This window comes from Mobula birostris, chromosome 14 (genome assembly GCF_030028105.1).
Source record: "Mobula birostris isolate sMobBir1 chromosome 14, sMobBir1.hap1, whole genome shotgun sequence".
NCBI lineage: Eukaryota > Metazoa > Chordata > Chondrichthyes > Myliobatiformes > Myliobatidae > Mobula > Mobula birostris.
The window spans coordinates 44,405,459-44,693,816 of record NC_092383.1 but is presented as its reverse complement, the minus strand read 5'-3'; the positions used below and the strand labels follow the sequence as shown (position 1 = coordinate 44,693,816).

At 44.2% G+C, this 288,358-nt stretch overlaps 2 protein-coding genes across 6 annotated transcripts; both read right to left on the bottom strand.

The window, feature by feature from the left end:
- Positions 1-14,240: 14,240 nt before the first annotated feature.
- rsl24d1 (ribosomal L24 domain containing 1) lies at positions 14,241-34,864 on the bottom strand. The gene is made up of 6 exons (XM_072277735.1): positions 34,727-34,864; positions 22,584-22,697; positions 22,428-22,500; positions 20,307-20,370; positions 15,198-15,283; positions 14,241-15,033 (listed from the first exon to the last, which is right to left on the bottom strand). Exons 1-6 carry the CDS (start codon positions 34,805-34,807, stop codon positions 14,960-14,962), a joined length of 492 nt encoding a protein of 163 aa, XP_072133836.1. The 5' UTR covers positions 34,808-34,864; the 3' UTR covers positions 14,241-14,959.
- Positions 34,865-61,642: 26,778 nt separating this feature from the next.
- rab27a (RAB27A, member RAS oncogene family) lies at positions 61,643-253,276 on the bottom strand. 5 transcript variants are annotated; one of them, XM_072278471.1, is made up of 8 exons: positions 253,191-253,263; positions 221,816-221,958; positions 164,502-164,623; positions 114,780-114,952; positions 87,648-87,733; positions 78,470-78,573; positions 76,604-76,727; positions 61,643-62,878 (listed from the first exon to the last, which is right to left on the bottom strand). In XM_072278471.1, the coding sequence occupies exons 4-8, from the start codon at positions 114,930-114,932 to the stop codon at positions 62,677-62,679; spliced, it is 669 nt and encodes a 222-aa protein (XP_072134572.1). In that variant the 5' UTR covers positions 114,933-114,952; positions 164,502-164,623; positions 221,816-221,958; positions 253,191-253,263; the 3' UTR covers positions 61,643-62,676. The 5 variants fall into 5 exon arrangements, with proteins under 5 accessions (XP_072134572.1, XP_072134571.1, XP_072134573.1 ...); XM_072278473.1 differs by lacking the exon at positions 221,816-221,958 and adding an exon at positions 70,890-71,040 and having other exon boundaries at positions 62,789-62,878; positions 253,191-253,276; XM_072278470.1 differs by lacking the exon at positions 221,816-221,958 and having other exon boundaries at positions 253,191-253,276.
- Between the last annotated feature and the right edge of the window lie 35,082 nt (positions 253,277-288,358).

Genomic DNA, 288,358 nt, shown 5'->3' with positions numbered 1-288,358 from the left:
TTTTTGTATCTTCAATTGCCCAAGTGTCAGAAAACTGGAAATAGCTGATGTTGATGCTTTATTCAGATGGCGACGAGGAAGAATAGATTGTGAGTGGTGTCACCACGACAACCTTGCACTCAGCATCAGCAAGACCAAGAAACTGATTGTGGACTTAAGTCAGGAGAACACACACCAATCCTCATTGACCAGTCAGCAGTGAAAAGGATGACAAGCTCCTGGAAGTCAATCTCTCGGTGGACCTACTCTGGGCCCACCATATTGATGCAATCATAATGAAGGCATGCCAGCACCTATACTTATTAGGAGTTTGAGGAGACATTAGCAAGTTTCTACAGATGTACCATGGAAAGCATTCTGACTGGTCGCATCAGTCCGGCATGGAGGCGCCAATGCACAGGATTGTAAGAAGCTTTAGAGCGTTGTAGACTCAGCCATCTCGATTACCGGCACAAACTGCACCATCACTGAAGAGATCCTCAAAAAGGCTGTGCCTCAAGAATGTGGTATCCATCATTACAGACCATCCCCACCCAGAGCATGCCCTCTTCTCATGACCATTGACAAGGGCGGGGGTGGTGGGAGGGGGGATTACAGGAAGCTGAAGACCCACTTGCAACATTTTAGGAGCATCTTCTTCCCCTTGGCCATCGGAAAGCTGAACCTATGCAATTCCTCTTTTGTATTATTTAGAGTATTTTTTTGTTTAGGCATTTGTCTATTTACTATTGTTACACAGAATAATTTGTTATGCCTGCAATGTATTGCTGACAGAAAACAACACATTTCTGGAGTATCATGCACAAAATGCTGGAGGAATCAGCAGGCCAGGCAGCATCTATGGAAGAGTACAGTCGACATTTCGAGCCGAGACCCTTCAGCTGGACTAATGTCAGGGACAAGTGACTGCTTGCCAGTGAAAATTCCAAGGGACCCAATTTATCTGTGCTTGGAAAGGTGAGGATTGATTAAGAATGTTCAACATGGGTTTATGAGTGGTAAGTCCTATTTCAACAATTTTGATGAAATTTTTTGTGAAGAAGTAACTAAGCACATCGATGACAGCAATATGGTAGATATTGTCTGCACAAACTTCACTAAGATCTTTGACAAAGTCCCACATGATAGGCTGATCTAAAAGGCAGGAGTCCATTGTATTCAAGGCAGGCTGGCTGGGAGAATAGATACAAAATTGAGTTGTTTTCTCTGGAGTGACGGAGGCTGCGGGAAGATCTGATAGAGATTTATTAAATTATGAGGGGCATAAATAGAGTAGACAGCCAGTATTTTATTCCCCAGGGTTGAAGGGTCTTAATGTCAGAGGGCAATCATTTAAGATGAGAGGGGGTAAATTTAAAAGAGGGATATGGGGCAATTTATTTTTAGACAGAGAGTGGTGGGTGGCTAAATGTGCTTTAGTGGGTAGTGTGGAATCAATATGATCTGAAACACAGCCAGAGGTGGTGAAGGCAGACCCCTCACAATCTTTAAGCAGCACTATTTCTACAGTTCTGTAGACATATGTACATGGAGAGCATTCTGGCTGGTTGTATCACAGTCTGGTATGGAGGCTCTGATGTATAGGATTGAAAGAGATTGCAGTCTCAGCTACCTCCATTGAAGCCACAACCGAACCCACCGTCAAGGGGTGGTGCTCAAGAAGTGACATCTCTCACTGAGGACCTTCACCATCTGGGACATAGCCTCTTTGATTACTATGATTGTGGAAGAGGTACAGGAGCCTAAAGACCTACACTCAACATTTTAGGAACAGCCCCGTTCACTTCACCATCAAACTTCTGCTGAATGTTCCATGAATCTGCGAACAATACCTCGTTATTCATCCTTTGCATTCTTTTCTTATTTGTGCAACTTAGAGTAGCTTTTATGTCTTTCTCTGTACTGCTGCTGCTAAATAACAAATTTCACGACATCTGTCAGTGATGATGAGTCAGAATCTGATTCTGAGACGAGCATTTGAATTGCCATGGTATAGAAGGCTAAGGATCTAATGTGGGCAAATGGGATTGACATGGATCAACATGGAGGATTGAAGTACTGTGTGACTATGACTCAAAGTGTAGCTAGAGACCACGGCAAGAATTGAACCAAGCAACACAAGAATTCAATTATTATTTCTAAGTCACACATTAATTTTAACATAGCTTGATTTTTTTAAACTGGAAGAACTTTGAAAGCAGACTAGTCCTGTTGGCTGCAGTGTAGCAGCACAAGAAAGACTTCCACTATGCAGGGACATTATCCCAATGTCACTTGATATAATATACCATTTACTTCCACTAAATATGGAAATTTAGAAGTTCATGACAAAAATATAACCAAGCTTTGATTCAGATGGATGTTTAAAAAAAAAACATTTACAGATGCTGGAAATCAGAAATATGAGCAAATGTTGTAGGTTCTCAAACTGAGTTGCCAGCCGAGAGAGAAACAGTTCATATTCTCCTCTACAATGGAGAAACCAAACATGGATGGTCTTACTGCTCTGCTGTACATCTCCATTCAGACTAAGGGTTCGAGTTGCCTATCTGTGCTGCCTTATTAGTCAGTTATTTTATTTGTCATTTAGCACCCTTTGCTGGTATAGCAGTCATTTAGGTCACGTGATCTGTGTCTCTAGTTGATCGAGACAGTTCTCCATGTAGAGTTAAGGGAGAGCTTGTGCCTTTTCATCCGACATCATCCTGACGTTCAGGTCTTTGAAAGCATCGTCTGTATGTAAAAGTAATCTTTGGGTTTATTATTTATTGACGTATATGTATATTTCCACAAATCAGAGATATTTGAATAGTTTGTGTGCAGATAAAATACAGATTTCATGCGGGCCACATGTTCTGGCTAACCTGTAGCAAGAAAATGTGTATAAGATACATTGTATGCAGCAACACCTTGCTTACCAGTATCCTATCTTTATGATAGATTTGGAACTTAACAGTATCTTGTGTATTATTTTGTATCTTTTCTGGTATACTTAATGCTTGCCTTCTACTTACCATAATGGGAATTTGGACATCTTTTGATTGTATGTTTTTCTTTCTGTCAGTTTTACCCTAGCACCAGTTGCTACGTTAAAGAACGTCAACTTGGAACGTCTTTGTCAGTGTAGTAATTGGGGATGGAGCTCATCTGCCTGTCAATTCATGCAGCGCATGTGAAGAGGACAGGACACCATCACTTCACTTCTTCATCCCACTCAGAACTGCTTTTAGCATCTTATTCTAACTCAATGTAAACCAACACAAGATTAAGGAACACCAACTCAAAAAATTCAAATTTCAAAATAAATTTATTATCAAAGTACATATATATCACCTTATACAACCTTGAGATTCATTTTGTTGTGGGGATATTCAATAAATCCAATAAGCATATTAGAATCACTGAAGGAGTGCACTAACTGAGCGTATAACCAGTGTGCAAATACAAAAACAAAGGACAGACAGACAGGCAATAAATAAATAAATACTGAGAACCTGAGATGAGGCCCCTTGAAAGTGAGTGCATAGGTCATGGGAACATTTCAGTGATGGACCAAGTGAAGTTGTGTGAAGTTATCCCCTTTGATTCAAGAGCTTGATGATTGACAAGTAATAACTGTTCCTGAAGCTGGTGGTGTGAGTCCTGAAGTTCCTGTACCTTCTTCCTGATGGCAACAGTGAGAAGAGAGTATGTCCTGGGTGGTGGAGGTTTCTAATGATGAATGCTGCTTTCCTGTGACAACACTCCGTGTAGATGTGTTCAATAGTAGGGGGGGCTTTACCTGTGATGGACTGGGCTGTAGGATTTTCCATTCGGGGGCATTGGTGTTCCATACTAAGTTGTAATGCAGCCAGTCAAAATACTTATCACCACGTAACCACAGAAAGTTGTCAAAGTTTTAGATATCATGCCAAGTCTTCATGAACACCTAAGGAAGGAGAGGTACTGTCATGTTTTCTTCATAAATGCTGTTACAGACTGGGCCCAGAACAGGTCCTCTGAAGTGAACACACCGAGGAATTTAAAGTAGCTGACCCTCTCTACTTCTGACCTTCCGATGAAGACTGGCTCATGAACCTATGGCTTTCTCCCTCTGTAGTCAAAAATTAACTCCTTGGTCTTACCGACACTAAATGAGAGGTTGTTGTTGCGACTCCCCTGAGCCAGATTTTCAATCTCCCTCCTATATGCTTATTCAGTCTATGACAGTGGCATTGTCAACAAACTTGAATATGGCATTGGGGCTGTGCTTAACCACACAGACATAAATATAAAGCGAGTAGAGCAGAGGGCGAAGCACACAGACTTGTAGTACACCTGTGCTGATGGGGATTGTGAAGGAAATGTTGTTGCCAATCCAAATTGACCTGGGATCTTCAAGTGAGGAGATTGAGATCCAGTTGTAGGCATTGAGACCAGGGACTTGAAACTTATTGATTAGATTTGAGGGGATGATGGTATTGAATGCCAAGCTGCAGTCAATTGTGAAGGGATCCTGAATTACCCCTATTAACTGTGCTTTTGAAAAGAGAGAGAGAGAGTTATTTAACATTGATATCTTGTTTTGAAAGAGAGAGAGAGATGAAGACTAACTGTTGGACTGCCACTTTAAGAACTGGTTAACTTTTGGATTTCTACTGAGGTGGAGACAGCACCAAGCAACTCGTAAGTTGCTATGGTGACCGAGGGTATTATTTAATGGACACTCAATGTTATGATTTTCAGCAGGTTGTTGATACTTTCTTCAAGGATTTTTGCCTGCTTCCATTTCTTTCACAGAGAGAGGAAGGAGGAGTTATTTGAATGACAGTTGATGCTCAACATGGGAAGATAAAATAGGAGGTCAGATGATACAGACCTCAGACACATGTTTGGACACTGAATGATCATTGTTGTGCCCGCAGGAAAAGTGGGTTCTGGAGGATCGATCAGGCAGATCGATCCATTGCTCTTGCAGTGGAAAGAAGGAAAAAGGGGTTGACTGGTGGGGAGTTGTCCATATGTCCACCCTCACCTGGGGGATAGCTCCACCACAGAAAACCGGTCTCCTTTGTTAAAGTCACAGTCAGTGACTTTCAAAGGATTTCGAAGGACAACGAGAAGATCGACAGCGTCAGCTCACCTGAAGACTCAAATCTCTCCCTCTCTCTCTCTCCATCACTATTCAACTCAATACCACGAACTGAAGTGAACTGAACTTTACTCATCATTGTAAGACTGTATCTTTTTACCCCTAGACTTAAAGAAGCTTGGTTTTTCATACATATATATTCCACACTTACTTTTATGTAATCATTGCTAACCTGTTTGATTTACGTACATTTATATTACTGTATTGCGTAGTTATTAATAAATATTATTAGTTTATAGCAATACTGGACTCCAAAGTGTTTTCCATCTCTGCTGGTTCTTCATTCCTGTCACAGGGTTAGTGACACAATAAAGAGCATCCTAATATATCATACTTGCTCCACGGTTGAATGAAGAGGCAATGAGATGGCCTCTGCTGTGGACCTGTTGTGCAGGTAGGCACATTGGAATGGATCCAAGTTGCTTCTCAGGCAGGAGTTAGTATGTTTCATCAAAATATTTTCAAAACACTTCACTTCAAGTGCTACTGGGCGATAGTCATTGAGGCAGGTTACCATGCACTTCTTAGGCACTGGTATAATTGAAGCCTGCTGGAAGTAGTTGGGTACCCCAGACTGCTGAAGCAAGAAGTTAAAGATCTCAGTGAACACTCCAGCTAGTTGATCAGCACACATCTGGCCAAGTACTCCATCCAGGCTAGATGCTTTCCATGGGTTCACCCTCCTGAAGGCTGCTCACACGTCAGCCTCAGAGACTGAAATCACAGGAACATCAGGGGATGTGGGAGTTTGTGATGCTTCCTCCATGTTTTGATGAGCATAGAAGGCATTGAGCTCATCCAGAAGCGAAGACCTGTTGTCGCCTATGTCACTTGATTTTACCTTATAAAAGGTGATACTATTCAAGCCCTGCCACAACTATCGAGCATCCTTCATTGATTCCCGTTTAGTCTGAAATTGCCATTTGCCTGTGAGATGGCTTTTTGAGGGATCATACCAAGAAAGATAAAAGAGGTCCAGCAATTCCAGACTAAACTTGAAACAATGAAGGACGCTCAACAGTTGTGGCAGGGCTTGTATACAATCACCTTTTATACAATAAAATCAGGTGGCACAGGCAACACCAGGGCTTCATTCTGTTCCAAATGAAATCTCAGACCCCAGTCTGCCGTATTCAGAACTCACAATTTAGTATCATTTGTCATAACCAATTTTTCTGATCATCATCACTAATAGAAAGTCAAGAACCTGTAACTAACCACTTTTTTCTCCCTTCCCAGATGCTGACTGGCCTGTTGAATATATCCAGCAGTATCTGCAGTATTTCAGATTTCCAGCATCTGCACTGTTACACGTCTCAGCTCTAGGATTGTTTTACATTTTTTCTCCTTTCTAAGTTTTCATTTACCTCCTCAATGTAGGCTATGTTTAATATACTTTCCCCGCCTACTCTCATCCAGCACCACTGCCAGTAATTCGGTTTATTAAGCTCCATCTTGTCATATCCACCCCCTTTGTTTCCGCCCTATTTCACCCCAACTTTTCCAAATTGAAAACATGTTTGACTTTCAATTTTTATCTATTCTAAAACATTAACTATTTTCTGCCCACAAACACTGATATGCTGCTCATGCTGTTTTTAAAATTAGATGTTCCATCTTAGTTCCAAGAGGAAAGATATCTGAATAACTGTTACTGGAATGTGTGGATCTATTTCTTTTAGAGCAATGACTACATATGGACTGTTGTCTATGCACGCGAATTGATCTGTCTATGCATGCGTATTGCTCTGTCTATGCATGCATATTGATCTGTTGTCTATGCATGCGTATTGTTGCTCTCTCTCACTCTCTCCCTGTTACTGCAATGTAAATAGACCATCTCGTATGTGTGTGCTTTTAATTGATATGTAGTTGCAAGGACACAACAAATTGGCGATGAGTACGAAATGGAATGTCAGAGAGTATCACCAACTGCACTGACAGTTATGGGATGACAGACTTCGGAGAGAGACAGTGAGAGGAAAGAGTTAAATAATATGGAGTTTGCCATCACAGATGCTAACAAAGGGATACGCAAGGACACTGCATAGTACACATGCACAACTCTCAAATAACCTGAGGATGGCTTTAGTCAGTAAAGTTGATGAATTTAATAGCGCTAATGAAGACTGAGAGTTGTATATCGACAGGGTCCAACTGTATTGAAATGCTAACAATGTGGATGAGGTAAAGAAAGTTTCCACACTTCTTAGCTTAATGGAAGCTATAACGTACAGTCTCTTACGCAACTTAGTAACTCCTGAAAAGCCAAAGCAAGACATTTAATGAAATTGTTACAATTTAACTTGAGACCTAAACCACTGGTAATAGCTGAGAGATTTAGATTTTACAAAAGGAAGCAGTCAAAGGATAAAAACCTTTCTGAATACATTAGAGAACTGTGCAAACTTCCCCAGTACTGGGACTTTAGAGATGAACTTTCTGATGCATTAAGGGCACGGGCTTGTATGTGGCATGCATAGTCAAAATGCCTCTGAATGGTGAAGAAAGCCAAAAATGTTATCAATGTGGCAAATCCTCCCACGATGCAAATGACTGCTGTTTCAAAGAAAAAGTTTACAGAAAGTGTCACAGACAAGATCACATAGAGAGAGTGTGCAAGGCAGACAAAAAGTATCACTGAGTGAAAAGTTTCAAACACAAAACTAAGCAAGTGCATAAAGTGACCAAATGGGAAACTGAATCAGACAAAACAGAGTTTGACAAAGGTGAACTGTTATGCCTAGAACTGCACAGTATTACTGAAACAGATCACAAAATCATATGGATCACAATAGATGTGTCGGGTGTAAAACTGAAAATGGAACTGGATAGTGTTCAAAATTGCTGGAGCTGATGTGACGCCAAAGACAAGACGATAATACTGGAACAGTGCCTTATGAGTGTTGATGGTGAGGAACTTTCTGCTTCCCAAATGCTCCAAGATAACCCAGGAACACAATGTCAGGTTTGTCTATGATTCCAGAGGCTGACCACAACGGACTGTTTCTAAGCTACCATTACAGAAGACCTTGGTGATGCTAAAGGCCTATACAGGCAAAAAAGTGTCTCCCAAAGGCAAACTGGTGAATGTATGGAGGCTAATCACAGCAGTTAGAGCTTTATGTATTGAAAAGTGAAGGGCCAGCACTTTTTGGATGTGAATGCTTGAGAAAAAACCAACTAGACTGGCACTCAATCAAAGCTCTCAATATGTCAGCAGCAGGCAACTGCAGCCCAAATGGTAGCATTAACCAGAAACAGTCACAGCTGCTTAATGCTAATGAGGTGTTTGAGAAGGGGATTGGTAAATTCAAAGGCATGAAGGCCAGAATTGAATTGAATGAAGGAGATTCCATAAAGCGCACCCAGTGCCTTACGCTCTATGTCCTAAAGTGATGCTGAATTGCAGAGCTTGGAGGTGCCTGGAATTCTCTCCAAGGTGGACTGGAGCGATTGGGCCACACCCATTATTCCAGTGATCAAAAAAGGGAAGGCCAGAGCTGTTTGCATGCAAGTGAGCTTTGACCCGATGCTGTGTACTGTGCAGTATCTCCTGCCACGAAAGAACATTTTTGTATCATTGGCAGGTGGGGAGAGGTTTTCAAAGATTGACTTGTCACAAGCCTATCTGCAAATGGAGATTGAGGAATCAAGCAGAAGTTCCTCACAATCAACACTCACAAAGGACTGTTCCAGTATAATCGTCTCATCTTTGGTGTCACATCAGCTCCAGCAATTTGGCAAAGAGCAATGGACCAAATGCTCCAAGATATCCCAGGAACACAATGTTACCTTGCTGACATCATCGTGACTGGCAAGAATAATGAAGAGCCCCTCCAGAACCTTGGTAAAGTACTTACCATGCTGAGTGAGTATGGTCTGCATGCAGAGAGGGAGAATTGTGAGTTTTTCAAGAATGAAATCTCATATTGTGGATATGTCATTGACAAGCATGGCTTACATATGTCACAAGAGAAGATTGAAGCAGTGCTACAGGCACCCAAACCGGAAAATGTGTCACAACACAGGTCATACTTGAGCCTTGTAAACTACTACCACCAGTTTCTCCCAAACATTGCTACAGTGCTGCACCCAGTGAATACACTGTTGTAGACAGGAACAAAGTGGGAATGGTCAGAAAGATGTGAAAAAGATCTTCAAGGGAAAAAGGCGACTAATAACGTCAGGTGAACTCCTCACACATTATGACTCATCAGACTGTCATGTGATGCATTGCAGCCATTTTGTGACACATTATTAAAGATGGATCTGACATCCAATTATGTTTTGCTTCAAGATCACTGACGAGTGCAGAATGCAACTATGCACAAATACACAGAGGCCCTTTGTCAAGTACGAGGAATAAAGAAGTTCCACTACTTAACTCTATGGACAAAAGTTTACTCTAGTGACAGATCACCAGCCCCTTGTGTCCATTTTCAATCCCAGGAAGGGAATTCCAGTGACATCTGCTACCTGGTTACAACATTGGTCACTGTTCCTAGGAGCTCATTCTTATGACATAGAGTTCAAGGGTAGGAAACAATACAGCAATGCTCACAGCTTGTCACTATTGGCAACTGAAGAAGGAAAGCCTTCATATTGTGTCCCAGTTGAAGTGTTCCACACAACATTGGTGAACCAGTTGCCGGTAACAAATTCTGAAATACAAAGGGAAGCAAGGAATGACTTGACGTTGTCAAAAGTCAATGAAGTCACCATGGCCATCTCATGGTAACCCTGTTTCCAGAGTTCTCAGTGAGCTGAGACCAACTGTCAGTATGTTAAAGGATGCTGATGTGTGGATCTCGTGTTGTGGTTCCCTCCAAACTGCAAACCAGAATGTTAAGAGAATCTGCATGAAGGATATCTGGTTACAGTCGAGATGAAGAGTCTCGCTCAGAACCATGTGTGGTGACGGGGAATAGATAAACAGATTGAAGGCTTGGCCAAAATCTGTTCAGGAAGCCAAGAAGTTCAAAATGCACACCCATAGGCACTGTTACACCCATGGGAGTGGCCGTTGTTACCATGGCAAAGGGCACATCTTGACTTTGCTGGGCCATTCATGGACTCCATGTTTCTGATTGCTGTGGGTGCTCATTCGAGGTAGCCAAGGTTATACCAATGAAGTCAACCACCTCAGCAAGGACTGTCTCCGCTCTGAGGACTATCTTCACCAGAAATGGCTTGCCAGAACAAATTGTGAGTGACAACAGACCACAATACATGTCAGAAGAATTCCAACTGTTCATGAAGAAAAATGGCTTCAGACATTTCAAGTCAGCTTCTCACCACCCAGCAACAATTGGGTTAGCTGAAAGGTTTATCCAAACTTTCAAGAAGTGCATTAAAGGAATGGACAAGGAGGTCATTTCTCTACGGCACAAGGTGGACAACTTCCGTTTTGTGTATCAAACCTCTGTTCATGCGACCACAAGTCAAACACCTGTAATGTTGTTCATGAGCTAGCATCTAAGATCTCACATAGACCTCCTGAAACCAGATCTATGGAGGGAAGTGCAGAATAAACAGCTCAGCCAGTTGCCAAATGAACCAGCAAGGAACTGCAAGGTTGGACAGGAAGCCCTAGCTTGTGATTACCGAGAAGACATATGGACATCCGGTAGGATAACTACAAGAACTGGACCACTGATGTACCCAGTTGATATTGGAGATGTCATGTGGACCAGATACTGGATGCACAACTGAAGAACACACCTGAGTTGATGGCATTCAACAAGACAGACACATTACAGCCACTGGACTTGTCTGTCGGTAATAATCATATCACTGACAGTAATGTGACATTGGCAACCGGGAACATCATCTTTGACAAGACACTTGCCAAACCTGATGCCACTCCACAGGCCCAGAGGCACCATCCTGAAAGAAACAGAGCACCACCCAAAAGACTGAATCTTTAGAACAGTGAAGCTAGCTATGGACTGTTTTTGTGAAAGCATATTTATTTGGAATATGGTTTGTGAAAGGGAAATCGAATGTTTTGTACATACAGTTAAATGCTGCATTAATCTAAAGGGGGAGGAAGCGTAATGTATGGATCTATTTCTTTTAGAGAAATGACTCTCCTTAGCACTACATATGAACTGTTGTCTATGCATGTGCATCATATTCTCTCTCTCGCCCTCTCACTGCTATGTGAATACACCATTCCGGTGTGCATGCTTTTATTTAATTGATTTATTTAATTTATTTAATTGCAAAGACACAACAGTTACCATATTGGCCAGGAGACCAAATGTGTCCGAGCAGCTGAAATATTTGATTTTAGAAATAGCTAAAGCAATTTAGCAAAGCCAAGATTTTCCCAAATCCCTGGAACCATAGAAATGGGCAATGTCATTTCTTCATTCTACCTTGTTAGCAACCATTCCTGCTTTTTTTTTAAAAAAGCATGCTTCACATGCTAAACAATAGACAAGTTGACCATGTTTGTCAAACCATGCACATGCTATGGGTTGCTTCAAAGGAAAACTCTCACTCAGTATCTCAAGAGAACACTGGTACTCAGCATGTATACTTCAAACCAGCAAATGAATCAATTTTACCACAAAAGTACTCAGTGTTGAACAGAGATAATATAATTTTTGAACAACTTCACAATTTATTAGCCTTTTCCCAATACTTCACTTAAGTATCCCCTCATACTTCTGGAAGTGAAGTAATGTTGAAATGAGTTTAAATACCCATAGGTCAGCCAATATCATTGGAGAGAAAAGAGCAACATTTTAGTTTAATGACCTTTCAACAGCACTGAAAAAAATGATAGGGTGACACTTCATAAGTACACCTTTTCCTACAGTCACACAGTCTATTGTTTCTCCAGTGTAATTATTTACATATTCAGCCAACAACTTTCTGTACTGGCGCCTCTGAGCCTTCCTTTTTCCTTACCTATCCCTTTCCTCTACTGTTGTTGACAGGGTCTTGATCGTCTGCTTTATTTCCTGCACTGAATCTCTAGCTTCTCTTCCCAGCCAAGGAAGAGTGGATCAGCTTCCACCCCACTAGCCTCCCACTTAATTTTTTAAAAATGTGTCCTCTTTAACAAGATTGCAGTAGCATAGACATCTTCCCTCCTTTCCTGTCAGCATTCTGAATGGATTCTCTCTGACTCCATTTTCTTTCTTCAATAATAATCACTCTATCCTCACAGCATCTTCTCATATAACTGCAAAAGGTGCAACATCCTCCTCTCTCACCATCAAGGCCTTTCATCTGAAGTGTATTACATGCAGTACTTACAACATGGGTCTCCACTAGACTTAAATCCAGCCAGACTGATTGACTGCTTTATAGAACACCTCTTCAGTCTGCAACTAGCTTCTAGTTACCCTACTTTCCATACCACTCTGACCTGTCTTTGGCTTTCTACACTGTTCTGATCCAGGCAAACATCCCAACTTTCATCTAGACACGTTCTTGCCTTTGGACTCACAATGCATTCAAATTTTTCAGATAACTCAACTTGTATCAGAACAGCAAGTTGGGGTCCTTCCAACTCCAGAAGACAGTGCCCAAAAGTCAAACCCTGCAAGGTTTGGAAGGCAAATCTGAAGGCCAAAATCCAAAGCCTGGAGATAGAAACTTGATGATCCAAGTCCAAAGGTAGAGTCCCAAAAGAGTAACCAGGATCAGAAATCCATGCAAATTGATGCTTGAAGTGCGAAGTCCAAAGTTGGAGGTCTAATATCTGCAAGTCTAAGAACCCAGGGCCAAGGATTGGAGGCCCAGCAGCCACCTGTTCTGGAGGCATGTTTATGTGTGTGAGTGGGAGGGATGGGAAAGGGGCTTGTGTCATTATGTGGAACATTGTGGACATACTACATTAATCCTGGAATGTATGACCACAGTTACAGGTTGTCCCAGCAGAATTGGAGATATACAGCATAAAACAGGGCCTTCAGCCCAATTTATCCATGTCGACCAGGGTGCCTTCCAAGCTAGTTAATTTGCCTATAATTGGCCCAAGTTCTTTTAAGCCCCTCCTATCTATGCACCTATCCAATGGTCTTACACATTGTAATTGTATCTACAATGTTTAAGACAATCTGACAACTCATCCATGCACCCACTACCTGGGACGTTTTTCATTGGAGACGGGCGATCTTATAAATGTGTATAAGGCAAACAGCATAGATTTATTGACCTGGTCTTTTATCCGGCGGGGGGGGGGGGGGGAGGAGAGAGGGGGAGAGAGAGAGATAATCAGGAACTAAAGGACATGGGGGGGGGGAATGTAGCAGGAATCTGAGGGACATTTTCACCCAGAAGGTAGTGCATATTTGGAATGAGTTTCCATTAGTTGCTAGGCAGGACAACAACAACGTTTATAAAACACATTGAACAAGTACATGGTAGATTAAGGATTCCACCCCTTACTTAATGGTATTTGTCCATGGCATTAAAAAAAGTTGGGAATCCTGGTTTAGAGGGACGTGGGTGAAATGTGGGCAAATGGCATGGATGAGTTGGGCTGTGGGGCCTATTTCCTGGGGTATATGACTGAGCATTTGGAATAAGATCTTAAAAATGCATCCGAAATCAGAAAAAAAGCTATGCATTTCTTGTTCATGAGAGTTGAAATCATAATGTGCAAGTTTAAATTTAAGAGGCATTACACTTAAGTGACAAGAAGGTACTGCAAGAGACCAGATATCTGATTACTGAGATCGGCTAAAATGCTGACCATCTATGTAGAACATGGGGTTTAATACATTGAATCAAGAAAATATACCCCAAGGAAAACAAAAGGTACATGGGGTAAAACTAGGGAGAATTTGAATGAACTGTAATTAGAACAGTGTGAATCAGAAATTCAGGACCAGGAGATGATGTTCCATACAAACAACATCCAAGGTTGGAAGAGAACTTGGGTGTCTGGAGCAGGGGGGCAGAAACATTACCCCTGCACCACTGTGCCAACCTGCAGTGTAAAGCTGTTGGGATTTTCACACTGTAAATGAAAAGTTCAATTCACAGATTCAGGTCTCGTGATCAACAACGCCCACTAAACAGAGACTAGGAAAGAAAATATCTAAACTTTCAGGATTAAACTAAGAGACACCCAAGTACAAGATAGTTATTGAATAATTGAATTTATTAATGACCAAGATATTCTTCATTAAGAGAGTAATAACATGAGACTAACTCAAGGGCAGTCAACCCATAGTGTGCCATTTAATAAAACGACTAGCATAAAGCAGAAAGTAAAGTGATCTGTAAATAAGGTTGAATGAAGAGATCTAAGAGGTGTCATATACAACAAATGCTGCCACATTTTGCTCAGTAATGAGCCAGAATACAGTTTATGGAATTTAATTAGAAAAGTGAGAAAGCAAAATATTACAATTCCCCAAACTCAATATATCAGTTTATTTTTAATTTAATGACTGACTAGAATTTTCCATGTCTGGCGTACACTTGAAGCTGGCAGATCAGTCACAAACATTTTAAAAATATACTTGTTATACTTATGGAACAGAACATTTATTATGGAACAGAAAAAAGGAAAAGTATCATCAGATTTTTCAAAACCACAGAGAGCGTTTCCAAATGTTCTGTTTATCCACCAGTCATCATTCTTCCTACTGTCATTGAAGCAAAGAGCTTTCTTAATATTTAATATTCAATTTTACGGAGGTCAACTAGAGCCTGGAAGGACAAGACTAGGAAATCTGATGTGTGTCGGTCAAATTTGCAAAGGATTGTTATGTCACTAGAAGATAAATTAGATATATTTATATCAGTAGCTCAACAGATGGAAACTGATGGGATCTTGTATGTCATCAGCAGATACAGTTATGAATCTTCTGCCATTTCCATATCTTCCTGCAAAGTCTCCACTATCTTTTCCTCCAACTTCTTTGACTTTTCTGTTAAAAGAGAATGAGACTTGAACTATCAAAATAAAGTATGAAATGTCATTTCCAAATGACTTACAAATCACAATGTTAATTATCTACATTATGTATCTTGTTTGCAAGATTCTTATGATCGATTTAAACACCAAAGAGCATTGTAAATTTCAGACCATTACCTGCATGAGGAGCCTTGATGAGATGGATATTCTGTTTGACCTCTTTGATGTCTGCCTTTGTCTCCAATTCTTTATTTTTCTTCAACCTTAGACAAATTTGAATACTCATTAGATCAGAAATTGTTTTTACTATACATCAGATATCAAAACATGTGCTTCATCAATGAAGTTTCAGCTGCTTATTCCAGCTGATCATGAATAACCAGATACTCCAATTAAGCAGCACTGCAAGATTAAACACCAAGAATACAGGACTAAATTACATAAATACAAATTATTCAGGAATAATTTTACTCTGTGTCCTATACTTAGCAAACTTTCCAATAGAAACAAGCACACATTTAACCTTGATTTTCATGAATTAGTCACATTGACATATACCTTCCCCATATGATATGAATTCATCATGTCTTGAATAACTGAATTTATTAATGACCAAGATATCCTTCATTAAGAGAATAACAACATGAGACTAACTCAAGGGCACAAAATTTCTGTAAATTCCCACTAGTTTTGCTCCTCTTTTCCAGCAAAACTTTCAACATGAAAAGGCAACTGGAAATATGACCAAACTGTCACTGGCTATCAGTGATTTTCAACCTACTTATTCAACTGCATCTCAAGAATGCATTTAAAGTGACGGGCTTCATTTCTTCAATTGAACAGGTAACAGGTTCATACTCCAAAATTAAACATCAAATATGATACTTCAAATGAATGAGCACTGTATTCAAATAAATTGCACTAAGGTTTCATCTATCTTTTATCGTGTACAATAAAACAATCAGTGAGTTCACCCCGGGAACATGTTTAACATTCATCTCACACAGGTTAAATGTTGTCCAGACTGCCAATCATCTCATCCACTGACTTGTGTACAACCTAGATAATACAGTACTGTGTAAAAGTCTGTAAAAAAAAATTCTGTAAAGTGAAGGTGATTTGAAAAATAATGAAATTAAAAGCTTAAATATCAAATTACAATAAAGAGCAGTAAATAGTAAAAAAAATAAAATCACTATTTGGCGCGACCACGCTTTGCCTTTAAAACTGTATCAATTCTAATTAAACAAATTAGGGATGATGCAGGATCAGGTGATGCACTGTAGCTGCATGATGTGGGAACTGGTGGTCCCCATTGTGGTTCCTGGTGACCACATCTGCAGCAAGTGTTGGCTGCTCGAGGAACTCCGGCTCAAAGTTGATGACCTAGAATCTGAGCTTCAAGCACTGTGGTACATCAAGAACGGGGAAGAGTTGCCTGGATTCTCTGTTTCAGAAGGTAGTCACACCCATTAGATTAGCTGCTTCAAATTCGGTCTGTGGTCAGGGACAAGAGGGTGTGACTGCGAGTGAGGTGGTTAGTATGATCCAAGAGACAGTGCTGGAGGAGCCTCAGTCCTTGAGCTTGTCCAACAGGAATGAGATTCTTGCTCCTTGTGTGGATGAGAGTGGGAGCTGTAGGAAGAATGAGCAACCTAACTGTGGCACCATAGTTCAGGGAGCCATTCAAAAGGGGGGAGAGAAGAGAAATGTAGTGGTAATTGAGCATAGTATAGGCAGAGGAATAGACAGAGTTCTCTGTTCCAAGGATAGAACATCCCGAAGACTATGTTGCCTGCCTGGTGCCCAGGTTTGGGACATCTTATCTGACCTGAAGAGGAATGTGCAGTGGGAAGGGAAGCATCAATTTGTCTTGGTCTATGAGGGTACCTATGACATACGTAGAATGAGGAAAGAGGGAATTTTCTGCTGAGAGAATTTGAGCAGCTTGGGACTAAATTACTACCTGAACCACGTGCAAATTGGCATAAGGTCAGAAGATTAGAGAGTTAAATGTGTGGCTCAAGGATTGGTGTGAGGGAAGTGGGTTTGAATTCTTGGGAAATTGGCATCAGTTTTGGAGAAGGAGGGAGCTGTACCAATGGGACGGGCTCCACCTGAACTGGGATGGAACCTGGATCCTAGCGAATTGCATAACTAGGGCTGTGGATAGGGGTTTACACTAAATAGTTGGGGGGGGGGGCAGGGTGAAGTCAACAGACTGGAGAAGTAAGATTAAGATTAAAGATTAAAGTGAATAAGAATAAGGAACCTTGATTCTTAAGGGATATTGGAACTCTGATAAAGAAGAGAGAGATGTATGACATGTACAGGAAACAGGGAGCAAATAAGGTGCTTGAGGAGTATAAAAAGTGCAAAAAAAGTACCTAAGAAAGAAATCAGGAGGGCTAAAAGAAGACATGAGGTTGCTTTGGCAGTCAAAGTAAAGGATATTCCAAAGAGCTTCCACAGGTATAATAAGAGCAAAAGGATAGTAAGGGATAAAATTGGTCCTCTTGAAGATCAGAGTGGTCGGCTATGTATGGAACCAAAAGAAATGGGGAAGATCTTAAATGGGTTTTTTGCATCTGTATTTACTAAGGAAATTGGCATGGAGTCTACAGAAATAAGGCATAACAAGTAGTGAGGTCATGGAACCTATACAGATTGAAGAGGAGGAGGTGCTTGCTATCTTCAGGCAAATTAGAGTAGATAAATACGCAGGACCTGACAGTGTATTCCTCGGATCTTGAAGGAGACTAGCGTTGAAATTGCAGGGGCTCTGGTAGATATATTTTAAATGTCAGTATCTACGGGTGAGGTGCCGGAGGATTGGAGGATAGCTCATGTTGTTCCATTGTTTAAAAACAGGCTCGAAAAGTAATCCGGGAAATTATAGGCCAGCAAGTTTGACGTCGGTAGTAGGTAAATTACTGGAAGAAGTACTAAGAGATAGGATCTACAAGTATTTGGATAAACAGGGCCTTATTAGGGAGAGTCAACATGGCTTTGTGCGTGGTAGGTCATGTTTAACCAATCTATTGGAGTTTTTCGAGGAGGTTACCAGGGAGTGGATGAAGGGAAGGCAGTGGATGTTGTCTATATGGAAATTCAGTAAGGCCTTTGACAAGGTCCCGCATGGGAGGTTAGTTAGGAAGATTCAGTCGTTAGGTATACATGGAGAGGTAGTAAATTGGATTGGGCATTGGCTCAATGGAAGAAGCCAGAGAGTGGTAGTGGAGGATTGTTTCTCTGAGTGGAGGCCTGTGACCAGTGGTGTGCCACAGGGATCAGTGCTGGGTCCATTGTTATTTGTCATCTATATCAATGATCTGGATGATAATGTGGTAAATTGGATCAGCAAATTTGCTGATGATACAAAGATTGGAGGTGTAGTGGACAGTGAGGAAGGTTTTCAAAGCTTGCAGAGGGATTTGGACCAGTTGAAAAAATGGGCTGAAAAATGGCAGATGGAGTTTAATACAGACAAATGTGAGGTATTGCACTTTGGAAGGACAAACCAAGGTAGAACATACAAAGTAAATGGTAGGGCACTGAGGAGTGCAGTACAGCAGAGGGATCTGGGAATACAGATACAAAATTCCCTAAAAGTGGTGCCACAGGTAGATAGGATCGTAAAGAGAGCTTTTGGTACATAGACAATAAGTGCAGAAGTAGACCTTTCGGCCCTTCGAGCCTGCACCGCCATTCTGAGATCATGGCTGATCATCTACTATCAATACCCAGTTCCTACCTTGTCCCCATAACCCTTGATTCCCCTATCCATAAGATACCTATCTAGCTCCTTCTTGAAAGCATTCAGAGAATTGGCCTCCACTGCCTTCCGAGGCAGCACGTTCCACACCTCCACAACTTTCTGGGAGAAGTTCCTCCTCAACTCTGTCCTAGATGACCTACCCCTTATTCTTAAACCATGCCCTCTGGTACTGGACTCTCCCAGCATCTGGAACATATTTCCTGCCTCTATCTTGTCCAATCCCTTAATAATCTTATATGTCTCAATCAGATCCCCCCTCAATCTCCTTAATTCCAGCGAGTCCAAGCCCAGTCTCTCTAACCTCTCTGCGTAAGACAGTCCGGACATCCCAGGAATTAACCTAGTGAACACACGCTGCACATCCTCCAAAGCCAGGATGTCCTTCCTTAACCTTGGAGACCAAAACTGCACACAATACTCCAGATGTGGTCTCACCAGGGCCCTGTACAAATGCAAAAGGATTTCCTTGCTCTTGTACTCAATTCCCTTTGTAATGAAGACCAACATTCCATTAGCCTTCTTCACTGCCTGCTGCACTTGCTCATTCACCTTCAGAGACTGATGAACAAGTACTCCTAGATCTCTTTGTATTTCTCCCTTACCTAACTCCACACCATTCAGATAATAATCTGTATAGCAGGGGAATTAAGGGTTATGGGGAAAAGGCAGGTAGATGGAGATGAGTCCATGATCAGATCAGCCATGATCTTATGTAACGGCAGAGCAAGTTCAGCAGGCCAGATGCCCCACTCCTATTTATTATGTTATGTTCTCTATAAAATCAGCTGGTAGGTTGCTGCAAGCAGCTTAAAGAACATTGCACAGGTCTTCTGCAGATCTTGACTATTTCAGAAAAGCTTAGTCAGCACATCTTGAAACTCCTGTCGCTGCAAAACTTCTGTTTGGGCGAGACCTTGTTGATGTAGGATGATCACCTTGTGCCTTGTTCTATACTCACTCATGCAGTGGTGGAAGATTAGATGATTTGAAGGTTAAACTATCACATCTGCCACAAACTCACCTTTCAGTTTGTTTTTCCTTTGTCTAGTCTGATTTGTTCTACACTTGCTTCTGTTTCAGTTAATCAGTTTAGTTTATTCAACTCATTAATCATTAGCATCTGTTTGTTATCTTTGTTTCATCATGCTCTATACTTACAAAGTAATGAAGTTTTTATTTGAAAAGAGGTCTATACTACTTTCTTTAACGAAATACAAAAAAATCTCAAACAAATTTTTTGGGAAAATGAATGTTTGGAAAACTAAAATTTGCTCTTTCTACTGAGATACTAATGCAGAAGACAAAATAAGCATCTAAAACAAAATGTATATAAAAATCCAGGGAGCCCAAGATTTTTGCACACTGTACTTATCTAGCATTTTAGGACACATATGTCCACCACAGTTAAGAACAAGGTAAAATCTCTCTGCACAGTGTCATTCTATGAAATGAAATATTAAAGCAATAATTACACTGTAAATAATTATACACACCCATCTCACTCTCACCTGTTCATAATAAATCTTGCTTGGCGCTTCTGCTTGATTTCCTCAACTGTCTTCATTGCTTGAACTGTTGAACAGAGTTTTATCATTAATTAAACTAAAACCATTTTTCTACAATGACCCAAAATGAGGGAAACAAAAATCTGCAAGATTCGAAAAAGTAGTGCTCAAAAGCAACCTGCAAGAGATAAGCAAGACTCCAAAAGACTACCCAATGTTTACTGAAAGATGTAGAGACTAATTCTTAAATACATTAAAGTTCAGGCTAATACACTTGTCAAGTGGCCACAAAAATGTAACCCAATAACTTCAAACCCAAACTGAAATTTTATTTAAGAACACTTTTGTGAATTATATCAGGATTTTCATTTCACTCCACAAATCCAAACTTTTGGTATTGTCTCAGGGCATGTGTTGGTTTGAGAGCTTTGGGCAAATCATCCAAACAAAATTAAGTATTACATGATGATGCTTCTCTGAACCAAATCCAATATGGAACAAAGAATCAGACATATAATCTCCATTTTAACTATTTACACCAGAACCTTAAGACATAAAATGATCATCTTAGTACTCTAGATAATCAGTTCATGTTTCTTTGCTGCCTCAATATGCTCTGTTGCTACCATTGACAAGACACAAGGCGTATCATGAATGTTAAACCTAGCAGCAATTTTCCATGAGATTTTAGATCATTTTAACAAGTCATCTTAAAAATCTTAGTACAGGTCGACCTTCACTAATCTGACTACCTGTAATCCAGTTCCTTGGGTAATCCGGCACTGATTTCAAATTTTCTGCACAACTGTAATTTCAAATTTCCCGGGCCACGGTACCATTCTGCTGAGTAGTGTTTTGGTTGCGCTAGATCTGTTCACTTGTTGACGTGCTCTTGTAAGCATAGACAGGCACTTCCTGCTTGTTTTCCTGCATTTATTAATAGCATTTGTGTGAGGCGTGGCCGCCCGGCACCCTTCAGCGGCGGGGGAGCTGGCACGCACTGGGCTGGTCCGCCTTCTCGCACACCTGCCGATAGTCGCACACTGCCCTCCAGCGTCGCCCAGCCAGCGCTCCATTCTTTTCTGCCTACGACCTTAGATCAGACGTGGCGACCCATTGAATTTAGGCATATTACTAAGCAGAGGAAAAGAAACTAACGAGGATTCCCTCAGTAACTGCGAGTGAAGAGGGAAGTTAATTCCTGTACATTTACCTGTACCCTTTATTTTATCTGTGCCTGTACAGTATATTACTTTATTAAAATTTCACCTGCCACTCATGTAATATTTCTGTTTCATTATTATCTAACTTGCACTGATTTACATGACATTTTAAAGGTATGATGAGGCCATTAGCTATTGCTTATTGTGATTTTTCTGTAATTCGGCATTTTCCCTAATCTGGCACTCCTCAGGTCCCAATGGTGCCGGATTAGTGAAGGTCGACCTGTATTAAAATAAACAGTTAACTGATGTGCTCAGCCCAACAGTAAATGTACTGCAAGCACTACCTCGCGCCAAGCACAATGACATTTTTTGCACAATACTGCCAATTCTATTCTCAGCCTGCAAAGACTAATTTCTCTTTAAAATGCAAAGTGAATTCATGTCAGCTCCTTTGCTTGCCCATGATTTACAATTCAAACAGAACCCAAAGCATACTTCCTCAGCTATTCACATTCCTCTAAAATACTTGAAAGCAGAACAGTATCTATGCCACATATGACAACAACATTTCAGCCAGCACTTTAGAGTTTGTTAAAGGTCTGTAGGAATGCAAATCTTCAGCACAATCCGAAGTGATCCTATTCTTCACATCAGGCATACAGAATCCTATCAAATGTTGCTGCACTCTTTCTTCACATTAAGACCATCACTAATTTAAAATGGATCTGAAACATCAGAAAGCATTCCCACTAGTCAATTATTTAACAGTTAAGAAGCTTGCCTCACTTTCTCTCCAGACTTGTTTCATTGCTTTCTTTATATCAGAGAGCTTAAAAAATAGATTCTGTGCCAGTGCAACCTAAATAGCCAGGGAAGCACTATATAGATGCTGAAAAATGTAATTAAATTCATCAAGATTGCAAACACACATTTGTGGTGCACTGCAAGAACAGCTTACCTGACATAGACCACAGTTCTCTCTGGTACTTGACTGGCACATTCCTACGTTTTTCAAATTCAAATGAATTATCCTATAAATAAAAGATCAGGTGTCAAGAGCATCAAATTATAATGAATACCATGTAAATGAAGACAAGAATAACTTCTTACATACCACTGTCAATTCCTTGCCAGCTGACTTGCGGAAGGCCTTTGTCCACCTGACCTTTCTTGGGTTACGCTTCTTCTTAAAATTCTTATGACATTTTGATCTGCAGAATCTGAAAACCTAGAAGATGTTTCAATGATTATTTGTGTATTTCATGTGACGCTGACCTAACAAAAATTACAAATTTTCCACCTCCTTCCCCCAAGCGAAAATCTGCCTTCCCTCCAACACCCAAATACCAGCCAGGTTCCTGATGAAAGGAGAGTTAAAGGGAAATACTGCATTTCCATACGCTGAATAGGATGGTGCCATTGAAGTGAAGGAAGTATTGACTGTGCTCCCACCCACCCCCACCCTCATTTTCCTCATTCAGGCTTTCCCCGGTGAGCACAGCACACTCTACTGCAGTGATAAAGGAACCACCTTGACCTGTAGCAGTTACTTCCACAGCCATGCTGAGTGTTGAGGATATAGACCCAAAGACTACAAAGAATTATGATTCATGATGTGCAGATTGAATGAGAACTACAGGTGGTGAAGTTCACAGGATTGGGAGATGTCATCAAAACAATCAAAGTGAGTAACTAGAGTATAATTTGCAGAGAGCTTATTACTGTCATGAAATACCTAGAAACAATAACCTGGTTTGCATGGCCACCTAGATAAGACTTCGCACCCGGATAAAACCTGGAATTTCAGCTCTTCCCCTCTCTACAAACGCTGCCTGCCATGAACTTTTGGTTTTACTTCAGAATTCCAGCATCAACTGTTTTATTTTTAGTATCTAATTTGCAATGATTAGGAAGTGAAGGTATATCAGGATTCGATGGTCATAACTGAAAAGAAGGTGACCAGAAGATGCATAATGTCAGACCGGCAACGGAAATTAGGAGGATATAAACTGGTAAAGAAAGAGAAGTCAACTCAAAGGAAAAACAAATCCACAGGGGAAGATAAAACTAGAATATTGAGTCTCAGAACAAACCTGATCTCGGTAGAAAATAGAATCTGGCTGAGAGGATACTACTAGGTTGAAAAGATGGGAATAAGGTAGAAGAGTACTCAGGAAAGACCCAAAATGTCATTTTTAGTTTTTGAAAAGAGATACTGAATTAGGAAGGTTACCTTAATCTGAAAATTTAAAAATTAAGAACTTTAATAGCCAAAGAAACAAAAGGGGAAGTATTACATTTCATCAGCTCTAGACTATATTTTGGGTTATCAAAGTTATACAGCATGGAAATAAACCCTTCAGCCTACCAAGTCCATGCTGACCATCAAGTAATGGGAATCCCATTTCCCAGTACTGGGTTCATTGAGTTCTATACCTTAGGATTCAAGTATTTGCTCAGATACTTTTCAAATGCAGTGCAAGTCTGCCTCCAACACCTTCTCAGACAGTACATTTCAAATTGCAACCACCCTGTGTGAAAAACTAAATTAATCACATCACCTCTAACCCCTCACCTTAAACCTATGCCCTCTAGTTTTTGGTTGCTCTTATCTGAGAATAAGATTAGGTGTGTCCACCTATCTATTCTCATGATTTTACACACCTCTCTCTCTCTCCCCCCTACTTTCCAAGGAATAAAGCACTAGCCTACCCAACTTCTCTCCATAACTCAGGTCCTCGAATCCTGGCAGCAACCACACAAATGTTCTCTGCACTCTTTCCAATTTGATGACAACTCTCCTTAACAGGGCAATTCAATCTCAAATACGGGCACACCAATGCCCTATACAACTGCAACGTACACCAATACCCTCACCCATGATCTCAACCAAACAAGTGGCAAAAATGCCAGCAATTGGATCCTAAGATAACTATCATCCTTCCTCAGCCAGCTACAAGTCACCTGAAAGCATTCCAACTGATGATCAATGGTGCACGATTCACCACTGAGCACCTGTTGCTGTCAGAATTTATTTCACTGTAGTCTTACAGAAACTTTGAGCTATTAACAAAACCTCAGATATCCCACAGAGACAAAAAAAGTGATAAGCATACAGTTAATTGAAGACCTTGCACCGAAATTATCTAGCTTCAATTCCTGCAAGTGGATGTTTAATTTCATTTGGACAATACCATCTCCTTCACAAGTTAAAACAAGAGAAACAAACTGTTCACCACCCCATCCAATTGTAGTCCACTTCCCGCTAACACAGCAGGAGTTGCGGACACATCGCTGCTGATGTCAATGGTTTGCCAAACTCAGTATTCAGTTACTTCAGCCAGAAAAAGGAAAAAATGGTGGAGAAACATAACCCTTCACCACAGGCAGGGCAACACATTAAAATAGAACCCAACCACACTCTAAGCACGTTGGGCTGCTTTCTTGATCTCTCCTGTCCTTCTCACAATAACACCTTGCCTGCTCTCCATCCTCCTCTGGCGCTCCCCTTCCCCTTCCTTTCTCCCTTGGCCTCCCATCCCATGATCCTCTCCCTTCTCCAGTCTTGTATCCCTTTTGCCAATCAACTTCCCAGCTCTTGGCTCCATCCCTCCTCCTCCTGTCTTCTCCTATCATTTCGGATCTCCCCCTCCCCCTCCTACTTTCAAATCTCTTACTATCTCTTCTTTCAGTTAGTCCTGACGAAGGGTCTCGGCCTGAAGTGTCGACTGTGCTTCTTCCTATGGATGCTGTCTGGCCTGCTGCGTTCCTCCAGCATTTTGTGTGTGTTGCTTGAGTTTCCAGCATCTGCAGATTTCTTCGTGTCCTCCATTTCCATGATCACCCCATCTTCCTGCTGCCTTAACAGTGATAAGAGTTCCTATTTTTCTTACCTACCACTCCATGAGCCTCTGCATCTGACACATCATCCTTTGCAATATCTGCCATCTCCAAAGGGATCCTACCACTAAACATGACCTCTCCCCCTCTCTTGCTTTCTGCAGGGATCACTCCCTCCATGATTCCCATGTTCATCCCTCCCAGCACTAATCCTTGCAAGCAGCCTAGGTGTTACATCTGCCCATTCACCTTCTCCCTCACCTCTATTCAGGCACCAAACAGTCTTTCCAGATGAGGCAACACCTCACCTGCAAATCTGCTGGGATCGTCTATCATGTCCGGTGTTCCCAAAGCCACATCAAGTACATTGGCGAGACCACTTCATCGAGCACCTCCACTCAATCCGTCAAAAGTGGAACTTTGCAGTGGACAAACAATTTAATTCTGGTTCCCATTCTGACATGTTGGTCTATGGCCTCCTCTTGTGACAAGATGAGGCCACCCTTAGGGTGGAGGAAGCACACCTTATATTCCGTCTGGGTAGCCTCCAACGTGAATATCAATTCCTCCTTTCAGTAAATGTTTTTTAATCTTCCCCTACCCTCTTCTTCTATTCTGTCTTCTCACCTGCCTGTCACTTCTCCCGGGTCCTCTCCTCCTTCCCTTTCTCCTGTGGTCCACTCTCCTCTCCTATCAGATTCCTTCTTCTCCAGCCCTTTACCTTTCCCACCCACTTGGCTTCACCTATCACCCTCAGGCTAGTCTCCTTCCCTTCCCCCCACCTTTGTATTTTGGTTTCTTCCATCTCCTTTTCAGTCCTGAAGAAGGGTCTTGGCCCAAAAGCTCGACTGTTTATTCATTCCCATTGACGCTGTCTGACCTGCTGAGTTGCACCAGCATTTTGTGAGTGTCAGCACCTACAGACTTTCTTGAGTTTATGAATGTCTAATAACAGAGGGCATGCATTAAAGGCGAGAGGGGGTAGGTTCAAGGGAGATGTGAGGGATAAGCTTTTTTTTCCTCAGAGAGTCATGGATACCCGGAATACACTACCTGGTAAGGTGGTAGAGGCAAATACATTAGTGGCTTTTAGGAGATATTTGGACAGGCACAAGGATGTAAGGAAGGTGGAGAGATATGGATATGGTGTAGGTAGGTGGTACTAGTGTTTGGGTGTTTATTTGCTTTTCAGCTGGTTCGGCAGAACATTGTAGGCTGAATGGCCTGTTTTTGTGTTGTACTATTCTGTGTTCGATGAAATGCTGGAAATAGTAAGTTAGACCTCACTTGTGGAAAAAAGAAATAGAGTTAACATTTCAGATCAAAGATGCTGCATCAGAACTGATATCTACGGTGACCCACTCAGGCAATCTCCTGATCAGTTTGCTCCTGGGCCTGGCCAAGCTGGCCACTCATATTGAGGGCTCAGTTCGAGCTGACAGTCTGCCCCTCTTTCGGGGTTATGTCTGTGCCGGGGTGTCCTTGGAGAAGGAGCACACAGTATCAATGGGCACAATGGGGGATTTGCAGGAACGGTGGTCCCCATAGGAGTTCATATCTGTTGTAGATAATAACAATAATCATACTTTAATGTGAATGCACAGGTTCAAATCCCATCCTTGTCATGCGCTGTTGTATTGGGGGACAGCAATAATGAGTTAGCATGGAATATTCTTTCAGACAGCATTTTCTATGGGATGGTATAGTGGCTAGTATAACGCTTTACAGTACCAATAAACTGGGTTCAATTCCTGCCGTTATCTGTACGTTCTCCCCGTGACCACATGGGTTTGCTCCGGGTGCTCTGGTTTCCTCCCACAGTTCAATAGGTTAATTGGTCATTGTAAACCGTCCCGTGATTAGGTCAGGGTTAAATCGGGGGCATCTCTATAAGTAAATTAAATTGACAAGCCCTGATTATTACACAGTGTTTCACTATTTGAATAAGCATGTTAAAAAGGAACTTGTAAATTTGCTAGGGGTGTGGGTGAGGGGCACAAGGAGGACGGAGGGTAAAAACCATGGGGATGAGCTATAAACAAGATCATCAGGTCAATGAGTGAATGGGAATAGTTTGACAGAGAGAGGTGGGAGGTGTGAAGTCATGTCTTGGTCTCATTCATGGAACACTTTAATAAATAAGGGATGAGGTAAGAACAGGAGGAGAGGCATTAACAGAAGTTAGAGAAGTCAGTATTCATGCCATCAGGTTGGACGCTACCCAGATGGAATATGGCACATGCCTCCCCACTATCGATAACATCCACAACAGACACCATCTCAAGAAGGTAAAATCCAAAGACCCTCTGCCATCTTCTCACATCTAACATTATGCAGGAGACACAGAGACGCCTTAAGTCCCACACTACAAAATTCAAGAATGGCTCCTACCCTTCGTCTATCAGCTCTTCAATCAATTGGTGCCCCCCAATCACTAGTTTAGCAACAGCATGACCACTTCGATTACTTAGAACTAAAATGTACTCATTTTTGTTGTTTAAGCTGCATTTCTTCTTGTAAAAATTGCGTATGGTTTATGTTTTTCTTGTGAATGGTGCTCATACGCTATGTACTTGTGATAGTAGTTGCATTGATATACTTGTGCACATAGGAAGGGTGGGTTACCCAAAACTTGCAAAACTCAACAATATAGTCCTGTTTAAACCTGAAACATAGCTGCTGCCTGACTTTCTCAGAATTTGATTTCAGAGGTCTTAACCTGGTATTTTAACACATTAAGCTTAATTTGCTTCACAAAGTTCTTTTAAATACTTTGACATACTTTTAACATTGTATCAGGTCACACTGCAATGGGTCAAGTGGTAATTGTGCTACTAAACTGATTGAGTCTGGAAACTCCAATACTTAATCCTAACTGTCTTGCGCTAGCTTGGGTAGATGAACATGTTTCGATAAATTTCAGCTTTCCCAACTGGAGTGGGACTAAGCAGGATCTCTTGCATGGATTGGATCCATAGAATTAGATCATTAACAGCATTAGCAGCAGACCAATCAGTTCCAAGAGAGAGCGAGCTTCGCACAGGTCAGGGAGAAGAGTTTTAAAAAGGAGTGTTTCGTGGGACTCAGCGCATTAGAATAGTGGGTATGACTGCAAGTCCAGTTTTCTGTTCTGGGCGTCAGACGTGGGATGTCCAGGAGACTTCCAGCCTCCCCAATGGCCAATCTGCACCAGCTGCATCGAGCTGCATGTAGCTCCTTAGAGGCCGAGTTAGGGGACTGGAGATGCAGCTCAATGACCTTCAGCTTGTTAGGAATAGTGAGGATGTGACAGACAGGAGCTACAGGCAGGTAGTCACCCCGGGACCACAGGAGACAGATAAGTGGGTGACTGTCAGAAGAGAGGGTGTCAGGTAGTAGAGAGCACCCCTGTGGCTGGCCCCCTTAACAATAAGTACTCCATTTTGAGCACCGTTGGGGGAAATGACCTACCTGGGTGGCCCTGCCTCTGGCACTGAGTCTGGCCCTGTGGCTCAGGAGGGGAGGGAACAGAAAAGGATGGCAGCGGTAATAGTGAATTCTATAGTTACAGGGACAGATAGGCAATTCTGTGGGTGCGAAAAAGAAACAAGGGTAGTAGTTTGCCTCCCAGGTGCCAAGGTTCGTGATGTTTCTGACCTCATCCACAACATCCTGAATTGAGAGGGTGAGCAACCGGAGGTCGTGGTACATATGTACAATGACATTGGTAGAAAAAAAGTGGAGGTCCTGAAAGCAGAATACAGGGAGTTAGGAAGGCAGCTGAGAAGCAAGACCTTAAAGGTAGTTATCTCGGGATTGCTGCCTGTGCCATGCGACAGTGAGTATAGGAACAAAATGAGGTGGAGGATAAATGCGTGGCTGAAGGATTGGAGCATGGGGCAGGGATTCTGATTTTTGGATCATTGGGATCTCTTCTGGGGCAGGTGTGACCTGTACAAAAAGGATGGATTGCACTTGAATCCGATGGGGACCAATATCCTGGCAGGGAGGTTTGCTAATGCTATTGGGGAGGGTTTAACGCAAACACGAAGAATTCTGCAGATGCTGGAAATTCAAGCAACACACATCGAAGTTGCTGGTGAACGCAGCAGGCCAGGCAGCATCTCTAGGAAGAGGTACAGTCGACGTTTCAGGCCGAGACCCTTCGTCAGGACTTCGGCCTGAAACGTCGACTGTACCTCTTCCTAGAGATGCTGCCTGGCCTGCTGCATTTACCAGCAACTTTGATGTGGGGAGGGTTTAAACTAGATTTGCAGGGGGTGGGAACCCCAGTGAAGAGGCAGAGGATGGAGAGTTGGAGACAGCTTGTAGGGAGTTTGTGAGGAAGGATAGGCAGATAGAGCAAAGATGCACTCAGACTGATGGTTTGAGATGTGTCTATTTTAATGCAAGGAGATTTAACTTGAGCGTGGATCAATACGTGGAACTATGACATTGTGGCCAATACAGAAACTTGGATGTCTCAGGAGCAGGAATGGCTGCTGAATGTGCCAGGCTTTAGATGTTTCAAATGGAACAGAGGGAGAAGCAAAAGAGGTGGGGGCATGGCATTGCTAATTAGGGATAGTGTCACGGCTGCAGAAAAGGAGGACGTCATGGAGGGATGGTCTACTGAGTCAGTGTGGGTGTAAGTCAGAAACATAAAAGGGGCAATAACTCTACTGGGTATTTTTTTTATAGACCCCCCCCCCCCCAACAGTAATAGGGATATCGAGGAGCAGATTAGGAGACAGATTCTGGAACGGAACAATAATAAGGGTTGTTGTGATGGGAGATTTTAACTTTCCTAATATTGGCTGGCATCTCCTTAGAGAAAGGTGTTTAGATGGGGTGGAGTTTGTTAAGTGTGTTCAAGAAGGTTTCCTGACACAATATATAGATAAGCCAACTAGATAAGAGGCTGTACTTGATCTGTTATTGGGAAATGAACTTGGTCAGGAGTCAGATCTCTCAGTAGGACAGCATTTTGGAGGTAGTGACCACAACTCTATCTCATTCACCATAGCGCTGGAGGGGGATAGGAGCAAACAATTTGGGAAAACATTTAATTGGGGTAGGGGGAATATGATGCTATTAGGCAGGAACTTGGGCGCATGAACTGGGAGCAGATGTTCTCAGGGAAGTACAGGTCAGAAATGTTGCAAATGTTCAGGGAACATTTGTATGGAGTTCTGAATAAGTATGTTCCATGGTGACAGGGAAAGAACGATAAGGTTAAAGAACCATGGTGTACAAAGAATGTAGAAAATCTAGCTAAGAAGAAAAGCTTACAAAAGGTTCAAGAAACTAGGTACTGTTAGAGCTCCAGAAAATTACATGGCTGTTAGGAAGGAGCTTAAGAATGGAATTAGGAGAGGCAGAAGGGGCCATGAGACGACTTTGGTGGGCAGGATTAAGGAAAACCCTAAGGCATTCTACAAATATGTGAAGAGCAAGGGGATGAGCCGTGTGAGAATAGGACCAATCAGGTGCGATAGTGGAAACCTGTGCATGGAATCAGAGGAGGTAGTGGAGGTACTTGATGAATACTTTGCTTCAGTATTCACCAGTGAAAAGGACTTTGATAATTGTGGGGATGACTTACAGCGGACTGAAACGTTTGAGCATATAGACATTAAGAAAGACGATGTGCTGGAGTTTTTGAGAAGCATTAAGTTAGATAAGTCAACGGGACCGGCTACTGTGAAAAGCGAAGGATGAAATTGCTGAGCCTCTTGCGATGATCTTTGCATCATCAATGGGGACGGGAGAAGTACCAGAGGATTGAAGGGTTGCAAATGTTGTTCCCTTGTTTAAGGGAGTAGAGATAACCGAGGAAATTATAGACTAGTGAGTCTGACTTTAGTGGCGGGCAAGTTGTTGGAGATCCTGAGAGGCAGGATTTATGACTATTTGGAGAGAAACAGTCTGATTATGGATAGTCAATATGGCTTTGACAAGGGCAGGTCGTGCCTTACAAGCCTGATTGAATTCTTTGAGGATACAACAAAACAAATTGATGAAGATAGAGCAGTGTATATGGATTTCAATAAGGCATTTGATAAGGTTCCCCATGCAAGGCTCCTTCAGAAGTTAAGGAGGCATGGAACCCAAGGAGACCTTGCTTTGTGGATCCAGAATTGACTCGCCCACAGAAGGCTAAGGGTAGTTGTAAATGGTTCATATTCTACAAAATCAGTGACCAGCGGTGTTCCACAGGGATCTGTTCTGAGAACGTTCCTCTTTGTGATTTTTATAAATGACCTGGATGAAGAAGTAGAAGGGTGGGTTAGTAAGTTGGCTGATGACACAATGGTTGGGGGTCTTGTGGATAGTCTGGAGGTTTGTCAGAGGTTACAGTGGGACATCAATAGGATGCAGAACTGGGCTGAGAAGTGTGAAGTGGTTCTTTTTGGCAGGTCAAATTTGAAGTCAGAATATAATATTAATGGTAACACTCTTGGCAGTGTGGAGGATCTGAGATATTTTGGGGTCTGTGTCCATAGGACACTCAAAGCTGCTGTGCAGGTTGACAATGTTGTTAAGAAGGCATATGGTGTGCTGGCATTCATTAACCATGGGATTGAGTTCAAGAGCCCAGAGGGAATGTTACAGCTATACAATACCTTGGTCAGACCCCACTTGGAGTACTGTGTTCAGTTCTGCTCACCTCACTACAGGAAGGATGTGGATACTATGGAGGAGAGTGCAGAGCAGATTTACAAGGATGTTACCTGGACTGAGGGCGTACTTTATGAGAACAGGTTGAGTGAACTTGGCCTTTTCTCCTTGGAGCAACGGAGGATGAGAAGTGACCTGATAGAAGTGTATAAGATGATGAAAGGCATTGATCATGTTGATAGCCAAAGGCTTTTTCTCAGAGCTGAAATGGCTAACACGAGGGGGCAAAGTTTTAAGGTGCTTGGAAATAGGTACCGAGGCAATGTCAGGGTTAAATTTTTTTTACGCAGAGAGTGGCAGGTGTGAGGAATGCACTGCCGGCGGCAGCAGAACCGGATACAATAGGGTCTTTTAAGACAGGGGTCCCCAACCTTTTTTGCACTGCGGACCGGTTTAATATTGACAATACTCTTGCGGACTGGCCAACCACGGGGGGGGGGGGAGGGAGGAGGGTTGCCAACAGACAAGAGTAGCAGTCAAATACGTTGTGTATACCCCGAGAAAGACTACAATGACCATGAAGACATGCGCGGGCACCTGTGTGCACATGCGTGTACGTGCCGATTTTTTCTACAAATCGTTTTTGGCGATTCTGTTCGGGGGGGTGTTAATCACGACTGGAATATAGGTGATAAGTGGTTAGTACACTCAATTTTGTTTCTAAAAGGGTTTATCTAACAAATTTAATATTAAATACAGCACATATTTTCCTCGCATGAATATAGTCATAAGTCAATTTCAGGGGAGCTTGAAGTAAGTGTTGAACGAACTTCCAGTAGAAGTGGTGGAGGCAGGTTCAATATTATCATTTAAAGAAAAATTGGATAGGTATATGGACAGGAAAGGAATGGAGGGTTATGGGCTGAGTGCAGGTCGGTGGGACTAGATGAGAGTAGCGTTCGGCACGGACTAGAAGGGCAGAGGTGGCCTGTTTCTGTACTGTGATTGTTATATGGCTATATAAGTCACTTATAAGTCAATATCATAACACTAAGTAATGTTTGGATATTAAACACACAGCACATATTTTCCCCTATGAACATATAAAATCATTGCAACACACCAATATCGCTGAATCAGTGGGAGCCCTGGACTTGTTCCCTGCAACAACACGGCGATGGGAGACAGCCGTACTCGAAGGGGGTTCCTTATGTCCACTCTGTTCCGCAAATTTAGTTTTCGTTACATTCATTGCAGATATGTTGGAAATAGAAGCAACGTTTTCAGTGCTTTCGTGGCTATCTCAGGATATTTAGCCTTGACTTTGATCCGGAATGCTGGCAGAGGTGTTATATCAAACATACTTCTCAGCCACCGTCATTTGCAGAGGAGTTGATCTCCTTCCCACGCTGACACGGATGACACGCGGGAAATGACCTCACGTGCATTCAAGCGCAACAGTGGGCGTGACAGGGAATGAGGAAAGGTTCCGCTGACTCATATCGCCAAATCATATTGTTTCCTCGCGGCCTGGTAGCACATGCTTTGCGGCCCGGTACCAGTCCACGGCCCGGTGGTTGGGGGCCGCTGTTTCAAGAGACTGATAGGTACATGTGTTCTATTAACAATAAAGGAACTACATCATCATAGAATTGGAATATTACAATCTCATGTACAGAGATATAGTGAAAACATTGTTTTGCAAGCCAATCATACATATCACTTCAAAACACATGTCCAACAAGGCAGTACAAAAGGAAAACAATAACAAAAAACTGTGTATGAATGTTGCAGTTACAGAAAAAGTGTAGTCAAAATTGACATTTAGGTCACAACAACGTGGACTGAGAGTCCTCAGGTTGAATTCATAATCTCTACTCAACTGTTTATATGGTTTGCCAATGTAGTGAGGGAAAATCATTGAGTTCTTGAGTTCCTGCTGAGATTTCTACCCAGTAACTTCAACACAAAATAGATGTAGCCAGGATCAGTTTAATCACTACCCAGGGTTAACTGAGCAAGATGTATGGGTAGTCCATTTCTATTAACCTTGGCTCCACAGACCAATTTCTCACTCGTGTTTTATTGGAGGTTTGGACATTGCAGTCACACAAAAGAGCCTATTCTTTTTTCGAATAGATGCACGTGTGCCAAGTTATTCATGACCCACGTAATTGTCAGGGTGCTTTACAGGTGGTCTCCATCAAAGAGCAACAAACTACAGAAAAATCTCTTTACACTCTGCACGTTTGCCTTAGTATAGGAGACTGTTGAAATATTTTACCAATGGATGGTTCTGATACTGGGAAACATTTTTCCTATCTACTCCCATTAACAGTTTGGGATCGCCTGTGGGTTCATCTCCTTTAGTAGCAAATACCGTAACACTGCTCAGTAAGAGAATCCCCAGGAGACATTCTTTGTGAAGGTTGCTTTTCGTCTCCGAATCCAATCTAAAGGGGCAACACACAATGTATACCCATTAAATACAAAGACTAAAGCGCTGTATTTTTACACGTAGTTTCACACAGGGGCAAACTATGGCGAAGTCCGGTCCACGCAGTGTTAATAGTCACAAAGCCATACAAACTCTGGACACACAGAACGTGCCCCCGCCATATCCATCCATGTCCAGCCCCAGTGACCCGGCACCAGCCCCTGCCCAAAACCGGTGACCCTGCATCCCGACCCTCCTAAACTCAGCAACACGGCCATCGGCCCAAAACCGGGCCGAAGCCTGTCGGCTGAGGTAACGGATCGGGCTGTGTGGAAACTAGCCAACATTGCCGGTGCAGTGCGGTGCGGGCCCCGCCTCACCTTGCTGTCGTTGCGGACGAACATGACGCCGTGGCCCGGATACACGGGCGCCGAACAGAAATAGCACTTCTCGATCCTCATTTTGCCACACGCCGCAAGGTAGCGGCGTTACACTTCCGGCACTGATGTCACTTCCGACTTGGACACGCTCCTCCAGCACCACCAACAGGCCGGAGATCCACAGCGCACTTCCACAGTTGCGACGCCCGGGCTCGGCTGCCCCTTGCCGCTCGGGACGGGGGGCAGCGTCCCCTGTCGTGTGGGAAGGCGCAGTTCCCCGGGTGTGTATCTGCAACCACACAAAGTTTTGGTTCCCCTTTCTTAAAAAGCATACACTGACATTGGAGGCAGACCAAAAGCAATTCACCACATTTATTCCGGAGATGAGAGTATTGCCAATTGAGATTCTCCAGTCATGCTGGAATCGAATTTCATGGATTGACCATTTAGTCCAGAACTGCTGCACCTAAAATAAACCCAGGTCAGGCAGCATCTGTGAACACAGTTGGCACTTCAGGTGAATGAATCTTCCTGGTTCTGATGAAAAGGCTTTGCAATGAAACAACGATTCCCTCTTTCAGCTTTCAAAATCAGATTATTATCACAGACTTGTATAGAGTTTATTGTTTTGCAACAGCAATACAAAACAAAAACATAAAATTACTATAAATTGCTTAGTTATTTTATAGAATTTGCAGGGATAAACAGTGAAAGTTAAGATGCTTAGGAGAAGAACGGGGATGTTGCTACAAATGGAAGAATTAGACAAGGGGCAAACCCAAGGAAATCTGCAGATGCTGGAAATTCAAGCAACACACACAAAATGCTGGCAAAACTTAGGGCCACCTGTGCCCTCAGACTTAACTAAAGAATGAATCTTTAGTGTAGTGACGTTAGTTATGGAATGTTATTGTCAAAGCAAGTTTATTTGAATATAGTTTGTTAAAGGGAAATAGAATGTTTTGGTACATGTACACGTTTATGTTACATTAATCTAAAAGGGGGGAGGAAGTTTAATGTACAGATCTATTTCTTTTAGCGCAATGACTCTTCTTAGCACCAATTATTGATTGAGAACTTACGCACCGGTATTGACTTGTTCCTTTCTGAAAAGTGAATATACATGTTAACTTCTCCTCTGAGTGTGGCCTTTATAGATTTGATTTGTAGTTGTACAGACACAACAAGTGTTATCTCACATACACTGACGTAGCATACCCACAATGCTTGACAGATAACACAGAACACGAGGTTCAACAAAACAACAACAGCAAGAAGAAGCTCCTTTCCAACAACAGCAGAACTAGCCCCTTTTCTTCCACCCGCACACACAGACAGTCCTCCAGCCTCAGGACATGCCACTGGCCTTCCAGTCTCCGGGCTTTAACCATTCAGTCTTCTGATCAACCTTCGGGCTTCGATCTTCAGTATCAAGCCCTGGACTCCAGGCCTTGTACTCTGGGCTCGCCTTCTCGCCAGCACTCAAGCCTACTGCTCAGCTAGGACAGCCTGACAACCACAGATATCCTTCGCCACATGTCCACGTCACTGGCCTACGAGCCTACCTAGACTCCGCATGTCCTTCATCAGCCATCCATGTCACTGGCCATTGAGTTGTGGAGCAGAGGCCCGGATTCCAGCTGTCCTTTGTGTCGCAACTGTGTCCCCTTGTCTAATTGGAACACAGCAGGCCAGGCAGTGTCTATAGGAAGAGGTACAGTTGATGTTACGGGCCGAGACCCTTTGTCAGGACTAACTGAAAGAAGAGATAGTAAGAGATTTGAAAGTGAGAGGGGGAGGGGGAGATCCGAAATGATAGGAGAAGACAGGAGGGGGAGGGATGGAGCCAAGAGCTGGAAAGTTGATTGGCAAAAGAGATACAAGGCTGGAGAAGGGAGAGGCAAAAGGGATCTTCTCCTATCATTTCGGATCTCCCGCCCCCCCCCCCCGCCGCCCACTTTCCCCCAGTGACGTGGATGGCTGATGAAGGACATGCAGAGTCTAGGTTTCCACTCCATGCTCATAGGCCAGCGACGTGGACATGCGGTGAAGGCTATCTGTGATTATCAGACTGTCCCAGCTGAGCAGTAGGCTTGAGTGCTGGCGAGAAGGCAAGCCCAGAGTCTGGAGTCCAGGGCTTGATACTGAAGATCGAAGCCCGAAGGTTGATCAGAAGACTGGATGGTTAAAGCCCGGAGACTGGAAGGCCGGTGGCATGTCCTGAGGCTGGAGGACTGTCTGTGTGTGCGGGTGGAAGAAAAGGGGCTGGTTCTGCTGTTGTTGGAAAGGAGCTTCTTTTTGCTGTTGTTGTTTTGTTGAACCTCGTGTTCTGTGTTGATCTGTCAAGCATTGTGGGCATGCTATGTCAGTGTACATGAGATAACACTTGTTGTGTCTGTACAACTACAAATCAAATCTATAAAGGCCACACTCGGAGGAGAAGTTAACATGTATATTCACTTTTCAGAAAGGAACAAGTCAATGCCGGTGCGTAAGTTCTCAATCAATAATTGGTGCTAAGAAGAGTCATTGCGCTAAAAGAAATAGATTTGTACATTAAACTTCCTCCCCCCTTTTAGATTAATATAACATAAAAGTGTACATGTACCAAAACATTCTATTTCCCTTGAACAGACCATATTCAAATAAACATGCTTTGACAATAACATTCCATAACTAACGTCACTAGACTAAAGATTCATTCTTTAGGGTGGCCCTCAGTTTCTTTTAGGATAGCACCCTTGGACATGTGGAATGGCATTAGGTTTGGCAGTTGTGTTGTCAAAGACAACTTTTCCAGTTTCCGGTGCCACATTGCTGTTAGTGACATGATCATCACTGAGAGGCAAGTCAAGTGGCTGTAATGTGTCCACCTTGTTGGATGCAGTCGACTCAGGTGTGGTCTCCACTTGAGTATCCAGTATCTGGTCCACATGACATCTCCATGTCTGATCTCCAACATCCATTGTGTACATTTGTGGCCCAGTTGTTGTAGCTATCCTACTGGGTGTCCAACTGTCTTCTCTGTAATCACTCGCTTCCTGTCCAATCTTGAAGCTCCTTGCTGAGTTGCTTGGTAAGACCATAAGACCATAAGACAAAGGAGATATTCGGCTCATCGAGTCTGCTCTGCCATTTTATCATGAGCTAATCCAGTCTCCCATTTAGTCCCACTCCCCCGCCTTCTCACCATAACCTTTGATGCCCTGGCTACTCAGATACTTATCACTCTCTGCCTTAAATACACCCAATGACTTGGCCTCCACTGCCGCCCATGCCAACAAATTTCATAGATCCACCACCCCCGGCTAAAAAAATTTCTTCGCATTCCTGTTCTGAATGGGCGCCCTTCAATCCTTAAGTCATGCCCTCTCGTACTAGACTCCCCCATCATGGGAAACAACTTTGCCACATCCACTCTGTCCATGCCTTTCAACATTCGGAATGTTTCTAAGAGGTCCCCCTCATTCTTCTAAACTCCAAGGAATACAGTCCAAAGCGGACAAACGTTTCTCATATGTTAACCCTCTCATTCCCGGAATCATTTTAATGAACCTTCTCTGTACCCTCTCCAACGTCAGCACATCCTTTCTTAAATAAGGAGCCCAAAACTGCCCATGGTACTCCAAGTGAGCTCTCATCAGCGCCTTATAGATCCTGAACATCACACCCCTGCTCCTATACTCTATTCTTCTAGAAATGAATGCCAACATTGCATTTGCCTTCCCATTGCATCTCAGAACTTTGAATTCTCTCCCCATTTAAATAATAGTCTGCCCGTTTATTTCTTCTGCCAAAGTGCATAATCACACACTTTCAAACATTGCATTTCATTTGCCACTTCTTTGCCCATTCTTCCAACTATCCAAGTCTCTCTGCAGACTCTGTTTCCTCAGTACTACCAGCCCCTCCACCTATCTTCGTATCATCAGCAAACTTAGCCACAAAGCCATCTATTCCATAATCCAAATCGTTGATGTACAATGTAAAAAGAAGCGGCCCCAACACGGACCCCGTGGAACACCACTGGTAACTGGCAGCCAACCAGAATAGGATCCCTTTATTCCCAATCTCTGTTTCCTGCCAATCAGCCAACGCCCTATCTACATATGTAATTTTCCCGTAATTCCATGGACTCTTATCTTATTAAGCAGCTTCATGTGTGGCATCTTGTCAAAGGCCTTCTGAATATCCAAATATACAACATCTACTGCATCTCCCTTGTCTAGCCTACTTGTAATTTCCTCAAAAGATTGTAATAGGTTTGTCAGGCAGGATTTTCCTTTAAGGAAACCATGCTGAGTTCTGCCTATCTTGTCATATGTAACTGGCTGACCTGTTTATTCTGCACTTCCCTCCTTAGATCTGGTTTCAGGAGGGCTATGCGAAATCTCAGATTCCTGCTCATGAACAGCAGTACAGGTGTTTGAGTTCTGACAGACAAATAGGATGTTGTCCACCCGGTGCTGTAGAGAAATGTCCTCCTTGTCCATCACTTTAATAGACTTTTTGAAGGTTTGGACAAACCTTTCAGCTAACCCATTCATTGCTGGGTGGTGAGGAGCTGACTTGAAATGTTTGATACCATTTTTCTTCATGAATAGTCTGAACTCTTCTGACATGCATTGTGGTCTGTTATCACTCACAATTTGTTCTTGTAAGCCATTTCTAGCGAAGATAGTCCTCAGAGCGGAAACAGTCTTTCCTGATGTGGTTGACTTTATTGATATGACCTCAGGCCACTTCAAGTGAGCATCCACAGAAACATGGAGTCCATGAAGGCCCAGAAAAATCAATATGTACTTTTTGCCTTGGTGACGGCAGCCACTCCCAAGGGTGTAAAGGTCCTTGTCAGGTGCATTTTGAATGTTGTGGCATCCCAAAACACTTTTGGCCAAGTCTTCAATCTGTCTATATACTCCCAGCCACCATACGTAGCTCCGAGAGAGACCCTTCATCTTGACTGTATCCAGGTGTCCTTCATGCAAATACTCTAGCACTCTGATGCGCAGTTTAGAGGGAAGAAAAACACGAGATCCACATATCAGCATCCTTTGACATACAGACAGCTGGTCTCATCTCACTGAGAACTCAGGAAACATAGGATTACCATGAGCTGACCATCCTTGCATGGTGATGTCATTGACTTTTGACAATGTTGGGTTTCTCATTGTATTTCAGAATTTGTTACTGGCAACTGGTCCGCCAATGCTGTGAGGAACACCTCTGCTGGGTCACAGAATGAAGATTTTTCTTCTTCAGTTGTCAACAGTGGAAGATGTGACAAGTGTCAGCGTTGCTGTGTTGTTTGGTACCCTACAACCTTATGTCATAAGAGTGGGCTCTTAGGAAAAGTGCCCAATGTTACAACCAGGTAACAGATATCACTGGGTTTCCCTTCCTGGGATTGAAAATGGACAGAAGAGGCTGGTGATCTGTCACTAGAGTAAACTTTTGTCCATAGAGGTAGTGGTGGAACTCTTTGACTCCCCATACTAGACTAAGGGCCTCTTGGTCAATCTGTGTGTAGTTGCATTCTGTGCTCATCAGTGATCTTGAAGCAAACACAATCAGGCATTCAGATCCATCTTTCATAGTGTGTGATAAAATGGCACCAACCCATAAGGGGACACATCTCACGCCAGTCTGATGGGCAGAGATAGGTCATTATGGGTAAACAGTTCATCTGATGTTATTAGTCTCTTTGTTTCCTGGAATACTATTTCACATCCTTCTGACCATTCCCGTTTGTCAATGGATACAACACTGTAGCAATGTTAGGGAGATACCAGTGGTTGCAGTTTACAAGGCCCAAGTATACCCTGAGTTGTGACAGATTTTCCAGTTTGGGTTTGCAGCAATGCTTCAATATTCTCTTGTGACTTATGTAAACCATGCTTGTCAATGACATCTCCACAATATTGGATTTCATTCTTTGAAAAACTGACATTTGTCTCACTTTGTACACAGACCATACTCAGACAGCCTGGTAAGCAGTTTACCAAGGCTCTGGAGGTGTTCTTCATCATTCTTGACAGTTACAATGATGTCATCAAGGTAACATTGTGTTCCTGGGATAACTTGGAGCACTTGGTCCATTGCTCTTTGCCAAATTGCTGGAGCTGATGTGACGTCAAAGACGAGATGATTATACTGGAACAGTCCCTTGTGAGTGTTGATTGTGTGGAACCTCCTGCTTGACTCCTCAATCACCATTTGCAGATAGACAAATCAATCATTGAAAAATTCTTCCCACCTGCCAACGATGCAAAATTTCTTCTACTCATGGCAAGGGATACTGCACAGTATACAGAACAGAGTTGATGCTCACTTTGAAGTTCACAGCTCCAGCCTTCCCTTTCTTGATCACCAGAACAATGGGCATGGCCCAATAGCTCCACGACCTTATAGAGAGAATGACAGAAGCTTCCAAGCTCTGAAGTTTAGCTTCCACTTTAGGACGTAATGTGTAAGGCACTGGATGCGCTTTATTGTATCCTGGTGTTGCTGCTTCGTCAAGTTTAATTCAGGCCTTCAAGCCTTTGAGTTTACCAATTCCCTTCTCAAGCATCTTCTGGTTAGCATTAAGCATCTTTGGTTAGTGCTACAATTTGGGCTGCAGCTGCTTGTTGATGACACATTGAGAGCTTCGATTGCATGTCAGTCTAGTTGGACTTTTCTCAACCACTCATGTCCAAAAAGTACTGGCCATCCACTTTTCAACACATATAGCTCTAACTGCTGTGTTTTGCCTCCACATGTCACATTCACAGTGTCTCTTTGAGAGACACTTTTTCACCTGTGTAGGTATTTAGCATCACTGAGGTCTTCTGTAATGGTGGCTAAGAAAACAGTCTGTTGCAGTCAGCCTCTGAAATTATAGACAAAGCTGACACTGTATCCAGCTCCATTTTCAGTTTTAAACCAGATGCATCTGTTGTGATCCATATGATTTTGTGATCTGCTTCAGTAATGCTATACAATTCTAGACATGAGAGGTCACTTTTGTCACACTCTGTATTGTCTGATTCAGTTTCACATTCGGTCACTTTTTGCATTTGTTTTGTTTTGTGTTTGAAACTTTCCACTGTGTGGATTTTCTCTTCAGTTGTGCTTTTTATCTGACTTGTGCACTCTCTCCATGTGGCCTTGAAAAGTGTCTGTTACACTTACCGCAAACTTTTTCTTTGAACCAACAGTCATTTGCATCATGGGAGTATTTGTTATGTTGATAACTGTTACAAGGAGGCGTTGGGAGCGGACCCAAGTGCACAACACAGACACAGTCATAGTATAAACAGAACAGTGTTTATTGATAGTTACTAGGAAGGCCAGGGAGCGAGGACAAAATGTCAACATGACATAAACATTGGATAATCAACTGGTAAAACCTGGATTTGACCTGGACTAGGACTTGACCTGGACTCGGAACTTGGATCTTGACTCGGACTCGGAACTTGGATCTCGACTCGGACTCGGAATGTGGATCTCAATGTGGACTCGGAACTTAACTGGAACACAGAGCCTGGAACAGGAACACGGCTTGGAGCCTGGAACAGGAACACGGCTTGGAGCCTGGAACAGGAATATGGCTTGGAGCCTGGAACTGGAACTGGAACACAGCCTGAAGCTTGAAACTGGAACACGGCTTGGAGCGTGGAACAGGAACACGGCTTGGAGCCTGGACTTGGACACAGGTCATGAGCTTGGACCTGGACACAGACCACGAGCCTGGACTTGAAGGACTTGGACAACAAGAAGACAGGCTACCCAACTAGGAATAGCAGCAAATGGCTGGATCTACTCAGCTGGAAGGACTTGGACAACGAGGAGACAGAATATCCAACTCGGAGTAGTGGCAAATGGCTGGACCCACTCAGCTGGAAGGACTTAGACAACGAGCAGACAGAATACCCAACTCGGAGTAACGACAAACGGCCAGACCTAAGCTGGAAGGACTTAGACAATGAGGAGTCAGAATACCCAACTTGGAGTAGCGGCAAACGGCCGGGCCTACTCAGCTGAAGGACTAGGACAGCAGGCTCTCAACTCAACCCAGGAACTGCGGATATCAGGCTCTCGACTCGACCCAGAAACAGCAGACGACAGGCTCTCAACTTGACCCAGAAACAGCAGACGACAGGCTCTCGACTCGACCCAGGAACTGCGCACGGCAGGCTCCCGACTCGACCCAGGAACAGCCGGACATGAAAACGACAGAATTCGTATCTTACTTGGAGTAGTGACAAAATGGCCAGCAACTCAGCTGGACACAAAAATGACTGAATTCACTAAGCGGCCACAGCACTGAAGCAACTAGAGTCCATGCTTCTTGGCGGTCCCAAGACGAGCATAGCCGACTTGCTGAGATGACTGGCTTCCAGTGACAAACTTCTGATGATGGTCCAGCACTAAGTAGCTGTAACTTGGAGCCTTTTATGCTGCCGGTTCGAAATGGAGATCAGGCACCTTAATCAAGGCACCCAACAGAACACAGGGAAAAGGAAATAACTGGAATAAGGAGCCCACAGACCAGACCGTGACAACAACGTTTTTGGCTTTTAGCATCATCCAGAAACATATTGTGCGTTTCACATTCTAAACACTTTTTCTTTAGTTCTGCCACATCATTTGCTGCTGTCTCCAGTTATACTGCAATGGTCAATGCCCATTCTCAGGTTAGGTCTCCTTCTGACAGTAGCCACTCTTGAGTGCCCTGACAATGCATGCCACACACAAGCCTGTCCCTCAATGCGTCAGAAAATCCATATCTAAAGTCAAAGTATCAGGAAAGTTTGCACAGTTCTGCAATGTATTCAGAAATGTTTTCATCCTTTGACTGTTTTTTTTGTAAAATCTAAATTTCTCAGCTATTACTAGCAGTTTTGGGCTCAAGTGATTTTGCAAAATTGCAACAATTTCGTCAAATATCTCGCTGGCTTTTCAGGAGTTAGTGAGTTGAGTAAGGATGTACATTTTAGCATCCATTAAGCTAAGAAGTGTGGAAACTTTCTTTACCTCATCCACATCGTTAGCATTACAATACAGTTCAACCTTCTGGATAATATGATTCCCAGTCCTCATTAGCACTATCAAATTTGTCAACTTTCCCAACTAAGACCATCATCATGATTACTTTAGTTCTGCTAGTTGTGCGTTTCTCACTGTGTATTGTGCACTGTCACTCACATGCCCTTTACTAGCATCTGTGACCACCTTCTCCATACTGGTTCACAATTCCCTCTTGCTGTCTCTCTCCCTTCCTCCAAATTCTGTTGTCTAATAACTGTTGGTGTAGTTGGTGATATCCACTGATGTTCAGATTTGTACTCGTCAACAATTTGTTGTGTCTGTACAACTGCATATCAAATAAATAAAGGCACGCACTCAGAGGAGAAGTTAATGTGTATATTCACTTTGCAGTGAGAGCAACAAATCAATGGGCATGTGTAAGTTATCAGTCATTAATTAGTGCTAAGGGGAGACATTGCATTAAATGCACTAAAAGAACTAGATCCATTCATTACAACACTTACGCACTGCCCCAGCACATCACTAGATTGTGTTGGTTGTTAACACAAATGATGCATTTCACTCTATGTTTCAATGTGCATGTGATAAATAAATGAATCTGAATTTGAACTTAAAACTCCATAGTGAGCTTCACAGAGGGTGGTAACCTTCTGGGAGTCCCTACCCTGGAAGGCTGTGGTGGCTGGATTATTGAGATTACTTAAAGAGAATATAGGTACATTTTTAATGATCTAAGAATTGAGGGCTGTGAGGAAACCAAAGCGTTAAGACACAGGGAGAATGTGCAAACTCCACACAAACAGCACCAGAGATTATGTTTGAACTCTCGACTCCTCAATCTGCAACAATTTAGCAATATTTCCCTATTTATTGAAATTTCCGCGGTAAGCTGTTTAAAAATAAGCAGCCAGCATTTAATTAACAATTTACTACTCAAGTGCACTTCGTGATTTTTCAATTTGTTTTGGAGGAATCACAGGGCAGGTAACAAGTGCAATTTATCCTACTCCCTGCTGAGACTGGTATCAGGCTAACAGCCATCGACTGAAGTGAGGGATAAAGCTCTCTTCCACTCAGATACAGTACAAGTATCATCAAGTCCATTATGAACCCATTTTATGAGATTGCCGCTTTATTCCTTGGGAATCAGTTGAACTACAGGTAGGCATAGGCAAATGTTGATTATCTGTAGTAGATAGTCCCAATAATCCTACCAAAAGTACATCAACAGAAAGGAAATTCTGCTTTCTTTGCACATCCGCAGCTAAGTATGGGCTAATGGAATCGAACAGCTGCTGTAGTTGAAAGTGAACAAAAGTTTAGCAAGTAAATTCATATCCAAAAGACTTATGATCCAGCAACATGTGTTTCACCTCATTAATCAGATTTGTAAAATTAGATTGAAATTAATTTGGAGCTCTATTCAATGCATTGCAGGATTAGTTCAGAACAACTTCTTTTTGATTCAGAACAACACTGAATATAGAACATAGAACAAAAGCACAGGAGCAGACCATCTGGCTCACAGAGTTGTGCCGAACCAACTACAAATGATATCAAAAACTCCCAAACGCTACTCTGTTCTACCTACACCATGTCCATATCCCTCCACCTTCCTTACATCCATGTGCCTATCCAAACATTTCTTAAAAGCCTCTGATGTATTTGCCTCTACCAACACACCAGGCAGCACTTTCCAGGCATCCACCACTCTCTGAGTAAAAAACTTACCTCTCACAACCCTCTTGAACCTATGCCCTCTCACCTGCATGCCCCCTGGTATTAGACTTTTCATCCTTGGGAAACAGACAATCTCTGTCCACTCTATCTGCATCTGTCATAATCTTGTAAACCTTTATCAGATCTCCCCTCAGCCTTTGATTCTCCAGAGAAAGCAACCCAAGTTTATCCAGCCTCTTGTGATATCACATGCCCTCTAAACCAGGCAGCATCCTGGAAAACCTCTCCTGCAATGTCTCCAGAGCCTCAACATCCTTCCTATAGTGAGGCAACCAGAACTGTATGCAATACTCCAGATGTGGCCTAATCAGAGTTTTATAAAGTTGCAACATAACCTCTTGACTTTTAAACTCAATGCCTGGACTAATAAAAGCAAGCATTCCATAAGTATTCTTAACCACCCTATTGAACTGTGTAGTTACTTTCAAAGAGCTATGAACTTGGATCCCGAGCTCTCTCTGCTCAGTAACACCATTAAGGACCTTGCCCTTAATAGTGTGCTGTCTCTTTGCATTTGCCCTACTAAGGTGCAACAGTTCATGTTTATTGAGGTTAAACTTTCTCTACCACTTCTCAGCCTATATCTGCAACTGATCTATATCATGCTGTATTCTTTGCCAGTCTTCTATACTATTGATGTCATGGTCCAGTCCGTGAAATCCGCATTCTGGTTCACAGTCTGGTCCATGTTCCTTATTCCAGGTTTTCTGGTTTCCCCCAATTTGTGTTGAGGCAGCTGATTCTCATTTGTGCTGGCTTCATAAATAGCTTCAGGATTCAGCCTCTGACTGTACTGCAAGTGCAGAGTGCTGATTGGAGTTAGGAGTTGAGAGGAGATTGAGTGTGTGTTGGAAGCAGTGGGTTGTGACAGTTGTCTGGAAAATGGTGGAGAGAGAGAACATCAAGGAAAGAGCCAAGCTGTTGAAGGAAGCTTTTGGTGAGAGTGGAAGTGAACTAGAGATGGAGGTTGGTGGGAAAGAGGAATGGAATGGAAAGAGGAAGAAAAGAAAGCAGAGGTACAGGATATCAAACTCTGAGGAGTCAGTGGATGATCAAAACAGGACAGCAAAACAATGGAAAGAAGATGAGATTAAAGCAATTATAAAACTAAGTGAAGATGGGGTGTCTTTTGGTGATTGGAACCCAATTCATTTGATGAAGATGCTCAACAAAATTATAGGTGAGATTAAAAGAGCAAAGATTTTATGAAATGGATTGCTATTAGTGATTTGTCTGGATAATGCTCAGCAAGGCAAAGTAATAAGATTAAGTAAAATAGATGGCCAAGAAGTACAATGCTCAATACCCAACAATAGAAAGTGGACTAGAGGGGTTATTTTGGGAATACCAACAAAAGTGACTATGGATGAGATAAAACAACATAAAAGGAGCAAAAATTATTGAGGCCAAATGTTTGAAAGTTACAAGAAATGGGAAAAAGTGTGATAGTTTATTGGTAATGATTAACTTTGATGGAGAGATTGCTGACTAATGTTTACTTAGGGTATATGTGTTATGTGGTTAAAATATATATATACCACCGCCTTTAAGATGCTATGAATGTCAGAAATTCAGGCACATTGTGGTGGTCTGCAGAGGAAAACAAAGATGTGGGAGATGCGCTGGAGAACATGAATATGGGAAATGTGAAGCGGGAGCTAGGCTGAAATGCTGCAATTGTGGCGAGGAACACAGCGCAGCTTATCGAGGGTGCATTTATAGCAAGAAGGCGGCTGAGATACAATATGTAAAAGTAACTCAAGGAATCAGTTATGCAGAGGCAGTGAAAGAATTTGCTGAAAAAAAGCTGCTAAGCAAACACATACAGGGAATAATAAACTGGTGAATTGTGAGAGCTGTAATATGAAAAATAAGGATACACTATTAATGAGTAGAAAGGATTTCATACTTTATGGTGGATGCAATTAATTGTTCAGTGCAAACAAGCAAAAGAACTGAGACAATTAAAATTGTAGTCAAGTCTGCAGAAAAGTATCTCGGTACTAAAGGGATTAGGTGGAAAGAAGTCAAAGAAACACTGAATGGAGGATCCAACAGTTCACAGGCAGGGGAGATGGAATCTTAATGGTGGTATATTTATTGCAAATGGTCAAGAATTTAAGAAATATGTTTCAGAACTTAAGGAAAATCCTCAGATTTTATGGTTGAAGCCCAGTGTAAATATGCAGAACTCCAACAACAAATAAAAGTACCCGACAAGAACAACTGTGAGCTGGAAAGAGATTGGAAAATGGAGGAAATTATTACAAGGATACAAAATGAAAAGGAATTTGTTGCAAAGTGAATTATCTACATTCAGATTACAAACATGGAAGCAAAGGAAGAAGAACTCCGAGGTCTCAGTAAACAACTGCAGGCTACGATCTAAGAAAAGGAAAACCTGAAAAGGCAGATAGACTTGGAAAAACAGCAATTTAAGAAGTATAACGTGCGATAATTACTATTCTTTAATAAGACGATTTTAGTCTTACAAGTGATGTAGATGAAATCAATGTATTTGAGGTAATGTAACTACATGAAAATGTGACAAAATTAGGGAAGAATAGCAGCTTGTGGTATTGTCTAATGAGCGCATTAAGCATTCACGAGGAATTGCAACTACAGAGTGATGCTAATAGAGAAGAAGAAGAAGAAGAAGCCGCTGCCTCTGGCTGCTGGATTGTTCCTGTCCTTACCCCCGTCTGAATCCTTTCCCTTCCCTTTCCTTCTGTTGCCTCACCTGCACTGCTGTCAAGTTCAAACGCCAGAGCAAGATAAGGAACTATCTATTGTTGTTTTAAACTGTCTCTGTGTCCATGCCTTCACTAGGTAGGTCCAGCCATTTGCTGCTACCTAGTGTTGGGATCTGTCTATGTATCCACGCCTTCGCTAGGTAGGTCCGGCCGTTTACTGCTACCTAGTGTTGGGAACCGTCTGTGTCCATGCCTTCGCTAGGTAGGTCTGGCCGTCTGCTGCTTCCTTGTGTTGGGAACCATCTTGTCGTATTCTGCGTTCTGTGTAATGAGTCCTGGCCCTACGTCCTGTACCCAAGGAGGGGTCCCGGCTCTGTGTTCTGTGTATGAGTCCCGGCCCTACATCCTGTTTCCATGTTCCTGTCTCTCTCTTGACCAAGGCTTGGCTTCGGGGTCTCGTCCAGTCCTAGCCACAATCCAAGAACCTTGTCCTGTCCAAGCTACTGCTTTGGGTTCTCGTCTTATCCATGTGTCTCACCCAGCCCAGGAGTACCTTGCCCAGCCCGGTGCTGGGGTTCCCTCGAACTGTCCAGGAGTCTCATGTCCAGTCCTGTTGCCCCTCCTCATCCTGTAGCCACGTCTTGTCCTCACCGAGTTCTGGAGTCCGAGCCCAAGTCAAGTCCTAGGTTCTGGGTCCTTGCCCAATCTCTGGCTCGGAATCCATGCCCAAGCCCCGTCATGTCCGCGCCTCGAGGAACGCAAGCCCCATCATGTCCTTACCTCATTCCGGGATCCGAGCCCGAGTCAAGACCCGGGTTCTGGGTCCTTGTCCAGTCTCTGGCTCGGAGTCCAAGCCAGGCTCCTAGTTCCTAGTTCCCAGTTCCATGTCCTGGTTCCGCTATCCTAGTCAAGTCCTAGCCCTGGCCCTGTATCTTTGTCTCGTCCAGGACCTGTGTCATGTCTGGCATCATTTCTTCCTGTTGCACCTTGCTACCTTGATATCCTAGTCCTGTTCCTAGTAGTTCAGTGTCTGTGTCTTGCATTTGCGTCCACTCCCAGCAACCCCCACAGGACAATTGATAACTCTAACCATCTTGGTATCATCTGCAAATTTACTACTACACACATCTACATTTTCATCAGGTCATTTATATATATCACAAACAGCAGAGGTCCCAGCACAGATCCCTGTGGAACTCCACTAATTACAGACCTCCAGCACGAATAAGTTCCTTCAACCACTACCCTCTGTCTTCTATGTTAAAGCCATTTGTGAATTCAAACAGTCAATTGGCTACAGATCTCATGCCATGGATTAGCCTCCCATGAGGGATTTTGTCAAATGCCTTACTAAAATCTATGCAGACAATGTCCACTGCTCTACCCTCATCAAACTCTCTCATCACATTGTCAAAAACTCAATCAAACCTGTAAGGCGTGACCTGCCATGCACAAAGTCATGCTGGCTCTCCCTAATTAGGCCATGGATTTACAAATAATCATATATCCTATCCACAAGAATTTTCTCCAGCAATTTCCCTACAACTGATGTGAGACTCACCGGTCTATAATTCCTCTAAGACCTTGCCGGTGCCTAGTGAGGACACAAAGATACTAGTCAAGGTTTCCAGCAACCTCATCAGTTGCCTCCTTCAATACCTGGGGCAAATCTAATCAGTTCCTGGGAGCATCCACTTTAATACTCATTAGGATGCCAATATTTCTTCCTGGACCTCTAAGCACTTCTTTTGATTTTCAAGGCCCATGTCCATTGTTTAACAGAGTTAATGAATTCATCATATGCCCCTTCTCTTTCCCCACAGGGCTATAAGTTTTCCATTCTATTGCCCATTAATTTAGATAGCTGTCACTGAAGGAATTGTGTCACTTGTTAAACTGTGGATCTGAAATAAATGATTTGCCATACCCTGGCAAAATGTTTCTATTGTTAATAGATGAGGTGGTTTAAAGGTTGCACAGAGGTTTGATACAATTAAAGTGATACAATGTTTCATAACGTAACTGTACTCAATATGTTTTGATATTGTATTAGTTACTCATTTCAAATTTCAACATTCATATTTCAAGTCGATACCATTAAAACCTTTTTGCTGTTGTTTCGGGAAAGACAGAAAAACACAGACATTCTATTTTAATTTCATCAAAATTCTTGTCTACTTTTGAAAGTTTGACTGTACACAAACTGGCACATTTATTATCTTCATTGATGCGTATCATCAAAATTATAGTTTTTTGAGGGAGGTTTCTAGATACATCTCTCATTGTGGTGTTCTGGACTGGTTGACAGCTGTCAGCTTTCTGTTATTGGGAGAATTATACTGCCAACCATTCAACTGAGCTTTGAGATCTGAAGGAAGGCAAGAAAATTAGTCTGAACATTGCAGTACAATAGAAAGATGTGGTAGGAAATATCAGCAATTTCTAGAGAAAGGTGAGAGCATTTCATTTTATTTCAGCTGCAGTATCCCATTGCTAACTGGTAGCCCTGGCTCATTGTTGAAGCAGAGACCTGAAACAAAACCATAATTACTTCCACAATTCTTTGAAACAAGATTGGTATTGGTATATAATTGTCACACGTACCAAGATACAGTGAATTCTCCACAACTTCCAGCATCTCCAATGGGATTTCACCACTGCCCTTTCCCTCTCCCCCCCCCCCCCACTTTCTGTGTTCTGCAAGAATTGCTCCCAACGTGACTCGCTTGTCCATTTGTCCTTCCCCACTGATCTCCCTCCTGGCATGTATCCTTGCAAGCAGAACAAGTGCCACACCTGCCCCTACACCTCCTCCCTCACAACCATTCAGGGTCCCAAATAGTCCTTCACCTATGAGTCTGTTGGGGTCATCTGATGTACCTGCTCCCAGTGTGGCCCCCATATATCAGTGAGACCTGACGTAGATTGGGAGATTACTTCGCCGAGCACCTTCTCTCTGTCCGCCAGAAAGAGCAGGATCTCCCGGTGGCCACCCATTTCAATTCTCTCTCCCATTCCCATTCCAACATGTCAGTCCATGACCTCCTCTACTGCCACGATGAGGCCACACTCAGGTTGGAGGAGCAACACCTTGTATTCCATTTGGGTAGCATCCAACCTGATGGCATCAACATCAATTACTCCAACTTCTGGTAATTGCCCCCTCCTTCACCATTCTCCATTCTCATTTCTGTCCCTCACCTTGTATCCTTACCTGCCCATCACCTCCCTCGAGTGCTCCTCCCCCTTTCCTTTCCTTCCATGGTCTTCTACCCTCTCCTATCAGATTCCTCCTTCTCCAGCCCTTTATCTCTTTCACCAATCAACCTCCCAGCTCTTTACTTCACCCCTCCCCACTCCCGGTTTCACCTATCACCTACTGCCTAGTACTACTTCTTCCCCTCCCCCTACCTTCTTGCTCAGACTTCTCATCTTTTTTGTAATCCTGAAGAAGGGTCTCGGCCTATGTTCCCTCTAAGCTGTGCACGTGCGCACGCGCACACGTTTTTCAACCAGTGCACAAAGGAAATTAACGTGCGCACAAAAGGTTAGTTACCTAAAATAATGTAGTAATTAATAATTATACTTACTGAAAGTAATCTTTTAGCTAAATGTTTCTGTTAACTAGTTAGTCGGTTTTTCAAATACCACAATGCATGTCACTAATTTACATCACCTCACCTTTCCTGTTCCAGTTTGTACAGCTGCATCACGGCGGCAGCTATCTTTGGCAGACTGTGTTCATATTGTAAAGTTTACAAAGATCTGTTTACAAAGTTTACAAAGTTTTGCTAAGCCAACAACGTGAAGAAAATGTCACAGTAGATGCAAGTTCGCTGTTGACTTTTATAAATAGTCTTTGAGTTCATTTAAAAGAAAGGTTTCCTGAAGATGAGGTACAAGAATGGTCAGCTTTTGATTTCTCTGCAATTGCAGATTGTGACTTCACATTTGGCAATGAACAAGTTAATGCCTTGTGTCTAAAATATCATGATTTTCTAGCTGAAAATACTGTAATAGTTAGACAGTTTAATGATTTCATATTTTCCATGCAAGAAAAAATTAAATCCAAACTGATTTCAAACTTTGCTCAAATGATGGCATCTGTACTTCAAAATGAACAGTTTTGCGACCTTGCACAGTTGATGGACGTTGGGGGAAACTTTCTTGCATCTAGTGCGGACTGTGAGCGAGGTTTTAGCCTAATCAACCAACTCAAAAACAAGCTGAGAAACCGTTTAGGTGAATGTCATTTGAATATGTTAATGAGAATCAAAAACTGTTCATTGGATGGGAGTTCTACTAGTCTAAATAGTTTTCAAAGAATGGGTAAATACCAAAGACGAGAGAGAAAAAATAACTGAGTGACTTAAATATGTATGTTATTTTGTTGTTATTGTAACGAAAAACCAAGTTATCAGAAGATTGATACTGATGAGAGAGATAAGGGAGACAATGGAGAAGCATTCAAAATGTTAATGAGAGAGGAAAGAGAGGTAACGGAAAAGAAACACAATTAAGAGTATTGACAGACCGGTTGCTTTGAACCTGAACTGTTTGAAGTTTGATGGACAGGCGATACCCCAGCAGGGGGATAAAAAGAACAGGTTCGCTAAGGCACGACACACACCACGTGATAACAAGACCCTGGAAAAGTGGTGTGCCCCCACAAGTGGGTGGAGTTTGGAGGTCTAGTCGCAGGACCGACCATAGACGCACAGGGTGAAAAGGTACGATTGGCGGGAACCTGGTGTGTGTGTGTCCGCCCTTGCTTGGGTGCCAGGTTCACCGCGGAAGAACGGTCATATCCGGAACGGAGGGGTCACAGTCGGTGACCACAGAAGACATAAAAGGGTTTGCCCGAAAGCTAACTGCGAAGAACAAAGGTCTGTGTGAATCAGGATTTGCATATCTCTCTCTCTCTCTCTCTCTCTCTCTCTCTCCAATGGCACAACAGCGATTACTGCGAACTGTACTAAGCTGAACTGAACTCTGCGTCACTTGAGACTGATCATTTTACCCCTAGACTGCGATACAGCTTGTTTGATTCCTATTACCCTAGTTCTGTGTACGTGTGTGTTTTATCATTGCTAACCTGTTGCATTTATATCCTTACGATTAGAGTACTGTGTTACTTATTTCTTTAATAAAACTTTCTTGGTTCCAGTAATCCAGACTCCAACTAAGTGGTCCATTTCTGCTGGTTTGGCAACCCAGTTATGGGGTACGTAACATTATTCTGTGCAGTTTTATGTCAAATATTTTGTAAACCTACATAAACTGTGCCATGTGTGCATTCAGTGCGCACATCCTTTTATCACAGGGAAAAAATTTGCATAACATAAGATTTTTGCGCAAACTGACTACTAAAATATAGAGGGAACATTGGTCTTGGCCCAAATTGTTGACTGTTTACTCCTTTCCATAGATGCTGCCTGGCTTGCACTGTTCCTCCAGTGTTTTGTGTGTGTTGCTTTGGATTTCCAGCATCTGTAGATTTTCCTCAATTAGTGAAAAGTTTGTCTTGTATAAAGTTTATACACATCAAATCATTACACAGTGCATTGTGATAGAACAAGGTAGAACAATAACGATATCAAATATCAAAAAGCCATTGAAAAAGAGCTACCACAGTTATTTCAGGTAAATGATAAAGTGCAAGATCATAATGAGGTAGACTGTGAGGCCAAGACTCCATCTTATTGTACAAGAGGGCTGTTTGAGAATCTGAAACCCTCACATACTAAGCATCTCAGTCATAGTGTTCCTGAAATATGATGTGACTTGAGAAATTCTTTCACTCTTAAATGGGGAAAAAAGGAAGATATTGTCTCTAGAAACATTTATTATTTTACCACCAACTGCAAATAGCACTTGTTGATGATGATCAAGAGCAGGTCAACAATGTCCAAAGCTTCTCTTCACAGTTACAGAATATGAGAGACAAATGATTAACATGGGTGCAAGCTGAACCTTTGAGATAAACACAGGCTCAGCAACCTGGAAATCTCTTCATTCACAGTTTAGTTTATATTGGCCATATCTGGTGCACAAGTCTTCCAGAGGTGTTTATGAGCCCTTGTTTATGGCTCTCAATGCTAATAATAGAGGGAGTGTGAAGAAACAGTCTGAGTATTAACAGATACCAAATGGTAAACAAACAGATATACCCACACTCAAGTAATGACTAAAAAGATTGTGCCTTGTTCTGGAGTTGAGTGGTGTCACAGCAACAACCTTGCATTCAATGCCAGTATGACCAGGGAGTTGATTTTGGACTTCAGGAAGGGGAAGTCGAGGGAACACACACCAGTTCTCATTGAGGGATCAGCAGTGGAAAGAGTGAGTAGTTTCAAGCTCCTGGGTGTTAACATCTCTGAGAATCTATCCTGGGCCCAACATACGGATGAAATTTCAAAGGTGGCACAACAGCCACTATATTTCATTAGTAGTAGAACTGGTATGTCAAAGACTCTTGCAAATTTCTACAGAGCACCATGGAGAGCATGCTAACAGGCTGGTATGGGGAGACCACTATATAGGATCGGTAAAAGTAGTAAATTCAGCCAGCTCCATCATGGGCACTAGTCTCCAGCATCCAGGGCACCTTCAGAAGGGGTGGCCACAAAAAGGCAGCATCCATCATTAAGGATCCCATCTCACAGAACATGCCCTCTTCTTGTTGCTACCACTGACGTGGTACAGTAGTCTTAAGACCCACACTCAATATTTCAGGAACAGCTTCTTCCCCTCCACAATCAGATTTCTGAATGGACAATGAATCCATGAACACTACCTCAGTATTCCCCCCCACCCGCTTTTTACAATACATATATATACACACACACATACTTATTGTAATTTACAGTTTCTATTCTGTATTGCAATGTACTGCTGCCACAAATCAACAAATTTCATGACACATGCCAGTGATATTAAACCCAATTCTGATTCTGATTCTGCAAGCTTTATGTTCGAATTCATTCTAAGGAGCACAAGGCCATTGTCTCCCACACCATCACCAACCTTATCAACTCTGGGGATCTCCCATCCACTGCCACCAATCTCATAGTTCCCACACCCCGCACTTCCTGTTTCTACCTCCTACCCAAGATCCACAAACCTGCTTGGCCAAGTAGACCCATTGTCTCAGCTTGCTCCTGCCCCACCGATCTCATTTCTGCATACCTTGACACTGGTTTTATCCCCCCTTGTTCAATCCCTTCCCAGTTCGTGACACTTCTCGTGCTTTGAATTTTTTCAATGATTTTAAGTTCCCTAGTCCCCACCACCTTATTTTCACCATGGATGTCCAGTCCCTATATATCTCCATCCCCCACCAGGAAGGTCTCAAAGCTCTCAGGCAACACACACAATGCAGCAGGCCAGGCAGCATCAATAGGAAGAGGTACAGTCGGTATTTCAGGCCGAGACCTTTTCTCAGGACTAACTGAAAGAAGAGATAGTAAGAGATTTGAAAGTGGGAGATCCAAAATGATAGGAGAAGACAGGAGAGGCAGGGATGGAGCTAAGAGCTGGACAGTTGATTAGCAAAAGGGATATGAGAGGATCATGGGACAGGAGGCCTAGGGAGAAAGAAAGGGGGAGGGGGGAAGCCCAAGCGATGGGCAATAACGAATGGGGTACGAGGGGGAGGTGGGGCATTAACTTAAGTTAGAGAAGTCAATGTTCATGCCATCAGGTTGGAGGCTACCCAGACGAAACATAAGGTGTTGTTCATCCAACCTGAATGTGGCTTCATCTTTACAATAGAGGAGGCCGTGGATAGGCATATCAGAATGGGAATGAGACGTGGAATTAAAATGTGTGGCCACTGGGAGATCCTGCTTTCTCTGGTGGACAGAGTGTAGATGTTCAACGAAACTGTCTCCCAGCCTGCGTCAGGTCTCGCCAATATATAGAAGGCCACATCAGGAGCACCAGACGCAGTATATCACCCCAGCTGACTCACAGGTGAAGGACTGCCTGGGGCCCTGGATGGTAGTGAGGGAGGAAGTGTAAGGGCATGTGTAGAAAGTGTCAGCAAGGGACTCGCAAAGCTCTCCACTTCTTTTTGGATTCCAGACCCAACCAGTTCCCGTCTACCACCACTCTCCTCCGTTTAGCGGAATTGGTCCTTACTCTTAATAATTTCTCCTTTGGCTCCTCCCACTTCCTCCAAATTAAAGGTGTAGCCATGGGCACCAGTATGGGTCCCAGCTATGCCTGCCTTTTTGTTGGCTTTGTGGAGCAATCTATGTTCCAAGCCTATACTCTTATCCGTCCCCCACTTTTCCTTCACTACATCGACGACTGCATTGGCGCTGCTTCCTGCAAGCATGCTGAGCTCGTTGACTTCATTAACTTTACCTCCAACTTTCACCTTGCCCACAAGTTTACCTGGTCCATTTCTGAAACCTCCCTCCCCTTTCTTGATCTTTCTGTCTCTATCTCTGGAGACAGCTTATCTACTGATGTCTACTTTAAGCCTACGGACTCTCACAGCTACCTGGATTATTCCTCTTCTCACCATGTCTCTTGCCAAAATTGCCATCCCCTTCCGTCTCTGCCACATCTGCTGTCAGGATGAGGCTTTTCATTCCAGGTCAAAGGAGATGTCTTCCTTTTTTAAAGAAAGGGGCTTCCCTTCCTCCACCATCAACTCTGCTCCCAAACGCATCTCTCCCATTTCACGCACATCTGCTCTCACCCCATCCTCCTGCCACCCCACTAGGGATAGGGTTCCCCTTGTCCTCACCTACCACCCTACCAGCCTCCGGGTCCAACATATAATTCTCCGTAACTTCTGCCACCTCCAACGGGATCCCACCACTAAGCACATCTTTCCCTCCCCCCCCCCCTGCTTTCCGCAGGGATCGCTCCCTACGCAACTCCCTTGTCCATTCGCCCCCCCCCATCCCTTCCCACTGATCTCCCTCCTGGCGCTTATCCTTGTAAGCAGAACAAGTGCTACACATGCCCTTACACTTCCTCCCTTACCACCATTCTGGGCTCCAGACAGTCCTTCCAGGTGAGGCAACACTTCACCTGTGAGTCGGCTGGGGTGATATACTGCGTCCGGTGCTCCCGGTGTGACCTTCTATATATTGGTGAGACCTGACGCAGACTGGGAGACCGTTTTGCTGAACACCTACGCTCTGTCCGCCAGAGAAAGCAGGATCTCCTAGTGGCCACACATTTTAATTCCATGTCCCATTCCCATTCTGATATGTCTATCCACGGCCTCCTCTACTGTCAAGATGAAGCCACACTCAGGTTGGAGGAACAACACCTTATATTCCGTCTGGGTAGCTTCCAACCTGATGGCATGAACATTGATTTCTCTAACTTCCGTTACTGCCCCTCCTCCCCTTCTTACCCCATCCCTTATTTATTTATTATCCCCCCTCCCCTTTTTCCTCTTCTTTTTCTCTCTCACAATCACTCCTTGCCTGTTCTCCATCTTCCTCTGGGCTCCCCTCCCTCTTTCTTTCTCCCTAGGCCTCCCATCCCATGATCCTCTCCCTTCTCCAGCCTTGTATCCCTTTTGCCAATTAACTTTCCAGCTCTTGGCTCCATCCCTCCCCCTCCTGTCTTCTCCTATCATTTTGGATCTCCCCCTCCCCCTCCCACTTTCAAATTTCTTACTATCTCTTCTTTCAGTTAGTCCTGACAAAGGGTCTCGTCCCGAAACGTCGACTGTACCTCTTCCTATAGATGCTGCCTGGCCTGCTGCGTTCACCAGCATTTTGTGTGTGTTGTTTGAATTCATTCTAGCTTTTCTCAGGGGTGCAGGTTGTTTTGACCAATAATCAGTGACAAAATGCCTTCACACCGCAGCACAGACAGCACACGTCAGACACTCTACTTTTGAAAGATTTCTGACTGTATGATGTGGTCTCATCACATGCTTCTGGGATCTGCGAATTTTCCTTCTCAGAGCTTTCTTGGACACTGGGACAGTCAATGAATTGATTGACTTAAAAAAATTTTTAACAAAATTAGCTTTATTACTTTGGGGCTGTTTTGGAACAGTGATGCTAGATGTACGTCTGGTGGCAGCAATAAACGCTCAACCCCCTGACTTTAGTTACACATTAGCAAGTTGGTGTTGTGATTGATGTCACTTCTACATTAATGTATTGTCAGATCCCAGGACACAGCTCTTGACAGCAAAAAAATGGTTACATTAGCAGGCATACACTGAACAAACCAGCTGCAAATGGAACTGCTGCTGCTACAAAGGATGTAACAATTTGGCATAATTTTAAGTTTACACATCATTTTATAAATGTATCAATGACCAATTAATCTACCTGTTCGTAACATGGGAGCAAATCAAGTTTTTCACAACAAATATTCTTCCTGGCTCTGCAATCTCCTCCACTGGTGTAAACCGGATTCGGTTACCATGATGACAGAAATAACACTCAGTGCTGCAGTTTCTGTTTGATTGATTTGTTTTCCTGCATGTGGATGTCACTGACAAGGCCAGTGCTTATTGCTCATCCCTTGAGCCACTTTGGTCTGTGAAGAATCTCCCAGAGAGTTATTATTCATGCACACAGTATTACTTTGTGAGAGAGTAGTTGAGCAATAGTCGAGAAGGTGCAATTAAGTGAGCCTTTGGCACAGCAAGGAAATTTACCACAGCATACCAGTGGCCTTCAAACGACCAGCTAGGTATTGGCAATAACTCTTTCCCGCACTGCAACTTCACCAACTGCTAGTAAGGATGATCATTGCTGAAGATTGTAACCTTGAAAGATGAACTGACCTTATTTTTCCAATTTTTATCTTTTCTGTTGTCCCTCAGGTCATCTGCTTGTCAATCATTTCTTTCCGTACTAGTTTAACTATTGTAATCTGTACTTGCTAGGTCACCTGATATTGACTGACCCAACCATAGAACACAGTATGTAGATCAGCACAGCCCAGGAACAGGGAAACAGGTCCTTAGGCCCAGGTTGTTGAGCTGAATTAAATTAATAACTAATTCCCTTCTTCCCACACAACATCCATATCACTCCATTCTCTACACATTTGCCACATAATCGCTTCTCAGAATCAGACTTGACCTCTTCTCATTACTACCATCAGGGAGGAGGTACAGGAGTCTGAAGGCCCACACACAGCATTTTAGAAACAGCCTCATCCCCTCCACCATCAGATTTCTGAACGATCCATCAGCCCGCGAACACCACCTCCCTGTTCCCCTTTTGCACTATTGATATATATTTATTTATGACATTATTTATATATTTATTTATGATAGTAACTTACAGGGATTTTTAAATGTTTTACGTAATACTGCTGCCACAAAACAACAACTTTCACAACATACTTCCAACATAATTCACCTGGTTCAGATTTTGATTCTATGGCACGACCTTTTGAAGACATCCTCGATGGTAGGGAGTGCTGTACCTTTGATGGAGATGCAGCCTCTTTCGATCCTCCATAGCAGACAGTGAAGCAACCAGTCAGAATGCTTCTGTTGTGTTGTCTCCACACTATCGCTGGCAGCCACCACTCTGTAAAAACTCGCCCTACACATCTCTTTTGGACTTGTCCCCTCACTCTCCAGTATTAGAAGTTTCAACCCTGGGGAGAAATACCTGCTGTCTATGCCTATTGTAATTTAATGAACTTCTAACTGGTGTCCCCTCAGCCTTTGCAGCTTCAGAAGAAACAACCCGAGTTCCTCCAACCTCTCCTTACAGAACATGTCCTCTAATCTAAGCTGTGTCCCAGTAAGCCTCTTGTGCACCTTTCTAAAACCTTCCATATCCTTCCAGTGATACAGTGACCAGAATTAGTCACAATACCATGAGACATAGGAGCAGAATTAGGCCATTTGGCCCATCGAGTCTGCTTCACCTTTCAATCATGGCTGATCCTTCTTCCCCTCCTCAGCCCCATTCCCTGGCCTTCCCCCCCCCCCCCCATAACCTTGATGCTGTGGCCAAGCAAGAACCTATGAATCCCCACCTTAAATACAGCCAACGACCTGGCCTCCACAGCTGCCCTGGGTAACAAATTCTTCAAATTCACCATGCTCTGGCTAAAACAATTTCCCCAGATCTCATGTATGAACAGTACTGTTGTCTGCCCTGCAGAATATGTTGCATTATTTCCACTGAACAGTCTGCAATCTTGTGCAGGAAATGGAGATCAAAGAGAAAAGGGCAAAATATAATTACAATTAGAATAATTCATAGATTACAGGAACTTTCAGATAATGGCATTCTTAGTGTCTCAGTCTGGCAGTACATGAAAATATAGAGACACAAAATGCTGACATAACTCAGCATCTGCAGAGGGGAATAAATAGTTAACGTTTCATACTGAGACCCTTCATCGGGACCTGAGTTCCACCAGCATTTTGTGCACGTTGCTGAAGATTTCTAGCATCTGCAAAATCTTTTGTGTTTAGGGACCACGGTGAGGCCGTTGCTGCACTCTGTGATGCCTCTTCCTTGATTCTGTCTTTGGTACCTGTCTCAGCAACACACTGCGTGGGAGGAACTCAGTGGGTCAACATTTCGAGTGGAGATGTTCATCTGGACTGGCATCTGCACCCAGTCTCTCTCACACTCTCATTAATTCTTGCTAAACCTCCTACTATCCACTTACATCGGGGTAAGTTACAGTCTATCCATCGGCAGGCTGTTGGGGTGCGGGAAGAAACCAGAACGCTCAGGAGAAATCCACTTGTTCAGAGGGAGTGAGCAACGTCTTTACAGGCAGCAGCAGAGGTTGGGGTTGAAGCTGTTGCTAGGGCTGGGAGGCAGCAGCACTACCTGCTGCACCAAATCGCTGCCCAGTTACAGGAACGGATGTAAACAACTACTTTTGTGTGTTGCAGATAATCTACACCAGTATTTGACAGAATCAACTATAAGTCATCTTTATCTGAGCCAACAGAATCAATACAAGCCCCCTGGTGAAACTTGAGAAGGCTATTTAGGTCAGAATTAAAACCATTTAATGTCATTTTCCACCCATTTCAAACATTTTGCAATGGAAATTTCAAGTTAATGCAAACGATTAGCAGCTAAATTAAATTAAAACTTTGTTTCCCCCCCCACCCCCCCCCGCCCCCACAGTTACTGGACCACTGTAGTTCCTTTGTTAATAGACTATTGAAAAAAGTATTCATTTAGTTTAATGTTTTTCCCTGTATGATGCAACTGAAGATAAAATCAGAGATTCTCAAATGTGCATTTACTTCTCAATTAAACTACTTAATTGAAGCAATTCATCATACAAAGGTTTGACGACACACAAGGAAGAAGGCATTGCATTATTAGCTATCTCAGGATTATGACAGCTGATGAACTACCACAGGTTCTCCAGTCTATTTCCACATTTAACTCCCCATGTAAATGCCACCAGTTCGACAAACATACTTATTTTAAACACATACTGTACACATCAACTCAAAAGATGAGGGGATTTTCTTTTATTAGAAAGAACATCTTGACAGTATTTTCAGAAGACAACTTTAAAACATTGTATATAGATAAAATTTGAGAAAAAATACAACAATTTGTATCAAATTTAATTACATCTATATTCTATAATCTTTTAATGCGATGAAATTTAGTATTTCTGACATTCTGAACTGCAGAACACATTGGGTTTGTCGTGATAATTTAGAAATCTCTGGTAAAGTGCGCCCTGATCTTACTTACCGTAACCCAACATCTACAAAAATCAACTGAAGTACATTAACTCTTTTTTAAACTAAAGGCAAAACAATGTTTTCTAACAAGAGTTCCAAAACTCAACTTCGCATACAATCTAATCTGTCAATCAAGTATTTGGCAGGTTTAAAACTTTTTGGCATCGTTCCAGTGTAAAAACTCATCAATGCGCCAGAAGTCATGTCGGCACATATTTGCACAGAAATTAAACATTTGTCCAGAAAAAAAAAAGGAAGCCTAATACATTTTAGTTTTGCTCAGATCACAAGCGCCAGGAATTAGTAGTGAAAATATAAATAACAATTCCAATAGCAAGTAAGATTGTTTGATTTTCAGAAGCCCTAATAGTATTGTAAAAATAACAGAGGGCAACAAAGAGCCGAAATGTATGGTGTATCAGTGAGATCCAAGTAAAATCTAGATTATACAAGCATAGATTGGACATTTTTGGCTGTTGGTCCATACTCATAAAAGCTACTACGTGCAATGGCCAAAAATGGCTTGCTTGCGATTCATTTGTGACACTACCCAGCAACCTATAATAAAACTACTGCTGGGAGTCAGCCTGTAGACTTCCTGTAGAAACAAAGAGTACATATCGATTTACATAAGGCATCAGCAACCCCTTTCATTTATCTTGCACATGGTCCACAAATAAGTAAATCATTTTGTTCTAATTATACCAAAATAATAGTATGGTGGACAGCATGCATCTGGTTAAGAAACAAACAATGTTCAATTATCAACAAAAAAAAGGGGTTCCGTACAGATCAATCTAGCAAGCACATTTCCCCCTGTCCTGGTCTTCTGCATTTAGATGTTCCGTGGAGTTGTGGCCATTGGACCTTACAACGCCTTCAGGTATCCACGATTTGTCCACGCACCGTTCCATGCGTTTCATGATGAGCTCCAACAGGGTCTCCACAACTTTGTTCACATTGGATGCAGTTGCTGCACTGGTTTCAAAGTAGGGAAGTCTGTGTAGAAGGCAAGAAACCATTAGCTCATCACAAACAGAAATAACTACTTCCATTAACCTACTGATTATAGTACAGTGTCCAAGTGCGCATATTGCAATGATCAACCATGCTTCAGATCTTAACATCAAACCATAAACTGATTGATACTGCCAATGTACATTCAGGTTTTAGCATTGTTGAATTGCACCAAAACATTTACTAATCCTTGCAAATGAAAATCAAAAAATTTGTAGATGCTAGAAATCCTTAACTGGTTAGGCAGTGTCTTTGGGAAGAGAAGGTGTCACTTTGGGACCAGTGTCTAGAATTCTATTAGCTTCACAATACAATGGAAAAAGATATAATGTCCTCAAGTTAAAGGGACTTCTGACATGTGGAAGGCTTTTAAAGCTGAGATATAGAGACTTCAGGGCCAGCATGTTGCTGTTAGAGTGAAGAGCAGGATTAGGGATATGGTATCCACAGAAGCAGTTGAGGCTTCTTCACTAAATATATTTAACAAAACAATTAGATAGGTTTTTACATAGTAAGAGAATTAAGGGTTATGGGGAAAAGTCAGGTAGATGGAGCTGAGTTACGGACAGATCAGCCATGATCTTATGGCGGGGCAGGCTCGACGGGCTGGATGGCCTACTCCTGCTGCTATTTCTTATGTTCTTATGTATATGAACAGTCTGATCAGCAAATGGAAGGAGGTCTCGTTTGGTATAGGCCACTGGGATCAAGTGAGTCCCTTGAAAAACATAAGGGATGGAGTTGCACCCTTAAGGAGAACAATGGGGAGGCAAAAATGGGCCATGAGATATTCTTAGCAGATAATATTAAATATCTCATAAATACAGTATATTAAAAGCAAAAGGGAGCTTGGGAGAAAGTAGATCTTCATACAGATTGGTGTTTGGAACTACAGGAAATGGATGAACTCTTAAAAGAATACTTCTATCTGTATTTTCTATGGAGAAGGACAAGGAAACTGGTGTGTTTCTGGAAGGGAGCAGTAATATCCTGGAGCATAACACATAAAGGAGATGGTGTTAAAGGTCTTGAATGACATAAAGGTGGATAAATCCCCAGGGTGTGACCAGGAGGTTACACGAAGCAAGAGAAGCTTGCTGGGGTGTTGACAGAGGTATTTGTATATTCGTTAGCCAAGGGTGAGGTACCAGAAAACTGGTATATGTTGCAAATGTTGTAAATTGATTCAAGAAAGGCAATAAGAGATAAGTTAGGGACCTACAGATTAGTGAGTTTTAAATCAGTGGCAGAAAAGTTCTTGGAAGGGATTCTGAGTGACAGGATTTATTCGTATTTGGAAAGGTAAGCAAGAACCCAGATGTTATCAGACTGACTTACCCAAACTCCATGTGGACAGCACGAGCTCAGGGCAAAGTCCGGTTGCTGCACCTGTGAGGCAAAGGCACCAACTGTTGCCCTACTGCGTGCTAACAACCTTGGTAACTGTTGCCCCACTGCGTGCTCATAGCCTTGGTAACGGTTGAGGAAAAAGGTCCTGAAATCCTCCTATGTTGTTGACCTTGCATATGATATTGGAGCTAATGGCTGACCATATTAACACTGACACCAGTCATATTAATTGGCATGAACTGTAGCTAATTTAGACCTTAAACATCTTATTTATGCCAGCACAAATGTAGCAAATAATAAAACAAAAAGGTGCTGGCAACAAGTCTCACCTCCACACTTCATAAGTTGTTCTTGCCCTGCCTGGATTCTGCTACTGTCACAGTAACAAATTTGACTCCAGGGAGCTGCTGTGCACACATGCAAGGTGATTTAGTAATCTCACACCAGCACTGACAGACAATCAGCTTGGGGTCAGCATCTAGTGAACAGCAATGAAATGTTATTCGGAAAGCGGTGAAATGATCGGACAAAGTCAGCATGGATTTGTGAAAGGAAAATCATGTCTGACGAATCTCATAGAATTTTTTGAGGATGTAACTAGTAGAGTGGATAGGGGAGAATCAGTGGATGTGGTATATTTGGATTTTCAAAAGGTTTTTGACAAGGTCCCACACAGGAGATTAGTGTGCAAACTTAAAGCACACGGTATTGGGGGTAAGGTATTGGTGTGGGTGGAGAATTGGTTAGCAGACAGGAAGCAAAGAGTGGGAATAAACGGGACCTTTTCAGAATGGCAGGCGGTGACTAGTGGGGTACCGCAAGGCTCAGTGCTGGGACCCCAGTTGTTTACAATATATATTAATGACTTGGATGAGGGAATTAAATGCAGCATCTCCAAGTTTGCGGATGACACGAAGCTGGGTGGCAGTGTTAGCTGTGAGGAGGATGCTAAGAGGATGCAGGGTGACTTGGATAGGTTGGGTGAGTGGGCAAATTCATGGCAGATGCAATTTAATGTGGATAAATGTGAAGTTGTCCACTTTGGTGGCAAAAATAGGAAAACAGATTATTATCTGAATGGTGGCCGATTAGGAAAAGGGGAGGTGCAACGAGACCTGGGTGTCACTATACACCAGTCATTGAAAGTGGGCATGCAGGTACAGTAGGCGGTGAAAAAGGCGAATGGTATGCTGGCATTTATAGCAAGAGGATTCGAGTACAGGAGCAGGGAGGTACTACTGCAGTTGTACAAGGCCTTGGTGAGACCACACCTGGAGTATTGTGTGCAGTTTTGGTCCCCTAATCTGAGGAAAGATATCCTTGCCATAGAGGGAGTACAAAGAAGGTTCACCAGATTGATTCCTGGGATGGCAGGACTTTCATATGAAGAGAGACTGGATGAACTGGGCTTGTACTCGTTGGAATTTAGAAGATTGAGGGGGGATCTGATTGAAACGTATAAGATCCTAAAGGGATTGGACAGGCTAGATGCAGGAAGATTATTCCCGATGTTGGCGAAGTCCAGAACGAGGGGCCACAGTTTGAGGATAGAGGGGAAGCCTTTTAGGACCGAGATTAGGAAAAACTTCTTCACACAGAGAGTGGTGAATCTGTGGAATTCTCTGCCACAGGAAACAGCTGAGGCCGGTTCATTAGCTATATTTAAGAGGGAGTTAGATATGGCCCTTGTGGCTACGGGGGTCAGGGGGTATGGAGGGAAGGCTGGGGCGGGGTTCTGAGTTGGATGATCAGCCATGATCATAATAAATGGCGGTGCAGGCTCGAAGGGCCGAATGGCCTACTCCTACACCTATTTTCTATGTTTCTATGTTATTCACTGAGGCCTAAATACTGCCTACCCAGCACTGGCACCAAGATAGCAGCAGACAGTATACAAGTTGTCTTCTACTCTTCCTCCTGTCAAAATCTCTTTCCTGGAGTCTGATCATATACCCTACGTTTTTTTTAAACCTAATTCAGCTTCACTTTTCTACGTGGTTATGCTCAGTTCTACAACAGGACATCAGTTACTCCAAGTCTAATATCGTTGCTTTCTGCACATGGGTCTTTTCCTGTGAGTTTCTCTGGAGTAACAGGGCGGAATTCCTTCCACTGACATTCACTCCTTTAATTCTATCACCCTGCAGATGTTCACACCATATCAACACACTATATCTGCCCAAGCTCAAGATCTCATGGGAGGAGTTATTCAGACTGGAGCCCTTCTGTATTTCCTTCCTCCTGCGATCCGTGTACGACACCCTTCCTTCGCCATTACATCTGTACACATGAGGGATGAGACAGGACTCGAACTGTAAGCTCTGTGGTCAGAAGGGGACACTGGCTCATATACTGTCCGGGTGTAAAACAGCTCTAACTCAGGGATGGTATAGGTGGCACCATGATAAGGTGCTTCTGGCTCTTGCTGACACACTAGAGCGGGAGAGATGCAAGAAGAGGACGGCTGGCACAGATTTGAGGAAGGCCATCACCTTCATCAAAGAGGGAGCTAGGCCTTTCATAACGAAACAACCAAACTCCAATCTGCGGCTAACAGCCAGGTCCTGGGAGATGAGGGTCGATGTGGGAAGGAGGCTGCAGTTCCCAGATGTGGTGCACACAACCCTATGCCCAGACACTTTACTGTAGTCAGCTGAAGACAGGAAAATAATTCTGGTTGAGCTGACTGTGCCGTGGGAGGAGGGATGGGAAGAGGCCCACGAGAGAAAGGCCTTGAAGTACCAGCCCTTACTGCAGGAGTGTAAAGACAAGGGATGGCAGGCATGGTTGTTCCCTGTGGAGATCGGCTGCAGAGGCTTCCCAGCCAAATCAGCATGGCGGTTGCTGTCAGCTCTGGGCCTGGACGAAAGGAGCAAAAAACAAGCAGCTTGTAGGATGGGGGAAGAGGCAGAACGAGCCTCTTGTTGGATTTGGAGTAGGTGAGAGGAGGGAGGCTGGAAGCCAGGAGCAGATGGGCAGTGATTTAGCCACCACTGCCAGCCCAACAACTGGAGAGTGTCGTGGTTAAGGGTCGAAACACTCGGTGAAGGTTGGGAACCACCTGATGACATCTGCTCCTGGCTGAAGGCTACGGTTACCTTATAAGGTATCTGGAGAATGCACCCTAACAGGTGTATGTAACAAGTAACAAGATTTGTTTCAAAATAAATTTCAAAGATGAGTTTTAACCATTCAGACAGAGGAAACTAGAACACAGCAAATTCCTCTCTCCAGTAAAGAACAAATATATGCAGTGAAAGAGCTTGAACAAAAACAAAATGCTGGAAAGACTCAGCCAGGGAGTACCTTCAAGGTTAAGGTACATGTTGACCCTGCATCAGATCCTGATTAGGATGTCGGGGAGCCCATAGGTATGTACACTGAAAACGACATCCTCTCTGCCCCTTTCTCTATCTTTCTGCCCCACCCACCTTCTTTCCACCCCATCCCAGCCCCCTTTCCCCCACCGGCTCCCTCTGCCTATCATCTGGTTCCCCTGAGCTTCCTCACTGATCAGATTCCAGCACCTGCAGCTTTTCCTGTCTCCAGCAGCACCCTCCAGCTCGGGTCTGCACCCCCACCTGGGTCAACCTGCCCATCATCTCCCTCCTCACCTGCATCTACCATGTCCCATGTGTAATGGTAGTTCTGTAAAATTCCTTCTTGCTGTATCATCTCTCACATACTTTACACGGGACAATCTTGATCCGGCAGCAACCAGCGGTGAGGTTAGTAGAGAAGCACTAGCTCAAACTGCAGGCCATGTTCCAACACCTTCCCGACTTCTGCACCCATGCATTGCAGTGCAGAACTCCGAGCACACTGTACACCCAGGGCAACTCCATGTGGTCCCTCAACCTTACACCACATCACAGGCACAGTCAGCCTGTCTTAATGAGGCCCTTTTAACTTTTTATTAACTTTAATGAATGAAGGGCAGTTAATACTGCCGAATTTTAATGTTTATTTTTATTTAACTTTTTGTTTTAAGCTGCGAAATCCACCTGACAGTACTGAGGCAGAGAGGTGAGTGGCTGTATTGTCCGAGGACCACGTACTGTTCCACCTCACACAGGGAGGTGTGTGGCTGTATTGTCACACAGGGAGGTGTGTGGCTGTGTTGTCCGAGGACTATGTGCTGTTCCACTAACAAAAGATTAGTGTTGCTGCAGGAAGGCTGGAGTGTGAGGTTTGGTGGGCAGCCTCAAGTGAGATGCAGCCCAGTGTGGCTATACCTCTGCACATAGGCTGTTATTTCAAACACCATAGTGTAAGAGGAAAAACCTTTCACTGAGGGTCTAATGATCCTTTTAAGTGGTATAGATCACCCCACAGACCAACCCCAACATCACTTCATCAATCATTGCCACTACAACATCAGGGACCCTTCCCCTAGTTCACTCTTCCACATCTTCAATAGCAACAGCCCACCTCCTGGCACCTTGCCATGTAACCACTGGGGATATGGTATCTCTTCCCTTCCAGATAAAGCAATGATTCACTCGCACTTCTTCCAATCTAGTGGACTGCATACAGCACTCACAACGATGTTTCTTCAGTTTGGTTCTTATACCTTCTTACTCCTTTCCCTCCCCCACCACCTTATTTTGGTTTCTGTCTCTTCTTTTCCAGTCCTGATGAAGAGTCTTGACCTGAAATATCAACTGTTTATTCCCCTCCATGGATGCTGCCTGACTTACTAGTTTCTCCAGCACTTTGTGTGTGTTGCCATAAAACAGCTCCTGAGCTTCCTGTGTCTGTGCCTTTAATTCAACATCTCGTTCTTACTCAGTTTCTGATATCTCGCACTGTTCCCAGGAAGCTCAAGGTACAGCTTCTCACCTTCTGATCAAACACAATACAACCTTAGGGATTCTAAACTATTCCAGCCTGCCAAAGGTCACATTTGCTCTGTGAAGTTTCTCCTCTGTGAACAGTGGGTGACCCGGGAAACGGAATTGTTACGAGGAGAGGAATAGGAAAGGAACACTGCAGGCTGCTCTGGGACAATGCGACGTGGTGGCAGTGAGGTTAGAACATCAAATATCACACTACTTCAAAATGCAGAAGCAAAACCTCACTCAGAAAATGCTATTTCAAAACATTCACTATCATAAAATTCTTCCTAAGCTTAGTATAATCAGAACGTAATTAGAAAAACAAATATGCTCCCACAGTCAGTTCTTGATCAACCTTGCTCAGTGGAGCACATGAAAATGTAATACATTTTTGTAAGACATGACATTGGAGTTGTTGAATTTGTAACGAACTCAGTAAGTGTGTTTGTTCAGAGACAGGGTTACAGTTGGAAGTAGTTCAGTTATGGCAAAGCAAGGTCATGTTTTAATAAATTCTGTAAAGCTGATTACTCCTAATATAGTCTCCTTATGGTCAATTAATAAAACTCTATTCACAGGTCCTCAGACTCCAGGGACTTACAGATCTCGTTAAACAGAGATTACAGAAACTGCCCTACAACAGTCCCCTGCTGACAATGAACCAGGACTTCACTAATCAAAACCCATGCTCAGACACAAACAACAGGCTGGGGCTAAATTAGAAACATGCAAAGTTATTCACCTACAAATGCAGGTGCATGGCATTACTTCTTTCTAATACATCTGACTACTCATTTTTTCCCCTGGAGCAGAGGGCAATTGTGCCCAATTGTGTACTGAACAGGACAGATCTGATCATGATTCACTGTCACATGCTGATGTTAGTCAAGCTCAGGGTGACAATGTTCCCTGTGCAATGTTCCTTTAGAAATGTGTGAAGGAAGTGAGACTAATAGATTCTCTACATTCATCACTACTAAGTCTTCATTCACAGTAGTGGGTACAAAGAGTTTCACCACTTAAGCTCCTTAAGTCCAAGCATCACCAGGCAACTTCTGATCACCCAAGGTGCCAAACTGCAGTGTGCACCCCAACACCTCACGACTGCCTCCACCTCCCTTCCCACACAGCTGAACCTTGGCGCACAGCTCTCCCACTTGATCCCCCATCATGACCCCACCGCCCAGCGCACTTTTGTCCTTGTTAACAGAACAGCAGCTGACTCACACCCACCATCGTAACCATCTAGCACACCTTTTGGGTGACTCAGAATTGCTATGGAAACGAAGTCTGTAATGCATAAACTGCCTATCACAAAATAACTGCACTCACAATTTCAATGAGGGAGAAATTCAAGCATTTGTCAAGATCATGAATAAGAGGGAACAACATTAAGCTGCTAACAATACTCTAGTTGAAGATGCTACCTATGGTTGGATGCAGGTGTTACTTCTCCAAATAAAATTTTTCTTTAATATCTCCTTTACCTTTAACTTGCCCACTTCAGTTTGATAACATTAAAACTCCACTCCACTCTCGCTGAGAAAACTATTCTAACCAAGCTCCAGATTCCACAGAGATACGTACTGCAAACATGTCAAAGTAATAGAATCTGGACAGGACAAACATAATAGATGAGCAGTCATAGACACACACATTGACTACAACCAATACATCAGAGAGCAACACGCATAATGAAAAGTGTGGGAAAGAAAAGGCAGTGATTGCACCTCTGCTGATGTGTTATGTCCAGTAGAACAAATGAAAACATCACAGACTAAAATTGTATTCTGAATTTTACTCACAATCTCTGTTTGCTCCATTCTGTACGAAACACAACTTTTTCAGATAATCAAGCTTTCCAGATTTTCATTGCTAATGGACATGAACTTCTTCAAATTCACCCAATTAAGAACCTTCTCCTGAAGCACTGACTCATTATTCATAGTGATGAGACTGTGGAACATAAGACAGTTTCAGGTCTTCTGAGATCTTATGACTTTAACATGGACTGAGGATCCTGAGACAGTCCAGTTAAACGTGCCATTCAAATCACTGACCTTTACCTGGAAATTGTTCTTACACGCAATCCTCAAGCTTCCTGCGGCATCAATCAATTAAAAAAAGTTTGTTTCATGTGAACTTTTGAGATGTAAGATTAGGAGTAGAAGCAAAGGCAAGTTCCTTGCACTGCTTGGACATTGTTAAAAGACCATGACTGATCCCATATCTCAATGTCACTATTCTATACCAACGCAATGTCCCTCGATTCCAATAACCACCATCACCGAGAAAGATTATTTTTGTTCCTTTCAAGAACAACTCCTGAGATTTACAGTTGGAGAGAGCACCAGAGTCAGGTTTATTATCACTGCCATGTGTCATGAAATGGGCTGTCTGGCAGACATCCTCCACGCAGCACAGTGGAAGCTCAGCAAAATACTGTACAACACAGCTGTACATCAGCTCAACACAGGTCAACAGCACCCACCCCGTTATAGCACACACACCTCACATCGGCACAGGCAACTTTGCCTCGATACCCACTCCCTCACCTCAGCAATCATCCTCACATCAGCACCCGCTCCCTCACCTCGACACCCGCTCCCTCACCGTGGCACCCACAACCTCACCTCGGTAATCATCTTCACCCTGGCACCTGCTCCCTCACCATGGCAATCACCCTCACCACGGCAGACATTCCCAACTGAGTTCATTCATTGCCCAGTTTTCAAAAGGTGGTAAACATATTTCAAACTTGCCAGTGGTGGTAGACAAAGTAAACTGCTCTTTACCCTCCAATGTCCACAATTATTCATCTCTCTTCCAACACTTTATTGTCAACACTGAGAAAATAACCATTTTCACAAAGCCATAAATTATACAGAATGGATAACAGACCACTCAGCATGAATCTTCCACACTGACCAATGGATACCCATCCATATTAATCACTGACCAATCAGCATGACTCTTCCACACTGACTTGTGGACACCCATCAATATTAAGCCTGTCCCCCCAAAATTCTAATTTTTTGTGCCTCGGTAACTCAAGTTTTCATCTAAAGCCTTCTTAAATGGTGTCAGTGACCTCACTTAAACCACTCCCTCTGACATTGTGTTCCAGGTACTCACCACACTCTGCGTGAAGGATGTCCCTCTCAGATTCTCTGCAAACCTCTTCCACCTTAACCCTAAATCTATGTCCTCATATAATCAGCATTCAATATCAAGTTCAACCGTCATTCAACCATACATGAATTTCTATAAATACAGCCAAATGAGACAGCTCTCCTCTGGGGCCAAGGTGCAAAACACAGTGCCAACAGTCATGCACAGCACACAGTCACACAAGCAAAAGTATAACATTGTCCAAGTCCAGAGTCCATAGATGTGGTTGGCAAGGGCAAGCCTGCAGCAGTGCACAGACAAACACAAACTAGCTCATCTTCCACTGAGCAAACACTGGAGAGCAGCACCGATGGGTAGGTGCAGTCCCCAATCCAGCATGGACACTACACCATCTCCAGCGCCACTTCTCCAGGGAGGCTGAGACAGGCGATACTGTAGCATGAGGCCTAGTCCGCGTCACAGCCGAGGCCATGCAGAACCTCCGCCATCGATCTTTCCAACAAACCAGTGGACCAGACCTGTGATCACGAGAAAAGTGTCCAAGACAATCACTCGCTGTTAGCCTGCACACTGCCTTTGCGCACCAACTCTGACACCATTCTGTAGCAGGCAGCAACAAGTCCAGCTCCTCCGCCTACGAGCAACTCGTTGATGGGGTAGACCTGTAGTTCTTAATGTTCAGCAAGGTGCTGTGATCATTAAAAAAGACAACACCTTCGGTAGGCCCCACAGAGGCCGGTGTTTCTGAGCATGCCACTACCTTACCAGAAGAAAAACATAAACATAAATGATTTCTACAAGAAAGAACAGAATTAGAGCAAAAACAAAGTCAACTTTCCATATCTTTCACCTGTATTCCAAACAGCAACGGCCCCAGCACTGATCCTCACATGACACCACTTGTAGAAACAATCTTCCACCATCAGACTCTGTCTTATATTCCTAGCCAACTTTGAATCCACTTTGCAACATTCCCTGGATCCCTTCAGCCCTCACCTGGACCGCTCCTTTCCAATGAAGGGCCTCAACCTGAAATGTCAACTGCCCATTTCCGTCCATAGATGCTTCTTGACTCCACTGAGATTGTCCAGCTCCAGCAGCAATCCACTCCCGTCTCCCATAGCTGCCTGGGATAAATCCCCATCGTAGGAAGGACATCAAGGCTTTGGAGAGGATGCAACAGAGGTTTACCAGGAGGCTGCCTGGATTAGAGGGCACGTGCGATAATGAGAAGTTTGATAAACTTGGGTTGTTTTCTCTGGAGCGGCAGAGACCAGAGGTTTACAAGATTATGAGATGTATATATAGATTAGACAGATAAATTCTTTTTTCCAAGGGTTGAAATGTCTAATACCAGAAGGCATGCATTTAAGGTGAGAGGGGGAATTTCAAAGGAGATGTGAGGGGCAAATTGTTGTTGTTGTTGTTGAGTGGCGAGTGGCGGGTGTCTGGAGTGGTGGTAGAAGCAGAAACATTAGGGACTTCTAAGAGATGTTTAAATAGGCACATGAATGTGAGGGAAATGGAAGGATATGGACATCGTGTAGCCAGAGGGGATTAGCTTAGTTAGCCATTTGATTGGTGCAGTATAACATTATGGGCTGAAGGACCTGTTTTTTGTGCTGTACTGTTCTATTTAACTTTTCACCCTGACAGGAACATGCTCGCCTTGAATGCTCACTGGTCTTCTTTGAAAGTTTCTCACGGTGAAAATGTCAACTTGCAATCTACCTTTGTCAGATCCTCCCCACCCCACTCCCCTATAACTTAGAGCTTTAACACTGGTAATCCTTATCATTATCTATAACTGTCTATATTTCAAAGTGGTTATGTTCACAATCTTCAAACCAGACACTGAACATGAAGGCAGTGGTATTATATTATTGAATAACAGACTTCAAAGTGCACAGAGGAATCTGTGTACTCCCTGCGACGGATGAAATTAAGCAAAGCAACTCCAACATTTCAAGAAGGTCTTACAACCAAATCAGAGAAACAAGATGAAGTGATGTTCTGCACTCGGTTCCTTCTCACCAGCTACAAGTAACAGGAAAACAAGCACACAACCCAAGACAGCAGTGCAGAGGAGAGTGAATTTTCAACATCAACATTTAAGAATGCAATATTCACAAAACTTCTATTTAACAAACCATACTTTTAGTATTGGCACAGAGCACATAACAATCCTTTTAATTACATAGCTAATTATATATTACTGCCCTGCCTGGGCCAGAAACACTCAAATCTTCCATGTAAATTCTATGGAGAAACAATAGTCTGCAGCACTTTGTGAGATTATTAATATAGAACAATGATGAAGCCCATCAGGTTTATGATCACAGACTTAATGTTGTGAACTTGGTTGTTTTGCGGTAGCTTTACAGTGCAAGACATAAATAAATTGTGCAAAAGAGGTATAGTGAGGTAGTGTTCACAGACATTCAGAAGTCTGATGGCCGAGCTGTTCCTAAAACACTGAGTGTGGATCTTCGGATTCCTGTGCCTTCTGCCTGATGGTGGTACTAAGAAGGGAGCAAGTCCCGGGAGGTGAGGGACCTTAATGATAGATCCAATTTCCATCAGGCACCATCATTTGAAGATATCCTTGGTGGGGGGAGGGGTGTGTCTGTGATGGAGCTCGTACAACCCTCTACAGCCTCTTGCAAACCTGCTCATGCCATGTGGTGATTCAACCAATCAGAACACTCACCACAGTACATCTGTGGAAATTTGCAGGAGCCTTTGGTGAGATTAAATCTCCTCAAACTCCTAATGAAGTAGAACCTTCTTTGTGATTGCATCAATGTGTTGGGCCCAGGATAGATCCTCTGAGATATTGATGCCAAGAATCTGAAACTGTTTACCCTTTCAGAACCCTGTGCTACACAAGGACATGGGTGTCCCAGTACATGACTTACAGAGGGCTGGTAGACAGGTACAGCAGCTAATGTGGAAAGCTAACAGGAAGGTGGTGTTTATTGGTGGCGGAACTAAACACTGCAAAGGTAACTTGTACTCCATTTCTACAGGTCACTGTGGAGAGCACACCAGAGCATGTGTTCATACACTAGAATCAGGTCTGAGGGCCACTGGAATAAAGCCCAGAATGGGGACATTGTCTCGTGAGTGAAGTGTTGGACAGACCAGGCTTGGACCTGGCAAAGTCTGTACAAATGAGAGGATGCCCGACTGAAGACTGCAAGATCCTAAGGGGTGTTGACAGGATGTTGACGGAGAGGACGTTGACATTTGTGGTAGATCTTATACCCTGGTGGGGGGTGTTTATAAGTAAGGGGTCATCAGTTTTTGAAAGAAATATGTTCTCTCGGAAGGTTGCAACCCACTTCCGCATAGGACAATGGAAATAATCTGAATATTTTTGGTTGGATAATTAGTGAATAGGGTGACAGGTTGGCAGAAGTGCAGAGTTGAGGGCTAATCACTCACCTGGCACAACAACTCAGGGGCCAGGTGGCTCTGACTCCCAGTCTCTACATTGGTGAATGAATTAAACAAGGTGAAGTACACCCTACTCCCAGGTTACGCAACACCGCAGCACCACATCATGCTGCATAACTAAAACTTTATTCGCATACCTAAAGTGCATCTGCACATGGAGGATCTACAGTAATTGATCGGGATGCGTGGCAAAGGCTCCGAAGAGAGAGGAGAATGGGGTTGAGAGAGAAAATAAATCGACTATGCTTAAATGGTGGAGTAGACTCAATGGCCTGAACTGTCCAACTCTATTCCTATGTTTTATGGTCCAACTTCCTACAACCCAAAACCCTTTTGTTCCCGCTGTTCCATTGCAGTTCCTAGAATTTGTCTGCAATATCTGACTCTCACACTCAGAGGAAGAACTGTTCCATTGTAATCTCACATTTTGCTGTTGAACCTGCTACTACTTCCTCCGCCGTCATACAGAGCATCGATTGTCTTCTCCACTGCACTGGTGATCTCTACATTACCACCCACTTAGGTTTCAGAAACTCACCCCAACAGAATTCACAACTCACCACCCAAAAGTTTGATATTCAGCATAAAATTGACTTTTACAGAGGTCATGCGAACAGATATGGAAATAAACGGAGGTTAAACTCCCTTCTACAGCTGGTGAACGTGCAGATGATGCAGCTTCAGATCTGTGATCCAGACCAGTTCTTAAGAATGAAGCCGGGGGAAAGGGTCACCTGTATCCAATAAAATGCAGGTGTAACTCACAACCTTATCACTAACCTAACCAAAGACACTCTTACTGGCTCTTCTTTCAGTTAGTTCTGACGAAGGGTCTCGGCCTGAAACGTCGACTGTACCTCTTCCTAGGGATGCTGCCTGGCCTGCTGCGTTCACCAGCAACTTTGATGTGTGTTGCAAAGACACTTACCCGTATTTCTCTGCCAACTCCTTTGCATCCTCTTCCCTTACAGCCCTCTGGTCTTCCAGGTCACATTTATTGCCACACAATACAATATCCGGGTTTTCACAATATGCATGCATCTGAAGCTGACCTAGAAATAAATGAAAGAATCTAACTACAGTCAATCATATTGCACTGAAAAGGGAAACATTATATCCATCAGATTACCCATTGGATTAGAGGACAGAAAACAAAAAGGGAGTTCCAACATTAATCACCTCCCTAGGGTTAATGCTCTTGGGTCAAAAAAAGAAGTATTTCTCTTCTTAAAATAAAAAGTAGTGAGGTGATTTAATTTAATCAGCAAGAGACATGCACCGTCTGTCAAGGGCTAGTTTTGTCAGGTCTGTACACTTCACCAGCAGGCTTCTGTGGAACAAAGGTAGACCGTAGGATCTGTGAGATCTTCACTCTCTGTGTCCAAGCTGTCGTGCAGGTGCTCCAGCCAGTGATTGATATTCCTCATCAGAAATATGGGTTTATCTACAGAGGAGTCTTATTCACAAGCAATCCTTCATAAAAGAGTTCTCTGATTTTAAACAATTCAAGAACTTGCACTAAAATGAATGCAATGTAAAACACTGGAAGCACTTGGAGCAAGAGCTGTTCACATGGTACAGTATGGGCTGTCTGACTTCCTTGGGACATGAGGCAACAACATGGAGAGTGCAAGCCTAGGCTTTCGGGGGTGTCCGCACAGCACACAATGCCGCAGCCAGTTCAAATCTTCTCAATGCGTTAGGTCCTCCTGCTTCTCATATGAAGTGCAGTAAAAATAAAACACCAAAGTGACAGAAACATATCATTCCAGTTGGAGGCAAGTCTCATATTTCACTAGAGCACATTTCAATCTTTCGTGGACAAATTTAAACTCCCCAAATGTCTCTGGCTTCCTTGTTTATTAAATTCCCACAAAATCTGCAAACCCAGAATGATTCTTGCTCCGTTGTACTGTACGACAAAAACCTCAGCTGTGAAAACTAGTGGTTAGCGCTGGGAGTGCGAGGTTGGAATAACCACCTAACAATGTTGGGGGAGGGAGAGAAGGGGGATGGTTGGGAGCTACATTCGGGCTGAGACTAACAAATTCTGCCACATCTTCAAAAGAAAATTATTAAAATATTGGCAAGGAGGGCTCCACATAATATTAAAATCTCGGAAGTTGTTTTTATGCTCATTCCCTCTGAAATCTCAATGTTCTTGTGGTCAGCAGTTTAGTTAAAGGTGGTTTACGTTATTAATTCACCAGGGATTAAACAAATTCTGTCAGTCAGAATACTGCAGATAGAGGCTGGATAATATTGCCACGTAGGTAGTGTGAGCTACAGAAATAGACTCAGGAGGTTGAAGGTGGAGCCCAGGGAGAGTTGCTGCAACTCTGTTTACCAGGTGGAGGGGACAGACACAAGACAGCAGTGAATGGCAGCGGAATTCAGAGGGATACAGGTCAGTAAAACAAAATGCCTGATATTTATATAAAACCAACAGTGAGTGTGGAATTAAGGCTAAAACACCAAAGTGAGCAAATATAAAGACATATCTTGTGTCTTTCCTACCCGTCTCATGCAGATCGCCCTAACCCTGCATTCCTACAAATCTTAGTGGTTAGGCAGGTGAATACTCTTTTATCTCCACTATTGCCGACCATCAGAACAAAAGCTGGAGAGATCAAACCTCTCTGATCTTGCAGAGAAACCCAGACATCAGTGCACCTGTGCAAATGCCAACCATGTCAAAGCACAAAAAGAGCACACACACACACACTCTCAATGTTTTACGTAAGCAGAAGCAAACTTCCAAATGCAAGGGAACTGCCTCCCCAGGTGAACTTACTGATCCAGTTTCTGACGTTGAGGAAGCTTTGCTCATTTGTCAAGTCAAACAGCAACAGGAAACCCATGGCATCTCTGAAGAAAGCAGTCGTTAGGCTACGGAACCTGGAGGAGAAGCAGCATCCTTTGTAATAGATGTAAACAGAAACCTTTTGACACCTGTACTTGAGTCTGTGACAAATACCAAATCAGAGTCACTGAAATTAGATGTAAACAGAAACCTTTTGACACCCGTACTTGAGTCCGTGCACAAATACCAAATCAGAGTAACTGAAATGCCATCAAACAACCGGTGCTCCTGCCTGGGGAAGCTGGAGCACACACAGACAGCAATTCCCAAGGGAGACCCTTCTTAAGCTCACTCACATTTTACCCACTATTCCCTAAATGAGCTTTCAGCCCCACACCCCTTTACCTTTTCACCTCCTGTTCAATGACAAAGGTCCCTCCATTAGAGGACAGGAGTCTCTTTCTAAACTCTAAGACAATGATTACAGCATCTAATGTGGGGGACCTTCTCCCACCTCAGGCCAAACCAGACTCCGGTCACAGCCTTCTGATTACTTCCATAGTTGGATCAGGGAAATTGCAATTTATATCGGAAATGCAAAAAATATCAAATTGAGAGCGGGAAGTGACTGGAAGAACGCGGCCGAGACTTGCCTTGTACTTCACCCGAATAATGCAAGTGAGAAGAATAGTTGAGCGTTCCTAAGCACCTTAGATCTAAAATAAACTGTGAAAGCATGGAGATACAAGAAACTGGAAGCAAGAAAGGTCAGCTCACTGGGGGTAAAATGCCAGGAACTGCACTCCTTTCTGAAAAGAAACAGGAGTGCTGATATTCATTAGATAGTTAACTGTACAACAGCAGCACCTCGAGGGCTAGTTTGTGAAATCCCAGTTCATTCCACTCCACCACCTATGTCCAACCTTCTGTGCAAATGGCCCAGCCAGTGACTGATGACCTCCACCAGCTATGTGGGTTTCTCTACAGTGGGATCCTAGTTACAAATAATCCTGGAGCAAAGAATAATCTACTGTAGGAACTCAGCAGGTTGAGCGGCTCTGTAGGAGGGAAGGAGAATTGTCGACATTTTGGGTTGAAACCTTGAATCAGGGTAATTGAAAGCATGATATGTGAATTGGCTAAGGTAGGTATGTTGTGATAGTGAACAAGCAGTGCTGGAAATGTAAAGAATTATTCTTGAGGGATGGAGGAAACTGACTTCCTACAGACGCCAAACACAATGCAGATACACTGAGGCCATTGGAAAGGTCAAAACAAGCCAAAAGCTGCCAGCACTCCAGGACCCAGCTCCCACCACAAATCTTCCCACATTCCCAATCCCAACTCCACCCACACTTTCAACTTCATCTCCTACTCTCCAGACCCCATCTGCACACTCAGTAATGAGTATTTGTTACATGCCAGAATCAGACATCAAACTCAATCCCTGTAATATCACAAAAACCACACAAGGGAGGCCTCAGCAGAAACACAAGATGTTGATCAGCACTCCCAGTAATACAATTGTGCAGGTCCATGGATAGGAAATCAATGTAGAACAAGTATTTACTGGAATTAATGTAGGAGCATATTATGGGAGGTTGATGGTCAGTGCAAACTCAGTGGACATAGGGTCCTATTGCTGTGAATTTGATATAATTTACACCAAACACATGAACTTTAAGGCACAAAAACCTCAAAAGTAAAAGTGCTCCAATTCTAGCAAAATCACGGACATCACACAATCAAAGGTAAGTGCAAGAAAAAGAGGGAAGGCTGAGGACTGGAAAAAAGTTAGTACCCAGACTAGAAGGAATGTACAACATGGCAGAACACGACAGTAATACACTGAAAATGGAAAAAGATTAACAGAAAAAAACTACTGGGGTCCCTTAAAGGCTGAGACAGACATTACACTGAAATAAGGACATGGCTGAGAAATTACAAGAAATATTTGGTCCACCACAGAATTGATCCACCATAGAAAACTGGAAGTACTGGAGAAAACCACAGATCTAAAGAGACAGTGGAGCTGCAGAAATTAGTAGGAACAAAACAAAGTTGGGAGAAATTAATGGCAATAAAATACATTAAGTCCCCAGAACTAATGACCCACGTCCCAAGGTTTAGAAAAAGCTTTTCATCCTCCAGACATCCCAGACAGTTCTCAAAGGTTGGAAGGCAAAAACAGAAAGCAATTACTTGGAGAGGAAAAGCAAGGAACTGCAGACCAGTGAGATAACACAAATGCAGAAACAATACTGGCAAGTATTAGTCAGGATCACAGCATCAATGCAGAAACAATACCAATGTGTATCAGTTAGGAAGTGGTTACAGGACATTAGGAAAATAGTAAAAGATTGTAAAATTGAGTGTTGTGACTGTAATTGAAGTCACCGGAGAGACATTGAAGCAGAGAAGTCCTTATTCATCACGACAAGCATGCATTCTTCTGGAGCCCCTTTCAGTAGAGTTTCACAAGGCTAAAAGTACATCACGTTAAGTAGGCAATTCAATACAATTCAACAGTTACAAGCACATCATTTAAAACATAGAATAGTACAGCACAGTACAGGCTCTTCAGCCCACAATGTACTGACCCTCAAACCCTGCCTCCCATATAACCCCCCACCTTAAATTCCTCCATGTACCTGTCCAGTAGTCTCTTAAATTTCACTAGTGTATCTGCCTCCACCACTGACTCAGGCAGTGCATTCCACGCACCAACCACTCCCTGAGTAAAAAACCTTCCTCTAATATCCCCCTTGAACTTCCCACTCCTTACCTTAAAGCCATGTCCTCTTGTATTGAGCAGTGGTGCCCTGGGGAAGAGGTGCTGGCTATCCACTCTATCTATTCCTCTTAATATCTTGTACACCTCTATCATGTCTCCTCTCATCCTCCTCCTCTCCAAAGAATAAAGCCCTAGCTCCCCTAATCTCTGATCATAATGCATACTCTCTAAACCAGGCAGCATTCTGGTGAATTTCCTCTGTACCCTTTCCAATGCTTCCACATCCTTCCTATAGTGAGGCGACCAGAACTGGACACAGTTCTCCAAGTGTGGCCGAACCAGAGTTTTATAGAGCTGCATCATTACCTCGCGACTCTTAAACTCTAACCCTCAACTTATGAAAGCTAACACCCCATAAGCTTTCTTAACTATCCTATCTACCTGTGAGGCAACTTTCAAGGATCTGTGGACATGTACCCCCCGATCCCTCTGCTCCTCCACACTACCAAGTATCCTGCCATTTACTTTGTACTCTGCCTTGGAGATTGTCCTTCCAAAGTGTACCACCTCACACTTCTCCAGGTTGAACTCCATCTGCCACCTCTCAGCCCACTTCTGCATCCTATCAACGTCTCTCTGCAATCTTCGACAATCCTCTACACTATCTACAACACCACCAACCTTTGTGTCATCTGCAAACTTGCCAACCCACCCTTCTACCCCCCACATCCAGGTCGTTAATAAAAATCACGAAAGTAGAGGTCCCAGAACTGATCCTTGTAGGACACCACTAGTCACAACCCTCCAATCTGAATGTACTCCCTCCACCACCACCCTCTGCCTTCTGCAGACAAGCCAATTCTGAATCCACCTGGCCAAACTTCCCTGGCTCCCACGCCTTCTGACTTTCTGAATACCGAACCTTGTCAAATGCCTTACTAAAATCCATGTAGATCACATCCACTGCACTACCCTCATCTACATGCCTGGTCACCTCCTCAAAGAACTCTATCAGGCTTGTTAGACATGATTTGCCCTTCACAAAGCCATGTTGACTGTCCCTGATCAGACCATGATTCTCTAAATGCCCATAGATCCTATCTCTAAGAATCTTTTCCAACAGCTTTCCCACCACAGACGTAAGGCTCACTGGTCTATAATTACCCAGACTATCCTTACTACCTTTTTTGAACAAGGGTACGACATTTGCCTCCCTCCAGTCCTCCGGTACCATTCCCGTGGACAACGAGGACATAAAGATCCTAGCCAGAGGTTCAACAATCTCTTCCCTCGCCTCATGGAGCAGCTTGGGAAATATTCCGTCAGGCCCCGGGGACTTATCCGTTCTAATGTATTTTAACAACTCCAACACCTCCTCTCCCTTAATATCAACATGCTCCAGAACATCAACCTCACTCATATTGTCCTCACCATCATCGTTCCCTCTCATTGGTGAATACTGAAGAGAAGTATTCATTGAGGACCTCACTCACTTCCACAGCCTCCAGGCACATATTCCCACCTTTGTCTCTAATCAGTCCCACCTTCACTCCTGTCATCCTTTTGTTCTTCACATAACTGAAGAATGCCTTGGGGTTTTCCTTTACCCTACTCGCCAAGGCCTTCTCATGCCCCCTTCTTGCTCTTCTCAGCCCCTCCTTAAGCTCTGTTTTTGCTACCCTATATTCCTCAATAGACCCATCTGATCCTTGCTTCCTAAACCTCATGTATGCTGCCTTCTTCCACCTGACTAGATTTTCCACCTCACTTGTCACCCATGGTTCCTTCGCCCTACCATTCTCTACCTTCCTCACCGGGACAAATTTATCCCTAACATCCTGCAAGAGATCTGTAAACATCGACCACATGTCCATAGTACATTTCCCTGCAAAAACATCATCCCAATTCACACACGCAAGTTCTAGCCTTATAGCCTCATAATTTGCCCTTCCCCAATTAAAAATTTTCCTGTCCTCTCCGATTCTATTCAATATTTTGGGTGAACAGTGCATCCTTTGAATTATAGTGATAAATGCCTTTGAATGTTCAAACACCTTTGCTGGGACAAAGTAATTTACACAAATAGACTAAAAGGTTCTGGGGACAGGGACCCCAGTCACCTAAAATTAATGTTGTTAGGGCTGGCTCTCTGAGTATACATACTGTATCTCCCAACTATTGATAGATCAGCTATTTGATGTGCCAGGTGATAATATCAGTCTGGTCTGCAAGCTTTCTTGAACTAGTTTACAATGTTGTAAATAACTTAGCCATGATGCCTGGTTTGACGCTGGCCAAATTAGCCTAACCACATTGCCTTATGCATCACCTCTTGAACAGCCAACCCTGAGAAGTGGGCAACGTGTGCTCTACAGACGGCATCGTTTATTTCCAAATGTATGCTTTTAACTTCATTACCATCTGCAATTTACAACTTACATTAAGAACTGAAGACTGGCACTTGCTTGAATTAATATCTGCTATATTCACATAACTTCAGAATATTCCCTAACAAGTCAATACAAACTTATGAAAGAGAAACTATGTTTAAAGAATCTTGTGGAATTTCTTGAGGTAATGGCCAAAATGTTAGAGAAGAGAGAAGCAGTGAACGTAGAGTGTTTGAACTTTGAGATGCCTCAAGTGGAGTTAAAGAGAACTAGGCCATGTGACTTAGGGGCTTAGCACAGCGGCAGCAATCAGTAAGACCAAAGGGTCCTCCTCAGGTTTGGAGGATGTGAATTGTGGAGACACAGGGATCAGTGCTATGGTTTCAGTAGTTCCCACTCTACATCAATGACTTGGATGTGAAATACATCTGGGTTTGCTTATGTAGCCCTCCTGGCCACCCTCAGGGTCGCTCGGCTCGCTGTCGTCTAGGGAAACAGACTCGGCCCCGCCAAACTGGGTAATTCGTTTGTGTGGATGCTGTGTGAGGTATCCCACCCCGCCCAAATAACAGACAATACACCAGATGCAATTAAATGATTTACAGTTTATAGATATTACTAATTCTATGACATTAATATGCATTTGATACAGAGAGGAAAGTAATGGGAAAAAAAAGGCGCCAACACTTATCAAAGTTCAATCTCTTCGTGCACAAAAACCGTTGGAGCTCAAGGACCTTCTTCTTCACCCTGTGACCCCCTCGGACCACCTCGACCGGCCGCCTGGGACCAACAACGGTGGTCGACCAGACGCTCCACACGAGTCCGTCTCCGTCTCCTCGCCGAACGTCCCACTCAGGGTCCGACCCCGTTAGCGGACTCACAGCACCTCGTCCATCCTCTGTCTCGCTCTCCCGCCTTCTGCCCCCAAACCCCCTCGCAAACAGTATCTTCAAATACACCAAAACCATAACAACTATCCCAATTGGTTAATAGCACCCTCTTATCACCCTCTAAACCACAATAAGCTGCTAGCGCAAACTTTCTCAGCGTTAAAGCACAACAAAGCCGCATTCCCCAGATTAACATAACAAAAATGCCATTTTAATTAGCCTCCGCAGTAACATAAAAGTCGAAACCCCCTTACACTTATAGGACAAAGGGGGCTGGCAGAGTGAATTGTGAATGAGGTGCAGGTAGAATACAGACACATTAAGTGACTGTGCAAGGCTACTGTGTTTTAAGTCCAATGTGTCAAAATGGAAAATTATCCACTATGGTAGAAAATAATAATAAGTAGTTTTTCTTTAATTGGTGAAAGACTAAAAATCCTTGGTATTGGGATGTGGGGGTTAAAAATCCTTGGAATTGGGATGGGGGGTTAAAAAGCCTCAGTATTGGGATGGGAGAGTTAAAAGCCATGGTATTGGGATGGGGTGAGTTAAAAAGCCTTGGTATTGGGATGGGGGGGGGTTTAAAAAGCCTTGGTATTGGGATGGGGAGGGTTAAAAGCCTTGGTATTGGGATGAGGGGGGGAGCTAAAAGCCTTGGTATTGGGATGGGGAATTAAAAAGCCTTGGTACTGGGATGGGGGTTAAAAAGCCTTGGAATTGGGATGCGGGGAGCTAAAAAGCCTTGGTATTGGGATGGGGGGGTGGGGAGTTAAAAAGCCTTGGTATTGGGATGGGGGGGTGGGGAGTTAAAAAGCCTTGGTATTGGGATGGGGGATTAAAAAGCCTTGGTATTGGGATGGGGGAGTCAAAAGCCTTGGTATTAGGATGTGGGGGTTAAAAAGCCCTGGTATTGGGATGGGAGGGGTTAAAAAGCCTTGGTATTGGGATGTGGGTGTTGAGAAGACTTGGTTTTGGGATGGGGGAGGGGAGTTAAAAGCCTTGGTATTGGGATGGGGGGGAGTGCAGGATGCTGAACAAACAGGAAGGGAAATGAATTGCCAATGTTTACTGCAAGTTGCTTTGAGTACACGAGTACAGATTACCTTCTGCAATCACACAGGGTTATGGTAATATGGAATGCGTCCAGTTTCCTTGGTCCAGCAAGAACATAAGAATGGTGTAGAAACTGCAATGATTGCCAGGGCTTTGGAGTTGGCAATAAAACAGACAGGCTGAAAATTGCAAATTTCTCAGAGGTTAACAGATTCATTCCTTCCCTGCTGAGGTGTCCAAACTAGGGAATGGGATAATGAACGCACTGTTTCCAAAATTTTCTGCTTTTATTTCTGACCTACAGGATCTGCAGTTTTATTCGTTCACATTAAAAATATGGAGTTGGCCTAAAAAACTCAAAGGCGAGTAAATTTCATTCTCCAAAGTTGATGAACCTTTGGAAACCCCTAGGCCTATGCATGTTCCTCCATCATCCAGTATATTGAAGACAGAGGTAATCAGAGGTTTGTATATTGATGAAATCATGGAATTTTGAGTCGGTGCAGGGCGCGGCACCAGCGGTGAGGTGGCAGAGGTGTGGGCTTCCTGAATAGTGTTTTCCCAGAATACAGAGTGCTATGATGGACTATAAACTGCTCTGCACAGGACTGCTCGCAGCATGGGGAGTGAGCAAAGAAATGTGCAAAGGTCATACATCCTTGTTATGGAGAGAGAGAGCATGGAAATAGGTCTTTGACCCAGCAAGTCATCCACCTATCAGCTACTCAGTCATGCCAATCCTGTGTTCATTCTAATTTTTTATTCTCTACCCCGATTCCACCACTCACCTACTCTAGGAACATATTAAATAAGCAGATTACTAACCTGCACAGCTTTGAGAAGTGGGAGGAAAGAAGACCGCCATAGGGAGACCCACATAGTCACAGGCAGAACATGCAAACTCTGCAAAGACAATACCAGAGGGCAGGACTGAAGCAGGCTCTGGTATGAAACAGCTGCCCACTGCACTGCCCTTTAGTTGAACAAGAAAAAAAAGATAAGAACAGCTGACAGTGGGGATGAGGTTGGGTCTATTGATGCAGACATAAAACACAGGGTGACAGGAACCACATTTCGTGCCGGAAGTAGCTGGTATCTGGAGTCACCGCCTGAATGGGTGCAGGGAGCAGATACTGGGCAGGAAAGATAAACAGAAGGTCATAGAAAGAGCTGGGGCATGTGTGATTGTTCCTGCAGCTGTGCCCTCCACCTGCACTTTGAATCGATTATCTCATGGTCACACAAACTGCTAATGAAATAGCACGCCAGCACTGAAAAGCAAATGGGTGTCAACTGTGGCGTTAGACATCATCTGAGAAATACTAATGTTCCAGGGCTTAGATTTGAAGTTGTGTGATAAGCTGAATGTACAGCAACTTGTTACCTTGTTTTCACAAGTACATTCTGGAGAATAGAACACGTGCCTCTCACTGCAGAACTGGCTTGTAAGCAGCATGTTTACACACAGCTGCAGGGGATGGTCAGGGACATGAGAAACACTCACATTAAAGAGATATTATATATTTTTACGATGACCAACTGGTATGTCTTTGGACTGTAGGAGGAAACCAGAAGAAACCCACACAATCTCAAACTCCTTACGAGCAGCGACGGACTGAACCCAGGTTGCCTGAACTGTAAAGCACTGTGCACTGCACTACTGTGCTGCCCACTTAAATATGAAATGTCATTGGAAGCAATCAAGGACAACGTGGGAAGGTCTACCCTCAAACTGTTTATAAAATGCTGCTGTAAAAAACTGCATCTGGGTCCAACAACTTTGCCATCTTACAGAAGTTTAAAAATGAGTAAAGAGAAAGCATTCAAATTGAGAGATAATTCAGCGATAGAGAGACATGGAGAGGAGTGACACCACACCCCAGTTCACACCCGTGCCAGTAGACTCTGCTGGACACAACGTTGAGACAAGCATGGTTCTGGTTACATTTACAATTGATGGTGGCCCAGCCACACATTGAGTGATTAGGCCTGTACCCCTCTGTAGAGCCGAAAAGGAAAGTGGGACTTCAGTGTTAGAAATATCAGCTCCACCAATGTTATTCTACATTAACAGATGATGTGAAATGACAAACACCCACCTCTCCTGGCCAGCTGTGTCCCAGAGCTGAAGATGAATCCTCTGTCCTCTTCCTGTACTGCCATCTGAGCCACTGGGCTTATAAACCTCGACAAAAAAAAAGTGACAAATGTTGTTATAGCTCATTTCACCGGATTTCAACAGTGGTATGCCACAAATGGGCTAATACACAAAGTGACCAGAGCAGGGATCGTCCAACATTGTATTTGGTATATTTCGAGGCAAGTTGCATCCACTTGGGGTGTGTAATACTGACTTCAAAGCTAACAGCATCTGAAAAGTTAACATGTCTTTTCTTGTGTCATTTTCAGACTCCGGTCAATGGGTTTCAGTGAGTACATAAGCTCCATCCCATATTACCTGACTGTTACATTTTCTAACATTTAAAAACTGAATGCCCACACACATTCACCAAAATAGGCCTTCCACATCTGGTGTGACCATGACTCTACTGGCCAGGATGTTCCAAACAAAAATCACAGACAGGTGAAAGGTCTCGATCTGAAATGTCTACATTCTGTTCTCCTCCCACACTACAGATGCTGCCTGACCCATTCAGTCACTCCAGCAACTTGTGTTTTGGTGACACACGGGTCCCTCAAGGATCAATTGCAATCAAAAGTTAATATCCTGCCCATAAAATCAGCTGTATTCCCTCTGCAGAAACACCAGATTTTCCCCAAAACAGCCACAAGTATGGCTTTGGAGCAAGCCTGCTACTTTGAATCAGAATCAGAATCACGTTTAATATCACTGGCAGATGCCACATATTGTTTTGATGCAGCAGTATATTGCAATGCATAATAAAAAAAGAATAAATTACAATAAGAAATATGGATAAAAATAAATTAAACAGGTGTACAAAAAAAACAAACCAAAAAAGAAAAATACTGAGGTAGTGTTCATGGGTTCATTGTCCATTCAGAAATCTGATGGTGGAGGGGAAGAAGCTGCTCCTGAAATGTTGAGTGTGTGTCTTCAGACTCCTATACCTCCTCCCTGATGGTAGCTATGAGAAGGTGGCATGTCCTGGGTGACAGGAGTCCTTAATAATGGATGCCACCTTTTGAAGATATTCTCGATGCTGGGGAGGCTAGGTCCCATGATGGAACTGGCTGAGTTTGCAACTTGCTGCAGCTTTTTCCAATTCTACGCAATGGCCCCTCCATACCAGTCAGAGGCGCAGCCAATTAGAAGCTCTCCACAGTGCATCTGTAGAAATTTGCAAGTCTTTGGTGACAGACCAAGTCTCTTCAAACTTCTAATGAAGTATAACCCCTGTCATGCGTTCTGTGTAACTGCAAGTGGTTAGAGCGTTGGACTAGCAATCTGGAGGTTGAGGGTTTGAGCCCCAGCCAAGTTGTGTGCTTGAGCAAGGCACTTAACCACACACTGCTCCAGTCCAGCCAGCTGAGAACGGGTACCAGCAAAAATGCTGGGGGTTAACCTCGCGATAGACTGGCGTCCTATCCGGGAGGGAGTCTCGTACTCTCAGTCACTTCATGCCATGAAAACCGGCATAAGCACCGGCCTGATGGGCCACAAAGCTCGTGACAGACTTATTAAAAAAATGCATCAGCATGTTGGGCCCCAGAATAGATCTTCAGAGATGTTGAAATCCGGGAACTTGAAACTGCTCGGCCTTTCCACTTCTGGTCCTCAATGAGGACTGGTGTGTATTGCCTCGACTTCCCCTTCTTGAAGTCCACAATCTCTCCACCAACTGACCTACCTCACTCCTGTACACCTCCGCATCACCATCTGAAACTCTACCAACGTCGTTGAGCTACGCCAGTGTTGATTGTCAATGAGATGTTATTTCTGATCTTCACTCACTGTGACCTCCCGATCAGGAAGTCAAGGATCCAGTTGCAGAGAGAGGCACAGAGGCCCAGGTTTTGGATCTTGTTGATTGGTAGCGAGGTTATGATGGAGTTGAACTCTGAGCTCTAGTCAACAAACTGCAGTCTGACATAAGTATTGCTATAGTCCAGGTGATACAAGGACAAGTGGAAAGTCAGTGAGGTTTCATCCACTGTAGACCAACACCGAAACTGCAGATGGCCCAGGTCCTTGCTTAAGCAGGAGTTGATTCTGGCCATGTCCAACCTCTCAAAGCACTTCACCTCAGTAGGTGTGAGTGCAGCAGGATGATCGTTGTTGAGTCAGCACTCCCTGCTCTTCTTAGGCACTGATACGATTGTTGCCCTTTTGAATTAGGTGGGAACCTCCGACTGCAGCAGTGGGAGAGTGACGATGTCCCAGAACACTCCCGCCAGTTGGTTGGCACAGGTTTTCTGTGCCCTACTAGATACACTACCAGGCCTGATGCCTTGCAAGGGTTCAGCCTCATAAAGATGTTCTGACGTCAGCCTAGCCTGCAGAGATTACAGGGTCACCAGATGCTGCAGGGATTCACACAGATGTGGTTTTATTCTCCCTTTCAAAATGTGCATGAAAGGTGTTGAGCTACTCTGGAAGTGAAGCATCACAGCCTTTCACGATGTTAGATTTCACCTTGTAGGAAATAATGGCCTGCAAACTCTGCCAGAGCTGACATGCATCCTATTCTGTCTCTAAATTCAATCGGAATTATTTCTCAAAGTTTAACACTCAAAGTTCAAAATTTATTATCAAACTACATATATCTCACCGTATACAACCCTGAGGTTCATTTTCTTGTGGGCATACTCAATAAACCTATAGAATAATAACCATAACAGAATCAATGAAAGACCGCACCATCTTGGGTGTTCACCCAGAGAGCAGAAGACAACAAACTGTGCAAATACAAAAAGAAAGAAATAATAATATTCTGTAAATAAGCAACAAATATCCAGAACATGAGATGAAGAGACTTCCGTATATAGTCATACTTTATTAATCCCGGGGGAAATTGGTTTTTGTTACAGTTGCACCATAAATAATAAATAGTCATAGAACCATAAATAGTTAAATAGTAATATGTAAATTATGCCAGTAAATTATGAAATAAGTCCAGGACCAGCCTATTGGCTCAGGGTGTCTGACCCTCCAAGGGAGGAGTTGTAAAGTTTGACGGCCACAGGCAGGAATGACTTCCTATGACGCTCTGTGCTGCATCTCGGTGGAATGAGTCTCTGGCTGAATGTACTCCTGTGCCCAACCAGTACATTATGTAGTGGATGGGAGACATTGTCCAAGATGGCATGCAACTTAGACAGCACCCTCTTTTCAGACACCACCGTCAGAGTCCAGTTCCATCCCCACAACATCACTGGCCTTACGAATGAGTTTGTTGATTCTGTTGGTGTCTGCTACCCTCAGCCTGCTGCCCCAGCACACAACAGCAAACATGATAGCACTGGCCACCACAGACTCGTAGAACATCCTCAGCATCGTCCGGCAGATGTTAAAGGACCTCATTCTCCTCAGGAAATAGAGACGGCTCTGACCCTTCTTGTAGACAGCCTCAGTGTTCTTTGACCAGTCCAGTTTATTGTCAATTCGTATCCCCAGGTATTTGTAATCCTCCACCATGTCCACACTGACCCCCTGGATGGAAACAGGGGTCACCGGTGCCTTAGCTCTCCTCAGGTCTACCACCAGCTCCTTAGTCTTTTTCACATTAAGCTGCAGATAATTCTGTTCACACCATGTGACAAAGTTTCCTACCGTAGCCCTGTACTCAGCCTCAGGATCATACCTGGACTTCCTGTACTGTGCTGGATTGCCAGTCTTGAATACCACAGATTTAGCCCTCACAGACTACAGATCTCCTGGTCGATCCACAGCTTTCAGTTTGGGTACAAAATTCAAACTGAAAGATGAATCCATGAATATTGTCCAGTCCATCGACTCAAAGCAGTCCTGTAAGCACTCCTCCACTTCCCTTGATCAAACCATTTTGGTCCTCACCACTGGTAGGTCTCAGCTGCCACCAACATGTCAGTGTCCTTACCCTGGAATTACAGTGGTCAAGTGTGTTGACCCCGCTGGTTCCCAAGCTGACATGTTGGTGGCAGCTGTTCAGACACTTCTACAAGCTGGTCTGGTTGAAATCCCCTGCAATGACAGGGAAGGCATCAGGGTGTGCATTACATTTTACCTAACAGAAGACAGATTCACTACTTCTGGGACTGGAATTCAGGTCAAAGTGCTCATGATCCAAAGATAACCGTAGGGACTTGCAAATTCAATTTTTTCAGCTATACTGGGCCCGGTTAGAGTTGGTTTAGTTCTGTGGCCCCAGGGCTCAAAGTGGTAAAATTCAGGCTAACAAGAAATTTTCCATTTTAACAAACCCTACATGCCCCAGTGACTCTATGCTGTTAAAGAAACAGGTTACAATTTCAACTATTAAAACAAAGGATGACGGGTACTGATGGAGTTGGACTGAAAGAGATGGGCAACATAATAGGCAGGACAGACAGTGAGCAGGCGCAGACGTACAGGTGAGCGGGTGCCGGCAGACTGGGGGGAGTGGGCGCTGACAGGCGGGGGAGGGGAGCAGGCATAGTCGGACAGTGGGGGGAGCGGGTGCAGATGGATGGGGGGGAGCAGGCCCAGACGGACGGACGGGAAGGGGGCCCAGACGGACAGAGGGGGGAGTGGCCCCAGACGGACAGCGCGGGGAGCGGGCCCAGGCGGATGGGGGGGGGGAGCGGGCGCAGACGGACAGAGGGGGGAGCGGGCGCAGATGGACAGAGGGGGGGAGCGGGCGCAGATGGACAGAGGGGGGGAGCGGGCGCAGACGGACGGGGGGAGCAGGCGCAGACGGAAAGAGGGCGGAGAGGGCGCAGACGGACAGATGGCGGAGAGGGCGCAGACGGACAGCAGGGATGAGGGCCCAGACGGACAGAGGGCGGAGAGGGCACAGACGGACAGAGGGGGAGTGGACACTAATGGAGTCCATATAGAAGGATGAACACGTTCACGGAAACTGTACACCCATGAGATGACCTCAATTCAAATGTTTTATTAAGCCACGGAATTTCACTTCAGGCAAAACTATTTGTCATAATTCAGGGCTAGTAATTCTAAACAAATTGCATCATTTAGTGCCAACTCCCAACGTCTCTCTATCAGCCTTGGAAATTCGTTCACATAACAAGGCAAATGATGGATATCTTGATAAGTACTAGGAAGAGAATTCTGGCCCTCAAAGGGAGTGCATTTTGGATCTTATCAGTTCTATGAACAAACAAACTTCTCATTCACAATGCGCAATCTAACATTTTGTTGGGGAGCTTCAATGGACAAAATTCAGACTTTGCTGTTGTACTGCTCTCAGCTCAGCATGTCCTTGCTGGTGACACTTCACTCACAGCCACAATAGTAACAGCAGCATTCCACCTCCTTGGCCGAGAGCAAAACACAATGAAACAAGGAGGGAGATTTTATACGACTGGAAAGTACTCAGAGATCTTGAAACGTGATGGGCTGCAATAAAAGGTCAGGAATATGGTAGCAATTCAACCAGAAACTTATACAGAATGAAGCAATTGCAGCTCTCCTATAAATAGCTCCTTGCAATCAAGGAATTATTAAACTGCAAATACTTCATTGCTTGAATCACTGCACTTGGCCATACACCGCAGATGATTTCAGAGGCAACACTTTAATCACGAGATCAGAGACACAGTCCCACTTGTAATTTGAAATTGTTAAGGACCGTTTCAGCAGAGACTCAAGAGATGGCAGATGCTGGACTCTGGAGCCATAAACAATCTGCGGGAGGAACTCAGATGAGGTCAAGCAGCATCTGTGAGGAGAAGGAATAGTCGGCATTTCGGGTCAAAACACTGCATCAGGACCTCCAGATCTGAGTGACTGCAGTCTCATGTGTCTAGACTGATTTTATAAAGATCTCCAGTGGTAGCAAATGAGAATGAAACTTCAAAACCTTGAAAAGGCAAAGAAAAAGAATCAAACTGAAGCAAAACAAAAACTTAAATGTAACAGAAAATATTGGAACCGTTCCTGTCGGGCAGCATCCATGGAAAGAGAGACTGAGTAATGTTCCAGGTCAGTCACCTGGAAGTGTTTCTGGAATTGACTGCTTTGGTTTCTGTTTACAGAACCAGCAATTTTCAACACTGGCCACTGGCAACCCTATGGCAGGGCAGCATGTGTGGTAGACAAAGATCAGAAGTTACTTCTGATTGCAGAAATCATGGAATGGCAACAATTCTGCAGCCTACTCAGATCAGTCTGATACAGCACCAGCCCTTAACTGGGATGCCACTGATAGTGCAACCCCAGGAGTGTAAGATCACACTGTACGGAGAGCTTCCTTTCTATTTTAACCACAAGTGAAACATCATCCTGGTTTGTTGATTACTATGGTGTCACTTTGGCACAGGACTGCTGAAATGAAGATGTTCAGCCCAAACCCAGCCGTGCTTATCTGAGATGCAATCTGAAAAGATGGGGGGCCTCCTCAGCATCCTGGTCAACCATCATCACCAAATCACTCTAAACGTGGCATTGCCCTGTACTCTAATCCGATGCTACATTTCTTGCTTTGCAGAAAGTAGAATGCATCTATCACTTGGATGACTGGATACTGTGAAAGGTATGTTCCTTAATGGAGAAACAAGAACTTGCAAACACTGGAAGCTGGAGCAAGAGAGAAGCTGCTGGAGGAACTCAAGATGAAGGGCTTTGACCTGAAGTGTTTTACTGTGTATTTCCCTTCATCACCCACTGAGTTTCTTCAACAGTTCAGTTTTGCTCCCCTTTAATTTCTGCTTGAAATCCAGGGAAACATTGCAGAGCACAATTCAAAGCAAGCTACCAGATCCAAATGGCACATGGGACGTTTGTCACTTCCAGTCAGCTCTCAGCTCTCATTATTGTTCATCCCTACATGTGGCACAGGTTGTGAGGGCATCAAATAAATACAAAGACAGGCTCATCTTTGGAGTGAATCTAAAACTTTGTTAAAATATTTGGGGAGGCGAAAATGACAAGAGAGAAATGCCTTCTTGATATGCAAAAATTTAGCCAGGAGAAGTCAGTGAGTCTGCAAGTGAGCCGATCAAGGACACTATTTCAATGGCATTTATTAATTAAGCTCCCGCACAAAGGTGACATAAATCTTGGTCCTCTCCAATCATCAAAATTCAAAAATAGGACGAAAAATTTTAAAAATCAAAATTCAAAACTCCAAATCTTTGCAGAAGGTTTCACAGGGAAAGGCAGCAAAAGGAGAAGGCTGCTCCGAGAGTCTGTCAGGGAGAGAGAGCAAAGGATGATCAGAAGGTTGGACAGGAAGAGATGGCAAAGGGAGATGGATGGTCAGAGAGTGACAGGGAGAGATGGCAAAGGGAGAGAGATGGTCAGAGAGTGACGGGGGAGACAGCAAAGGGAGATGGATGGTCAGAGAGTGATAGGGAGAGATGGCAAAGGGAGAAAGGTAATCAGAGAGTGACAGGGAGAGATGGCAAAGGGAGCGGGATGGTTGGAAAGTGTCAGGGAGAGATGGCAAAGGGAGATGGATGGTCAGAGAGTGACAGGGAGAGATGGCAAAGGGAGAATGATGGTCAGAGAGTGATAGGGAGAGATGGCAAAGGGAGATGGATAGTCAGAGAGTGACAGGGAGAGATGGCAAAGGGAGAGGGATGGTCAGAGAGTGACAGGGAGAGATGGCAAAGGGAGAGGGATGGTCAGAGAGTGACAGGGAGAGATGGCAAAGGGAGATGGATGGTCAGAGAGTGACAGGAAGAGATGGCAAAGGAAGATGGATGGTCAGAGAGTGATAGGGAGAGATGGCAAAGGGAGAAAGGTAATCAGAGATTGACAGGGAGAGATGGCAAAGGGAGTGGAATGGTTGGAGAGTGTCAGGGAGAGATGGCAAAGGAAAATGATGGTCAGAGAGTCTGTCAGGGAGAGATGGCAAAGGGAGATGGATGGTCAGAGAGTGACAGGGAGAGACAGCAAAGGGAGATGGATGGTCAGAGAGTGACAGGGGGAGACAGCAAAGGGAGATGGATAGTCAGAGAGTGTCAGGGAGAGATGGCAAAGGGAGAGGGATGGTCAGAGAATGACAGGGAGAGACAGCAAAGGGAGAATGATGGTCAGAGAGTGACAGCGAGAGATGGCAAAGGGATTAAGGATGGTCAGAGAGTGAGAGGGGGAGACAGCAAAGGGAGATGGATGGTCAGAGAGTGACAGGGAGAGATGGCAAAGGGAGAAAGTTGATCAGAGAGTGACAGAGAGATCGCAAAGGGAGAGGGATGGTCGGAGAGTGTCAGGGAGAGATGGCAAAGGGAGATGGATGGTCAGAGAGTGACGGGGGAGACAGCAAAGGGAGAAAGGTGATCAGAGAGTGACGGGGAGACAGCAAAGGGAGAATGATGGTCAGAGAGTGACAGGGAGAGATGGCAAAGGGAGAATGATGGTCAAAGAGTGACGGGGAGACAGCAAAGGGAGAATGATGGTCAGAGAGTGACAGGGAGAGATGGCAAAGGGAGTGGAATGGTTGGAGAGTGTCAGGGAGAGATGGCAAAGGAAAATGATGGTCAGAGAGTCTGTCAGGGAGAGATGGCAAAGGGAGATGGATGGTCAGAGAGTGACAGGGAGAGACAGCAAAGGGAGATGGATGGTCAGAGAGTGACAGGGGGAGACAGCAAAGGGAGATGGATAGTCAGAGAGTGTCAGGGAGAGATGGCAAAGGGAGAGGGATGGTCAGAGAATGACAGGGAGAGACAGCAAAGGGAGAATGATGGTCAGAGAGTGACAGCGAGAGATGGCAAAGGGAGAAGGATGGTCAGAGAGTGAGAGGGGGAGACAGCAAAGGGAGAGGGATGGTCGGAGAGTGTCAGGGAGAGATGGCAAAGGGAGATGGATGGTCAGAGAGTGACGGGGGAGACAGCAAAGGGAGAAAGGTGATCAGAGAGTGACGGGGAGACAGCAAAGGGAGAATGATGGTCAGAGAGTGACAGGGAGAGATGGCAAAGGGAGAATGATGGTCAAAGAGTGACGGGGAGACAGCAAAGGGAGAATGATGGTCAGAGAGTGACAGGGAGAGATGGCAAAGGGAGAATGATGGTCAGAGAGTGACAGGGAGAGATGGCAAAGGGAGAATGATGGTCAGAGAGTGACGGGGAGAGATGGCAAAAGGAAAATGATGGTCAGAGAGTCTGTCAGGGAGAGATGGCAAAGGGAGAGGGATGGTCAGAGAGTGACGGGGAGACAGCAAAGGGAGATGGATGGTCAGAGAGTGACAGGGAGAGATGGCAAAGGGAGCGGGATGGTTGGAGAGTGTCAGGGAGAGATGGCAAAGGAAAATGATGGTCAGAGAATCTGTCAGGGAGAGATGGAAAAGGGAGATGGATGGTCAGAGAGTGTCAGGGGGAGACAGTAAAGGGAGAAAGGTGATCAGAGAGTGACGGGGAGACAGCAAAGGGAGAATGATGGTCAGAGAGTGACAGGGAGAGATGGCAAAGGGAGAATGATGGTCAGAGAGTGACGGGGAGACAGCAAAGGGAGATGGATGGTCAGAGAGTGACAGGGAGAGATGGCAAAGGGAGCGGGATGGTTGGAGAGTGTCAGAGAGAGATGGCAAAGGAAAATGATGGTCAGAGAGTCTGTCAGGGAGAGATGGCAAAGGGAGATGGATGGTCAGAGAGTGACAGGGGGAGACAGCAAAGGGAGATGGATAGTCAGAGAGTGTCAGGGAGAGATGGCAAAGGGAGAGGGATGGTCAGAGAATGACAGGGAGAGACAGCAAAGGGAGAATTATGGTCAGAGAGTGACAGCGAGAGATGGCAAAGGGAGAGGGATGGTCAGAGAGTGACGGGGGAGACAGCAAAGGGAGATGGATGGTCAGAGAGTGACAGGGAGAGATGGCAAAGGGAGAGGGATGGTCAGAGAGTCTGTCAGGGAGAGATGGCAAAGGGAGATGGATGGTCAGAGAGTGATAGGGAGAGACAGCAAAGGGAGAAAGGTGATCAGAGAGTGACGGGGAGACAGCAAAGGGAGAATGATGGTCAGAGAGTGACAGGGAGAGATGGCAAAGGGAGAATGATGGTCAGAGAGTGACGGGGAGACAGCAAAGGGAGATGGATGGTCAGAGAGTGATAGGGAGAGACAGCAAAGGGAGAATGATGGTCAGAGAGTGACAGGGAGAGATGGCAAAGGGAGAATGATGGTCAGAGAGTGACGGGGAGACAGCAAAGGGAGATGGATGGTCAGAGAGTGACAGGGAGAGATGGCAAAGGGAGAATGATGGTCAGAGAGTGATAGGGAGAGATGGCAAAGGGAGAAAGATGATCAGAGAGTGATAGGGAGAGATGGCAAAGGGAGAATGATGGTCAGAGAGTGATAGGGAGAGATGGCAAGGGAGAAAGATGATCAGAGAGTGACAGGGAAAGATGGCAAAGGGAGAGGGATGGTCAGAGAGTCTGTCAGGGAGAGATGGCAAAGGGAGATGGATGGTCAGAGAGTGATAGGGAGAGACAGCAAAGGGAGCGGGATGGTTGGAGAGTGTCAGGGAGAGATGGCAAAGGGAGAGGGATGGTCAGAGAGTGACGGAGAGATGGTAAAGGGAGAATGATGGTCAGAGAGTGATAGGGAGAGATGGCAAAGGGAGAAAGATGATCAGAGAGTGACAGGGAGAGATGGGAAAAGGAAAATGATGGTCAGAGAGTCTGTCAGGGAGAGACAACACAGGGGGAAGGGTGCTAATGAAGTACAAGTTGAAGGTGTAGTTTATGTTGAGGCCTATCCAGACACCTGGTGTGCGGATCTCGAGGCACAGGTAGCTGTAGAAATGATATACCAGGGCCCCTCCCCTGCACATGGTTGTTTGAACTCCCCCAGACCAGACCACAAATAACCAACGTGACACACATGCTGAGAGGTCTATTAACGAGAGAAGGTCTACATTCTCACAGGAAGAGCAATTGTTTCTCTCTTTTGGTCTTCTCTGTAAGAAACAAAAGCTGCAACATTTGTTTAATGTGCCTGCCTTTGTTTCCTCAGTTTGATTTTACGTTTGGAGAAGCAGATGGAAGTGTACTACTGCAATCTCGGTGCATTTTTATTTGTTGGTGTCACATTTGCCATTCTGCCTCCCAAGTATTGTGGAGTTAAGTGTGGAAAATGTTGAAACCCAAGGTTGTGGCAAACGATTTCCAAACAATAGCAAATCTCATTTAACTCATTGTAGCCCAAGACCATTGTTTACAACTGCCAGTGAATTTCCAACTTGCACAAAACATTCTTTGCTGACAGATTATAGACCATAAGATACAGGAGCAGAATTAGGCCATTTGGCCCATCGAGTCTGCTCTGCCATTTCATCATGGCTGATCCATTTCCCTCTCAGCCCCAGTCTCTGGCCCCTTCATGCTCAGACCACCTCTGCCTCAAATATACATAAAGACTCGGCCTCCACAGCTGCCTACTGCAACAAATTCCACAGATTCATCACTCCCTGGCTAAAATTACAGAATTAAACAAGACTGTGGTTGCCAAGGGAACAGCAGGCAACTAATTAAAGAATCCTTTTAAAGTGTATTCTACTCTATTATAAGTTTCAGAGATGAAAACCTGTGGTGATTGAGCCATCTGGGGAGGAGGATCAAATGCAAACCATCCTACAGTTAATGGAGACGCCGCATCTCACCTAATGGATGAACCTCAGCAAGCTGTCAGCATCTTGTGGAAATGCATCATCAGAGACCAACCCTATTAACACGGTCCATATAACCATATAACAATTACAGCACAGAAACAGGCCATCTTGGCCCTTCTAGTCCGTGCCAAACTCTTACTCTCACCTAGTCCCACCGACCTGCACTCAGCCCATAACCCTCCATTTCTTTCCAGTCCATATAGCTATCCAATTTAACTTTAAATGACAACATCGAACCTGTCTCAACCACTTCTGCTGGAAGCTCATTCCACACAGCCACCACTCTCTGAGTAAAGAAGTTCCCCTTCATGTTACCCCTAAACTTTTGCCCTTTAACTCTCAACTCATGTCCTCTTGTTTGAATCTCCCCTATTCTCAATGGAAAAAGCCTATCCACGTCAACTCTATCAATCCCCCTCATAATTTTAAACACCTCAATCAAGTCCCCCTTCAACCTTCTATGTTCCAAAGAATAAAGACCTAACTTGTTCAACCTTTCTCTGTAACTTAGGAGATGAAACCCAGGCAACATTTTAGTAAATCTCCTCTGTACTCTCTCAATTTTACTGACATCTTTCCTATAATTCGGTGACCAGAACTGTACACAATACTCCAAATTTGGCCTTATCAATGCCTTATACAATTTCAACATTACCTCCCAACTCCTATACTCAATGCTCTGATTAATAAAGGCCAGCATACCAAAAGCTTTCTTCACCACCCTATCCACATGAGATTCCACCTTCAGGGAACTATGAACCATTATTCCTAGATCCCTCTGTTCTACAGCATTCTTCAATGCCCTACCATTTACCATGTATGTCCCATTTTGATTAGTCCTACCAAAATATAGCACCTCGCATTTTTCAGCATTAAACTCCATCTGCCATCTTTCAGCCCACTCTTCTAACGGGCCTAAATCTCTCTGCAAGCTTTGAAAACCTACTTCATTATCCACAACACCACCTATCTTAGTATCATCTGCATACTTACTAATCCAATTTACCACCCCATCATCCAGATCATTAATATATATGAGAAACAACATTGGACCCAGTACAGATCCCTGAGGCTCACCACTAGTCACCGGCCTCCAATCTGACACACAGTTACCCACCACTACTCTCTGGCGTCTCCCATCCAGCCATTGCTGAATCCATTTTACTACTTCGATATTAACACCTAACGATTGAACCTTCCTAACTAACCTTCCGTGTCGAACCTTGTCAAAAGCCTTACTGAAGTCCATATAGACAATATCCACCGCTTTACCCTCGTCAACTTTCTTAGTAACCTCATCAAAAAACTCAATAAGATATGTCAAACATGATCTTCCACGCACAAATCCATGTTGACTATTCCTAATCAGACCCTGTCTATCCAGATAATTATATATACCATCTCTAAGAATACTTTCCATCAATTTTTCCACCACAGACGTCAAACCCACAGGCCGACAGTTGCTAGGTTTACTCTTAGAACCCTTTTTAAACAATGGAACCACATGAGCAATACGCCAATCCTCGGGCACCATCCCCGTTTCTAATGACATTTGAAATATTTCTGTCAGTGCCCCTGCTATTTCCCACACTAACTTCCCGCAAGGTCCTAGGGAATATCTGGTCCAGACCCGGAGACTTATCCACTTTAATATTCCTTAAAAGCACCAGTACTTCCTCTTCTTTAATCATCATACTTTCCATAACTACCCTTCTTGTTTCCTTTACCTTACAGAATTCAATATCCTTCTCCTTAGTGAATACCGAAGAAAAGAAATTGTTCAAAATCTCCCCCATCTCTTTTGGCTCCGCACATAGCTGTCCACTCTGATTCTCTAAGGGACCAATTTTATCCCTCACTATCCTTTTGCTATTAATATAACTGTAGAAACCCTTTGGATTTATTTTCACCTTACTTACCTAAGCAGCCTCATACCTTCTTTTAGCTTTTCTAATTTCTTTCTTAAAATTCTTTTTACATTTTTTATATTCCTCGAGCACCTCATTAACTCCAAGCTGCTTATATTTATTGAAGATCCCTCTCTTTTTCCAAACCAAGTTTCCAATATCCCTTGAAAACCATGGCTCTCTCAAACTTCTAACCTTTCCTTTCAACCTAACAGGAACATAAAGATCCTGCACCCTCAAAATTTCACCTTTAAAAGACCTCCATTTCTCCATTACATCCTTCTCATAAAACAAATTGCCCCAATCCACTCCTTCTAAATCCTTTCGCATCTCCTCAAAGTTAGCCTTTCTCCAATCAAAAATCTCAATCCTAGGTCCAGTCCTATCCTTCTCCATAATTATATTGAAACTAATTGTATTGTGATCACTGGACCCGAAGTGCTCCCCAACACATACCCCCGTCACCTGCCCTATCTCATTCCCTAACAGGAGATCCAACACTGCTCCTTCTCTAGTTGATACCTCTATGTATTGCTCCAAAAACTATCTTGCACACATTTAACAAACTCCAAACCATCCAGCCCTTTTACAGAATGGGCTTCCCAGTCTATGTGTGGAAAATTAAAATCTCCCACAATCGCAGCCTTGTGCTTACTACAAATATCTGCTATCTCCTTACAAATTTGCTCCTCCAGTTCTCGGTCCCCATTAGGTGGTCTATAATACACCCCTATAAGTGTCACAACACCTTTCCTATTCCTCAATTCCACCCAAATAGCCTCCCTAGACAAGTCCACTAATCTATCCTGCCAGAGCACCGCTGTTATATTTTCGCTGACAAGCAATACAACACCTCCATCTCTTGCCCCTCCTATTCTATCACACCTGAAGCAACAAAATCCTGGAATATTTAGTTGCCAATCACACCCCTCCTGCAACCATGTTTCACTAATAGCTACAACATCATATTTACAGGTATCAATCCACGCTCTAAGCTCATCCACCTTTCTTACAATGCTCCTAGAATTAAAATAGATGCATTTAAGAAACTCTCCACCTCCTACTCTCTGTTTATCCTTAATGGAGCAAACAACTTTTTCATCTTTTTCTTCCTTGTCCCCTATATCTTTGGTCTGAGTGCTCCTGATCTCTGTCCCCTGCCTATCCTCCCTCACACACTGTCTACCTGCTTTCTCTATTTGTGAACTAACCTCCTCTCTCCTCGTCTCTTTAATTTGATTCCCTCCTCCCAACCATTCTAGCTTAAAGTCACCTCAGTAGCCCTCGCAAATCTCCCCGCCAGGATATTGGTTCCCCTGGGATTCAAGTGTAACCCGTCCTTTTTGTACAGGTCACGCCTGCGCCAAAAGAGGTCCCAATGATCCAAAAACTTGAATCCCTGTCCCCTGCTCCAATCCCTCAGCCACACATTTATCCTCCACTTCATTGCATTCCTACTCTCACTGTCGCGTGGCACAGGCAGTAATCCCGAAATTACTACCTTTGCGGTCCTTTTTCTCAACTCCCTTCCTAACTCCCTATATTCTCCTTTCAGGACCTCTCCCCTTTTCCAACCTATGTCATTGGTATCTATATGTACCATGACCTCTGGCTCCTCTCCCTCCCACTTCAGGATCTCTTGGACGTGATCAGAAACATCCTGGACCCTGGCACCAGGGAGGCAAACTACCATCTGGGTCTCCGGACTGCATCCACAGAATCGTCTATTTGACCCCTTAACTATTGAGTCCCCTATTACTACTGCCCTCCTCTTCCCTTCCCTACCCTTCTTAGCTACAGTGCCAGACTCTGTGCCTGAGGCACGGCCACTGTCGCTTCCCCCAGGTAAGCTGTCCCCTCCCAACAGTACTCAAACAGGAGTACTTATTGTCAAGGGGAACAGCCACAGGGGTACTCTCTAGTACCTGACTCTTCCTATTCCCCCTCCTAACCACGACCCACTTGTCTGCCTCCCGTGATTAGTGATGTTTAGAGCAATCAATAGAGACAAACTGGGAACAACCTTGCAAACCGAAAACAAATTCTATTCATTTAGGCAAAAGTCTCTGGGATTTGTCGGGGGGGGTGGGGGAATGGAGATGTACAGTGAAGGGTGAGGGAAATGCAAGACAAGTTGTCCAATTCCAAAACAGACTCCAAGAAATATGAACCAGTTAAGGGATAGGATCAAAAACAGCAACCCAAAAACAAGAGGATTTCAAGATCAGTTGGGATGCATTTTCTGCCCCAGTGAACATAGACACTTAAGCAAAGTTCAATGTAAATTTATTATCAAATTACATACATGTCACCATATTCAATCCTGAGAATTGTTTCCTTGCAGGCATACTCAGTAAATCCAAGAACCATAATTATTATCTGAATGTGATTATTATCTGAATGGTGGCCGATTAGGAAAAGGGGAGGTGCAACGAGACCTGGGTGTCATTATACACCAGTCATTGAAAGTGGGCATGCAGGTACAGCAGGCGGTGAAAAAGGCGAATGGTATGCTGGCATTTATAGCGAGAGGATTTGAGTACAGGAGCAGGGAGGTACTACTGCAGTTGTACAAGGCCTTGGTGAGACCACACCTGGAGTATTGTGTGCAGTTTTGGTCCCCTAATCTGAGGAAAGACATCCTTGCCATAGAGGGAGTACAAAGAAGGTTCACCAGATTAATTCCTGGGATGGCAGGACTTTCATATGAAGAAAGACTGGATGAACTGGGCTTGTACTCGTTGGAATTTAGAAGATTGAGGGGGGATCTGATTGAAACATATAAAATCCTAAAGGGATTGGACAGGCTAGATGCAGGAAGATTGTTCCCGATGTTGGGGAAGTCCAGAACAAGGGGTCACAGTTTGAGGATAAAGGGGAAGCCTTTTAGGACCGAGATTAGGAAAAACTTCTTCACTCAGAGAGTGGTGAATCTGTGGAATTCTCTGCCACAGGAAGCAGTTGAGGCCAGCACATTGGCTATATTTAAGAGGGAGTTAGATATGGCCCTTGTGGCTACGGGGATCAGGGGTTATGGAGGGAAGGCTGGGGCGGGGTTCTGAGTTGGATGATCAGGCATGATCATAATAAATGGCGGTGCAGGCTCGAAGGGCCGAATGGCCTACTCCTGCACCTATTTTCTATGTTTCTATGTTTCTATAATAGAATCAATGAAAGTCCACACCCAACATGATAGACAGCTAGTGTGCAAAAGACAACTAATTGTGAATAGAAAACAAAATTAATTAGTTAATTAATTAATTAATATCAAGCGATGAAGAGTCCTTGAAAGCAAGTCCACAGATCATGAGAAGATTTCAGTAATGGGGCAAGTGAAGTTGAGTGAAATTACCCCTCTGGTTCAAGAGCCTGATGGTTGAGGGGTAAGAACTGTTCCTGAACCTGGTTGTGAGAGTCCTGAGCCTCCTGTACCACCTTCCTGATGGCAGCAGCAAGAAGAGAGCATGACATTTCATGGCCAAAGGGGAAACCATCAAGCGCTCATACGAGAGGATAAACTGCGTACGCTGGAATTTGTGGCCATAAGTCACCTTCATCAACAGGGAGGATACCCTCCCCCTACAAGAGCATAGCCCAATTCCCAACTTCCTTTACAATCATTTTCTAGATCTGGATTTGATTCACTTCTCAGAGGGAGCTTAGTTTTGCAAGATCCCTACCTTAAAAAAATTTCTTCAAATTCTAACTAAAACAAGGGAGAGGACTGGTAGTGAGGGGCAGTGGGAGAACAGAACAGATGCACCAATATTAGTGCAATGGGGGATGCCAATCAAAATTCCCATACTGCAGGTAATGAAGAAATCATCTCAAAAGCTCTTTGGATAACTAAGAGTCTAAGAGCCTGGAGTGGCATTGGACCAAAGTGGGTTTTTGGTAGGCGAAGGAAACTCAGCTGAGTACAGAAGTGGGAAATGCAAGATGCTGATGGAGGGAAATAGAGTTCATTGCAGCTAAATCCGGTGGATGGAGACTGAGACAGCATCACCAACTCCAAAGTAAGCTTTCACCAAAACTATAGAACCTAAACAACTCCTGCTTTCTTCTCTAAGGGCTCATGGAACAGAGGGTGACCAGCATGTCTGGTACAGTGGGAAGAACGTATTTGTACTTTTCCCATTCACCAACATGCGTAATGAGATTCGGAGCAACACACACGAGTTGCCACAGGAACTCAGAGGCTCAGGCTGCATTTTATGGAGGAAAATGAACAATTGACATTTCAGGTCAAGACCCTTCATCTACACTCTGTCTGAACCTAATGCAGATGAAGGGTTTAAGACTAAACGTTGACTACCTGTTTTCCTCTGCAGACGCTGCCTGCCAACTGATTTCTCCAGCATCCTGTGTATTGCTACAGATTGAAATTGTATTGGTGAGGTCAAATTTGGAGTATTGTGTACAGTTCTGGTCACTGAATTATAGGAAAGATGTCAATAAAATTGAGAGAGTACAGAGGAGATTTACTAAAATATTGCCTGGGTTTCATCTCCTAAGTTACAGAGAAAGGTTTAACAAGTTAGGTCTTTATTCTTTGGAGCATAGAAGGTTGAGGGGAGACTTGATAGAGGTATTTAAAATTATGAGGGGGATATATAGAGTTGACGTGGATAGGCTTTTTCCATTGAGAGTGAGGGAGATTCAAACAAGAGGACATGAGTTGAGAGTTAAAGGGCAAAAGTTTAGGGGTAACATGAAGGGGAACTTCTTTACTCAGAGAGTGGTAGCTGTGTGGAACGAGCTTCCAGCAGAAGTGGTTGAGGCAGGTTCGATATTGTCATTTAAAGTTAATTTGGACAGCTATATGGACAGGAAAGGAATGGAGGGTTATGGGCTGAGTGCAGGTCGGTGAGACTAGGTGAGAGAAAGAGTTCGGCCAGACTAGAAGGGCCGAGATGGCCTATTTCCGTGCTGTAATTGTTATATGGTTATTCCAGCAGCAGTAGTGTTGTCTCTCCAGCGTGAGTCGGGTGCCATAATCCAGTTGAATACTTCACACTTATCTACCAGGAAGCAATTTCTCTGGTCACAAAAGCATCCCGGAGTACACATAAAGTACAAACAATTCTACTGTTACAAGGAGCCACACTCTATTAAAAGCATTAATGGATCCAAACAAATCTACAAGAGGAAGTTCAGCTGGAGTGAATGATTCCTGCAGAAGATGTAAAACAGAACTTTATAAGAGGAGCACACACAAAATGCTGAAGGAACTCAGCAGGCCAGGCAGCATTTTGTGTGTGTTGCTCGGATTTCCAGCAAATGCAGATTTTCTCTTGTTTGTGACTTCATAAGAGGGATTTTTAAAAATATACTTCAATGACCTTTGGCACATGGTCATCTTCAACTTAAAATTGTTTGTATTCACTTGACAAAGCTTTCAGCAAATTTAAAAATGTAGTTGACAGATTTTCTCTTCCAGCAATCTTACGGCAAGTTATACTTCAGTAGTGTATTGCAGGAAAAGGCGACTGGAGTAAACCCCCAGATTACTGGATAGGGCCTGCAGAGTGGTGTGAAGCAGGAGGACCTAGAAGAACAAGTATATGGGTCCTGAAAGTGGTATCACAGATAGACGGGGTGGTGAAGAAAGATTTTGGCATGCTGGCTTCATCAATCATGGAATTGAGTAAAGTTCAGATGTTATGTTGCATTTGTACAACCCAAACAATGTAGCGTGGCCGTATTCTGGAACATTCTGTTCAGTTTTGGTCAAACTGCTTTAGGAAAGATGCCACTAAGCTGAAAAGAGAGCAGAAATTTACTAGGACTTCAAAGACTGAGGTATGAGGAGAGGTTGAGCACGCTGATACTTTTTTTGAATGGGACATGGGAGAATAAGATGTGATCTTACAGTGGTATATGAAATCATATTGGGTTAATGCACAATCCCTTGTCGCAGGAGTGGGAAATGAAGAACTAAAGAGCATATAGGTTTAAAGTGAGAAGGGAGATTTAATAGGCAAGGGCAACTTTTTCCACCCAGAGAATTGTGTAGATAAGGAATGTGCTGACACAGGATGAGGTTGATTAAATTAACAGGTACATTAACAACACTTAAAAGGTAATTGGACAGGTACATAGATAGGAAAGCTTTACAGAGGTTTGAGCCAAATGCAAGAAAATGGGACAAGCTTGGATGGAAATGTTGATTGACATGGTGCTGGTGGACCCCACAATTCATGTTCCCTTTCCTCACTCACAGAAGGCAGCAGCAGAGTCTGTGTAGTTTAGAATTTGTACTTTATCCAGGAAGATGGTGAGGAAGAGAAAACTGACATCATCACACTTTCTGCAAACAACAGCGTAAAACAAAGGCAGGATTTGCAGCTCAGGAGACAGTGACCTGGCCTCCGCCTGAGCTACAATGTATGAGCTATAAGGAGAAGTTGGACAAAATATATGGAGAAATTTAAGGTGGGGTATTGTGTGCTGAAGGGCCTGTACTGTGCTGTACTATTCTATGTTCTAAAATTGGGCTGTTTTCTCTGGATGCTGGAAGCTGAAGTTTATAAGATTACGACAGGCACAGGTAAACAATCAACCTTTTATCCCTTGGGCAGATATGCATTTAAGGTGAAGGGAGAAGTTAAAACGATGTGTGGGACAAATTTGGTGAGTACCTACAATGGACTGCCAGGGGAGGTGGTGAATTTGCAGATTATGGAAGGATCTGGGCCATGTGCAAGCAGTTAGTTGAAGTTGGCATCACGTTCAGCACAGATATTGTGAACTGACGAGCCCATTCCTGTGCTGTCGTGTTCCACTGTCTATGTTCTAGACTATCAAGCCATCCAGTTGTGTACTCCTGAATTGTCCACTTACAAAGTATGAAGCCACCTCACACACCAAATGGATAGTAACAGAAGCAAGTGCATAATCAAAGATCCAAAAGCCTGAAAGCACAACTTCTAGGCTCAAGGACAACTTCTATCCTAAGACTACTAAATAGTTCCTAGATGATAAGTCAGACTCTTGACCTCACAATCTACCTCGTTATGATCTTGCACTTCATTATTTACCTTCACTGCATTTTCTCTGCAGCCAGTACATTTTTGTAATTCTTTTACCTTTTACTACCTCAGTGTAATAATCAGATCAGCACGAACAGTATGCAAGACAAGCTTTTCACTATCTCTCAGGACAGGTGACAATAATAAAATAATTCCAATCCCAAGTAACAGGACATCAAATGAACCTTCCACCAGGGGGAGCTCTGCAACAGCCTGGAACCGATGAGGTTTCAATGGTCTGGTCTTGGGATAGAGACGGCAGCTTTGTAAAAAGACTACCTCTTGCCTCAGTCCTCTGCTCCAGCACTGACGATCATAAACTGCACAGTGATACATTTGTGGAATGAAAGGCATATAGAGCTCTTTCTCCTTTTTTTCCAGTAAAGATGCAATGATGATGACTTTGAGCAGTGAGTGACACAGGTGTACACACATCCACACCAACAGCTATGGCCACTTATAACTTGATCAAACTCATCTTCAAAATCGAACAATTATGCAATAAAATAGAATAACTTTGGCATGTCAATAGTGCTTATGTCTTGGAAAATAAGTTACTGAAGACAGCCTTTAATTTGCCAGGCCCAGTTCTCTCAACAGGTCCCAGGGAAAACATTCAATCACATGGTCTCCCACCACAAACCACCCCCATTGCTCACATCCATCACAATCCACAAATGATACCTTAAGCCCATTCAGCTGGGGAAAGAAAGAAATATCATATTTCACGGTGCTACTCATCAGATCTAACTACCTAACTATAATGAGACTTTACTGATCTTTAGCAAACAGGAGCAATGCACATAAATTGCTGGACGAACTCAACAGGCCAGGCAGCAGCCATGGAAAAGAGTAGCCAGCATAATCACTGACCTCGCCCACCCCAGACATTCTCTCTTCTCCCTCTCCCATCAGACAGAAGATTAGAAATGTGAAGGTACATACCACCAGGCTCAACCCCACTGTTGTAAGACTATTGAATGGTTCCCTCTATGACAAGGTGGTTTCCTGAACCTGGTGGTGTGGTCCTGCAGCTCCTGTATCTCCTTCCTGAGGGCAGCAGTGAGAAGAGAAGGTGGACGCTGTTCTCCTGCAACACTGTTCTTGTAGATGTGCTCAGCGGTGGGGAGGACTTCACCTGTGACAGACTGGGTTGTGCCCACTACTTTTTGTGGGATTTTCTGTTCAAAGGCATTGCAGTTTCCATAGCAGGCTGTGGTGCAACTCTCCATTGTGCATGACATGCCAAATCTTGGCAAACTTCAAAAAAAGTAGAGGTGATGCGGTGTCTTCTTTGTAATGGCACTGGACCCAGGACAATCCTCTGAAATAATAACACCGAGGAATTTCAAGTTTCTGACCCTCTCCACCTCTGATCCTCTGATGAGGACTGGCTCATGGGCCTCCTGTTTCCTGCTTCTGTGGTCTTGCTGACATTGTTATGACAACACAACCAGATTTTCAATCTCCCTCCTATATACTGATTTGTCACCACCTTTGATTTGGCCAATGATAGTGGTGCCATCAGCAAACTTAAATATGAAAATGGAACTCGCCTTACCCTCACAATCATGTGTAAGGCAAATAGAGCAGGGGCTAAGCACGTAGCTTGTGGTGCACCTGTGCCGATGGAGATTGTGGAGGAAATGTTGTTGCTAATCTAAAATGACTGGGGTCTGCAAGTGAAGAAATTGAAGATCCAGTCGCACAAGGAGGTATTGAGGCCGGGGACCTGAAGCTTATTGATTAGATTTGATGGGATGATAGTGTTGAATTCAGAGTTAGAGTCAACGAAGAGCATCCTGATGTATCATCTTCACTGTTCCAGAGATTAACGCAATAGAAAGGAAGGACATAAGCCGGGAAGACGTGGAATCGATATGGGTAGAGCTGCGTAACACTAAGGGGCAGAAAACGCTGGTGGGAGTTGTGTACAGGCCACCTAACAGTAGTAGTGAGGTCGGAGATGGTATTAAACAGGAAATTAGAAATGTGTGCAATAAAGGAACAGCAGTTATAATGGGTGACTTCAATCTACATGTAGATTGGGTGAACCAAATTGGTAAAGGTGCTGAGGAAGGGGATTTCTTGGAATGTATGCGGGATGGTTTTTTGAACCAACATGTCGAGGAACCAACTAGAGAGCAGGCTATTCTAGACTGGGTTTTGAGCAATGAGGAAGGGTTAATTAGCAATCTTGTCGTGAGAGGCCCCTTGGGTAAGAGTGACCATAATATGGTGAAATTCTTCATTAAGATGGAGAGTGACATAGTTAATTCAGAAACAAAGGTTCTGAACTTAAAGAGGGGTAACTTTGAAGGTATGAGACGTGAATTAGCTAAGATAGACTGGCAAATGACACTTAAAGGATTGACGGTGGATATGCAATGGCAAGCATTTAAAGATCGCATGGATGAACTACAACAATTGTTCATCCCAGTTTGGCAAAAGAATAAATCAAGGAAGGTAGTGCACCCGTGGCTGACAAGAGAAATTAGGGATAGTATCAATTCCAAAGAAGAAGCATACAAATTAGCCAGAGAAAGTGGCTCACCTGAGGACTGCAGGAAATTCAGAGTTCAGCAGAGGAGGACAAAGGGCTTAATTAGGAAGGGGAAAAAAGATTATGAGAGAAAACTGGCAGGGAACATAAAAACTGACTGTAAAAGCTTTTATAAGTATGTAAAAAGGAAAAGACTGGTAAAGACAAATGTAGGTCCCCTACAGACAGAAACAGGTGAACTGATTATGGGGAGCAAGGACATGGCAGACCAATTGAATAATTACTTTGTTTCTGTCTTCACTAAGGAGGACATAAATAATCTTCTGGAAATAGTAGGGGACAGAGGGTCCAGTGAGATGGAGGAACTGAGCGAAATACTTGTTAGTAGGGAAGTGGTGTTAGGTAAATTGAAGGGATTGAAGGCAGATAAATCCCCAGGGCAAGATGGTCTGCATCCTAGAGTGCTTAAGGAAGTAGCCCAAGAAATAGTGAATGCATCAGTGATAATTTTTCAAAACTCGTTAGATTCTGGACTAGTTCCTGAGGATTGGAGGGTGGATAATGTAACCCCACTTTTTAAAAAAGGAGGGAGAGAGAAACCAGGGAATTATAGACTGGTTAGCCTAACATCAGTGGTGGGGAAACTGCTGGAGTCAGTTATCAAAGATGTGATAACAGCACATTTGGAAAGCGGTGAAATCATCGGACAAAGTCAGCATAGACTTGTGAAAGGAAAATCATGTCTGACGAATCTCATTGAATTTTTTGAGGATGTAACTAGTAGAGTGGATAGGGGAGAACCAGTGGATGTGGTATATTTGGATTTTCAAAAGGCTTTTGACAAGGCCCCACACAGGAGATTAGTGTGCAAACTCAAAGCACATGGTATTGGGGGTAAGGTATTGATGTGGATGGGGAATTGGTTAGCAGACAGGAAGCAAAGAGTGGGAATAAACAGGACCTTTTCAGAATGGCAGGCGGTGACTAGTGGGGTACCGCAAGGCTCAGTGCTGGGACCCCAGTTGTTTACAATATATATTAATGACTTGGATGAGGGAATTAAATGCAGCATCTCCAAGTTTGCGGATGACACGAAGCTGGGTGGCAGTGTTAGCTGTGAGGAGGATGCTAAGAGGATGCAGAGTGACTTGGATAGGTTGGGTGAGTGGGCAAATTCATGGCAGATGCAATTTAATGTGGATAAATGTGAGGTTATCCACTTTGGTGGCAAAAACAGGAAAACAGATTATTATCTGAATGGTGGCCGATTAGGAAAAGGGGAGGTGCAACAAGACCTGGGTGTCATTATACACCAGTCATTGAAAGTGGGCATGCAGGTACAGCAGGTGGTGAAAAAGGCGAATGGTATGCTGGCATTTATAGCGAGAGGATTTGAGTACAGGAGCAGGGAGGTGCTACTGCAGTTGTACAAGGCCTTGGTGAGACCACACCTGGAGTATTGTGTGCAGTTTTGGTCCCCTAATCTGAGGAAAGACATCCTTGCCATAGAGGGAGTACAAAGAAGGTTCACCAGATTGATTCCTGGGATGGCAGGACTTTCATATGAAGAAAGACTGGATGAACTGGGCTTGTACTCATTGGAATTTAGAAGATTGAGGGGAGATCTGATTGAAACATATAAAATCCTAAAGGGATTGGACAGGCTAGATGCAGGAAGATTGTTCCCGATGTTGGGGAAGTCCAGAACAAGGGGTTACAGTTTGAGGATAAAGGGGAAGCCTTTTAGGACTGAGATTAGGAAACACTTCTTCACTCAGAGAGTGGTGAATCTGTGGAATTCTCTGCCACAGGAAGCAGTTGAGGCCAGTACATTGGCTATATTTAAGAGGGAGTTAGATATGGCCCTTGTGGCTACGAGGATCAGGGGGTATGGAGGGAAGGCTGGGGCGGGGTTCTGAGTTGGATGATCAGCCATGATCATAATAAATGGCGGTGCAGGCTCGAAGGGCCAAATGGCCTACTCCTGCACCTATTTTCTATGTTTCTATATTTCTATGTTCCAGAGCTGAGTGATAAGTTAAGGAAATGGCATCTGCTGTTGACCTGTTGTAATGGTAGGCATACTGGAACAGATCCAGCTTGCTCCTCAGGCAGGAGTTGATAAGTTTCATCACAGTGGATGTAAGTGCTGCTGGACGATAGTCACTGAGACAGGCTACTGCGTTCTTCTTGGCTACTGGTTTAATTGAAGCCCGTTTGAAACGGGTGGATATCTCAGACTACTGAAGTAAGAGGTTAAAGATATCAGTAAACACTCCAACCAGTTGAATAGAACAGATCTTCAGTATTTGTTCAGATACACTGCCTGGGTCAGATGTTTTCTGTGGGTTTTCCTGCCTGAAGGAAGCTCTCATGTCAGCCTCAAAAAGTGAGCTTGTGAAGGTGCCTCAATGTTCTTTAATCAAAACGAGCATGAAAGGCATTGGGCTCGTCTGCGAAAGAAACACTGTTGGGTTTTACTTTGTAGGTGGTGTTAGTATTCCAGCCCTGCTACAACCATTGAGCATCCTTCTATAATTCAAGTTTGATCTGGGATTGTACTTTGCATGTAAGATGGCTTTCTGATGGTTGTACTTGGACCTTTTGTATTTCCTTTGGTTGCCAGTCCTAATCGTCACCTATCGACCTCTCAGCAGATTGCGGATCTCTTGGTTCATCCTCCAAGGCTTCTGGTTGGGGAAGACTCTAAATGATTTTGTGGGACACACTTAGCTACGACTGCTTTTATAAAGTAACCGTAGTGCATTCATTCAGATCCTCTGATGAGTCCTTGAACAAGGTGTCAGAGTAAGCTGCTTGTTTGTTAATCACAGCACTCAAAACACCGAGTGCTTACTTAATATCTGCCATTGGTGGTACGTAAACAGCAGTCAGGATCATGACACAGAACTCTCTCAATAAGAAGAACAATAGCACTTAATCAGTAGATGTTCCGAGTAGGGAGAACAAGAGTGTGATAAACTGCTAAATCTGAGCTTCACAAAGAGTTTGTCATGAAAGAGCATTTTTGGTCCATCCGATATACTAAGAAGCCCTGGGATGTGATCGTCATATTCGGCATGACTGCAGTGAGCCACGTCTCCATGAAACAGAGAAAGCAACAATCCTTCATTTTCCTCTGATACAGCAATCTTGCTTTTTCATTCTCAATCTTGTTCTCTGGTGACCATACATTAGCCAAAATGTACTGGTGAGATAAAGTTTCATTCCCCAGAGTTCTAGTCTGGTTTGCAGTCCGCCCCGACGAGCTCACCTCCGGCGAAGGTGATGACCGACCTACTTGCACTTGAAGGCGCTGTACCTGATTTCTTGAGAGTCAAGTTTACTGAATCTTTCAGATCATAAAATCACTAGTTCACTTACACAATTTATAAGTATGTTTCTTAAAGGGAAATTACAGGTTGCAGACTGCAGAGACTGTAGTTCAGAATTATATCTGGAAGTTTTCTTAACTGCCTGCAAAACATTGCCAGTGCCATCTCTCAGCATGTTAACCTTACAAACTAATGTGAATTTCAGATTACTTAACTTAATGAAACATTGTTTCAAGTTTGTCTACACTGATCCAGCAGTGAAAAATAGAGACAATCATGGCTGTTCAGAAAGGCAGGCAGCTACTTCCAGCATTAAGAACAGTGGGAAACATTGTGCTGGAGAAAGTTAAAATCTAGCAGACAAACCTGAAAATGTCTTGATTGAAGCTCCTGGAAAATGACATCAAAGTAAAGTCAAGGTGAAAATCTCTCTCTCCATGTGGAGCTGGTGCTGCAGTGCAATGCCCCAGGAAATGTGGAATTAACAGAACCTGCTCCTATCACTGCAGAACACTTGCCTTAACAAAAATTAATTCTTGTTGAAAGTTGAAGGTTTGTAAAATAATTACACCCAAACTCAACAGGTACTGGCTCAGGACAAAATCTGAATTGTTAATACGGGTACAGAATGTGATAAAGGGTCCTAAAGGTAATAAAAGATCAGAGGTAATGTTGAACCATTGCCACAATACTCCAGAGAGAACATTGACATTCTGGTATCAGGTTTAACTTACCACTCGCTTTTCTCTGAAGTCAATGCCAACTGTGGTGATGAATTTGGAGTTGAATTTGGCATCTGTGTACTGATACAGGAAGCTGGTTTTTCCTACTCCAGAATCTCCAAGTGCTAGAAACTTGATGAGATAATCGTAGTCTCCATCAGACATGGCGAGCACTGACTGTGAGTCTGCAACATAGAAGGAGATGTTTTCAAATTGTCTCTGACCAAGTCACCATCAAAACAAACCCTTGTCAACTTGGTAACATTGAAACACAACTAATGATCACAACAGGAAAACACAACACCAAGGCTAAGACGAAAACGGTACCCTTCAGGTTGTAATGCTGTAAAGTCAGTCAATTATTCACACACAACTGCCTACAGGGAAGTCACACTGAACCAGGTGAGCCCCTACCTTACTCACATTCTAGGTAGCTCTGCTATAACTTAACACAAATTGGATACAACACAAATGATGAATTGGGGAACACAGTTTGTATGACAGGGCCAAATTGACTACAACATGATTTCAACCAGAAACGGGAGAAGCACTTAAGAGTTACTTTGGAAATTGACAAGTAGGATAAAAAGATGTCAAAAAGCAGTGTTGAGAAAATAAGCCCTGTTTCCATTAAATCTCCCCATAGCTATCAAACACCAAAACCTCTTAAGAACACAGGTTGTTGGTTTCATTGTGGGAGGCCACTGGAAACTGATAAGCCCTCACCTCTATTGTTAACTGTGTAAGAATATTTTATTAATCCACATAATACAGTCTTTAGTAGCATTTAGTTTGGAGCAACAGATTAAACATATAACTATTAAAAGCACCTTTATCTTTGTAAGTCCTGCAGGTAAAGTAACTACGTTACTGAAAGCCTGGAACTCTCTAGCTCCCAACTCACCTCTTCCCACTGACACAATTGTTTTTTTTAAATGAGCATTGTCTTTGGAGTGCAACAGTCTTGTTACGGAGGAACTGCCTGCACTGCAAATGCAAGGTAAACCTCTTGCATACCCTGCTGCCACTTAGAGTGCTGAATGGGCCCAGGCTCAGTGTTGTCAGCTGGGATTGGGTGGGGATGGTGGGATGGTGGGCTGGTATTGGTGTGGGAGGAGGGCGAACGGTGAGAATGTGTGGGATTGGGTGGACTGGAGTGAGTGATATGACCTTGCTACCAAGGTGTGGTCTCACCTTGGTGAATGTGGCCATTCCTGGACTATGGTTGCTCCAAGTGTCATAACACCACCTGGATCCAACAGCTTTCTTTGTCGCCTCTGATTGAATGCCATCTCACCCTCCCTTCAATTACACTGCCTCCCCACCCAGAGGTCTCTATGGTAAAGTTCAACTGGCAGCCTCTTCACACTCAGTCGTGGAGCACCCGAGGGTGCAGAGACAGCCAGGACAGATATCATTTCCTATTATCCGTCAGTGTACAGAAGGATCAACAGTGTGGCAGTTCTGCAGGGTAGCAGTGCGTACCAGAGGCAATCTGCCCATTCCCAATGGACTAGACCATGCAGGAAATAGTCTATGAACAACACTTACTGCACTGCTAACCACAGGCATTAACATTCCAGTCTGCAAATGAGATCAAACAGACAGCCCCGAGAGGCACGGAACTGCCACTTGCTTCACAAGACCATCTCATGAGAAGCTGGAGAGACGAAGTTCAACATTCTTCAGCAGTGGCAGCGACTTGTAACAAGAACCACCAATGAAACAGGTGACCCAGAAACTACAAAGAACCTCACTCACAGGCACTGAGCCAGAAGTGATTAAAACCTAAGGCAAAACCAGCCGAAAGCAACACATTACTTCAGCTGGAACGAGTAAGTTATTAAAAAGAGCTTTTCCCTATGATTTCATGGCAACAATAGGAGGCAGACATACTAAAGCAGCTTACAAATCTAGCTCCAGAATAAAAATGAATGCCATGAAACTCTGATAACTCAATCCGACTTTTCGGAAATGCTTTGGTTTGGTGTCTTGCTCACCAGGTGAAGTCGGTAGCTCTCCCTTCAAAGTCAGCAGGACTGAATGCCTACACCTCCTATAAGCATACTGGGTTCATTTCTCCATTCCTTAAAGAATACTGCCTGTGTTAGGACCACATTCTCCTACAGCTTGCCTGTTCATGTGCCTGTCTAAATGCCAATGTTACCGTTGTGGCAGATGCTCACATACACCAGACCAAACGCAGCTTTAAAGGCAAATCTTGCAGAGAACGTACCAAAGTAGGACACATACAAACAGCATGTCGGGCAGACAAAAATAAATGGACTGCACAGGGAAGAGAAAAAAATAAAAAAGTCAGGCTGCAGTTTCAAAAAAAACATGCTGTTGATGTTCTGATAATCTGATAATGGTGAGATTGACACAGGAGTGGCTAGCCTCGAGGTTTACAATGTGAAAATGAACAAGCAACAAGCAATATGGCTTACACCGGAAGTGAACGGCACATTAATTACTTAGCCACTGGCTCGGCCGTTTCAGTCATTACACAAAATGAGTTTAAGTGGCATTTCAAAGATATTGAACTAAGATATCCAATTAAGAACTTATACTGGAGAAAAGATAACTCCTATGGGAATGACATTCATGACAGTGAAATATAACAATCAACAAGCCACATTAGGCTAGTGTGCGGTAAAAACAAAGGGCCAGCATTGAAGGGCCATGATTGGCTGAGACAACTACAACTTGATTGGAGATTCATTACCTTTTGCATGCCACATCCTCTGTAATAGAGTCAACTGAAAGTGAATTAGGAAAGGTACTGGATGATACCACGGCACTCCTCAAGGATGGCATTGGAAAACTCAAAAATGTCAAGGGTAAAGAAGTATTAAATGAAAAGGCACAACCAAGTTTTAAAAAGCCCACCCAGTTCCATATATCATCTGTGATAAAGTTCTATCCTAGATCACATGGAAGCTGAAGGAATTCTTTCCAAGGTTCAGTGGAGCCAGTGGTGCCATTATCCAAGTAGAAATGTGTGTCAGGTGCTGTGGGGATTCTAAAGTCACCAGCAACCCAGTATTGAAAGTAGATCAATATCCTCTTCCTAGGATAAAAGATATCTTTACCAACCTTTCTGGAGGGAAACACTTCAGCAAAGTGGAATTAACTGAAGCCTACCTACAGATGAAAACGGAAGAAGAGTCCAAATCATCACTTACTGTGGTCACACCATTGACCCACAAGCATTACACAAATGGGTTGCGAAAATTCAAGCAGTGGTGGATGCCCCAAAGAAAAAGGATGTGTCAGACTTCTGCACAGTACTGTATTTGTTAATGTGGATTGGAGGGTGAGTTTGTAAATCTGGCGGGAGCAAAGGATGATGGGAATGGGAAAGGGTGGAGCACCATGAGTGGGGTGTGAGACAGGTAGCAGAGAAGGTGTGCAGAGGCAGGGAGTGGCGTGGCTGCAGACACACCCATCCCTGGGACACCAGGCAAGGACACTTGATTCCAAACAATTGGTTTATTGATCATTACACGATGTCTCTCTGGTGCTTCCCACTTCTTCCTCTCTCTTTTCACCTTTTCTCAACCAGTATTCCCCTCTCCCCGTCCCCTTTCCACTCTCAGTCCACAAAAGAGACCCAAATCGGAATCAGATTTATCATCACCCATGTACGTCATGAAAATTTTTTTGCAGCATCACCAGTACAGCACAATATATAAAATTACTAAAATATTGTGCAAAAGTCTCTGGCACCTTAGCTATATACATGTTTCTAGAACATTTGCACAGTACTGTACGTGAATGGCATGTCAATACACCACCATGTCATATGTGCGTGTCTCACTAAACGTAAAACGAAGTAGACATGTTATCCCAGCTCCAGTGTTATTCTTTTGATGAGCTTTTGGAGTTACAAAACATTGCACAGGTCACTGACAGCATTTCAGAAGTGTCTGGCATCACCCAAGCACAGAAGGTGTCGGACGGATGGGTGGCAGAGGACCTGTTTCCATATTGTATGGCTCTATGACAAGATTTCTATGCCTCTGACATTTCTTTTTACATTTTTCATTCTTGTCAGTCAAACACACATGATTGTTTAACCAATGGCTGCCTGTCACAGATAGCAGAACTGACAATAAGGTAATTTCTCCTTTCCTCCTCGCTCAGACGTCACTCGAGTCAGGTTACTATCCGCTGAGAAATATTGTAACACCAGCACCACTAGGGACCCCCACCACCCAGGTCATGCTCTCTTCTCACTGCTGCCATCAGGCAAAAGGTACAAGTGCCTCAGGACTTACACCATCAGGTTCAAGAACAGTTACTACTCCTCAACCACCAGGCTTTTGAACAAAAGGGGATAGCTACACTCGTTTCAGTACTCTGTTATGCTGTTATTTCGTGCTTGTTATTTATTGCCATTTATATCTGTGTTTGCACAGTTTGCTTACAGTTAAGTTCCTGATGTTTACAGTTACTGTTCTATAGATTTGCTAAGTATGCCCACAGTAAAGGAATCTCAGGGTTGTCTGTGCGGACATGTATGTACTCTGATAACAAATTTTACTTTGAACTTTGACCATCCATACCTGGCTCTCAGTAACAACCTCTAACCTCTGCCAAGTTGAAGTCAAGCTGCCGCTTTAACGCTCTCTGCCAGTGCTTAGTTGCCGAAGTATCTGCCATCATCCTCAAATTTGTTCATGAATGCATCTCATTTACATAATAGGAATATGCTTCAAATATCTTTTACCCTGGGAGCATTGTCTGCAGTGTGAACTGCTGTGTAAGCTCTTCTTATGCAAATATTTTTGGGTTTCCTTAAGGTTGTTATAGCTGGGGGTGCTAATGGGGACAAGTTCCCACCACCCATTAAATGCTCCAAAATGGCATGTGCCTCAAATAGCCTCTGACAACCAAATACAGCTCCTGGCCTTCACATGTGGCTTAGCTACTAAGCCCAGTGCAACCTTTTCTACTGACAGGAGAAGGTGCAAAGAGGCAGGTTACTGGTACCTTAAAACCAGTCGCTTTGGGCAGATGGGGTTCATCAGCTGTGGTTGACAGCTCGTCTAGGAGAATGAAAACTTTGATCTCAAACCTGCACTGCCTTGCGGCTACAACCACTCATGGGGAAGGCTTCGGAAGTAAACACGAAGGAAAAATCCAGAGCTGGAAGGGTTCCCAAAGCAGCCCTACATTTTCAGTGCGGACTGGTAACTCCTGTGATGCTGTTGATACTAAACTGTATCGGTCTCTGTCGTTCCTCTGGGTTCGCCAGATATGTGCAGAGGGGGAGCTTGCTACATGGGCAACAGCTTGTTCCCCATATCGTACTGCCCAGGCTTGTGTATCTAGACAGCTAGGATACAATATCCATGGTGATCTCTGACCAACGGAGGCCTCAGGCCTCAGATTCTTGTGAATCACTGGTTGAAGATCAAAGGAAGAGATCTGAAACTGAGTCCTGGCATCCCAGGGAGATGTTGGAGGTGGAGGATTGATGAGAAAAAATGTTGGCAGCTTCCCCATATCTCCACGCTGTGCCCCCACCCTTTGGTTTTTTTTTTCACCAGTGAAAATTTAACTCTTTCCAGTAGAAAGGATTGAAAATTTGGTGCCATACCTGCCCCTACAGCTCTTCCCTCACTACCATGCAGGGCGCCAAACAGTCCTTCCAGGTGAGACAACACTTCACCTGTGAGTCTGTTGGGGTCACCTACTGTACCTGGAGCTCCCACTGTGGTCCCCATATATCAGTGAGCCCAACGTGGATTGGGAGATTACTTCGCCGAGCACCTTCCCTCTGTCCACCAGAAAGAGCAGGATCTCCCAGTGGCCACCCATTTCAATTCTCCCTCCCATTCCCATTCCGACATGTCAGTCCATGACCTCCTCCACTGTCGTGAGGAGGCCGCACTCTGGTTGGAGGAGCAACACCTTATATTCCGTTTGGGTAGCCTCCAACCTGACGGTATGAACATCAATTTCCCCAACTTCCAGTAGTTGCCTCCCCCACCATCCTCCATTCCCATTTCCCTCCCTCACCTTATATCCTCACCTGTCCATCACCTCCCTGTGGTGCTCCGCCCCCTTCCATTTCTTCCATAGTCTTCTACCCTCTCCTATCAGATTCCTCCTTCTTCAGCCCTTTATCTCTTTGACCAAAACACTTCCCAGCTCTTTATTTCACCCCTCCCCACTCCCGGTTTCACCTATCACCTACTGCCTAGTACTTCTTCCCCTCCCCCTACCTTCTTGCTCAGACTTCTCATCTTTTTTGCAATCCTGAAGAGGGGTCTCGGCCCAAATTGTCAACTGTTTACTCTTGTTCATAGATGCTGCCTGGCCTGCTGAGTTCTTCCAGCATTTGATGTGTGTTGCTTAGATTTCCAGCATCTGCAGATGTTCTCTGAGAGTGCTTAAGGAAGTAGCCCAAGAAATAGTGGATGCATTAGTGATAATTTTTCAAAACTCGTTAGATTCTGGACTAGTTCCTGAGGATTGGAGGGTGGCTAATGTAACCCCACTTTTTAAAAAAGTAGGGAGAGAGAAACCGGGGAATGTTAGCCTAACATCGGTGGCGGGGAAAATGCTAGAGTCAGTTATCAAAGATGTGATAACAGCACATTTGGAAAGCGGTGAAATCATCGGACAAAGTCAGCATGGATTTGTGAAAGGAAAATCATGTTTGACGAATCTCATAGAATTTTTTGAGGATGTAACTAGTAGAGTGGATAGGGGAGAACCAGTGGATGTGGTATATTTGGATTTTCAAAAGGCTTTTGACAAGGTTCCACACAGGAGATTAGTGTGCAAACTTAAAGCACATGGTATTGAGGGTAAGGTATTGATGTAGATAGAGAATTGGTTGGCAGACAGGAAGCAAAGAGCGGGAATAAACGGGACCTTTTCAGAATGGCAGGCGGTGACTAGTGGGGTACCGCAAGGCTCAGTGCTGGGACCCCAGTTCTTTACAATATATATTAATGACTTGGATGAGGGAATTAAATGCAGCATCTCCAAGTTTGCGGATGACACGAAGCTGGGCAGCAGTGTTAGCTGTGAGGAGGATGCCAGGAGGATGCAGGGTGACTTGGATAGGTTAGGTGAGTGGGCAAATTCATGGCAGATGCAATTTAATGTGGATAAACGTGAGGTTATCCACTTTGGTGGCAAAAACAGGAAAACAGATTATTATCTGAATGGTGGCCGATTAGGAAAAGGGGAGGTGCAACGAGACCTGGGTGTCATTATACACCAGTCATTGAAAGTGGGCATGCAGGTACAGCAGGCGGTGAAAAAGGCGAATGGTATGCTGGCATTCATAGCAAGAGGATTCGAGTACAGGAGCAGGGAGGTACTACTGCAGTTGTACAAGGCCTTGGTGAGACCACACCTGGAGTATTGTGTGCAGTTTTGGTCCCCTAATCTGAGGAAAGACATCCTTGCCATAGAGGGAGTACAAAGAAAGTTCACCAGATTAATTCCTGGGATGGCAGGACTTTCATATGATGAAAGACTGGATTAACTAGGCTTATACTCGTTGGAATTTAGAAGATTGAGGGGGGATCTTATTGAAATGTATAAAATCCTAAAGGGATTGGACAGGCTAGATGCAGGAAGATTGTTCCCGATGTTGGGGAAGTCCAGAATGAGGGGTCACAGTTTGAGGATAAAGGGGAAACCTTTTAGGACCGAGATTAGGAAAAACTTCTTCACACAGAGAATGGTGAATCTATGGAATTCTCTGCCACAGGAAACAGTTGAGGCCAGTTCATTGGCTATATTTAAGAGGCCGTTAGATATGGCCCTTGTGGCTAAGGGGATCGGGGGTATGGAGGGAAGGCTGGTACAGGGTTCTGAGTTAGATGATCAGCCATGATCATACTGAATGGCGGTGCAGGCTCGAAGGGCGAATGGCCTACTCCTGCACCTATTTTCTATGTTTCTCTTGTTTGATCTACTCAAGTCAATTTACCGCCAGTCCTGTATATGTTCGGAACGCATTGAAGTAATTCTGTCAGGTTGTGGGTACATGGGAAAAGAGCAGTATTAGAAACATAGAAACATAGAAAATAGGTGCAGGAGTAGGCCATTCGGCCCTTCGAGCCTGCACCGCCATTTATTATGATCATGGCTGATCATCCAACTCAGAACCCCGCCCCAGCCTTCCCTCCATACCCCCTGACCCCCGTAGCCACAAGGGCCATATCTAACTCCCTCTTAAATATAGCCAATGAACTGGCCTCAACTGTTTCCTGTGGTAGAGAATTCCACAGATTCACCACTCTCTGTGTGAAGAAGTTTTTCCTAATCTCGGTCCTAAAAGGCTTCCCCTGTATCCTCAAACTGTGACCCCTCGTTCTGGACTTCCCCAACATCGGGAACAATCTTCCTGCATCTAGCCTGTCCAATCCCTTTAGGATCTTATACGTTTCAATCAGATCCCCCCTCAATCTTCTAAATTCCAACGAGTACAAGCCCAGTTCATCCAGTCTTTCTTCATATGAAAGTCCTGCCATCCCAGGAATCAATCTGGTGAACCTTCTCTGTACTCCCTCTATGGCAAGGATGTCTTTCCTCAGATTAGGGGACCAAAACTGCACACAATACTCCAGGTGTAGTCTCACCAAGGCCTTGTACAACTGCAGTAGTACCTCCCTGCTCCTGTACTCGAATCCTCTCGCTATAAATGCCAGCATACCATTCGCCTTTTTCACCGCCTGCTGTACCTGCATGCCCACTTTCAATGACTGGTGTATAATGACACCCAGGTCTCGTTGCACCTCCCCTTTTCCTAATCGGCCACCATTCAGATAATAATCTGTTTTCCTATTTTTGCCACCAAAGTGGATAACTTCACATTTATCCACATTAAATTGCATCTGCTATGAATTTGCCCACTCACCCAACCTATCCAAGTCACCCTGCATCCTCTTAGCATCCTCCTCACAGCTAACACCGCCACCCAGCTTCGTGTCATCCGCAAACTTGGAGATGCTGCATTTAATTCCCTCATCCAAGTCATTAATATATATTGTAAACAACTGGGGTCCCAGCACTGAGCCCACTAGTCACCGCCTGCCATTCTGAAAAGGTCCCGTTTATTCCCACTCTTTGCTTCCTGTCTGCTAACCAACTCTCCACCCACACCAATACCTTACCCCCAATACCGTGTGTATTGTGCTAGTCATGATGTTTAGGCAAGATGTGTTACATTCCTTCCTCACTCTGTTGTGCAAGCCTGACGATCCTTTTGAAATGATTACACCAGAGTGACGGGAAGGTTAGAAGATTCATTTAGTTCATGACTAGGAAACTAACTGTCCATTATCTCTGAATCACTGGCTGCAAGCTGCATGTTATTCAAACTGGGAGATGTTTCAGAATCAGGTTCAGCACACGGCCACCATGCAGTGAAATACTGCAGTCACATTCACATTTCAAAACCCATTGCCTCTTCCTAGCCACACATCTCAGGGAATTATTTTCTTGGACTCTGTTCTTGCTCCATCCACAATTTCTGAATGAGCCTGGGCTCAAATATTTGATTCTCCTTACAAAATGCACCTGGAACCTCAACAGTACTGCAGAGCAGAGCAGAGACCGTTCCCTGCGGAAAGATGAGGTAGTCCCAGTGACACAGAAACAAGAACACTCTCTAAGGTGACAGAGATAGATGTTCATTCTTGCTAGAACTCATTGTAGGGGACAAATCTTGCACCTAAACTGTGGTCCTCCGCAATGGAAACCATCTGCTCGTAAGAGTTGCTAGGTGGCACACTGTCTGAACACTCGAGTGAGAGGGAGCTTGTGGTCATGAACACATGGGGAAGTGAAGCAATGGTGGAAGAGAGTTTGGGAAATATCACCCAGCCTTTGATCATAATGCAAGAGGACAGACACAAGGCAGGGTCACAATAAAAATAATTTCCCCATGTGTTTCAAATATTCATGTTTAGATAATATTTAGCATTTTTAATTCATCCATTTTAGTTAATACACTGGACTTTGTACACATCCGAAACAAAAACAACAAAACAATGGATTTTATTAACACTTCTCATTGTTGACAAAGACGGCCTTTATTGCCCATCCGCCAGAGTCCCAGAAATGGTGAGTGGTGTTGAGCCTCTTTTCTGAAGCACTGTTGTTGAGCCCACAGAACGGCTAGTGAGGGATTCCAGAATTTAGACCTAGCACTTAAAGACCAGCAAGATATACTTATAAATCAGGATTAGATTAGATTATGAGGACACGCAGTCCCTTTTTATTGTCATTTAGTAATGCATACATTTGTTCCTCCAGAATGATATCACAGAAACAGAGGACAAACCAAGACTAAAAAAAAAACAACTGACAAAAACCACATAATTATAACATATAGTTACAACAATACAAATCAATACCGTAATTTGATGAAGAACAGACCATGGGCATGGTAAAAAAAAGTCTCAAAGTCTCTCAAAAGTCCCATCATATCACACAGACGGTTGAAGGGAGAAAGTCTTCCTGCCATGAGCTTCCAGCGCCACAAACTTGCCAATGCAGCATCCTGGAAGCACCCCACCACAGTCCAACTCTGAGTCCATCCGAAAAATTCAAGCCTCCAACCAGCCCTCCGACACCAAGCACCATCTCTGCCAAGCGTTTCGACCTTGACCCTGGCCCTGGCAACAGGCGATGCCGAGGATTTGGGGCCTTACCCTCCAGAGATTCTCAATTGTACAGTAGCAGCGGCAGCGAAGCAGGCATTTCAGAAGTTTCTCCAGACGTTCCTCCATGCTCCTCCCATCCGTCTCCATCAAAACAGGATTGTGCACGGCCCCTATTTAACAAATACGATATCAATTCGGAGTAGCCGCGCACGCTGTGTTGCGCCGCCATCTTCTCCTCCCCTCCTTGATTGTGTGCAATTTGGAGAGGGAGCCTGCAGGTGGTGGTGTTCCGACATTCCCAGTGTTCCTGGCCCACATGCTAGACTAAGTCACAGGTTCGGAGGTGCTGCCCGTGTTGTCTGCAGTGCATTTGGTGATGGAGACACCGTGCACAGGTGGTGTGGAGAATGAACGGGGAGAGGGATGGCTGTGATACCAATCAAGACAGCTGATTAGTCTTGACGGTGTTGAGCACCTCCAGTGTTGGACCTGCACTCATCCAAGCAAGCGGAAAATACTCTATCATGACTGCAATTTGTACCTTGTGGATGGTGAGGAGTTGGCAGAAGGCGAGGCATTTGCCCAGACTGACTTGATCTTGAAGCCACTGTGTTTACATGCTGGTCTAGTTGAATTTCTGCTTAATGGTGACCTCCCAGGTACTGACTACAGAAAGTATTTTTCATGCCACAGTCCCAATGAGACACCAGACTGCTTGGAGGGAGAGAGAGTTTAAATGAAGCGAGTAAGGTCAGCTGGCATATTTTGCACGTCACAGCCCTGAGGAGACATTGGATTGCACATAATTAAACACTTGGTAAGTTCCAATAAAAAGAAGTTAGGTTTAAGTGGATCAGCCATTGTGTGAGTGGGCCAGTGTTGGAACGGGGAGTTGAGGCTTTGATTCATCGAGGCTTTAGTGAGGAGAGGCTTGCACGTGGGAAGGCAGGAAACCTCCAGTGTCCCTGACAAAATCACCTGCAAGTGGGTCCAGCTGCAGCTTCAAACAGACTGTGTTAGAGAGCCGGAGCTGGAGCTGGAGGAACCCCAGATCATCTGGCAAGCCGAGGGTTCGAAGACAGGGCACACAGGAAGGGTGTTACACCCAAGGTGCAGGACACAGGAGGTAGACAGCCGGTGGCAGAGTACCTGTGGCCATTCCCCTCAACAACAGGTATACTGTTTGGATATTTTTGTTGGGGGGGGTGGGGGGGAATGACCTAGTCATTATCCACAGCGATCTTTCTCTGTGCCACAGAAGGAAAGGGAGAAGAGGCAAGTGGTAGTGATGGGGATTAGTTGGTTAGGGGAACAAAAGGTGGTTCTGTGGATGAGAACAAGATCCCCTGATGGTCCTTCCTTGAAGCTCCTTCATGCACAGTTGTCTAGATGTTGCAGGGTTGAGTGAAGAGCCAGTGAGATGGCACCTGCTGCGGACCTGCTGCCCTGGTAGGCAAATTGGAGCAGATGCAAATTGCTTCTCAGGCAGGAGTTGATGTGTTTCATCACCAGCCTCTCAAAACACTTCATCACTGTGGATGTAAGTGCTACTAGATGATAGTCATTGAGGCAAGTTACCACGTTCTCCTGGGCTCTGGTATAATTGAAGCCTGTTTGAGGCAGGTGGGTACTTCAGACTGCTGAAGCAAGTGGTTAAAGATCTCAGTGAAAACTCCAGCCAGTTGATCAGCACAAGTTTTTAGTACTTGGCAAAGTAATCCATCTGGGCTAGATGCTTCTCGTGGGCTCACGCTCCTGAAGGATACTCACAGGCTGGCCTCACAGACTGAAATCACAGGATCATCAAGGACTGTTGGGAGTTTGTGATGGCCCCTCCAAGTTTTGACAGTCAAAGCCAGCATACAAGGCATTGTGCTCATCTGGAAGTGAAGCCCTGTGGTCCCCTAGCTGACTTGATTTAAGAGGAGTTGTTTTCAAACCCTGACAACAGTCAAGCCCCCCTCGTTGATTCAAGTTTCATCCAGAATTGTCACTCTGCTCGTGAGATGGCTTTCCAGAGATTGTACCTGGACCTCTTGTAACTTTCTTGGCCACGGGACTTGAAACCCTCTGATCAGTCCCTCAGCATTTTGCCGATCTCATGGTTCATCCAGGGCTTCTGACTGGGGAGAACTCGGAATGATTTTGTGGGGACACGCTCATCTACAACAGTTTTAGTAAAGTCATTGACCACCTTGGTGTATTCATTCATTCCACAGAGGCGCCCTTGCACACAGCCTAGTCCATCGACTCGAAGCGATCCCGTAGCCATTCCTCTGCCTCCTGCAAACACCTCTGTCATCCTCATCCCTGGAGCTTTGCTCCTTAGCCTCTGCCTGTGTGCAGATAGGAGAAGAACAACCAAGTGAAGAGATTTAGTGAAAAGCAGTCTGGGCACAGAATGGTCGGTAATCCTAACTTTAGTATAACAGTGACCTAGTGTGTGGCCCTCAAGGGAATAAGACCTTTATCCATCTCCTTCCACGGCATGCACTTTGCTCAGGAGAGTTAAAGGGATGCAGTGATGATTGTTGAGGCTCACCTAAAACAGCTGTGTAACACCGCATCCTGTAGCTTTATTAACAGGGTGAAGGGAGCAGTTTGGTCTGTGTGAAGCTGTCTTTCTCTGCAAGGAGCTGATCAAACACTACAGACTGCAAATTAAAGGGGAGGGCACTGCTAAAGGTCCAATTGCCAAGGCACCATGACATACACATGCAGACTGGGACCAGTGAAAAGTTTCAGTTACAGTTAGATCAAGCAACACCATGAAAGAACAAAATCTCATACTATGCAGATATAGTATAAACTGTGTATGCAAATCAAATGATAAATCCTGTACAGTAAATCCCTGTACACAAAGATTACTCATAAAATTTGCGTTCTCTAAACCGAAAAGAGAGTTGTTCAAAGCACTATCAGCAGGTTGTGAAACGATTAGAAAGTTGCATAACAAATAGTTCACCAAACGAGTTCCAGGCATTAAGTTGCCAAGGAATCACTTTGAAAAGGACAGGTGTAGATTCAAGGAAGATAGTGCTGCTAAGGAAATGGTTTTTAATTAAACATCATAAGCTTTTGGAAGGATGACAAATTGTACCTGTGAAAGTTAATACATTATTCAGCTTCAATCAGTGTAATTTTGAAGCTGCACAGGGTAACAGAAAAGAAAAGCACTTGAGTGCTCAAGAAGGGACTGGCAACTGCTGCCAGTTCCAAACCAAACTACTATACATATTACAATGGCATTTTGAATCAAACAAAATGCAAAGCCTTTCACTTTATTCCAAGAAATGCTGCGATCATCCTTACCAACTGGCAGGCTTTCCAGCTCAAATTAATCCCCCAGTATTTACTCTGGATTAATCCCCTCTTTGATCCCTGTGCTGGGTGGATCTTGTGTGGGATCAGTGATCCACTTGGTTCGGTGAGGACTGTAGACTTGCAAAATAAAAGGCAGGCAAATTCTAAAAACATTTTAATTCATTGTCCTTCATTGCATGTATGTTTTGGGATGTTTGACAGCATTGTTTTTAGAAATAAATCAATATTTTTAAAGGTTTCTGGATGATGAAAGCTCAGCTCTGGCAGGTGGCAGACCAGCTGTGGGCATCGGCAGTACGGAGCCACTCCCAGCTCCTACACACCCACCCTAGACCATCACTGCTCACGTCCAAGGACAGACGCTTCAGGCCAGCAAGGTGCACATCCAGTTTTATTCCAGTACTGTTTGATTAATAAACTCTGTGTTGCATTCAGGATAATACTATGAAATTGTGATGGAAGCAGGTACCTGTACAAGAGAGATGGGTTACGCTTGCACCACAGGGGGACCAATATCCTTTCAGGGAGGTTTGTTAGGGCTATTGGGGAGGCTTTTAAACTAGATTTGCAGGGGGATGGGAACCAGAGTGCCAGAGCTGACAGTGTGGCTGGGGTGAAAATAAATGATGTTGAAAGTTTAAGCAAATTCACTAATAGAAAGGTTGTGAGTGGTGGTAAAAATTTTCTGAGGTGTATATATTTCAATGCTAGGAGTATTGCAGGGAAGGCGGATGAGTTGAGGGCGTGGATTGACACGTGGAATTATGATGTTGTAGCAATTAGTGAAACTTGGCTACAGGAGGGGCAGGACTGGCAGCTTAATATTCCAGGGTTCCGATGTTTCAGATGTGATCGAGGCAGAGGAATGAAAGGTGGGGGAGTAGCATTGCTTGTTAGGGAAAATATTACAGCAGTGCTCAGGCAGGACAGATTAGCGGGCTTGTCTACTGAGTCCTTGTGGGTGGAGCTGAGAAACAGGAAAGGTATGGCCACATTAGTGGGATTGTATTACAGACCACCCAATAGTCAACGAGACTTGGAAGAGCAAATCTGCAGAGAGATAGCAGACAACTGCAGGAAACATAAAGTTGTGGTGGTAGGGGATTTTAATTTTCCATACATTGATTGGGACTCCCATACTGTTAGGGGTCTAGATGGTTTAGAGTTTGTAAAATGTGTTCAGGAAAGTTTTCTAAATCAGTATATAGAGGGACCAACTAGAGGGGATGCAATATTGGCTCTCCTGTTAGGAAACGAATTAGGGCAAGTGACGGAAGTCTGTGTAGGGGAGCACTTTGGTTCCAGTGATCATAACGCCATTAGTTTCAATTTGATCATGGACAAGGATAGATCTGGTCCTAGGGTTGAGGTTCTGAACTGGAAGAAGGCCAAATTTGAAGAAATGCGAAAGGATCTAAAAAGCGTGGATTGGGACAGGTTGTTATCTGGCAAAGATGTGATTGGTAGGTGGAAAGCCTTCAAAGGGGAAATTCTGAGAGTGCAGAGTTTGTATGTTCCTGTCAGGATTAAAGGCAAATTGAATAGGAATAAGGAACCTTGGTTCTCAAGGGATATTGCAACTCTGATAAAGAAGAAGAGGGAGTTGTATGAAATGTATAGGAAACAGGGGGTAAATCAGGTGCTTGAGGAGTATAAGAAGTGCAAGAATATACTTAAGAAAGAAATCAGGAGGGCAAAAAGAAGACATGAGGTTGCCTTGGCAGTCAAAGTGAAGGATAATCCAAAGAGCTTTTACAAGTATATTAAGAGCAAAAGGATTGTAAGGGATAAAATTGGTCCTCTTGAAGATCAGAGTGGTCGGCTTTGTGCGGAACCAAAGGAAATGGGGGAGATCTTAAATAGGTTTTTTGCGTCTGTATTTACTAAGGAAGCTGGCATGAAATCTATGGAATTGAAGGAATCAAGTAGTGAGACCATGGCAACTGTACAGATTGAAAAGGAGGAGGTGCTTGCTGTCTTGAGGAAAATTAAAGTGGATAAATCCCCGGGACCTGACAGGGTGTTCCCTCGGACCTTGAAGGAGACTAGTGTTGAAATTGCGGGGGCCCTGGCAGAAATATTTAAAATGTCGCTGTCTACGGGTGAAGTGCCGGAGGATTGGAGAGTGGCTCATGTTGTTCCGTTGTTTAAAAAAGGATCAAAAAGTAATCCAGGAAATTATAGGCCGGTGAGTTTAACATCAGTAGTAGGTAAGTTATTGGAGGGAGTACTAAGAGACAGAATCTACAAGTATTTGGATAGACAGGGGCTTATTAGGGAGAGTCAACATGGCTTCGTGCGTGGTAGGTCATGTTTGACCAATCCGTTGGAGTCTTTCGAGGAGGTTACCAGGAAAGTGAATGAAGGGAAGGCAGTGGATATTGTCTACATGGACTTCAGTAAGGCCTTTGACAAAGTCCCGCATGGGAGGTTAGTTAGGAAAATTCAGTCGCTAGGTATACATGGAGAGGTGGTAAATTGGATTAGACATTGGCTCGATGGAAGAAGCCAGAGAGTGGTGGTAGAAAATTGCTTCTCTGAGTGGAGGCCTGTGACCAGTAGTGTGCCACAGGGATCAGTGCTGGGTCCATTGTTATTTGTCATCTATATCAATGATCTGGATGATAATGTGGTAAATTGGATCAGCAAATTTGCTGATGATACAAAGATTGGAGGTGTAGTAGACAGTGAGGAAGGTTTTCAGAGCCTGCAGAGGGACTTGGACCAGCTGGAAAAATGGGCTGAAAAATGGCAGATGGAGTTTAATACTGACAAGTGTGAGGTATTGCACATTGGAAGGACAAACCAACGTAGAACATACAGGGTTAATGGTAAGGCACTGAGGAGTGCAGTGGAACAGAGGGATCTGGGAATACAGATACAAAATTCCCTAAAAGTGTCGTCACAGGTAGATAGGGTCGTAAAGAGAGCTTTTGGTACATTGGCTTTTATTAATCGTAGTATTGAGTATAAGAGCTAGAATGTTATGATGAGGTTGTATGAGGCATTGGTGAGGCCGAATCTGGAGTATTGTGTTCAGTTTTGGTCACCAAATTACAGAAAGGATATAAATAAGGTTGAAAGAGTGCAGAGAAAGTTTACAAGGATGTTGCCGGGACTTGAGAAACTCAGTTACAGAGAAAGGTTGAATAGGTTAGGACTTTATTCCCTGGAGCGTAGAAAAATGAGGGGAGATTTGATAGAGGTATATAAAATTATGATGGGTATAGATAGAGTGAATGCAAGCAGGCTTTTTCCACTGAGGCAAGGGGAGAAAAAAACCAGAGGACATGTGTTAAGGGTGAGGGGGGAAAAGTTTAAAGGGAACATTAGGGGGGGGCTTCTTCACACAGAGAGTGGTGGGAGTATGGAATGAGCTGCCAGACGAGGTGGTAAATGCGGGTTCTTTTTTAACACTTAAGAATAAATTGGACAGATACATGGATGGGAGGTGTATGGAGGGATATGGTCCGTGTGCAGGTCAGTGGGACTAGGCAGAAAATGGTTCGGCACAGCCAAGAAGGGCCAAAGGGCCTGTTTCTGTGCTGTAGTTTCTATGGTTCTATGGTTCTAAATACAATACTCCTTCAAATCTTACAGGCAACAAGAGAAAGCAGGAGCGGGGGATTAATCACTTAACTCGAGAGCCAGGATGGAAAAGAAGCTTAAAATCTTACTGTATTGTTCAATGGTCACGCTCATTCCTCTCAGAGACAAGCTGAATTTACAATGTTTGACAGTCTGCCATCTTGAAGTGACACACACACACTCCCCAAGTCTCTAGTGGATCTACCCAAACACATTGCAGATGTCACAGATCGTCAATACATGTATTTTCTAGGATTCCATCCATAAACTGTTTGTAAGCAGAACACTTCACAAGTGGGAAAAGTAGCAGCACGGCAATGTAAATGAAGACACTGGACAACTGAGACGGTGTGAAGTTACATTCAGCTGTTGTTGCAAGCTGACTTCCCGCCCAGCAGAAGATGCCTGCAACGACGCAGCAGCCAGCAAATCTATCCCACCCATTTCCTGGAGCCCCGTTCCTACATATGGGCTGCACTCAAGCATTCTTAACCTGCGAAGGACCTGCACTTGTAGCTGACACCCCTTTCAGTCCATCTGCGTATGTCCTCATCTTCTTCAGTCCCTCAAGATCGAATATCGTCATGGCCAGTGGGTGAGGTGATGTGCGCCTTTCACTGCCCACACAGGGAGTCTGTGTGCTCCTGACACAGGGTCCTGGGCTTTCAGCACTAACCTGTTGTTAACTTCTCCCCTTTGACTCTTGGCCGACGACCACTGGCCAATATTACATGGGAACATTGCACTATTTCCAACAGTGGCTTGAGAACATCCTTTTGACTTGTCCTTTGCCATAAGACTGCAAGATGGAGTAGAATTAGGCCATTCAGCCCATCAAGTCTGCTCTGCCATTCCATTACGGCTGATTTATTACCCCTCAACCCAACTATTCTGCCTTTTCTCCATGACTTCTGATGGCCTGACTAACCAAGAATCTATCAACCTCCACTTTAAATACACTAAATGACTTGGCCTCCACAGCAGTCTGTGGTAATAAATTCCACAGATTGACTACTCTCTTGCTAAAGAAATCTCTCCTCATCTATTTTAAATAGATGTCCCTCTGTTCTGAGGCTGTGCTCTCTGGTCCTAGACACTCCCACCATAGGAAACATCTTCTCCATATCCACTCTATCCAGGCTTTCCAATATTCACTAGGTTTCCATGAGATACCCCTTCATTCTTCTAAATTCCAGCGATGGACCAAGAGCCCTCAAACTCTCCTCATATCTCTTCTGAACCCTCTCCAATGCCAGCACATCTTTTCCTAGATAAGGGGCCCAAAACTGCTCACAATATTCCATGTGCAGTCTCACCAGTGCCTTTTAAAGCCTCAGCACTATATCCTTGCTTTTGCATTCTAGTCCTCTCAAAATGAATGCAAACATTGCATTTGCCTTCCTTAACACCAACTCAACCTGCAAGTTAACCTTTCAAGAATCCTACAGGTGGACTCCCAAGTCCCTTTGCACTTCAGAATTCTGAATTTTTTTCCAGCTTATGCAATAGAACATCTGCTCTCAAAGCAGAGAATTTAACAGCAGGGTAATGCTGAGAGCCTAAGAGTCTGTGTTAGGAGCCTAGAGACTCCTTGTATGGGCAGAAAGAAAATTCTTCATGCCTTCTACCATTGTGAATGACCATATACTTCCCAACACTGTATTCCATCTGCTACTTCCTTGCCCATTCTCCTGATCCAAGTCCTTCTGTAGCCTTTCTACTTCCTCAGCAGTACCTGCTCCTCCAACTATCTTTGTATCATCTGCAAACTTGGCCACAAAGCCAACAATTCTGTCATCCAAATCATTAACATATAACGTAAAAAGAAGCAGTCTCAACACCAGCCCTGTGGAGCACCACTAGTCACTGGCAACTAACCAAAAAAGGCTTCCTTTATTCCCACTCTTTGCCTCCTGCCAGTCAGCCAACCTTTTACTGTATCTATCATTCCTGTAATACCATGGGCTCTTATCTCGTTAAAGTCTCATGGGTGGCATCTTGTCAAAAGCCTTCTGAAAATCCAAGTAAGCAACATCCACCAATTCTCCTTTATCTGTCCTGCTTGTTATTTCCTCAAAGACTTTCAACAGAATTGTCAGGCAAGATTTCTCCTTAAGGAAACGCTGATGAATTTGGTCTATTTTATCACATGTCCCCAAATACCCCGAAACCTATAAGACCATAACATATAGGAGCAAAATTAGGCCATTTGGCCAATTGAGTCTGCTCCACCATTTCATCATGAGTGATCTAATTTTCCTCTCAGCTCCAATCTCCTGCCTTTTCCCCATATTCCTTCATGCCCTGATCAATCAAGAATCAATCAACCTCTGCCTTAAATATACAATAAGACTTGGCCTCCACAGCTGTCTGTGGAAACAAATTGCACAGGTTCACCACACCATTCTAAAAAGACACCCATCTATTTTGAGGCTGTTTCCTCTGGCGGTAGACTCTCCTACCAAAGGAAGCATCCACTCCACATCCACTCTATCAAGGCCTTTCACCATTCAACAGGTTTCAATTAGGGTCACCCCTCAATTTTCTGAATTCTAGTAAATACAGTCACAGAGTTATCAAACACTCTTCATCTGACAAGCCATTCAATCCTGAAATCATTTTGATGAACCTCCTTTGAAACCTCTCCAGTTTCAGCACAACCTTTCTAAGATAAGGGGCCCAAACATGCTCCCAATACTCCAAGTGAGGCCTCACCAGTCTATAAAGTCTCAACATTACATCCTTGCTTTTATAGTCCTCTTGAATGCTAACATTGCATTTGCCTTCCTCACCACAGACTCAACCTGCAAATTAACCTTTAAGGAATCCTGCACAAGGACTCCCAGGTCCCTTTGCACCTCTGTTTTTGTATTTTCTCTCCATTTAGAAAATAGTCAACCCTTTCATATCTTCTACCAAAGTGTATGACCATACATTTCCTGTCACTGTAGTCCATCTGCCACTTCTTTGTCCATTCTCCTAATCTGTCCAAATCCTTCCGTAGACTCACTACTTCCTCAGCACTACCAGCCCCTACACCTATCTTTATATCATCTCAAACTTTGCAACAAAGCCATCAATTGTATCATCCAAATCATTGACCTATAATGTAAAAAGAATTGATCCCTGTGGAACATCACTAGTCACTGGCAGCCAACCAGAAAAGGCTCCCTTTATTCCTACTCCTGCCAGTCAGCCACTGCTTTATCCATGCTAGAATCTTTCCTGTAATACCATGGATTCGTAATTTATTAAGCAGCTTCATGTGTGGCATTTGTCAAAGTCCTTCTGAAAATCCAAGTACACATCAAACAATTCTCCTTTGTCTATCTTGTTTATTATTTCTTCAAGGAGTTCCAAGAAATTTGTCAGGCAAGAATTTTCCTTGAGGAAACCATGTTGACTTTGGCCTATTTTATCATGTGACTCCAAGTACCCTGAGTCCTCATCCTTAATAATCGCCTCCAACATCTTCCCAACCACTGAAGTCAGGCTAACTGGCCTATAGTTTCCTTTCTTTTGCCTCTCTCCCTTCCTGAAGAGTGTCGTGACATTTGCAAATTTACAGTCATCTGGAACCATTCCAGAAACTAGTGATTCTTGAAAGATCATTACGCATGCCGCTACAATTTCTGCAGCTGCCTCTTTCAGAACCCTGGGGTGTACACCATATGGTCCAGGTGACTTATCTACATTCACACCTTTCAGCCTCCCAAGCACCTTCTCCTTTGTAGTGGCAACTACACTCACTTCTGCCCTTAATACTCTCAAATTTCTGGCATAGTAATAGTGTCTTCCACTGTGAAGACTGACACAAAATCCTTATTAGGTTCATTTGCTATTTCTTTGTCCCTCATTACTACCTCACCAGAGCCAGCAGTCTGATAGCCACTCTTGCCTCTCTTTTACTCTTTCTGTATCAGGAGAACTTTTGGTATCTTCTTTGATATTATTGGTTGGCTTACTGTCTAATTTCATCTTTTCTCTCCTTATGGCTGTTTCAGTTGGCTTCTGTTGGTTTTTAAAAGCTTCCCTGCCCTTTCACTTCCAACTAATGGTTGCTCTATTATATGTCCTCTTGTTTGCTTTTCTGCTGTCTTTAACTTCCTTTGCTAGCCACAGTTGTGTCATCCTACCTTTAGAATACCTCTTCATTTTGGGGTATATCTATACTGTGTCTTCTGAATTGATCCTAGAAACTCCAGCCATTGCTGCTTTGCCATCATCCTGCTAGTGTCCCCTTCCAATCAACTTCAGCCAGCTCCTCTCATGCCCCCGTAATTCCCTTTACTCACCTGTAATACTGATACATCTTACTTTAGCTTCTCTCTCTCAAGTTGCAAGGTGAATACTATCGTATTATGATCACTGTCTCCTAAGGGTTCCTTTACCTTAAGCTGTCTAAACAAATTTGGTTCATTACACAACACCCAATCTAAGATTGCCTTTCCCCTGGTGGGCTCGACTACAAGCTGCTCTAAAAAGCCAGCTGGTATGCATTCTATAAATTCCACCTCTTGGGATCCAGCACCAACCTGATTTTCCCAAACTACCTGCATATTGAAATCCCCAATGACTGTCATAACATTGCCCTTTTTACATGCCTTTTCAATTTCATGCTGTAATTTGTATCCCATTTCCTGGCTGCTGCTCTGAAGCTGTGTACAACTCCCATCAGGGTCTTTTTACCCTTGCAGTTTCTTATCTACCCAAAGGGATTCTACACTTGCCTCTACTGTGTCGCCTCTTTCTAAGGATTTGATTTCATTTTTTTTCTGAACCAACAGAGCCACTGACCCGCTTTGCCTATCTGTCTGCTCTTTCGATACAATGGATCCTTGGATGCTAAGCTCTCAACTCTGATCTTCCAGCCACAATTCAGATAGCACAACGTTGTACCTGCAAATCTCTAATAGCGCTACAAGATTACCTACCCTATACACTGTGCATTCAAATATGACACCTTCATCATCCTTTTTGAATTTGTTCCCCATGACACTTCAAGTCATCCCACTGATTGTAATTTTGCCTGTCCTTCCCCACAGTCTTACTACACAATGCATCCACTTGTATACCAACGGCCCCATCCTCAGCATTACAGTATCACTCTGGTTCCCAACCCCCTGCCAAATTAGTTTGAACCAAGGGTTCCCAACCAGGAGTCCACCAACCCCTCAGTTAATGGTAGGTGTTCCTTGGCATAACAAGGGTTGGGAAACTCTGGTTTAACCCCTTCCCATCATCTCCAACAAACTTACCTGCAAGGATATTTGCCCTCCTTGAGTTCAGGCATAACCCACCCTTATTGTATAGAACATACCTTCCCCAAAAGAAATTCTAAAGATCCAGAAATCTGAAATGCTGCTTGTGCACCAGAATCTCAGCTACTACCCTGCAGGTCCTGCTTTTCAACTTTCTACCCAACTCCCTATATTCTTTCTTCAGGACCTCGTCCCTTATCCTACCTATGTAGTGGGTACCAATATGTACCACGACTTCCAGTTGCTCACCCACCCCCCCCCTCACCCCCGCTTTAGAATGCTGTGGACCCAATCCAAGACATCCATGAGCCTGGAATCTGGGAGGCAGCTTGCCATCCAGGTGTCTCTTACACACCCACAGAATCTTCTGTCTGCTTGTGGAAGGAAATTAAATTTTCAATTAAACTTTGTTGTTAAACTTGACTAGCCAAGTATTGCCCAAGGTTTTGGTTATGAGGATGACAGGATGAGGTGCAGACTCTGTCTTGCTTGTGCTAGCTAACAATAGGTCATGCCAATAATGAGGTATTGCTGACCTTAGTCCGAGTCTATCTGGCTAAAAGGGGAACTGAATGTGGACATGCAGTTCTAACTTTGTGTACTATGCCGAAACATTGTGGTCTGGCTGATACCTAACAAGTGCTGATCAAGTATGTTTGGCTGTTGGCCATTGCTCAAAATTTAAGATGTAACCTGACATTGGCAGAGTCATAAGGCAATGGCTCCGTGGTCACATATTAAAGGGTGAACCTTAGTGCAAGGTCTGTGTCTTTATATCTGTTTGATAACAGGGTAAATTCTCCTGCAGTAAAATATGGTAAAACTAGGTAAATTCCTCTACAGTAACTTGGCGATGAGGATGGGATCCCTATGGCACAGAATTCCAAACTACCCCATCCGTGAGACTTGCTTGAAAAGATAAAAGTCAAGACTGGACTGGGGTGTGCCCATCCGTGAGACTCACTCGAGAAAGAGGAGTCAAGACCGGACACAGGTGCTGAAGGTGTCCCACACTGGCCGGTGACTATCCAAGTTCGAGTAGAGGTACAAGTGGGAACAAGGGGGGGGAAATATTTTTTAAAAATCAAATCAGAAAGAGGGACTTTGAGGGCTCTGGGAGAGTAAATTTAGACTACAAGGTAATAGAAGAGGCCTCGGTGTATGGTAAATGGTTGGCCAACTATTGGGAAGAAAGGATTGTAAATATTCCCTGCTGGCGAGAAGCTCAGGCTCTCTGTTCCAGGCTTCTCGCATAACAGTGGAAAATGTCTGATGCTTAGACCCCGAACCCCAGCTGAGTTACGCCACATGATTATCAAAACAAACTAGCAGCCTTTCATAATTGGTTGGTCCAGACTTGCCTCATTTTTAATCCATTACCTAGAGACGTCCAGGCATTGCTCAAGGTAGCCCATGGAACTTCCTGGCTAGGAGTTAGAACAGGATTTCCCAATGTGCTCCAAAGGGTCTGGACCCCTGCATCTGGGATATTAGATCATTTTTCTCAATAAATAAATGAACAAGTATAATTTTTTTTTGAGTTATTTATTTAATTGGGTTCTCTTTATCTAGTTTTAGGACTTGTGTGAAGATTTGATGACATTTTAGGTCATATTGATACAGAAATAAAGACAATTCTACAGGGTTCACAAACTTTCTAGCACCACTGTGGTTTGGGTACAACTGTTTCTGTGCCATACTATTCCATGTTCTAAAAAAATTTAATTTGGTGGTTGGAAGTCAATTATCTTAACCTCAGGACCTCTCTGCTGGAGTTCCCCAGGACAGTGTCCTAAGCCCAAACATCTTCATTCATGACCTTTCCTCAATCACAAGATCAGGTCTGAAGACTGCTAGATCATCAGCACCATTTACAACTCCTCAGACAAAGCAGTCCACATCCCAATGCAGCAAGACCGGGACAATATCCAGGCCTGGGCTGAAAGGTTGTAGATAACATTCACATTACAAAAATACCAACCAATGAAGATCTCCTACCACTCTCACCCCTTGACACTTCATGCCTTCACTCTCACTGAATGCTCTGCGGGTCCACCACTGAACGGAAACTGGACTGGAGTAGCCACATACACACTGGACCTATAACAGCAGGTCAGAGGCTGGGAACCCCGTTAGGAGTAACTCATCTCCTGACTCCCCATCCGTTACCACCTACAAGGCTCATTTCAGGAGATTAATGTAATGCTCTACACCATCCTGGATGAACGCACCTTCAACAACTCTCAAGAACTTCAACTTCAAGAGAACACTTAAGAAAGAAATCAGGAAGGCTAAAAGAAAGCATGAGGTACCCTAGCAGACAGAGAATCCCAAGGGATTCTACAGATGTATTAAGAGCAAAAGGATTACAAGAGACAAAATTGGTCCTCTAGAATATCAGAAAGGTAATCTATACATGGAGCCAAAAGAGGTGGGGAAGATCTTAAATGGATTTTTTTGCAATTTTGCATCTGTACTCAGGAGACAAACACAGAGACTATAGGAGTGAGGCAAAGCAACAAACAGCAAGATCATGTATTACAGAGGACGAGATGTTTGCTGTCTTGAGGCAAAGGGTGGACAAATCCCCAGGGCCTGACAAGGTGTTCCCTCAGACCGTGTGGGAGGCAAGTGCAGAAATTGCAGAGATGCTTAAATCATCGTTAGTAACAGGTGAGGTACCAGAGGATTGGAGTATAGCCAATTATGTTCTGCTGTTTAAGAAAGACTCAAAGATTAAACCAGGAAATTATAGGCTGATGAGCCTGACATCAATACAGGTGTCCCCCACTTTTCGAACGTTTGCTTTACAAAACCTCACTGTTACGAAAGACCTACATTAGTTACCTGTTTTCGCTAACAGAAGGTGTTTTCACTGTTATGCAAAAAAGGCAGCACATGGAAAAAGCAGTGCGCAATAAAAAGTAGCGTGCGAAAAAACAGCATGCGCCCTGAGTAGCTGCTCCTCCCCCGGATTCAGACCTGCATTCTCGCCGGCATTGCTTAAACATGTGCCTGTGAGCAGCCGTTAGCAAGATGAGTTCTAAGGTATCGGAAAACCCTAAAAGAGCTCGTAAGGGTGTTACACTTAGTGTAAACTGGACATAATTAAGCTTTTCGATCATGGTGAACGAAGTAAGGACAAAGTGAGTTTGGCTTGTGGAAGTTGATGAAGATGATGCTGAAGAGGTTTTGGCATCCCATGACCAAGAACTGATAGATGAAGAGCTGATGCAATTGCAAGAGGAAAGGATAACAATCAAAACCAAATACAGTAGCGAACGGACCGAAAGTGAAGTCGTCCAGGAACTGAACATGAGGCAACTGCGTGAGATTTTCGCTGCAATGATAAAGTACGACTTTAATTTTGAAAGGTTACGTCGGTTTAGGGTAAATTTGCAAGATGGTTTGAGTGCTTACAAAGAACTGTATGATAGAAAAATGCGCGAGGCTAAGCAGTCAAGTAAGCCTTCCACATCGGCCACAGCAGACGACGAACCTCGACCTTCGACATCAAGGCAGGCAGACATAGAAGAAGATGACCTGCCTGCCCTGATGGAAATAAATGATACCCCAGTGTCTCACCACCCTAACCCCTGGAACGATACCGATCCGCGGAGAATGCAGCGGTAGCTGGGAGGCACCCAGCACATCTTTAAGGAAAAAAGCTGAAATAAACAAGCTAATTAATTAGGTGCCGCCCGGCATGTAAACGTCAGCCCAGATCAGAGGTGATTGCCGATTGCGTCACCTCTGATCTGGGCCGATATTTATATCCCAGGCGGAACCTAATTAATTAGCTTGTTTATTTTGACTTTTTTCTTAAAGATGTGCTGGGTGCATCCCGGCCACCGCTGGACCACTGCATTCTTCGTGCATCAGTATCAGTCGGCGGCCCGGAGGGTGGGGGGCCACTGCACCACCCCAACCTCCATAGACTCAGCCTAACACACCATCGTCAGTGTGCTCGGCGCTGTCTTCCAGATTCCCATAAGTGATACTACACTGTACATACATTACTTCTACCTTATATCGGCTGTGTATTTTTAAGTGATATTTGGTATGATTTGGCAGCTTCATAGCTTAAAGGTTACTGGAGAGCACTTGCACTGTGTTTCTGACAACAGCGCTTGCGTGAGATTTTCGCTACAGAGAACAGTGCAGCAATGATTGTGGAAAAGTATTTCTACTTTATATAGGCTGTGTATTCATCATATCATTCCTGCTTTTACTATATGTTACTGTTATTTTAGGTATTATGTGCTATTTGGCATGATTGGTAGGTTATTTTTTGGGTCTGCGAACGCTCACAAATTTTTCCCATATAAATTAATGGTAACTGCTTCTTCGCTTTACGACATTTCAGCTTACGAACCGTTTCATAGGAACGCTCTACCTTTGGATGGCGGGGGAAACCTGTAGTGGGAAAGTTAAGGGAAGGTATTCTGAGTACTTAGATAGACAGGGACTGATTAGGGACAGTCAGCATGGATTTGTGCGTGCTAGGTCGTGTCTGACCAACCTTATAGAGTTTTTCAAGGAAATAACCACAAAGCTGGATGAAGGCAAGGCAGTGGATGTTGTCTAAAGGGACTTCAGCAAGGCCTTTGACAAGGTCCTGCATGGGTGGTTGGTCAAGAAGTTTCAGTTGCTCGGCATTCAAGATGAGGTAGTAAATTGGATTAGACATTGGCTTTGTGGGAGAGGCAAGAGAGTGGTAGTAGATCGTCGTCTCGCTGAATGGAGGCCTGTGACTAATGGAGTGCTGTAAGGATTGGTGCTGGGATGGTTGTTGTTTGTTGTCTATATCAACAATCTGATAATGTGGTTAACTGGATCAGCAAACTTGCAGATGACACCAATATTGGGGATGTAGTGGACAGAAAAGAAGACTGTCAATGCTTACAGTGGGATATGACCAGCTGGAAAAATGGGCTGAGAAATGGCAGATGGAATTTAATGCAGAGATGTGAGGTGTTGCACTTCAGTTGGCCCAGCCAGGGTAGCACTTGCACGGTGAGTGCTGGGGCACTGAGAAGTGCGGAAGAACAGAAGGATTTGGGAGTAAACATCCATAGTTCATTGAAAGCGGCAGCACAGGCAGATATGGCCGTAAAGAAAGCTTTTGTTACATTGGCCTTCATAAATCAAAGTACTGAGTACAGGAGTTGAGATGTTATGTTGAAATTTTAATGACGTTGGTGAGGCCTGATTTGGAATACTGTGTGCAGATTTGGTCACCTACCTACAGAAAAGATGTGAATAAGGTTGAAAGAGTACAGAGAAAATTTACAAAGACTGGAGGGTTTAACTTATCAGGAAAGATTGAATAGTTTAGAACTTTATTTCCTAGAACATAGAAACATAGAAAATAGGTGCAGGAGTAGGCCATTCGGAAGATTGAGAGGAGATTTGATAGAGGTATACAAAATTATGAGGGTACAGATAAGGTAAGTGCAAGCAGGCTTTTTGTCCACTGAGGGTGGGTGATACTACAACTAGAGGCCATGGGTTAAGGGCGAAAGGTGAAATGTTTAAGGGGAACATGATGAGAAACTTTTTCACTCAGGGGTGTTGAGAGTGTGAAATGAGCTGCCAGTGGAAATTGTGCATGTGAGTTCAATTTCAATGTTTAAGAGAAGTTTGGATAGGTTCATGGATAGTAGGGGTATGGAGGGCTATGCTCAGGGTGCAGGTTGTTGAGACTAGGCAGTTTAAATGGTGTTGCATAGACTAGATGGGCCACAGGGCCTGTTTCTGTGCTGTAGTTTTCTATGATTATGATATACAGCAGGGGTCCCCAACCTTTTTTGCACCGCGGACCGGTTTAATATTGACAATACTCTTGCGGACCAGCCGACCGGGGGGGGGGGGGGGGGGGGTGTTCAGGTAGGGTTAAACTCACCTCAACATGTCTTTTACAGTTAGGGTTGCCAACTTTCTCACTCCCAAATAAGGGACAAAAGTAACAATCAAATCCCAGGACACTTTACCCCAGGAAAGACTACCATGACCATGAAGCCTTGCGCAGGCACCCGTGTGCGCATGCGTGAGTGACGTACGCATATGTGATGTGCACATGCGCGTACGTGCCGATTTTTTCCCCACAAATCGGTTTTGCCTTAATCTTCCCGACTATACTGTACATACATTACTCCTACTTTATATAGGCTGTGTATTTATCATATCATTCCTACTTTTACTATACATTACTGTTATTTTCGGTTTTATGTGTTATTTGGTATGATTTGGTAAGTTATTTTTTGGGTCTGAGAATACTCAAAAATTTTTCCCATATAAATTAATGGTAATTGCTTCTTCACTTTACATTATATCGGCATGAAAGGTTTCATAGGAACGCTGTACCTTAGCGGGGGAAATACAGGACAAGGGTGGTCCCGTATGGGACAAACCAATTTAGCCCAATATACGGGAGGTCCCGGCAAATACGGGACAGTTGGCAACCCTATGTTCAAGTTCAACAGTGTGTGACAGGGAATGAGGAAAGGTGCAGCTGACTCATATCGTTTCCTTGCGGCCCGGCACCAGTCCGCAGCCCGGTGGTTGGGGACCGCTGATATACTGGACATAGTAGCCCACTTGACAGGCACCAAATCCACAGTGATTCTCTCACTCCATCGCTGAGTAGCAGCAGTTTGTGTCTTCTACAGGATGACCTGCAGCAACTCAACAAGACTCCTGAGACAGAACTTCCCAAACCTCGCACTTCTACCAGCTAGAGGGACAAGGGCAACAACAGCACAGGAACGCAACTGACTGGGAGTTGCCCTCCAGGCCACAAACCACCCTGACTTGTAAATATATCACCATTCCTTCACCGTCACTGGTCAAAATCCTGGAACTGCTGGCCAACCTTCCTTAAAGACTGCAGCAGCTCACCACCACCTTCAAGGCAACTAAGGGTGAGCAATTAAATCCAAACCTGACATCCCTCGAATGAAGAGAAATTACCACCCATTGAAGTCAGTGGTGGACAGGGATCAGACTGCATACTAAACAGGCAACAGACTCTAACCACTCTCTGGGAGGAGAGAGAGAGATCTTCCCACCCCTTACATCCAGCTACCATTTATTTAAAATCATTTCTAACTTATTGACAGCTCTGCCGAGGGAAACTTGCACTTCCTCTTCACCTCTTCTGATCTTGAAAGCAATGACCTGTATCCTACCACCTGGGAGAGTATGGGAATTTGGGAGAAAAGCTTCCATGACAATGAGTTGATATGCTCTCATGGGGTAGGAGCTAGGAAATGGGATTTAGGTTGGCATGGACAAGGACCAGTCACCAAATGTACTGAGGAGCCCTTTAATGTGATCAGTCTGTGCTCTTGTTGATCCACTGGTAACCTGGCCCTTCACTGTAAAACCAAGGGATTTCTTTTTTACTTTGACTCGAGAATGGCACAGCTAGTGGAGGCAGACCCACATTCAACCCTGATCCCTAGTGCTCTAGGTGTGGCGTTTATGACTGTGAGGGTTTCCTTTGGATACTGCCATCTCCTTGGAGCAAAGGGTTTGGACTGGGTGGAATGGGTTAGGTGTGTTCGGGAAGGTTTCCTGACGCAATGTGTAGATAAGCCAACTAGAGGAAAGGTTACACTTGATTTGGTATTGCGAAATGAACCTGGTCAGGTGTCAGATCATTCGGTGGGAGAGCATTTTAGAGGTAGTGATCACAACTCTCTCTCCCTTACCATAGCGCTGGAGACGGATAGCTGCAGACAATTTGGGAAAACATTGAATTGGGTAGGGGGAAATATAGTGCTATTAGGCAGGAACTTGGGAACATAAATTGGGAGATGTTCTCGGGGAAATGCACGGCAGATATGTGGCAAATGATCAGGGAATCTTTGCATGGAGTTCTGAATAGGTATGTTCCACTGAGGCAGGGAAAGGATGATAGAGTTAAAGAACCACGGTGTACAAAGCATGTAGAAATCTACTTAAGAAAAAAAGAACAGCTTATGAAAATTTCAAGAAACTAGGCACTGTTAGAGCTCTAGAAAATTACAAGGATGCCAGTAAGCAGCTCAGAAATGAAATTAGTACAGCTAGAAGAGGATACCTTAGCGAGCAGGATTAAGGAAAACCCCAGGGCATTCTACAAGTATGTGAAGAGCAAGAGGATGAGCTGTGTGAGAATAGGACCAATCAGGAGTGAGTAGGAATATGTGCATGGAGTGGGAGGAGATAGCAGAGGCATATGATGATGAAGTAGAAGGGTGGATTAGTAAATTTGCTGATTACACAGAAGTTGGGGGTGTTGTGGATAGTCTGGAGGTTTGTCAGAGGTTACAGCACAACATCGATAGGATGCAGAACTGGGCTGAGAAGTGGCAGATTGGGATCAACCCAGATAAGTGTGAAGTAGTTCATTTTGGTAGGTCAAATATGATGGCAGAATATAGCATTAAGTGGTAAGACTCTTGGTAGTGTGGAGGATCAGAGATCTTGGGGTTCGTGTCAACAGGACACTCAGAGCTACTCTACAGATTGACAGTGTTGTTAAGATGACGTATGGTGTATTCATCAACAGTGGGACTGAGTTCAAAAGCCATGAGGTAATGTTACAGCTATACAAGACCTTGGTCAGACCCCACTTGGGAGTACTGTATTCAATTCTTATTACCTCACTACAGGAAGGATGTGGATACTACGGAGAGAGTGCAGAGGAGATTTCCAAGGATGTTGCCTGGATTGGAGGGTGTACTTTATGAGAATAGGTTGAATGTATTTGGCCTTTTCTCCTTGGAGCGACAGAGGATGACAGGTGACCTGATAGAAGTGTGTAAGACGATGAGAGGCATTGATCATGTGGATAGCCAGAGGCTTTTCCCCAGGGCTGAAATGGCTGACACGAGGCTAACACCTAAGTTACAGAGGAAGGTTGAACAAGTTAGGTCTTTATTCTTTGGAGCGTAGAAGGTTGAGGGGGGACTTGATAGAGGTGTTTAAAATTATGAGGGGGATTGATAGAGTTGACGTGGATAGGCTTTTTCCATTGAGAATAGGGGAGATTCAAACAAGAGGACATGAGTTGAGAGTTAAAGGGCAAAAGTTTAGGGGTAACATGAGGGGGAAAACTTCTTTACTCAGAGTGGTAGCTGTGTGGAATGAGATTCCAGCAGAAGTGGTTGAGGCAGGTTTGATGTTGTCATTTAAAGTTAAATTGGATAGATATATGGACAGGAAAGGAATGGAGGGTTATGGGCTGAGTGCAGGTTGGTGGGACTAGGTGAGAGTAAGAGTTGGGCATGGACTAGAAGGGCCGAGAAGGCCTGTTTCCATGCTGTAATTGTTATATGGTTATATAATTTTAAAGTGCATGGAAATGGGTATCGAGGGGATGTCAGGGGTAGGTTTTTCCCCACACAGAGAGTGGTGAGTGTGTGGAATGCACTGCCAGTGGTGGTTGTGGAAGCAGATACAATAGGGTCTTTTAAGAGAATCTTAGATGGGTACATGGAGCTTAGCAAAATAGAGCGCTATGCGCTCGGGAAATTCTAGGCAGTTTCTAGAGTAGGTTACATGGTTGGCACATTGTGGGCCAAAGGGCCTGTAATGTGCTGTAAATTTCTATGTTCTATGTTCATAAGGCATGCTCTCCAATGCTTGTAAATCTCCTCTGCACTCTCCCTACACTCTCTCTGTAGTATCCACATCCTTCCTGTAATGAGATGACCAGAAATGAACACCTACCAAAATGAACCACTTCACACTTATCTGGGTTGGAGTCCATCTACCATTTCTCAGTCCAGTTCTGCATCCTATTGCTGTCCCGCTGTAACCTCTGACAGCCCTCCACACTATCCACAACATCCAGAACCCTTATGTCATCAGCAAACTTACTAACCCGGCCTTCTACTTCTTCATCCAGGTCACTTATATATAAAAAATTACAAAGAGGAGGGGTCCCAGAACAGATCCCTGTGGAGCACCACTGGTCATCAACCTCTATGTAGAATACGAACCGTCTACAATCACCCTTGGCATTCTGTGGGCAAGTCATTTCTGGATCCACTAAGCATGGTCTCCTTGGACCCCATTCCTCCTTACTTTCTGAAGCAGCCTGGCATGGGGAACCTTATCAAATGCCTTACTGAATCCATATACACTACATCCACTGCTCTACCTTCATCAATGTGTTTTGTTACAAACTCAAAGAATTCAATCAGGCTCGTAAGGCAGGACCTGCCCTTGACAAAGCCACGCTGACTATCCCTAATCAGATTATGTCTCTCCAAACGCTCATAAATCCTGCCTCTCCGGATCTTCTCCAACAACTTGCCCACCACTGAAGTCAGACTCACTGGTCTATAATTTCCTGGGTTATCTCTACTCCCTTTCTTGAACAAGGCAACAACATCTACAACCCTCCAATCCTCTGGTGCTTCTCTCCTCCCTATTGATGAGAATAGGTTGAGTGAACTTGGCCTTTTCTTCTTGGAGTGACGGAGGATGAGAGGTGACCAGACAGAAGTGTACAAGATGATGAGAGGCACTGATCATGTGGATAGCCAGAGGCTTTTTCCCAGGGCTGAAATAGCTAATACAAGAGGGCACGGTTTTAAGATGCTTGGAAGCAGGTACATTGGGGATGTCAGGGGTAAGTTTTTTTATGCAGAGAGTGGTGAGTGTGTGGAATGCACTGCCAGCAAAGGTGGTAGAGGCAGATACAACAGGGTCTTTGAAGAGACTCTTAGACAGGTACATGGAGCTTAGAAAAATAGAGGGCTATGCACTAGGGAAATTCTAGGCAGTCTCTAGAGTAGGTTACATGGTCGGCACAACATTGTGGGCTGAAGGGCCTGTAATGTGCTGTAGATTTCTCTGTTTCTATGTTTACTCCAGTTCCCTCCACAAAGTTCTGCAGGTTGGTTGGATAACTACCCTAGTGTGCAAGTGAGTGGTAGAATCAAAGGTGAGTTCGTGAGAAGAAAAACAGATAGTGGGATTAATGTCAGATCAGTGTAAACTGGTCAGCACAGACTGGGTGGGCCGAAGGGCCTGTTTTCATACAACATCACTCTAATGCAGACAAAGACTTGCTTTAACGTCTCAAAAGAGAATGTTAGCGCTTCCAACAGTGTATGTCTTCAGAACTGTTCCGGGAAGTTATAGGAGTCTCTAAAGTGAGGTTTACACTGCTGGGACATCATCATAGTTTAGGTAATAGCAGTCATTTGTAGGTCACCAAAATACTGCACTGAAGTCAGAAACTGTTTGTTAGGGACCAGACTTTGAACAGCAGCAACAGAATTCAACCAGCAACTCAACATAGAAATATAGGCAAGTTTTCACAATACATAAGCCCTCCTTCTCCACCCAGAGTAGCAATAAAACTGTGGTAATCCACCGTTTTACCACTAAGATATCTCAGTGATTCATCACCTGATTCCCCAAGTGTTGCTTGCCAATCCAGAGTCCTGTTCCTCACATTCAACTACCCACTCACTCCTTCACTGCCAATTTTATCATATTCTGTAAAGTCTGCTGAAATTAGAATTTGTCAGTGTAATAGAAATAACATCCAGAAGCCTGGAAAATCTGTCAATTCAGCATGCTGGATTATTGAAGGTTTTTAATTTATTTTCAAGTCAACACTATCAAGATTGTTTAATGACATTTCCAGTACACATGTGTGAAGGAGAATGAAATAATTGTTATTTGAGATCCGACGCAGCACAAAAGAACACAAAAAACATAAAGAACACACTAATTTAAAAAGCACCATAAATATAATTACATAGGTAGCTTATATACAGAGATTGATTCTGTATTCACAAAGTGACGCGAGGCCTCATGTCTGTACACAAGGTGACTCTGACAGGAAATGATAAATTAGTGGTAGGGGATTGTGGAGGAGTGGGCGAGTGGGTGGAGGTGTTGATCAGCCTTATTGCTTGGGGAAAGTAACCGTTTTTGAGTCTGGTGGTCCTGGCATGGATGCTAAATAGCCCCCTTCCTGATGGGAGTGAGACAAACAATCCATGAGCATGGTGGGTAGGATCCTTTGTGATATCACTGACGCTTTTCCAGCACCTTTCGGTACATGTGTCCTTGATGGCAGGTAGGCTGGTGCTGGAGACACAAAGGACGTTTTTGACTACCCGTTGTGGAACCTGCCTGCGAGGCAGTTTCTGTACCATGCAGTGATGCAGCATGCTAGGATGCTCTCTTTTGCACATCTATAGAAGGATGTGAGTATAGATGTGCCTAGTCCAGCTCTCTTCGGAAAGTGAGGCACTGGTAAGGTTTCCTGATTGTATAGGATTCAATACACACCAGAAGAATACAGTGCATAAAGTCAAGAGTTACCTGTTCTTTTGCCCATAGTTTTACAAATAACTCAGTTTTCAGATGAAACAGAAGGAACTATACAAAGATATCACTGGTCAGAGATGCCCAGGATCTGCTGTCAGTTCCAGCTTCCCATTATTCAGGAGAGTAGAGCCTTTCTAAACACTAAAAATTTTCCACAATATCTGAAAATAGGAATAAAATTCAAAGTACCTGCTGGAAACAACGAAGTAATTTAATCACAAGAATGTTCCAGCTGTATCCAAGAACTGCAAAACCACATCTCTCAGAATCCTTCAGCAAAATCAATATTCCTTTGGAGGACCAGTTAATGTCACAAGGCCACATGGCTCCAGGAGACTTGCCCAACCAGGTGAACAACAAAATCAAAGTTGCCACAGAGTAGTTGGAGTTGCAAAGGATTGCGGTTTGCTTCCCCGTGGTTTGTAAAGATAAAAGTGATTGCGCCCAAATGCTCAAGACGACAAATGCTAATATTGGTAGAAATTCAGGATCCCAAAACCTCTCCATGTCTGAAAAGATCCCAAGATGTAGAATTCACAGCACAGGAACAGGCCATCACCCCCTCTGTTTCTATTAATCCCACTCCAGACACCAAATCCATCCATTAGTTTCTGCCCCAGGTGTATATTCAAATCCTGACCTTTATTCTCACTAGTGAGCTAGGTGTTGATGTGTTCAGTGGAAGAGTCTCCAGGCCCCTCTGGGTGAATCTGCTCCCATGGTGAGTTCACAGACAATGAAGGATCTGAAAAAGTTTCCTGTCAGACCAGGGTGCAACTCCGAGTTAGTCCTTCCCTGCACCAACCAGCCTTGTTCATGCAGTCAGCAGAGGTTATTGTTTCAACGACTGGCATCCTGTCGCACTCACCTCAATAATAAGCAAATACTTTGAGAGGCTGGTCAAGGACTGCATCTGCAGCATTCTACAACCCACAGTGGGCCCCTACAATTTGTCTACCGAGACAACCGATCGGCAGATGATGCAATAGCCATAGCTCTACACACCGTCCTTGCACATCTGGAGAAGGAGGCAGCTTGTGTGAGAATGCTGTTCTTGGACTACAGTTCAGCATTCAACACCATAATTCCCTCCAGGCTTGACAAGAAGCTCAGAGACCTCAGCCTTCACCCTGCCTTGTGTAGCTGGATCCTGGACTTCCTGTCAGATCTCTGGCAGGCGGTAAGAGTGGGCTGCCTCACCTCTGCCCCTCAACACAGAAGCCCCCCCAGGGCTGTGTCCTAAGCCCCCTCCTTTACTCTCTGTATATCCATAACTGTGTTGCCACCCACAGCTCCAATCTGCTAATTAAATTTGCCCACGACACTACACTGATTGGCCTAATCTCAAATAATAATGAGGCAGCCTACAAAGAAGAAGGCATCACCCTGACACAGTGGTGTCAAGAGAACAACCTCTCCCTTAAAGTCACAAAAATAAAGGAGCTGGTTGTGGACTACAGGAGGAATGGAGAGAGGCTAACCCCTATTGACATCAATGGACCTGAGGTTGAGAGGGTGAACAGCTCTAAGTTCCTCGGCATAAACATCACTGAGGATCTCACATGGTGTGTACATACGGCTGTGTGGTGAAAAAAGCACAACAGCACCTCTTTCACCTCAGATGGCTGAAGAAGTTTGGTATGGGCCCCCTAATCCTTTCTACAGCAGCACAATTGAGAGCATCTTGACTGACTGCATCACTGCCTGGTATGGGAACTGTACTTCCCTCAATTGCAGGACTCTGCAGAGAGTGGTGTGGACAGTCCAGCTCATCTGTAGATGTGAACTTCCCACTATTCAGGACATTTACAAAGACAGGTGTGTAAAAAGGGCCCGAAGGATCATTGGAGCCCAAGTCACCCCAACCACAAACTGTTCCAGCTGCTACCATCCGGGAAATGGTACCGCAGTATAAAAGCCAGGACCAACAGGCTCCAGGACAGCTTCTTCCAGCAGGCCACCAGACTGATTAATTCATGCTGACACAAACGTATTTCTATGTTATATTGACTGTCCTGTTGTACATAATATTTATTATAAATTACCATAAGTTGCACAGTGCACATTTAGTTGGATACGTAACATAAAGATTTTTACTCCTCATGTATGTGAAGGATGTAAGAAATAAAGTCAAGTCAATTCAATTCAATTTGTTTGCCGTAACCATTGGAGGTTTCATGCAGCTCAAGCTGAGGTACAGCATTTGTTGCACCTCTGCCTTCTGACAGGTGCAGACATGCATTCTGGACTTGACGCAGCCAATGTACACCTACAGACACAGGAGCGATGCCAGCCGCAGGTATAAAACCGATGCTTTACACAACAGCAGATAAGTAATATTGTGTAGGTATATGAATGGAAACACACAGATGCGCTGAGCTGGCCACAGATGCTAAGCAGCGTGGATGGAAGATGCAGATCTTCCCAGTAGAGGTTGGCTACAGAGGATTTGTGGCTACATCCATAGTCAGATTGCTGAAGGGATTCGGAGTCTGAGGCCAAGGTCAGTGGCAAGTTATAAAAGAACTCTCGGAGGTAGCTGAGTGAAACAGCCACTGGTTATGGTTGAAGCGGAGTGATGGCAGCTGGGCCTAAAATGACCCATGGGTGGCCAAATGTGAAGGGCGGTGCACCTGGGATACTGGGTCACCCAGTTGACCCTCTAGAGATGCAGTGGGCTTAAACTGATGAAACATTTAAGAACGGGGGTGCCCACCTGATGACCCCTGGGAAGCATCTGCCACCCACCAAGTCACACTTGAAGATCTCTACGCTCTGACCTGAGTTAGGATCTGCTTATCAAAAGGATTGAAACATCCCGTCCTATGAGCTCAAACTACGTAGGATCACTGCCCAGTCACCCAAGATGACTGCTAAATAACAAAACCCACTAGTACAGCACAAGCTGCAGGAACTTCACATCAATGGAATTTTACTTACCAAGGAAATTAAAAGATATGAAAATTAAAGTAGTATCTGAAACCAAATAAATCTCTACATAAAGTAAAAACAGATTCTTACCCTGTTTTACTTTGCAGACAAACAGAATGTGATCTAGACACACACTGCTTCCAAATTCCTGAATGTTCAGGGCTTCAAACAAATGGCACCAAACTAAATCATCTGAGACACAATATCAGTTCTTATGAAGGCCATCATCACTACACTCTCTTCTCCAAGAGCAGTTACATGGCTTCAGATTTATCCCATTTCAATTTTGTTAAAATGCTCAAATACGATTTATGCAGAAGACACTGTACAGCAGCATCCATTTGAGAGGTTAGTGAGCGACTGCGTGGAGTGGACACGTTCCTGCCACCCACTGTATACATCCTGCATGCCGAGGGAGAACATGATCACAGAGCTGCAATCACTGCCAAACTTCACAGAGATAAATCCTTCAACTCCTAGCAATCAACATAATAAGCACTCAGCGATAGCATTTCAGAACACATTTTCTTTAAGAAAGATTAAGTAGCAAAAGCATTTAAGTTAACAGTAGCAACTGGGATGAGAGAGAGCCTGGAGCCTGAACAACAGTAAATGCAGCTGTCGTGAGGATTCAGTCTCTGCTATTCTAATATCCAAACCTATTCTTACCTGCTGTGCCTTAATGAATTAGGATTGCGTTCAGAATGAAACTAACTCAGACCCAGCCTGTGGCAGCACATCAGCTCCACCTGCAAAGCACACAGCATTTTAGCTTACGTGTCAGTGTTTGCATTTGCTGAGGAACTTCCTGAAATGAAGGTGTGGTGGCTGTGTGTGCAATACTGGAGATGAGGGAGGGTTCCAGGTATTAAATGTCTCCACCCAAAATACAACTCAGCCTTTAACAATGACGGGGCAAGGAGCTGGGCAGAGCCAAGGAGTGTGTGTGTGTATTTCGTGGAATGATATGTTTACCCCAAGCAACCGTGACAGACATGCTAATACAGCATATGGGGTGTCTGCTGGCTTGGGCACAATGATAATTCCCCAAACTCCCCATTCCAATACCAATATGCATTACATCCACTCGAGGGACTAGTTGGGGGAAATCTCAATCAACACTTCCATCGGAAGTACAGCAACACCCCAACATCAGCAGCACGTTACCAAGGGAGATGCATACATGTTTCTAGGTGAGGACTTCAGTCAGCCCCAAGGGAGAGTGCTCTCAAATGAGACAGGACTCACATTTTGGGAGTAAGGGATGAAATGTTGGGAATCAATCAAGAAAATCATATCAGCTACCCTGGATGATGCACTTGTACAGGCTGGGTCTGAGTTAGTTTCATTCTGAACACAATCCTAATTCATTAAAGCACAGCAAGTTTGGATATTAGAATGGCAGAGACTGAATCCCCTTGACAGATGCATTTAGTGGATGAGGACAATTAAGGGGAAGCTTCTTCACTCAGCGGGTGGTGCAAGGAGGGAACGAGCTGTCAGTAGACGTACTGGATGTCAGTTGACATTTACGGGAAGTTTGGATAGGTATATGAATGAGAGAGGTGTAAGGAGGGGGTCTAGGTGGGAGTAGGCAGAAGACCAGGCTGGAATGGACTACTTGGGCAAATGGCCTGCTTATGTGCTATTGTGTTCCAGGACAGCGATCCCCAACCACCGGCCCGTGGACCGGTACCGGGCCGTAAAGCATGCGCCACCAGGCCGCGAGGAAACGACATGATTTGGGATAAGAGTCAGCTGCACCTTTCCTCATTCCCTGTCACGTCCACTGTTGAGCTTGAACGCACGCAATGTCATTACCTGCGCGTCATCCATGTCAGCACGGGAAGAAGATCAGCTCCCCGAGCTTGCAAGTGACGGCGGGCTGAAAAGTGTGTTTGACATAACATCTCTGCTGGCATTCCGGATCAAAGTCAATGCTAAATATCCTGAGATAGCCACGAAAGCTCTGAAAACGTTGCTTCCATTTCCAACATATCTCTGCAATGAATGCAACGAAAACTAAATTGCGGAATAGAATGGACATAAGGAACCCCCGTTAGAGTATCGCTGTCTCCCATCACCCCTCGATGGTACCGTCTTGTTGCAGGGAAACAAGCCCAGGGCTCCCACTGATTCAGTGATATTGGTGTGTTGCGATGATTTTATATGTTCATAGGGGGAAAATATATGCTGTGTGTTTAATATCCAAACGTTACTTAAAATGTTATGATGCTATTGACTTATATAACCATATAACAATTACAGCACGGAAACAGGCCATCTCTGCCCTTCTAGTCCGTGCTGAATGCTGCTCTCACCTAGTCCCACCAACCTGCACTCAGCCCATAACCCTCCATTCCTTTCCTGTCCATATATCTATCCAATTTTTCTTTAAATGATAATATCGAACCTGTCTCTACCACTTCTACTGGAAGTTCATTCCACACTTACTTCAAGCTCCACTGTCCTCCCCTGATAATTGACTTATCACTATATTCATGCAAGGAAAATATGCGCTGTGTGTTTAATATTAAATTCGTTAGATAAATCCTTTCAGAAATGAAATTGAGTATATTAGCCACATATCACCTATATTCCGGTCGTTATCAACACCACCCCCCCTCCCCCAGACAGAATCGCCAAAAACGATTTGCAGGAAAAATCGGAACGTACAACACGCATGCGCACTGGTGTCCACGCAAGGCTTCATGGTCATTGTAGTCTTTCTCGGGGTGAACCCAACGTATTTGACTGCTACTCTTGTCCGTTGGCAACCCTACCCCCCCCCCAACCCCGCCGCCCCCGTCGGCCGGTCCACAAGAATATCGTCAATATTAAACCGGTCCGCAGTGCAAAAAAAGTTGGGGACCCCTGTTCTAGGACATGATGACCAATGAAATCATTACTATGGAAACAGATGTGTGATGGGCCTCAAACTAAGCATTTTTTTTTATTGCCCCAACCTCAAACTCACCTTATCTGTGCATAAACCTGGCTCATTCTGCACCCAGCCACTTGTTACACAAAGGGAACTCAGCAACACAGGGGAAATGTAGAATACCAAGATACCCCATTGACCACTGGCAATGCTAAAATATCCACCCTCTCCCCTATTCCCAGTGTACACTGAAACAAGGAGCCTTCACGCAGAGCTGATGATCAGCTCATTCTGAGTCAATCTGCAACAGCCCTGCCTATGCATGAAGGCCTTGGAGATACTTCACGCCAAGGGCTGTTCTTATTCTGGCTTTTACCCTCTTTCTTTCCAGTCCTGATAAACAGTGTCTGTTCAAAACATCAACAGTTTATTCCCCTCCATAGATGCTGTCTGACCTGCTGAGGCCCTCCAGCACTTCCTGTGCTTATGTTCCAGATCTCCAGCATCTGTAGAATCTATTGTATTTATTTCTACGTACTGAAGTATTTACTTAACTACAAATAAAACAAACATTCTGTTCCCAAGCCAAAATGTGGCCTTGATGGGTCTTTACAATCATTTCTGCTCTTGCCATTTCTTTTTTCAACTGAAGAACAAACCGGACTTAACATCTCAACTAAACTTGAGACAGGATGTAACAATCACATAGTTAAACATATTCACATTTCACGGTGTGAGGAAGTTATTCATATTTAAAAAGGGAGACTAATCAGATTTGAAGATGAAAGACACCAAGGAAACAGCAGCAGACCGTTCAGCCTTTTGAGCACTCTTGACTCATGGCTGAACCTCATCTATATGCCACCTCTGTTCCAACTCCCCAATCAAAATCTGACCTTCTCAGAGTTTGTATGAGTCTGAAGGAAAAGTAGACTGGGAGGACAAGCAGCTTCAGCAGGACAGGAGTAGATTGTCTGGTCTAGTACTTTGCCAAGAGCGCTGAGGAAAACCCACAACTCCAGGAGGAAAACCCACAACTCCAGGAGGAAGACACAGCTGAACCCAAGTGCATGCATTAGCTGAAGATCTGGAAATACTAAAAATCTTACACATTGTATAATTTCAGTCTTTAGGACAATCTCTGGGCACCATTGCAGTCATTGCCAGTGTAGATGGGGTGATCAAATAACAAATGCGATATTCAGCTATATTAATCTCTAGGCAGAGTAGAAACAGTATTTTCAATCCATCTTCAGCGCTTTATCACTTCCACCTACCAGATGACATTGTGACTACCACCGCCCTCATCTGGATCCACCTATCACCTCCCAGCTAACATCCTGACTACTACCACCCTCATCTGGATCCACCTATCACCTCCCAGCTAACATCCTGACTACTACCACCCTCATCTGGATCCACCTATCACCTCCCAGCTCTTGCTCCAATCTTTCTCCCACCTTTTTAGACCGGCTATCCCCATCTTGCTAGTCCTGATGAAGGGTCTTGATCCAAAACATCAAACGTCAATTTTCCTCTATAGAAGCTGCCTGACTCGCTGAGTTCCTCCAGCATCTTGTGTGTTGCTCCACATTTCCAGCATCTGTAGACTCCTGTGTCTAGATAATTTTATTTTTTATTGAACAGGACTCATTCACAGAAGCAGAACATCATTTATTGGCCAAACCATGTTGCCCCTTGAATGGAGAGATCTGTCAAACCAGTTGAGTTTGACAGATCATGGAGGATCACTTCGCGCGGGCAGAAGTACCCACTTGCTTCAGAAAGGCAACAATAATACCAATGCCTAAGAAGAATAATGTGAATTGTCTGAATGACTGTTGCCCAGTAGCACTCATACCTACAGTGATGAAATGCTTTGAGAGGTTGGTCATGACTAGACTGAACTCCTGCCTCAGCAAGGACCTGGACCCATTGCAATTTGCCTATCGCTACAATAGGTCAATGGCAGATGCAATCTCAATGGCTCTCCACACGGCTTTAGACCACCTGGACAACACCAACACCTATGTCAGGATGCTGTTCATCGACTATAGTTCAGCATTTAATACCTTCATTCCCATAATCCTGACTGAGAAGTTATGGAACCTGGGCCTTTGTACCTCCCTCTGCAATTGGATCCTCAACTTCCTAACCGGAAGACCACGATCTTTGTGGATTGGTGATAATATCTCCTCCTCTCTGACGATCAACACTGGTACACACCTCAGGGGATGTGTGCCTAGCCCACTGCTCTACTCTCTATATACCCATGACTGTGTGGCTAGACATAGCTCAAATACCATCTATAAATTTGCTGATGATACAACCACTGTTGGTAGAATCTCAGCTGGAGACAAGAGGGCGTACAGGAGTAAGATATGCCAACTACTGGAGTGGTGTCACAGCAACAACCTGGCACTCAACATCAGTAAGACGAAAGAGCTGATTGTGGATTTCAGGAAGGGTAAGATGAAGGGACACACACCAATCTTCACAGAGGGATCAGAAGTGGAGAGAGTGAGCAGTTTCAAGTTCCTGGGTGTCAAGATCTCTGAGGACCTAACCCGGTCCCAACATAACGATGCAGTTATAAATAGTCATAGTCATACTTTATTGATCCCAGGGGGAAATTGGTTTTCGTTACAGTTGCACCATAAATAATTAATAGTAATAGAACCATAAATAGTTAAATAGTAATATGTAAATTATGCCAGTAAATTATGAAATAAGTCCCGGACCAGCCTATCGGCACAGGGTGTCTGACCCTCCAAGGGAGGAGTTGTAAAGTTTGATGGCCACAGGCAGGAATGACTTCCTATGACGCTCTGTGCTGCATCTTGGAGGAATGAGTCTCTGGCTGAATGTACTCCTGTGCCCACCCAGTACATTATGTAGTGGATGGGAGACATTGACCAAGATGGCATGCAACTTGGACAGCATCCTCTTTTCAGACACCACCGTGAGAGAGTCCAGTTCCATCCCCACAACATCACTGGCCTTACGAATGAGTTTGTTGATTCTGTTGGTGTCTGCTACCCTCAGCCTGCTGCCCCAGCACACAACAGCAAACATGATAGCACTGGCCACCACAGACTCGTAGAACATCCTCAGCATCGTCCGGCAGATGTTAAAGGACCTCAGTCTCCTCAGGAAATAGAGATGGCTCTGACCCTTCTTGTAGACAGCCTCAGTGTTCTTTGACCAGACAGCAACTATACTTCACTAGCAGATTGAAGAGATTTGGCATGTCAACAAATACACTCAAAAACTTATATAGATGTACCGTGGAAAACATTCTGGCAGGATGTATTACAGTCTGGTATGGGGGTGGAGGCTACTGCACAGGACCAAAAGAAGCTGCAGAAGGTTGTAAATCTAGTCAGCTCCATCTTGGGTACCAGCCTACAAAGTACCCAGGACATTTTCAAGAAGCGGTGTCTCAGAAAGGCAGCGTCCATTATTAAGGACCTCCAGCAACTAGGGCATGCCCTTTTCTCACTGTTACCATCACGTTGGAGGTACAGAAGCCTGAAGGCACACACTCAGTGATTCAGGAACAGCTTCTTCCCCTTTGCCATCTGATTACTAAATGGACATTGAACCCTTGAACACTACCTCACTTTCTTAATTTATATTATTTCTATTATTTGCATGATTTTTAATTTATTCAATATACATTTACTGTAATTGATTTACTTATTAATTTATTATTATTTTTTTCTCTCTTCTTCTATATTGCATTGAACTGCTGCTGTTAACAAATTTCATGACACGTGCCGCTGATAATAAACCTGATTCTGATTCTGTTCTGGGGTCAGGCACAATTCAGACTGGGCATGGTGGGGAGATGCCCCTCCTCGACAGACCTTACTGAATCAGGTTGGGTGTTAAGTAGTTATTTAGTCCTTTAGTGGCCATGTTATTGGTGCTGACTTTTCAACTCCAGACTTATTTACCCTATTTCAATTCCCCAGCCATCTCTGTGAGATTCTCATACCTCCACATAAACAGCCCAGTAAATTAACCAATCGACTCTAAACAGTGAGTTTTTCTTGGCACTGGGACCTTGTGCATGAGCTCCAACAGAATCAGATTCAGTTTTATTATCTAATAAATGTTGTGAAATTTGGTGTTTTGCAGCAGCAGTACAGGACAATACATAAAAAATTAGTAGTAGCTACAACGGGAAATACAAAAACAAGTAGTACAAAAAGACAGCAAATTAGTGAGCTAGTGTCCATGGTCCATTCAGAAATCTGATGGCAGAGGGCAAGACGCTGTTCCAAAAACGTTGAGTGACTTTAGCCTCCTGTATCCTTGATGGTAGCAATGAGAAGAGGGCACGTCCTGGATGGTGAGGTTCCTTCATGTTGGACGCCACCTTCTTGAGGCATCCACTATTGAAGATGTACTCTATGCTCATGAGTCTACAACCCTCTGCAGCTTCTTCCTGTCCTGTGCATTAAAGCCCTATTCCAGACAGTGATGCACCAGTCAGAATGCTCTCACGGTACACCTGCAGAAATTTGCAAGAGTATTTGGTGACATACCAAATCACCGCAAACGCCTAATAAGATATAGCCGCTGGTGTGCCTTCTTCGTAATTGTATTAATTTGTTGAACCCAGGATAGATTTTCAGGTACTTAAAGCTGCTCACCCTTTCCACCACTAACCCTTCAAAGAGGACCAGCATGTGTTCTCCTGACTGCTCCTTCCTTAAGAAAACAATCAGTTTCCTGGTCTTATTGACGTTGAGTGCAGAGCTGTCTTTGCAACACCTGTCAACCAGCCAATCTAGCTCATTCCCGTACACCTCCTTGGCACCATCTGTGATTCTGCCAACAACAGCTGTGTCACTGGCAAATTTATAGAAGGTGTTTGAGCTGTGCCAAGCCACACAGTCAAAAGTGTTCAGAGAGTAGAATAGTAGGCTAACCACGTATCTTTGAGGTGTGCCTGTGTCAATTGTCACAAGGAGGAGATGCTCTGAACTGACTGTGGTCTCGTGATGAAGTCAATGATCTAGTTGCAGAAAGAGGTACAGACGCCCAGCACTACGTGGCCACACTGCATGCCAATATCACCTCTTCAACCTTCCTTATTCCTCATCCTTCTTTCACCCCGGTTGGACACACTACAGCCCCAGAGTGGGCTGTCTGCGCTCCAGTCCTCACCTACACTCCGATCTAGACAAACCTTGTTTAGCTCACAAGCATATGGCCAAGCAAGCTGAACTGACTGCCAGTTAGAGAATGTAAAGGAACCCAGGGTCACTCCACACTCAGAACCCCAATGTAAAGGAACCCAGGGCCACTCCACACTCAGAACCCCAATGTGAAGGCAGGCACTCTGTGAGCCACATGGAGAGGATATTGATGGGCTCACAGAATGCATTTCTGATTACATCAACTTCTGTGTGGACTGCAATGTTCCAACAAGAACTGTCCTTTGTTATTCAAATAACAAGCCATGGGTGACAAAGGACATCCTGAACGCTAAAAAGAGGGCGTTTAGGGATGGAAATAGGGAGGAGCTGAGGGCAATACAGAGGGACCTGAAAGCCAGGATCAGGGAGGCTAAAGACAGGTACAGGAGGAAGCTTGAGTGGAAACTCCAGCAGAACAAAATGAGAGAGGTCTGGAAGGGGATGAGGACCATCACTGGGTTCCGGCAAACTAGCAACAGAGGAGCTGAAGGCAGTGTGGACAGGGCCAATGAACTTAACCTGTTCTTTAACAGATTTGACATTGTGGTCCCTGCCCATCCCCCACAAGTCATCTGTTGTTGGCCTCCAACCAACACATGTTCCACTCTCCCCTCCTACCCCTTCTCACAGTCCCCCACCCTGCTCTCATGACTATACCCCTTCCCCACACAAAACCACCACGGTGGGCTTCACAGCTGAACAGGTGAGAAGACAGCTGAAACATCTCAACCCAAGCAAGGCTGCAGGACCCGATGGTGTCAGTACCAGGGTGCTCAAAGCCTGTGCCCCTCAGTTATATGGAGTACTTTGCCATGTCTTCAACCTGAGCCTGAGGCTCCAGAGGGTTCCTGTACTGTCCTACCTCGTCCCTGTGCCGAAGATGCCGCGCCCCAGCGGCCTCAATGACTACAGACCGGTGGCATTGACCTCCCACATCATGAAGACCCTGGAGAGACTTGTTCTGGAGCTGCTCGGCCTATAGTCAGGCCACACTTAGATCCCCTCCAGTTCGCCTACCAGCCCCGACTAGGAGTTGAGGATACCATCGTCTACCTGCTGAACTGTGTCTATGCCCACCTGGACAAGCCAGCGAGCAGTGTGAGGGTCATCTTTTTTGACTTCTCCAGTGCGTTCTACACCATCCGCCCTGCTCTGCTGGGGGAGAAGCTGACAGTGATGCAGGTGGATGCTTCCCTGGTATAATGGATTCTTGATTACCTGACTGGCAGACCACAGTACGTGTGCTTGCAACACTGTGTCCAACAGAGTGATCAGCAGCACTGGGGCTCCACAGTCTCCCTTTGTCTCCCTTTCTCTTCACCATTTACACGTCGAACTTCAACTACTGTACAGAGTCTTGACATCTTCAGAAGTTTTCTGATGACTCTGCCATAGTTGGATGCATCTGCAAGGGAGATGAGGCTGAGTACAGGGCTACGGTAGGAAACTTTGTCACATGGTGTGAGCAGAATTATCTGCAGCTTAATTTGAAAAAGACTAAGGAGCTGGTGGTAGACCTGAGGAGAGCTAAGGCACCGGTGACCCCTGTTTCCATCCAGGGGGTCAGTGTGGACATGGTGGAGGATTACAAATACCTGGGGATACGAATTGACAATAAACTGGACTGGTCAAAGAACACTGAGGCTGTCTACAAGAAGGGTCAGAGCCGTCTCTATTTCCTGAGGAGACTGAGGTCCTCTAACATCTGCCGGACGATGCTGAGGATGTTCTACGACTCTGTGGTGGCCAGTGCTATCATGTTTGCTGTTGTGTGCTGGGGCAGCAGGCTGAGGGTAGCAGACACCAACAAAATCAACAAACTCATTTGTAAGGCCAGTGATGTTGTGGGGATGGAACTGGACTCTCTCACGGTGGTGTCTGAAAAGAGGATGCTGTCTAAATTGCATGTCATCTTGGACAATGTCTCCCATCTGCTACATACTGTACTGGGTGGGCACAGGAGTACATTCAGCCAAAGACTCATTCCACCGAGATACAACACAGAGCGTCATAGGAAGTCATTCCTGCCTGTGGCCATCAAACCTTTACAACTCCTCCCTTGGAGGGTCAGACACCCTGAGCCAATAGGCTGGTCCTGGACTTATTTCATAATTTACTGGCATAATTTACATATTACTATTTAACTATTTATGGTTCTATGACTATTTATTATTTATGGTGCAAATGTAACGAAAACCAATTTCCTCCAGGATCAATAAAGTATGGCTATGAATATGACTAAAGAAACCTGGGGTATCTCCATACCCAGAACCCCCAAACAGATGGAAGATGGTCAGTTAACTTGCTTGCTCTTCCCTCCCCAAATAAACATCAGATAAAGAGTCATCGTGTGCAAAATGTGGTTATAAAAATGGAAATACACTTTTTATTCTTAAACATACCCAAGGGCACTTGCAAAATATCACGTAATGTTCCACAGTGTAGCATTGCTGAAGGAGATGTATTCTGTATTTAGTTGATTAAAAAAAAAACAACGTTCATTGGCGGTGCACAGCATGGACAAGCGCACAGTTACTAAGCTGCTCCTTTTCAGCTATTATTTGTTAAATTAAATGTTACTTAAAAACACAGCTTCTTTTGAGAAAGGAACGTCATTACCAGCGATATGTATGGTGAGCGTACAGTGAAGGGGAGCCAATTGAAAAATCACCCATTTGCACTGAAAGGTATCAAGGAGACTGATTTGTAGCCACTTAAACAACATCTGCAAAGCCCAATTATAGGCAGATTTGACTCATTTTACTGACTTAGCCCAAGGGAAAAACACAAAATATCTTTGTTTTGCAATCACAGCTTTCTACAAAAAAAAGTGAATGATTTGAAAAGAAAGTGATGGTTTGTTGTGTAACACTTTTAGAGCCTGCATGGAGGCGGTGTGGATCTAAGTCTATTCTGAGTCCTGATCCAGCTGTCAGTATTGAGTCGGAATGCAGCACAAAAAGGTGAAAATTAATTAAATCCTGGGGAAAACATGTCATTGTAAGTTGCCATCTCTACCAGATGACACAAGCTAAAATGACGAAAAGGGAATCTGATCCCTCCCAGAAAGCCAACAATTTACAACGGCGTATTGTCATTTGAAGAGGGCCTGGCTGATGCAAATTTGCGAACAAAACAGTAACTGTTTGCATCAGAATGCAAGTATTAAATCAACTATTTGCTTTAATTAAAGTTACAAGCCACTATTAGGCTTCAAAATGCATACATTATTCTCAAATTCACGTGGCTTCATATACCTTAAACCAATGTTTTGAGTGAATAAACCAATTGACTGATTAACTGTTTAATTCACTCACTGCTTCACGTCATTAGTGAATCAGAGTTAAACTTTTAAAAAAAAATCCATTTTACTGAATAAGATCAGAGCAGTGAACCACTTGAACCCTGCCAATCATCAGAAAGCCAAGGCTCCTTGCTGGTTCTAAGTCAGGTTAAAATTCATACTGTTCCAAGTGACCAAAGAAATTGGTAACGTCAGTGCTAAACACACCATTACCTCAACATGATGCAAAACAGTGCCAAACACACCATACCTCAATGCTTTGTGAAAATGCAGCACCGCTGTCAGGAATTTTCCAGATCCAAATGCCCACTGTGCAGCCAAGTCCAGGGCTTGTCTTACTGATAAAATGCCCGTTTCATCCAGAACCAGAGGCTGGGGAGAGAGGATTACAGAAAGTCAGAACACCTCCCACCAACTAATTACAAATCCACCAGAAGCAAACTCAGGGAGATGAGAACCGAAAATGAGCTTCCAGAAGTCCTAACACAAGGCACTGTCATGAGCAACAAAGACTGGATCTTTCCCTAATAAGCATCAGCTGCTTATCATGTGGTTCTGCAGCCTGAGCAGGGGCCTTGTCTTCAGCTTACAACATCCAATGAAACATCGCTCCAGGTTATTAACCAGAGGGCTGGCCAGCTTCAAATAGGCCCACCCAGAAATCATCCAACACGTAAAGTCTCTAGTATGTGCTATTTGTAGCACAGATGTTGCAACTGATCACAAACGGCTCAGCGACCAAAGCATTTCCCGACCTCAAGATGCAAAAAGAAAAAAATTCTATCGGGCTTTGAAGTGAAGTCATGTGTTATCTGTAACACTGGCAACGGATTGACACTTAAACAAACCGAGCAGAAACATTAACAAAGTCCATGTGAACCAATAGCAAACCTGCAAATGGCTGCATGGAAAGGTCAGATATAGATTAGAAAGGAAAGCTTAGTACTTAGAATGGAATCAAGTTCACATCGAATCTTTGCCAGCCAAGGATGAGATGGTCCTGCCTATGCCCATTTCCCCACCCGTAGATAACCAAAGGTCATGAACCAAGTACATATTCAATGCAGTCAGAGGTCTGCCTCACCCATCCTGTCAGAGTCCCTCCTCTCACCATCTTCTAGAAGGAGAAAGTTTCACGTGAAATTCTTCAGATGCTGGAAATCTTGAGCAACACGCAAAATGCTGGAGAAACTCAGCCTGTCGGACAGCATCTACCTGGCTGCCTGATTTGCTGAGTTTCTCCAGCATTGTGTGTGCGTAGCTCAAGATTTGCAGCATCTGCACAATTGTGTGCAATGGTACTTGGTAGATGCTGCCCAGATGAAAGTCCTTGGCCCAAAACCACAAACGGTTCCTCAGATCCCTTCCCTTCACTCAGTTCACTTGATCTGTGTACTATTCTGTCCACTAATGAACTGTGTACCAAGACAGTGGGAGCAACTCAATGGCTCAGCTGGAAATAAAGGACGTCCATTCCAATGACCAACATAGCCTTCCCTCAACCAACACACAGCATCGTTTATCACATTTTCCACCAGACTCTGCACAGACTGGAAGGACTGCAGAGTTGAACTTTTTGACTGTGGTGATCTCTTGAAAGTCCCAAGGATACATAGCACTCCGGTCGCAAATGCTGGATTATAAAAACCAGCTCTCATCCAGTTATTACCACATTGCTGTTTGTGGGATCTTGGGTTGCCTACATTAAAACAGTGACTGCACCTACAATCGTACAACTTCGGGGCAGGAGAAAGCCACTCAGCCCTCATTCTTGTGCTTCCATTTAGTAACACTGATAGTTGATCGAAATGCAGCCCCAACTTTGCATTCCTCCTGCCGGTGGTAACTTTTCTGGCCAAGACCCTTCATCAAGGACTCCTACCCTTAGCCTTAAAATATTCAGAGGCTCTGCTTCTACCATCATTTGAAGAAGAAATGTCCAAAGACTCACTCTCAGAACAAATTTCCCCTCATTTTAAGTGAGCAACCCTCTTCTTTTTGAAGAGCAGTAACTTCCAATCTCCTCCCCCCACCCCCCCAAGAAGAAACATTCTGTAAACCCACCCTGTCAACAATCAAGTCTCCTGTTACTCTTCTGAACTGCAGCTGATTTAAACTTGGCTGGTCTGACCTTTCCTCAGAATGCAGTACGACCTGCAGTTATTGGTTTGGAAAAGTTCTTCTGCAGCACTCCCAACACACTTACTTTCTTCATTTAACAAGCAGATGAATACTCAGTTCAGCATTCCACATGTGCTCACACCACCCTTCAAATGAAGAATGAACTCCCCACTTTGCATTCAATTTCCCAACAATGAACAATAACTGTTAGCACTCCCAGTACTTTACAAGAGCAGGTTGATTACCAGAGAAAGGGCAGAGTACATTATGGACAAAAAGAGGGAACCAGATACAGAGCCGGGGATGATCATAAATTAATAACTTCTGTTTTCTCTGAGGAGAAAGACACTGTAGTTAGCTAGTTCAGTTGGGATAGTTAATTCCTTGATGGCATCAAGATTAATATAGGCTGAAGCTTTATTAGGGTGAGGAAAGTGAATGCGATGTTAGCATTCATTTTGAGAGGACCAGAATATAAAAGCAAGGATGTAATGCTGAGACGTTACAAGGCACTAGAGTGGTCTGAATTTGAGTACTGCGAGCAGTTTTGGGCCCCTTAGCTAAGAAAGGATGTGCTGGCTTTGGAGAGGGCCCAGACGAGGTTCACACGAATGACCATGGGAATGAAAGAGGTAACATATGAGGACCGTTTGATATCCCTGGGCCTGTACTCACTGGAGATTTAGAAGAATGGGGGAGGGGGGGAATCTAATTGAAATCTATCGAATATTGAAAGGGCTAGATAGAGTGGATGTGGAGAGTATGTTTTCTATAGTGGGGGGAAGGGTGACTATAGGGGGACAGCCATTTAGAAGAGCGATGAGGTGGAATTTCTTTAGTCAGAGTAGAGTGAATCTGTGTAATTCATTGCCACATAGAACTGTGGAGGCCAGATCATTGAGTATATTTAAAGCAGAGAGATAGGTTCCTATTTAGTCAAATGTTACGTGGAGAAGGCAAGAGAATAGTTTGGGAGGGATAATAAATTCAGCATGATTGAATAACAGAGCAGACTCAATGGGCCGAATGGCCCAATTGTCTTAAATATCTTTCCCCTTACTCTAAATCTATGTTCTGCAGTTTTATCTCACTCTGATATGAAGAAGTTTCTTACAGTCTATCCTACCTCAGTCCTGTCTCCTCTTCACCTCCTCCCCTCCAGGGAGAACAAACCCAGCCTCTCCAGTCTCTCCTCATAACTGAGCAGCACCACCCTAGTGAACCTTCCCTAAACCTCCGCAGTACCATCAGATCCTTCCTCTAGTTCAGTGACTGGAACTGCAGGCAGTACTCCAGTTGAGGCCTAACTATCGATTTGTAAAGTTGCAGCATAACCTCCCCTGTTTTACATTCACTGCTCTGACTAACATCCCAGCTTGCCAATGCCATATGAATCACATTCTCCACATGCACTGTCACCTTCAGGGATCTTTGCTTTGCACGACAAGTCCCTCTGTTCCTCAGTACTCATGTGAGCACTAGTGAGGCTACGGTATACATCGTCAATAGCTCACGTCCCAGCATTAGCGCCCTCAAATGCATCACCTCACACTGAATGGATTACACCAGTCTGCCAGTTCTCAACACATTGACATCATCCTCCAGCCTTGGACTACCTCTTCACTGTCAACAACTCCAACCTTCCTGTCTCCTGCACTTACTGGCCTCCCCACATACATCACTCATGTACACTCAGTGGCAATTTTCGGTACTCCTGTATACTGGCTCGTTTATGCAAATATAAAATCAACCAATTATGTGGCAGCAAATTAATACACAAAAACATCCAGTTGTTGTTCAGACCAAACAAGAGAATGGGGAAGAGATGTCTTGTAAGTGACTTTGACTGTGGAATGATTGTTAGTGGTTTTGAGTATCTCACAAAATTACCTTCTGGGACTTTAATGCACAACAGTCTCTAGGGTTTATATAGAATGCTGCAAAAAAAAAACAAAAACAAAAAACAAAAATGCTGTGAGTAGCAGTTCTGTGGGTGAAAACACCTCGTTAGTTAATGAGAGAAAATGACCAACTGGTTCAAGCTGACAGGAAAGCGACAGTAACCCTAACCACACATTACAAGTGTGGTGTGCAGAAGGGCATCTCCGAATGCACAACACATTGAACCCTGAATTGGATGGGCCACAGCAGATCAAGACCACGAACAGGAGATACCTAATAAAGTTACCACTGAGTGAAGGATCCCAGCACTGGTCCCTGTGGGACACCACTGTTCAGAGGCATCCAATCACAAAAACCATCATCCTCTTTCTCCAGGCCAAATACCAGGCCAGTTTTGGATCCAATTTCTCCTAGATCCCATGTGTCTTAATCTTTTGGATCAATCTCCCACGTGGGACCTAACTGTAAACCACATCCATTGCACTGTCTTCATCGATGCACATTGGTACCTCCTCAAAAATTTTCTGGGTTGTTGCCTGGGATGGAATGTTTCAGTTCAAGAGAGACTGGATACGCTGGGTTTGTTTTCCTTAGAGCAGACGTGACTGAAGGGGGACTTGGGAGGTAAACAAAATTATGAAGCATATAGGTAAGAGAGGGTGGTAAGGAAGTTTACCCAATGTTAGGTGTATCCAAGGCAGAGGGAACATGTTTAAGGTGGATAGTAGGAAGGACATACAACAAAGAGAACAGAGAATAAAGTACAGGTAGAGGAAAGAGCAGGAGCAGTGCCAGTGGAAGGGATTGCAACAGGCTGAAAACTTGAAGAATCGGGTTTATAATCAAACGCCACACGTCATGAAATCTGTTTTTTTTTGTGTCAGCAGCACAGTGCACGACAGAATAAACGTCACTATAGACTTAAATAGATAACTAATGGATAGCACAAAAGAAGAAGTGGTAGTATTCATGGGTTGGTCAAAAATTTCAGGGTGGTGGAGAAGTTGTTCCTAAAACATCCAGCATGACACAACTATTGTTGGCAGGATTTCAAATGGTGACAAGGAGGCATACGGAAGTGAGCTAGATCAGCTGGTTGAGTGGTATCAACACCTTGCATTCAATGTCAGTAAGACCAAGGACTTGATTGCGGACTTCAGGAAGGGGAAGTCGAGGGAACACACACCAGTCCTCACTGAGGGGTCAGCAGTAGAAAGGGTGAGCAGTTTCAAGTCCCCGGGTGTCCATATCTCTGAAAATCTATACTGGGCCCAACATATTGATGCAATTACAAACAAGGCAAGAGAGCGACTGTATTTCATTAGAGTGTGAGGAGGCTTTAAATGTCACCAAAGACACTCGCAAGGTTCTACAGATGTACCATGGAGAGCATTCTAACTGGTTGCATCACCATCTGGTAAGGAGGAGCCACTGCACAGGATTGAAAAAAGCTGCAGGAAGTTGTAAACTCAGACAGCACCATCATGGGCACTAGCCTCCCCAACATCTTAGACACCTTCAAAAAGCAATCCCATAGAAAAGTGATGTCCATCGTTAAAGGCCCCCATCGTCCAGGACCTGGCTTCTTCTCACAGTTACCATCAAGGAGGAGGTACAGGAGCCTGAAGACACACACTCAGCGTTTCAGGAACAGCTTCTTCCTCTCCACCATCGGGTTTCTGAATGGACAATGAATCCATGAACACTACCTGACTCTTTTTTCGCTTCCTTTTTGCACTACTTATTTCATTTTAACTATATGCAGTACTTGTTGTAAATTACAGGTTGTGTATTATTATGTGTAACACTGTACTGCTGCCGCAAAACAACAAACTTCATGACATCCCAGTGATATTAACCCTGATTCTGATTCAGGCTTCCATGCCTCCTCCCGGATGACAGTAATGAGAAGAGGGCATGTCCCAGATGGTGAGGGTCCTCAATCATCAATACCAAATACTCGATATTTCTCACAGATTGCTAGTGTACCACTTAGCGTAACACTTTTACAGCAAATGCAGATAAACGTGTTCTCTGTTCACATCTATCACACAGCAATAAACCACCCAGCAAACCTTCAGAAGCAACATAAAAGAGGAGGAACTCAGCAGGTCAGGACAGTTGACATTCCAGGTTGAGTTCCCCTTGTTTCTCCAAACATCTAGCTGAGGGGGCACTGGAATCTAACATTCATCATTTATTCATCATCACCTGTTTCCTCCTCAACCGAGAGGCCAAGGAGCTCTCCCTGTCCAGCCGATGTTTACTGGATCCAACTCAGTTTGCAGGCAGAAACTCCACGTGGCTGGACTGCAATATTCAGAAAGTTCAAAATACAAAGAATGATCTAAGCTCGAGAGAGTCAGGTTTTTTTTTAAAAAAAGGTGTCAGTTGAAATTGGTTACACCGTATGTACATGAACTTCAACTTAATTTAAAAAAAGCTCTGAAGCAATATGGCGTGATATCTGCACCACACTGATTACATATCCAAATACCACAACTTGTTACCACCAGTTCTGAACATAGGTCAGTGGGCTCAAAAACTGAAAGTTTCTCCATTTTCAGACGCTACCTGGCCTGTTCACAAGCCAGTTTTTTTTAAACTTCAGATTTCCAGCATCTGCATTATTTTATTTGGGTATATCAACCAACATCTTCCTCAGTTTTACTTCTCACCTTTTCATTGGCAAGTTATCCTTGTGGCTCACTGTTCCTTGGAAAACTTGAGTGTTTAGGGTCGTTTCTATCTAGTAAATGCAAATCTTCCCTCCCAGATTGTATTCTAGTCCTCAAAGACTGAAAAAAAACTGTTTAACTGTAAAATAGGTCAAAGTTCATAGAGTCACAGACAGTACAGCACAGAAACAGGCCCATCAGCCCACCTAGTATGTGCTGAGCCATTTAAACTGCCCACTCCCATTGACCTGCTCTGGGACCATAGCCATCCATAACCCGTCCCATCAATGTTCCTATCCAAACTTCTCTTGAATGTCAAAATTTACTTCTTGCACTGGCAAGGCACTCTCCACACTCACACAACCTTCTGAGTGAACTAGTTTCCTGTTATTTTCCCCTTTCACCCTTAACCCATGATCTCTAGTTATAGTCCCACCCAACCTCAGTAGAAAAAGCCTGCTTGCATTTATGCAAACACGAGGAAATCTGCAGATGCTGGAAATTCAAGCCACACACATCAAAGTTGCTGGTGAACGCAGCAGGCCAGGCAGCATCTCTAGGAAGAGGTACAGTCGACACTTCGTCGTCCTGACGAAGGGTCTCGGCCGGAAACGTCAACTGTACCTCTTCCTAGAGATGCTCCCTAGCCTGCTGCGTTCATCAGCAACTTGTGATGTGTGCTGCTTGCACTGACCCTAGCTATACCCTCATAATCTTGTATACCTCTATCAAATCTCCTCTCAATCTTCTACTTTCCAAGGAATAAAGTCCTCACCTATTCACTCTTCCCTTATAACTCAGATCATCCAGTCCCAGCAACATCCTTGTAAATTTTCTCCGTATTCTTTCAACGTTATTTACACTTTACTGTATGTAGGTGGCCAAAACTGCACACAATACTCTAAATTAGGCCTCACCAACATCTGAAAACTTCACCCAGAATCTCAGTTCCTGTATTCAATACTTTGATTTATGGAAGCCAATGTGCCAAAAACTTTCTTTTTGATCCTACCTACCTGTGATGCCACTTTCAATTAACTATGGACCTGTATTCCCAAATCCCCATGTTCTATCACACTGCTCAGTGCCCTACTGCTCACTGTGTAAGACCTACCCTGGTTGGTCCTACTGAAATGCCACACCTCATACTTTTCTGCATTAAATTCCATCTACTATTTTCCCAGCTGATCCAGATCCTGCCGGAATCTCTGATAGCATTTCACTACACCCCCAATCTACGTGCCAACCACAAAATGGCTGATCCAATTAACCGTTTTATCATCCAGATTGTTGATACGGATGACAAACAACAATGGACCCAGCACCAATCCCTGCAGCCTCCAGTCAGGGAGGCAACCATTTACTACCACTCTCTGGCTACTCCCATAAAGCCAATGTCTAATCTAATTTACTACCTTATCTTGAATGTCGAGCGACTGAACTTCCTTAGTCAACCTCCCAAGCAAGACCTTGTCAAAGCCTTGCCGAAGTCCATGTAGACAACATCCCCTGCCTTGCCTTCATCAACTTTCCTGGTAACTTCCTTGTAAAACTCTATAAGATTGGTTAAATTGGTAACCATTGGTAACCACACACAAAGCCATGCTGACTATCCCTAATCAGTCCCTATCTATCCAAATACACAAAATACCTTCCTTATAATAATTTCCCACTACTGATGCCAGGCTCACTAGCCTATAATTTCCTGGTTTATTTTTTAGAGCCTTTCTTAAACATAGAACAACACTGGCTATCCTCCAATCCTCTGATACCTCACCTGCCACTAAGGATGATATCTCTGGTAGGGCCCCTGCAATTTCTGCACTTGCCTCCCATGGAGTCCAAGGGAACACTTCGTCAGGCCCTGGGAAATTATCCACCCCAATTTCCCTTGAGACAGCAAATACCTCCTCCTCTGTAATCTATATAGGGTCCATGTCCTCACTGCTGCTTTGCCTCACTTCTGTAGACTCTGTGACCATCTCCTGAGTAAATACAGATGCAAAAAAATCCATTTAAGATCTCCCCATCTCTTTTGGCTCCAGGCATAGATTTTCATCTTCCACAGGACCAATTTAGTTCCTTGCAAACCTTCTGCTCTTCACATATCTGCAGAATCCCTGAGGATTCTCCTTTACTTTGTCTACTACAGCAATCCTGATGCCATCAAAATTGCCCTTTCTCCAATTTAAAACTCAACCCGTGAATCGGACCTCTCTTCTTCCATATTTACTTTGAAACTAATGGCATTATGTTCACTAGATGCAGATCCTAAACACTTCTGTTACCTGTCCTGTCTTATTCCCGAATAGCAGATCAGGTATTGCACAATTCCTCATTGGGACGTCTATGTACTGTTTAAGGAAACTTTCCTGAATATATTTGACAAACTTTATCCCAGCTAATCATTTTACAGGATGTAAATCCCAGTCAACATGTGGAAAATTAAACTCACCTACTGTAACAAGCTTATGTTTCTTGCACAGTCTGCGATTTCTCTATAGATTTGCTCCTCTAAATCCTGCAGACTGTTATATGGTCTATAATATTGCCCCATTAACATGGTCATACCTCAGTTCCATCCTTCAGTAGACAAGATCTCCAGTCTGTCCTGACTGAGCACTGCAGTGACATCTCCTCTAACAAATAATGCTACCTCTCCACCTTTAATCCAGCCCGCTCTGTTACATCGAAAACAACTGAACCCCGGAATATTGAACCCCAATCCTGCACTTTCTGCAAACAAGGCTTGTGAATGTCGACAGCATCATAATTCCATGTGTTGATCCACGTCCTAAGCTTGTTTGCCTTCCATAGAACCATAGAACATTACAGCACAGAAACAGGCCTTTTGGCCCTTCTTGGCTGTGCCGAACCATTTTTCTGCCTAGTCCCACTGACCTGCACCTGGACCACATCCCTCCATACACCTATAACTATATAACAATTACAGCACAGGAACAGGCCATCTTGGCCCTTCTGGTCCGCGTGTACCTCCCCTCATTCTTCTACAATCCAAGGAATAAAGTCCTAACCTATTCAACCTTCCTCTGTAACTGAGTTTCTCAAGTCCCGGCAACATCCTTGTAAATCTTCTCTGCACTCTTTCAACCTTATTAGTATCCTTCCTGTAATTTGGTGACCAATACTTTTCCCATTGGAATATATGCAATTCAGAACATTAGTCCCACTGTGCTCAGGTGTTTAACTTCTGCCTTTAACTATGATCTTACCAACATCTTCCTCCGCAACCTCTCCACTATCTGTTCTGGCACCCTGGTTCCCATCCCCCTGCAACTCTAGTTTAATTCCACCATGCAGCACAAGCAAACCTTCACTCTAGATTATTAGTCCACCTCCAGTTCAGGAGCAAACTGTCCCTGCTGTACAGGTCCCACTTTCCCTGGAAGAGAGTCCAATAATCCAAAAATGTGACGACTTCCCTCCTTAGCCACATGATCTTCCTATTTCTGGCCTCACTGACTCATGGCACAGGTAGCAATCCTGAGATGACAACCCTGGAGGTCCTGTCCATTAACTTAGTACCTAACTTCCTGAATTCACTTTATAGAACCTCATCCCTCTTCCTACCTATGTCATTGGTACCCATATAGACCACGACCTCTGGCCAATCACTCTCCCACTGTGCCTGTCAGCTATGTGGAGTACTTCGCCATGTATTCAACCTGAGCCTGAGGCTCCAGAGGGTTCCTGTGCTGTGGAAGACGTCCTGCCTCATCCCTGTGCCAAAGACGCCGCGCCCCAGCGGCCTCAATGACTACAGATCGGTGGCATTGACCTCCCAACATCATGAAGACCCTGGAGAGACTTGTTCTGGAGCTGCTGCAGTCTATGGTCAGGCCACACTTAGATCTCCTCCAGTTCGCCTACCAGCCCCGACTAGGAGTTGAGGATGCCATCGTCTACCTGCTGAACCGTGTCTACACCCACCTGGACAAGCCAGCGAGCAGTGTGAGGGTCATCTTTTTTGACTTCTCCAGTGCGTTCAACACCATCCGCCCTGCTCTGCTGGGGGAGAAGCTGACAGCGATGCAGGTGGATGCTTCCCTGGTGTCAAGGATTCTTGATTACCTGACTGGCAGACCACAGTACGTGTGCTTGCAACACCGTGTGTCTGACAGAGTGATCAGCAGCACTGGGGCTCCACAGAGGACTGTCTTGTCTCCCTTTCTCTTCACCATTTACACCTCGGACTTCAACTACTGCACAGAGTCTTGTCATCTTCAGAAGTTTTCTGATGACTCTGCCATAGTTGGATGCATCAGCAAGGGAGATGAGGCTGAGTACAGGGCTACGGTAAAAAACTTTGTCACATGGTGTGAGCAGAATTATCTGCAGCTTAATGTGAAAAAGACTAAGGAGCTGGTGGTAGACCTGAGGAGAGCTAAGGTACCGGTGACCCCTGTTTCCATCCAGAGGGTCAGTGTGGACATGGTGGAGGATTACAAATACCTGGGGATACCAATTGACAATAAACTGGACTGGTCAAAGAACGCTGAGGCTGTCTACAAGAAGGGTCAGAGCCGTCTCTATTTCCTGAGGAGACTGAGGTCCTCTAACATCTGCCGGAGGATGCTGAGGATGTTCTACAAGTCTGTGGTGGCCAGTGCTATCATGTTTGCTGTTGTGTGCTGGGGCAGCAGGCTGAGGGTAGCAGACACCAACAGAATCAACAAACTCATTTGTAAGGCCAGTGATGTTGTGGGGATGGAACTGGACTCTCTGACGGTGGTGTCTGAAAAGAGGATGCTGTCTAAGTTGCATGCCATCTTGGACAATATCTCCCATCCACTACATAACATACTGGTTGGGCACAGGAGTACATTCAGCCAGAGACTCATTCCACTGAGATGCAACACAGAGCGTCATAGGAAGTCATTCCTGCCTGTGGCCATCAAACTTTACAACTCCTCCCTTGGAAGGTCAGACACCCTGAGCCAACAGACTGGTCCTGGACTTATTTCCTGGCATAATTTACATCTTACTATTTAACTATTTATGGTTTTATTACTATTTAATTATTTATGGTGCAACTGTAACGAAAACCAATTTCCCCCGCGATCAATAAAGTATGACTATGACTATGACTACGACTATGAATGCCGAGGACTCGATCCCAGATGTCCCCGACCCTGGCACCTGAGAGGCAACAAACCATCCGGAAATCTCATTCTTGTCCACAGAACTTCCTTTCTGTTCCCCAGGGTAACGAGTCCCTTATCACCACAGCTCGTTTCTTCTCCCTCTTTCTGTTCTGAGTTACAGAGCCAGACTCAGTGCCAGAACCCTGCCCACTGTGACTTTCCTCTGCTAGTCGTGCCCCACCCAACAGTATCCAACATGATAGTCTATTGTTGAGGGGATGGGCACAGGGGTACTCTGTACTGACTGTTTAACCCCTTCCCCATCCTGACTGTCACCCAATCTCTTGTGCCCTGTACATTGGGTGTAACTACCTCTCTCTCTCTCTCTGTCCTTTCTATCACCCCCTCAGCCTCCCAAATGATCCGGAGTTCATCCAGTTCCAGCTTCAACCCCTTAATGCAGTGTTAGAAGCTGCTGCTGGATGCACTTCTGGCAGTTACAGTTGTCAGGGACACTGGAGGTCTGCCTGTCTTCCCACGTCCCGTAAGACGAGCATTCCACTATCCTGCCTGGCATTCCTTCTGTCCTGATTGTGCAAATATAAAGGAAACAATAAATAAACTGGGAAAAAAAAATCTATCTGCAGCTTTCTCACTTTCTCTCACTCAGGTCTCTCCTCACCGAGGCTTTGAAGAGCTGAGAGTCTCCGTCGGTCAGGGTCGACCATGGATGTTGCGTCCTGGCTGTCTAGATACACAGCCCAGGGCAGTACGATATGGAGAGCAAGCTGTTGCACGCATGGCAAGCTCCCCCTCTACATGCACCTGATGAACCCAAAGGAACGGCAGAGACTGATACAGTTTGGTACCAGCAGCATCACAGGAGTTGCCAGTCAGCATTGAACTCAATGTAGGACCGCCTTAAGGAATCCACCTTCAGATTTTTCCCTCGGGGTTTACTCCCGAAGCCTTCTCCATGAGTGGGTGCAGCCACAAGGCAGCGGAGGTTTGAGATCAGAGTTTCCCTTCTCCTAGATGAGCTGCCAACCACGGCTGATCAACCCCATCTGACCGAAGCAACTGGTTTTAAGGCGCCAGTAACCCACCTTTGCCCTTTCTCCTGTGAGTAGAAACAGTTCCACCAGGCTTAGCAGCTAGGCCACACGTGAAGGCAGGGAGCGGGTCTTGGTTGTCAGAGCCAGAGGCTATTTGAGGCGCACGCCAAAGGGAGCTTTTAAATAGGTAGGTAGTGTCCCCAGTATCATCCCCAGCTATAACAACCCAAAGGAACCTTGAAGAGCTAAAGCCTCTAATAACCACTAACAATGTCCATTCCAACCATGGCCACTCCACTAGCCCCTGCCTTACTTTAATTTGCTCTTGCCAAGCAATCCTGATCGCTGATTGGCCGATGTTCAAAGCAAATTTATTATCAAAGTACATATATGTCACCATATACAGCCCCGAGATTAATTTTCTTTCTGGCATCCTCAATAAATCCACAATAGAATAGCTATATCATAATCAATTAAAGAATAGAAGGGGATTTTCAAAGTTGACAATGAAGTCATTACCAAAGGACATACTGTATATGTTACCGTGAAGAGCCAGAGTGCTATCACACAGAAGCAGGCCCTTCAGCCTCTTTAATCTATGCCCAACTATTATACCGCCTGGTCTATCGCCTAGTCCCATCGACCCTCCATACCCCTCCCATCCATGTACTTACCCAAACTTCTCTTAAGTGCTGAAATTGAACCTATGTCCACCACCAGCTCATTTCACTCTCGGAGTGAAGAAGCTTCCTCTTAAACATTTCACCTTTCACCCTTAAACCCATGGCCTCTAGCTCTGGTCTCACCCAGCCACAGTGAAAAAATCCTACTTGCATTTACCCTATTTATACTGCTCAAGGTATGGATTGTAGCCTTCCATTGGTCGGGGTCGGCTCAAGATATTCATTTTCCTGCAGGAAAACTACAGAAAAACTAGACATAAAGACTGACAGAAAACCAATCTTCAAAAGGAGACAGTCTGTGCAAATAAAAATAACACTGAGAGCATGAGTTGTAAAGGGTCCTTGAACGTGAGTCTGTAGGTTGTAGAAGCAGTTGAGAATAGTGGTGATTAAAACTATCCATATCAGTTCGGAAGCCTGATGGTTGTAGGGTAATAACTGTTCGTGAACCTGGTGCTGTGGGTTCCAAGGCTTCTGTACCTCCTGCTCGATGGTAGTAGTGAGAAGAGGTCATGGCCTGGATGGTGGGGGCCTTTGATGATGGATGCTGCTTCTTTGTGAAGGCACACCCTGGAGATGTGCCCAATCATGGCGAGGGCTTTGCCTGGGATGGACTCTGCTGTATCCACCACTTTCTGTAGTCTTTTCCATTGGTGTGATGCAACCAGTTAGGATACTGTGCATCTTCCACAAGTTTACTAAAGTTTTTGGTGATGTGCCAAATCTTTCTTAAACTCTAAGAAAGCAGAAGTGCTGTTGTGCCTTCTTTGGCGGTGACATATATGCAGGTCCCAGAAAATAATTGCTGATATGTTAATACCGAGGAATTTAAAGCTACTGAAGCTCGCCCTCCATTCACCCAATGAGGACTGACTCATGGACCTTCGGCTTCTTCCTTTTGTGGTTGATAACCAGCCCTCCAGTTTTGCTCAAGTTGAATGCGAGGTTGGTGTTGTGGCACCAAACAGATTTTCGATTTCTCTCCTATATACTTTTTTTTCATAAAAACAACTTTGTATTTGGCCAATAACATCAGCAAACTTGAATACGGCATTGGAGCTGTACTTAGTCACACAATCATTAAGTGTAAGTGAGTAAACAGGGGCCAAGCACACAGCCCTGTGGTCCACCTGTGCTAATGATGAATATGAAAGAAATGCTGTGACCAGTCTATACTAATTGGGGGTGTGCTAGTGAGGAAATCAAAGATCCAGTTGTACAGGGAAGTACCGACGCCCAGGTATTGGAGGTTAGTGATGAGCCTCGAGGGGATGATGGTGGTGCTGAATGCACAGACGTATTCAATGAAGAGCATCTTCACTGTTCAGGTGTTCCAGAGCAGAGCGAAGAGCCAATGCAATGGCATCTACTGCCTTGAACCTTTGTAAATGTGGTAAAGTTTCTCCACAGTGCTATGGAGAGGGAGTCCAGATTCACTACCCAGCAATAATGAAGGAACAGAGATAAATTCAAAAGTTGGAATGGAATCTGGAGGGGAATTGATGATTCACAGTATTCAGTGTGCCAACTCCCCATATCTCTGGTTCATAGTATTCCAATGCACCAACTCCCCAGTGTTCTGGGTGGTGAAGAATTTATGAAAGTTGCTGCTGTCATTTTGCAGATGGTGTTCATACACTGTGGCAACTGCGTGCTGGTTGGACACCTCCCTATTTGAGCAGTAAAAGATGCTGGTCGGGGACCACAAGATATAGGAGCAGAATTAGGCCATTTGGCCCATCGTCTGCTCTGCCATTTCATCATGATTAATCCAATTTTCCTCACAGCCCCAATTTTCTGCCTTCTTCCCGTATCCCTTCATGGACTGATCTATCAACCTCTACCTTAAATTTACAAAAAGACTTGGCCTCCACAGCTGCCTGTGACAAAGAATTCCACAGATTCACCACTCTCTGGCTTAAGAAATTCTTCCTCATCTCCTTCTAAAAAACGCTCCTCTATTCTAAGGCTGTGTCTTCTGGTCTTAGACTCCACCACCATAGGAACTATCCTCTCAACATCCACTCTCTTCATTTAGAAAATAGTCAACCTTTTCATTTCTTCTACCAAAGTGCATGACCATACACTTCCCAACACTGTATTCGATCTGCCATTTTTTGCCTATTCTCCGAATTTGTCCAAGTCCTTCTGCAGCCTCTCCATTTCCTCAAAACCACCTACCCCTCCACCTATTTTCATATCGTCTGCAAATTTGCAACAAAGTTATCAATTCCATCATCCAAATCATTACAAATAACTGAAAAAGAGTTGGTCCCAACACAGACCCTTGTGGAACACCACTAGTCACTGGCTGCCAGCCAAAAAAGACTATTTATTCCCACTGACTGACTTCCTGCCAATCAGCCACCGATTTATCCATGCTAGAATCTTTGCTGTAATACCATGGGCTCGTAGCTTGTTAAGCAGCCTCACATGTAGCACCTTGTCAAATTCCTTCTGAAAATCCAAAGACACAACATCAACCAATTCTCCTTTGTCTATCCTGCTTGTTATTTCTGCAAAGAATTCCAACAGATTTGTCAGACAAGATACTCCTTAGAGAAAACCATGCTGACTACAGCCTATTTTATCATGTAACTCCAAATAACCTGAGACCTCATCCTTAGTAACCGACTCTAACATTGTTTCCAACCATCCAGGTCAGTCAAACTGCCCTACAGTTTCCTTTCTTCTACCTCTCTCCCTTCTTGAAGAGTGGAATGACATTTGCAATTATCTAGTCTTCTGGAACCATTCCAGAACCTAGAGATTCTTGAAAGATCACTACCAATGTCTCCACAATCTCATTAGCCACCTCTTTCAGAACCCTGGGATGCACACTATCTGCACCAGTTGACTTACGTACCTTCAGACTTCAGATTTCCCAAGACCTTCCCTCTAGAACAGTAAGCGGTGCAGGTCGGAGATCTCCCCTCTACAACAGTAAAGGGTGCCAGTTGGAACCTCCCCTTCAGAACAGTAAAGGATGCCGGTCGGAGATCTCCCCTCTAGAACGGTAAAGGGTGCCGGTCGGAGATCTCCCCTCTAGAACAGTAAAGGGTGTTGGTCGGAGATCTCCCCTCTAGAACGGTAAAGGGTGCCGGTCGGAGATCTCCCCTCTAGAACAGTAAAGGGTGTTGGTCAGAGATCTCCCGTCTAGAACAGTAAAGGGTGCCGGTCAGATTTCTCCCCTCTAGAACAGTAAAGGGGGCTGGTCGGATTTCTCCCGTTTAGAACAGTAAAGGGGGCCGGTCGGATTTCTCCCCTCTAGAACAGTAAAGGGTGCCAGTGCAATGTAAAAGATTACGTAGTCTGGGGAATGAGGGGGAGGTGGGGCATTAGCGGAAGTACCCCATCCGTTATTTATTTATATACACATTCTTTCTCTCACTCCTTTTTCTCCCTCTGTCCCTCTGACTATACCCCTTGCCCATCCTCTGGGTTTCCCCACCCTCCCCCTTTTCCTTCTCTCTGGGCCTCCTGTCCCATGATCCTCTCATATCCCCTTTGCCAATCACCTGTCCAGCTCTTGGCTCCATCCCTCCCCCTCCTGTCTTCTCCTATCATTTTGGATCTCCCCCTCCCCCTCTCAAATCTCTTACTCACTCTTCCTTCAGTTAGTCCTGACGAAGGGTCTCGACCTGAAACGTCGACTGTACCTCTTCCTAGAGATGCTGCCTGGCCTGCTGCGTTCACCAGCAACTTTGATGTGTGTTGCTATTAATAAGTTCATTTATTTCTGAACTGATGCCAGAAAAAAATTCAAAAGCCCAATTTTTCTGAGAAATCTCCAGCACCTTACTTGTGACATTTCAGTTCCCTCTCCCACACCTTGACATCCAGGTCTTGGGTCTGGAGAAAACGACACTGAAGCTCAATTCCATCCAAACCCACTGTCTATTTTCAAAGACATTACTTTGTTGGGATTAATGCACTGGGAGCAGAAGTAGAAAACCCAGCCAATTTCATCTATGGTAACGTGGCCAATTACAACATCCTCAAAAGCTGACCTTGATTATGATTAATAATTATACTTGGGATCTATACAAAGGTATTATGTAACTCTTAGCTAATGCTCAAAAGGAAGCTTCAAATTCTGATTTTTCAGGAGATAACCACATGTGCATCAGCAAACACTGGACATCTGTGAGATATGCTGCCAAAGTTAATTATTCTTTGGACACACAATGTCTGCTGACATGAACACTTGAAAACCTTTCAAGGTAGGTGTCCAACATGGCCAGGGAGAGGAGAGGAAGAATACACCAGCTTCTGCTCCTCAGCACATAAAAGGGGAAGTGGGGGGGGGGGGGTGGCACGGGTGGGAGGCAGACTGGCTTTAAGTGCAATTTAATAAGTTTGAACTAATTAAGTCTTTGCAGCTTCATTATCGAGTTATAAACACACAAAAAGTTTCATTGGAGTTATTAAGTTTTGTTGAGAAAAAATTATTTTGGATAAGGATTATTCTAGCAATGAATGGGTTGAGGAGATTGCCAACAGCTGATCACGTCTATTTAGATCATGTCCCTTGTACTTTTTGGGGAAGTTGAGGCCCACTGACCTTGTGGGTAGCTGGACCAGGCTCACAACAGAAGACTGAAGCCCTAAGACAAAATGCAAAGATATTGGGAAAGACATATGACAAAAGAAATTTAATTCACACAATACCAAGAATTTAAGGAAATCTTAACCCACAACTGTAAGGCGACCTTGAAAGAATCTTAGCCATTTCTGTGGAAGAAGGGCAGGCAATGTCAATCCAGACCCAAATCTCTAAGCTCAGATGGCTCTGTTGTCAAAACTCTTACTCAAAAATTTGATGTGCATCCAATTGCTCCTTGATCCTGCTACTCCAGGTGTCACAGATCATGGGAAACAGTAAGCCTTCTCCACTGTTCTCAGACCACTACTCATTTACTCCTTTCAAGGAGGATCATCTACTTTATGTCAGGACTTAGGAAAACGTTTTCATTCAATACTTACAACAAAAACCACACTTGAATAAATTAGTAATGACAATTTATATGTCACAATGTGGTTAAAGGTTCCTGACAATAGTGGCACATTACTAAGGCTTTTTTTTAAACCACGAGTTCCTCACAGGCTCCTCTCCAAGTCACACACCATCTTATTTCAGAAATATATCACTGGCTCTTCTCCATCAAAGGGTTTAAATCAGGGGTTCCTAACCAAGGGCCTGACCCCTCAGTTAATGGTAGGGGTCTACGACAGTAAAAGGGTTTAAACCCCTGGTTTAAATCCTGGTACTCACCACCGAACAATACCATGTGAGCACCTTCACCAGGCAGACTGCTGCAGTCCAAGATGACTTAGCACTTTTACCATAGGTGATGGGGAATGGTCAGCAACTGCTGGACTTGCCACCATTATCCATCCATGTGCTGAAATAGCACAGGCCAAAAAGTGAAATATGTTTTGGCACACCCTTCATTAATATTTTGATGTCATGTGCAATTGTTGAAATTGGATTTCTGATCCATATTTCTAGAGGTTCCGAAAAGAGCTGAAGTGAGGACCTTCCCCTTCAAGTCCCCTCTGGATTGCAGAAACCAGTCCATATTTGAATTACAAACTGATGTGCGTAATATGGGAATAAAAATACTGATTACAATAGTTCATGGTCAAGTTCATGAGTACTAAGTTTACTTTGCCATTGATTGCCCTACTTGATATTGTGAAGGGAAATGAAGCAATAGAATTCCCTTTGAGCTGAACTGCACTGCATGTGCATTCGATCAGTCACTCTAGAAGGGCAACAAGTTAACACTCTGGGAAGTACTGTGTCCTTCCAAGCAAACCAAATTTGTAACTTTGTAACTATGTCTGATACATGCAAAAGGACTAGTAATAGTAATACATTTACTAGGAAGCAAATTCCTAAGAGCTCAATTAGGAGAACCTTCATAGAATCAATCTTAGATCACTACAGCACAAAAATGAGTTCTTCAGCCCATCGAGTCTGTGCCAAACTACTAATCTGCCCAGTCTCAACGACCTCAGTACCCCGCCCATCTATGTACCTATGTAAATTTCTCTTAAATATTGAAATTGAACCTGTGCCCGCTGTGCTCGTCCCACTCTCACCATCCTCTGATGCGCAAGTTTTCACTCATGTTCCCCTTAAACATTTCACCTTTCACACTTCACCCATGACCTGCAGTTCTAGTCTCACCCAACCTCATTGGAAAAAGCCTGCTTGCATTTACACGATCTATACTCCTCATAATTTTGTATAAGTCTGTCAAATGTCCCCTTATAAGTCCCTGGAGCTCTGGAGAAAGTTCTAACCTATTCACCTTTTCCTCTGACTCACGTCCCCAAATCCTGGCAACATTCTTGTAAATTTTCTCTGAACTCTTTCAAGGAATTATGGACCTGTATTCCCAAATGTCTCTGCCCTACCTCTCTCCTCAGTTCCCTACTGCTCACAGTGGAAGTCCTATCTTAGTTGGCCCTCCCAAAGTGCAACACCTCACTCACAAATGTCTGCATTAAATTACATAGGCAATTTTTCAGTCCATTTTTCCAGCTGTTCCAGATCCCACTACAATCTTCGACACCCTTCCTCGCTGTCCACGACAGCTCAGTCTTGGTGTCATCTGCAAACTTGCTATCCAGTTTACCACATTATCATTCAGATCATTAATATAGATTAATATAATATTAATATAGTTAGATATGGCCCTTGTGGCTACGGGGATCAGGGGGTATGGAGGGAAGGCTGGTGCAGGGTTCTGAGTTGGATGATCAGCCATGATCATAATAAATGGCGGTGCAGGCTCGAAGGGCCGAATGGCCTACTCCTGCACCTATTTTCTATGTTTTCTATAGATGACAAACAACAACAGACTCAGCACCATTCCCTGCAGCATTCATTCTCCAATAAGAGTTTCTGATTTTGGGGAATGAGGTGGGAAGTCATTTTATAGTCTGTGGTAGTTATTTGAGTAGATATAGAATTTAAAAAGACAATTAAAATAAGTAAAAGTTCTAAGTGGGGCTGAGTCCAATTTCACTATTTGAATAAAAGTGAATTGCCAATCTGAATGCAGACAGGTTTTGGAGCAAACAAAGTCACTTGAAGTGAATTGAATTAAATTTGGGACCAAAGACATCGCCGTTGTCCATACACGGGACAAGGGTAGATTCCTGATGAACATTTCAAAAGAGGATAATGATTTTAAACTTTTTACCAAAACATAGTTGAGGGAAACATATCACTCCCATACTAGCTACTCTGCATTTGCTTCCTCGATCTTTTCGAATTCATTTTAAATTTCTCTTACTTGTTTTTAAGGCTCTTAATGGTCTGCAACCGGAATATATCACAGAATCATTATCATTTATAATCCTGCTCGAGCTCTCAGGTCTTCTTCTGCGGGTCTCCTAAATTTAAACAATTTCTCTAAAACATCATTGGCAGGTCTGCTTTTTTGAAGTACGCTCCCAAACTCTGGAATTCAATACCTCAAAATATAAAGGATGCAGACTCAGTTCAAAACCTATTTATTTAACCTTGCTTTTAACTAACATGTTTTTGTCTTTTTATTTTCAAGGCTTTTTTGAATGTTTTATTTTCATGTTTGAACTTTACCCCATCATAAAGCACTTTGAACGACCTCCTTTGTATGACAAGTGCTCTGTAAAATAAAGTTATTATTTGATGTTTTAGTTCAGCTGGATGAGTTTGAAAAATTAGGCAGGATATACAAAGTACATAGCGAAGGATTAAGGGTTTGGCAATTTAAAAAGTGGATAAATTTGAAACTTGGATGAAATACATCTTTAGCTGTCAAATATCAGCAAGGCAGGAAATTTTGTTTGAGGGATGATTAGATAAGTGAAGATTGTTGCATTGGAAAAGAGAAGGCTGGGAAAAGACTTAACTAAAGTGTATAAAATAAAGTAGCACCTTGAGAAATGGGAAGGATCCACAGCCCCTAACACTGGTCAAAAATTGAGGCAAAACGTGAAGTAATTGGTAGTTGAAGGTGGCAAGGATTTACCACTTTAAATCTGCAACATATGCTGGCATCGCCAGTTTTTGCTTTACCCATGAGCAATTAAAGTGCAAATATCAGGAGAGAAAATGTTTTCTTTAAAGACTACACACTATAACAACATAAATATAACACCACTGCCATAGTGGAGGCAATAGGCTAATTGTACTGTCAATCAAGTCACTAAGGGATTGATTTTGTGCACACAATATTATTTGAGTATCCACTCCTTGCTACATTTTCTGGAAAAATAAGTTTGTTTTTATTGGGAGAAGTTGCTGTACTTCCTTCCCTTCTGAAATGACGAAAGTCAATTCACACAGGAAACCTGATTCATCACTTACCGCCATCAGTCTCTACAAACAAGTTTGCGAATACAATTGCAAAAAATTTACATTGAGAACACACTTCAGTGCTAAAAAGGTGCCTGCAATTTATGAACGTGCAAGAGGCTTCATGCTTAATTAAATATAATGAATAGATATTACAGAAGGCCTCATTTACCTTGCAACCTGTGCCAAAATTCTCAAAACCTTTTCAATCTAAAAGTTCATAATGATCTGGTACCAAATTTTAAATCATTTGATTTGAAATGGAGTTGGAGCACTTCTCTAAACTATTCCAATTAATTAGTTTTCAATCTTCACGAATTGTGTCAGTCTGGAATTTCCCAGCTCGAGTTGTGAATTTAATTTTATTATTTTCACTGCCAGTTTTTTTCCTACAGATCTCTGTGATGCCCATCTGACATTTGTCGGTTATTGTTCTGACCGTGTGTGTTACTGGATACTTCTAGCTTCTGTTTTTATTTTTAATTGCTCTTTTTCAATTGTATCTCAAATGTTGGCATCAAAGCAGTACAAATTTGAGTTACCAGTGGCCCGGTTTTCTATTTGATTTAACTCTTTGTGGAAAACAAGGTAGCTAACTTTATATTATTATCCTTCAGGTTTTCAACCTGCCTTCACACATGATCAATACATTAGGTCTTTCAAAGGGTCTTTCAAAAGGTCATGCATTACAGAGATCTGATTGTGCAACACCTGGACTTGGGGTTCAATAAGCAGACATCCCACCTCTCCCGGAACCTCGGGGAGTCTCCCGCATATGAATAGTTGCTCCCTGATGCCCGCAAATTATATACAATATCACGGAAATCAATTTTTTTTTTGAGAGCGAGAGTGAAAGCAAAAGAGAAAGCGCGAGAGCGACGAGAGAGAGCGAGAGCAAGCAACAGCACATGAGCGAGACAGCACAAGAGAGAGCGCGAGAGCAAGTGAGAGAGAAAGCAAAAAAGCGCGAGAGCGACCGAGTGCGAGAGCAAGAGCGCGCGAGCGAGAGCGCAAGTAAGCAAGAGTGAAAGCAAGAGAGAGCGAGAGCAAGCAAGAGCGCGCGAGCAAGAGCGCAAGTAAGCAAGAGAGAGCGAGAGCAAGCAAGAGCGCGTGAGCGAGAGCGCAAGTAAGCAAGACTGAAAGCAAGAGAGAGTGTGAGCGAGAGAGAGCGACCACGAGAGAGCGTGAGCGAGAGAGAGAGAGAGCGCGAGTGCACCATGGCAAGGTGTTCCAAAAAAAGAAAATATAAAACGTATGTCACCCCAGACTACCCTAAAGTGTACCCCTGCCTAATAGGGGTCAAAAATAATGACAGTGTTGCTCGCTGCCCTGTTTGCAACAGTGACCTTTCTATTGCCCATGGTGGGTTAAGACTGTAAAAGACATGTTGAGGTGAGTTTAACAGGTGTCATTCGTTCATTAGCATAGCTAATGTTATTTAAGCTAGCTGGTTGGCTGCTAAGGAGCTACTCTATTGCAGACATCCCACCTCTCCCGGAAGTCTCCTGCAAATTGATGGCGCTACCTCCCCGAAATGAGTTTTTACAGGGTGGGATGTCTGAATAAGTCAAATAGGAAACAAGCTGCTGAGATGAAGAGCTAAGTCATGGATAAGGATTTTCACTCAGTGGAAGAAGATGGTGTTGCCTTACCAGCCCTCTCTTCTACACCAGGGGTCCCAGCAATCAAGCGAACTCTTAACAAGAAACCAGGAAGTAGGACGACTAAGCCATGGACAGTCAAAATCTGTTCTTCAACAATAATCAACATTCCACTTTAAGCGACTTTTCCTGCTCCACCCCCACAGATTCCTCGTGTGCACAGAAACCTATTGATCACAGTTTTCAGATAATCAATCAGCCTTGAGATAAGGAACATTTCATTTAAATCCTGAGTGAGCCACCTCTTACTGAACCGCCTTTAATTCAACTCCTCAATTAGTGAGACGTCCTTTTCTACTCCACCCTCTACAAATCTCCCACTCAAGGTCACCACTCATTCTTGAAAATCATTTTATATTATGAAGGGAGATGACTACAAGTTGTATTCAGTATAAAAACATTGATTGTAATGAAAGGCCACAGTGCAAGGATTTGATTGGACCATAAACATGTTAAAACGTTTGGCTGGAGAATAAACCATGATAGGATATTAGGAGAAGAAAATGGCCAAATAAAAATGAAAGGGAGACACTTCTTCACAGAGGAGGCAATGAACCTTTGAAAATTTCCAGCCTAGGGACTGTGGGTAGTGAGATAAATATCAGCTATGATAGAGTCACAGAAAAGCACAGCACAGAAACAGGCCCTTTGGCCTATCTAGTCCGTGAGCAGCTCAAAGGGAAATCTTTCCTTCTACTAGTTACCTGCATCACTTCATAGGAGTTATACAAAGATGACAGCTCAAGCCACCTTTCACAACAAGGTGCCTTTGCCCTTCATTACTGAAGTATTTGAATTCAAAGGTTCAAAGATTCATTTATTATCAAAGTATACACCTCTGAAATTCTTCAATTATTCATTAAAGGGGCTCTGTATCTTTGGACGTTTCACATTGAGACCGCTGTCCACCTGCCCTGTGGCACTGATGTGAGGGCCAACAGTTACCAGGGTCGTGGTTTATAATCTGCTTTTGGTGCTTACAGAGCACTCATTAATTACATCATTTCAGTAGCTGCCCTGGGGGTATTGATTGCAGCGTGCAGCAGATCTACCAAAAAACAAAACACATCTGTGTTAAAGTGTGTACACAAAGTGCTTTGGTTTACAATAGTGCAATTATGTTTTAAGATTGCCGATATTCTGTAAAATACTGTGTGTTTAAACTATTTGTCTGGATTAAATGGATATTTACATTATCAATATGCGGTGTAAATGGTAGCCAAAACCAGAATGATCATCAGCTAGACTGCAATGTGCTGGATCTCCCAGAGCAGCAGCCCCATACTCTGGGGAATTAAATCAGGTCTCAACACCAGGTCTGCACTCACTTTAGATGAGCAGAAAACAAGCCTAACCTTCTGAAACTGCAACAACTGAACCATTATGACACAGCACAGATTCACTCCAAGCTTCAGAACAGCTGCTAAACAAGTTAGAGCCATGGAGTTGTGACAGAGAGCTTACTCACATCAGCTGACCAATTATCCACTTGGAGCTCAACTGGAGACAAACACACAGTGTGTCACGCTAACTTACAACATATTCGCTTGCAGATGGGAGATGCAGCAAAAAAAAACATAGAAAAGTAAGTCTTTTTGACTGATGTGCACTGTCCAGGCTGTTCTGCCAACCCATAAAGCAAACAGCACAGAAACAGGCCCCTCAGCCCATAAAGTCGGCACTGAACATGATGTCATTATTACAAGATGTAAAATGAGGGTAGAAGCAAAAAGTACTAAGGACAAAAGTAAAAGTGGCAGGCCGACAAATCCAGGGCAAGCATTAAAAAGGGCCACTTTTCAGCATAATTGTATAAGGGCTAAGAGAGTTGTAAAAGAGCGCCTGAAGGCTTTGTGTGTCAATGCAAGGAGCATTCGTAATAAGGTGGATGAATTGAAAGTGCAGATTGTTATTAATGATTATGATAATAGTTGGGATCACAGAGACATGGCTCCAGGGTGACCAGGGATGGGAGCTCAACGTTCAGGGATATTCAATATTCAGGAGGGATAGACATGAAGGAAGGGGAGGTGGGGTGGCGTTGCTGGTTAAAAAAGAGATTAACGCAATAGAAAGGAAGGACATAAGCCGGGAAGATGTGGAATCGATATGGGTAGAGCTGCGTAACACTAAGGGGCAGAAAACGCTGGTGGGAGTTGTGTACAGGCCACCTAACAGTAGTAGTGAGGTCGGAGATGGTATTAAACAGGAAATTAGAAATGTGTGCAATAAAGGAACAGCAGTTATAATGGGTGACTTCAATCTACATGTAGATTGGGTGAACCAAATTGGTAAAGGTGCTGAGGAAGGGGATTTCTTGGAATGTATGCGGGATGGTTTTTTGAACCAACATGTCGAGGAACCAACTAGAGAGCAGGCTATTCTGGACTGGGTATTGAGCAATGAGGAAGGGTTAATTAGCAATCTTGTCGTGAGAGGCCCCTTGGGTAAGAGTGACCATAATATGGTGGAATTCTTCATTAAGATGGAGAGTGACATAGTTAATTCAGAAACAAAGGTGCTGAACTTAAAGAGGGGTAACTTTGAAGGTATGAGATGTGAATTAGCTAAGATAGACTGGCAAATGACACTTAAAGGATTGACGGTGGATATGCAATGGTAAGCATTTAAAGATTGCATGGATGAACTACAACAATTGTTCATCCCAGTTTGGCAAAAGAATAAATCAAGGAAGGTAGTGCACCCGTGGCTGACAAGAGAAATTAGGGATAGTATCAATTCCAAAGAAGAAGCATACAAATTAACCAGAGAAAGAGGCTCACCTGAGGACTGGGAGAAATTCAGAGTTCAGCAGAGGAGGACAAAGGGCTTAATTAGGAAGGGGAAAAAAGATTATGAGAGAAAACTGGCAGGGAACATAAAAACAGACTGTAAAAGCTTTTATAGATATGTAAAAAGGAAAAGACTGGTAAAGACAAATGTAGGTCCCCTGCAGACAGAAACAGGTGAACTGATTATGGGGAGCAAGGACATGGCAGACCAATTGAATAATTACTTTGTTTCTGTCTTCACTAAGGAGGACATAAATAATCTTCCAGAAATAGTAGGGGACAGAGGGTCCAGTGAGATGGAGGAACTGAGCGAAATACATGTTAGTAGGGAAGTGGTGTTAGGTAAATTGAAGGGATTGAAGGCAGATAAATCCCCAGGGCGAGATGGTCTGCATCCTAGAGTGCTTAAGGAAGTAGCCCAAGAAATAGTGGATGCATTAGTGATAATTTTTCAAAACTCGTTAGGTTCTGGCTAATGTAACTCCACTTTTTAAAAAAGGAGGGAGAGAGAAACTGGGGAATTATAGACCGGTTAGCCTAACGTCGGTGGTGGGGAAACTGCTGGAGTCAGTTATCAAGGATGTGATAACAGCACATTTGGAAAGCGATGAAATCATCGGACAAAGTCAGCATGGATTTGTGAAAGAAAAATCATGTCTGACGAATCTCATAGAATTTTTTGAGGATGTAACTAGTAGAGTGGATAGGGGAGAACCAGTGGATGTGGTATATTTGGATTTTCAAAAGGTTTTTGACAAGGTCCCACACAGGAGATTAGTGTGCAAACTTAAAGCACACAGTATTGGGGGTAAGGTATTGGTTGGGTGGAGAATTGGTTAGCAGACAGGAAGCAAAGAGTGGGAATAAACGGGACCTTTTCAGAATGGCAGGCGGTGACTAGTGGGGTACCGCAAGGTTCAGTGCTGGGACCCCAGTTGTTTACAATATATATTAATGACTTGGATGAGGGAATTAAATGCAGCATCTCCAAGTTTGCGGATGACACGAAGCTGGGTGGCGGTGTTAGCTGTGAGGAGGATGCTAAGAGGATGCAGGGTGACTTGGATAGGTTGGGTGAGTGGGCAAATTCATGGCAGATGCAATTTAATGTGGATAAATGTGAAGTTGTCCACTTTGGTGGCAAAAATAGGAAAACAGATTATTATCTGAATGGTGGCCGATTAGGAAAAGGGGAGGTGCAACGAGACCTGGGTGTCACTATACACCAGTCATTGAAAGTGGGCATGCAGGTACAGCAGGCGGTGAAAAAGGCGAATGGTATGCTGGCATTTATAGCGAGAGGATTCGAGTACAGGAGCAGGGAGGTACTACTGCAGTTGTACAAGGCCTTGGTGAGACCACACCTGGAGTATTGTGTGCAGTTTTGGTCCCCTAATCTGAGGAAAGACATCCTTGCCATAGAGGGAGTACAAAGAAGGTTCACCAGATTGATTCCTGGGATGGCAGGACTTTCATATGAAGAAAGACTGGATGAACTGGGCTTGTACTCGTTGGAATTTAGAAGATTGAGGGGGGATCTGATTGAAACTTATAAGATCCTAAAGGGATGGGACAGGCTAGATGCAGGAAGATTGTTCCCGATGTTGGGGAAGTCCAGAACGAGGGGCCACAGTTTGAGGATAGAGGGGAAGCCTTTTAGGACTGAGATTAGGAAAAACTTCTTCACACAGAGAGTGGTGAATCTGTGAAATTCTCTGCCACAGGAAACAGTTGAGGCCAGTTCATTGGCTATATTTAAGAGGGAGTTAGATATGGCCCTTGTGGCTACGGGGGTCAGGGGGTATGGAGGGAAGGCTGGGGCGGGGTTCTGAGTCGGATGATCAGCCATGATCATAATAAATGGCAGTGCAGGCTCGAAGGGCCGAATGGCCTACTCCTGCACCTATTTTCTATGTTTCTATGTTTAAGATACAGTGGAAGAGCTTTTCTTTCAAATTCACATTTATCTGTCACATATATATCTAAATATACACTGAGATGCATTGTTAACACACGAATCATCCCCAGGTTGTGCTGGGGGCAGCCCACATGATGTCAAATTAAACTAAATCTCCTCTGCCTGTATATGATCTAAATCCCTCTCTTCCCTCTGTATTCATTCATCCGACAGCCACCATCATACCTGCATTCCTATTCTGAAGTCACTTCACAATTTTGCCTCCTAACTCCTTCCCTGGGAAGCCCAGCCCCTTTCCAGCTAAGGGCAGCTGATGGGCTTCAAATATAAAACAAGGTGATGTACCACAACCACTAGCACTCATATGGATGATTCTTACCCACTGGTTAGACATGTTTTCCTGCACCCAAAATGCCTGAAAAGTCTAAGCAATTTCTTTAAGCACTTTCCCTAGGATGAACTGGAAATTAGCTAAAGCCTGGACACATCGGAAGAGTCAGCAACACTAAATTAGTGAGTAACTGTTCTTAAGGTAGAGTTTAAAAGAGGTAGGTCTCAGGACCTGCTGGTGAGTTTCACTTAACGGGACTCTAAAGAAGCCACATTTCAAATTGTTAGTTAATAGTTGATTGGCTAATAAGTTTATTAACAACAGCCAATAAAACAGAATGGCCATCATTGTAACAGGGAATATATAACGATACAACAGTGGGGAGTGATCATTTCCCCATTGTCTGTACAATGAGAAATCAGAGGAAAGCTTCTCATATCCCCAGATAGGAATTTTAAAAAGGCAAATTGGGATGCATTTGATGATTTACGTGAAAGTAGATTTCTTGATCATTTGGTTTTGGAGGATATCAAGCTGAGAAATAATACCTCGTGCTCTGTATAGCTAAGGAATCGATTCCCAGATTGTTGGGAGATGATGAAAGGAGAGCTGTTCCCTGGTGGATGGATGAATGTGAAAGAGCTGTGAAGGAACGGAATAAAACTTCTAGGAAAGTGAGTCCATTTTGCTCCTATCCATCTGTCAGACAATATAAAAGCTCAAGCTATAGCTAGAAAAGTGGTGAGAAGGGCAAAGTACTGTGGTAGCATTGGGAAGAGACCCAGGTAGGGGAAGTTTGGGTTTGATACAGAAAATGGGGTGGGGGGGGGGGGAAGAGATGGAAAACTTGATGCATTACCAGTTTTGTATGGTGGAGAGAAGGTTGCACTTCCAGATTCTGAGAAAGCAGAGTTATTAGCAAAAACATACGTCAGTGTACATAACTCAGCCAATTTCAGTAACGAAGAGAAGTCTTATCTTGAAACAATTTTGGCAAGTAATCCTCAGTTTGCCAAGTAAAAAATACTCCTGCTCCTGCTTGGATGTCAAATTTACATTGTCTGAACTTAAAAAGGGCTGTTAATGGTGCTGGTCAGCCATCACCTGGGAAAGATGATATTTGTTAAAGTATGTTTACACTCGAGTTTGAAGACCCACAATTGATCTCAAATTAATTGCTAAGTTTCTTAAACAATCGTCAGTGGTAAAATTTCTCAGAATGTGATGGCACAAGGTGAACACGGAAGATGTATGTGAATGAAATTCCAGAGAAGTATATATAAAAAAAGCCTTTAATGTGCTCAGTTGTATAGTTGGGTGTGATTGGAATACGAGTAGGATGTGTTGCTTATGGGTCAGTCTCTCCAGTGGTCTTAAAGCCCCGAGATAAAGTTCAGGCTCAAGCAGTAAGATTATGTTGTGGTGCTATTAAATCATCCCTAATCTTGGCATTACTGGTAGAAATGGGTGTGGTAACTTTACATCTATACAGGTTACAATTAACAATGGTTTAGTGGATTAACATAAGAGGACAAAGTTGGTCATTCAATACTGGCAACATTAGTAGAGTGTTGGCTCTTACAAATGCAACACACCTTCAGTTTTAGTTGTGCAACAACACAAGACAGTCTGCAAATGCTGAAAACCCAGAGCCCTGCATACAAAATGGTGAAGAGCAGGGAGTTGGAGCTTTGGCTGAAGTAAGTGGCCTAGGTGTCGGAAGTGAGAGCAGCTCTTTAAAAATGACTTCTGTGCAAAGGTGTCGGTAAGGTTTTATTTTGTTGACTGCAAATTCTTAATCCTTGACTCAGCATAGATGGCACAATGGCAGTCAGGGAAGGCACAATCCTGTCTCCCTGCTCTGAGGCTCAGGCAGAGCAATAGCGATAGGAGACTTGACAGAGGGACAAAAATGATAGGATGGTGTGGTGCCTACCTGGCGCTAGGGTCAAAGATGTCTCAGAACATTTTCAAGGAGGAAGGTGAACAGCCAGAGGTCTAGTTAGCATTGGCACCAATTACAAGTAAAAGGGAGAAGAGGTCCTGCACAGTAAGGTGGGTTAGGGAAGGATTTGAAAAGCAGGACCTTCAAGTTAATAATCTCAGGATTACTTCAGGTGTCACATGCCAATCAGAGCAGGAATAGAAAGACAGAGCAGATGAATGAGTGTCTTAGATTACACAAGGTTTCAGGTTCTTGGATCATTGGAAACTGTTCTGGGGCAGGGGCGACTTATACAAGGGAGATAAATTGCACTTTCTGTAGGGGTACCAATATCTTGGATAGGAGGTTCACTAGAACTACTCGAGAGGATTTAAACTAGGTTGGCAGGGATTTGGAAAGCAGAGCACCAGGTCGGAAAGTGGAAGGACTGAGAGGAACGTGACTGGTAAGAACAGGCAGGAGAAAGGTAAGGCACAATGTGATGAAGTACGAAGCATGCATACTTTAATGTAGGGAGCATCATGAGTAAGGGTGATGAACTTGGGCATTCATCAGTAGACGGAACTACCGTATGATACTTTGGATACAAGAGACGCTGATTGAGAGGGGGACAGGACCAGATGTTCCCGAGTTCCGATGTTTTAGAAGAGAAGAGGAGTGAGGGTGGGAGCTGGTCAGAGGGAGTTGTACCTCTAATCGGAGCAATATCACCACTGCACTCAGGTGAGAGACTGGAGGGCTTACCCACTGAATTACATGGATAGAGCTAAAAAAAAAAAAAAAAAAAGAACGTCAAGGAGGTCTTAAAGCTCTCTGCTTCTTTCTCAGCTGACCTGACCAGTTCTCCATCATGACCCTCCTCTATTTGCCAGAATTGGTCCTCACCCTCAACAATTGTCCTTTCAGCTCCTCCCACTTTCTCCAAGCTCAAGGTGTAGCGATGGGCACCAGCTATGCCTACCTCTTTGTCGGCTGTCCCTGTTCCAAGTTCCCCAACTCTTTCTGTGCTGCATTGATGACGGCACCGGTGCTGTATCATGCACCCACGCTGAGTTCATCAACTTTGCCTCCAATTTCTACCCAGCCCTTAAATTCACTTGGTTTACTCTGACACTTGTATTTTAAAATATAGTACAAAAGGGTAGCAAAAATAGTGAGGCAGTGTTCAAGAACTTTTCAGAAATCTGGCAGAGGGAAAGACTGAGTTCCTAAGTCCACAGGCACCTATACCATCTCCCTGATGGTAGCAATGAGAAGGGGGTATGTCCTGGGTGGCCAGGTCCTTAACCATAGATACCACCTTTGAGGCATCGACTTTTGAAGATAACCTCAGTGGTGCGGAGGCCAGTGCCCATGATGGAGTGGCTGAGTTTACATCCCTCTGCAGCTTTTTCTAACCCTGTGTATTGGCCCCTCCGTACCAGACGGTGATACAGCCAGGTAAGATGCTTTCCACAGTACATAGTCATAGGATACTACATAATAGACACAGGCCCTTGGGCCTATCTAGCACATACTGAAATATTAATCTGCCTAATCCAATCGACTTTCACCCAGACCATAGCCTTCCATACCACTCCTATCAAAATCTCATCAATGTTGAAATCGAGACTGCATCCACACTCTCACCACCCTCTGAGTGAAGATCCCCCTCATGTTCCCCTTCAATACTTTACCTTTCACTCTTAACCCATGACTTCTACTTCCAATCTCAAAAGCCTGCTTACATTTATCCAAACTATACTACTCAATTCTGTATCCCTTTATCAAATCTTCTCTCATTCTCCTCCGTTCTCGGGGGAAAACAGTCCTAACTTATACAAACTTTCCCTATAACTCAGGTCCTCAAGTCCTGACAACATCCTTGTAAATCTTCTCCACACTTTCAATCTAATTTACATCTTCCCTGCAGGTAGGTGACCATAACTGCACACAATATTCCAAACTAGGCTTCACCAACACCTTGTAAAACTTCAACTTCAAATCCTGTATTCAATACTTTGATTTATGAAGGCCAATATGCCAAAAGCTCTCTTTATGACCCTATCAACTTGTGACACCGCTTTCAAGGAATTAAGGACCTTTATTCCCAGATCCCTCTGTTCTACTGTACTCCTCCATCCCCTAGCACTCACTGTGCAAGTCTTACCTTGGTTTGTCCTCCCAAAGTGCAACACTTCACACTTGTCTGCATTAAATTCCATCTGCCATTTTTCCAGCTGGTCAAGATCCCACTGTGAGCTCTGATAGCCTTCCTCACTATCAATACGCCCTTGTTCTTGCTGTCATCTACAAATCTGCTGATCCAGTTAACCATGTTATTATCCAGATCATTGACATAGATGACAAACAACAACACACCGAACACTGATCACTGCGGCACACCACAAGTCACAGGCATCCAGTTCGAGAGGCAACCAGCTAGTACCACTCTCTGGATTCTCATGCGAAGCCAACGTCTGATCCAATCCTCACCCTGAATGTTGAGTGACTGAACCTTCTTAACCAACTCCCATGCAGGCTTTGCTGAAGTCCACGTCGACAACATCCACCACTACCCTTCCTTCATCAACTTTGCCGATAACTAAGATTGGTTAGATGCAACCTCCCACACACAAAGCCATGTTGACCATCACTAACCAGTTCCTATTTATCCAAATACTTAATACCTGATCCCTTAGAACACTTTCCAATAACTTAACCAATATTGATGTCAGGTTCACTGGCCTATAATTCCCCAGGTTATTCTTAGTCTTTCATAAATAAAGATACGACATTAATTACCCTTCAATTCTCTGGCACCTCATCCATGGCTAAGGAAGTTTTAAATATCTCTGCCACAGCCCCAGAAATTTTAGGCATGAGCCTCCCACAAGGTCTGCAGGAACACCTTGTCAGACTCTGGGAACTTATTCACCCTAATTTGCCTCAAAACTGCAAGTACCCTCTCCTCTGTAATCAATAAATTCATGAGCTCCCTGATTTGTCTCAATTCTATAGACGATCTCTATCTCCCAAGTAAATATAAATAGACCACCTGAAGAATAAAGACACATACGTAAGGCTCCTTTTCATTGACTACAGCTCTGCCTTTAATACCATCATTCCAAATAAACTGATTGCTAAGCTCCAGAACCTGAGCCTTAGCACTCAGATCTGCAGCTGGATCTTCAACTTCCTCACAGACAGAACCTAGGCTGTAAAAATAGGGGACAAGCTCTCCTCTACAATCACTCTGAGCACTGGTGCCCCACAAGGCAGTGTACTCAGCCCCCTGCTGTACTCACTGTACACCCATGATTGTGTAGCCAAGTTTCCATCGAATTCAATATATAAGTTTTGCTGATGACACAACAGTTGTAGGCCGTATCTCGGGTAATGATGAGTTTGAGCACAGAGAGGAAATTAAGAACCTGGTGGCATGGTGCGAAGACAATAACCTATCCCCCAAGGTCAGCGAGACGAAGGAATTGGTTGTTGAATTCAGAAGGAGAAGCGGATCGCACGACCCAATTTATATCGGTGGTGCGCAAGTGGAACAGGTCAAAAGCTTTAAGTTCCTCGGGGTCAATATCACAAATGACCTGACTTGGTCCAACCAAGCAGAGTCCACTGCCAAGAAGGCCCACCAGCGCCTTTACTTCCTGAGAAAACTAAAGAAATTTGGCCTGTCCCCTAAAACCCTCACTAATTTTTATAGATGCACCGTAGAAAGCATTCTTCTAGGGTGCATCACAACCTGGTATGGAAGTTGTCCTGTCCGAGACTGGAAGAAGCTGCAGAAGATCGTGAACACAGCGCAGCACATCACACAAATTAATCTTCCATCCTTGGACTCACTTTACACCGCACACTGTCGGAGCAGTGCTGCCAGGATAATCAAGGAACGACCCACCCAGCCAACACACTTTTCTCCCTCCGGGAGAAGGCTCAGGAGCTTGAAGACTCATATGGCCAGATTTGGAAACAGCTTCTTTCCAACTGTGATAAGACTGCTGAACGGATCCTGACCCGGATCTGGGCCGTACCCTCCAAATATCCGGACCTGCCTCCCGGTTTTTTTGCACTACCTTAATTTCCATTTTTCTATTTTCTATTTATGATTTATAATTTAAATTTTTTAATATTTACTATTGATTTGTAATCCAAGGAGCGGGAAGCACAGAATCAAATATCGCTGTGATGATTGTACATTCTAGTATCAACTGTTTGGTGACAATAAAGTAGAAAGTATAGATGCAGAAAATCCATTTAAGATCTCCCCACCCCTTCTTTCAGCTCTATTTCATAGGTAACCACTCTAATCTTCAAGTGGACCAATTCGTCCATTGCTATCCTTTTGCTCGTAATAATTCTGTTGAAGCCCTTGGGATTCTCCCTCCACCTGATCTGCTAGAGCAACCTCACACCTTATTTTCGCCTTCCTGATTTCCTCCTCAAGTGTTCTCTTGCATTTTTTTTTACATTCAAGTACTTCATTTGTTACTTCCTGCCTACAGCTGCCATGCACCACCTTCTTAACCAGGACCTCAATATCTCTTGAAAACCAATGTTCAATAAACATTAACATTACCTTTTATTCTGATTCGTAATCTGTACTCTTAAAATTTCACTTTTGAAGACCTCCTACATACCAAGCACACCTTTCTGAAACCATCAAAATTAGTTTTCTCCAATTTAGAAACTCTATAACTACCTTGAAACTAATGACATTATGATCACTGTACACACGTCTGTCACCTGCCCTGTCTCGTTCCCTATCCAGTATTGCACTCTCTCCTGTTGGAACCTCTATATATTAAGGAAATTTTCCTGAACACATTTGACAACCTTATCCCATTCAGCCCTTTACAGGAGTTTCAGTCAATATGTGAAAAGTTAAAATCACCTATCAAAACATTGTTTCTTGCAATCTCTCTACAAATTTACTTCTGCAAATCCTGTTGACAATTGGATGGTCAATAATATAATTCCATTAATGTGGTCATCCTTTCTTTTTCCTTACTTCCACCGATGTGCCCTCAGTATACGAGCTCTCCGTTCTGTGCTTTCTGAGCAATGCTGTGACATTTTCCACTCTCCCCCTTTACATCCTTCCTGCTCTATCAGGTCTCAAACAACAGAGCCCCAGAACATTGAGCTGCAGGTGCTTCCCCTCCTGCAACCAAGCCTCACTACTGGTTACAGTGTCATAATTCTATGTGCTGATCCATGCTCTAAGCTCATCCACTTTCCTACAATACCCCTTGCAATGAAATATCCACAACTCAGAACATTAACCCCACCATGCTCAAACTTTCGATTCCTGAGTTTGTACAGACTTAGCAACATCTTTTCCCACAACCACCGCACTATCTGCCCTGGCACTCCAGCTCCCATCCCCCGGTAACATAATTTAATATCCACCCGCCCCCCCCCCCCCCCCCATGCAGCACTCACAAAGCTTCCCGCAAGGATGTCAGTCCCCTCCAATTCAGGTGTAAACCATCCTATCTGTACAGGTCCTACCTTCCCTAGAAGACAGCCCAAAGATACTAAAAAAGAGAGCTGACCACTGTGGCTTTCCTCTGCTAGCTCATTCTGCCCCCCTCCATCCAATCGGAAAGTGATATACCTGTTATTGAGAGAAATGACCACACAGGTTCCCTGCACTGGCTGCCTATCCCTGTTGGTCACCTCAGATGTAACTACCTTCCAGTGTCGCCTGTCAATCAACCTCTCAGCCTGCTGAATGATTTGGAGTTCATCTGTAGAAATTTGCTGGCGGCATAGACATGCCAAACCTCTTCAAGCTCCTAATGAAATATAGCACTGACAGACCTTCTTCATAATTGCATCAATATGTTGGGCCCAGGATAGATCTTCAGAGATGTCAACAGCCAGGAACGCAAATCCAATTACCCTGTTCCACTGCTGATCCTTCAAGGACTGGTGTGTGTTCCCTCCACTTCTTCGTCCTGAAGTTCACAATCAAATTGAGACAGGATTTTCCTTTCATACGACCATGCTGACCTTATTTTTTTATATGCAAATGCTTGAGGTTCACAGTTCATTTCCTACCTGGTATGTATTGAGAACACAATACTAAACAGCAAATGCAGGTACAATTGATCAGCCAAGACAAATTCAGCAACTCCTGATGTGCAGATCGCTCCAAGGAGGGGTAATTAATGCAGGACAGGGAGCTTTTTTTGGTATGTACATTTAGTCAGAATGGATGTTAGATCAATGAGAATGCAGGAAGTTGAAAGCCCAAAAAGCCAAAAGGAGGAGAGTAACTGTTCAGCTGGCAATAATACCATTAAACTCAGAGACAATTATAAAACTAAGTTAACTCAATCTTGGCAAAGTCATAATCTGCAAAGTAACTTTTCTTCCCTGTCTAGTTACAGTAGAAGTTTTGTATTATTTTCCAGTTCAACAAACCATGCTGAATTTAAAGAATTAACATTGGGAAAATCAATGAACCAAAGAAATTAAGAGCAGATTTAGCAACAACACGACTTCACTAACAACACCCAATTTCTTGACATCTTAAAATTTACTGATCAAGCCTTGTGCATTCCCATCAAAATCACTTATATAAATAATGAACAGCCCCATGGCATGCCATTAGACAATGGTCTCCATTCTGAGAAACATCTTTCAACCATCACCTACTGCTTCCTACCTGAGCCAAATTTGAACCCATCTAACTAGCTCCCTGGATTCCATGGGACCTAACCTTCCAGAACAGCCTGCCGTACAGGACTTAAGGCTCTGCTAAAGTGCAAACAGATGGCATCCTCTGCCCTACCCTCATCAACCATTTCAGTTACCTCTTCAAAAAGCTCCAAGAGATTTGTCAAACACGACTTCCCATACACAAAGCCAAGCTGACTCCTAATCAGGGTGTCTATCCAAATGCTGGCAGATCCTGTCCTCAATCCCCTCCAGTAACTTCCCAACTACAGATATCAGGCTGACTGGCCTGTAGCTCCCAGGCTCGTCTTTGCTACCCAGAACAACATTAGATGCCTTCTATTTGTCAGGAACTTCACCAGTGACCAACGATAAAGCAAGTATCTTCACAAGGGCTTCTACAATTTCTTTACTTGACTCCCACCGAGTCTGAGGATGTACTCTGTCAGGGCCTTGGGATATATCCACCTGAATGTACTTAAGCAAATACCTACTCCCTAGTAAGAACATTTTTCAAACATTTCCACTTGTTTCCCTTTTCTCTTAAGCAGCCAAGGATTTTCCTCTGTTAACAGGAGAGATTTGTTAAAACTCCACCTATTTCCTGTGGCTCAAGACAAAGGCAGTCCTGCTGGACTCTCTCCAGCCTCCTTTTGCTGTAGAATTTTTCTTAACCTTACCGACCAGATACATCTAATACTCTCTTTGCTCTCCTGATTGCCCTCAAGTATATTCTTAATTTCCTTAAAAGTTATCAAGGGATTTATTCATCCCTGACACCCTAAAACCCAATGCCAGGGTTCCTTGAACTTGCCAGGGCCAACAAGGGTGAAAGGATACAAGTCCAGGGGACTCTGGATGTCAAGGGCTGGAGGCATGTGGCAGGTACAGAAAATATGAACACATGATATGCCTTTCAGAAGTGCAAAGAGTGTTAGGTAATTATTAAGGAAAATAGAGGCAATGAAGGAGCACAAAGGATGAAACTGGTCCTAAATTAATATTTCTCATTTGCATTTATTAAGGAGAAAGACAGTCATTGGAAAATTAAGGGAGGAATGATATTACATCAACAACTTGGTGCAGACATAAAGGTAGATCATCCTCAGAGCCTGCTGAGAATCTCAGGTTGCTATGGCAGGTAGAGAGGACATTACTGGAGATATGAGTGACTTTTAAAGTCATTGCTGGTGACTGACAAGATGCCAGATGAACAGACATGTGCAAAGGTGGTGTCCTCATTCCAGGACAGCAGAGGCAAGCCAATGAGTCGAACTGTAGTAGGAGGTTATTGTGACCCTGCACTTGGAAAAGCAGAGACCAGTCAAGGACGGTCTGTAGAATTTTGATGTGGTAAGGGTGGGGGTAAAGTAAACCTAGCAAAAACAAAATCCTTTAGTAAAATTAAAACGTATGTTTTGATCAAGTACAACTGAAAAAGTTGGTTCCAGTTTGTAATGGCGACGTGAACAACATTTACTTCCTCAACCCTTCCAAAACTTTTTACAGTTAAGAAGTTTTGACATATAGTCTCTGTTGCAATAGGAGTTACTGAGTACCTCAGTAAACTCATGTACCCAGCACATAGGGTGACCAGATTGCTTGGATTTCAGTGATGTTGAAAATTTAAACCGGAAGAACTGTATTAAAAGCTTTCCTTTTCTGGCAGATTCTGTGGCATTCACTGTCTGGGTCATGGTCAGTGAAGCAACTAAACCGTCCTTCCTTTGAAAGAGTTGAAACCTGAAAATGTGATCGTTGAAACTATTCTCTCCTCAGATATGGATATGCAGTTATAGAGAACTTCAAAAAGGTAACTAGAGAACTATGAGCTGTGCTGAACGGCTGGAAACTAGTTAAAAAAAAACACTTGCAGGATTAAATTTTCTGGTCTATATACCATCTTTTCCACAGGCTTTATTAAAGTACAAGAATTATTCAATTGTACAAAACTAGAATTTTGGACAATAAACTAAAGGAAGGCTGCTCTTTCTTGAGTACATTTCTCGAAGCAGCAAGATAATTAGTAAACTAACTTCAGTATGTTCAACCCAGGCGTTGTGTTACCAGCAGTCAGGAAAAGAACTTCAGTGTCAGGAAACAGGCCATTGCTTTTAGTGTAATAAACAGCAGGACATGGAGGATTGGAACTACATTCATCAGAATATTTCCGGCCACAGACACAGACACCAAGTCAGATAAGTTTCATTACAATCAAGGAGAGAGATCAGCACTCCTCTGCTCTGTAGCCAGGCTGTTTACTGCAACCAAGCCAATGCAAGTGCAGATAAAAATTAGTCTAATCGTGTAACATAAGACAGTTCTGACAAAGGATCTTGACCTGAAAACATAACCCATTTCTCTTCTCACAGTTGCAGCCTGACCTACTGAGTACTTCCACCATTTTTTTGTTGTTTTTGATTTTCAGCATCTGTTTGTTTCCTATTTTCAAACTGTATGTGGCAGGTTGTCAATGGACAGGTTCCACAGCACAGATTGAAGTAGATCCTCATTTCAAATCAGCTGTTCCAGTGGCCCTGAAAACTGCCAATGATCACTAACCAAATCCTGGGCATTGAATCTCCCACAACACAACCCCACCCAACTCCTGATCAATCAGCAGGAAGATATTCATTCAAAAATGCAAAACAGGGCACATCATGAATGTGACTAGAAAATCCCTCATGTTTCCACAGAAGAGAATTGGATTAAAAGCAAGTTTAAAAAGCTGTTACCTATGGCAAGCATCAAGGAATATGTGGATTCTGAGACCAGCTACAGAGAGAAGTGTACTGAGGATGTTACCATTATGAAACACATCCTGGTGAGGGCAAATCAAAAGCCATGGCTCACTGCAGAGTCTATGCCAGGCTGTGGGATCATGATGCTGCCTTTAAATCAGGGGATCCAACAGCTCTCAGAAAAGCAAGAGCTGTGCTTTCCTGGTCCATCAGGAAGGCAAAATGGGAACATCCTCAGAGAAGTTACAGTCATTTCTGCCATACTAAAGCCACGAGGTGCATGTGGCAGGGAATTCAGGGGATTACATACTACAAGTCGACCCTATGCGTCATTGATCAGGATGTTTCACTCCCTGACAGGCTGAACGTGTTTTACGCTCAGATGCACCTTGGAACTGCTGGTCAGGAAGGCCCCCTTCCCCCCAGAGCAGAAGCTGAGGTGAAGAAGACTCTGGCTAGAGTCAACCCATGCAAACTTGCTGGACCCGATAATATACCAGGTTGGGTTCTGAAAGACTGCACTGCCCAGCTAACGGAGCTGCTGATGGACCTGCTATCGTCCAGTGGCATTAACATCAACCATTATGAAATGCTTTGAGCGGCTGGTCATGGAGCACATTAAAGCCTTTCTCCCAGTTACCCTGGACCCTTTCCAGTTCACTTAATACTCAAAATCAATCCACAGACGATGCAATAGCCCCTGCTCTCCACTCTGTCCTGTCCCACCTGGAAAATGGGGTCTCATGTGCCAGACTGATGTCTAGTTTGTCATTCAACACCATCTTACCCCAGAAACCGGTGGGGAAACTGTCCTCGCTGGGTCTCAACACCTCCCTCTGAAATAGGATACTGGACTTCTTAACAGTGAGGCCACAGTCAGTCCGTGTGGGCAGCAACGTGTTTCGTCCCATTACGCTGAGCACAAGAGCTCCCCAAGACTGTGTTCAGCCCACTGCTGACTCATGACTGGATCCAGCAGGATCCAGCTCAAACCGTGTCATCAGGTTTGCAGATGACACAACAGTGGCTGGCTTTATCAAGAACGTTGACAAGACAGTGTATAGAGAAAAAGTGGATTGGCTGATGGATTGATGTGAGAAGAACAACCTAAGCCCGAACGTGGAAAAGACAAAGGAAATCATTGTGGACTTCAGGAATGTGCAAACCAACCATCCCCCTCTGCAAATGCGTGGCTTCTTCAGAGAGAGAGTTAAGTGCAGCAAGTTCCTGGGAGTTCACATCACGAACGACCTCACCTGGTCTTCTAATATCACCTCACTGAACAAGGCGGCACAGCAGCACCTCAACTTCCTAAAAAAATTGAGGCAAGTCAAGATTTTCCCCTCCTCCTGTGCACCCCCCCCCCCCCAATCTTAACTGCATTTTACAGGAGCACCATTGAGAACATCCTGATAAGTTGCATCTCCATCTGGTATGGGAGCAGTCGAGCATCGGACCAGCAGTCGCTATAAAGGACTGAGAGAACAGCTGAGAGAATCACAGGGGTCTCCCTACCATTCATTGGAGACATTTATCAGAGCACTGCATACGCAGGGCCCTGAGTATTACCACCCTATCCTCGTTATATGCGTCTTCAGACAATGCGGATTCAGTTATGCGAGGAACCTATTTCTACCAATGTCTCCTTATACTCGTCCAATACTCACAGTTATGCGAGGAGCACCGCTTTCCCGCCAATACAAGTCATGTGCGCACATCTCATAGTCTCATTGTTGGGACGAGAAGCACCGCTTTCTCGCCAATGCAAGTCACGTGCGCGCGCCTCACAGTCTCTCTCCCGCCACTCTCACATTGGTTTTGGCAAGGTGTGGATGCATGATCTTAAACTTCTGTTGGTTTTACTTACGGTGCAGTGATTTTGCGCTTGAAATATTTAACTAAGTGTCCGATGCCATGTTCTGGGCCGTCAGCCAAGCGGTAGAGAACCGCTTTAACACTTGAAAAAAAGTTGGAAATTATAAACAGCGCCGCATCAGCTGAAGGTAACACAGCTCTGGGATGCTACTGTCGGGAACAGAATCTTGCCTTTAAAGTTCTTTTGTTGCTTGACAATGCACCAGCCCATCCTAAACATTTGGACAGCATTCATCCTAACTAACAGTGTGTTTCCTGCCGCTGAACACAACATCACTGATTCAACCACTCGACCAAGGTGTAATCCACATTCAAGGTGTGCGTATTTTTTTTTACAGCGAACTATCTCTCAGATGCTGCAAGCAACAGACGATTTTGAAAACCCCGGGAGTTTACCAACGGTGAGGGAATGGTGGAAGTCGGAACACTTGGCACAAATGGTGATGGACATGGACCCACGTTCAGAACAGAGTCCGCATTTCAGTCGTTCCCTGCCATCAACCTTCTTCCCTACAAGCAAAGTTAAAACAAAATGCTGCCAAGCAAACAACCCTCACCACTTTATGCAAATCACTGTAATCTGCTGCTGCCGGCAGTTCTAAGAGTTCTGTGAGTCTTCCTTCACCCCTTGCTATGCTTGATATTATCCTGATGACCACAACCATCCACCTTATCTATGTAAAGCTGCCCGACACCACAACAACCACTTATCTCCCGGAGCGAAAACACCCGCCACTGTTGGTGAGTACTGTACACCAGAGAATGTTAACTTTCTATGATTTATTACATTGAATATTACCTTAAATTGATGAAATATACAAGTGTTGTCTTGTAGTACTGCTTTTGTGTCGTATTGGTATGAAAATGTGAATAAATTACAGATAAAACATATTTAGGAAGCCCTCTGGAACGCATCCCTATTTTCTCCATTTAAATAATTATTCACATTTTGCGATTTCACATTATGCGTCAACTTCGAGGAACGTATCCCCCGCATACAAGGATAGGGTGTATTAAGGATGCCACTCATCCATCCAGCATCCTCTTTGACTTCCTACCATCAGGCAGAAGACTGGTAGTTGTCTCTCGGGGTCCGAGGAAGATTAAACATTGTGCAGTTGTTACACATGTGGTTTCAGAGGCCAAAGGCCAAAGCACACAAGCAGTTGCAGATTGGACATGGAATGGCGGTTGTTAGAACAGGTGCATACACAGCTTTGTGGTGTCAGTCTCGTGCTGCTGCAAGGCGCCGATTTTGGTCGTCCTCAAAGTCAGAAGCAGCTTTTCTGGTCAGGATGCACCATGCAGCCCTGTCGGCTGCAGACTCCTCAGGCTGTCAAGGCTGGAGGTCTGCCCATTTGATGTATGATTTCAGATTGTCTTTGAATCTTTTTTTGGGGTGGCCCTGATTGCGACTGCCATGCTCAAGCTGGTCATAGAGCAGCTGCCTGGGGATTCTTGTTTCACCCATGCGGATTACACGGCCAGTCCAGCGTAGCTGGGCCTGGAGGATCCTTGCCCCAGTGCTTGTGCTGTTGGCTCTGTTCCTGGTTGGTGATTCGGACCTGCCATCGAATCCTCATGATCGACCACAGAGAGCGCATGTGAAACTGCTCCAGCTGTTTGATGTGTCTGTGGTACAGGGTCCAGGTTTTGCTGCCGTACAGGAGAGAGGTGAGGACCACAGCCTTGTACACCTGGAGCTTGGTTGAAAGCTGAATGTCCTCGTGCTCCAGACCTTTGACACGCAGTTTCCCGAGTGCCTGCTGGCTTTCTGGATCCTTGCTATGATCTCTTTGTCAAGGGATCCATCAATGGAGATGGTGCTTCTTAGATACTTGAAGCTCTCCACATTCTTCAGGATAGTGCCGTCGATGGTGATACATGGCTGAGGAGGGTGACTTTTTGGTGCAGGTTGTAGGAGAACTGTAGGAGGCGGATTGTCAGGCCGAACAGCTTTGAGGCTGCGGAGAACTTGTCGACAATCGTCTGCAGATGGTTCTTCTGGTGGGCCATGAGGGCACAGTCATCAGCAAACAGGGCTTCAGTGATGAGCCTCCTCAACATTTTGGTCTTTGCAGCAAGGCATCTCAGGTCAAACATCAATCTTATGTAAATACCCAGGTCCAGGTCCTTAGCAACATGCTTCAGCACTTGGGTGAAGGAGAGGTTGAAGAGCACCGGTGCTAGAACACACCTTTGCTTCACGCCATTTGAGATGTTGAAAGTCTCAGATGGGGAACCATCTGAGAACACGTTGCACAAAAAGAAACAGGTTTTCAGAGAAAGCAATGAAGACATTCACTGGATGATTAGATTCAGTAATGAATCTGTTCTAGAAATTGTCTCCTGAATGAAATGGGGACAGAGAATGATGCTGAGGGAACTGAAATGGAAGATTATGTCTGAGGAACACTGGGTGCGTAAAGATAAAACCAGTGGCTGGAAGATTTGTCCATTAATCTAGCAACTTGAACACCTCGTCTTTAGATGTGACAGCTGCAGTGCCTTGTAAAATTATTCAGCCCCATCCCTTTGTTCACATAAATGAGTATTACAATAATCACATGCTCCTTAAAAACAGGGAAAATTATAAAGCATGAAAATCTAAAATTTCCAAAACTGAAATGTCAGCAGTTCAAAAGTATTCATCCTCCTTTGCCCAGTATTAAGTTGAACCACCTCTCACAGCTATTACAGCCAGTAATGTTTTTGGATAAGTCTTTATTAGTTTCGCATAACATGACAGAGCAAGATTTGCTCATTCCTCCTTGCAAACTTCCTCAATCTATGCCTGGTTAATTGAGCGGTGGTGGTGGTGGTGGACAGTAACCTTGAGGCAAACAACAGGAATTCTGCAGATGCTGGAAATTCAAGCAACACACATCAAAGTTGCTGGTGAACACAGCAGGCCAGGCAGCATCTCTAGGAAGAGGTGCAGTCGACGTTTTAGGCCGAGACCCTTCATCAGGACTAACTGAAGGAAGAGTGAGTAAGGGATTTGAAAGTTGGAGGGGGAGGGGGAGATCCAAAATGATAGGAGAAGACAGGAGGGGGCGGGATGGAGCCAAGAGCTGGACAGGTGATAGGCAAAAAGGGATACGAGAGGATCATGGGACAGGAGGTCCAGGAAGAAAGACAAGGAGGAGGGACCCAGAGGATGGGCAAGAGGTATATTCAGAGGGACAGAGGGAGAAAAAGGAGAGTGAGAGAAAGAATGTATGCATAAAAATAAGTAACAGATGGGGTACGAGGGGGAGGTGGGGCCTTAGCAGAAGTTAGAGAAGTCGATGTTCATGCCATCAGGTTGGAGGCTACCCAGACGGAATATAAGGTGTTGTTCCTCCAACCTGAGTGTGGCTTCATCTTTACAGTAGAGGAGGCCGTGGATAGACATGTCAGAATGGGAATGGGACGTGGAATTAAAATGTGTGGCCACTGGGAGATCCTGCTTTCTCTGGCGGACAGAGCGTAGATGTTCAGCAAAGCGGTCTCCCAGTCTGCATCGGGTCTCGCCAATATATAAAAGGTCACATCGGGAGCACCGGACGCAGTATATCACCCCAGTTGACTCACAGGTGAAGTGTTGCCTCACCTGGAAGGACTGTTTGGGGCCCTGAATGGTGGTAAGGGAGGAAGTGTAAGGGCATGTGTAGCACTTGTTCCGCTTACACGGATAAGTGCCAGGAGGGAGATCAGTGGGGAGGGATGGGGGGGAACGAATGGACAAGGGAGTCGTGTAGGGAGCGATCCCTGCGGAATGCAGCGGGGGGGGGGGGGAGGGAAAGATGTACTTAGTGGTGGGATCCTGTTGGAGGTGGTGGAAGTTACGGAGAATAATATGTTGGACCCGGAGGCTGGTGGGGTGGTAGGTGAGGACCAGGGGAACCCTATTCCTAGTGGGGTGGTGGGAGGATGGAGTGAGAGCAGATGTACGTGAAATGGGGGAGATGCGTTTAAGAGCAGAGTTGATAGTGGAGGACGGGAAGCCCCTTTCTTTAAAAAAGGAAGACATCTCCCTCGTCCTAGAATGAAAAGCCTCATCCTGAGAGCAGATTCAGTGGAGACGGAGGAATTGCGAGAAGGGGATGGCGTTTTTGCAAGAGACAGGGTGAAAAGAGGAATAGTCCAGAAAGCTGTGAGAGTCAGTAGGCTTATAGTAGACATCAGTGGATAAGCTGTCTCCAGAGACAGAGACAGAAAGATCTAGAAAGGGGAGGGAGGTGTCAGAAATGGACCAGGTAAACTTGAGGGCAGGGTGAAAGTTGGAGGCAAAGTTAATAAAGTTAACGAGTTCTGCATTCGTGCAGGAAGCAGCGCCAATGCAGTCGTCGATGTAGCGAAGGAAAAGTGGGGGACAGATACCAGAATAGGCACGGAACATAGATTGTTCCACAAAGCCAACAAAAAGGCAGGCATAGCTAGGACCTATACGGGTGCCCATAGCTACACCTTTAGTTTGGAGGAAGTGGGAGGAGCCAAAGGAGAAATTATTAAGAGTAAGGACTAATTCCGCTAGACGGAGCAGAGTGGTGGTAGAGGGGAACTGATTAGGTCTGGAATCCAAAAAGAAGCGTAGAGCTTTGAGACCTTCCTGATGGGGGATGGAAGTATAAGGACTGGACATCCATGGTGAAAATAAAGCGGTGGGGGCCAGGGAACTTAAAATCATCGAAAAGTTTAAGAGCGTGAGAAGTGTCACGAACATAGGTAGGAAGGGATTGAACAAGGGGGGATAAAACCGTGTCGAGGTATGCAGAAACGAGTTCGGTGGGGCAGGAGCAAGCTGAGACAATAGGTCGGCCAGGACAGGCAGGTTTGTGGATCTTAGGTAGGAGGTAGAAACGGGAAGTGTGAGGTGTGGGAACTATAAGGTTGGTAGCAGTGGATGGGAGATCCCCTGAGTGGATGGGAGATCCCCTGAGTGGATAAAGTCGGTGATGGTGTGGGAGACAATGGCCTGGTGCTCCTTAGTGGGGTCATGATCGAGGGGTAAATAAGAGGAGGTATCCGCGAGTTGTCGCTGTGCCTCAGCAAGGTAGAGGTCAGTACGCCAGACTACAACAGCACCCCCCTTATCGGCGGGTTTAATAATAAGGTTAGGATTAGTAACCTTGAGGTCTTGCCAGAGATGTTTAATTGAGTTAAGGTCGAGACTCTGACTAGGCCACTCAATAATACCAATTTTCTTCCTCTGAAGCCACTCCATGGTTACTCTGGCAGTGTGCTTTGGGTTGTTGTCCTATTGAAAGATGAACTTTCTCCCAGTTTCAGCTTTCAGGCAGAGGCTAGCAGGGCTTTATCCGGGATCTCTCTGTACTTAGCAGTGTTCATCTTCCCATCAATCCTGACCAGTTTTCCAGTCACTGCTGCTGAAAAGCATCCCCATAGCATGACTTCACAGTAAGGATGGTGTCACCTGTCTGATGCCCTTTTTGCGCAAGGCCTTGGAGATTATGGAGCCATGAAGTTCATCTCCAATTGCAACCACTGACTTCTGTAGTGACTATTGGCATCACTGTAGCCTCTCTTACAAGTGCCATTCTTTTCCAGTGACCTAGGCAGTGTAAGGACTCACAATCAGTAACTTCCGAGCACCTTCCCCTCCACCAGTCTTCTGAAGAGGACATCAGCTCTTCATGTTCCTCTTTTGCACTATTTATTGTAAATTTTTAGTTCCCACACTGTGCCACTGCCACAAAACAACACATTTTGCCACATGTCAGTGAAACCAAATTTTATCAGAATCAGGTTCATTTTGAATTTACTGAGCACTGGGAGTGGTTGTGGGGTTGTGGCACCACATAAATTCTGAAGGAATTATGATATTACTGCTGTAAGGAACCTTCAAAAAGAACCAGCAGACAATTTTGCAGGGGTGGGTGATAAAGTCATACATCACATAAACAAGTCTACCATATCGATGTCAACTACTAAACATCGATTTATACCAATACCGTTTGCCTCCTAGCCTCCTATGTCTCCACAAGTCTAGTGCTTATCTAGATGTTTAATGTTGTGGGTTTTCAGCCTTCAGCCAATGTATTCCAGATTCCAACCACACTCTCCCTGTCTCCAAACCCACATTCTGTAATTCAAGATATCTCTGCTCTGGGTAAAGGTTACCTCATCTACCCTACCTTTGCTTCTCTCAACTTTCTGTCAGAAACCCCTCTGCTCCCAGGAACAAAAAAGTCCAGACAAATTCTGGTGAATCTCCTCTGCAATCAAGTCCTCCCCACAATCTGGCAAGTAGGACAATACACAGTGCTGAGCTGTGGACAATTCAGTGGTTTATAAAAGTAGAGAAAGAACAGTATAGCACTAGCACTTTAACCTACAATCCAATCTTATCCACCCCATGGTCTATCCCTGAACCACCCACCGGGGGTGGGAAGAGACAGGAGCATGGGGGTGGGGAGAACACATCTGGCCACAAGGAGAACTTGCAAACTCCCCACACAGAGCTTGGGACTGAATCTGGGAGAAGGTGGCTCTATGTACTGTGCCATCCAACAGAGTGCTGCAAATATCTCTAAGTGGTTCCTTCTCATCTTAAAGACATTCTGTCTAAAATTAAATATTTCTATCCTGGGAGAAGGACTGATCGCCCACTCTTTCCCTTTAAATCTTTCAAACTTCTGTCAGGTATCCCCTCAACCTCTGATGTTCCAGGAAAAGCAGCCCAAATTTGTCCAGCTTCTCCATACCCTCAAATCCAGGCAGCATCGTGGTGAACCGCTTCTGCACGTTTCCTGTGACCGAGTGCCCACAATTGCACACAATTCTCCAAGTGTAGCCTAAAGGAAAGGTTTTCGAGCTACAACATTACTTCATCCAGTGCCCAGCTGTGAAAACCTTGGTGTTTATAGTTTAAGCCTCAGCTAATGAAGTCACGTACTGTGATGCTTTCTTCATCACTTAATCTCACCATCTTGTCACTATTCTGAATCTCAGGGTTTGTACACAAAGGTCTATTTGTTCCTCAATATTCCCTTGGCTTCTTGCACTCACCATATATACCCAAGCTCTAATACTCCTCTGTCCAACTTATTGTGTCAATTTTTGAAACTACTTCACAAACAATCTAAGCCTTTCCTCTACACAGCCTATAAACCTCCATTTTTCTTTCAGCCACATGCCCATGGAACGGTCTTTCAAATGTCACCGATGAATCAGCCTCAAACCACAACTCCTGGTAGTGCCTTCTAGGCACTTACCACAGTGGAAAAATCCTACCGCTGACATCTGCCCTAAATCTTCCTCCATTCACCTTAGACAGACATCCCCCCCCCGGTATTGGATATTGCCACCCTGGGGAAAAGGTGCTGGCAGTCCACTTGATCTATGGCTGTCAATCTCACACACCTCTATCAAGTCACCCCTCATCTTCTTCACTCCAAAGGTGTGAGGATTAAATCGGGAGATCGCTGGGGAGCGTGGCTCGTAGGGCCAGAAGAGCCTACTCCGCATTGTCGCTCAATAAACAAATATCATTCTGTGGTCTATAACCGTCCTCCTCACCATCAACAATACTGCCAACGTTCATGTCACCACACTTGATCACACTTCCTACATTCTTATCCAGACTACTAACTGTATTTTAAGGGTGAAAGCTGAGACGTCTAAGATGAACATGAGGGGAAACCTCTCCACTCAGAAGGTCGCCAAAGTGTGCGATGAGCTGCCAGTGCAAGTGGTCCATGCAAGCTCGATTTCAACATTTAAGCAAAGTTTGGACATGGATGGTAGGATTATGGAGGACTATGGTCCCGGTGCAGTTCGATGGGAGCAGGCAGTTTAAATGTTTTAGTATGGACTAGATGGCCCGAAGGTCCTGTTTGTGTGCTGTAGTTCTCTATGACTCTATCAAAGTACAGAAATAAATTATCAAAATATGTCACCATATACAAACCTGAGATTTATTTTCTTTCAGGTATTCACAGTAAATACAAAGAAAATCAATAGAATTAATGAGACTGCACACAAAATGGACAAACAACCAATAACAAAAAAGACAACAAACTGTGCAAACATGAAGAAAAAAAAACAAAAATAACAAATCAATCAATCAATAAATAAATAAATATCTTGAACATGAGATCAAGAGCCCTTGAAAATGAATCCATAGGCTGTGGGAACAGTTCAGTGTTGGGGGCAAGTGAAGTTATCCCCTCTGGTTCAAAAGCCTGATGACTGAGGGGGAATAACTTTTCCCAAGCCTAGTGGTGTGGGTCCTGAGGCTCCTGTACCTCTTTCCTGCCATCATATATACATAATACAAATACATATTACTAGACAATGGGGTAACCCATTGGGACACCCTTTGAGAGAAAGGTAGTGCAGTCTGATGAGACCAGAATGAACATTAAATTTTCCTGAATGCTATTTGCACCAATTTGCTTTGGAAATTGAAGATGAAAATCTCAGTTTATTAAAGAAGAACGATGCGTAGCAAGGCAAATATAGCTTCTCCTCGTTTAATGAAGGACACTTCTGATGGCATCATTTCTGGTTGATCTGCCACCCTTGTGCCTCTCGTTGTCATTCTGGAGATGTGCAGTCTCTTCATCTCTTCTGCTGCTTCTTGTTTGTCTCTGATCCTGGAGACGTGCATTTCTCAGCTCCTTTATCTCTTCCTCTCTCCTCCTCATATGCCAGTTGTCATTTTGGAGACGTGCATGCCTCTCCTCCTCTGTATCTTCTTCTCTCATTTTTTTGTCCTGACTCTTTGATCCTGGAGTCGTGCGGCCCTGGCCTCATCCGATTCTTTTTCTCTCCTTCTCCTTGCCACTTCCCAACAATGTTTGGCATCATCTCTTGACCATAATGTCCCCCTCCTCTTTCCACATGGCATAATTAGGCTGACCATATTTTTTTTAACCCTAATGCTGGGTAGAAGATACGAAGCAGTAACACCAAAGCCTCCAGGATGTTGATCATTCTTGATGATGTGGTTGGCGCTCTCCTAAATGGACGTGATATAGTCACCATTGTCCTTTGACTGCAGCAAAGGGTTTGATGGGTGTCTCGAAGTACGTCATTACAATAAGATTTAATTATCTCTTATTGATGGGCCTCAGTTAGATCTGTCCCAATCCTGCACATGCTGATGGTGATTAGCAGAATGTGACCCCTTGAAATAGAGCTGCCCTGCCCTTTTGCTCTGGTTGGTGTCACTGCTCTGAGCATCGTGAGTCACTTCTGAGGCTGGCCGTGCGCATGTGCCGTGGTGTCGCGTTGCGGCTTCCATCATGGCTGACATCGGCTCTCAGGTGAAAGCAGGGCTGTTGATTTTGGCGAGTGAGCAATTTTATATGAATATATAACCCCTGAACTTTGCCTGCATTCTGTAAGTTAGCACATTTTAAGTCGATTTAGCCAAAAATAGTACTGCTGTAATGCACTGTCTGTGCTAATTGGAGGTCACAAACAGACAAACAGAGCATGAGAGTTTTAGTAGCATGAGAGTTTTAGTAGCATATAGATAGAAAAATGTTGTAACAAGTTGTACCATAGCCTCCTAAATTGTTTCAGGTGAGCCATTTATTAAGAACAATGGAATACAAACACCAAACATAACACAAAAGCCTGTTGCCATGGGGAGGGAGGAATCATCAGTTCATTGGTGGGGTGGGGGGGCATTGAAGAAACAAGTCACAGAAGGTCATCTGATCATTATGACAATCAACCAGAACATAGACACCATAAATCAGAGCAGGTCTCATTGCTGTACAAGTGCTAACTCATGAGAGATTCGGGAAACAGCTAAGCCCAAAGCTCCTCCAAGTTCGGGGGCTCAGCTCAGGGCTAACAACCCTGACTGGTAAAACTAAATTGTTACGGAAACAGCAATGAAGAATTCTTCTATGTCTAAGTACGACAGTATTCTGGAGTCTTCACCTGGAACTTGCATGACTGACAGTAGTGAAAACTGAGAGGAATCTACTGGCACGATGAAGGAAGTCCTGAACACTGCCAGAGATGGAGGACCTTCATTACTGCCCTAAACACCAGCAGCATAACAGGCAGTAAGTAGGAAGACTGACCATTCAAATCGAGCGCTGTGACACACAACTAAACAAAGAGCTTCACTCTGGACTGTCTGAAGGCTGAAGTGAGAAAGGAGAATATTGAAGAGCTAATGTTCCAAAAATCTTCAGAGACCACCCACCCTAGCTCAAAGACATTATGGAAGCAAAACCCAACATTTCCAAGAAAAGCTCACAGTAGCATTTTGGTCGAGAGTCAGGATGAGAGAAGGTCAAGATTACCAGGAGGAGTAGACCAGTCAATTCTCTGAGCCTCCTCCACAAAACATGATCAGGACTGACCCAATGCAATCTTAACGCTACAGTAACAATACTGAAAATGAACTTGGGTAAATCTGTGGACAGGAGCGGTTTAGAGAGATGAGGGCCAAATGGGACGAGCTTGAATGAGTTGGGCTGAATGGTCTGTCTCCACTCTGTGACTTTAAATCCGGAGGTGAAGTATTTTCTTAACGTGCAGTCAATTCATAAGTTCAATGCAAGTAGCGTCTGCACCACTACCAAGTTCAGTGGAAACTTGTTTCGTTTATGAAAGGGGAAATACCGTGCAAATGTGTGAATTTTATGATGCATTGTGTACAGGCAGGTGCAGACCATATAGAACCTTGGATTAAACCAAACATAACAAGCCCCACTCATTTCACATGTCTACTCAATCTGAGGTGGACTTTGTTGCAGATTAAGAAATCCAAGCACACACAGTTTACACTGACCACCAGTGCACTTGGTTCTCTTCCCAGCCCACTTGACCTACCTCAACACAATCGAATTTAATCACCAAAGTACACAGTCATACACACAATAACCGGATCATTTCCAATATACTTGGGGATTTGTTGGGCAGAAGGAGTTGGGAGTATATTATACTCAGGGGTACAGAAACAGACACTGCACATATTAAAAGGGTTGAAAGTAATCACAGATAAAAGAGTAATTAAAAGTTCATTACATTTATTTAGTCACTTGCAAAAAGGTAATGTCGTTTTTAATATATTAGTGCACACAGATGGAGTGGCAGGAGGGGTAAAGATGGGTCACAAGATTGACGTTGAGATTATACAGGTGATATCAAATATTCTAATGAAAGGAGCCGTATCCTTTTCGTCGGGTCCCTCAAAGTGCTGCCACCACTCCAGAAAGATTTGATTTTGTGCAAACCCAGTCAGCCATTGACAGAGGTCAAGTGCCAACAGCCTCCTCCACAAGAGCATTTGAAATCATCTTTACCAACCTGCATTAAAAAGCAAATTTTAAATTAAAACTTTTCTCAAACTTCACACTGTTATAAGGTGTAAAGGCACACAATGCTCCTGTAGAGGAAAACAGCAAAAACTTTGCCAAAACAAGAAAGTGATGGTGGGTTATTAAATCCATTTCCTCCTACAATGTATTTACATTCCTGCTTGGTTTAGCACTGTGCAATGACAGACACACCCACTAACTGGGAAACTTAATCCAAGGAAAATCATGATTAAGAAATCAAACACCAGACTCAGAAACAATACCTCTGGAACAGTTCCAACAGTTGAACATTTCTTCAGCATGTATACTAATTTTCACTTCAGCGTGTTTGTAAACCTTGTATCAAAAAGCACACAATGCATTTTCAACTAAAAATAACCTCAGTTTAGACAAACACTTGCACTTTTAAAAATTCACACCTTAGTTAAAGGGGATTGAAGAAGGTGGATAAAACTGCAACCCTCACAACACAATACTGACCCAAATCAAAAAAAAAAATCACCTGCAACAGAATAATTCAAGAAACTTTCCCCTTCCTCACATCTGTTTGCCTGGCAGCAATTTTTCTCATCTTTGTCAATGCGTTCTCTTAAAAGGAGAACAGTCACAAAATATTATCCCTCATCTTCAAGCCCCTGAACGGCCGATATGTTTATCGTATGCAGAGATACACAAGTTAAAGAGCAAGTTAATCTGCTAACATCCTCTGTATGTGAACTGGACCAGTGCTGGCGCAGGAGCTCAGATTGTGATATTGGCTCAGTGTTTCTGTCTCCAACAGCCCAGTGCCTATCGCTGGGCTTTTCCTTCAGCTTGGTATCCTCAGCTGAGCTACCACATCCTTCTTACTGCGTGGTGACCAAAACTGCACACAGCTCCAGCTGTGGGTGAGTGATGTTCTATCACGTTGTACCAAGACTTCCACACTCTTACATTTAACATTCCCTGTAGAATGAAGGGTCACATCCCACATGCCTTCTTCATTACAAACAAGAGAACATCTGCCGGTGTTGGAAATCCAAGCAACACACACACACACACACACAAAGTGCTGGAGGAGCTCAGCAGGCCACAGAGTTAGAAGGTGGGGGAGGGGAGGGAGAAACACAAGGTGATAGGTGAAACCGGGAAGGGGGAGGGGTGTGAAGTAAAGAGCAGGGAAGGTGATTGGTGACAGCGATACAAGACTGGAGAAGGGGGAATCTAATAGGAGAAAATAGAAGGCCATGGAAAAAAGAAAGTGGGGCAGGAGCACCAGAGGAGGCAATGGGCAGACAAGGAGATAAGGTGAGAGAGGAAAAGGGGATGGGGAATGATGGGGGGGGGGGGAAAAGAGGGTGGCCCATTACCAGAAGTTTGAGAAATCGACGTTCATGCCAGCCTTGGTCTCCCATTACCAAGCCAATTTAGAATCAATTTGACAACTTGCTTTCTGCAACCACCCTATAAACTGAAATACTGAAGTCCAGGTTAATCACTTCACTACACTGCTCTCAAAATACATTTTTTTTTAAAAAAAGTAGTAATTCGTCATACAAATCTGTGATGAACATTCCTTATCAAACCTTGTCTTTCCAAACATTGATTAATCCCATCCCTTAGATTTCTTCACCTAGAATTGCTTCCCTCCCACTGACATTAGACTTACTGGCGTATAATTATCCAGTTTATACTTGCTGCCCTCCTTAAATGAAGGTACCACATTTGTTGTCCACCTGTACCTGTACCTCGCCCATGGACCAGTGAAGATTTGTACAACACCAGTTTTAACAATAGCCAAGGAGAATGGGTCTGTCAGGATCTGTGGTGATTTTAAGGTCACCATCAACCCAGTACTGAAAGTAAATCAATACCCTCTGCCCAGGATAGAGAATATCTTTGCATATCTTTCTGGAGGAATCTTCAGAGGCCTTCCTACAGCTGGAGATGAAAGAAGAGTCAAAAATGTTTCTCACTATAAACACTCACAAAGGGCTTTTTCACTATAATAGGCTTATTTTTGGAGAATAATCTGTACCTGCACTCTGGCAGAAAAGCTATGGACCAGGCATTCAGTGTTATATGCATGACATCATTGTTAATGGGATGGATGACAAGAAACATCTTCAAAATTTCAACACAATATTATAATGATTAAAACAGCCTATCTCAATCTTCTTTCCCTGGAGGAACCCTTGAAATAATTTTCAGGCCTCAGGAAACTCTTGCATAAAAATTATTATATCTACAGCTCACGGTACATTAGCGTGATCAGAAAGTTGTAGATATAATAATCCAAAAATAATTGTCAATGCTCTTTTGAGTAGAGGATGAAATTTTAGCCAACCTTTCTTGAAAAGAAAAGATAGTTACGTTTAGCTTACCTTCCTTGAAATTAATCTCTTTCTCTTTCATAATTTTTAAAACATAAGGAAAACAATAAATTTCTCAATTCTGGGTCAAACTTGAGAAAAGTACACACAGATTTCACCTTCAACTAAAATGAAACAATTTCTATCCTTGCTCTTGATGCCTGTTGAAACAAGAAAAAGCTTGCTCACACATGCAAGAAGTTGCTTTCCTATGAATAACAAGATACTCTTCCTTCACAGAAATGCAGAGCTTGTCCAGGGGCAGGTCAGTAAGCCTCATCTTGAGTCCATGATCAGAGTGCAGCTCACAAAGTTCTGCCTCTTCTCTCAAAGACAAGTTCTCAGGCTGAGCAGAAGATTCAGAGAAAAGGTCCCTCACTCAGTCATACACGTGGTTTGAAAGGGAGGAAAAACACTAAAATTTTGTTCTGCTGTTCTTCTAGGTAGTTTTCAAAAAGACTTGACATTTTCTGATCCCTTCCTCACTCTCAATCCTAAGCAGCAATAGAAACATTTCAAGATATCCCTGCAACATGATTTTTCCAAACATTCTGTTTCCTTTTAAATCCAAGAATCTTGTCACTTGAGGTCGAAACATTTTCTCCAGGGCCTTGCAAAGACCTGTTCAACTGGTTCATATGATGAAAAATGTCTGTTAAGTAAGCTAGTTTCTGCAGCCATTCTTCATCTTCAAAGCAATTAGCAAATCCGGCCTTCTATTTTCATGAAAGTACTCCTGCAATTCACCTTTTAGCTTAAACACCTTGTTGAGAATTCCTCCTCTGCTAAGCCACCAGATTTCTGTCTGCAGCAGGAGACTGGTGTGTTCTTTGTTCAGTTTCTCCACACTGATTCTCGAGTGAACAGGTCTTCAGTTACTAAATAACTTGCTTCCTGAATCCTTTTACTGACTGTGACTTTATTTTCAAAAGCTTTAAACCATTTGTTTTGAAGTTCCAGTAGTTGTTTAAAATAATCAACACATTTATGTGTCATGTGGCTGTGATTTGTAGTTGAGTGTCTTTGCAATTTTGCCGGAGCCATTGCTACATTTGTAAGTTGTTTGCCACAGACAAGGTACAATGGTATAGGACAGCTTGGATCACCAGTCCATATAAAACCCATTGATAAGTAGCTTTCATTATAAAGTCGGGCTTTTTTGTGTCCATTGTTGCACTAGTGCAGTGAAGTGACTCAGAAGATTGTAGTTTTTCATCATTAACCTTATCAGAATTGTCCGTAGACCTAGGCCCAGAATCCTCCTATTCGAAAATCCCCACACTGGATCGTCTTTAGAATGAAAACTTTTCCTGCAGTTTTCTACGACACAGGTAGTTTGTTCACTCCCTCAAGTCAGTCAGTGGTGTACAGGGGGAAATTGGGGGAGGCAATTCAGGAAGGAGAAGCTGACGTCACAGCCTAAGTTCGGTGAGTCCATTCAACGCTTGGAATACACACTTCACACTCCTCATCAGCCTACCGTCCTCCCCTCCATGCAATAGAGTGTTCACCAATTATCAGCCTTGGTCCTGCCCTCTATGCAAAACAGCATCATCAATTATCAAAACTGAAAATGGACTCAACCAAATAAACATGGTCCGACTGCACACTGACACACTGGTCTGAGATTGCTAACGGGCTGCTCGGTTACTGCTCACCACTGCGTGCGCAAAGTTAAAAAAAACAATGTATTTTTTTTTATAATCACGACCTCTCACAGAATCCTGGTTGCGAAATCCTGGATTAGAAGATTACGGGTTCAGAGCACACTGTAACAAGTATGAATTCTTTAAACCAAGCATCACATACTATAGTCTCATCATTAACACATGGATTAGACAAGTGTGCTGAGAAAATGCAAGCAATAGTGGATGCCCAAAGGCCAAAGGACATGTCACAGTTGTGGTCCTGTTTGGGATTTGTCAACCACTATAACAGGTTCCTGCCAAAACTGGCTGCTATGCTCTATCCCTTGAACTCATTACACAGACCAGGAAGAATTGGCAACGGACAAAGAGGTGTGAGGTGGCTTTCCAAAAGACAAAGGAAATGGTGCTGTCAGACACTGTACTCACATATTATGATCCATATCATCCAGTGAAGTTTGCCTGTGATGCCTCGCCTTATGGTATAGGTGCAGACATGTCACATGTATGAGTGATGGAAGTTAATGTCCCAGAGCCTTTGGATCTCACTCCCGTACCACAGCAGAGGAAAACTAGAAACAGATTGACAGAGAGGCCTTGAGTCTGCTTTGGGGTGCAAAACGTTTCAACTGCTACTGGTATGGGAGAGAGTTTACCCTCATAACTGATCATCAGCCTCTGGTGTCCATTTTCAATCCACAGAGGGATGTTCCACTAAAGGCTGATTTATACTTCTGCGTTAACTCGATGCGGTAACCTACGCAAGTGACTTATGCACGTTGTGAGCATTTATACTTGTGCGTCATTCTGCAATTCGCGCACATCACGCATGCGCACACACCTGCCTGTGCAAGGCTTCATGGTCATGGTAATCTTTCTCAGGGTAAACAAGAAGCAAACGTCTTTTTCTTAAAAGCGAAATGTGTCCACCATAATTTCGGAGGTCTGTAAAGCTTTATGGAAAGCATTGCAGCCAGAGTTCCTTCCCTGCCCTTCAGTCGCCCAATGGGAAGCTATTGCAGCGGAGGATGAACTACGATGCTCCCAGGCGGACCAATCACAGCTGTTGCGTTCTGCGTTGCCGCAACACGTAGTTACATTTTGGGAGAGGTGTGCATCAGGCTATGGCGTAGGGATCCGCGTAGGCTCTGCGTAGGGTTTACGGCGTCGAGTTGATGCAGAAGTATAAATCAGCCTTAACAGCAGCAGCACCACCAATGCAGAGATGTGCTCTGTTTCTTGGAGGAGGCAATTACAAGATCAAATTCAAGAGGACGACTAATCATGGAAATGCTGATAGATTGTCCTGTGTGCCCTCGGAAAATGAAATACCTGTAAAACTGACAAAAGAGGACAACTCCTCGAATGTATTATTCCTCATGCAAATCGAAAGTCTCCCTATTACGGCAGAGATGATCCAAGGGGAAACCAAAAAAGACCCCACACTGTCTCAGGTGGACATGGCCACTCAAAGTCCATTTTTACCATCACCAGGATGAACTTGTCTTTGAAGGGGTTGCCATATATGGGGACTGGATTGAGAGTTGCTGTACCACTCAAGCTGAGAGCTAGAGTGTTGGAGGAGCTACATGCTGGTCATCTAGGCATGTTGACTCCAGGCTTTGCCTGGTGGCTTGGAACAGATCAGTAGATTGAGCAGCTTGCCAAGCACAGGTCAGGATGCCAACACATCCAGAAGAGAGATGTCCAGAGCGGTCAGAACCACTTCCTGCAGTCCCAGAATCAACCCCTACAACCACCACATGGGATGCCCCAGAAACTGAGGCTGTTTAACAGCATGTCTCACCTGGCAAGCAGAGTGCCCCTCCCACCCTGGTTAGGAAAGACATTATCCCACAAGTGTATGGAATTCTCTACAGCAATTAATTCTTTCAGCCAGAATGGGACAACCTAAAATTTACTATGCTGAAGACAGTTGTACAATAGTTGTATTATATAGTTGTGGTGTATTCTGTATTGACTTAGAGTTTATAGCTAAGCAGATAGGAGTGTTGTGTATTTAATATTTCAGTAATATTTGAGTAATATTGTAAGTATATTGTTTAAGCATTCTTTGTTGTTTACATAATTCATTACGTTATCTGTACAAGTAGGTGAATGGCACGCGTCCTTACACTGCCACATCATAAGTACGCACCTCGCTAAAAAGTAAAAATGAAACATACATGTTCGCCTCAACTCCTGTGTTTTTCTTTCAATTAATTTAATGCTTTCAAGTTATAAAACATAACATTCCCTCCCCGCCCCCAACAGTATGCATATTATTGAGGGGAATGGCCACAGGGGATACTCTGCACTGGCTGCCTTTCCCTTCCCTTTCCCTCTCCTGACAGTCACCCAGGACCTGCCTTCTGCAACTTAGGGGTGACTACCTCCCTGTAGCTCCATCTATCACCTTATTTTCCCGTTAAGACCTGAAGGTCATCCAGCTGCAGCTCCAGTTCCTTAGCACCGGTCTAAGGAGGTGCAGTCAGTGCACTTTGTGCAGATGTAATTAGCAGGGAGAAGGGGGGTCTCAGCCCGAAACCTCGACTGTTTACTCTTTTCCATCAATGCTGCCTGGCCTGCTGAGTTCCTCCAGCATCTGTGTGTGTTGCTTTGGATTTCCAGCATCTGCAAATTTTTTCGTGTTAGTTATCAGGGAGACTGGATGTCTTCCAAAGTTCCCACATCTCACACAAGGAACATACCACTAACTCTGGCCCCATTCTTACTGCACTAGCTTAGTGCAACAGAATAAAATACTTACTGGAAACTTATCTAGAACCTCCACCTGTGCTTTAACACAGTCCACTCACACAATGACCACTCCACTTGCAGTTTGCTTTGTTTTACTGGCCCCTTCTGAGTGCCTAATAGATCATTATGATTGCAGACTTCCACAAATTCACGAAAGGCCCTGAGCTCTTACTATAAGTCACACTGCATCACCAGTGCACGAACTCTTGCGTTGACTGCAGCCCGCAAAAAAAGTTCCCCCATGAGTATCGCAAGATTGCCCTTTCTATTTCCCACTGAAATTTACATCCAGCATCCTGGCTACTGTACAAAAGAAAGTCTCAATTTCCCCAGGAATTCACCGTCCCAAATGAAAATTCCAGCTATAGTATAATATTCACTGAAGACCTCAAAGTCTTTTGGCTCCACACACAGTTGCCCTTTTGTTACCCAATGAGCTCCACTCTTTTTCCAGTTACCCTCTTGATCTTAAAATACCTTAGAATTTTCCATAACGCTGTCTAAATTTCATCACTCCTCTGCCCTAAACTATACTCCTGCAGGGTCTCCCCTAGTTTTAGTGATCTACCTGTCACATCCTCCCTTTTACTTTAATCAAACACTGGTGACTCACAACGCTGCAGCCACAGGGCCCTACTCTATTTCCTGTACACTTATGCCTTTGTGGCTAGATTCTGCTCTAGTTCCATCTACAAATTCACAGATGGTACCACCACACTGGGCTGTATCTCAAATGACAATGAGTCAGTTTACAGGAAGGAGATAGAGAGCTTAGTAACATGCAGTCATGACAACAACCTTTTCCTCAAAAGAGCTGGTCATTGACTTCAGGAAGGGCGATGGTACACATACTCTTGTCTACTTCAACAGTGGTACCCAATACCCTGTTCCAGTCCAACCAAGTAGATGCCATGGCCAAGAAAGCTCGCCAATACCTCTTCTTGCTCAGGAAGCTGAAGAAATTTGACTTATCCCTGTCGATCCTTACCAATGTTTAATTGATACACCACAGCAGCACCCTATGTGAATTAGTTGGCAGCTGCTCTACCCATGACCACAACACACTGCTGGGATCTGTGGCCACACATCGGCATGTCATCGAAATTTGCCTTCTCTCTGTGGACCATCTATTTCTCAAAGCAGCCAGCACAGTCAAAGACTTCACCCACCCCAGACATTGTCTCCCCCATCCCCCGCTCCCACTGGGCAGGAGATACAAAGACTCAGAGAATGTAATGAATACACCACAGTTGTTAAAGACTTTACAGAGAATGATCATGGATAAGTGTGCACTCACAAAATCATTTAAAGTCTTCCCCAACAAGCCCTGGTGAACCAAGAGATCTTCAATATGCTGAGCTGTTCATCCTGTGACCCAGGAATGTACAACAGCTCCAAGTATGACCTCTGAGACCAGGTGAGAACATCCTTCAGGAGGGTGAACCCACGTCAAGCGTCTGGCCCAGACGGTGTACCTGGCCGAACACACATAAAGCATCTGGCCCAGACGTCGTACCCAGCCCAACCCACATAAAGCTTCTGGCCTAGACGGTGTACCCAGCTGAACCCATCTTTAACCTCTCACCCACTGACATCTTTAACCTCTCACTTCAGTAGTCTGAGGTACCATCTGCTTCAAGCAGATTTCAATCGTACTGGTGCCCAAGTAGTATGTGGAAACCTACCTCAATGACTATTGTCCAGTAGCACTTAGACCTGCTCTGATGAAGTGCTTTGAGAGGTTTGGCATGAAGCACATCAACTCCTGACTGAGGAGTGACTTGGATCTGCTCTAATTTGCCTGTGGTCAGAACGGGTCAACAACAGATGCCATTTTATTGACTCTCCACTCAACCCTGGAACATTTGGACAGTGAAGGTGCATACATCAGGATGCTCCTCATTGATTATAGCTCAGCATTTAACACCATCATCCCTGCAAAATTAATCAATAAGCTCCAGGCCTTAGGCCTCAATAACTCCTGGTATAACTGAATGCTCGATTTCCTCACTTGCTGACCCCAGTCAGTTTGGACTGGCAACAACGTCTCCTCCACAATCTCCATCAGCACAGGTGCACTACAAGGATGTGTACTTAAACCCCTACTCTACTCGCTTTATGACTGCATGGCTAATCACAATTCCAAAGCCTTCTTCAAGTTTGCTGATGATACCACTGTTGTTGGCCAAATCAAAGGTGGAGATGAACTGGCATACAGGAGGAAGGTTGAAAATCTGTTTTACTGACGTTGACTGAAAGAATGTTGTTGAGTGGTGCCACAACCACCACCTATCATTCAACATCACCAAAACCAGCTGATTATTGATAACATGTGGAAGAAACCGGGGGTCCAAAAGCCAGCGCTCATTAGGGGATTAGAGTAACTTTAAATTCCTTGGCTTTAACATATTTGAGGTTCTGTCCTGGAACCAGTATATTAATGCCATTTCAAAGAAAGCATGGCAGTGCCTGTACTTTCTTAGAAGTTTGCACAGACGCGGTGTGTCATCCAACACTCTGATAAGCATCTGTAGATACACAGTGGAGGATATCCTGACTGCTTGCATCATGGCCTGGAATGGAAACACTTACAAGTGGAGGACACAGCGCAGTTCATCACAGGAAAAGCCCTCCCAACTAATGAGTACATCTAAAAACAGCGCTGCCACAAGAAAGCTACATCTATCATCACGGAACGCCACCATCCAGACCATGTTCTCTTCTTATTGCTACCTACCATCAGGAAGCTGGTACTGGGAGTCACAGGTCACACACCACCAGGTTCAGAACAGTTATTACCCTTCAACCATCAGGCTCCTGAACCAGCTAACCACAATACAAAACTAATCATTGAACACAACCTTTTGACTCATTTTCAAGGACCTTCCAAGTCATGTTCTGTCTTATTTATTAATACTTGTTTCTTCTTGTACAAACGTATTTGCACAATTTATCAGTCTTTGTGTGTAGTTTTTCATTGAATCAATTGTACCTCTTCAATCTACTGTAAATGTCTGCAAGACAATTAATCTCATTTGGTGACATCTATGTATTTTGATAATAAACTTACTTTTGAACATTTTTGAACTTGTGAAAGCTTCAAAAGTTTCAAGAGAAGCTTCTTTCCCATTATTATTAGACTATAGAACAGTACCCTAATACAGTAAGATGGACCCTTGACCTCAGTCTGACCTTGAACCTTTTTGCTGACCTGCACTGTATTTTCTCTGCAGCAGTATAGTTTTACTTTGTTCTACCTCAATGCACTGGGTAATGGTCTGATAAGTATGAACTGCAGGTGCTTCCACTGTACCTTCGTACATGGTGACAACAGACCAGTTTCAATGACTGTCCCTTGGCCTTGTACTTTCATTATTTCACTTTCTGGAAACTTCCAGTTCAGGTAGTTTCTCCCAGTCCAGTCAATGGTTGTCAATTCCTGCTCCAAGGAAATACCAAATTAAAAGGTGAAGTTGTAGACATGGTCCAGCTATAAAGGGTGTTACACTTGAAGGCTCAGAGCACCTCTGAAGAAAGTAGGTCCTGAAGAATTAGCAAAGGGGGGGGGGGTCCCCAAACAAGGGTTGTCTAATGTGAATCAAAAGAGCAGAGCTATGGGGGCAGAATTGGTAGAGCTGCTGTCTCATAGGTCCAGAGACCTGGATTCAATTCAAATGTCCAGTGCTCCCACATGAAGTTTGTTCCAGATGACCATGTGTGTTCCTGCCATGACCCAGTTTTCTCCCACAACTCACAGATGTGCATTAGTTGGCCCTGGTGTTTCGATGAGCGGCAGAATGTGGGGAAGTTGATGAGGATATGAGGAGAATGATGTAGGCTAAAGGTAGGAATCGTGTGTAAAAACACAGGCTGCTTCTGCACTGTATTCTACAGATATGCGAAATGGAAAGATTAGTTAAAGTTAATGTGAGTTCCTCACTGATCAAGACAGGAGAAATTATATTCGCTCTACACAGAGACAATGTCCGAAAAACAAGGAAGCAAACCAAATTAAACAGTGAATTAGCATTAGTTTAAAAAAAATAAAGTCTCGGAGAAATTACCATAAGATATAGGAGCAGAAGTAGGCCATTCAGCCCATTCAGTCTGCCCAACCATTCAATCATGGGCTGATCCAATTCTTCCAGTCATCCCCACTCCACTGCCTTCTCCCCATACCCTTTGATGCCCTGGCTAATCAAGAACCTATCTATCTCTTCCTTAAATGCACCCAATGACTTGGCCTCCACAGCTGCACCTTGTCAAAGGCTTTCTGAAAATCGAAGTACAGCACATCTACTACATTTCCTTTGTCTACCCTGTTTGTAATTTCCTCAAAAAATTGCAGTAGGTCTGTCAGACAGGATTTTTCTTTCAGGATACCATGCTGGCTTTGGCCTAACTTGTCATGCACCTCCAGGTACTCCGTAACCTCATCCCTAACAGTCAATTCCAAAAACCATAAAGTATAAAGTATAAACTTCCCAACCACTGATGTCAGGCTAACAGGTCTATAGTTTCCTTTCTGTTGTCTCCCACCTTTCATGGGGTGGGGCAGAAAAGTTACATGACCTTCATCTGAAGTTTTGGCTGCAAAGACGGGCAATGCATTGCTTTCACCTTTCAAAGTTTCAGATTCCACAATTGTACCTACAAATTGTATCAGGTACTCTCAGTACCCAAAACACAAGGAAATGAGAACATCATGTAACTATGGAGTAGCTAATGTGTATCAGTAGTAGGGGAAGTAGTTACAGGTTACACAAATTAGGATCAGGAGTCAACATAGATTTGTGAAGGGAAATCTCATTTGATACATTAGGAAGTTGAGGGTGTATTGGAGAAAGTCAGCTGATATGGTATTTTAACTTCCAGAAAGCCTTTAAGGTGCCATATGAGAGCTTATTAAACTGAATTAAAGTGGCTGTAATGGAGGGAAATATATTGTCATGAAGTAAGGACTGGCCAGCAGACAAAAGATGAGATGAGGACAGAAATAAAGAGACCATTTCCAGGTTGTAAAGCAATGTGTGTCTTCAGGCTCCTGTACCACCTCCTTGAAGGCAGCAATAAGAAGGTGGCATGTCCAGGGTGATTCGGGGTCCTTAATGCTGGATGCCGTCTTTTTGAGGCTTCGCCTTTTGAAGGTGTCCTCAATGTCGGATTAACTGGTGCCCATGATGGAACTGCCTGAGTTTACAACTTCCTGCAGTTTTGTCTGATCCTTTCCAGTGGCCCCTCCATACCAGATGGTGATGCAACTAGTTAGAATGCTTTCCACAGTACAGCTGCAGAAATTTGCAAGTATCTTTGGTGACATCTCAATTCTCTTCAGTCTCCTGATGAAGTATAGCCACTGTTGTGCCTTCTTTGTAATTGCATCAATATGTTGAGCCCAGGATAGATCCTCAGAGATGTTGACACCCAGGAAATTACAACTGCTCACCCTTTCCATTGTTGATCCCTCGAGGAGGACTGGTATGTGTTCCCTCAACCTCCCCCTCCTGAAGTCCACAATGGTCTTTTTAACAGTGAGTGAAAAGTGGTTGCTGTGACAGTCAACCAGCTGATCTATCTCACTCTTGTACACTTCCTCATCACCATCTGTAACTGGTTCTGGCCACAGTAATTCAGAGACTACATCAATCATTTGCATTCAGGTATCAGGTGTACTGATGATGCACGGCCAGGTGGCAGTGTGGGCTTCGATGAAGATGCAGAGAGACTTTGTGGGGATGTAGACAAGCGACGTGAAAAGAAGCTGAAATAATCTGAGATCCTGTCAACACACACAAAAGTTGCTGGTGAACACAGCAGGCCAGGCAGCATCTCTAGGAAGAGGTACAGTTGACGTTTCAGGCCGAGACCCTTCGTCAGGACTAACTGAAAGAAGAGCTAGTAAGAGATTTGAAAGTGGGAGGGGGTGGGGAGATCCAAAATGGCATCCCTCCCCCTCCTGTCTTCTCCTATCATTTTGGATCTCCTCCTCCCCCTTCCATTTTCAAATCTCTTACTAGCTCTTCTTTCAATTAGTCCTGACGAAGGGTCTCGGCCCAAAACATCAACTGTACCTCTTCCTAGAGATGCTGCCTGGCCTGCTGCGTTCACCAGCAACTTTGATGTGTGTTGCTTGAAATTCCAGCATCTGCAGATTTCCTCGTGAGATCCTGTCAACTTTGGTTAACTCTTTCCATTTGTGTTAGATGGTTAAACGTTGATCAGTAGGTGTTTCAAAGCCACTGAATCCTTGTACTAATCACAGAGGTAACTTTCATTTTCAAAAAGGTATTATGGAAGTAATATGTTGGCCTCGACTGAAGGAGAATTTGCCTACAGTTTTAACACCACATTCCTGTACAAAGTTCCAGGTATGGTCTCACTCCAGTCTCCCTGCCCAAGAAAGGATAAATTTTCAACTGAGTGATGAAAGTTCGCAGATTGATTGCTGGGATGTCAGGGTTTGTTGTACAAGTAGTAGGTAGACCAAGTGTGTTTCTGTAGACGTGGCCTGACCTGTGGTTGGACACAGTGCAGACTTAAATCATTCCAACACGAGGTAGGACATCAACAGTTTAAATTTTTGAGGGATACCTGAAAGGTGTGGCAGGGAAGTTAAAACAGAGATTTCATGAAACCCATCTCTGCCTGCCTGTTGTGTGCTCCGAAACTGCACAAATTGTGGATTTTTCATTGTGGTATTTCAGTGAAAACCATAAACATAACAACATTAAGGCTGCTGGGAACATCTGGGAACACACTAATAGCTTAATTTCAATAGCTGCAGGGCTCCTTGGCAGCTGTTGGCAGTTTGTCAATTAACAGCACCCCAGAGAGGAGAGTCACAGCCCTGCAGGAAACTTCATTGGGAATTTTGCATGTTAAATCAGAAACAGAATTAGATGTAACATCACCGGCACATGTCGAGAAACTTGTTGTTATCCTGCAGGTGCATAGAAGCCACAATGAGGACACAAGGAAGCCTGCAACGTTCAAGAATCTCCAAAGAGTGAGACAGGTCCTAAAAAGCCAGCTGAATGGGAAGAACAAAATCAGAGCCACCAACACATTCGCCCTACCAGTCATCAATAGTGTGCGGCCAAGGAACAAACTGGAAGATGCTGCCATCAAGACCCTGAAACTACTAACAATACATGGAATATTCCACGTCCAGTGACTGTACACCTGCTGGAATAAAAGAGGACGGGGACTTGGAAGTGTCAAGACCACAGTCTGGGAAGAAATGTGAAACATCCATGAGTAGGTCAGGAAGGTGGCCACAAGGATGACCTTCTAGGAGAACACCTCAGACTGCAGACAGGGGATATGGAAATGGAAGTGGGTGAAGCAGAGCTGGAGGACGAGGCCATGGCAGGACAAATCACAACACAGAAAGTCCTTCCAATGGATGGAAATGACAGGGCTGAGGGACAGCACAGAGGCACTGCTCATGACTGCACAAGAATGGGCGCTGAGCACAAGAGCGAAAGAAGCAGGGGTCTATCACACCTGACAAGACCCATGATGCAGACTGTGCAGGGAATCTGCTGAAACCATCCAGCACCTGGTAGCAGGGTGCAAGATGCAGGCAGGGACAGCACACACTGAACAGCACAACCAAGTTTCAGAAACTGTGTACAGGAACATCTGCACTGAGTATGGATTGGATGCTCCCAAGTCCAAAAGGGAAACACCCAAAAAGGTTGTGAAGAATAACAGAGGTAAGATCCTGTGGGACTTCCAAATACAGACTGATAAGCAGGTACTGGCCAACCAACCAGACATGGTAATACTGGACTGGGAACAGAAGAAAGCAATAGTAATAGATGTGGCAATCCTGAATGACAGTATCATCAGTAGGAAAGAATAAGGGAAGCTGGAGAAATCCCAGCACTTGCAAGAGCAGATAGAAAGGACATGGAAGGTTGAAACCAGAGTAATCCCGGTGGTGATAGAAGCACATGGAGCTGTGCACCTGATTGGGAAAGTGGCTCCCACAAGTCCCAGGAACAACATCTGAGATCTCAGTCCAGAAAAGCGCATTACTAGGCACAGCAGAGATACTGCGGTGAGTCCTCAAGTTCCCAGTCCTCTGATAAAGGACCCATGATTGAGGGACCCCCACTACCCAGGCCATGCTCTCTTCTCACCGCTGCCATCAGCAAGGTGGTACAGGAGCCTCAGGACCCACACTATCAGGTTCAGGAACAGTTATTACCTTTCAACCATCAGGCTCTTGAACCACAGGGGATAACTTCACTCAACTAAAGTCGCCCCATCACTGAACTGTTCCCACAACCTGTAGACCTCACTTTCAAGGACTCTTCATCTCATGTTCTTGATACGTTTGCATACTGCTTATTATTTTTTCTCTTTCATATTTGCACAGTTTGTTGTGCTTTACACATTGGCTGTTTGTCCCTTCTGTGGGGTGTGGTCTTTCATTGATTCTATTGTGTTTTTTTGATTTACTGTGTATGCCACCAAGAAAACAGATCTCAGGTTTGCACATGGGGACATAATGTACTTTGATAATAAGTTCACTTTCAACTTTTAAATTCTGAAATTCAGCCTCCACCCATTGTCCTCCATACTCACTGGAAGACCGGGCATTATCAGTGTGCAATATGCAATCATTAAGGATTCAGAAATTACTTCTGCTGTTCGCTTGATGTTGCCCTTCAGTGTTCACTCAGTGGAACAAGCTGAACCAGAGCAATCTACAGTCATGTCATCCAGTGACTTGGGTTAAATTATATGACTGATTTTTTTTTTGAAATTGTAACTAAATGTGCTATTTATGCTGTGTGATATTTTGCAGTGTACCTTGGCCCCAGAAGAACATGGTTTCATTTAGATATATCCATGTATGGTCAAATGACAATTAAACTTGACCTTGAACTTGACAAGGCCACACATGCATGGCTTCAGTTGCTTTACAACATCCTAAATTTGCAGTTTTGTGAACATAGGTGAGTACCGGATTAAACACAAAATGCAATAGGTACATTATCACAAAACTGTATCGGCCAATCGCAATGAGAGGGAGCTTCACAACTTCAATGGTTTAGCCAAAAAGCCCCAAGTAAGTGATTATTACTTCAGGAATCACTGGGAGTTATCGAAAAACTGGGCATTGCTCCTATGTGGCTACACTGGTAAAGATCTTCATGTATTTATTTGCTTCTGACTCAGAAGGCAACTACCTTAGTTCATCATCAAGTCTCTACCATCTCTTAGATCAGCCCAGAAAATCCCATTCCTCTCCTCATCTCCCCGTAACTATTTATTTCTCCAGATGCCCATCATCTCTAGATCCTCCTGACACCCATGAGTAATTTACAGTAGGGGGCAGGAGTAAAATAGAACAGCAGGTGAAGCCCCCCGGTCACCCTGACATTACACTGGTTACCAAACGTATTAATGCTAACTTATGGCAATCTGTAGAGATGCATCAGGACAGCAATGGCCGTGGCTCTTGGTTTCTTTACCAGATTGACGAAGAGAACAGTTAGGAGATCAAAGAGCCATTTAACTAAAGCGCAGGGCTCTGCTGGATCGGAAATTTCACTAAAGGAAAAGAAACAATTCTACAGGCATCTGAAGGCCAAGCACCAACAGAATTGCATGACCTAAATAACAGGATGTGGGTTGGTGAGGGTGATGGTCCAAAAACTCACTGATAACCAAGATTCAACTGATGCCCTGCTCCAAGTACCAGCAATGAAGGTGAGTTTTTGTTTTAAATTTAGATCAGAGGAGATTTTGTTGACAGTGAGCATTTTCCCTACATTACTGTGCCTTACAGCAGTTTCCCCCATTCAGTCCCACCACCTTCCCTGGCTAACAACTGAACTTACCACATGCTAACTGAAAAAACATAACCTTGGGTGGAAGCAGACCTCAGATCCTTAAACTTGGCAGCAAGGAGGTGCACGACTTCTTCAGAAAGAGCCAAGAAGAGGAGAAATGTTGGAAGACCTCAGAAGTACCATTAATTACAGACATGTTTAAGAAAGAAGACAATTGCCTCTGTGGTAACTACGGAGCGATCCCCAAGCCATCTACCACAGGAAGAGTCGATACCAGCCGCCCTCACAGAGGACAGCGCTGATTTCTGAATTGCAATGCAGATCTCATGCACACAGTAATTCCAACAAGAAGCAGTGACAAGCAGCATCCACTGCATGTGGACTCCACTAAAGCCTTCAACTCCATCCATCAAGAGTCTGTGAAGAACTGCCACAAAATAGGCTGCTCACAGAAAGTAGTCTCCATCTTACACTGTCCTTACAGAGGTAAGCAAGTCACGATGCCAACGTTTCTCTCAATCTTTCTTGCAACACATCATCTCCAACTAGTTACTTAATGAGGAGGGAACAATCAGCAGAACTAATGGGAAGATGTTAAATTCAAGTCACCATCCCATTCCAGCACCAGGCTTATCCCAACCCTGGGAGCTGAACTGCAGCCTGCAGGCAACGCTCTCCTCCTCATGCACTCTGACACAGAGCTCCAACACACAACATCTACAGAACAACACTGCCCTCCGCAAACTGTGGTTCACAAGTTTTGGGATAAAATGGGGTACATTGGAACTGCTTGCAGAGCACCCATTTCGCAGTTCAATCCCAATTCCTGATGCGGTCTGTGTAGAGTTTGCACGTACACCCTCCAGGTGTTCCAGTTAGTTCCCATATCTCCAAGTCACGGAGGCTGATAATCAATTAGCCACTTTGTACAAGTGAGTGTTAGAGTCTGGAGGTGAGCGGGTGGGAAAGGGGAAAACATTGGGAAATGTGATCACTGCAAGTCAGCATTCAATGGGCCAAATGGCCATCATGTCACAAGAAAGTATGTCACTATAGAAATAATGAGACTGAGGAAAACATGAATCACTTTTGTTATCAGTGAAGATAGGAAATATTTACCAGACTTGTCATGATGTTAATGAGTGTGACCTGGGGCAGATTAACCCAGAGCTGCCAGGTTTGAGGGTATAGGTGACATGTCTCTACCACATCATTGCTACAACACAGTCAGAATAACGATCCTTTTTGTAAATTTGCCATACAAAGTGGATGGCCGAACAGCACTAACCTAGTGTAATTTGGGCTTGAGGCTGGGGACACTGGTCTAGCAGAGGAGGCTGGAGTCCCTTCATTGTAGATTGGAAGGATTTGTGGATTGAGCATTTGTTGTTTCCCTGTAATGTTTCAACATGCCTGCTGCAGGTGGGCGGACCAAAGACTGAAATCACCATGGCGAACCACAACTCCCAACAACCCACACATCTGCCCCTCCCGTAGCGCTCTGCACTCCTACAGTCTTCTCCGAACTCGAGAGTTGGAGAGTAAGCAAGCCATCCTTGATCCCAAGGGTCCGCTTAAGAAAAACAGAATAGAACCACAAACTGCACAGTATTCTGTGGGGAGCAAATCACACACCACACACACACACCCCGATCACACGTGCACGCACACACAAACACACCAATCACACCCCTGCGTGCGCGCACACACACCGATCATACCCCTGCGTGCATGCATGCACACACACCGATCACACCCCCGCATGTGCATGCACACCGATCACACGCATGTGCACACACAGAGAATAGAACCACAAGCTGCACAGTATTCTGTGTGGTGCAGATTGCACACACAATCACACAGAATGCATCATTTGAAATTGCTGAGTATGACTTTTCATTAAAAGGATGTTAACACTGAACAACTGTGCAGCCACTATTGTGATCACTGCATCCTGGCAAAACAGGCAGCACACTCCCACCCTCACCCCATCACCAAAGGGTTGGTGGCTGTGTCACCCGCTGTAAGGTGTATACACAGTCATAGACATAATCATACTTTATTAATCCCGGGGGAAATTGGTTTTCGTTACAGTTGCTCCATAAATAATAAATAGTAATAGAACCATAAATAGTTAAATAGTAATATGTAAATTATGCCAGTAAATTCTGAAATAAGTCCAGGACCAGCCTATTGGCTCAGGGTGTCTGACCCTCCAAGGGAGGAATTGTAAAGTTCGATGGCCACAGGCAGGAATGACTTCCTATGATGCTCTGTGCTGCATCTCGGTGGAATGAGTCTCTGGCTGAATGTGCACCTGCACCCACCCAGTACATTATGTAGTGGATGGGAGACATTGACCAAGATGGCATGCAACTTAGACAGCATCCTCTTTTCAGACACCACCATGAGAGGGTCCAGTATACAGAGACAAGACTAGTCCTTGCAGTTGAAGCAAAGCTTTTAGGGTAAGTATCTAACATGTAAAGTTGTTGCAAAACAAAGTCTGAAAGACCAACATGTATAAAGCCTATTAAATTTTGAAAGGGCTTGATAGCGTGGATGTGGAGAGGATGTTTCCTATAGTGAGGAAGTCTAGGACCAGAAGGCACAACCTCAGAATAGAGGGATGTCCTCTTAGAAGGGAGATGAGGAGGAATTTCTTTAGCCAGAGAGTAGTAGATCTATGGAATTCATTGCCACAGGCCGCTGTGGAGGCCAGGTGATTGGGTGTATTTAAAGTGGAGTTTGATAGATTCTTGATAAGGTTAGAGGGAGAAGCAGGCGAATAGTGTTGAGAGGAAAATGGATCAGCCGTGATCAAATGATGGAGCAGACTTGTCCCAAATGAACATTCTGCTCATGTGTCTTGTGGTCCAAAAAATAATTTATTTTATGTGACCAATTTAAGACCAAAAGGCACCTGTGAAACTGGAAGGCAATTCGATTTCAGTAGCAGACAGAACAGTCAATGCAACAAGAGCATGTATTACGAAAGTTGGCACAGCTGTTCTCTGAAAGAAGCAAATCCTTGTTTGTTTCTCCTCCGTTACCCATCTGCACACATCCGCCCACCCCCTACAGCCACCAACCCCACGCCCTGCTCCAGTTGTGCTGCCAGAGCTCAGCACACAGGTTTAGCAGGCACCACAGGAGCTCCACTTCCTATCAGGCAGCTAGTCAAAAAGAAACCCAGGCTGCAGCGTTGAGCAACCTCAGCAAAACCCTTCCTTCATTTTACACTGCACCAAAGGGTCAGACCAAATCAAAACTGAATGCACCTGTTACCTTGACAACCTTGGTATGCACCTTACAATTAATGTTTGCTTTCTCTTCATTCCTCCATTCCAGTAGCTTATGACATACTTGTTTGACTCTTCCAGATTATCGACCCAAAACTTTGACTCTTTCTCTCACCACAGGTGTTAACTGACCTACTGAGTATTTCCAGCCTTTTCTGTTTCAGTTTTGGACCATGGGCTGGAAACCGGCAGACATTTGGGAAAGAGACCCTTTACCATCACATGGACTAGGTCTCCCACAAGGGAACCCTGTGGGTGTCCCCCTCAGGTGGGGCAAGTCCCCAGTGTCTGTGGTCGGCAGCAGGCCACAGATACCATGGTAGCATGAGATATCACAACATGGGGCATTGGAGTTTGGAACTCAGCTCTGGCATTCTCTGCAAGGAGTTTGTACGTCCTCGCAGGTTTTCTCCAGATGCGCCGGTTTCCTCCCAAAGTCCAAAGGAGTACTGGTTAGTCCCGTGAGTTGGCTCGGGTTTCAGGTGTTGCAGAGGAACTCGGCTCAAAGGGCCAGAAGGTCCTGTTCCTCACGCATCTCTAAATAAAAAAATAAATAAAATACCCCAAAATGTAATAAAAACTTTACACAATACAAAACGGCACAAAATCAACAACCTGTTGCAGCCTCAGAATTGGTTTCACAGCCATTTCAAATGGGAAGAGCTCAGGATCGTATCGTGTAAAACCACAGGCAAGGTCTTTAGTTGGCAGCTTTGCAAGAGGATGTTCCTGTTAAAGATTCTATGTTTACGAGAAACTAAAGGGAGGGGAGTTCAGTTTGCTACTTTAACCAGTGGCTGCTAACTAGCTTTCCAACTCAAAGCACAAGATTCTGCAGATTCTGGAAATGTTGAGCAACGAGCCCAAAGTGCTGGAAGAACTGAGCCAGCATCTGCAGAGAGGAATAAACAGTCAATGTTTTGGGTTGAGACCCTTCAACAGGATACATGAAGGGACATCATCACAAGAATGAAGGGTCTCAGCCCAAAACATCGACTGTTTATTCCTCTCCATACATGCTGCCTAACTTACCGAGATGCTCCGGCATTTTGTGTGTTAACCAATTAAAAGCACAATTTACAAGCCTGAATGAGCCATGGCAAAAATGGTGCATGTTGCTATCAGCTGCTGATTGATGAGCATACTTGTGCATGAGAAACACCCCGAGGCAAAGACATTACTAGATCAGAACCAAAACGCAAATCATTGCCATCCATCCACTCTGTCGTCTAAAGTGTGTGCTAGCTCAACATCTTTTAGTAGCTCCACACTGCACTTAGGCCTCTGTCTAATTGAACAGGTCATAAATACTATTTTCTTAGCTAATAAATTAAACTATATAAATGTGGACTAAATACTCAGGATCTGGATTTGTTTTGCAGTCGACGCAGGAAAAAAGATCCACTTAGCAGACCTTATTTACATTGTGCACGAGAAAAATAACCCAACTCAAACCTAAAGCGTAGACCTCACTGGCTTGCATATTACAGGAAGTGGACTGATTTCAGGGAGCACACTTATTGAAAAAATGTTGAGTTAGAAGTAGCCCAAGAGTTAAGTCAGCTTCTGTGTTAAAATGTACAAATACACTTCAATCCTCAAAGCTCTTCGGTTTTTTCTGAACACCAGACCTAACCAGTTCCCCTCCACCACCACTCTCCTCCTAGCAGAACGTCCTCACTCTAAATAATTTCTCCTTTGGGTCCTCCCACTTCCTTCAAACAAAAAGGGTAGCCAGCGACACTCACCTGGGTCCCAGCTATGCCTGCCTGTTTGTCGGCTACATGGAACAGTCTATGTTCCAAGCCTACACCGGTGACCATCCTACACTTTTCCTGCGCTACATCAATGACTGCACTGGTGCCGCTTCCTGCACCTGTGCTGAACTTGTCGATTTCATCCACTTTGCCTCCAACTTCCACCCGGCCTTCAAATTCACCTGGTCCATTTCCAACACCTCCCTTCCCTTTCTCAATCTCACTGTCTCTATCTCTGGAGACAGCTAATCCACCAACGTCTATTAGAAGCTCATGGACTCTCACAGCTACCTGGACTACACCTCATCCCCACCCTGCCACTTGTGAAAATGCCATCCCCTTCTCTCAATTCCTCCGTCTCCGCCATATCTGCTCTCAGGATGAGGTTTTTCATTCTAAAATGAAGGCGATGTCCTGCTTTTTCAAAGAAAGGGACTTCCATTCTTCCGCCATCAACACTGCTCTCAACCGCATCTCTTCGATTTCATGCATGTTTGTTCTTACCCCATCTTCCCACCACTCTACTAAGGAGAGAGTTCCTCTTGTCCTCACCTACCACCCCATCAGCCTCTGGAACAAATGCTACACCTGCCTCTACAGCTCCTCCTTCACAACCATTCAGGGGCCTAAACAGTCCTTCCAGGTGAGGCGACACTTCACCTGCGAGTCTTTTGGAGTCATTTACGGTGTCTGCTGCTCCTGATGTGGCCTCCTGTATATCGGTGAGACCCGGAGTAGATTGGGAGACTGCTTCACTGAGCATCTACGCTCCGTCCGCCAGAACAAGCAGGACCTCCCAGTGGCCACCCATTTTCATTCCACTTCCCACTCTCATTCCAATATGTCCATCCATGGCCTCTTCCAGTTGAAATGAGGCCACACTTGGTTTGGAGGAAGACCTTATATTCCGTTTGGGTAGCCTCCAACCTGATGATATGAACAACAATTTCACAAACTTCCGATAATACCCTTCAACCAACCCCCCTTCACCATTTCCCATTGCCTCTTCCCTCCATGACCTCATCTCCGTGCTTGCCCATCACCTCCCTCTGTGCTCCCCCCCACTTTCTTTCTTCCATGGCCTCTGTCTCTTTCACCAATCAGCTTCGCAGCTCTTTGCTTCATCCCTCCACTTCAGGTTTCACCTACCACCTGGTGTTTCTCTCTCCCCTCCCTGGTGAGAAGATGGGGTAAATCTACTCCTCAGCTTTTTTCCTCCAGTCCTGCCAAAGGGTTTCAGCCCAGAAAGTCGACTGTACTCTTTTCCATCGATGCTGCCTGGCCTGCTGAATTCCTCCAGAATTTTGTATGTGTTGCTCAGTTTTCCAGCATCTGCAGATTTTCTCATGTTTGTGAAATTCATACCAATGGTGTTATGGCAGTGGATGGATTGCGTGCATTACAACTGAACCAATGGTACAGACTTCAATGCAGATCCTCAACTATTAAAAAAAACTGCGGAGGGATGGACTGTTTGAGCAACAGTTCTGGTCATCAGACCAAGCGAAACAGCCGCCCCTTCATGTGATGCACAACCTAAGCCTGAACATGGAGGAGACAAAGGAAATTATCGTGAACTTCAGGAAGGTGCAGACGAACCATTACCCTCCACAAATACAGGTCTCCTCCATAGAGCGAGTTAATTGCACCAAGTTCCTGGGAGTTCACATCATGGATGACCTCACCTGGTCCCTTACTATCACCTCCCTGAACAAGGTGGCATAGCAGCACCTCCAGTAAGGTTCCCACCCTGCCTCCCCATCTTAACTGTGTTTTACAGGAGCACTATTGAAGCATCCTGACAAGTTGCATCAACATCTGGTATGGGAGCAGTCAAGCATTGGACCAGCAGTCCCTATAAAGGACTGTGAGAACAGCTAAGGGGATCATAGGGTTCTCCATACCATCCATCAGGGACATTGATCAGGAGCACTGCATACACAGGGCCCTTAGTATTATTAAATAAGCTCCAAAATTAAGGAGACATTTTGTGCAGGAAGGAAGCCAGTAATTATTTCTGGGTGTCGGCAAGGACAATCTTTCTCCGTAAAGCAGAACTGAGCGTGAACGTTTGAAAAGAAACTGTTCCTTCTAATCCACCATGCCTCCAAGGTTTCACTTAATGGTTGCCACAGCAAACTATACATCAACACATTACAGATAAAGGCTTGTATTCAATCTAGTGGCCTGATCCCACTAAGGGGAAATATTCTAACAAGATATAATATGACTCACTGTGTGGAATGGAAATATTTATTTTAAGGCCACAGAAATCACAGATAACGCCTCAGAATGTAGTCTCTGGCATAACAAGTAATTAGCCAAAGTGCTGTGAGGGAGCCTTTACACAAAGGCCCTTGGTTATTATTACAACTCTAAACCAAAAAAGATTGTGAACCTAGGGACCTCTCCCCTCAGTGTTATGCTACTTTGGTTACTCAAGACCAAAACAAAGAAAAAATAAATTGGCAAACAACAGGAATTCTGCAGATGCTGGAAATTCAAGCAACACATATAAAAGTTGCTGGTGAACGCAGCAGGCCAGGCAGCATCTCTAGGAAGAGGTGCAGTCGACGTTTCAGGCCGAGACCCTTCGTCAGGACTAACTGAAGGAAGAGTGAGTAAGGGATTTGAAAGTTGGGGGGGGTAGGGGGAGATCCAAAATGATAGGAGAAGACAGGAGGGGGAGGGATGGAGCCAAGAGCTGGACAGGTGATAGGCAAAAGGGGATACGAGAGGATCATGGGACAGGAGGTCTGGGAAGAAAGATAAGGGGGGGTGGGGGGGACCCAGAGGATGGGCAAGGGGTATATTCAGAGGGACAGAGGGAGAAAAAGTTGAGTGAGAGAAAGAATGTGTGTATAAAAATAAGTAACAGATGGGGTATGAGGGGGAGGTGGGGCATTAGCGGAAGTTAGAGAAGTCGATGTTCACGCCATCAGGTTGGAGGCTACCCAGACGGAATATAAGGTATTGTTCCTCCAACCTGAGTGTGGCTTCACCTTTACAGTAGAGGAGGCCGTGGATAGTCATGTCAGAATGGGAATGGGACGTGGAATTAAAATGTGTGGCCACTGGGAGATCCTGCTTTCTCTGGCGGACAGAGCGTAGGTGTTCAGCAAAGCGGTCTCCCAGTCTGCGTCGGGTCTCGCCAATATATAAAAGGCCACATCGGGAGCACCGGACGCAGTATATCACCCCAGCCGACTCACAGGTGAAGTGTTGCCTCACCTGGAAGGACTGTTTGGGGCCCTGAATGGTGGTAAGGGAGGAAGTGTAAGGGCATGTGTAGCACTTGTTCCGCTTACACGGATAAATGCCAGGAGGGAGATCAGTGGGGAGGGATGGGGGGGGAACGAATGGACAAGGGAGTTGCGTAGGGAGCGATCCCTGCGGAATGTGGGGGGGGGGGGAGAGGGAAAGATGTGCTTAGTGGTGGGATCCCGTTGGAGGTGGCGGAAGTTACGGAGAATAATATGAGTGGTGGGATCCCATTGGAGGTACTGACTCTCACAGCTATCTGGACTATTCCTCTTCTCACCCTGTCTCTTGCAAAAACGCCATCCCCTTCTCGCAATTCCTCCGTCTCCACCGCATCTGCTCTCAGGATGAGGCTTTTCATTCTAGGACGAGGGAGATGTCTTCCTTTTTTAAAGAAAGGGGCTTCCCTTCCTCCACTATCAACTCTGCTCTTAAACGCATCTCCCCCATTTCACGTACATCTGCTCTCACTCCATCCTCCCACCACCCCACTAGGAATAGGGTTCCCCTGGTCCTCACCTACCACCCCACCAGCCTCCGGGTCCAACATATTATTCTCCGTAACTTCCGCCACCTCCAACGGGATCCCACCACTAAGCACATCTTTCCCTCCCCCCCCCCCGCTGCATTCCGCAGGGATCGCTCCCTACGCGACTCCCTTGTCCATTCCTCCCCCCCCATCCCTCCCCACTGATCTCCCTCCTGGCACTTATCCGTGTAAGCGGAACAAGTGCTACACATGCCCTTATACTTCCTCCCTTACCACCATTCAGGCCCCCAAACAGTCCTTCCAGGTGAGGCAACATTTCACCTGTGACTCGGCTGGGGTGATATACTGTGTCCGGTGCTCCCGATACGGCTTTCTGTATATTGGTGAGACCCAACGCAGACTGGGAGACCGCTTTGCTGAACACCTACGCTCTGTCCGCCAGAGAAAGCAGGATCTCCCAGTGGCCACACATTTTAATTCCACGTCCCATTCCCATTCTGACATGTCTATCCACGGCCTCCTCTACTGCAAAGATGAAGCCACACTCAGGTTGGAGGAACAACATCTTATATTCCGTCTGGGTAGCCTCCAACCGGATGGCATGAACATCGACTTCTCTAACTTCCGCTAATGCCCCACCTCCCCTTCGTACCCCATCTGTTACTTATTTTTATACACACATTCTTTCTCTCACTCTCCTTTTTCTCCCTCTGTCCCTCTGAATATACCTCTTGCCCATCCTCTGGGTCCCCCCCCCCCCTTGTCTTTCTTCCCGGACCTCCTGTCCCATGATCCTCTCGTATCCCCTTTTGCCTATCACCTGTCCAGCTCTTGGCTCCATCCCTCCCCCTCCTGTCTTCTCCTATCATTTTGGATCTCCCCCTCCCCCTCCCACTTTCAAATCCCTTACTCACTCTTCCTTCAGTTAGTCCTGACGAAGGGTCTCGGCCTGAAACGTTGACTGCACCTCTTCCTAGAGATGATGCCTGGCCTGCTGCTTTCACCAGCAACTTTTATGTGTGTTGCAAAAAATAAATTGTCTTGGTTACTGAGAATGAATTCCTAAACCCAACTAAAAGACAGCATTAAAATACTACAGGGCTATTCAAAAAAGTTCTATCTGATTGCACATTGTTATGTCACATACAAGGCACATTTACCGCAACACTAAAGCCTTTTACAACACAAAGTGCTATGTTAATGCTTGATGTCGTAACACTTCCACACTTCTCCGCTGTTCCTCATTTTCATCTGCATTTATTTCCAATCAAAATAAGGAGTGTGATCAGCAGATAACTTACTGAAACAATGATTGCAACAAGAGCTTTTATATATTTTCCACTTCTTCCACATCTTTACAGCATCTTCTAAGTGACGCTTTGCAAAGTCTTTACAGACAAGGATAGGCTTTCTTTTTAAGTGGTAGGGGTGTGACATAAATCTAATACTGTGTATCAGCCAGCTGGCACCATCACTACTGTAAAGTATGGAGGTAGCATCATGTATGGGGACATTTTTCAGCAGCAGTGACTGGAAATCTGGTCAGGATTGAAGGGGAGATGAACACTGCTAGATACAGAGAGATCCAGATAAAGCCCTGCTAGCCTCTGCCTGAAAGCTGACACTGGGGAGGAAGTTCATCTTTCAACAGGACAATGACCCAAAGCACACTGCCAAAGCAACCGTGGAGTGACTTCAGATGAAGAAAATTTATATCATTGAGTTTCCCCAGTCAGAGTCCCGACCTTAACCTAATCAAACATCTCTGGCAAGACCTCAAGATTACCATCCACCACCACTCCCCAATTAACCAGGCACAGCTTTAGCAAGTTTGCAGTCTTGCTCCATCACATTGTGCAAAGTTAATAAGAGACTTATCCAAAAAAAACTACTGGCTGTAATCGCTGTGAAAGGTAGTTCAACTAAGTATTGAGCAAAGGGGATTGAATACTTTTGAACTGCTGACATTTCATTATTTGAATGTTTAGGTTTTCACGCTTTACAATTTTCCCTATTTTTTGGGGCTCTGCTGTGAACAAACAAGCATGTGATTCACAAATACAAATTCTCGGTTGTATTGATCAAAATCCCTGGTTGTAATACTCATTTATGTGAACTAAGAGTTGGGGGCTGACTACTTTTTCAAGGCACTGTAGTAGTGGTTCAGTACTAGGATAACACGTATAAAAAGGAACCATGTGGCAGGAGTAACCAGACCCAGTTTCAGGGGTTTACGTACTGAAGCCATTTTTCCAATGAATGCTGTAACCTGCGTGGAAAGGGAGTTCTCACCAGAAAAAGGGCTGGCCTATTTTTCGGAATTCGATTTTCAGTAAGGGATAGGTGGAAGAATATATTTTCATCCACAAAGTGACGGGAATCAGGAAAAGGCTTCCTGAGAATGTGGTGGAGACAAGAACTCACAAAAACTTAAGCAGCATCTGGATGGATCACCAAGGCACAGAGGGCTACAGAAGACTGCAGGTAAAATGGATTCTGGTTAATTGGGACACGTTGGCACCATACACTGTGACCCAATTAGCAACGGCCCCAATTAGCCAAGGTTTCATGGAAATTGTTTAAAAGGTATAAGAAAGACAAACACCACTTAAATGAGAAACAAATGACACTCACTCAAACAGATAAGGATAAGAAAGAGGTGGTCACAAGAGGCTGAGGAGCAGCTACGGGACTTCTTCAAGTCGGTAGACTCCGCCATGTTCAAGGTTTCAGAGGATCTGAATGAACACACCACTGTTGTCACAGACTTTGCTGAAACAGTCGCTAACAACTATGTCCCCAGAAAATCATTCGAAGTCTTCCCTACCCAGAAGCCCTGGTTGAACCACGAGATCTGCAATCTGATAAGGGCCAGATCAGTGACATTCACTTGCAGACCACAATCAGTCAGATTGGCTACAATATTTCCTCCACAATCACCATCAGCACAAGGCCGTGTGCTTAGCCCCCTGCTCTACTCGCTTTACACTTCTGACTGTGAGGCTAAGCACAGCTCTAATGCTGACAACACCACTATTACAAGACAAATCAAAAGTGGTGACAAGTCAGCATATAGGAGGGAATCTGAAAATCTGGCTGAGTGGTGCCACAACAACAACCTCTTACTCAATGTCAGCAAGACCAAGGAGAGGATTATTGACTTCAGGAGGAGGAAACTGAAGGTCCATGAGCAAGTCTTCATTGGGGGATCAGAGGTGGAGAGGGTCAGCAACTTTAAATTCTTCACTGTTATCATTTTGGAGAATCTGTCCTGGGTCCAACACACAAGCGCCATTATGAAGAAATCAAGACAGGGCCTCTACTTCCTTAGGAGTCTGCAATGACATCTAAAACTTGATGTGTGGTGAAGAGCACATTTACTGGCTGCATCATGGCCTGGTATGGAAACACCAATGCCCTTGAACGGAAAATCCTACAAAAGAGCCCTCCCCCACCACTGAGCACATCTAAATAGAGCGCTGTCACAGGAAAGCAGCATCCATCAAGGACCCCCACCATCCAGGTCTTGCTCCCTTCTCAGTGCTGCCATCGGGAAAAGGGTGCAGGAGCTTTAGGATCCACACCACCAAGTTCAGGAAGTTGCTCCCCCTCAACCATCTGGATCTTGAACCAGAAGGGATAACTTCACTCACCCCATCACTGAACTGTTCCCACAACCTATGAACTCACTTTCAAAGCCTCTTAATTTCATGTTCTCAATATTTATTGCTTATTTATGATTATTAATACTACTTTTGTCTCCATTTTGTTTTCGCAGAGTTTGTTGCTTTTTTGTTGTACATTGGCTAGCATCCATCCTGTTGGGTACAGTCTTTCATTGTTTCTTGAACTTACTGTGATTGCCCACAATAATATGAATCTCAGGGTTGTATATGGTGACACCTATGTATTTTGATAATAAAGTTAGTTTGAAATTTGAAATACAGAACAAATTAAAACACTATCAATACTAATACAGTACTACCAGACTGTATTAGTTCCCAGTAGTTATTTACGGAGGAATTCAGCCATCTTGTATACTGCCATGTTCTTTTGATTAACAGATATGGACTACTGCCACTGCCTTCCTACACAAGGTCAAAATAAAAAACAAAATTATCCAAAATCACTGCTTTTTGAATCAGTGCCCATCAGCCCAAATGGGTAACATAAAACAAGCTCACGCAAGTGATGTTACTTTAAAAAAAACTGTGTGCTCCTTAGCATCTAATGGCCACACAAGTGCAGGTGACTGACACTAGTTAGAAACTTCAGCAACAGTCTCCTGTCCCACTTAGGCATCATAACAAGTGTGTCAACAAACAAATGAAGGGAATTGCAGCTATTTTCTCCATTAGTTTCTGTTCTTTTAAGAATTGTCCCAAACAAGCATTAGAGGTATGCATCTAGGATTAGTGTTGTGCTTGGAGTGCCAGATGTGGGGACCCTGGGAGACCCCCAGCCTCCCCAAGGATTACATCTGCACCAGGTGCACTGAGATGAGGCTCCCGAAGGACCGTGTTAAGGAGCTGGAGATGGAAATTGATGGCCTTCGGCTAATTAGGGAAAGTGAGGAGGTGATAGATACTACCTATAGAGAGGTAGTGGATAGCATCCCTGTGACAGTCCCCCTTAGAAATCGATATATCGTTTTGGATACTGTTGAAGAGGCAGACCTGACAGAGGAGGACCACAGTGAACGAGACTCTGGCATTCTGCCTAGTGCCGAAATCAAGAGAGCAAGAAGAAATGTGGTAGTTATAGGGGATTCCATCGTAAGGAAGAGATTCTGTGAGCCGGACAAGGATACCCGGATGCTGTGTTGCCTCCCTAGTGCCAAGGTACAGGATATCTCAGATCGAGTCCAGAGTATTCTGAGGAGAGAGGGCGAGCAGCCGGAAGTCTTGGTACATGTTGGTACCAATGACATAGACAGAAAAAGAGAGGAGGTCCTGAAGCAAGATTACTGGGAGCTAGGAAGAAAATTGAAAAGCCGGACATCCAGAGTGATAATATCAGAATTGCTGCCTGGGCTGCGCGCTAATGATGGTAAGAATAGCAGAATTAAGCAGATGAATGTGTGGCTAAGTAACTGGTGCAGGGGGCAGGGCTTCAGATTCTTGAATCATTGGGATCTATTTTGGGGAAGGTATGACTTATACAAAAAAGATGGATTACACCTGAACTCAAAAGGTACTAATATCCTGGCGGGATTGTTTAATATAGCTGTTAGGGAGGGTTTAAACTAAGTTGGAAAGGGGAAGGAAACCAAGGCGTTAGGGTCGAGGAAGAGGAAAATAGAAAAAAGTCAAAAACACTGTGCAGCAAAGATGCCAAGAAGGACAGGCTGGTGAATATACAGGAAAATTTCCTGCAAAATAGAAATATAGCAAAATCGGCAACAGATACTGATCGAAATGTACTGTACTTAAATGCACGCAGCATTAGAAATAAAGTGGATGACTTTGCTGCACAGCTGCAGGTTAAAAGATATGACATTGTGGCCAACACCGAGTCATGGCTAAATGATGGATGTGATTGGGAGCTGAATATCCAAGGATACACGGTGTATAGGAAAGATAGGAAGGTAGGTAAAGGGGGTGGCGTGGCCCTGATGGTAAGTAATGATATCACATCAATAGAAAGAAGGGACATAGGATCAGAAGAGGTAGAATCCTTATGGGTAGAGTTAAGAAATGGCAAGGGTAAAAAGACACTAATAGCAGTTATATACAGGCCTCCAAACAGCAGCCCGGATGTGGACTACAAGTTGCAGCTGGAAATAGAAAAAGCGTGTCAGAAGGAAAATGTCAAGATAATTATGGGGGATTTTAATAGGAAAGTGGATTGGGAAAGTCAGGAAGGTAATGGATCTCAGGAGAGGGAGTTTGTAGAATGCCTACAGAATGGCTTTTTGGAGCAGCTTGTCCAGAAGCCCACCAGGGGACCGGCTGTTTTGGATTGGGTGCTGTGTAACGAACCTGAGGCAATTAGGGAGCTGGAGGTAAAGGAACCCCTTGGAAGTAGTGATCATAATATGATTGAGTTCAGTTTCAAATTTGAAAAGGAGAAGCTGGTATCCGGTGTATCCATATTTCAGTGGAACAAGGCAAATTACAGTGGTATGAGGGGGGATCTGGCCCAAGTCGATTGGAAAAGTAAGCTAAATGGAGGGACGGCAGAGCAGAATTGGATGAAATTCCTACAGGAAATAAGGAAAATGCAGGAAAAATATATTCCAAGAAAAAAGAAAATCATGAATGGAAAAATGTCACAAATGTGGCTAATGAGAGAGGTTAAGGCAAAAATAAAAGCAAGAGAAACGGTATACAAGGAAGCAAAAATGAGTGGGAAAAATGAGGACTGGAAGACTTCTAAAAACTTACAGAAGGAAACTAAGAAAGTCATTAGAAAAGAAAAGATGAATTATGAAATGAAGTTGGCGATTAACATTAAAAAGGATACTAATAGTTTTTTAAATATATGAAGAGTAAAAGAATGACAAGGGTAGATACGGGACCGATTGAAAATGATGCTGGAGAAACTATAATGGATAACAAAGAGATGGCAGAGGAACTGAATGAGTATTTTGCATCAGTCTTCACAGTGGAAGACATGAGCAATATACCTGATAGCCAGAGCCAAATGGGAGGAATAGAATTAGGTACAGTCAAGATTACTAGAGAGAAAGTGCTTGGGAAGCTAAGTGGACTAAGAATAGATAAGTCTCCCAGTCTGGATGAGGTGCACCCAAGGGTTCTGAAGGAGGTGGCTTTGGAGATTGTGGAAGCATTGGCAATGATCTTCCAGGAATCAATAGACTCTGGCATGGTTCCGGAGGACTGGAAGGTCGCAAATGTAGTTCTGCTACTTAAGAAAGGAAGGAGGCAGCAAAAAGAAAATTACAGACCTATTAGTCTGACATCCATAGTTGGAAAGATATTGGAGTCAATACTCAAGGACGAGGTTATGAAATACCTCGAGGTGCATGACAAGATAGGCCAAAGCCAGCATGGTTTCATGAAGGGAAGATCCTGCCTCACCAACCTATTGGAATTTTTTGAGGTAATCTCGAATAAGATTGACAAGGGAGAGGCTGTGGATGTTGTGTATTTGGATTTTCAAAAGGCCCTTCGATAAGGTGCCACATCTGAAGCTGCTTAATAAGGTGAGAGCCCATGGAATTATAGGAAAGATATTGGAATGGGTGGAGCATTGGCTGATAGGCAGAAAGCAAAGGGTGGGAATAAAGGGATCCTATTCTGATTGGTTGCCGGTTACTAGTGGTGTTCCGCAGGGGTCGGTGTTGGGGCCGCTTCTTTTTACGATGTATATGGATGATTTGGATTATGGATTAAATGGTTTTGTGGCTAAGTTTGCAGATGACACCAAGATAGGTGGAGGAACTGGAAATGTTGAAGAAACGGAAAGGTTGCAGAGAGACTTAGTCAGTTTAGGAGAGTGGGCAAAGAAATGGCAGATGAGATACAACGTTGACAAATGTACGGTTGTACGTTTTGAAAGGAGAAATACTCGGGCAGATTATTATTTAGATGGGGAGAAAATGCAAACATCGGAAGTGCAAAGGGACTTGGGGGTCCTCGAGCAGGATACCCTAAAGTTAACCACCAGGTTGGATCGGCGGTAAGGAAAGCGAATGCTATGTTGGCATTCATTTCAAGAGGAATAGTGTATAAGAGTAAGGAGGTGTTGATGAGGCTCTATGGGGCACTGGTGAGACCTCATTTGGAATACTGTGTGCAGTTTTGGGCCCCCTATCTTAGAAAGGATGTACTGATGTTGGAGAGAGTTCAGAGAAGATTTACAAGGATGATTCCTGGAATGCAGGGGCTAACATATGAGGAGCGTTTGTCAGCTCTTGGACTGTATTCATTAGAGTATAGAAGAATGAGAGGGGATCTCATAGAAACATTTCGAATGTTGAAAGTGTTGGACAGAGTAGATGTGGAAAGGTTGTTTCCCTTGGTGGGTGAGTCCAGGACAAGAGGCCATAGTCTAGAATTAGAGGGTACCCAGTTAAAATAGAGATGAGGAGAATTTTTTTAGCCAGAGGGTCGTGGATTTGTGGAATTCGTTGCCACATACAGCTATGGAGGCCCGATCATTGAGGGTGTTTAAGGAGATTGACAGGTATCTAATTAGTCAGGGTATCAAGGGATATGGGGAAAAAGCCAGAAATTGGAACTAGATGGGTGAATAGTTTAGCTCATGGGGGAGCTGCGGAGCAGACTCGATGGGCCGAATGGCCTACTTCTGCTCCTTTGTCTTGTGATCTTGTGAAGCAGCTGCCCCGATTAACTGAAGGACCAATTAAGCAGAATCCACTATATAGAGAGGTACTTGACAGAAGCATGGCCCAAGGAACCAAAGAGCCTGGCTCGGTGCAACATCACTGTGATTCTGACGGCCACGTCTGTGGAGAGAATGGTTGGAAGGTTTGCTGTGACCCAACCAGCCTGTTCAGGGTGTTTCTCCAGCTGCTGCTCCCACTAAATGGGAGATAGCACTCAAAGCAAAACAAAACATCCCTCAGCTGAAGGGCCAGGAGTGCTTCCCATTAACAAGCCACTGTGAAAGGTCCAACCAGCACTAAACACTAGTTTAAGGAAAGATGCATGATTACCCATGCCTGTGCTGATTAAGTAAACCAGTCAACTTTAATGCAATTTCCTGCACTTCAGGGGTAGGTAGAGGATTTAGTGTAAATGCTAATCACAGATTTAATTGAGATGAGTCCTGCAGTGTCCCCAGGGAGTAACAATGCTCCATTAATGCTATTGTGGGAGGGTAATTATTATTAAAAATTTAAAACACATCATATGGAGTAGCACAAGGCTATGAGCTGTTAATAAGCAATAAAAACCCAGCCACCTGCAGTGACATAGTCCAGCAAGAACATCAATGACAGGGGCTGCCAGCTGGGCCCCTTCATCCCCACAAGCCATGCCCCACCCTGCTCCTCACCGTACAGAAACCCACTGAACAAAGCAGAGACACAAGAGACTGCAGATGCTTGAATCTGGAGCCATAAACATAAAGCTGATGAAACTCAACAGGGAAAAGAACAGTCACTGTCAGTCAGTCAGCGACAGTCAGTATCTGTGGAGGGGAAGGAACAGTCACTGTCAGTCAGTATCTGTGGAGGGGAAGGAACAGTCACTGTCAGTCAGTATCTGTGGATGGGAAGGAACAGTCACTGTCAGTCAGTATCTGTGGACGGGAAGGAACAGTCACTGTCAGTCAGTATCTGTGGAAGGGAAGGAACAGTCACTGTCAGTCAGTATCTGTGGACGGGAAGGAACAGTCACTGTCAGTCAGTATCTGTGGACGGGAAGGAACAGTCACTGTCAGTCAGTATCTGTGGACGGGAAGGAATAGTCAGTGTTGGTTAGTATCTGTGGAGGGGATTGAACAGTCCATGTTTCACAATGATACTTTTCATCTGGACTGATCCTCAACCCAAATCATCCTCTCTTCATTTCTTTCCACAGAAGTTGCCTAGGGCTGACTGCTGCGTTAATCGAGCATCTTGTGTGTTGTTCCCATTGCATAAAGGTTGGTTAAATGAGCCAGTCTGTAAATTGTTGTTTTGTTTGAAAGAAATTTTAAGATTTGATCAAGTCAGTGACACACTGGCTGCTAATCACCTGGTCTGTTACTGTCCTAGCACACAGCGTGTGTGTAGACAACTTCACAGCTTCCAACGCTGTCAAACCCAGGGAATTGAAGAGAGGCTAGTGACAGTCACAAAACTGAAAGACAAATAAGGGTTGGATGGTCAAGCAAGGCCGACGCCAGTCTGGAGGATAACAGGAAGACGTTACCTATCCCCAAACTGGTGGCTACAATCATGCGCGTCCCTCTGAGAGAGACAGAGAGTTACAAAGAAGCAAATTACGGACACTAAACCACGGTTTCTCATTCATCTTACTGAGAAAGGACAAAGGACAACTTTCTACAGACAACCCGTTAGACTAGAGTTTTTTTTTTACAAACCCGACGTGCGTTCTACACGGACAACAGATGTTAGGACCACCGCCACAAAGAACCCCAATGTCCCGTTTACACCACTTCTTTTCAATGTCCCCGTCTTCCTTTCCGGTGTTACCTGCAGGGGAGCGGGGCAACTACAGTGATCACTGGTCAGAGCTGGAGCCGATGCGGCGGACCGGGGAAGCTGCCAGCACTGGTGCCCGTGCCTGAGGAAGGGGCGGCACAGTAGCGGGCCCCCATACCGGCCGCACTCAGTCCCGGCACACCCACCAAGGACAGCCGGGACACTCGCTCTGTGGCTCTTCTCAACACCGGGGGTCTAACTTTTGCAAAGTAAAACCACCGCTGCAGCAACACAAAACTCTGTAAAACCCGACTGCGCCCGTTAACAACAGTCAGCTGTGCACCCACCGTCACCCTGCCACTCAGCGAACTGCGCCCTCAGCGATCCCACGCAGAAATGTGCACCGCTCCGAAAACTCACATTTAAACGCACTTCAATTACTTTCACATCCTTCCTTTGTGGGAGCAACATCACTTCCCGTAAAACGGCTCCTCCCTCCCTCTTTCCGCTCCGGGACGGAACGCACCTTAGCTACCGTTCGGTGTGTGAGCGCTCAGATCGGACGCATGCCTGGGGCTTGCATCCCGTGGCGGTGCCTGTAATTGTGCAGCCACATCTCCAGTGGTGACCTGAGGACACAACCCAGGAGGGTTTACACTGACCATGTTCCGACAGCGCCTGTCCACTTCAACAGGGAACAGTTACCTCGCTCAATCAGTGCACGTCTTAGGCCAGCGTTCGCTTGTGATGTGTTCCGCCGGACTCGCGACCAGCCCAGAGAGAGTTAGAGATGTCACTGTGGGCAGCTCGGAGCCGGGATGGGTATTTGAATCGGTCTGGTTTTGGCACGTGTACCGAGATAACAGTGAAAAACCTTTGCCTGTCAGCTAGACAGATTATTCCATGATGGTAGTAAAAACGGAGTGCAGAATATAGTGTTACAGTTACAGAGAGAGTGCAGTGTAGGTGGACAGCTATACCGGGAGATTAAAAGTTCATCTTTACCAGTAGAGGTAATTTCTCGATCTTTCTATCTATCTGGTCATTGCTTTGCACTTTATTGTCTACCTGTACTGTGCTCCAAACTCCCATCGGCTAGGTTTCAACCTGTTTCACCACAACATCGATATCTCTCCGCAGTTTAACGCGGTCCTCCACACTGTAAACAACCGCATCAGTCCTTATACAATCATAGAAAATAGGTGCAGGAGTAGGCCATTCGGCCCTTCGAGCCTGCACCGCCATTTATTATGATCATAGCTGATCATCCAACTCAGAACCCCGCCCCAGCCTTCCCTCCATACCCCCTAACCCCTGTAGCCACAAGGGCCATATCTAACTCCCTCTTAAATATAGCCAATGAACTGGCCTCAACTGTTTCCTGTGGCAGAGAATTCCACAGATTCACCACTCTCTGTGTGAAGAAGATTTTCCTAATCTCGGTCCTAAAAGGCTTCCCCTCTATCCTCAAACTGTGACCCCTCGTTCTGGACTTCCCCAACATCGGGAACAATCTTCCTGCATCTAGCCTGTCCAATCCCTTTAGGATCTTATACATTTCAATCAGATCCCCCCTCAATCTTCTAAATTCCAACGAGTACAAGCCCAGTTCATCCAGTCTTTCTTCATATGAAAGTCCTGCCATCCCAGGAATCAATCTGGTGAACCTTCTTTGTACTCCCTCTATGGCAAGGATGTCTTTCCTCAGATTAGGGGACCAAAACTGCACACAATACTCCAGGTGTGGTCTCACCAAGGCCTTGTACAACTGCAGTAGTACCTCCCTGCTCCTGTACTCAAATCCTCTCGCTATAAATGCCAGCATACCATTCGCCTTTTTCACCGCCTGCTGTACCTGCATGCCCACTTTCAATGACTGGTGTATAATGACACCCAGGTCTCATTGCACCTCCCCTTTTCCTAATCGGCCACCATTCAGATAATAATCTGTTTTCCTATTTTTGCCACCAAAGTGGATAACTTCACATTTATCCACATTAAATTGCATCTGCCATGAATTTGCCCACTCACCCAACCTATCCAAGTCACCCTGCATCCTCTTAGCATCCTCCTCACAGCTAACACTGCCACCCAGCTTCGTGTCATCTGCAAACTTGGAGATGCTGCATTTAATTCCCTCATCCAAGTCATTAATATATATTATAAACAACTGGGGTCCCAGCACTGAGCCTTGCGGTACCCCACTAGTCACCGCCTGCCATTCTGAAAAGGTCCCGTTTATTCCCACTCTTTGCTTCCTGTCTGCTAACCAACTCTCCACCCACACCAATACCTTACCCTCAATACCGTGTGCTTTAAGTTTGCACACTAATCTCCTGTGTGGGACCTTGTCAAAAGCCTTCTGAAAATCCAAATATACCACATCCACAGGTTCTCCCCTATCCACTCTACTAGTTACATCCTCAAAAAACTCTATGAGATTCGTCAGACATGATTTTCCTTTCACAAATCCATGCTGACTTTGTCCGATCATTTCACCGCTTTCCAAATGTGCTGTTATCACATCCTTGATAACTGACTCCAGCAGTTTCCCCACCACCGATGTTAGGCTAACCGGTCTATAATTCCCCGGTTTCTCTCTCCCTCCTTTTTTAAAAAGTGGAGTTACATTAGCCACCCTCCAATCCTCAGGAACTAGTCCAGAACCTAACGAGTTTCGAAAAATTATCACTAATGCATCCACTATTTCTTGGGCTACTTCCTTAAGCACCCTGGGATGCAGACCATCTGGCCCTGGGGATTTATCTGCCTTCAATCCCTTCAATTTACCTAACACCACTTCCCTGCTAACATGTATTTCGCTCAGTTCCTCCATCTCACTGGACCCTCTGTCCCCTACTATTTCTGGAAGATTATTTATGTCCTCCTTAGTGAAGACAGAACCAAAGTAATTATTCAATTGGTCTGCCATGTCCTTGCTCCCCATAATCAATTCACCTGTTTCTTTCTGCAGGGGACCTACATTTGTTTTTACCAGTCTTTTCCTTTTTACATATCTATAAAAGCTCATAAAATCATCTCATACTTACTGATTTTATCTCCTGCCTCTACGTCCATTCACTCATGTGTGGTACAAACAGCACTCTGGAATACCATTAGTTACTTGTAACAAGTCATAGAGACAGCCTTCTCCTATCGTCCTCTGTCCCTTAGTTACTTTGCCAATTTGCCCTGGACCACAAGTGGACCTCCCATGTGGAACCTTGTCAAAGGCTTTGCTAAAGTCCATGTAAGCCACATCAACTGCATTGCCCTCATCAAAGCATTTTGTTACATAAGTAATTCAATCAAATTGGTCAAGCGGGATCTGCCTACTTTTGAACAGTCTCTTCCTTTCCAAGAGTGCATTAAGACTCTCGCTCAAAATTTTTTTTCTTAGTATCTTCCCTGGGAGGCTCACAAGTCTACAGTTACCGAAGTTCATTTATTATCAAAGCATGTATATGTCACCCTGAGATTCATTTTCTAGCAAGTATTCACAGTAGGACAAAGAAGTGGAATCAAATCAATGAAAAAGTACACACAGACAAAGACTGGGAAACAATGTGCAAAAGAAGGCAATCTGTGCAAATACAAAATAATAAATAAATGGAGCTGAGAGCATGATTTGCAGAGCCCTTGGAAGTGAGTTCACAGGGTGTGGAATCAATTCAGAGTTGGGGTGAGTGAAGTTATCCACGCTGGTATAAGAACACAAGAGATTCCACAGATGTAGGAAATCCAGAATAACACAGACAACATGCCTGGGGAACTCAGCAGGTCAGGCCGCATTTATTGAAATGAATAAATGGTGGAAGTTACAGACCAAGACCCTTCATCAGGACCTGTTGGAGGGTCTCGCCCAAAACGTCGACTGCTTATTCATCTCCATAGATGCAGCCTAACCTGCTGAGTTCCTTCATCATTTTGTGTGTGTGTGCCACCCTGGTTCAGGAGCCTGATTGTTGAAGGGTAATAACTTCCTGAACCTGGTGATGTGGGACTTAAGGCTTCTGTATCTCCTTCCCAATGGCAGCAGCAAGAAGAGAGCATGGCCTGGGTGGAAGGGGCCTTTGATGATGGGTGCTGCTCCTTGGAGATGTGTTCAATGGTGGGGAGGGTCTTTCCTGTGATGAACTGGGCTGTATCCACCACCTTTTGTAGACTTTTCCATCCTTGAGCATTGGTGTTTCCATCACAGGCCACACTGCAGCCAGTCAGGATACTTTCCACTGTGAATCTATCGAAGTTTGTCAACTTTAGATGGCTTGCCGAATCTGGTTAAACCTCTAAAAAAGGAGAGGTGCTGCTGTGCTGTCTTTGTAATGACACTTACATGCTGGTCCCAGGACACATCCTCTGATATAAAAATGCCAAGGAATTTAAAGTTCTGGACCCTCTCTACCTTAGACCCACCCCCACTCTCATCCCCATTGTGGACTAGCTCATGGCTTACTGGAGGTTGGAGAAATCAATGGTCATGCCATCAGCTTGGAGGCTACCTTGATGTTGCTCCCCCAACCTGAGAGTGGCCCCATCATGGCAGAAGAGGAGGACATGAACCAACATGTCAGAATGGGATTGGGGACTGGAATTGAAATGGTTGGCCATTGGGAAATTCTTTTTGCGGATGAAGCAAAGGTGTTTGACAAAATGGTCCCCTGATCTATGTCAGGTCTCACCAATGCAGATTCACAGGTGAAGTGTGGTCTCACTTGGAAGGACTGTTTGGGCCCTGAATGGAGGTGAGGGAGAAGATGAATGGGCAGGTGTAGCACTTCTGCCACTGGCAGGGATTAAGTGCTGAATCCAACATGTCATTTTCCGCAACTTCAATGGGACTCCATCACCAAAAACATCTTTACCTCCCATCAACACAATCCACTTTCTGCAGTGATCCATGATTCCCTTGTCCATTCATCCCTCCTCACTAATCTCCCTCCTGGGACATGGGGTCATTGGGGTCGTCTACTGTATTAGGTGCTCCCTATGCAGTCTCCTCGACATTGGTGAGGCCCAAAGTAGATTGGGGTCTGCTTTGTCGAGAACCTTTACTCCATCTGGAAAAACAATAATTTCCCAGAAGTCAATCATTTCAATTCCAATCCCTATTCCATTTCCAACATGTCGGCCTATGGCCTCCTCTTCTGCCACAATGATGCCATTTTTCCGTTGGAGGAGCAACACCTTATATTCTGTTTAGGTAGCCTCCAACCTGATGGAATGAACATCGTTTTCTCCAACTTCCGGCAATTTCCCCCCTCCCCTGCCTTCTTCTTCATTTCCCCATTCTGGCTCCCCTCTTACAACTTTTCCTCACCTGCCTATGGTACCTCTCTCTGGTACCCCTCCTCCTTTCTTTTTTCCCATGGTCCACTGTCTTCTATCAGATTCCTTCTTCTCCAGCTTTTCCACCTATCACCTCCCAGCTTCTCACTTCATCCCCCTCCCTCACCCACCTGGCTTCACCTATCACTCCTTCCCCTCCTGCACCTTTCTATTTTGGCATCTTCCCCCTTCCTTCCCAGTCCTGACAAAGGAACTCAGCTGGAAACATTGACTGTTTATTCAGTCCATTGTAGCTGTATTTAGCCTCATACTCAAAGGTATCGAGTGAATAGAGCAGGGAGCTAAGCACACAGCCTTGTGGTGCACCGTACTGATGGTGATTGTAGAGAGATGCTGTTACCAATCTGTATTGACTTGGGTCTGCAAGTGAGGAAATTGAGGATCCAGTTGCATAAGAAGATATTGAGGCCAAGGTCTTGGACACCAATTCCTTGGTGACCTCATTTCCGAGGATCTCACTTGGTCCCTGAACTCCCCCCATCCTGGTCAAAAAGGCACAACAGCGCCTTTATTTCCTGCGGAGCATCAAGAAAGCTCACCTCTGTCCCAGGATTCTGATGGACTTTCACCGCTGTACCATTGAGAGCATACTCACCAAATGCATCTCAGTGTGGTATGGCAATTGTCCCGTATTGGACCGCAAAGCACTCCAGCGTGTGGTGAATACTGCCCAGCGGATTATCGGCATCCAATTGCCCACCATTAAGAACATCTACCATAAACGCTACCTGGGCAGGGCGAAGAGCATTATCAAGGATGCATCTCACCCTAACCATGAACTTTTTACTCTCCTCCCATCCAGTAGGCACTACAGGAGCCTCCGCTCCTGCACCAGCAGGCTCAGGAAGAGCTTCTTCCCTGAGGCTGTGACCCTTCTGAACCTCACATCACAGTGCTAAGCAGTATTACACCCATATTGTACTGTCTCAGTACTTTTATATTTGTATGCTGTAGCACTGACTTTTTATTCGCAGTTATTTTGTAAATAACACCATTCTTTGCATTTCTGGTCAGATGCTAACTGCATTTCATTGGCTTTGTATCTGTACTAGGCACAATGACAATAAAGTTGAATCTAATCTAATCTAATATTGCAAACACGAGGAATTCTGCAGATGCTGGAAATTCAAGCAACACACATCAAAGTTGCTGGTGAACGCAGCAGGTCAGGCAGCATCTCTAGGAAGAGGTGCAGTCGACGTTTCAGGCCAGGACCCTTCGTCAGGGCTAACTGAAAGAAGAGCTAGTAAGAGATTTGAAAGTGGGAGGGGGAGGGGGAGATCCAAAATGATGGGAGAAGATAGGAGGGGGAGGGATGGAGCCAAGAGCTGGACAGGTGATTGGCAAAAGGGATATGAGAGGATCCTGGGACAGGAGGCCCAGGGAGAAGGAAAAGGGGGGAGGGGGGGAAAACCCAGAGGATGGGCAAGGGGTATAGTCAGAGGGACAAAGGGAGAAAAAGGAGAGAGAGAGAAAGAATGTGTGTGTGTATATAAATAAATAACGGATGGGGTACGGGGGGAGGTTGGGCATTAGCGGAAGTTAGAGAAGTCAATGTTCATGCCATCAGGTTGGAGGCTACCCAGACGGAATATAAGGTGTTGTTCCACCAGCCTGAGTGTGGCTTCATCTTGACAGTAGAGGAGGCCGTGGATAGACATGTCAGAATGGGAATGGGATGTGGAATTAAAATGTGTGGCCACTGGGAGATCCTGCTTTCTCTGGCAGAAAAAGGTGTTCAGCAAAGCAGTCTCCCAGTCTGCGTGGGGTCTCGCCAATATATAGAAGGCCACATTGGGAGCACCGGACGCAGTATATCACCCCAGCCGACTCACAGGTGAAGTGTTGCCTCACCTGGAAGGACTGTCTGGAGCCCTGAATGGTGGTAAGGGAGGAAGTGTAAGGGCATGTGTAGCACTTGTTCCACTTAAACGGATAAGTGCCAAGAGGGATATCAGTGGGGAGGGATGGGGGGGATGAATGGACAAGGGAGTCGCATAGGGAGCGGGGAGGGAAAGATGTGCTTAGTGGTGGGATCCCGTTGGAGGTGGCGGAAGTTACAGAGAATAATATGCTGGACCCAGAGGTTGGTGGGGTGGTAGGTGAGGACCAGGGGAACCCTATTCCTAGTGGGGTGGCGGGAGGATGGAGTGAGAGCAGATTTGCGTGAAATGGGGGAGATGCGTTTGAGAGCAGAGGGGGAAGCCCCTTCCTTTAAAAAAGGAGGACATCTCCCTTGTCCTGGAATGAAAAGCCTCATCCTGACAGCAGATGCAGCGGAGACAGAGGAATTGCGAGAAGGGGATGGCAGTTTTGCAAGAGACAGAGTGAGAAGAGGAATACTCCAGATAGCTGTGAGAGTCAGTAGGCTTATACTAGATGCTGTGAGAGTCAGTAGGTCAGTAGAATCTAATATTGATTAGTTTTGACAGTATGATAGTGTTGAATGCTGAGCTGTAGTTAATGAATAGCATCCTGATGTTTGCATCTTCACTGTCCAGATATTCCAGGGTTGAGTGAAGATCAAATATAATGGCGTCTGCTATTGTTGTGTTGGTAGGCAAATTGGAGTGGATCCAAGTCACTTCTTGGATAGGAGTTGATATGTTCCATGGCTAGCCTCTCAAAATGGATGTAAGCACTACTGGACAATAGTTATTAAGGCAGGTTACCATGTTCTTCTTGGACATCGGTATGATTGAAGCCTGCTTGAAGCAGGGGATATCTCAGACTGCTGGAGTGAGAGGTTGACGTCAGTAAACATTCCAGCCAGTTGTTTAGCACAGGTCTTCAGTACTTGGCTGGGTACACTGTCTCGACCAGACTCTTTCTGTGGGCTCACCCTCGTGAAGGATGTTCTTACATCAACCTCAGAGACTGAAATCATAGAGTCATTGGGGGCTGTGGGAATTCGTGAAGGTGCTTCCATATTCTGTTCATCAATGTGAGCATAAAAGGCATTGAGCTCATCTGGGTGAAGCATTGCTGCCACCTATGTCACTTGGTTTTGCTTTGTCGGAGGTGATAGCTTTCAAGCCCCACCACAGCTGTCGAGCATCCTTCTGTGCTTCAAGTTTGGTCTGGAATTGGTGCTTCGCATGTGAGACGGCTTTCCAGATCATACTTGGACCTTTTATGCTTTCTGTGCTCCTCTACTGACATTTCCTCCAATTGACCAGCTACATCCCTCAAGGTAAAGTCCTTCCCCCATTGGTCAATCCATATACAATGACAAAAATCTCTCATGGACATACCTTAAATATTCAGTCTCCTCCATGCCTATAATAGTAATGTAATCCCAGTTAATATCTGGGGATGTTAAAATATCCCTGTAGAATTATCCTATTTTTATTGTATCTCTCTGATACCTGCCTACATATTTGTTCCTCTATCTCCTTTTGAGAGGTCTATAATGCATCCTCAACAAAGTGACAACACTCTTTTTCTTTCTAATCTCTACTCACATGGCCTGATTTGAGGGGGCTTCTAGGATAACATTGCTCAAAACTGAAGTAATTATGCTGCCACTAATCTGAACAGAATGTAGAGGAGATTTACACAATGTGACTGGGACTTGAGGAACTGAGTTTTGGAGGGAGTTTAAGCAGGTTGGGAGTCTTTTCATGGAAGCAGAGATGAACGAGGGGTGATCTTATAAAAATGGATAAAATTCCAAGGGGTTAAGTAGCGTGAATGCACATCGATGCACTGGACAACGAAGATTTTGCTTCCTGAATACCTTTAGGTGTATCTTATGAATTTTCAGCTACTGATCATGAAAATCAACACGAAATTTCCCTATGGTGCACCATTTTTTAAATAAACTTATGTTTATTATTTCAATTCATAATTCAAGTCAATTAAAATATTGCCTACAATGTAAGCTGGAAAGTTTCCTATCTTGTCCAGGCATGCATGGGTATGCTTAGGCAGCACGGCTGCTGCATGGCAGGACAGGTTTTAGTAATAATTATTGGGTTCAGGACTGTAAGGTTGGAATTTGCTATCACCAGGCACAAAAATTTCTATGAAGGATTTTGATATTTGAGACAGATGCTTCCCAGAATAACTGATGCCAAGATTAAGGAAAGCATTTTTGTTGGTCCATAAATCAAGCAGGTCATCAATGACAGTCAATTTGAAGAATTTCTAGTGGGACCGGAAAAAATCACATGGAAGGCATTCAAGGAAGTTGTTGAAAATTTTCTAGGCATCTACAGAGCACCAAACTACATGTAGCTGGTTGAAAGCATGTTTCAAGCATATAAAATCATGAAATGCAACATGTCACTAAAGATTCATTTTCTGCATTCCCATTTAGACTTCTTCCCTGCAAATCTTGGTGCTGTTAGTGACGAGCATGGTGAAAGGTTTCACCAGGACGTTGCAGTCATGGAGAAAAGATACCAGGGCAACTGGAATCCATCAATGCTAGCGAATTATTGTTGGACACTTAAGCGAAAAGCCTCAGACACTGAGTACAAATGAAAATCATTAACAAAATATTTTTAACTTAGTTGAAATATTGCAAAGCATCAGCACCATTATGCAATTAAACACATTATATTCAATAAAAGTTAATTTGTTATTTCTCCAAATTCCTACGTGATACAAGTAGTCTGAAATTATATTTGTGTTCATCTTCAAACAGTATATCATAAGAAAAAAAAATTCTGAAGAAGCAACACTTTTGAAAAAAATTGTTCTCCAGTGTATTTTCCTAGGGTTGGGAATCAAGAATTAGAGGGCAAAGGTTTGAGGTGAGGGGGGAGAAAGTTAGTAGGAACTTGAGTGACATGCAGACAATGAATGAGCTGGCAGAGGAAGTGGATCAGACAGGTACATTTACAACATTTAAACGGTGCTTGAAAAGGTACATGGGTAGGAAAGGTTTCGAGAGGTATGGGCCAAAGGGAGAACAGCTCAGATGGGAATCTTGGTTGGCACGAGTCTTTTGGGCTGCAGATTCTGATTCTAATGCAATCTTCTACCTTCTCTACTTCAACAGCCCCTCCGTTTTACCTGATAATTTTATACCCTAGATTATTGAGTTGCCAGTGTAGGGGAACATAATTGGGAGAAATGTACATAATTCATGACCACCAATATTGAGTTGGGGTTTTGCTTTAAGAGGTTGGTCTGACGTGATGACGATGTTATGTAAGGATTTTTAACGGTCTTTTGTAATTAGGTTTTTGGAGTTCAATACAGTCTTACAGGTTTCATTACACATAAAACACCTCACTTTGTTTTATTTGCAAAAACTTACATTGGTGACCCCAAACCTCTAGAACGATTCCAGAGTTATTGAACATGTCAGCCAACACAGTTGCTTTGAAACTGCTGGAGTTTGGGGGGCTAAATGCTGTCACTTGGTTTGTACACACTGAAGACCAGTTTGCTCTGTGAGAGATCATCACCGACGACGCCAAATTCTACTACATGATGGTGTTGCTCAGCAGTTCAACAGCTGCAAGGTTGGTGAGCCTGCTTGAACACCCAACTGAACACAAAAACACCAATCACTGAAGACTCGGCTTCTACAGACTCTTGGACTACCGGAGTCTGAACACGACAAACAGTTGCTCTCCTTGCCCGGCTTCGGCGATGATAAGCCTTCAGAGCTAATGGACCACATGCTGTCTCTCCTGGGAAATCACCATCCTTGTTTTATTTTTAAAGAACTCTTCATGCAGCAAATGCCTGATCCAGTTCATATAGCCCTTACTAATGCATTTGTGAAGGTCTATAAGGAGCTTGCTAAAATGGCTGATAGTCTACACTCAGCCGGGCAATGGTGCATCATTCCTCCTCCTTTCGCTACCTCAATAAGCCCGGTCAGCAAGGCCCTCAACAGAAGGATGCCGGTAGCTGTGAAACACACCATGCCGAGCCTGTGGTTTCACCACACTCGCTTTGATACGAGTGCTATGAAGTGCCAACCACCTTGCAGCTTCAACAGTGCCAGCACATCAGGATATCAGAGGTCTGTAACCACTGGGTTCCAGCTGCCAGGGACATCTACTGTTCATTACAGACACCCTTTCAGGGTGACGCTTCCTGTGTGACGTGGGTGCTCAAGCGAGTGTGCTGCCAGCATCGCCTATGGATGAGAAGGCAAAGAGCAACAAAACCTCACTGGAGGCACCAACGACAGCAAGAACCAGACTTACAGAACACAACGGGTGATGTTCTGCTTCAGTAGGCAATGTTACACATGGGACTTCATCCTAGCTCAGTGCAGATTTCCTGTGTGTCTAAGGACTGTTGGTTGATCTAAAGAACCGCTGACTTGTGGATGTCAAGGACTTTGGGTGGTTACCCAGCTTCACCAGTATGTTTCCCACAACGATCCTGTCAAGCACATGAACCACCACATGTGAGTTTATTCAGCTGCTGGGTGAATTCCCAAACCTCACCAAGCCATATTATAGCCCACTACAGTCACAAAACAGGGGGTCAAGCACCACATTTCCACAACAGGCCCACTGGTCCATGCCCACATGCTTAGACTGGACCCAGAAAAGCTGGCAACTGTGCAGGCTGAGTTTGCCAACATGGAAAGACTCGGCATTGCACGCCAGTTGAATAGTCCCCGGGCTTCACTCCTCCATATGGTCCCCAAGTCCGATGATGGTTGCTGCCCACGTGTTGATTACCAACACCTTATCGAGGCCACCACCCCCAATTGTTACACAGTCCCACATAGCCAAGACTTTTCAGCACGTTTATCCAGGAAGTTAATTTTCTCCAAAGTCAACCTAGGGGCTACCATCAGGTTCTGTGTGCTTGAGGGACATTCCTGAAACAGCTGTGGTTATCCCGTTTGGCCTTCCCGAGTTTCTGCACATGCCGTTTGGACTGAAAAATGCATTGCAGACTTTCCAACGGCTGATGGACTTTGCATTAAAAGACATAGTTTTTCTTTTTGTTTACCTGGATGGCATACTTGTCACCAGTGCATCCAAATCCAAACACATATCTTAGCTGCACACTTCTTGAGTGCTAAAGCCAACACAGGTTGATTAAATGCTAACTGATTAACTGGCTAAATTCCAGTTTGGGTTGTCAATATTGACTTTCTCAGCCTTCACATCTCTGCAGAAGGTGCAAAACCCCTTCCATCAAAGGTAGCTGCTGTTATGGATTTCCCAGTGCCCCGCGCTACTAAAAAACAGCAGGAGTTTTTAGGCATGCTGAATTTCTATCACCGCTTCATTCTGCAAGCTGTTGAACTCTCTATAGTGTGCTTAATCAAGTGCTTAACTGGTCAGTGGACATGACCAGGGCATTTGATGATGCCAAACGAGCTCCTTGTAACACGACCATTCTGGCGTGCACAGCACCCATAGCCATTACTACTGATGCTTCAGACTATGCTGTAGGTGCTGTGCACAAACAGTTGGTTGGAGGCGTGTGGCTGCTGCTCGCTTTCTTCAGCTGTCAGCTCTGCCCCCCCCCCCGAAAGGAAGTACAGCACGTTTGACTGTGAGCTTCTTGGTATCTATCTGGCTGTCCACCATTTTAGTTTCTTCTAGAGGGTTGCCATTTGACAGCATTCGTTGACCACAAACCCCTTATGCACGCAATGGCCAAAATATCAGACCCGTGGTCTGCATGGCAGCAACACCACCTGACCTATGTATCTCAGTTCACAATGGATGTACAACACATCAAGAGGAAAAATAATGCTGTGGCTGATTGTCTCTCACGGCCACCCTTCGAGGCCGTACACATAGGGGTTGACTGTGCCGGCATGGCAGCCGACCAAATTACTGACCCAGAGGTCCAGGCTGACCAAACAGCAGTCATGGGCCTGCAGTTGGGTGTCACTAAGTTCAGGGAAGCTGGGGCTTCTCTCCTGTGCAATGTCTCAACTGGTCACCCTTGCCCATCATGCCTGCAAACCGGAGATGGACTGTTATCGACTCCACAAATGGCCTCCCAAATCCGTGCCAGATGGCCTCACAGAAACTAGTTGTCCCAAAGTCTGACTGGAGAGGATGTGCGTGACTGGACTGCAGTCTGTGTGGAGTGCCAGCGGGCAAAAACTAACCATCATGCTCAGGTGCCATCGAGGTCCCTGAGCGACGGTTTGACCACGTCAATGTGGACCTCCTGGTCCTTTCCCGTCTCCCACTATTTCTCACACCTTCTTACTGTAGTGGACCATAGCACCAGGTGGACAGAAGTTGTCCCTCTAGCATCGATGAAGTCACAGACATGGCTCGGACATTCATCAGTACCTGTGTTGCTCAATTTGGCACCCTATCTGATGTTTCCTCTGACCTCACTCCCCAATCCATTTCAGAGCTCTGGGCTGCAATGTCTCAGAGCATCAGCGTTAGGTTACGTCACACCACTGTGTATCACCCTCAGTCCAATGGCCTATGTGAATGGTTTCTCCACTCCTTAAATGCTGCTCTGAGGGCTCTCTAATGGATGAGTATGGGTCCTCCTGGGGCTCAGAACAGCTTCAAAAGAGGACCTGCAGTCATCCACAGCTGAGTTGGTATAGGGGCAGCCATTACGAGTGCCAGGTAATTTCATTCCTGACACCATGACCGTCTGGTTGGCCTTCCAATAGTTTTGCACCCTCTTCAGTAAATTTAGTTCCTTTGCACCTGTTCCTTGCTCCCATCATGGCGTACAGCACCCTTGGGTGCCTGTTGACCTACATTCCACCCCATTTGTTTTTGTTTGCCATGGTGCACACCACCACCCCCTTAGGCCCCACTATGATGGCCCGTTCTGCACTTTGCAATGGGAAGGAAAGACTTATATCATAGACAGAGGAGTAAACCTGACATATTTTGGTAGATTGCCTTAAACCAGCCCACCAAGATTTGGAGTATTCTGCTGCAATGCCCCAGCTATCACAATGTGACCAGGAGCCTGTCAATGCACCTCTGGATGAGCCAGAGACACCCGCAGTTCCTCCATCCATGGAACACAGGACCCGAGCCGGATGACTCATCTACACCTCAGACAGGCTCACAATGCCAGTTTGAATGAATTCTGTGAGGGGCGGGGGTGGGGTCTGTGTCAGGTAACATAATTGAGAGAAATGTACATAATTCACAACCACTGACATTGACTTGGGGTTTCACTTTAAGAGGCTGGTCTGACATGATGACGTTATTACATAAAGATTTTTAGTTTGCTTTTGTGCTTAGATCTTGGAGTTCAATAAATGTGTTATGGGTTTCATTAAACATAAAACAGCTCAGTTTGTTTTATTTGTGAAAACTTATACCAATGCAACCCATCCTTCAACCGTGTTAGTCTCAGGGATGGCAACAATATCATAGACATCACCCCGCCCCTCCATATTAGTCAAAGCTTTAAGTTCATCTACTTCACTCATTATATTTTTGTATCAAAATAGATGCATATTAGTTTTGAATTACCTTAATGTTCACCTACAAACTTGTTTTGCCTGCTGGATATTAACTATTCTTCTCTAAGTGGCTGTACCTCTGCATTTAGCTTGCTTTTATCAACTCAAAGCTCTCTTCTCCTGCCAAAGCTTCTCTCATGGTGCTAGCAAGCCTGCCAGCAAGGATATTTGTCCTACTCTGGTTAAGGTGCAACTCATCTCTCTTGTCCAGGTCCCATCTTTCCCAGAGATCTCTCCAATGATCCAGAAACCTAAAAGCCACCCTCATCCAGCATCCCTTCAGCCCTACATTAATTGCATTATGACACTGTCTGGGAGATCTGTACAACCTGCATCATGCTAGTACCCAAACTTAGAATTCTTTGATATTGTTCTTTGAACAGGTAAAGTGTATTGATGAGGGTAGGGCAGAAGATCTGCTTCATATGAACTTCAGTAAGGAAACCAACAAGGCCCCGTGAGGGAGATTGAGCAGCTTTGGGCCCCTTACCTAAGAAAGGATGTGATGGCATTGAAGAGGATCCAAAGAAGATTCACAAGAATGATCCCAGGAACAAAAGGGTTAACTATCAGGAGTGTTTGATGGCTCTGGGCTTGTACTTGCTGGAGTTTGGAAATGCGGGGGTGGGGGGGAGGTGATATCGAAAATTGAAAGACCTAGATAATGTTAGCATGCAGAGGATGCTTCCAATAGTGGAGGAGCCTCGGACCAGAGGGCACAGCCTCAGAGTATAAGGGTGTCCCTTTAGAACAAAGATGAGGAGGAATTTATTTAGCCAGAGGGTGGTGAATCTGTGGGATTCATTGCCACAGATTGCTGTAGAGGCCAAGTCATTGAGTATATTTAAAACAGAGGTTCATAGGTTCATGATTAGTATGGTGTCAAAGGTTATCGGGAGAAGGCATGAGGTTGGGGTTGAGATGTATAATACACAGCCATGATTGAATGGCAGAAGACTCGATTGGCCAAATGGCAAATCAGATCCAAACCTGACATTGCTGTAGGGAACAGGGTGATAATAGAGGATTGATTTTGTAAATAGACGCCTGACCCTCGTGCGATACGGGCCTTCATTAGATAGGAGCACTGCCTGCACAAAGAAGGAGGTAATGCTGCAATTTTATATAACATTGGTCAGACCTTAGCTAGAGAACTGTGTGCACATGCTATAGGAAGGTTGTGATAGCACTGCAGAGGGTGCAGTAGAGATTCACCAGTACCAAACATTTCCTCCTCATAACGCAAACAACAGGAATTCTGCAGATGCTGGAAATTCAACCACACACATCAAAGTTGCTGGTGAACGCAGCAGGCCAGGCAGCATCTCTAGGAAGAGGTGCAGTCGACGTTTCAGGCCGAGACCCTTACTCACTCTTCCTTCAGTTAGTCCTGATGAAGGGTCTCGGCCTGAAACGTCGACTGCACCTCTTCCTAGAGATGCTGCCTGGCCTGCTGCGTTCACCAGCAACTTTTATGTGTGTTCCTCCTCATAATGGTTCAGTTTAGGCAGAGGAAATGGAGAGGCTAGCTTTGTTGTTCCCTGGATCAGAGGAGATTAAAAGGGGCATGATTGAACCATATAATGTAAGGGGTTTAGGTGTGATAGACTGCAGGAAACACTTCCCTTTATCAGATGTGAATAAAACAGGAGGACACAGATTGAGGTAAGGGGGAAGAGATTTAGTGTAGTGAGTACCTGTTAGAGAGAGTGGCAGAAGCAGGGTCACTGGTAGTGTTTAGTAAGTGTCTGAATGACCCAGATACAGAAGGCCACGGGCCAAGTATTAAAGGATGGGATTAATATGGATGTGGTAAGTGTGCATGGTTTCCATGCTGTATGACTCGATGAGTTAGGGAAAGTGCCTCCTGTGTTTGTCTGCAAAACAACACTTCCCAATAAAATTTGTCGATATCCTGGAGATGTAAAAGTCACTGCTCTATGCAAATTCCTTCTTTCATCCATAGTAGAGCTTTTACTTATCTGTCAGCTTCTCACATTTGGTGACGTTCTCACCCTTGAGTCAGAGGTTTGTTGGTTGGAGTCTACTTGCAGTACCATTACACACGACTTAGGCTGATGCTCTGTGCCATTCTTCAGAAGTTCCATTCTTTAAATCAAGTGCTTTATCTGTAAAAAAGATACCTCTGAGAAGACACAATGTTAAATGGCCATTTTTAACTGTCAACACTCCATTGTTTTAATTTGAGATTGTTGCAGCCTAGACAATTGATTTAAAGACATGCTATTGTAGAGACAGCATTTTATTTGCTTGCAAAACCACTTTGAAAGAGGCTGATTTGTTCCCATTAAAATTCACTGAGGTGAGTGAATGCTTGCGAAAGTCATTGGGAGGATGAGTTACTGCACTGGGTCATTAATCACTTTTGTTTGAACCACTGATTTATATATCGATCTGCAGCACATGTGCCCATGCATCTTTAGATACTAACAGGAGTGGAATAGGCTCAGACTTTCATGATGGAATTGATTATCTCATGGCAAGGTATCTATTTAAGTTAACTCGTAAGAAGGCAAGAAGTAGGAAGACGGTACAGTTGAAGGTGTGGCTAAGAAGCTCGTGCCGGAGAGAGGACTTCGGGTACTTGGATCATTGAGCTCAGGTGGAATCTCTATGAGGACAAGCTGCATCTAAACTAGAGGGGCACCAGCATAAACTCCGGGAGGTTGCCAGTGCTACCTGTGGGGGTGTAAGCAAGTAAGGGGAAGGGTGGGAAGTAGGAACCAAATAGTCAGTTAGCAGGTGTACTGAGGGGAAGGTAGAGGTCTGGTGAAATAAGGTCGAAAGGAAGGACAGGCAGAGCTGGGGTAATGATGGGCTTCTTGATGTAGCCAGAGAAACGTTATACAGAGTGCGGTAAAGCAGACACATGGCATACTTGCCCTAGTTGGTCAGGGCATTGAGAATAAAAGCTGGGAGGGCCTGTTGCACCTGTATAAAACTTTGGCTCAGCTACACTGGCGCTTTAAATCACAAACTCAAGGAAGTCTGCAAATGCTGGAAATCCAAAGCAACACACACAAAATGCACTCAGCAGGTCAGGCAGCATCTATGGAAAAGAGTAAGCAGTCAACATTTTGGGCTGAGACCTTTCAGCAGGACTGAGGGGAGTGGGGGAGACGTCTGAGTTAAAAGCTGGAGGGAGGGGTAAGAGGCTAGCTAGAAGGACAACTAGGTATCAACTTTACCAATGTTTTGATGACACACTCTGCCATCTTCATCCAGGATGATGCCTAGGCATGTCTAGACTGTTGGTATATATACCCCCGTTGTCTATCCCATCTGATTGATTAGTCCTCAACCAATCAGGTTTTCACTCTCCCACCCTGTTTCCAATCAAATTCCAGTTCTTACTTAGAGCAAGACCTTCAATCTGTTAAAATTCTTTTTCTCTAGTTTTATTTCAATGCTTCCTTCACCAGGCATCCCAAAAGCCATTGGCACGGGCAGAAAGTTTGTGCCGTTGAAGTCAAGCCTATGGCCATCGCAAATGCGATGTTTTGCTATCACCGATGTTTCTGGGTAACCCAAACAGATACATCTCCTGTGCTTGTATGCTTACACCTCATGTGCTTTACAAATACCACGTAAAGCTCAGAAGCTAAAGAATCCAGAAAAGAACTTAAAGGGAATTAGAGCCAGGAGGAGCCATGTAAACTCATAAAGTCACATTCTATACCTACATCAAGAGCAAGAGGAAAACTCAGCAGTGGGTAGGACTACTCAAGGACACAGGAGGGAACTTGTGTTTACAGGCAGAGGAGGTGGACAAGGTTCTAAATGAGTACTAAGCAGAAGGATGTGGAGGATAGGGGATCGGTGTGGAACATGCTGATATGCTGGTGCATTAAGATAAAGGGGGTTCTGCTGGGTCATTGACGTAGATGTTTCCAGGACCTTATGGGATATATCCCAGATTACTGAGAGAGGCAAGAGATGAGATTGCTGGGGATGATCATTGTGTCCCCTCTAGCGACACATGGGGTCCTGGAGAACTGACAAGTACTAAAGTTGGTTATTCCTGAAGGGAAACAGAGAGAACCTGGGAAACTGTAGACCATAAAGTCTGCTAAGCTTTAACATATGTGTATCAATACTATTAATAACCAAAAAATAAATAGCCTAGGTGAAAATAGACCACACAGATACTACACTACATTGTTCCTCAAGAGAATGAAGGAACCACTGCAGTGTGAGCACAATATCAACACCAGGCCAGCTTTTATCAGCACTGCTCCAAGTCCTGTTCATCACATTCAGACCAGGTAATTACTAGGAGCCAATAGAACTGGTTTAGAAAAATGATATCAGATCAGGTATAGAGGCAGGAATAGGTTATTTAGTCTCTTGAACATGCTTCAATCCTGTGCTTCATCCACCCTCCCCATTCATCATCACATCCTACAGCCCTGCTGTGTCAATCGAAGTGTTCAATATGCTCAGCACCAGAGTATCATCAGCCCTGTGACAAAGGGAACAGATGGTTAGTTAGTAGCTATTGCGCAGTGAGGTTCCACAGAAAATACGCAATTGGTTTGCACGTATAAACAATATTGACTTCACCTACGTCAGTTACTAGGTTACAAGACATTTCAGAAAGGATGCTTTTTGATGCGTAACTATGAAGATCAGCAACATCTAGTGAAGACTCTGACGTGATTCATTTTAGCTTGCAAGATGGAGGCAAAAATATTTTAGCAAGGAGGTTATCTGCCTATTTATATTAAGGCTCTAGTAACTTTGTTACATCACCAAATTCTTTCTACTATGAGCAGAGTGTCCTGTCCACAGACTGCTTTGAAACTTTCTCTTTACAATGTTGGAAGTCTATGTAAGGATTCTGTCAAACATGGTCAAATACTTACTCCATGACAACAGTAAAAATATAGCTATAACACCTCATTGCAGACTACCATGCCTAACAATCTTATAAATACAAAACTGCTCAGAGTAAATTTTATGTGTTCATTATAAAATTGGTGTTTAATTCACTGATTGATTTACCTTTATATCAGATGGCAGAATAGTGAATATTCCACAGTCCCCCATTGTTTTCCCAGATTTACTCAGATTCCTGTTTTCACTCTTAACTGGTCTTGAATTTATTCTGCAATTGGAGAGGGAGAAGTCATATATATCATTATCACAATGGAATAAAAGGAATTACAGAGGCATGAGAGAGGAGCTTGCCCAGGTGAATTGGAGGAAGATACCGGCAACGATGACAGCAGAGAGAGATTTCTGGGAACTGAGAGAAGTTTCTGGGAATAGTTTACAAGGCGCAGAAGTAGATACGTCCCACAAAGGAAGAAGTTCTCTAATGGCAGGTGTAGGTAATTGTGGCTGACAGGGGAAGTTAACGACTGCATAAAAGCCACGGAAAGAGTATAAAAGATAGCAAAAGTCAGTGGGAAGTTGGATGATTGGGCAGCTTTTAAAATCCAACAAAAGGCAACTAAAAAGCTAGAAGAAGGGAAAAGATGAAATATGAGGGCAAACTAACTAATAATTCAGTTATATAAAGAGTAAAAGTGATGTGAGAGTTAATATTGGACCACTGGAAAATGATACTGGTGAGGTTGTGATGGGCGATAAAGAAATGGTAGATGAACTTAATGGGTACTTTGCATCAGTCTTCACTATGGAATACACTAGCAGTGTGCCAGAGGTCCACGAATGTCGGGGAGCAGGAGTGAGTGCCATTGCTATTACAAAGGAAAAGAGTGCTAGGCTAACTCAAAGATCTTAAAGTCACCTGGACCAGATGGACAACATCTCAGAGTCCTGAAAAAGTTTGCTGAAGAGATAGCAGATGCATTGGTCAAGATTTTTAAAGAATCACTAGATTCCAGCATGGTCCCAGAGGACTGGAAGATTGCAAATGTCACTCCACTCTTTAAGAAGGGAGGAAGGCAGAGGAAAGGAAATTATAGGCTAGTTACCCTAACCTCAGTGGATGTGAAAGTGTTGAAGTCTATTATTAAGTATGAGGTATCAGGATACTTGGAGACTAATGATAAAATAAGCCGAAGTCAGCATGATTTCTGTAAGGGGACATCTTGCCTGACAAATCTGGTAGATTTCTTCGAGGAAGTAACAAGCAGGGTGGACAAAGGCGAGGCAATGTATGTCATTTACTTGGATTTTCAAAAGACATTTGATAAAGTGCCACACATGAGGCTACTTAACAAGATAAAATCCCATGGCATTACAGGAAAAAATACTGGCATGGATAGAGGAATGGCTGACAGGCAGAAGGTATCGAGTGCGAATAAAAGGGGCCTTTTCTGGCTGGCTGCCTGTAACTAGTGCTGTTCCTTAGGGGTCAGTGTTGGGGCTGCTACTTTTCATATTCTCAGTGATTTAGATAATGGAATTGATGGCTTTACGGCAAAGTTTGTGGATGATATGAAGATAGATGGAAGGGTGGGTAGTGCTGAGGAAGCAATGTGATTGCAGCAGGACTTAGACAAAGTGGAAGAATAGGCAAAAAAGTTGCAGATGGAATACAGTTTTGGGAAATGTATGATAATGCATTTTTGTAAAAGGAACAATAGTGTAGATTATTAGACAGACAGTCGTGAATCTGTGGAATGCTCTGCCACAGACTGCGGTGGAGGCCAAGTCCATGGTTATATTTAAGATGGAAGTTGATCGTTTGCTGATCAGTCGGGCATCAAAAGATATGGTGAGAAGGCAGGTGTATGGAATTGAGTGGGATCCAGGATCAGCCATGATGGAATGGCAGAGCAGATTCGATGGGCTGAATGACCTAATTCTGCTCTTATGGTCCTATGGTGTTCTGGTAAATGGAGGGTATTCTTTCTGGTCAGCTCCTCTGCTCAGGGAGAAAGAAGATCATGCCTGGGAATGTAATACAGTAAGTCTTGAAGCAACCTGCCTCAGTATCCCCAGGGTGAACAGCTTGTTCTTCACAGTAACTTCTGATAACCTCTGAACTGCCACAATGCAGGAAGGCCAAGACGTCAAACCAGTCAAACTAAGATCCTATTTGTTCAATTAGATGACACAAAATTCATTGTTTTGCAACAGCAGTACAGTGCAATACATGCAAATTATTATAAGTTACAACAAGAAAATATAAAAATTAAGTGGTAGAAACAGAGAGCAAAACAGTGAGGTGGTGTTCATAGACCAGTCACAACGCGCTGGAGGAACTCAGCAGGTCAGGCAGCATCCGTGGAAACCATCAGTCGACGTTTCGGTTCATGGACCAGTCAGAAGTCTGATGGCGGAGGGGAAGAAGCTGTTCCCAAAATGTTGAGTGTGCATCTTCAGGTTCCTGTACCTCCTCCCCGATGGCAGTAACGAGAAGAGGGTGCAACCTGGATGGTGAGGGTTTTAGTGATGGCTGCCACCTTTCTGAGGCACTACCTTTCGAAGATGTTGTCAGTGGTGGGTAGGTTTGTGCCTGTGATGGAGCTGGCTGAATTTACACCCCTCTGCAGCTTTTTCCAATCCTGTGCCTGGAGTCTCCAGGTATATGATTACTAGTTTAATTAGCTCAGCACAACATTGAGCCAAAGGGCCTGATCCTGTGTCGTACTCTTCTGTGTTCTGTTTAGCCAAGGTTTCCATGGGGAGCAAGGTAGGAGAGGGCTGCAGCACTGCTGGAGTTTTTTCATCGTTCTTAGCCACAGGTGGGGAACTGGAACACCGAAGCGCAGCTAATGTTGTTTCTTTCTTTAAGAAGGGCAGCAGAGTTAAGCCAGTAATTACACTTCATTGAACCTTATGTCAATGTAGGAAAATCATTGGAGAAAATCCTAAAGGACAGGACTTATGTACATTTGGAAAGGCATGGGCTGATCAGAGATTGTCAGCATAACTGTGCAGGGGAGGTCCTGTCTCACTAAATTGATTGAGTTTTTGAGGAGGTTACAAAGAAGGTTAATGAAGGCAGGATGGTAGACATTGTTTGTGTGGACTTCAAGGTCCCACTTGTAGGCTGCTCCAGAAGGTTATGCTATTTGGGATCCAGGCTCAGCTTGTGAATTGGAACCGGAATTGGTTTGGTGATGGGAGGCAGGGGTTAGTTGTTGAAATAAAAGAGATTGCAGACACTGAAATCTGATTTTTTTTTTAAAAACAGGGTACTAGAGGAATCAGCAGATCAACAGGGTACTAGAGGAATCAGCAGATCAAGCAGCAATTGTGGAAGCACAATCTTTCCGACTGAGACCCTATCTATCAGGACTGAGAGGGAAGATTATTAGGATATAAGATAAAATAAAACTTTATTTATCCCCAAGGAAATTATAGAAACATGGAAACATAGAAAACCTACAGCACAATACAGGCCCTTCAGCCCACAATGCTGTGTCAAACATGTACTTACTTTAGAAATAACATCGGGTTACCCATAGCCCTCTATTTTTCTAAGCTCCGTGTATCTATCCAAGAGTCTCTTAAAAGATCCCATTCTGTCCACCTCCAACACTCTCTGCATAACAAACTTACCCCTGACATTCCCTCTGTACCTACTTCCAAGCACCTTAAAACTGTGCCCTCTCGTGTTAGCCATTTCAGCCCTGGGAAAAAGCCTCTGACTATCCACACCGTCAATGCCTCTCATCATCCTATAAACCTCTATCAGGTCACCTCTCGTTCTCCGTCACTCCAAGGAGAAAAGACCAAGTTCACTCATCCTACTCTCGTGAGACATACTCCCCAATCCAGGCACTATACTTGTAACTCTCCTCTGCACCCTTTCTATGGTTTCCACATCCTTCCTGTAGTGAGGTGACCAGAACTGAGCACAGTATTCCAAGTGGGGTCTGACCTGGATCATATACAGCTGCGACATTACCTCTTGAACTCAATCCCACGGTTGATGAAGGCCAATTCACTGTATGCCTTCTTAACCACACAGTCAACTTGTGCAGCAGCTTTGAGTGTCCTATGGACATGGACCCCAAGATCCCTCTGATCCTTCACACTGCCAAGAGTCTTACCATTAATACTATATTCTGCTATCATATTTGACCTACGAAAATGAACCACCTCACACTTATCTGGGTTGAACTCCATCTGCCACTACTCAGCCCAGTTTCGCATTTTATCGATGTCCCTCTGTAACCTCTAACAGCCCTCCACTCTATCCACAACCTTTGTGTCATCAGCAAACTTACTAACCCACCTCTCCACTTCCTCATCCAGGTCATTTATAAAAATCACGGAGATAAGGGGTCCCAGAACAGATTCCTGAGGCACACCACTGGTCACCAACCTCCATGTAGAATATGACCCATCTACAACCACTCTTTGCCTTCTGTGGGCAAGCCAGTTCTGGATCCACAAAGCAAGGGCCCCTTGGATCCCATGCATCCTTACTTTCTCAATACGCCTTATCAAATGCCTTGCTGAAATCCATATACACTACATCTACTGTTCTACCTTCATAAATGTATTTAGTCACATCTTCAAAAAATTCACTCAGGCTCGTAAGGCACGACTTGCCTTTGACAAAGACATGCTGACTATTCCTAGTCCTATTATGCCTCTCAAGATGTTCATAAATCCTGCCTCTCAGGATCTTCTCCATCAGCTTACCAGCCACTGAAGTAAGACTCACTGTTCTATCATTTCCTGGGCCATCTCTACTCCCTTTCTTGAATAAAGGAACATCTGCAACCCTCCAATCCTCCAGAACCTCTCCCGTCCCCATTGATGACATAAGGATCATTGCTAGAGGCTCAGCAATCTCATCCCTTGCCTCCCACAGTAGCCTGGGGTACATCCCGTCCGGTCCCGGTGACTTATCCAACTTGATGTCTTCCAAAAGCTCCAGCACATCCTTCTTCTTCATGTCTATTTGCTCAAGCTTTTCAGTCCACTGTAAATCATCCCTACAATCGCCAATGTCCTTTTCCATAGTGAATACTGAAGCAGAGTACTCATTAAGTACCTCTGCTATCTCCTCCGGTTCCATACACACTTTTCCACTGTCACACTAGATTGGTCCTATTCTCTCATGTTTTATCCTCTTGCTCTTCGAATACCTTGGGGTTTTCCTTAATTCTGCTCACCAAGGCCTTCTCTTGGCCCTTTCTGGCTCTCCCAATTTCATTCTTAAGCTCCTTCTTGCTAGCCTTATAATTTTCTATATCTCTATCATTACCTAGTTTTTTGAACCTTTCATAAGCTTTTCCTTTCTTCTTGACTAGATTTTCAACAACCCTTGTACACCATGGTTCCTGTACCCTACCATCCTTTCCTTGTCTCATTGGAATATACCTATGCAGAACACTACACAAATATCTCCTGGACGTTTGCCAAATTTCTGCCATACATTTCCCTGAGAACATCTGTTCCCAATTTATGCTTCCAAGCTCCTGCCTGACAGCTTCATATTTCCACTTACTCCAGTTAAATGCTTTCCTAACTTGTCTGTTCGTATCTCTCTCCAATGCTATGGTAAAGGAGATAGAATTATGATCACTATCTCCAAAATGCTCTCCCATTGAGAGATCTGACACCTGACTAGGTTCATTTCCCAATTCCAGATCATGTACAGCCTCTCCTCTTGTAGGCTTATCTACATATTGTGTCAGGAAACCTTCCTGAACACACCTAACAAACTCCACCCATCTAAACTTCTTGCTCTAGGGAGATGCCAATCAATACTGGGGAAATTAAAATCTCCCACCACAACAACCCTGTTATTATTGCATCTTTCCAGAATCTGTCTTCCTATCTGCTCTTTCATGTCCCTGTTACTATTGGATGGTCTATAAAAACACCCAGTAGAGTTATTGACCCCTTCCTGTTCTTAACTTCCACCCACAGAGACTCCGTAGACAATCCCTCCATGACTTCCACCTTTTCTACAGCCATGACTCTATCTCTGATCAGCAGTGCCACGCCCCCACCTCCTTTGCCTCCCTCCCACTCTAAGTAGCCATTCATGATCCTGAGCCATCCAAGTCTCTGTAATGGCCACAACATCATAGCTCCAAGTACTGATCCACACTCTAAGCTCATCGGCTTTGTTCATGATACTCCTTGCTGTAAAATAGACACATTTCAAACCATCAATCTGAGCATATCCTTTCTCTATCACCTGTCTATCCTCCCTCTCACACTGTCTACAAACTTTCTCAATTTGTGAGCCAACTGCCCCTTCCTCCATCTCTTCAGTTCGGTTCCCATCCCCCAGCAATCCTGGTTTAAACTCTCTTCGGTAGACCTAGCAAATCTCCCCACCAGCATATAGGTCCCCCTGGGATTCAAGTGCAACCTGTCCTTTTTGTACAGGTCACTCCTGCCCCAAAAGAGGTTCCAATGATCCAGAAATCTGAATCCCTGCCCTCTGCTCCAATCCCTCAGCATGCATTTATCCTCCACCTCACTTGATTCCTATACTCACTGTCGCGTGGCACAGGCAGTAATCCTGAGATTACATCTTTGAGGTCCTGCCTCTCAACTTCCTTCCTAACTCCCTGTAGTCTGTTTTCAGGACCTCCTCCCTTTTCCTACCTATATCGTTGGTACCAAAATGTACCACGACCTCTGGCTGCTCACCTTCCCACTTCAGGATATCGTGGACATGATCAGAAACATCCTGGATCCTGGCGCCTGGGAGGCAAACTACCATCCGTGCTTCTTTCCTGCATCTACAGAATCGCCGGTCTGACTCCCAACTATAGAGCTGCCATCCTTTCCCTATCCTTCTGAGCCACAGGGCCAGACTCTGTGCCAGAGGCACGGCCACTGTTGCTTCCCCCAGGGAGGCCGTCCCCCCAACAGTACTCAAGCAGGAGTACTTATTGTTAAGGGGACAGCGATTGGGGTACTCTCTAGTATCTGACTCTTGCCCTTCCCTCTCCTGACTATTACCCACTTATCTGTCTCCCCAGGCCCCAGTGTGACTACTTGCCTATAGCTTCTCTCTATCACCTCCTCACTTTCCCTGACCAGACCAAGGTCATCGAGCTGCAGCTCCAGTTCCCTAATGTGGTCCCTAAGCAGCTGCAGCTCAACGCACCTGGCGCAGATGTGGCCATCAGGGAAGCTGGGAGTTTCCTGGACATCCCACATCTGATACCCAGTACGGAACACCAGCCTCACACACATACTTCCTGTTCCTGTTCTTCACAAGTAACTTGTTATCGCCGAAGCCCCGTTGAGCCAAAGCCCTCCTTCTCTGGCTCCCTCTACTCTGTTACCCAATCTATAAAGCTGTTTTCTTTTTAAACTCTTCCCAACAGTCTAACTCGCTGACATCCACGCACCTGTGTAGTCGTGCCTCGATCAAACCGCTAAAGAAAAATTTATCTCCTTTTAAACTTTTCTCGCTGGTCAAACTCACAGACATCCACACACCTTTGCAGTTGTGCCTTGATTGCAAAATTGCTCAGTCAGAAATATTTACTTTAAAATACAGAATGTAAGTATTGAGGTACAAAAAGGAATACAAAATGTGCACTAAGAAGCATCGATGCAAAATACAGATGTGTAATGAAACCATACACTTATATACTTAAGGAGGAGGAGTTGTAGAGTCTCATAGCCACAGGGAGAAGAGATCTCCTGAGGTGGAGAGGGTTAGCAACTTTAAATTCCTGGGTGATATTATTTTAGAGGACCTGTCCTGAACCCAGCACCTAAGTGCAATTGCAAAGAAAACACAGCAGCACCCCTGCTTCCTCAGGAGTCTGCGGAGATTCGGCACGTCATCAAAAACCTTGGCAAACTTCTGTTTATGTGTGGTGTAAGGTGAACTGACTCACGGCATTATGACCTGATATGGGATGCCTTTGAGTGGAAAATCCTACAATAGGTAGTGGATTTGGTTCAGTACATCAAGGGTCAAACCCTTCCAACTCTTGAGCACACCTACGTGAAACATTGCCATAGAAAAGCAGCATCCATCAGCAAAGATCCTCACCACCCAGGCCAGGCTCTGTTCTCACTGCTGCCATCAGGTAGAAGGTAGAAGTGCTTGAGGGCTTGCACCAGCAGGTTCAAGGACAATTACTACCCCTCAACCATCAGGCTCTTGAACAAATGGAGATAACTACACTCATTCTGTTTCTGGTGTTCCCACAACCGATGGTCTCACTTTAAGGACTCTCTATTTCGTTTTTTCATGCTCTCGTAATTTATTACTATTTATTTATATTTACATTTGCACAGTTTGTTGTTCATTGATCCTGTTTACAGCTACTGTTCTATAGATTTGTGATGTGTGCCTGCAGGAAAAGAATCGCAGGGTTGTATGTGGTGACATGTCGTACTCTGATAATAAATTTCACTTTGAATTTTTGTTGCAGCTCCTCCACTAGCAGCAGGAAGTGCCTGAGGAGGAGGTGAGTGGGGAGGGATAAGTGGATCAGAAGGTCACAGAGAGGGTGGCTTAGAGGGCAGCAGAAGTAGAATTGTGGTTGTGGAGGGAGAGGGGAAACTGTGACTGGTGGCGGGGTCATATTGGAGCTGGCAAAAGGTGGCATGATGGATCTGGTAGGATGAAGGAGTGCAGCAAGGAAGCACTGTTGCTGTTCTGGGGGGGTAGGTGAGAGCCAACATGAGGGAAGGAGGGAAGCAGGTATGAGGACTCCAGCTATGGCAGAGGGGAAGCTATGCTTTCAGAAGGAGAATATTTCAGAAGTCCAAGCGCAGAAGTTGTCATCTTGAGAACAGACGTGTTGGAGATGGATGGACTGAGAAAAAGGGAAGGCATCTTTACAGGAGGTAGCAAGATGAAGTGGAGGTAGGAATGGGAGTCAGTGGGTTTTAAAGAGATGCCAGTAGCAGGTCTTTCTCCTGACGTGGAGAAAGAGAGGTCTAAGGAAGGAAGAGAAGTTCTGTACAAGTGTAGGAGGCAGCACCAGTGTAATTGTCAATGTAAAAGAGAAAGAGGGGAGAGGGAGATGGAGAGTGGGAGGGGCATGTGTCAGAGTAAGGTGTAAACGAGGACATTGCATGTAGCCAACTAAAGGACAGTGTAGCTGGACCGGTACCTGTGCTCCTGGTTACACCTTTGATCTGGAGAAAATGGGACTAATAACAAAGAAAGGTGTGGCTGGGGCCTGTCACTACCCTTCCATCAATCCTCCCCCACATCTAGTTCCACCCATCACCTCCCAGCCTCTATCCCAAACATCCCCCCTCCCCACTGATATGCCTACTACTCCTACTCATTTCTGATACAGGGTCTCATCCTGAAACACTTACCTTATACATTTTGCCTCCACAGATGCTGCTGGGCCCATTGAGTTTTCCCAGTGCTTGGTGAACTGCTTGTTGTTTGTGAAAATAGGCTGTATGATTAGCAATGAGGGAGTTGATAAAGCCACAGGAGGATAATGATCAGTCGATAAATTGGGCAGAGTACTGGCAGATGGAATTTAATCCCCGTGAGTACACTGTCATGTGGGTACGTCAATGCAGCTGCAAACCCAGCTTCCTCCCATCAGAAGTTTCCTGCGTACAGGGCTGAGTAGAGGGCTACTGTAGGAAACTTTGTCACATGGTGTGAGCAGAATTATCTGCAGCTTAATGTGAAAAAGACTAAGGAGCTGGTGGTAGACCTGAGGAGAGCTAAGGTACCGGTGACCCCTGTTTCCATCCAGGGGGTCAGTGTGGACATGGTGGAGGATTACAAATACCTGGGGATACGAATTGACAATAAACTGGACTGGTCAAAGAACACTGAGGCTGTCTACAAGAAGGGTCAGAGCCGTCTCTACTTCCTGAGGAGACTGAGGTCTTTTAACATCTGCCGGACGATGGCTGAGGATGTTCTACGAGTCTGTGGTGGCCAGTGCTATCATGTTTGCTGTTGTGTGCTGGGGCAGCAGGCTGAGGGTAGCAGACACCAACAGAATCAACAAACTTATTCGTAAGGCCAGTGATGTTGTGGGGATGGAACTGGACTCTCTGACGGTGGTGTCTGAAAAGAGGATGCTGTCTAAGTTGCATGCCATCTTGGTCAATGTTTCCCATCCACTACATAATGTACTGGGTGGGCACAGGAGTACATTCAGCCAGAGACTCATTCCTCCGAGATGCAGCACAGAGCGTCATAGGAAGTCATTCCTGCCTGTGGCCATCAAACTTTACAACTCCTCCCTTGGAGGGTCAGATACCCTGAGCCAATAGGCTGATCCTGGACTTATTTCATAATTTACTGGCATAATTTACATATTACTATTTAACTATTTATGGTTCTATGACTATTTATTATTTATGGTGCAACTGTAACGAAAACAAATTTCCCCCGGGATCAATAAAGTATGACTATGACTATGACTACTGAATCTCCCAAACCTTCCCTCGCATGTACAGACTGCGTGTAAGTCGAGCGACTATACTCTGGGGAGTTGCTGCAAGGGGCAGGAAATAACAGTAAAAAGAAGAGCACCAAGAAATGTTGATGAGTAGGTAACTTTGGAGTACAAGGCCAAAAACAGAACTGGAATTGGAATTGGTTTATTACTGTACCAAGGTAAGGAGAAAAACTTGTCTTGCATTCTCATCCTTCAGATCATTCCATTACACAGGGCATTGAGAGAGCATAAAGTAAAACAAATACAATGCAGAATAAAGTGTAACAGCTACAGAGAAAGTGCAGTGCTGGTAAACAATAAGATGCAAGATCATATCGAGGTAGATTGTGAGGTCAAGAGAAATTGCTTAATAGTTTTATAGCAGAAAAGGATACGCCATCTTTGGGCCTGATGGTACGTGCTTTAACGCTTTTGCATCTTTTGTCCATCGGGAGAGGAGAGCAGTGAGAATGCTCAGGATGTGTGGAGTCTTTGATAATGCTGGCTGCTTAGCTGAGGAGGTGAAACTTGGCTAAAGATTGGCTGCCATTGGGAGCTGAACGTCCAAGGATATACGGTGTATCAGAAAGATAAGCTAGTAGGCAGAGGGGGTGGTGTGATTCTATGTATAAGAAATAATATTAAATCATTAGAAAGGAATGACATAGGATCGGAAGGTGGAGGGTCTCTATGGGTTGAGTTAAGAAATGGCAAGGGTAAAAGGACCCTAATGGCAGTTGTATACAGGCCTCCAAACAGCAGCCAGGATGTAGATTACAAATTACAGCAGGAGATAGAAATTATGTGTCAGAAAGGCAATGTCTTGATAATTTTGGGAATTTTAACATGAAAGTGGATTGGGAAAACCAGACCAGTACTAAACCTCAAGAGAGAGGATTTGTAGAATGTCTAAGGGTTGGCTTTTTAGAACAGCTTGTTGCTGAGCCCACTGGGGGATTGGCTGTGCTGGATTGGGTGTTGTGCAATGATCCGGAGGTGATAAGAGAGTTTAAGGTTAAGGAACCCTTAGGGAACAGTGATCACAATATGATCGAGTTCACATTGAAATTTAAGAGGGAAAGATGTGTTGGTATTTCAGTCAGAGGGTGGTAAATCTGTGGAATTTGTTGCCGCATGCGGCTGTGGAGGCCAAGTCATTGAGCGTATTTAAGGCAGAGGTAGATAGGTTCTTGATCAGCCAGGGTATCAAAGGGTATGGGGTGAAAGCAGGGGAGTGGGGATGACAGGAAGAATTGGATCAGCCCATGATTGAATGGCTGACCTGACTCAATGGGCCAAATGGCCTACTTCTGCTCCTATATCTTATGTTTTTATGGTCTAAAAGTATAGACCGAGTGTAGGGAGCGCTGGTTTCTGTGATGTGCTGAGCTGTGCCCAGAAGTCTCTGCAGTTTTTGTGGTTACGTGCTGAGCAGTTGCCAGACCAAGCCGTAATGTACCCAGATAGGATGCTTTCTATGGTGCATCGATAAAAGTTGGTTTCCTGGTTACTTATTGTGGAATTATCATTTTCAGAGCTGTCTGAATCCTCAAAGGGAACTCAACAGTAATCATGTGGCAATCTGAAGAGTTCTGTTTCCTTTATTTTACAAGTAATAATATATTAGTTTTTTTACTTCTGCTTTTAAACTTCCGCTTTTGTTTGTAAAAGTATTTCACAAGCCACAGAGGTTGCAATATTGAGCTATACCATAAAGTTGTGCCAATTCACTTTCAACGGCGCGATCGGGCAAAGGCAGGAGGTGTGACGGTGTCCAGCAGCTCAGCCCAGTCCAGCCTCCAGTGCTGAGTACGCCGTTGGGAAATATCCTAACCATACAACAATACTGCAAGCTTATTAAACTGTGAGACTTAAACACACTATCCAGCACAAATAAATACAGTATCAAGGATTACAAATGCCAAATAAAAGAAAGGAACTATCAAATCTTTTTTTTATAATATTGACCATAACTCACTTCTTAACAAATAGACTAAAGGATCGTCCTTTTTCTATACCATTTTCAGTAGCTGATACAAAGTACCAAACTAAAATTTATCTTCAATCCTGCCCGCACAGATAGTGCTGATGGTATCTGGTGAACTTGCTGAGGTTAAACCCCGTCGACCCTTCCTCAGGACTGTAACTCCACCATCAAAGAGCAGGACGTTGCCTCCTTAAACATTCCCTCTTAATTTTTCTGTAATAATTCTTGGAGGGCAGACTTTTGCGAGGAGGATCTAAGGGGAACTTCCCAGCACTGGTCTTTGGCTGCACAGCGCGACATTGATGTCCGTAAGGTTGGGAGGGGTAGTGCTGTTCAGCTACTGTGTGGGAGCAGGGGTTGGATATTCCTCTCAGAATGAAAGTGAGCGCATTCTGACATGGTGTAGAACCTGCAGCTTGTGAGTCCGCAAATCGCTCTTACAGTCTGGCAGAACGTATCTGCAGGAGGTGCCCGCAGTTCTGTCAGCTTCACCTCTGAAGAAGATAGGCAAAACACAGAGAAGTACTTAAGCATTCTGCCCTTTCTAAGCCTTTCACATGAATGTGAATCCAGTTAGAATCCTTCATCGACTTCCCCAGTACAAAATGGATTCACCTTCACATGAAAGGCTTAGAGAGGGTGGAATGTTTATATTCAGTGAAAGCTTTTTGAGCCAGTGGGACGACAGTCCTTTGTGAAATGGGGCAGCACTGGACATAATCTGATGGAATAAAGCTAGGGAAATATCTGGAGTAACATTAAGGGAGCATTTTGGAAGTAGCAACCACAACTAGAGCCACGGAGCACAGAAACAGCCCAGCATGGGCATACTGCCAGGTACCCATCTCAACCATTCTCCAGCACTTGGCTTGTGACCTCCTCCACCACACTGATTCATCGGCTAGCGGCTTCTGAAATATTACGGTCTTTGCCTCTATAGAAAAGATCATGTTCGACTGAAAATTACGCACCTGAGTTGGGGAATGGCCAATTTCAAGATCAGTAACGGGCCTTGGGAGCAATTTCTTGCAGGCAAGGTTCCATCTGACTAGTGGGCATCATTCAGAAGTAGAACGGAGAGAATTTAGGACCAATGTGTCCCCAACAGGATAAATCCAAAGAAGCCTGGATGTTAGGGGATATGAAGGGTTGGAGGAAGGAAAATGAAGTACAAACCAGCTGTAGGGAACTGAAAAGGAAAGGGGAGGGAGGGAACATCGACTCAGACCACGTGCCCAACACAAAAAGGAAAGGGGAGGGAACGTCGACTCAGACCATAAGAGGCCTGCGCCGGGCATTTTCATGCCTTACAAGGCGCAGATTGGAAGTCTGTGTGGGGCGTCACTCCTCGCACAGACTAGAGCAATGTGTGATTAAGTGCCTTGCTCAAGGGCACAAACACACTGCCACAGCTGAGGCTCGAACTAGCGACCTTGAGATAACTAGCCGACGCCTTAACCACTTGGCCACGTGCCCAACACAAAAAGGAAAGAAGCTTAACAAAAGTACAGCTGATGGGGGGGGGGGGTAATTGAAGCAGGAAGTTAGAGAGCAAAGTAATGCAATCGGCAGGTAAGATCAAGGAAAATTCTAAAGCTTTTCACTAAGTATGTTGAGAGAAGAGTAGTAACCAGGGAAAGAGAAGGGTCCACTAGAGAACAAAGGGACAGTCTGTGTAGAACTAGGCAGTGTGGATGAAGACTTAAAGTGAATATAGATGTATGTCTTGGTACAGTAATAATTCAATAACTGACACCCTCATGTCTTTCATGATGGTGAGCTAGTAGATTTACCAGACTACTGGATATTACTCCAATTAGTACACCGATCAGTCCTCCACCCAAGCTCATCCTGCTTCGACTTCTTCCCCAAGGTCAGGAGGCAGGGGTCCTGGTGCAGCCACTACTTCAGCCTGTTCCTGGCCCATAGAAGGTAAGACCATCTACATTAACTCTGTTCTTTCTTCTCTTGTCATTTAATCCATGATGACTCCACCACTTTGACAATATTGTGCATCCAAGGAGTTTGTACCACCAGACACATCTCCCCTTCCCAACCTCTTTCAACATTTCAAAGGGACCGCTTCCTTCACGCCATCCTAAACCACTATTCTGACTCCAGTAACCACTCCCACCTTATCTTGCTTTTCTATGCATTTATAGGAGATGCACACCTGTCCTTTCTCCTCTTCACTTTCTGCCAAGGTGAGGTATTCCTTTCACTCTTGTGCACTGCATTCAGCCTTCACAGTGTGTATTGCAGAAAACAAACACAACTTGACCGATCACTATGGAGCACTTGTGTTCAGGCTGTTTGGCTTCACCCCAACCTTCTAGTTGCCTGTCACTTTAATTCACCACCCCACTCCAATTTTTGTGTCTCTCTGACTTCCTGCACCGTTACAACAAGGCTCAGTGTAAAGCTAAGGAATACCACCTTATCTTTTACTTGTAACATTTATTTAGTGACACAGTGAGGAGTGGGCCCTTCAAGTCACACTGCCCCAGCAACCCCTGACAAACCTGATTAACACTAACCTAATCACACAACAATTTACAATGACATCATAGACTTCTGGGCTCAGTATTGAATTTCCCAGCTTCAGGTAATGAACTGTGATCGGTGAGCCCTGTGGTCTGTGAGTCTAGTGTTGGAGGCCCAATGGCCCAATGTCTGACAGTCCAAGGCCACAGCCCGGTGGCCTGTCTGTGTGTGTGTGTTTGTGTGTGTGTGTATGAGTGTGTGTGTGTAAGTGTGTATATGTGTGTGTCTGAAAGGAGTTGGTTTTGCTGTTGTTGCTTGTGGTCTGGTGGCTGCGTGTTGTTCTACTGAACATGGTGGCACGCTCTGTTGGTGGAATGAGTGGGCTTGTGGGCTACCCATAGCACATGGTAACATTATGTTGGTTGTTAATGCAAACAACACATGTCACTGTATGTTACAATTAATAAATAAATCTAATCTAATCTAATCCATCTGTTTCAGAACTTGCCAATTCTCAATATTCATCATCAGTATTACTGTCTCAGTATTTCCCTCCCAACAAGTAATGCCTGACTAGTTTAACTTTTTCACAACTTTTACATTCTATATTTGTGTTTTTTCTAAGTGTCCTCATCTCACAACCTTTCAGTTTCCTTATCTGTGTTAATTCTCTTTACTCCAAGTGGTTAATGGATTAATGATCTTGCTATCAGTAAACCACTTGGCTTCACAACAGCATGTCACCACAGAGATAAACCCTTTGTAAATCAAATCACAATCACTGGAGATGTGGAAAATCTAAAAAAAACAGGAACGGCTGAAAGAGACACAGTTGATCTTTCTGATCCAAGAACCAGCTTTCTGCACCCATTCAGGTTACTTACACCAACAATACCCAATCCCTGGACATAAAGACAAGCAACACACACAGCAACTGCAGATTTTCTCTTGTTTCTACACAAAGATGAGGATCACTCAGATCAC

What these genes read in the sequence shown, in the direction of transcription:
- rsl24d1 (XM_072277735.1), bottom strand. Translation starts at nt 34,807, where the DNA reads ATGAGGATCGAGAAGTGCTATTTCTGTTCGGCGCCCGTGTATCCGGGC. An exon ending in AGAACTGTGGTCTATGTCAG is followed by an intron (nt 20,371 to 22,427) that starts GTAAGCTGTTCT and finishes TCTGTTCAACAG; the next exon opens with TTCAAGCAATGAAGACAGTT. An exon ending in GCAAGATTTATTATGAACAG is followed by an intron (nt 15,284 to 20,306) that starts GTGAGAGTGAGA and finishes AATTTGTCTAAG; the next exon opens with GTTGAAGAAAAATAAAGAAT.
- rab27a (XM_072278470.1), bottom strand. Translation starts at nt 114,932, where the DNA reads ATGTCTGATGGAGACTACGATTATCTCATCAAGTTTCTAGCACTTGGA. An exon ending in ACTTCAGAGAAAAGCGAGTG is followed by an intron (nt 87,734 to 114,779) that starts GTAAGTTAAACC and finishes TTTTTTGTCGAG; the next exon opens with GTTTATAAGCCCAGTGGCTC. An exon ending in CAACGTCAGAAACTGGATCA is followed by an intron (nt 76,728 to 78,469) that starts GTAAGTTCACCT and finishes ATTTATTTCTAG; the next exon opens with GTCAGCTTCAGATGCATGCA.